Below are 286873 nucleotides of genomic sequence, written 5' to 3' on the forward strand. Positions count from 1 at the left end.
AAGTGTGTAAGTTAACTCTTGGGTTTGCTTTTCTCCTAGTCATGTTAAAGACGTGTTCTCCTTGAGCCGCCCTTGAGTTCTGCAGCAGAGCCTTCTTTCACCCAGATACACTGGAGACATCAGGGAGGGGAGGGGTCCTGTGGCCAAAGGTGGCCCTCTCTCATGAGGAAATGTGGAACAAGAAGTTTTCTCCACCTAAAAGTAAGCTTGGCCAACCATATACTCATTCTCCAGAACAAGATAATGAGATAGATAGATAGATAGATAGATAGATAGATAGATAGATAGATAGGTAGATAGATAGATAGAGAGAGAGAGAGAGACAGAGAGAGACAGAGAGAGACAGAGAGATAGAGATAGTGAAGAGGGGGAGGGAGAGAGAGAGAGAGAGAGAGAGAGAGAGAGAGAGAGAGAGAGAGAGAGAGAGAGAGAGGAAAACCAGGAAGAATAAAGAACACAGGAGTCTCGAGGTTCCTCAAGGATCCCAAGCAAGCTCAAGTGATGGAGAACAAAGCATGTCACTTGAATAAAAGACTTATTATTAAGATGGATGAGTTCCACTGTATCAGGGTGACTAGAAACTGGGATTATTATATGAGGTGGATCTTGGTGTGTTTGAAATGTGCACGGCTTACCTACTGTCCTCAGAGCCCCAGTGACTCTCCATGGGCTTCACTCAGAGCAGCGCATCAGGGTACAACTAGTCTGAGGACTGTGGACAATGATGCTCTTTGACTTGGGGGTGAGGGAGGTACCTGAGTTCTTGCTCATTAAGCTGTGCAAAATTGTGAACGTGACAAAATAGAAACATTCCATCTATTCTATGGAGAAAAAGATTTTCAACTCTCTAATTTGTTGTACCTAAAGTTACAACACGAAATGTTGTATTTTGTTTTAAGTATTCCATGAGAATGACGAGTAGAGCAGAGAATGACTCCCCCCCCCCATGAAAGCAAAGCTGGGGAGGCTTTTAGAAATGAATAAAATCCAGTTTCAGCAGCCGAGGAGCTCTTGGTTGATACAGAAAATCCATTGAGCAGAGATGTTTTCTCAGTATTGTCTGATAAAAGTTTCAGTTTGGTGTTGCAGCAACTTAGAGAAGATGACTAAAGACCACAGTGAGGCAGGGCATGGTTAAAAGGAATCATGGGGTGGAAATAATCTTTTTAGGGGAAGGTAGACAAGGCTGATGCTGAAAATAAAAGGATTAAAATATGTGTTGGGCTTCTAGAAAAAAAGATCTTCCAAATACAGGGATATATATATATATATATATATATATATATATATATATATATGCTATATGTATATATATATTTTCTTTCCTGTGTCAAATAACAATCTACTAGTAAGTTGTCCAGGCTCATGGGACAGCTCTTCTGCCTCCAGTTAACCATTCGGGGACAATGCTTAATCTTGCTTCTTCAATTCCTAGGGCATTTCTTTAGTTGACTGAAATTAGATCAAGCTAGAAAGGGAAAGCACAGAGATGGAGTGCAAGCAATTTCCTATGATACAAAAGGCTGCCACACCCCTTCCTTTCTGCTGAAGAGAATGATTCCATGTCTGCTACAAAGCAATGTGGCAAAATCAGAGGCAGGCTGCAGCTGAGCATCCATATGCCCAGCTAAACTTTTACTGCTTGGGAAGAGAAGAAGGACTTCTAGCGACCACTTGCAGTCTGCTCTCTTGAGAAGTGTGGAAAGCGAGGTCAGCCTCCTTTGCCAAAGCACTCAAAGCCATCTGTGGCTCAGGGACCAAAAGGTTAGCACTCTGAAGTCGCAGGACGCAAGTGGAACCTCTTAGCTATCACCATAAAACTCCACTGGTTTTCAGTTGCTGGAATCATTTGTTGTAGCCATTTCCTGTCCACCTAAAGGATTCTGTGTAAAAGTGTAGATTATTTTCTTTGCTTTTCTTAAAGGAGCAATGTGGGCAGTCTATTTTGAGGCCCTGAAAGATTAGCTCTGCTCAGGGTTGCTCTAAAATCCTTTCTTTTGTTCTTTCTAGGACCTTCTTCAAGTGCCCATTGTTTTCTCTCACAAAGGCACAAACTCTCCTAAAATGGCTCCCTCTCTCTTCTTAACTCTTTGGATAGAAAGGGACAATGTAAAAAGCTGAAATAAGTATTGGCACTTGTCGACTCCCGGAATGCAAATGTCTACAGATGGAGTGTGGGTGCAGCTTGATATAGGTGTCAAAATCTGTCCTCCATGTAAGTGTCTGAGTGCTGGCTTACTCCCTTTCCAAGGTCTTATTCATGGTGGTCTCTAACAGTGTAAGCTTTCAGACTTACAACTTCAATTCCTAAGGAAATCCAATATTCTACTTTTTTTGTCATTTTTTGTTTTTGTTTTGTTTTGCACCTGCAAAAGTCCCAAAGATCACTACTACAGAGCCCAACTCTGACCAGATTCTTGACTCATCTCTAACTAATCAATGTGACCTGGAACTCAGTGCTATGGATAGTTAGGACCACATCATAGCCCTACACCCAGGACATAAACCGAACCACACTAAATGATAGAACAGAGAGGCATGCAGCTGTGAACCCATGTGAACACAGAAGCCAGATGATGGAAATCGTTCCCTACCAGTCCATCTGCTTGCAAAGATGATGCATGTGAAGCAATTGTATAGTGCTTAAGTAGTTACCTTTGTCATTTTTTTATTACACTTTAAATGTGTATATGTGGGTTGGGCATGTGTACCCAAGTCCCCCACAGACATTTGAAAAATCAGAGCATAACCTGTGTAGGCCAGTTCTCTTTTCTCACCATGTAAGTCTTGGGGATTGAACTCAAGTTCCTGGGATAGGACTCAGGTTGCCAGGTTTGGTGGGAAGCACATTCATTCATTCATTCATTCACTGAGCTAGCTCACCCACCTGATGCTTGGATGTCTCAGGCAATTCTCTAATGCCTCTAACTGCTCACTTGCCTGAGAAGTTCTCTGACAGTGCCATTCTTTAAATGCTTTGCAGTTATCACACCCCTGTGTCCTTTTGCTTGAGGGCAGGCATATGTCTATGCACCACGACCTAGTGAGCCTATGGACTTCAGTGTGCTACATCACAGTACTCACAGCACCCCAACTGTAACTTTGTATCTTCAGCTTTATATCCTACTTGGATGTTTGTCTGATTTTTGTGTACTTCTCTCTCATGTGCTCTACTCTAAGGGAAGCTGTCAAGACTAGAGCATCCTCGGCCAGACTGCAGGAAATCAAATCTTTATTGCTTAAATATACTAACGTATTTTTCTATGATCCATGAAATACTGGCTTTATTGACCTATGGTTAGATACCCTGGGATGTTGCCTCAGGCTTGCAGTAGACAGGATGTGTACCACAATCATAGCAAGACCATTCATATCATCGAGGACCAAGAAACCGAGCCTGGTAGTACCTGCTTGTAACTCTAGTACTTGGGAGGCATTTGCTGGAGGGTGGAAGCCCAAGCTCATATTCAGCTGCATAGTTAATATGAGACCAACCTGAACTACGAGACCCTGTCTCAAAACACCACACACACACACACACACACACACACACACACACAGAGAGAGAGAGAGAGAGAGAGAGAGAGAGAGAGAGAGAGAGAGAGAGAGAGAGAGAGATGGGGTGGGGATTGGAAAAGTAGCAGAGAACTGACTATTGCTTCTATACCCTTACAGCAAGCTAGATTTGTTGACACTTAAAGAGTTTAGAGTGCGGTGAGGGGGGTTTATAAAACCTTCTTTGGGCTAAACATCAATGTCACCATTTGCTCCTACCTAGGTTTAGGTAAGTAATCTGACTTCCCCATGCCTTAGTTTCTCAAGATAGAAAGAACAGTACTTACCTCACAGCACTGACCCGATGTTGAGATGAGTCGATATTAATAGATATAAAATGTTTAAGATGAGTTAAGAGCTAACATGAGAGTCACGTGACTATGTAGTCATAACTTTGCTAGTGATGGTTATAACCTGTGATGGTTTGTATATCCTTGGACCAGGGAGTGGCACCATCTGAAGGTGTGGCCTTGTTGGAATAGGTGTGACCTGGTTGGAATGGGTGTGTCACTGTGGGTGTGGCTATAAGATCCTCACCCTAGTTGCCTGGAAGTCAGTCTTCCACTAGCAGCAGCCTTTGGATGAAGACATAGAACTCTCAGCTCCTCCTGCGCCATGCCTGCCTGGATACTGCCATGCTCCCACCTTGATGATAATGAACTGAACCTCGGAACCTGTAAGCCAGCCCCAATTAAATGTTGTTTTTTTTTATAAGACTTGCCTTGGTCATGGTGTCTGTTCTGTTTACAGCAGTAAAACCCTAACTAAGACATCACCTTTTCATGAACATTCGTGTGTAAGCACTCCGTGAACAACGGCAAGGGAAGTACTGTTCAGTAGCAAGTTCCCCAAAGCAGGGAAGCATCCTGAAGCACAAAATGCACATTTTCTTTTTATGAACCTTGTCTGAATTACCCACCTCTGAGTAAGAAAGTGGGAATGACATACTAATGGAAAAACAGGCTAATGCGCCTGCCCCCACCTCACATTCGTGGGGTGGAATCATTTATGGGAACACTCTCCAACTTTCTAAATGCTGCAATCAAATCGCTGCATGGAGAAAGCTACAGAACCAAGTTCCAAACAATGAAAATATCAGTTTCTCCGTGGAGCTGGTCCAACCATCTGGCATTCATATGTCGTTCTGGGGTGGGTGATCGTACAGGCGAGTAATGACCCAGCCCTACTTCTAGGCGAGCTAGCGGCTTTCGTACAGGAAGCTTTCTCTGGTCACTTGTGGCTGGTTACTCTTACCAGAAGAAGCCTCCTCCCCCCACTTCCCCTGTTGATGATTTAAATTCAGATCTTTCTTCAAGGGACCACCAAAAAAAAAAAAAAAAAGGAAAGAAAAAGAAAAAGACTTAGCATGCCTCTGGGGAGTTCAAGGCACTGAGGAGTCAGTATTTCATAAATAAATGTGTTCTTCAAGGCAGTTTCTAAGAAAGAAAGGGCCGACCCTGTTAGGCAGGCCGACACAGTTTAATGACAATTGCCTCTTCTAAATGGATCTAAATTAAATGTTGATAATCTTAGTTCATGTTAAAATCTGTTCTTGATAAAACTTGGAACACAGACCCAGGTACTTCTTATTTCTGTAGTATAAGCTGTGAATTTTGTTAGCATTTTATCTTTTCCCCCATAGTGTGAGACTTGACATACAGTTGAAGGTGCATTTGTTCATTTAAAATAATTATTCTAAGGAGCTGAGCTACTAAGTTAGGTATACTCACTTGGTAGATTCTAAGGAGTGCTTTAGAAATATTGGGAGCAGTGTATGAAAGTGGAAGACTGTCATAGAATGCCAATAGTGTGATAGGTTTTTCTTTTTAAACCAGAAAAAGATGAAAAGGAAGCTGGAAACCAGAAGTGATACTCGTGAGACAAGTTAAACAGAAACACAAATTAAAATATACATCGGCGAGTTTAAAAAAAAACCAAAAACACGGAAACAGGACTGGTGATGTGGATTTTACAGTGTGCACCGTCCAGGATTTGGGTGAGGTGCTGATTTGAATGAGGGCCCCCAGGCTCATGTGTTTGAAGGCTTGGTCATCCTTAGAACTGTGAGGGAACGATTAGGAGGTGTGGCCTTGTTCAGGATGTGTGCCCCTGGGCACCGGCTTTGACCTTTCAAAAGCGCACATCAGGCCCCTTTCCCTCTGCCTGAAACTTGTGGATCAGAAGTGAGTTCCCAGCTACAGCTCTAGCAACATGCCTATCTGCTTCCAGCCATGTTGATCATGGACCAACCCTCTAAAACTGTAAGCAATCCCCCAACTAAGTGCGTTCTTTGAAGAGTTGTCTTGGTCCTGGTATCTCTTCAACCAATACAGCAGTAACAAAAACAAAAGGAAAGGGGCTGGCGAGATGGCTCAGTGGGTAAGAGCACTGACTGCTCTTCCAAAGGTCCTGAGTTCAAATCCCAGCAAACACATGGTGGCTCACAACCACCCGTAATGAGACGCTCTTTCTGGTGTGTCAGAAGACAACTACAGTGTACTTATGTGTAATAATAAATAAATCTTTGGGCCAGAGCAAGCAGAGGTCCTAGGAATTCAATTCCCAACAACCACATGAAGGCTCACAACCATCGGTACAGCTACAGTGTACTCACATACATAAAATAAATAAATAAATCTTAAAAAGAAAGAAAGGAATAAAAAGTGACAACAAAGTACCTAAGTTCAGGAGAGGGGACGTGGAGTTAGTGCATGGGTAGAGCTGACCCCAAAGGAGGCAGAGCAATAGCTTCAGTTACATGGTTAGATGCTCGCTAGCCTGTTTTGTTAAGGTTATAAACCCACTGAGACCTATTTTTGCCTTGGGATTAGAGGTCAGTGGTAAAGTGTTTGCCTAACATGCATCTAGCCCTAGGTTCAGGATGTGGTGGGGGAGGGGGGGGCAGGGAGGCAGGAGTGGTACCTAGTTTGGTGCAGTTAGATGGATGTTTAGGTTTTATCAGCCCTACAACTAACTAACTAACTAACTAACTAACTAACTAACTCTCCCTCCCTCCCTCCCTCCTTTTCTCTGCCTCCTCTCTCCTTCTTCCCTCTCCTTCCTTCTTAAAAGGGCAGAGAAGTCGAATGTGCACAGAGATTGAAATACATACCTGTGTTGTGGATTGTTTGGATCACTGTGATAAGACACATTAAACTAGCTAGTTCCTTTTCTTTTCTTTTGGGATTGTGATGTGGCTATATGGTATAGGACTTGCATGGTCTGTGCAAGGACCTAGGTATGTCCCACAATACCCGTGAAAGAACACGTAAATGGACAAACAATAATTGTGTACATTGTAGAGTATGGGCAGATTTGAAACAGAAGGAATCCACGGGTCAGTGTTCTGAGACTGGAATGTCTAAGACCAGGATACTGGTAGATGTGTATCTGGTGAGGGTTTGTTTCCTACAGAGACGATGTCCTTCCATGGTGTCGGTGAATGGCAGAATGGTGAGGACGTTCTCTGGGGCCTGTTATATGTATGTGCTCACCCTTGTTACTCACAACCAGAGCCACCATTCTCTAATCATCTCTCAAGCCCCCTTCTCCCCATACTGACCCCCTCAGCATATGGGTTTGGCATATGACATTGAATGGAACATAAATATTGAGGGCCTTGAAATCAGCCACAAAACCTTATTTGTTTGTTTGTTTGTTTATTTATTTATTTATTGCAAAGTATGAAGGTGATACCAATTGCAGAACAACATTAAAAGGAAAGAGTAAATTAAACTGAATATTTAGCACCAGAAACTAGAGAGAGTAACAAAATGCACCTGAGGAAGTCAGTAGGAAGGCTGAGACTATAAACAAAACACTGGATGAGCTACGTAGCCATCAAGGAGCATGGTCAATAAATCCAACTGGCTGTGCCTCTGTGCACACAAAGCTACCTTTATTAATGTGAATGTTTAAAAATTGCTAAATCTATAATACGAACATGAACAAAAGGGCTAAGACATGACTTAATAAGGTGATTATAACAGTTTCCAGTCAGGAAACTTGAAAATATCACCTGAAAGACTGTTCCATGAAATTTATTTAGAGATAGATGTTAAGGCAGCTAGGACCTTTGTGAAGGTACACGCTAGAGGTTGTGCTTCCTGGGAGTCAGCTGGTGAGGCCGAGAGAAGTGCCGTGGGTATTGGAGAGCATCTCCCGTGGAAGGGAGAGATGAGTAAGCAGGGTAGGGAGCGGAATCCACAGACTGATGCAGGCCTCTGGTACTCCTGCAAAGCCTTTGCTAGCCCCGCTTGAGCCTCAGGAGCAAAGGGAGCCCTTTGGAAATGTCTCTCTTTAGACAATGGCTAGGCCTATGTTCCCTTAGGCATTGGCTGTGGTCCACCTTGAGAAGAGAATTATCTTGGCTGTCACTACTTGGCTCACTACTCCCTGGAGGAATGTGCCAAGGAAACTCAAGTTCCCATCTCAAAAGCCACAGCAAACTGTGCAGGTATGAAACCCCTGCTAGCCACATCCTTTGAAAGGGATTTGAACAGGGCTCCAAGGATGGGAAATATAATGCTATATTTAGAATATGAACCACTAATTCTTCCACGATGGAGGAACCCGAATCTGGTCCTCAACTTGATCTCAAGTTGCCAACTGGTCTCCTCCAGGAATAATACATTCTAGGGATTCAGAGATGGCTTCCTTAGCTGGCAGCTTGCAGATTCAGAAACAGCACTCATTAGATTGGATTTGGTAGAAACTGTGCTGAGTATCAGGAATTTGGATTCACCTAGGAGATACACCTCTGGGCAAGCATTGCTGACTAGTCTTTGTGTGTGTTGTCTCTGTGGGGTGTGTGTGTGTGTGTGTGTGTATGCTGCATTGTGTTGCCACTGGAATTTTCAAAGAGGCTTAATTGTGGTGAGAAGATTAGCCCTAAATATAGGTGTCACCAGTCCATAGGCCGGGGTCCTAGACTGAATAAAAGGGACAAAAAGGCAAAAACAAGCTAAGCGCTAACATTCAGAGCTCTGTCTCCTGACTGTGCACACACTGTGGCCAGTTTTTTTTTTTTTTTCACACTCCTGACAAGCCAGAGCAGCTTTTGTCCACTACTCCTTCCTTGTCACGAGAGATGTTCCCTCAAACCATGAGCTGGAGAGATGTTCCCTCAAACCATGAGCTGACGTAACTGTTTTCCTTGACTTGCTTTTGATGGATGTTTTGTCACAGCAACGGAAGAGGAACTAAGGCAGAGTCTACATTGCCAGACCCACACGCATTCCCCTTCTCTCTGACGGCCGACACGCTCATCTGTTTTATGGGGTCAGACTGACCCAGACTGGCTCAGTCTCCCTGTGTGTGGAAACGAACTGGCATGACAGCCCTCTACAGTTAGAATAACTGCTGGAGGACTGTGAGCACTCTAGGTCATTCTGGAGTTGATTAACATTGTTTCATTGCACCTGCCCAAGACTTGTTCCTACAGGGTCAAGTCCGTCTTCTCTTAAGCCAGTGCAGTTCTCTTTGAGAAGAAGTCCACTTGTTTATATTGTTAGTCTTTCAGAAACTAAACTATATTGAAGTCCCAGAAAGGGCTGTCAGAGTGGCTTCATATTCCTTTTCTACATGTTTTTGTGGACATGGAACCTCAATGAACATCTTCAGCAAAGTAGGTCAAGATGCAGTTATTATAAAAATCTCTTCTATGATCACACATTTTTTTTATTGTTGTCTTGAGACAACGTGTAGCCCATGCTGGCTTTGAACTTACCACATAGCCAAGGACAACCCTGAACTTCTCACCTTACTAATGCTGTATCCCCAGCTCCTTCCCCATCCTTTTCTGCATGGTGAGTCAGAGCTGGTCTTTAAAGGAGGCTAGCTTTGCAACTTGGACCCTTCTATGTAAACATTCTCTACAGTATTTTCCCCTCTGAGGTCTTCCTGTCCTCCCCAACACCACCTCCAGGAAGCAGGTACTCTCTCCTTTCAGAATGCACAGACCTCACTGTTACTGTCCCACACCTCAAACATGTTTTCCTGTCAGCTCTGGTCACATTGTTCTGTGAATGTGCTTCTCTCAGCCTCTCTGTACATATTTTTGGCTCTTCTGTCTTCTATCTTGTCACATACATGCCTGAGTAACAAATGCAGGGAGAAGTCAATGTACAAAAAACCTCTCAAAACAGAGGTCTATCTGCTCAGAATGTTTATATCCCTCGAAAACCAGAACACACTGTATACCCATGTCCACTGAAGCATAATTTATATATGTTTAGAATTAGGGTGTTGGCAATGGGAAGTCATATTTCTGCATAGCAACAAACCATTGACATTTCATATACAGCTAACTTGTTTTGGGATATGAAGGTGACAGGTCTGTTTTTACACAGTTACATAATCATTTTCTGCTTCCAGGTGTTCTAAGGTTATGTATCTAATGACAACTGTAGCCCCAAAGGATCTTCACAGCCCCAAAGGATTACACATTCATTTGTTTTCAATAGATCAACATAATTTCATTTTCATTTAAAAATGTATCATTGATTCAGGTGTGGTGACACATGTTTGCAGTCTCAGCATCCTGGGGGCAGACAGGAGAATCATAAGTTTGAGGCTAGCCTGGGCTACATAGCTCTTTCTCAACTACATGAACTAAGGAATACTTGAGGAGAGATTTACAGAGGATACATTTTATTAATATTAAGTAAGTATTCAGTTTAATGGATTAGGACAATTACATTCACTCTGTGACTACCACACTAAGAACAATATAGGGCATTTCTCTAGCCATAGAAACTTTTCTTGTTTGCTTTTGAGTCTCTCTCCATCCCTTAGACAACACACGTTTTGCTTCTATCATAATTGATTAGTTTTGCCTATTTTAAAAGCCTTATAGGAGCATATAGCAAGTAGTATTTTATGTCTGTTACCTTTTGCTCAGCATTGCTTCCATTTACTTATTTATCAGTATATGGGTGTGGCATGGGGGTGCTCTAGCCACAGCAAGCAAGTGAGGGTCAGAAATTCTCCCTTTCCACTGTGTGGACTCTGGAGATGGGGTTCAATTTGTTAGGCTTGCTGGCCTTCAGCCTGGGTTTTATCCATTTGGGGTATATCAAAAGTTTGTTCCCAGTATTACCAACCGGTGTGTTTGTGTGTGCGTGCGTCTGTCTGTCTGTCTTGGTCTGTCTGTATCTTAACTTTGGAATAGTCCTTGCCCTTGCCTTTGGCAGAGTATGCTTTGAGAAAGCAGGGAGGTGGCAGAGCCAGCCAGGAAGACATAGCCAGTGCTTAATCAGGTGAACTTTGAACAGAGGTGTGACAAATTCCTACCTTGCTCTCTTTCAGTGAGGTTCCGTCTGCAGCCAATATACTTGAGTCTCTCAGTTTCTCAGATTTATCCACAGTCTATGTCAAAGAGTGCCAGCAAGGCTCTGAGCCGACACTCAGGATGTCTGTGTCTGAGCTGACACTCAGGATGTCTGTGAATATATCACCAAGTAAAGCTAGGGTCACAGGTAGATTCCTTTAGTTTAGTGTCACGGAGAATATGACTTTACTGTTTGTAACATGAAAACCTGAACAACAGAAGGGGCTTCTTGAGGCTCGGTGTAGCACCCCACACCTTTAACCACAGAACTGGAGAGGCAGAGGCAAGTCGATCTATCTACCTAGCGAGGTATAGGCAAGCCAGGGCTACCTAGTGAGACCGACCCTGTCTCTAAATAAACTAAAAATAAGAAAAAAACCCAAGGATCCTTTTCTGGATCACTTAGGTGTCAGGGACTGTGGCTACCAATCAGCATTAATCCATAGCCTACAAAGCTGATGTAGATATTACCACCCAGGGAGCCAAAGCGGATAGCCACAGAGACACAAAAAGAATTAATGCAATGGCCTTGACTAACTGCTAGAGAGTCTGAGAAGTCTAGACTAGCTGGGTACTGTGGCTAAGATGTTTCTCACAAAGCAAAATGAGTATGTTTATCAGTGTTGATTAGATTCTCAAAGGTGGGGTCTATACCTTCAGAGCCTTCTGTTGTGGGATTGTTAGCCTTTTTGCTTCCCTTTGCACCAAAAGGTATAAGGGGCCAACAAGAGAGAACAATAGAAATTACACAAAATTCACACAGTACAGAAAATCCCTCTTTCCCACTGTTGCCCAGGGTGGTCCAATACCTCTCACCTTTCTTGGAGTGTTCCCATGATGTGACTTGGCACAGATATCCAAATAACTACTCAGGCTCAGGAAAACCTAGCAAATTATAACAGCCATGCTTTATCTGAAAGAAAGGGCCGTATTATTTCATGGGGCTTGCACTTTTTTTTTTTTTTGAACATTATGTGGTTCATTCTCTGCTCTGCAGTGACGAAGAGTCTAGAAATTCTAAGTTCTTCTTTGCAAATTTAGGTTTTTAACTTACTAAAAAGATGCAAAAAACGGGGTTGGAGAGATGGCTCAGTGAGCAAGAGACAAGGTTTAGTTCCTAGCTCGCACCTGGTGGTTCTCAGTCACCACCTCACAACCACCTGTAACTCTAGTTCCCGGGGATCCCATACCCCCTCATCAGGCACACGTACAGATAAGTAAAACACTCAAACACATTAAAAAAAAAAGCAGCTTTGAAAAATGCTCATAAAATGGGAGCAAGGAAGGGAGCCATTGTTTTTTCACGTAGAGTGCCAGTGTTTTAGCATTAAAGTCCATTGGTTCATTAGTTAATTATATGTGATACTATTTCTGGACTTCTCGTTATTTTTAATACAGTGTCTTATCAGCCACCACAGTGGTTCCTTGTCTTAAGGATTCTTTTGATTATTCTAAAATCCTTATATTCTTCAATCAGTTAGTCACATGAATGTTGGAGTCACCTTGTCAAGTTCTGTGAAAATAATTTTAATCGCAATCTACGAATTTATTCACGTAAGCATTTTGCATTAGCTTCAGTTCAGTAAAGACCTGCTGCAGTTGTGAATGAAAGTGTTCAAAAACTCATCTTTAATTGACTGGGGTTTCTTAGTGTCAATCTTAGGGCTAACACTTGTGAAAGCTCACTGTATTTCATGTACTGCTGGATCAATTTTGTTGGGATATCTTAAGCTGACACCACATTATTCATAAACAAGATGCCTTCATTTTTAACCTTAACACTACTTAATTTCTTTTTCTTGTCTTATTTTGTTGGCAAGGGGCTTGAGCTCACTGTCGAAGTTACACAATAAAGCTATCTTGATTACTAACCTCATTAGGAAGATTTCTAATGAATTATCCTTAAGAGTTAAGGTCTCTAGACCAGCTTGTCAGTTGCAATGTTTTATTTTGCTCGGGAAATTCCTTGTTTTTGTTTGGGAATATTTTCAAAAATGAATGGTGGATTGTTTTATATTTTCTAATATTAAACCATTCTCATAAATGGGGGAGATAGCTCAGTAGTAAAGTATTAGCCTAATAAGTACCAAGTTATAGTCTTGATCCCCTAAACTACAAAAACCCACCAACCAACCACATTTATATGTGTGGTGTTAATCTCATATGTTTATCTTAAAGCCTATTTCTGAACTTGGTTTGACAGCATTGTGTATAGAATTTAACTTCATTCTTTATGAGCTTGGCCGAGTTTTATGTCTGTTTAATTTTAGCAATAAGTTTTATTAACCCGTTAAGATTATAGAGATAGGGGGTGGAGAGATGGCTCAATGGTTAAGAGCACTGACTGCTCTTCCAGAGGTCCTAAGTTCAAATCCCAGCAACCACATGGTGGCTCACAACCATCTGTAATGAGATCTGATGCCCTCTTCTGAGCTTCTGAAGACAGCTACAGTGTACTTAATATAATATATAAATATATAAATAAATAAATAAATCTTTAAAAAAATTATTGAGATAACCTGTTTTTCTATTTTTTAAAACATTTTTTTTTCTTTTGAGGCAAGGTTTCACTACACAATGTAGACTGGCCTTGAACCTGTGATCTTCCTGCTTAAGGTTCCTGAGTGCTAGGTAGTAGGCATGCATCACCACACTTAGCTCTTTAAAATCCTTTGAGGTTATCTCCATGTGAATATTTGGCCAATCATAGTCACCAAAATGTCGATCTTTTACATGGGTAAAATTTAAAACAGAAATTCAAATTATTTAATAGTCAAATATATTCATTTTTAATATTTTTGGTTTGAGATTTTTTTGAAATGATCACCCTTTTTTAGTTTCAAAATTTCTACTAAAACTGTCATTGAAATCTTCCTTTACATAGTCATTTCTTCTTCCTTTTTTGTCAGTTTTACCAGAAATGTTCCTATCCTCCTACTGTTTTATGCAGTAAGATTTTGTTTTGTCCACCTTTCTGACCATTTCTTTTAAATAGTTATGCCTTATTTTAACACATACACCTGTGTTCTCGCTCTCTTTGCCTCTCCTTGGACTCTGCAGTTTTGGCGATGTAGGGAGAAGTGCACACAGAGGAATTATCAGTCACAGTCTGCTTCCAATGTCGCTTGAATTACTCACACAGAGATATGTGGTAAGATTCAGGTAAATGCCTGCTCACTCAGTTTCAGATTTTAGCTTCCTTGCTGCCCTAGTGCACAGCAGGAAGCTACTCTGTAGCTCCAGCTTCTAGCGCCCATTCCTGGGGTCTCCTTAGCCTCTTAGTCTCTAAAGAGAATCTCCTCCTCCTCCTCCTCCTCCTCCTCCTCCTCCTTCTCTTCCTCCTCTTCCTCCTTCTCTTCCTCCCTCCTCCTCCCTCCTCCTCCCCCTTTTACCAGAGGGAAGGGTTCTGAGGGAGGCAAGGGGAATTAGAGAGAAGAGCAGTCAGTAAACCCTTCCGAACAAACCCTGCCTTTCAAACCCCAGGAAATGCTCCCTTGTTTACAATGTTTGGACCACTGGATAATGTGTAAGACTTTAAGGTGTTTTGTGTGTATCTGTTTGTGTATGGTGTATGCCCAGGCACACATATATGTGGCCACCATATGACATTTGGTGCCTTACTCTGCCACTATCCTCAGGTGGGATCTTTCACTGAGCCTGCAAGTTACAGCAACCCTTCCATGTTGCAGGAAATAATAAAAAGTAGAACCGGCATATTTTTATGCTTGTACCTCTGCCCTGGAAGCCTGGCCAGTCATGTACTGATGGGCAATGGCTGACCTGTTTTTATCTCATGGAGACTCTGACTCAGAACTCCACAATCTCTCCACCCAGCTCACTAGTTCCCACTGGCAAGTTGCTACCACGCCAGCCCCATGCTTCAAATTCCCAGTGGCCTTTGTGAAGTAACTCAGGCAAACCCATGCTTGGCCGCCATACCTTTCTCTCTTAAACCCAGATGAGCCACAGGATGAAGGAAAACACAACACAAACTCAGTCCAGAAACAATGGTAACTCAGTCTCTGGGCACAATAACTAAAACCTAATCTTGTAAACCTTATTAAAATCCAATTCCTCCAGTGGCGAATCCTTGCGGATCCTCCATGATACCGGGAAACTCTAGCAGCTATATCTTACCCCTCTGCTGTCCCTGTTCCAAAAAGACCTAACTCTCTCCTGCTTCCTCTCTTCTTTTGTCCAACCCAGAAGTCCTGCCTACTTGCCCAGTGATTGGCTCCTTTATTCATTAGGGGATTGGTTCACAAGAACAGCACCAGGCCCATCCACAATACTTCCATGTTGCTGGGAGTGTTTTTCCTCAAGCTTGACAGGACCAGCTGTTTGGCATTTTTGGCTTCTGCTGAAGTCATCTGAAGAAGCCCATTCTTTAATTTGGTGAGATTATTTAGTATACACAGAGAGATTATTTAGCACAGATAGCATGAGAAGGTCATCTGAAAGAGGTGGGATGTGTCTGAATGACAGGAGGACTCCAGACAGATACTAAATAAAGTGTGTGTAGGCATCCCCTTCTATTTGTATCCAAACAACATCATGGATGTTGGTGTGTTAAGGAACTTACTCAAATACATTGTCTTTGATAAAGACAACTTGGAGCATGGCTCATGTAAGCTTGTCATGCCAGCACCAGGGAGGATAAAGGAAGGCTGAGAGTGTGAGACCAGCCAGACTCTGTTATTTACACAGTGCAGTCCAGGCTTGCTTGGTGGACATTGTGAGTCCCTGTACCTAGACAGCATACAAAACAAGACAGCTTGGAGCTCTGGGAAACAGTGTACAGTTGCCACCCTGTCTTATAGACTTGGACCTCATTTCATACTGGTTTTGATGGTTTAGTCTGGGTTTTGCACTATTGTATCATATCTCATTCTCTCTCTCTTTTGTACTGGACACCTAACCTACTTTTGGTTGTTGACCTAAAGCTGGCTGCAGAGCAGTCTCATTCGGACAGGTCTTTGCTTGTCAGCAAGACAGGTCTGTCCAGGCAGACCTCTTGTTTATTTCATTTTCAGCCATCGTAGATGGAATAAGGAAGAGATAAGGCAAGGATCTCCTCTCTCTCTCTCTCTGTGCATGTGTACATGTTTGTGTATGTATTTTATATATATGTGTATGTGTGCATTTGTGTATGTATGTCCCTGTGTGTATGAATGTGTATGCATGTGGGTATATGTATATGTGCACTTGCATATGTGTGTACATGATTGTATATGTGTGTTTGTGTGTGCATATGTATATTGTGTACATGTGTGTGTGCCCCTAGGTATGTATACGTGTTCATTTGTGTATGTATGTACATATGTGTATGAGTATGTGTATATGTGTTTGAGTATGTGTATATGTGTATGAGTATGTGTATATGTGTGTTCATGTTTGTATATGTATGTCTGTGTTTGTGTGTGCATATGTATATGTGTGTACATGTATGTGTGTATGTGTGCCCTTAGGTACATATGTGTATATGTGTTCATTTGTGTATGTATGTGCATATGTGTATGAGTATGTGTATGTGTCTACATGTTTGTATGTGTATATGTGTGTGTGTGTGTGTGTATGGATCAAACCCAGCAAATGCTAGACTAGCACTGAACTGCTGTGGTACATCTTTTCATTTCTAATGAACTAGTGAGCACACGTGTTTAACGAGGATGGACACTCCCACTTGAGGTTGAGAAGGACCATAGAGTAGTCAAAGTAGTTAATATATTGGGATGGAAGCAACTACATTCCTCAAGAAGGCAAGAGATAAACCAGCCATTCAAGGTGAGTACAAGCTAAGAGAAGCTCATTTACCTTGCACCTTTAATAGTGAGGGATGGTGAGCCATGGGAATCACTTTAGCTTTTTATTTGATTTAGAAATATTGCTATCAAGAAACCAAACAGATGGAGTGAGCAGTAGGAGGAAGAAAATTAGGCAATAGGTCTGATTATTCTGAGTTTAGTATCACTATAGGGGAAAAGTGGAAACCCCCTTCAGTGTATTCTTGTTTTCTTTAATATGTATGTATACAACTTGATGGTTTCCTATTCATCTCAACTTCCTAATAGTTTAAGATCAACTATCATTATTTGTGATTAGGGAATGGTTTTTATATATGAGCTTATTTATAATTTTATGGATTTTGTACTGCTGGGGGTCAAGCTCAAGGTCTTATACTTGCTAGGCAAGCACTATATATACCTCAACAATACTTGCTACACAATTGTATGTGTTTCTGTTTGTTGTTGAGAACAGAATTGGTGTTGGGTCTAATTTTTGCATTTTAAGTAGATAACTGTAAAACAAGTCACAAATTGATATAAAATGGATTTGGAAAGCAGAATCTTTTAAAAAAGAGATTTGAATAGTTTCCCCCACAATTCTTCATCCTGTCTCAAGCTCCCCAGGGCTGAGATTGCAGGTAAGATTCATCAGTGCTGCACAGAATGAACAAAATTCTTGAACAGAAATCTGCCTGCCTCTGCCTCCCAAGTGTTGGGATTAAAGGCATGTGCCACCACCTCCCGGCTCAAAATTCTTAAAAGTAAACAGCTTTGGAGAATAAATAAATGACCAGCTTTACAGTTCAGTTTTAAGCACTGTGAAAAATCATGAACAGGAAATGGTCATGGTCCCATCAAGTCACAACCTGTTGAAAGCTTGGAAACCATCCAATCCCCAGTGTTTTAGCTTATCGGCTCTGCCCATCGCTGCTAGGCATTGACCTCTTTGTATGAAGCAAGGGGTTGTCCATCCACTCCCTCGCTGCCTTTCATTTTCTGTCAGCTATGGTGCCGCCAGCCAGCTCTGCTTTCCTGTGGTCCTACAACCCTAGATGTCCCTCAGGCTTTTACTCCCAGGCATCTGCTTTTGATGTGTGGAGGACTCCGCTGTGGGTTGAGGCAGAAAATTCTGATGACTCAACACACCCTGGGGGGCTGGAGTGTGAAGCAGGTGGGTGAAGCATGGCTGGAGAGCCCTCTCTCTCTCTCTGTCCCTATCTACTACTGAGTGGTGGTAAGGCTTCTGAGATGGAAGTCTCCAGAAAATGATTCTTAGGTCCTGTCTCCGCCTACACCTCCAGGTATGCCTTCCCTGCCCTTAATTGCCCTATGAAAAACAATAGTTTGCCCTTGGAAAGTTACACTCCTAGCGGAAGAGAAATTTATAATCATAGCTCTAGGGGCACAAAGGCACGCTCCCTTTGATTTGCAGTTGCAAAGCCAACCATTGCTTTTCTATGGCCTGAAGTACAGGGCTGTGCTGGTTGAAACTTTGTGTGCTGCCTGAGAAAGTTTAGAAACTCAACTCGGAGGAGGCCATACACCAAGTTCTCTCCCCCCCCCCTTTTCTTTTCTTGTTTTCTCCAGGCTCTGTGATGGTTTCCAGGGCTTTTCAAATGAGGAGGGGACAGCAACAAAGCATGCACCATGCAGGGCGTCCACCAAAACTCTGCAAGAGGCCTGGCGCTGGGGTGAGCACAGGAGGGGCCAGGGGTGACGGAGGTGGGTGTGTCTGCTGGGGAGGGTCGAGGGAGCGCCGCGAAGGTACTGAATGAAAAGCTTAGGCTCCCCTCACCCCCACCCCCTCCCCGACCTGCAGCAGCGCGGGAAGTTCAGTGAATGACTGGGGGAGGGGACCGCAGGAGGCAGAGTCGCTGTGGGTGCCACGCAGGTAAGGAGAGCAGAGCGGTTTGGGAGGAAAGGCGCTTTGGGGTGCGGGGAGTTTCTGACTTGTGCTCTGTGGATGTGGCAGAAAGCGCCAGAAGGAAGAGAGGCAAGGAGGCTGGCACCCGTGCCTCTTCTGCTGCCTGCCTGTTCCTTAGAGCCCGGGAAGTTGGAACTGGGCGGCAGTAAAGCCTCGGGAGTTGTGACTCTTGTCCTCCAGCACAGTGCTGCCTTCCGTAGGCTCCGGGTTGTGCTGGGGTGAGGCTTGGGTTGTGCTGGCCCGGCGGCTGCGTGAACTGCGGAGCTGGACCTAGCAGGTAAAGGCACAGGCGGCCCGGTGTCCCTCGGCGCGGCGCCGGTGGCGACCGCCCCGCCTCCCATCCGCGCGATCGGCTCGCACTGTCCCACCACCCGCGGCTTTGTAGCCGTGCGCGTGAGCGCCTGTGAGTGCGCGCGCCCGCGGGCCTGGAGTGGGTGGGTGTGCGCGCGTGTGTGAGGCCGCCTGCAGGAGGCGAGGCTGCCCTGGCCTCCCGCACCAGCCGGTGGAACCCAGCCCGGGAGGGAAGTCGCCGCAGCCGCCCGGGCGGCCCTCCCGACCTTTGGCCAGGTCAGTGCGCCCCAGGGTCCGTCCAAGTGACACGTAGGTGGCCTCCTGTTGCTTACCTGGATTGGGTTGGGGACGCGAGAGGGCTGGCGAGGGGCTCCCCAAGTTTCTTGGTGCCGCGTCCCCGACGACTTAGATGGCCCGGGTGTCCGCGCGTCCCGCGCTCCGCTCACTGCTCACCAGTGACTTTGTCGTCCCTTGAGTCTAAGGAATTTAAACTGAAGTTTCCTTGAAGCCGCCCTAGGCTTAGTCTGTACCTGGGAAATGCAAGGCGGGGAGAAACCTGATTTTGCTTGAATGGGTTGATCGGCTGTTTGCTCCTGTAGGGAGACTTTACTGTGGATGGTTTTAAACTTTAGGCTTGCTTTTCTTTGCTGCCATTTGGTCTTTGATGTGAGGCACCCAGGGCTTGTTGCTGCTTCCAGGCTGGGGCCCTACACTGTCTCTTTTCTCAGTCCTTTCTTCCTCGTCTCCCGTTTTCTTTCTTCCTTTCGCCTGTGTTTCTTCTTCTTCTTCTTTTTTTCTTTTTAGTTGAAATCTTCGGAGCTTTCCTTCCATGTGGGTTTCCAGTGAGTACTGGCTTGTGAAAAGTTTCACTCTTAAGCTATACCCATCGTCAGAGATACCTATTGCTAACTGCAACTAGAAGAAGGTAGCTAGTTATTAAAGCGGAATCCTCTATTCGTTTCGACAGAGCTGCGTGCTTATCCTTTTGTGTAAGTGTCCTTTGCTCACCTAACATGACTATGAAGTCAGAAGTCCGGGTTTCAAAGTCTTAGAAAATGGAAGAACATAGTCTCTTGTCAGATGGAATGAATACCAAGGAAGAGGAGTCAACATTACGCTTAAGGCCCGGTGCACCACAGCCAGCTGCATTAAAACACAGCTGTAATAGCATCTAGTTTTTGCCCTTGGTTCCTCCAGATGCAACATCATGAATAATAATCACCAGGGCTCTAATATTTTTTAAAATTCTATTTTATTTTTCCTTTTCTTTGGTCTTGAGTGTGAATTTGAGGGGAAAAAATGTAGAAAGAGAGGGAAGCAGTTTGAGGCGGAAAGGCTGAGAAGGGTGCCTTGCAGAACCACATCAGAGCCTCCTTGTACACAGCGTCCCCTAGCGGTGTACCCTGAACGGGTTCTGGGCTCCTGGGCTTGGTGTCCTCATCAGGAAAATGAATTGGTGGGATGATCTTTGCTGTTTCAGCCATCTTCCCCGTAACTGGGAACTAAGGGTGGGTGATTTCTCCATGAGAGACTAGTTGAAATTGAAGAAGGAAAATGGAGAAAAATTAGTCTTGTGGGGAAATGGGAGGGCAACAGAAAGAAGGTGGGATGAAAGAAACCCATCGGGAGGGGGATGCTTGGAGGGAGGGACTTAAGCGGGAGTTGGCTTTCTCTAGCCTTTCTTCCTTCCTTCCTGACTTCCTTTCTTTCCCCTCGAAAGAAAGCAATAATTTCTTCTCCTGCCATCCTTATTATTACAAACCTGCGAGGCTGCTTAAATCTGACATGAGGTCTAAGTGATCCTTGTGGTCTGGCCTCTACTAGGCACCACCTACCCACCCACCCTGCCCTTTGCATCTTCAGCTCAGGGGAGCTGCCACCACCCCCCAAAGCTCAGCGTCCCAGTGAATGATGGTAAAGAAGTCACAGAAGTGAAAATTTAAGTGGCAGCACGTCAGAGACGTCTGTTTTCATTCAGAGTTAGTATTCTTCAGAATGTAACTTGACTTTGTTTTCCAGATCCTGTCATAGGTGTTGGTTTTTACAGAATCTGTTGTTTGACCTAGTGGGACATCCAGGGGACGAATAAATCCTGGTTGCTGAGTCTTTGAGGACATGATAACATTCAGTCTGAAATTTGTGATGTTTTTTAGGAAAAGGGATCTCTTCAGACACTTGGTGTAAAAATTTGTGCTCGGAACAGAACACACCATGCTGATTTCAGTGGGAAGTTACAAGGATTTGACTCATAATGTCTTTAGAAGTTTAGTTTAAGGTCAAGTTTTTAATGTCTGTGCTTAATGTGTGACCACCCACCCTTAGTCCCTCCTTCCATCCTTTCCTCTCCTCCCTCCTCCTCCTCCTCCTAATCTGCTCTCTTCCCTCCCTTCCTCCCCTCCCTCCTCTTTGCATCCCTACCTCTCTCTCCTTGCCTCTCTTCTCCTTCCTTTCTCTCTCCTTGCCTTCCTCTTCCCTCTGCCCTTCTTTCTTTCCTTCTTTTCCCTCACATCCTCTTTTCCCTTCTTCCTTTCCTCTCTTCCTTGGTACCATCAGGCCTGCTCCTGTGAGGAATGCTATTTACTTTGAAGGTGAGGTATAACGTCATAAAACCGACCCATAAGTCAGCTCTGGCTTTGCTAACCAAGTCAGCATTTTACTTTGCTAACCAAGTCAGCATCTTACTTTCTGTCTGGTTTCTTACTTTTTGCAAAGGATGATAATTCGAAAGGCTCTATTGTGTCAGTGTTTAAATATCTCTTAGGGATGTGTTAAGAGTGTTGGGAGAGGAGGAGACAAATTCAGTCCAACAGGCAACCATTGAATTCTTGTTGTAACAGATACAAAGAAAATGAAGAGAAGGGTTTAGCCAACGCTGAAGTGCAGAAGGTGGGAAACAGATAGCTGTGGTGTAGAGAGTGAAGAGTCTTTGTGCCACATTGCATCGCTATGTGCTGACAGAGGAGTCTTGAGGACCTTGGCAGGCTGGGAGCAGAACCTGAAATCCTTACTGTGGTGTAGAGGCAAACAGCTTTGGCTTAAAGATGGATGTGAACAGTGAGGACATTTTAGAGGTGCTTGCCATGGACCTTGGTGGTGATGGAGAAGGCCTGGGCATCACTTTAAGGAGTTATGGCTTGCCATTATTTAACCCCAAGATACCTGAAACTTCCCCACCGCCCCCAGTCATACCAGCTAGCAGCAGAGCAGAGGTCACATGTTTGAAGGATGGCTGAATGTGTGTTCTCTTACGTTCTGCTGTAAAAGCATGGCTAGTAAGTTGTGCAGCACCACTGCCAATTCATTTAATGTTATTATGTAAAGCTTCTAGAACAATCTGCCTGTCATTTCTAACCCCCTTGCTCTTTCCAAATGATGGCTTCCTTTTGGGAAACTTAAATTTTGGAAAAACAAGGCTCATGGGTTGCACAGGGCCTTGTGGGGCCTTTTGAGCACATGTGTTAGAGTTACTCTGCACACAGAACGCTGTCCGTGGGGTGTTTTCATGTTCCGTTTGGGGGTAGCCTGCTGGCTAATGCTAACTTAAACATGACTCTTCTCCACGACTGGCGGGCTTGACCCTGCTTATATTATACATAGTATCTTAATCCCAGAGCAGACGATGTGTGGTACAGACCTGAGACGGTTGATCTTCATGCAGAAATAGAGTTAATATATCTTTTAAAGGACGGAGGTGGGCTGGGGCTTGGAGGAGTAGATCTCTAAGACTCCTTTATAGAGTTTAACTTCCAATTCTCCGACAGAAGTTCCTTGCTCGGTCTTGGAGAGCAGTAAGTACTGATTTGATTTGATTTTTCATCTCTGAAGCAGTTAGCTCCATCTGTCTCAGGGGGAATCTTGGCGGAACCCTTGGAGGACCCTCTGCTGCCCTCTGCTTTTGTGTGACTGGTGAGACTACATGAGTTTTCAGCTGCCTGTCAAGCTGACTTGGCTAAAGACTTTGAATTACCCCTGAGTTTAGAGAGGCTAAAAGGACGGATCATTAAAAGAGATTTGTCAGCCTTTTATTATCTGCTGGATAAAATTTAGATGCATGGTCCTCTTAGTTGCTTTCAATTAATTTGTTTATTACTTTTTAAAAAAATTTTTTTTGCAAGGTATGGGGACTTCAGTTTAGCATGCTTTAAAAAAAAAAAAAACTAGTTAATTAATTTGAAGAAGTCCAAGGCTGACGTAGTTTATTTTAGAGTTTCTCAAAAAGTCACGTTTTAGTGAGTGGCGAATTGTATTGCAATGTCTCGGTGCTTTGTCTTGGTAAGCTAGTGCGATTTCAGTGTAGAGTTTGTTCTTACACAACCAGCTTGCTACACTGGGCCCAGGGAATTGTATTAATACCTGGACAATCTCTTCTGCCACCCCACCAGTGCTAAGGAAGCTCTAGCCCTGATGTTCAGGGTGATGTTCATAAAAGTCAGGGTTTCCCCTCCCCCCGCTGCTGAAAGTGAAAGGGGACTATTTTAATGCATCCACAGATTTAGGTTATAATTTATTTTCTTTTTGTGGTACTGTTTAAAAAAGTGATATAATGACAGGGCAGACTCTTGACTTTAGTTCAGTGCTAAAACAAACATGTACGAGCCCGAGTCGGGGAGCCCGGGGTGTGCTTGTGGTAGCACAGAAATAAAGGAAAATACCTTCAAAACCAGTCTCTTCCTCTAAAGAAGAAAGCTGGTCTGGGAACATGTGGCTTTGGGTCTCTGCTTAGGTTGTAACTGTCATTTAAAGGATATCTTGTCTGGTGTGGACGTTCTGCGTGCCTGTGCCTTTAGAGATGCAAGCTTCAGAGAGGGCTGCTCCTGGCACCCATTCTCCTCAGCAAGTTTGCTACCCTCTCTTTCCATTTCTCCAGCGCTTCCTGTTTCCTGCCCTTTGTGACAGCATCTTACACTGTAGCCTAGGCTAGCCTGAACTATGAAACCCCGCCTGGCTTCTGATTCACAGCAAACCATTCCTGCCTCAACATCCCAAGTGTTTGGATGAACTACTACCACACCTGAGGTTTGTTTGTTTTTTGTTTGTTTGTTTGTTTGTTTATTATCTAAATTTGAAACAATGGCCTACGTTAGTGTTCTGGTCATCACCCTGCCTCCCAGTGATTCTCCTAACTCTTCAGTGAATTTCTGTCCCAGTAAAGGATAGTCCTGGCTCTTTGGAGGGAGATGGATGCCAGGCAGTGAAGGCAAGATCTGCCTAAGCCCAGGAGTCTGTAACTGACTGTCAGTGCATACAGGCCTCGAGCTAAGTATCAGGGATAGACATAAATGAACAATTCAGGCTCCCTCCACCCCTAACAGAGAAGCCAGTGAGGGTTCTGAATAACTGAGTCTTGGTCCTGTGGGGACATCAAAGGCAAAGGGGCAGGGACCTGGCCTTCAAAGTGGAGGGTCAAGGCACTGGAAGTGGAGATGCGGAAGGTCTGGGAGGAACCATAGGAGATTAGACTCTGGAAGGACCGGAGGAGATAAGCCAAGCCTGGTGAACAAAAGGGATCAAGCTAGCGGAGTCAGGAGGTCTCTAGAGCTGGCTCTGCTGGGCTCAGTAAGTCAAAGGGCTTTTCTTTTTACATCTGTGCAACAGGACCATGTGTTGATATGATCTGCTTCTCAAGTCTAGTGTCTATTCTCATGGGCCCTTCATCTAATCCCATCTATGGCTTGCTCATTCATTCATCCATTTTATGTTCAGTGGGTGTTTGTTAAATGTCCATCCACACTTGGGGAACAGTTGGAAACAAGCTGTGTAAGGCCTCTCCTGTCATGGAGATGGTATTCTATCATGGTCTCTCTCTCTCTCTCTTGTTCAACTTCTGAGTTTTTCTTCCATTTTTCAGCACCTACAAAGTCCTCAGTGTTTCCCCTCAGTGAAGGAGTCAGAGCCTGGTATTTATGCCTTCAGTTTATAAACGTAAGACAGTTCACCAAGATTTAACTGAGAGCTGGAGCAATGTAGTGCCAGACCCAGCCGCATCTTGTCTGTAGCCTTGGCTTGCTTCCATTTCCTTCTGGATATTTCTGCTTTGGACCCAGATTTTGAGTTCCTCTGTCCAGTTTATGGCTGTCTTCCTAGAAAATTCAGAGTCTGGCATTTGACTTTTCAGGTCTTGTTGCTATCACTTAAGAATATAAACATTACATTATAGAAAGCACCCAGCACTGTATCCATTTATAAAAGTAGATTTTTTTTGTAGTGATCCAAACAGTACATATATGTCTACAGTAAGAGATGAAACTTCCACCACGTCAGCTGCTTATCTGAGGTAACTAAGTTGTCGTCAGTTTGTTCTAAAACCTTCTATTCTTGGCTTTTGATTACCCAAGCCTAGAATGCTGTGCTTGCTTGCACGCATGGCCATATTTTTTATATATTTGTGTGCAATCGTGCCAGCGTGTCTCTAGTCATCTCTGTTTCTCCTTGTCTTAGCCAGGCTGTACCCAAGGTTGCCATCAAAAGTGACAAGCAGAAGGGAGAGAAGAGCCTGCATAGGCTCTTTTTAAACACAGCCTGACTTCATCCAGTAGAGAGTGACTTGAATGACTCTTAGGAAAGGGGAAACAGAAAACCATTTCCAGCTGTGTGACAGACAAAATGAATAATGCCATTGCAGGGCGTGTTCTTTCCACCAGGGTTCTGCTGCCCCTGGGTCTCAAGCAAGGGGGGGAGGGGGGCATTTGGGAACACTTGCGAAGCATCTGTGAGCCTTTTGTTAGGTAGAAAAAAGAGGCACCCGGGGAAGGCCTGGAACCACTTGTGGAATGGAGGAGACAGGTGGAGTTATTCATTATAGGCAGGTTGCCCTGTGGGAGCATTAAACAAAGACTCCCTCCCCCACCCTCCTTAGAAGTCTAATCAGGGGATGATAAGGGTGGCTCGGTCTCTTAATGGAGGAACCCAGCTCAGCTAAAGCAGAATTGCCTTCTGTCAAGGCGTTGCTGGCCTCCTTGGTCTGTGATTTGTTGGGAGAAGGATTATTGTCACGTTGAGAAAAGGAAGCCTTCATTCTGCCCCACTCTTTACTGCAGATCCACAGAGAAGCCCTTGGCTTCCTCACTGAGTAGACACAGACACAAAGGTTCAAAGGTCGGGGCGGGCTGACTGACTTCTCCAGATTCAGCAACATCCTCTTTCAAGGCATTTTTTTTTTTTTTTTTTTTTTATCTGAGAGCCTGTCAGTTAACTTTCATGCAGCTGATATCCTAGAGGAATCCCGGGTCCTCGTGCGTGCCTGAGAACACTTAGAAAGAAAAATTAAACAGCAGCCCAAAAAGCACGGGTCTTGCTCTCAGTTAGATTATAAACATGGAAAGACACAGTCACAGATGACTCAGATGAGGGAGCCAGTGATAAATACTGCAAACCAAAGTTTACATGGAGTACTCCACACACTTCTGAGGGTGAAGGGCAAGCCCTGCCTGCCCTGAAGTCGTTGACTGATTGGCACAGCAGCTGAATGCTGGTGTCAGGGCCATGCCTAAGAGTCAGAAGGAAAGCCCAGAAGGAATGTAAGAGAGGGACAGGCTTGGGGAAGATGCCTGGGATATATGGCATCTGCCAGTGTTCAGGGGGCCAGTCTTGAACAGAACTAAAATGGCCTTTATGATGTCATTACTGGATGGGGCACCAGGGTGTGAGATAGTTGGAATAGGGGCTGTTAGTTCTAGACATGTCTACAACTACACAGGCAGAGGTGTTCTCTTGGTGCCTAGAAATCTGAGTTCGAAGCTTACCTTTGAAGACAGAGCTTGTGGTGTTTAGGGATACTCACAACACATGGAGTATCACTGTATGTAAGTGCCATTGAAATGTATGTGGTGAGCAAGCTCTTTGAGAGTGGAAGGATGTATTTAAGGCTGGCATTTGGCTCAGTTGGTAAAGTGCTTGCCTAGCATCCCAGAAGCCCTGTGTTTGGTTCCTGGCATCGCATAAACTTAGATGTGGTGGTGTGTGTAAAGTCGAAGGAGGAGGATTTCTGAGAGTTCAAGGTCAGCCTAGCCTATGAGAGACTGGAAAAAGAAAATCTACAGTAGCAGTTTAACAGGGACAAGATATAATTTTGGTCTTTAAGTGTTTTTCTCTAGTGGAGAACTGAACTCAACCAGGCATTCCTTGAGAATCCTCTATGGCTTGTCTCGATGGGACGGTTCTGGGTTGATGGAGAAGAAACAGTAGGTGTGGGTCTGGTGGCTTTGACCTGCACTCTAGCAGCTTGGGAGGCTGAGACAGGAGGATCACAAGTTCAGGGTCTTTTGAGGCCCTGAAATTCAAAAACCATTTCATATTAACCTTCTAATCGTGGGAGAAAGTTCAAACGATAATAGCGAGTTCAGACCTAGAGAGAGTCTCACAATAGAAAGTTAAAAGAGGATCAAGGCTCTATCCCTGTGGTAGAGCATTTGCCTCATCTTGTGTGAGGCCCTATTGTCAGCGGTAGGCCCAAAACCCAAACAAGAAATGGTGTGGATTTTGGCATGGTATCCTGAGTGGTGAACAGAACCCCTATCCTACCCCTGCCCCCCAACAATCCTTTCCAATTACGATTGTCTGAAAAATATTCTTAAACTTGTTGGGGGGATTAGTGGTGATTTGAGGGCAAAGGGAGAAACAAAGACAGTTTTAATTAGCTGTGGAACTTGCTGTGGGACTTCCATTGTTGTCATGACTAATAAAGGGCAAACTGAATCCTCAGAGGAACTTGGAAAGCCTAGGAGCCTTAGGAGCACTCTGAGAAACTCCAGCAGGCTTCCATGGAGGTTCTAGAAAAGTCTACTGGGTCATTCTGAACTTTAAGTGCTCTATTGAGGTAAGCAGTCGGAGTTGGCCCACCTCTGTTGTTTATGTGGGCTGGGATCAATTCCTGTTTATGATTATCAAATCTTGTGTTAAACTTCTTCATGCTTATTTCATCCTGTAGTGAGAACAGTACACACTGGAATATCTGGGATGGACAGGAAATTCATCTGTAGTCTCAGCACTCCTGTCTTTCTGATGCTGGGCATGGTGGCTCTCTTCTATCATCCTGGCCCTTGGGAGGCAGAAGCAGGAGGATGGGGGTCAGCGGGAACTCAACGTTATCTTCAGTTGTATTGCAAATTTGAACCCAACCTGGGCTGAATGGTCTCCAAACCCAAATCAAAACCAGACTTACTTATTACGTTTTGGAATAATTTCCTGCAGCTCTTAAAATATTAGGGCCTCCTGAATATTTACTAACATTTTGCTTTGTAGCTAAACTGTCTGCACAATCCATTAAAATATTTCATATTAACTTTCTAATGATGGGGTGATAGTCACTACATGTGACATGCTTTGCATTTAATCATTACCTCATATCTCTGCCTGCTTCTTTTCCATCTCCGGGGCTTGTGCTTCTCGGCCCATTGCTATATGCTGCTGAGTTATTTATCCCGACTTAAAGCTATCGCTACACCTGAGCTTATCTATACAAGGACTGCGGCTTCCGGGGCTGTCTGTTGACGCAGAACTTTTTCACCCCAGGTATCTAAATCCATGCCTCAGAGGTCACCACCCTCTAAGTGAGACCTTCCCTCATTGCCTGCCTGTAAGACGGAATGATCTTTCCTGTGTCAAGCTTGCCTCGTAGTCCCTTCTTCATCCTTCATCGTATTTCTGACTTCTTAGCTGAGGAAAAATACTTAAGAGAAGAATTCTCATTTTGTTTTCTGCTGTTTCCCTGTACCTACACATGGCAGGAACATTTTTTTTTTTTTTGAATAAAACATTGAATGAATTTAATTATGATAAATACCTGAATGAATGAATAAAAAAATGCATTTTTGGTCATTGAGCATGCTAGAATAAGTAAGATAGAGCCTGACTTCATGATATTTACCAGCAAAGGAGGAGATGGCTTTTGGGAGCTCATGTGTTAGTGTGGAAAAGCTCAGAGGAAGAGGCAGGGCTGACGTTCCTCTGAGATGGAGGAGATGTGTCTGGGACTTGAAGGGTGGACTGAGTTAACTGACTGACATCTGGGTTGGGAGAGGAAGGGGAGGTTGGAGGCCAAGAAGGTTGGTTCCAAAAAACGAAAATGGAACTCACGTTTTTCATTTTCTTGAGTTGAAAGGAAGTCGTTTGCTTTAAATGACGAAATTATGTAAGACTAGACATTTACCATGCTTATTAGTATATTTGATGATCATTGTTTGATCTTCAATACTTTTGAAGTTATCAACAGTAATTTTATTTTAAGTTTTGTTCATTCTTGTTTTTTTGCTGTTGTTGTTTTATTTGTTTTTTTTTGTTGTTTTGTTTTGTTTTGTTTTTTTTGTTTTTTGAGACAGGGTTTCTCTGTATAGCCCTGGCTGTCCTGGAACTCACTCTGTAGACCAGGCTGGCCTTGAACTCAGAAATCCGCCTGCCTCTGCCTCCCAAGTGCTGGGATTAAAGGCGTGCACTGCCACGCCCGGCAGTTTTGTTCTTTCTTGAGAGACGAGGAATTTTCCATTTGAAAGCGGGGATTTAAGCACACAGAAGGGGATCACTCTATGGACTGTAAGCCTGTAGTCTTTGTTTTATGTTATTGCCATTTGTTATAAAATCTAAAACAGTACAAGGAGGATAGACATTCTCTGGGGCAGTTGGCTTCCTGGAGGTTCCCATGGGAGGCTCAGTGGGACACACCTGAAGATGGCTCTACCGCAGACACTTATGCATGTGAACTTCCCATGGTAAGTTCTGTTGATTCTCATAAGTGAAAGTACATTTTATAGTTTTTACTTCTTGTGGATTAGGATTTCTGCTTCCTGAATGCTTAAAAGGAGCCTGGTTTTCTCTGGGTGATAACTACAACACATATTTATTAGTCTGTCCACAGTACTAATATTCATAAACTCTAGACTCTACTAGCCTACTTGAGCTGTTATATACCAATAACAGCCCCTTAGTGTTCCTCTGAGATGGTCTTCTGTCTGTCTGTCTGTCTCAAATGCCAACTACTTTCTAACAATTTTTTGTGTTAAACGCACAATGTGAGATACAGTGTAACAATCCTCTGCATCAGGAACTTTTCTACCTTCTGTTCAAATTAATGTTGCTAATTCTTATTGTCGTTTGTCTGTGCCTGAGATGACTTCATCTAAATGTCTGATTTTAAACTTGGCATGTTATTTTATCATATATTTGCCTGAAGGCAAGATTGAACTGGATTTTGTTTCAGGATAATTAGGGAACATTGGTTTTATGGTTATAATGGATGCATTTAATGTTAATTCTTTGTGTGGGGTGTGTGTCTGTTTATGGTACATGCACACGACAGCTTGTATGTGCCTGTGAATAGGTAGAAGCCAGAGGAGGAATTAGCTGTCTTCTCTGTCACTATCTACCTAACTCCCGGGAGACACAGTTTCTCACTGAAGTGGAAGTTTGCCATTTTGCCTTCCTTGGATGACTTGTGAGTTCCCAAGATACACCAGTCTCTGTTCCACGACGCAGGGGTTACGGGCTTAAGCAGCTGCCTCCAGTTTTTTATGTGGGTACTGGGAATTTGAACTCAGAGCTTCACGACTGTAGAGCAAGTGTTACTAGTCACTGAACCATTTCCCTAGTCCTTGATGTTAATTCTTACTCTTGTATTTTTTTTCTGGTTTTTAAGGCAGAGCACATTCTGAAGCCTCCTCCACCAGCCCACAGTTGTGTGGCCTCTTATGAAGCACACAGTGTCTTTAAGCTCCTTTTCTGCCTGTGCAGAAACAACACACACACTCACACATCTTCAGTGACGACTTTTCAGTTGTCTGGGAGCATACCGAAGGCACTGGCTGTCATTGTGGTTGCCGGGAGCATACTGAAGGCACTGGCTGTCATTGTGGTTGCCGGTACTGATGGGTTGAATCACATGAAATGGCTCGCACATGATCTTAACCTGTGAAGAGAGGCATTTTCATATGGTTCTGTCTGCGGTCCCTCTTGGCCTTTCCTTCCTTTTACTTTTGTCTTTTTGCCTGTCTTGTTTGTTCCGTGCATCTGCAGCATGGTGATGTGGACACACTTGGTTTTCAGTGTTGTTGGCTACTGTATGCCTGTAAGTTTCTCTCTTCACAAAGTCAATGTTCAAATAATAATTTTCTATCTTACTCTGGCATCTATCAAAGAATTTTGCATCTTCTTTTCTTGCTCTATTTCCATTCCTCTTTTTATTAATGCTTTTCACTTTCTAACTTTTTCCAATGAAGCCTTTTATTAGGTCTCATTTTGCAGAGATTTTTAAAGTCCAATCATGCTTTAGTTCTGAGGATTTATTTCAGGAGTGGGATACCAAAGTGCATGGGTGCTCAAGTCCCTTATGTAAATGGTGGCATTGTGACATACCAAGAGGCCCATCTCCTTGTGTACTTTAGACCAACACTAGACTACTTAAATGACCTGGCAGTCTACATAAATCAATTCTATGCAAATAGTTGATATATTGAGCTGCTTTGGCAATAGCGGTAAGGAAAATAAGCTTATACATGTTCAGGTGCGATGTGGCTTCTTCCCCTCGAGTGTTTTTGATTGGTGATTGGTAAGATCACCTATCGCCTAGGTGGGTATTAGCTTTCTGTATTCTGTCTTGCCATGGTGTGCATCAATTTTGTGTGTATTACTATAACTAGTTGTAATGGGGCTGTTGAGCGAAGAGATCATCATCTCCGGAGGCAGGAGGCCTAGAGTCCTGTGGGAAGGAGGATGTCGGCCACCTGATCATGGTGTAGAAATGAAGGTAGAATAAGTGCTCGGATGGTAGGCACATAAGTGACTGCGTACGGGACCTCATTTGACGTCGGAGTGATTCAGGAGTTCCTGAGGAAGTGCTGTGTCGGCAGAATGAGATGGCTTGCCTCTGCAACAGGCTAATCAGCCGCATATGTGTGGCATTGCACACATGAAGAAGACATGAATGAGGAAAGGCAATCTTTGCTTGATGAGTTGGCTTTTTCTTTCTTTTTTTTCTTTTCTTTTTTTTTTTGGTAACTCCCCACCCCGACTTACTTAGAAAATTTCATAAAGGAATACAAATGACTTTAGGTTTTTTTTTTTTTTTTTTTTGACATGAGTGTGTTTGTTGAAACAGTTTTGCATGCTGACCCTTTAGAATATTGCTAGTTAATAGCGAGCATATATTTATGGCTTGCTCATTAGAAGTTAGACAAAGCTTTGCGTAGCCATGTGATACAAGTAAACTGGCTTGGGTTAAAAACACCACTGTATAGAGTAGTTACCAGTCTAATAACTGCCCGTCATCTGTATGGAATTCGAATAGCAAAGTTAAGGTTTTCATTTGTGAAGACCAGATGGTTGGCTATTGTATAGCTTCTTGGTGATTTCCGTTGTGCAAGAAATTATCAATTTGCTAGGATGCTCATTTTGAATTTATATGGTTTTGCCATGGTAAACTTTTACCACCTTAAAAAAGTTGTTTGAAGAATTAAAATATTATACACTGGGAATCTATAAAACAGGTTTGAGACTGAGAGACAGGAAACCAAGACCCAAGTGCCAGCTCCCTAGTGCTGCCCACAGGCCCTGCCCCAGCTTTTCATCTTAGAGGACTCAGAGCCCAGTTTGCACAAATCATTCCTCAAGTTTCGAGTTTGGTGGCTCTGTGCTTTTAGTTTGCTCCTTAATTTTAAAGACCTGGCTGTCTACCATTTAGGTTATCTTGAACTCACTGTTCAGGGAAGGATGACCTTGAACTCCTGGTTCTCCTGCCTCTACCTCCCGGGTGCTGGTATGACAGACGTGTACTTCCATGCCCACTTATAAGATTGTATTAACTCTGGTCACTGCCACTCACCAGGCCTGCAAAGCTTAGCCAGATCACAGCTATTACTTGCTAGCCACTGGCCACCATTTCCCACGCCAGAGTAGCTTTTCTTACCCATGTGTTAAATCCACTGATTTAAATGTGCCTGAATGTCATTCTTGTTATCCAAACCGTTCAGTCTTCTACATTCCTCCATTGCAACATCCTCTTCCCTTCCCTTCCCTTCCCTTCCCTTCCCTTCCCTTCCCTTCCCTTCCCTTCCCTTCCCTTCCCTTCCCTTCCCTTCCCTTCCCTTCCCTTCCCTTCCCTTCCCTTCCCTTCCCTTCCCTTCCCTTCCCTTCCCTTCCCTTCCCTTCCCTTCCCTTCCCTTCCCTTCCCTTCCCTTCCCTTCCCTTCCCTTCCCTTCCCTTCCCTTCCCTTCCCTTCCCTTCCCTTCCCTTCCCTTCCCTTCCCTTCCCTTCCCTTCCCTTCCCTTCCCTTCCCTTCCCTTCCCTTCCCTTCCCTTCCCTTCCCTTCCCTTCCCTTCCCTTCCCTTCCCTTCCCTTCCCTTCCCTTCCCTTCCCTTCCCTTCCCTTCCCTTCCCTTCCCTTCCCTTCCCTTCCCTTCCCTTCCCTTCCCTTCCCTTCCCTTCCCTTCCCTTCCCTTCCCTTCCCTTTTCTCTCTAGCTTTAGAAATTGAGGGAGAAAGAGCCATGCCTTTTATTTTTAAAGTCTACCTAATTTCTTGTTTATAGTCAATATTTGCCTGGATCTCAGGCAACTGAGGATTTAACGAAGTGTGTTTGGGGCTGATTCATCAGCGTGTATCCCCCAGTTTACTCGTGGGTGCTTTCTCCTTAGGTTGACTGATACATGGAAACCAGACAGATATCCAGGCTCTCGATCTGAAATACAGGTAGAGGCAGTGTTTAGGGATCAGACAAGGCATTGGTTCAGGCAGGTAGCAGGCATGGGTGTTGCTTCAGGCTAATACCTGAGATAGGTTGGTCATGTGGTTAGTTGAAGCTTACAGAAGACAGCGCCAGGAAGAACACAAAACCCTCCCATGCACTGTGAAGGTTCTGAGAAAGGCCCTCTGTGTCAGCCTGAGAGAAAAGCAATGAACGACTAAAGCTTCCTTGAAAGTTGTTTTTAGAATTGGAAGCAACAGGTGAGTGCTCTGTTCCAGGCGATCTAGACACCAAAGCAGGTGTTCGGCAGTGGATGCACAGGAAAGACCTAGCTATAAAGCATTTGGCTATGTCTAAGCAGAGAGCCACAGATCTCAAATGCTCATTGGAGTGAGTAACACTTTCCTAGGAGTAGGAATCGGAATTTTCATGCTCTGACAGGTTACTGCAGCACTGGTGTATATGTTGTAAAATGTATTCAGCCTTTGGTATGGCTAGGGTTTCCCCACAGACCAAGAGGATTGAAGCTCTAGCCTCCAAGTATCTGTGTTTGGGAGTAGGCCTCATTGGATAGCTGACCTTAAGAGAGATCATGTGAGTGGTGCTTCAATCCAATAGGATTTTAGGAATAGGGAGCTCTCTCCATGCAGGTATCCTGAGGAAAGGCTGTGCTTACTCGACGAAGGTGCAATCAAAGCCCACAACAGAGCCAGCAGCACACGTAGCCACACTGTACCCTGATCTCCAGTTTCCAGCTGGATCTTTGCAAAAAATATGTGTCATTCTATCCCCATAATCAGTAACAATATGTTATGGTAGGCTAAGGTGACCAGCTTATGGTTTTGACTGGAAAGAGAAGTATTAACTCTGGCCAGTCGTTGTCATGTCAGATTCTGGTAGCTGGCTTTGAACTTGTTTTCACACATGAAGAATGCATGTCACTTTTCTGCCACTCCTTTTTCCTTCTTTTCATCCCATGTTAATGACAAAATAACCTAATGCATACATTTTTTTTTACTAAACACACTTCAAGTATGTAAACAGTGTGCCTCTGCTTTGAAATTATTTGCTTTCATGGGAAATACTGCTCAAGATATTAAAATGTTTCTGAAACTATACACTATATAAATAACAAACACCCACCCATATTTGCACTTCCATAATGAATAGAATTTTCATTTAACCTGGTGTTTTCCCCCCCCTTTCTTTTATGGCCTGTTTCCATTATGGCCGATTTTATGGTCTGCTTCTTTATAGAGACAATGAATGCATTTTGTTTCTATGGACCATATTTTAAGCCACTGTTGTACATGGTAACATGTTTGGAATTGAATTTCAGTAGCATGACAATAAGCCATTAAATTGTTCAATAACTTCATTTAACCACTGTACTGGCTAGTTTTATGTCAGCTTGACCCAACTAGGGCCATCGGAGAGAAGGGAACCTTAACTGGGAAAATGGCTCCTTAAAATCAGGCTATCGACAAGCCTGCAGGACATTTTCTTAATTAGCAGTTGACAGGGGAGGGCTAGTCTATTGTTGGTGCTGCCATCCCTGGGCTGATGGTCCTGGGTTCTCTAAGAAAGCAGGCTGAGCAAGCCATGGGGAGCAAGCCACTAAGCAGCATCCCTCCATGGTCTCTGCATCAGCTCCTGTCTCCAGGCTTCTGCCTGCTTTTGAGTTCCTGTGCTGTCTTCCTTGGGTGATGAATGGTGTTGATGAGGCAGAAGCCAGATTAGCCCTTTCTTCTCCAAATTGCTTTGGTCATGGCTAGTTTCATCACAGCGGTCCTAACCCTAGTGAAGACATCTGTCATCTTCCTATTGGAAAGGAGTAGAACTTTCCATTTCTTTACTGTCTTACAGAAGACTTTCCCCACAGCTTTCTGTGTCATTGTGTTATACTCCACACAGCTGGAGTCACACTAAACTGAGAGCGATAGCATTTGGTTTATAAGTACACAAAATATCCTTGAAATTTTAAACTCTGTAGAAGGTAAAAGAGTATAGTGAGAAAAAGGGAAGCCATAATCCTTCTTACTGAGAAAGGGCCATTGTCAAGTTTTTAGGATGTTTTCTGCTAATCTTTTCCTAGTTGAAATCTTTGTTAGGCACAGGCATTGTCCTCTTGCCCCCTCAGCTCAGTGACATAGCTAGGAAGGGGTCTTACTTAGACTCCATGGCTGTTCATTTCTGCAGGGAGCACAGATATGGAAAGTTCTTTCGGTGTGTTTGTGTGTGTCCTTGTGCTGGCAAGAGGAACATTTTCTTGACTGAGCCATTTTTTATAGCTTCTGAGAGGTGATTTCTTTAGAGTGTGTTCCTGGAGACAGAATTGGCTGTCTTAAACCACAAAAGACAGTTTTTACCAGCCAGTGTCAGTGATGACAAAACTGATGTGCAAGACAAGGCTCACACTTCATACTTCAGATGGCATGGCCAGAGTGGAAACGACATTAGTGTGAGCAAAATGTGCCCCTAGAACGTGGAAAATAATCGGAATGACAGGGCATTTTATTAGTGGTGAGTCTTTTAGTGGCACGGAGGGGAAGGTACCTCGACCTCACTGCTTTGCTGTGGTACCCTACTAACCTGTGTGCTACCTGAGAACATCTCCAGCTGGCCTTTGGCCCCTTGTCTTTTGAACTCACTGACTTTGATCAGCCATGAGAAGTTTAATATCTAGCTGGATTCATTTATCAGATGATGGTGATATATTCCTCGTGAGTGCTTTTCTGTGATATAAATGGATTGGATGCCTAAAATCAGGACAAGTATTCTAGATTAAACACTCAAGGGTTTAAACCAAGCCTGTTTGGACCTATACTGCCTGGTGCCTATTCTCCATGTTAGTGTGCTTCACGTCATTTCCCTCTGGGAGACAGTGATGTCACGGCTTACAATGAGCTTTGTTAAAAGCACTTCCCCATTTCATCGGTTATCAGGAGTAGTCACAGGAAACATGCATTTGACATCCAGTATGTGATCCTTGAAGAGACAAAGTTGATAAAATAGGCTGTCTTCATGAACTCAAAAACAATGGGAGAGAGAGTTCCACGAAGATTTGGCTTGCTACTTGAGATATTTGAAATTAGTCATGTGTGTATCTTACTACTGAATGTAATAAAGTTTAATGGATATAAGAAGGGAAGGAGGGCCGGGCGTGGTGGCGCACGCCTTTAATCCCAGCACTCGGGAGGCAGAGGCAGGCGGATTTCTGAGTTCGAGGCCAGCCTGGTCTACAAAGTGAGTGCCAGGACAGCCAGGGCTACACAGAGAAACCCTGTCTCGAAAAACCAAAAAAAAAAAAAAAAAAAAAAAAAAAAAAAAGAAGGGAAGGAGGAGTGAGGAAGTTCACATGTAAATTTAAGCAGAGACGAACACTGAGAGTCCATCTCAGGGTCCAGTTCATCCATTAGAAAAGGACCAAACATTTGACCTAACCTTCCAGGTAGCTGACACAGAGACAGGACAATCAGTATGGCCCAGAGAGCCCATGAACATGAATGACCAACGGGTGTGGCTCTTCACGGTATGGGGAGGAGACAGGATAATCTCTGTGGTTTGTCAAACCGTAGATAGTTTAAAGTAGTGTCTCTAAACACAATTTATCATCATCATCATCATCATCACTAATTTTTTGGAGACAAGGTCTTACACAGTAGCCCAAGAAGGCCTCAAATTGACAGCAGTCCTCCTGCCTCAGCCTCCCAAGGCTTGAGATTACAGGGATGAGCCACCAGGACGCAGGACACTATTGTGAGTCCAACAGTAGAGTTTTGAAAGAGCCGCGTTGTTCAGTACAGGTCTATGGCATGATGCCAAAGCTTATCTCAGGAAAGCCAACTGTGAGCCAAAGGGAGGCAGTTCAGACAAGTAGCTCTGCCGCCTTAGTCTGAGGGGGATGCTGCTGCATACTCCACATTCCTTGTGGAGTGATGGGCTGGCTGCTCAGGATATTGCCTAGAAATACTTCTTTGCACAAAATCGTATGCTTGATAGTTGCTGAATGTAAGCAAGTTCAAGTTGTCAGAATTTAGCGCTGCACCCTTTACCCCCGTGGTCCAGTTCTGTGCGACGCTGTGTGCTACCAGCAGCAGCTCCACTTTGGACAGTGTGAGCCTATGACCAGGGTAGAACATGCTGAAGACTCAAGAGGCAGGAGGATCACACTAGAGGAGTAAGTGTGAGTAAGTAAGTAAGGCTATCCTGGCCGATGATATCCAGTTATCAAATTCCTTTATACATTGCAAGGCGGCAGGCGTTTGCAAAATAGCACGTATAAGCACTGGAGAGGAAGGAGATTTAGAAAAACACTCCAAATCATCGTTGTGGTGGGTGGTAGCAGGGAGGCAGGGAGGGAGTGCGGTGGAGCTTCATGAAGAGCATCCACTGCCTTCCCCTTGCTGGACCTGCAAACGGGTTTTCTTGAAGGGAAGAGGCACTGTGATGGAATGGAGAGAGCCGAGGGAAATGACAGCTTTAGGGCTCAGCTGGGATTAGAATGCACTGATTCATAGTGACAGCCTTATCTTGTCTCTGTTTTTTTTCCTTCCCACGGGGGTCTCTGGTGGTTATGAATGAAAACAGAGCGGCAGGGTAGATTTTAATCGTGATGATAGTGTCAAAGGGCAGACTAGCAGAAAGGACTTTGGGAGATAGCGGGCTGGCGGAGGGGAGCTCAGGACTGAGCATGCGTTGAGGCTGGGCATCAGGAGATCTGAGGTTGGAGTAAGGTGAGCCGCGTAGAGGGATCAGGAATTTGATGTTCAAGGGCAGAGACACAGTGTCAGCAGCGGTGCGGATGTTCAGCTTCAGTTTGAATAGGGGAGTTTGAGGTGCCACAGAACATTCTGGGTGACAAGGTCACTCGAGGAAATACTGAGAAGAAAAGTTAGTTTTGTTGAAATTGCCCTTGACAGCGACATGCCCGATGACTGACGTATCTGGAGGAGAAAAGGGCAGTTTACTAGACAACCTTGAAAGTCCCCTCCAGTCTTAGGATTTTTAACAAAGTTTTATTGGGGGTGGTGGTGAGGCACTGCTTTCCTTCCTTCCAGTACATTTTCTTTTAAATCCAAAGGCCAGAGTGGACTGGAAAGGAGCTGCTCAGCAATTCTGTTTTTATTGATCCCCTTGTAATTGTAAATGTTTGACAGATTATGGGCTCTGTGAAGGCCTTAGGAGTCCATTAATACGTTTCACTGGGTTCACTCAGGGTCGAGGAATACAATGGTCAAAAATCATGTGCCTATCTCTAGCGGTGCGCCTGGCTTCTGAAGTCCCATGATGGGCAATTAGGGCTGAAAAGGGAAGAGCTGCTTCAGTTATTTTTAAGGTAACATTAATTGGGTTCATCTTTTACCACGCTGTCAGGGGCATGGTTAGTACATTTGCCGATTTGAGGTTTGGCATTTCACCTTTTGCTTGGGGGGTGGTTGGTCCTGGGCCTTTCAGAATGAGTTCTGTGGTTGGATGTTTTGTTTATAAGTTTGTATCTGTATTTGGAACTCAAGTATTGAGTGCGGGTTTAAAAACTAGGACTCCAGAGACAGAAAGGATTATATGAGTACATTTTGTATTTGATATTTAAATACCATCTTGATATGGGAAGAAGGAGATCCAGTCTTCATCCTATAACATAGAAAAATGACCCTTTATGATCTATTATTGTTATTATCATCATCATCATTATTATTGTTATAGTTGTTATCATTGTTGTTTTTTGTTGTTCTAGTTATTGCTATATCATTGTTATAGTTGTCACTATTATTATCACTGTTGTTATTGTTTCTATTATCATTGTTGTTAGTACTATCATATTGTTATAGTTGTTGTTATTGTTGTTGTTGTTGCAGCCATCAACTGCTTTGAGTTTGCACTTATCTGGCGAGATGGCTATATTAAATACATGAAGCTGATACAAGAAACGTTTGAAATTCAAACTTGAAAGGATGACATTTTAGACTTAATACAAGCTGTAGGCCAAATCTACTGGCCTTCCAGTGTAGTAGAGCAATTCTTTGTTCTGTGGTTGGAGTTTCCTTCCTTCTTTTGTCCTCCTTCTCCTCTCTGTCTCTGTCTCTGTCTCTGTCTCTGTCTCTGTCTCTGTCTCTGTCTCTGTCTCTGTCTCTCTCTCTCTCAAGATTCCTCCAGACTTGTAATTTTAGTCACAAAGTGAAGTGATCCCGTGTGAGAGAACAGTCATGATGGGCGCTTTTATTTCTAGCAGTTTATGCCTCATCCAGTTCACTGCCTTGCCCTCGTCCTTCCACATCTGAGATACCACCTTCTTACCCAGCTTGTTACCCGGCGGATCATGACCCTCCATGGGGTCAAATAACTAAATGCATCCCAAACTCCTGCAGCCTTGGCTTTACAAGCATACCGTTTGCATCACATGGGCTGTCAGGCTTCATAGTGACATCAGAGCTGCCTCAAACACCCCAGCTCAGATTGGAGATTATGCTATGGGTGTCAGTAGTAGGGGTTCATCACGGGTAACAAACTCATGTTTTCCCATGCATTACTCAGTGTGGCTTCATTCTGTTGTTTCAGAATGCTGAGTTTTTACTTTGCTGTTTGAACTGCTAACCTGAGTTTCTTCTAAAATGATCTAGTGAATTTTGGCTTGAGATGAAGACAGACTCTTCCATGCTTTCTGAAATGGCCCTGCATTTTGTACTACGTATTTTGTTTAAAAAGGCATTCTCAGTATTGACAAGTATATTCTTTATGATTCCATATATCATTTAATTTTTATATCAACTTTATACACCCATGTGCCATGAGTGGGGTCATGAGTGGAAGGGCTTAGAAGCCTGTTTTAGACAACAGCTTTGGACTGGTGACAAGATCACCAGGGCTCTATTCTGCCCTCAGCCATCTCATCAGCAACACGGGGTACACCTAGTCACTTCGTATTTGCTTTTGTGCACTCAAAAGAAGCTGTGTGTTTGAGTACCCAGATATACATACTCTTGGGAAGAAATACTATTATTCTGTGAGAGCAAAAAGGAGTTGGAAACAATTGTGAAGCAGAAGTAGGGATGGGAGAAAGAGAAGAGAAGGGAACCTTCAAAGTCATCTTTGACTACTTCATCTTCTGATAAGCCTGGAGGGTTTGATCGATCTGGTTTGGATCCAGGAGAGCTCTTTGCTTTTATTTATTTATTATTATTATTATTATTATTGTTATTATTATTATTATTAATTCCATGGTATTGGGGATCATAGGCAAGTACCATTCCACTGAGCTACATCCCCTCCCCACCTTGGTGGGCTTTTTAGGTACCATGGTTTGCATTTTCTTAAAGAATTTGTCCCATGTGACCTGCCCAAGGAATTCACCACAGGCCTTGGAAGGTAGTGAGCTTCCTGTAAGTGAAGGAATGTATCCACAGCAGATATTCTGTTAGGATTAAAACACTGGGTAAGAGGAAGAACTAAGTAACAACTCTAGGGGTTTCTTTCCAATCGTGAGAGATGCTGTATTAAGTTTTATAATCAATACCATTTTATAAACTGTGCTGAGAGCACTCTAGAGGAAACCAGTGCTGAGAGAAGTCTAGTAAAACCGTAGTCAATTGATCATTAAAATCAAACATAGACGCACCCATCACCCATGTATGCACACATGATAAATCCAGGATAGTCCTCATTGCCTTTGAAGTTTACTCTTTGCAGGTTGCAGTGTTTATAGGAGTGATGTGCTTTCTGACTGCCTTTGATGGCCTGATCTTTCCCTGTTGTGTCCTCTGTGAACTTGGCCAAAATCCCTTTAAAGACCAGGAAAAGGCTGGATAGAGAACATTTAAACTTTCTTCTGAATTCTGGTGCTCTTGCTCTCTGCCTGGGGAACAGCCTTCTGGAAGAAGAGGGTGAGCCATGATATTTTATGTGAAATCAAGGAGGCAGAGAGGTTTTCCTATCATTAGATAATAATATGTATTAAAGGTCACAGGAAAGTGCTCTGCCTGTGGTCTGAGTTTTTACTACTGCTGATTGTGATTTGTGGCCTCCAGAAAGTTCAAGGATATCTTACCAAAAAGTTTTATATCTGATGCACTTTTGATGTCATTAAAAAAGAGAACCAGCAGGCAAACATTTTCAGCTCTGTCTCTTTTCTTGATGATATTTGTTCTTCTGCCCTGTCTTGAAAGGCCTTAGAAAATGTTGACTTTGCCCCTGTGATTGCTGGGGATTGTAAATTTTTATGTGCTTTAAGACAGGTGGTCTCAGTTCCTACCTTGTTTTCTGGTCTTTTTGCTTCCACTGCTTGGGTTCCCAAGAGTCAAAATTGATGCCAGATGTGTGTCAACATCAAGAATCCCTGACTGGCTTTCTTGTCCTCCCAACCCCCTCCCGACTCCCTAGATACCAATGCAAGAAAAAAACTCAGACACCAGAGACAGACACTGTTAGCACGACCAGGCTGGTTTGTGAGATCTGCAGGCACGTTGCTTGGGGCTTAAGAATGCTCACACTCACAGATGAGCATATCAAATGTATTGTGTTAATCAGTGGTCTAGAAAATTCAGTTTTGTTTCTATTTTGTTTTTAATGTTTCTGTTTTCTGATTCTGTGGACTCATGTCGTCTTCCAATTCTGGGACTTTTTTTTTTTTTTTTCCTTTTTTTTTTTTGAGACATATCTCATTCTGCATCCCAGTCTAGCCTTGAATTCTATGTATCCCAGACTGGTTCAAACTCATGGAAATCTTTCTTCTTCATTCTCCCAGGTGCTGGGATTTCAGGCATGAGCCACCATGCATGTACTCTGGGGTGTTTTGGTTTTGGCCTATTTCTTTACACTTGTTACTTCTGTAGGTTGGGCTTTTTTTTTTTTTTTTTTTTTTTTTTTTTTTCCTATACCAAAAGTTGTGTATGGTTTTTTGTTTGTTTGTTTTGTTTTGTTAGATATTTTCTTTATTTACATTTCAAATGTTATCCCCTTCCCTGCTTTCCCCCCTGAAAACCCCTTATCCCATCCCTCTCCCCCTGCTCACCAACCCACCCACTTCTGCTTCCATGTCCTGGCATTCCCCTACACTGGGACACTGAGCCTTCTCAAGACCAAGGGCCTCTCCTCCCACTGATGTCCCACAAGGCCATCCTCTACTACGCATGCGGCTGCAAGGCTTCCTGCATCTGAACTTTACTTTCAAATTCTTTTCACGTCTCTGTGTAATTTCTTCCCAGTAAACCTCTAGTGTATTAATTCTTCCTTCAGCTGCTCTCTGTTGTGTGTTTTATTTTCTTTTGGGTTTTAGTTTCTGGAAAGTTTGAATAATTTTCAACTCTTTAACATTTATTTACGTATTTTCTGTGTGTGTGTGTGGGGGGGGGGTTGGAGTGTGCTTATGAGCGATGGTGTTTTCAGAGGTCAGAAGACAGCCTGCTGGAGTTCTTTCTGTCCTTCCACCATGCTGCCTCAGGGGATCAAACTCAGGCCATCCGGCCTGGCAAGCACCTTTATGTTTTCAGCCATCTCAACCGTCCCATTTTAAAAATGGAGTAATTTAAAATCTATCATCCTTTTAATAATGTCCTCTTATTAAAAGATTATCATTTTATAAGCCGTTCTGACAACTCCAGTATGTATAGACTTTGTATTTGTTGGTTTTGGTGACGTCAGTATGTGCTGGCTTGTTTCCAAATGTTTTGTGCTCCTCCAGCCCCCAGCCCTTCCTCTGACTCTGACCCCACCCCATGCCTGTATACATTTCTGTGTTTCTCTCCCTCTGGGCATTTAGAACTTAGGTTAAAAACACTTTGGAAAGAATATGCGTTTGCTTCTGTTTTAACCCATGGGCACTGCAGTTTCAATTTTCCCTTTGAATTTTTTGGTGGCCAGATGAATAGGATAAATTTCAGTCTCTGATTAATTAGTGGCAGGTGCCTGTCTGTAAGTTCTCAGGGAAGATTCTTTGCAACTTTCATCCAAGTCCCGAGGCAGTCACAGTTTTGTGCCTCCTCCCTTGTGATGCGAGTCTGTGTTCCCGTCTCTGGTTTACCTGTTGACATCCCGATGTTGCGGGGATCTTTGATCTGATTCTATGGTCCTTCTGAGTTCTTCCTGTAAACACCAGACTAACAGCTGACAGGGTTTGGGATCTTAACATTGGCCACATTCAGACTTCTTTTTACCTCAGCTGATGACATATATTGTTTCCATGGAGACTCGATACTTTTGCCAACTTGGCTGAAAACTGCACAGGTAGCTGCTTGTGGGTTTTCATATTGCAAATATAAAATATACTCGACAAGTTCAGATGCTTTAATGCTGGAGTGATTTTCAGGATATTTGTTCTTTAATATTCCTGGAAAGAAGTCTACAGTAGGACACATTTCATCCCCTAAAGGCATTGTTTAAAAAAGATCTGTGTGTGGCTGCATGAGTTATACACACACGTGCATTGTCCATGCAAGTCAGAGGAGGGCATCATATCCCCTGGGACTGCAGTTACAGTTTTGAATTGCCTTGTGGGTGCTGGAAACTGAATCTAGGTCCTCTACAGGAGCAACGAATTCTTGGAACCACTGAGCTGTCTCTCTAGCGTGTGGAGTATATTTTTATTAAAATAGGATTATTTGGTTTCACAGTTGCTTTTGGTTTCACAGTTGGTTCTGTAATGATGCCCTCATATAGATATGCCTGTGTAGATGGCTGATTATCTCCCCATAGTAAATATCTTGAAGCAGAATTGGTAGGTCAAAGAGTATGTTTGGCTTATTCTTTATGGATGGTGCTAGAGCAGCCCAGAGGAGTGAAGGAACCCTATGTCACTGAACCTCCTCATCTTATTGGATAAATTGATAAAAATAATCAGTGGGTTGGGAGAAATAACACTGTATATTTAAATTTAGGTTTAGATTTAAATTTAGATTCTATTGATCAATCAAAAAGCACATTCTTTTTCTGGTTTTATTGACTTTTTTGTATTTCACATATATATTTCTTGTATTTGTCAAATTTTCTATTGGGGTTATCATTTAACAGTTTAATTTTCTTTAGCCCATGCATTTAATAATATAGCTATTGTTTTTACAACTTTCAAGATATTAGTAGTTTATCTAAGATCCAAAGGGTGTTTCTTGTTGTGTGTTCTTTTCCTCCCTCCCTCCCTCCTTCCTTTTAAATATAAAGTAGCTCCAGGCATTTGTTTGGATTTCTTCATTAACCTTTTATGTTTGAAGGTTTTGCATTATGGTAAAATATACTCCTCCCATTCTAAGATGTTATTAACACTTACCTTTTGTTTAGATCACTTAAGACTTTATTTATAAGATCTAGCTCTAGTGCCATGGACATTTGTTTATGTGATATGAAATCTTTGCCTGACACTGCAGGTTTTAAGTTGCTTGCTTAGGTATCAGTTGGTGGGATAATTTATATAGAGCCAAATTGTGTGTGTGTGTGTGGTATATAGGTGGCTTGCCACAAAAGAACAGCTGGATTAAGGAGATGTGCTGAGGAAGGAGGTTTATACAGAGCCTATCCATTTCCAGAGTCATCCTCCTCTTTGTTTATGTGATAGTTGGACATGGCATGAGTAGGATTGACAAGGAGGCTCTTGTGTTGCCAGTGACTTTGGAACTATATTGGGGACTGTAGTGCCAGTACTTTGCTTCTTGTGTGATATGATACTTCTTACATGCATGAACTCTGGCTAGTTGCACTGGTCAGGAAATAGTGGTGGGGCATTTTATTTATTTCTAAATTTTGAGACAGAATCTTACTATGTTGCTCACGCTGAACTGGTACTGGTGATGTGTAACTCAGGCTGGCCTCAAACTCATGTCCTCCTTCCTAGCCTCCTACGTGCTAAGATTGGAGATGTGGGCCATTATTCCAGCCAAACAGTTAAGTTTGTGGCTAAGTCAATTGTTTAGTTCATTTTTTTTTTTTATTAAATTTTTACTGCGGATGGTCAAATGCCTTCATTCCTCTCTTTGTTAGCAATCTTGCCAGAACACTGGTAGTAAGCCAGCCCTGACTGAACTTCTGAATGGAAAGTTTAGGTATGGCACGCTCTCCACCTTGAAGATGTTCAAGGTCCAAGCGTTGATGCTTGGATGATAGAAGTTAGTGTGTTTAAAGCTGTTATACAAGGTGCAGAGGTGACGGTATACAGGAGGGTGCTGCCAACTCCCTGCTGAGGGCGTTGGGTGTGTGTGTTTGGGGGAATGAGGAAAGAGGAGACTTCTGAGAGACTGAAAGATAAGGAGTCCACTTTGTGGCTAGGGAAGGGACAGGGCCATTCCAGTCAGTGAAAACAGGACATGGAAAGTCAAGAACTAGCAACAAACCCAGTTTCTTTAGTGTTCCTGGCTTTGAAGCAAAGGACTGGGGAGGGGGAAGGAGAGGGGGAAAAAGAAAGGAATTTGAGCATTTTTCTTTTCTTATTTCTTAACAGGAATTTTAGCATGTTTGTATTCTGGGGCTGAGGGAAAAACAAGGCTAAAGTCACAAAAGAGAATGAAATAAAATAAAATAAAATAAAATAAAATAAAATAAAATAAAAGCTGAGGTGAGTTGGGAACTAGGATGGGTGGGAGAAATGTCCTGTGACGTCAATGTTGGCCAAAAGTATTGACTCTGACTATCGTGGGAAGGTCCAGGTTTGTGAGGCAAGCATCTAACATATGATTGTGGCATAGAAAGATGTGGCTGCTCCCTGCCTGGTGGATGCTAGAACCTTGACTTCATCTTTATGCAACAATTTATTGGATGTTTTCTTCCAAGTCTGAATTGTTAAGATCACATTATTAAAACATTCAGCTCCAGTACTAACACTGTGAGAATCACACATCGCTTGGAACAGTGGCCAAAATTAATGTAAATAAGATGTTACTGTTGCAGGATTGCTTCTAAGCCTATTCCCTGTTCCCGTAACATTTTCCATCTATGAGTCAAGGGAGAGATGCTCCTGACCCTGCCACACAGCATCCAACCTTGTGTCACTCTGCCCGTTCTGTGGTTATCACTATTTTCAGGCTTGGAATCCTAAAGGGATTGTTTACCTTACTTATATCCTGTATCTGATCATTTTCTGTCCCTGTGATAAAACACCATGAGCAAAAACAACCTGAGAGAGAAAGAGTTCATTTTGGCTGCCAGTTCTAGAGGGAGAGACCATAATGGCAGGCGAGGCATGGCTGGAGTGGGAAGCTGACTGGTCACATTTTGTCCAGACACACACACACACACAAACACAGAGTGGGGGTTAGGGAGGGAGAGGGAGAGAAGGAAAGAGAGGGGAAGGGGGAGGGAGAGGGAAAAAGTGGGGAATTTTACCCTCAGCGACATACTTCCTCCCACCAGGCTGCACAGTCTAAAGATGCACAGTCTGGGAAGTCTAACCTCCCCCAAACAGTTCCGCGGGGGACATTTCTCATCTGAACCACCGTACCTTCTTCTTTTCAGTTAGCAAAACTCCTAAGGCATCTCCAGAGATACCGTGTTTTTATAACTGTTTGCATCATAGATAGCCCTTTGTCTTTCAGATGGCTGTTCCTTCTATTGGAGAATTATATGAAGTGTCCCCAGATGGCGGGTTGTAGGATTATTCCTTGTCACCCTTTGCTTGCAATGGGAATGTGCACCAGTGAATTGTGTCTTCTGTGGGGATGTTCCAGCTTGCTTACTAAACTCCAGGGATTGGGTCAGTCATACTGTCTACTAAGTCTCAATCTCTGTGATATAAATACTTTCCAATTGACTACTCCTCCAGACCAGAGGATTTCCATTTTAAAAGGGACCCTGTGATCTGGCCAGATTCCAAGAGTTGGGCATGCAAATTCAGTTTCTCATCTTCAGCGTTACTTATTTTCAAGAGAAGTTATAGAAAGAGTGCTTTAGACTTCGGGTAGACACCTCTTTCAGGAGATGGACTTTATTTATAGATGGTTTACGTTACTTTGTTCTATTAGGCTTAGCAGAAAAAAACAAACAAACAAAAACCCTATCTCTATTTATGATATGAGGTGCCTGGTTTATTCTAACTTCAATCAAGACTTATGCCCTCCATCTGTTCTCAAGAAACGCTGCGTACTGTTGCACACTTGCCATCCTCGCCCACTCATGATTACACTGCAGGGAAGTTTCCCCACGTTTTAAAAGTTCTTTCCCAAGTCTTTTCCTGTATCAGGGCATACTTCTGCGTTTGTGTGATGATAACGTCATGAGTATTGTTGGGTAAAATAAAATGAATATTTGCCCCACCCCTATCCCCCTCCATTACTGGAACACACAGCTGTGTTGCTGTGATACAGTTAGCATGGATTAAGATGTGCATCGGATCGGTTTCTCATAGGTGATGGTTTTGCAAGGAGGGAGCTGAGTACACAGTTAGCATCTCATTCCTCTTAAAGTAGGAAGGTAAAAAACTTTATTAGAATAGCTGCCTTTATATCAGCAACCTCACTAAAATTGGCCCTCGACTGAATGCTCTTACCGTTTTGTTACTGTTTTTAATCAGCTGCAATAACAATATTGTATCAAGCAAAGTGAGCTGTTACTGTAGAAGTGAAGAAATTCTAAGACACAAAAAACAAAACAAAAACACTGTTGTTTCCATGTAAGATATTTAATTTTGAGACAAGATATAGTGTGTGTGTGTGTGTGTGTATACACATACATATATATTGAAGGTTAAATCTTATGTGGAATAAGATGGTGGTATCTTTTATATGAATTTTCATGTGGGCATTTCTAGCCAGTGGATTTTAATTATTCATCTATTCTTTGAGAAGCTGTAAAGTTTATTTTCAAAACTGGATTCTAAATGGAAATTTTTTAAAAAAAATGTGTCTCTGGAATCAGGAGCTGAGGTGACCTTCCTTGGTGTGGAAGAGACTAGTGGTTAGTTCTTGGAGTCAAAAAGACCTTCAAGGCCAATCACATTTTCTAAAGGCCTGTGTCTGTCTTATTTCATGAACATGGCAGCTTTTCCTACATGAGTCTTAGCACAGATAACCCACAGTCCAGGGTTCAGGAATGAAGCTGGGGCTGTGGAACGGAAGCTCAGTGACAGAGTGATTGCCTCATGTGCCCAAGTCCCTAGGCTCAACCCCTACTACTGCATCTACTGCAAGAGATAAAATAAAATAAAGAGGAATTGAAGCTAAAAGGAAGGAACCTGTGAGCATCATAAGCATGGCCTTGAGGTCTTCCCAATTCAGCCAGTGATGTTAAGGACCAGAAGCCATCAGGGTGTTAGCTCTGGGTGCAATGTGATGTTGGGGGTCTGGTTATACATTGGTTAGGATTCTCTAGAGGAATAGAACCAACAGGCAGGCACGAGTGGCTGGCAGTGCCCCACAGCAGTGGCAAAAGCAGAAGCTGCTTACATCATATCTATTGTGAGGAAACAGAAAGAGATGAATGAGTGCTCAGCTCATTTCCCCCTTATCATCCAGCCTAGGACCTCGGCCCCTGAAATAGTACCATGCTCATTCGGGATGAATCTTCTCCTTTCATTACAACCTAGAAACCCCCTTTGGAAATGCCAACTGTCTCCTAGTCATTCTAGATCCTGTGATGTTGACAACCCTTATCAGTTCCTATAGATAATTTGGTTTTGAGAATTACCACTGGAAGTCAGATTGGGTTTGCATAGACTCCTAGATTTTGGATATAAATGATCATTTTGATTGCAAAGAAGGATGGTTTGACTGTGTTACTCCTTGTAAACCAATTGTATTCGTGAATGAACCAACTATGCTATCAAGAGCTATCTTGAATTATAAATATAATAATAGGATTCCTGTCTTGTTTTTCTTCTGTCATTGACAAAATAGCTTCTGTTGGCAAATCTATTTATATTTAATGGGAACTATTCACAATAGTCCAGCCACGTGTTTGGTTTTAACTATAGAAAAATAGCAAACACACCTGAAAGGGCTAATTATGAACCTACTGAAAGAAACTGCTTGGATGATTACATCATCCTTTGGTACATTTAAGCTAGAACTAAGTTTGATTCCTAAGTGATAGAGCATTCTAGAGATGGCTTTTCTCAAGGGAGAAAATCGGACATTCACACTGAGAGGTAACAAAGTTTTCTGTGGCTACACCACTTTTTGTGGGTGACTTTCCAATGTTTTTGCACTCTTCTGAGGTGAGTGGCCATCACAGCAGACACTGTGATGTTTTAGACTTTGAAGTTAAAACTATGTTCCATTGTTGGCAGTGAAATCCTAGCCTCCGGGATTGATGCGGGTCTTTTGGGTGGACCTGCCTCTCTCACACTTAGGCTGGTGGTCCTGTGCAGTGAACAGCTTGCCCTGCTGGCAAAGATGAGGCCATGTAGGCCCTGTTGCCTGACTACTAAACCAGGAGAGACCCCTAGCTCTGTTTTCCTACCAAGGCCTCTTATCAAGGAGGGTCCCATTGTTCTGGAGTTATAAGTTATCTTCTTTCTGTACACAACCCAGCATGCTCAGGAGCCTATGGACCAACCAATGGATGATTTGTGGTGCTTACTGACTTATGAGAGAAACTTTGATACTGGTCAGAGAAGGGAGAATAAGCTAGTGTTTATGTCTTTCTCATCTCCTGGATTCATATGTTGAAATCCTAATCCCCAGGGTAATTACATTAGGAGATGGTGGTTAAGTCAGGAGAGTGGAACCTTCATGAGTGGTGGTGACTTTATAAAAGCTGGGTCCTGAGTGTCCCCTTTGTTTTGTGTGAACTGTGAGAATTCAGTGGTTAGGCCAAAGGTCTCATACCAGTTGCTGTTAGTGTCGATGGATCATAGACTTCTGATCTTCAGAACAATGAAAAATCCGCTTGTTGTGGAGGTCACTTAGGCAATGGTGGTGGCCGTGGTGGAGGCCAGGGCAGTGCAAATGCACTAATAAAGAAGCTAGCTGGCCACGCCTACAGGTAGCAGAGCAGCATAGGGGGATGCTACTTGTGGTTTTCTCTGGGAGAGACTCATATTCTGGCAAGTAAGGTGGAGAGGGGGAGGGCTGACCCTTCTGATCCAGCTGTTCTTTCTTCTCGGCAACCATAGCTCCCATGGAACGTTGTCTGTTGTTAATTTGTCTCTTTCTGCACTGTAGTCACCGTCTTCCCAGGTCCCTCTCAATCGCTGTTCTTGGCTTTGGGCTGTTTGGAGGTTTTTGTCTTTTTGTTTTTGCTTATCTGTATTTTTTACTAGAAATTGGGTGTGCTCTGTGGCAAATTGGGGATGATGTCATCTTTACTCGGAAGTTTGCAAGCCTTATTGATTAACTACATCTGTTGATGCTAATGAACTATCTCTGTGTTGAGCTGGTGTGAAAGATGTTAGACTTGACTGTTTCTTAAGGATCGATGCAGCCGCTCCGGGAAGAACACGGCGTATAAGGAGCTATCTTTCCACATGCCATCTGCAAATGACAAAAAAGCTGCCCATGTCCACAATTTCCTGTCTTCTTTTAAAATTACAACCTAATAACTTTAAAAAAAAAGCCTTTGTGTAAGTTAGAATTTCCTTTTCCAGTTGAGCTGTGATATGATCTCAGGCTCGTGAACAGGATATGAATGTAGGAGACCTCAGACCTTCTGGCCAGCTCATTTAGCAGAGGAGAGCTTGCCGCCCACTTTGTCTAAAGTTGCTGTTTGCAGCAGCAGCAGCAGCAGCAGCCTTTCCCAGTAAGATACTCTGTAAGATGCTCAGAATCCAGCCGCTTCGCCCTATGGGCCGACCCCGGGAAGATGTGGGGACATTCTCTACTGGTTAAGCTCTATTAAAAAGCCATGTGTTCTTAGGCTCTTGGCTGAGTGTTTTGTATCCAAGACTTATAAATGGCAACACCTTCTCTCAGAATGGCGCCTTTAGAATTACAGCTAAAGTCTTTACTGAATGAGTCAGAAAATTTCTCCTAAGACATTTTCTAGTAGTCTTTAGAAATGGCCTTCAGTTTGGATTAAAGTCCACTTTGCTTTATTTTTTTAAGAGAAAGTACCCATTTTGTCTCTTAGACTGGGTATTAAAAATACATATGACTGTGTTTTGTTTTTGTCTTTGGTTTTTTCCTCACAGTCTTGAGCTGTCTGCTCTCTGTTCTGTGCAAGGCCTGTGGAGGCCTTGATCTATGAAATGGACAGTGTAGTGAGTAGATCCTTGGGTGAACTCTGGACCACCAGCACCAGCTTGGCCAGGGATTCATTGTTAAATCATGTTAATAGGCCCAGCCTATACCGACTGAGTCAGGGGCTCAGCAGCTTGAGGCCTGCGACCTGCTTCTGAACAGTCCTTCCAGTGGACACTCGGGACTACGTGTTGTAGTTCGAGAATTGGTTGACTGCACATCTGGCTTTCAAGGTTAGCTCACTTTGAGAGCTTGTGAAAATATGGATTCTAGGTCCTATCCATAGAACAGGAGTCAGGAGGTCTTGGCAGGGTCTGGGAGTCAGGGTTTTCTCTGGAAGAATGTACTCGGTTTCCCACTTTGTCTAATGTATTACTCAGCAGCTGTTGTGTTCATCGTAACAACTTGTTCCAACTGGGATCTTTAAAGAATTCAGGTTGCAGACAATGGCATGTAATCTAAGGTTAGCTTCTGAGTTCCTTAAGAAATTTCATTTCAGAAATAATAGATACCTTTAAAAAATGTAGATATCTAGGTCCTACTAGGTTAAAACCCCTCGTTAAGTTTGGTTAAAACCTGCATTGTTTAGCGTTCATTTTGTGTGTTTATTATAGCAACTGAGAACAATGAGTTTTTAATATTTTAGTATTTATTGACAGTTGCTATAAGATATTGTCATTAATATCTTTATGTATTTTGTATGAACATGGGGCAACTCTTAACCAAGATTTAGTGGATCTCTCGGTATCTTTCCTCTTTCTCAATAATATGCAACTTTTTTTTCTTCTTTTGATTTAGTCTTCAGAGATCTCAGAGTAAAAACCTTACTTTAATAAAGTATTTATTTATTTATTTATTTATTTAACGTTTATGTATATATGTGTGTCCGTGTGAGTATGTGTGTATCACATGCATGCAGGTGACCTTGGAAGCCAGACATGGCTATTGGATGTCCTAGAACTGGAATTACAGATGGTTGTGAGTTGCCTGAAATGGGTTCTGGGAACTCAATCCTGGTCTTCTACAAGAGCAGTAAGCGCTCTTGATTGTTAAGTCATCTCTCCAGCCCCTAATTTGTGATATAAAAATGAAAATCTATATCACCTTCAGTATCCTGGCTGGAGATAAACTAAGTGACCAGTGGAAGGTCTATTCTTTACCTTGAAGTAAGTTTCCTGTTTGGTGACCTCGTCTCAGCTCTGTGCTGGTGTCTTTCCTTGTCTCCTTCCATCTGATTGGCTGGACTGTGAAAGAGTTAATGTTTCCCAGTACGAAGCAGAGACCTAGGCAGTGGGGGAAAATCTGGTTCATTTTGTTTCAAAATAAACCATACCTCACATAAGTACAAACAGATGCAGGGCAGGCTCGGGGCCAAAAGTAACCAGTGTGGTGCTACGAACTCCAGCAGAGAGGAGTGCATAGACCATGGATTTGAGGGCAGGCTCCATCGTGAAGTCATTAGGCCCCAGCAGGAGCACAGTCTTTGCTTGTCATGCTGGTCACCTCCCTAGACACCAACCCAAAGAAAACTGAGTGGCTTTTTGAAGGTGGCCTTTTAAATTTGTTGTTTTTAATCCCCAGCCCCAGAAGACTGAATGCACTACACCTGTGCGTACGAAACAGACAAAGCTGGACTTTAAGGCATTTGTAGCTTTGCTGGCTGCTTGGCTTTTTTTTTTTTTTTTTTAATTGCTTATCACTGGGTTCAAGCAGCAGGCACACTCACCCTGGCCCTGTGACACCCTGCTTCCTTTTTGAGCCTCAGGAAAGTGTTGGTCAGGGAGAAAAGACCTTTGGGTTGTTTCTCCTCCCCGTTTAATCTCGGATGATGGCTTATCAGCTCAGGGACACCCTTTACTCCCACACAACTAGGGATTGACCCTAGGGCCTTGTACAGTTAGGCAAGGTCTCTGTCACTCACTGAGCTGTAATCCCAGCTAGCAACCCCTCCACTGCTCCTGCCCCTTAGCAATGCCCCACACCCCCTGCCCCTCAGGACTCCCCTCCGCTACCCCTAACCTGTAGCAGACTCATCATAGTACAGTAGCCCTTCTTCCAAGTGGTCACCAGCTCCCTCTGCATGCCAGTTAGAAGGGTCTGTGTGACAGTTACTGTGTGTTTGCCGTAGCCTCCTGGAGCTTTCTGGCCATCTAGGATGGTTTCTTTCTGGCTAGTGATGAGACAGTTTGAAGCCTTTCAGATTTTAGGTCTCCGTTTGGTTTTTAGATGATGCTGTGCTCTGTGACATAGGGTTTTACTAATCTCTTCACAGTCTATTTAGATAAAGTAAGGGAGCTGCTTCTTCCTCTGCATTTTCTGAGGCTTTCTTGATAAAGAGCTTTAACATTTATCTTCAAAGGTATCACTGTAAGATGCGACAGGGCTACAGAAGATAGGACGACGGTAGGACCTGGGATACTAGCCATCCCATTATGCCCCACTTCTTACATTTGTCCTCTTAGTTACTAAAATCACTGTGGAAAGGTCAGAGACACTTAGTTTTCTTTGTTTCCATTCCCTTGTTTCTTCAGCAGAGTGGCCATGTTGGAAATGCAGTCAGCTGGATTGCTATATGAAAAACTGCTGTCAGATCGAAAAGATAGCTCAGCAGTATAACACTTGCAGAGCAAGAATGGGGACTTGAGCTTGAGCCACAACACACATAAAGAAGCCAGGTGTGGTGGCAAGTACACATGACCCAGCTGTGGAAGTGGAGAGAGGCAGGTTCCTAAGGCTTACTGGCCAGCCAGCTTAGTGTGGTTGGCATATCCAGGCCAAGGAGAGACCTTGTCTCTCTGTCTCAACAAACAATGGGCATTGTCTGGGAAACAATGGCTGAGGTGGCTCTCCACCTCTGTCGCTGCCTCTGTCTCTGTCTCTCTGTCTCTGTCTGTCTCTGTCTGTCTGTCTGTCTGTCAGTCTGTCTCTCTCTCTCTCTCACACACACACACATACATATACACATACACATACACATACAGTGTATTTCTTTACACATGAACTCATACACATACAAAGTAAGGCCAGGCCAGGCTGTCTTTACTGATCCTTCGAGCTGTTAAAATCGTATATCTGACTCCTCAGGAAATGGGAATGTATATGTTATGCCCAGCTGGGAATCATTGACACTCCAGCACAATGCTCGGTTTTATTAGTTTCTCCTCTGTACTTGTCACGGGGGGAATTCACTGAGGTGGAGTGGTGCATCCTGGGAACAGGGAAGGAAATGAAATGAACCACCTCATTACTTTCCAGCACTGAAATAGATACTAGGTTTGTATTCTACATTTTTTATGTTATTATTAAACTTTTGGCATGATGTGTATGTTAGCTTTAGGTTGCATACTGACTTTCTTTAAAGCTAACTTTTATCTCCATTTTGTTAGGAGGTTATTCAGGGAAGTTAGGTTTCTCGTTTAGCTCTAGAACTTTGAAAATAAACAGAGCCTTTGTGTTTTCAAATAGCACACTGTGGGCTGGGCAACATCTGGAAGAGATTATTCTTCTGGTAGGCAGAAGAAATATCATAATCTACTGTCTTCAAAGAACATGGCACCTACCCACACTTCTTCTAGATCCTTGAAACGGAAGTCCTGAGGGTCATGTTGCTGGATGATCTCCTCCCTGTTGTGTATCAAACATAAATGTATATAACACTAAATATTTCTGTGGCTTTTAAAAACAGAGCCAGGGCTGGTGGTCTGGGCTGCCTGTACTTTCTTGAGTCTAGACTTCTCTTTTTCCAGGAGTCCTCCTCGAGTTTTTGGCAACATGCTCTTAAGCTTTGCAATTCATCTTAGATGTCTTTTCTTGTCTTCTCTAAGACCAGGCCCATGTGTGTCTGGCATGGTAATGTAAATTTTAACAGGAACTTCGGCCCAGTTTGAAAATTGCAAAATTAAGTTTATTCTTGGCTTTGTCTGTTCTTATGGTTGGTATGGCAAAATATGAATACTTCCATTTACAAACATTTTTATCACAGATGTTTCTGTAATAAAGGACTCTCCCTGTTTTTTTTCCCTCCACTCCTGATTCTGTTTCTCTCTCAAGCCTGTAGGAAACTTGCAAGTATGACACAGAGTGTGAAGAACCTTTTATTTTAGCAGTTGATTAAGAGTGAATTTCTTACATTTTTTCAAGACTGTGCTTGGAAAATACTTCATAATGTATTTCTCATAAATGAGGACACTTTTCCATATAGTCAAAAATAAAACAGCCAATCAAACTAACATTACGTTGTCTTCTGGCTTTTACATCTCATTCACGTTGTCTCAGATCACCATGGCTTCGTCCTGGCAGTTAGGTGTTCAGTTCATAACCTTGTGTTGTATATACCTGCCCTAACTACACTTGTCTCTCTTATATGGAGTACTCAGGCATGGCACATGGTAACTTCAACTTCGTTACACATTCCTTGACTGTAGAAGTTAGGCCTCATTCTGCCTCCCAGCCCCATGCTCCCAAAATAAGACTCAGACCCTATATTTACAAATACATTGGCCATATAGCTAGTCTCTACCCTGACTAGATTGTAACTAAAGATAAACCATTAATTTTAACCTATGTTCTACCATGTGGCTGGTTACCTGTGCACAGGTACCATTATGTCCATCTCTTCACCTCTCTCTGGGCTGACTATGCCTGTCTCTATCCCAGAATTCTTTCTCTCCTCCCAAATGTCTCTCCTGCCATTTCCTGCCTAAGCAACCGGCCACGGGCTTTTTAATTGACAGGTGATGTAACCATCATACAGTACACAAGAATATTCTCTCTACATCTGTCCTCCCAGGCCTTCCTCTGAAGACTTGGTGAAAGCCTCTATAACCCCAAACTCTTACATTCTACTTGACTGCAAACCCAGGATCACCTGGGTGATGCCAAAATCTTCTGCCTACGGAAGCAATGGTCAGACTCATTGGACCAAAGACGTGTGGCTTCTTTGATGGTCAGTCCATGGACATCATGTTCTTACTTCTCTAGAACCAGACAGTTCTTCTTTCAGTAGAGAATAGTATTCTAAGATCCACATGTATTGATTAGATATCAGATATAATTCTTCGTGTTGGGTATTGATATTTTGATGCCTCTGGCATCAAATTACACCTAGTGGCCCATGAGTACATGGCTTTCCAGCTTTACTGATGGTAGAGAGACTGAGTGAGTACTGTTTCCTTCACTCTATTCGGGTGGCATCTCTCTGCCTCTCACACCTTTCTCGAATGCATCTTATGATCAGTTTTTGTTGATACCCAAAGAAAAGTCCTTTGGATTTCTCAGGCTGTTTTCCTGTTTTCTCTTTTCTCATAGTCAGTTCTTTTGAGCTGTATTTTTTTTAAAGAGTTCCTTGAAGTGTCATATCTATCTTCTCAACTTAGTAATTTCCCTGTGTTTCCATGACTTTTCTTTGGACTGTAACTTGGACACTTTTAAAATTCTTTTAAAGGTGTAGAAATGGAGCCTAAGGCCTTGTGCATGCTACCTCTGAGCCACATTCTCAGTTCTCCTAAAATCTTGAGTCAGGATGGAGTTGTGGCCATTGTATAGGCCACTATCATTCTTCTACTTCTTTGGGGGCACTGTCCTTTGTGCCTGGTGTCCAGTCCTTGTATAGCTTAATCTTCTTCTCCACCTCTTCTTCCTCCTCCTCCTCATTATTGTTATTATTATTATTATTAATGTGTTAGATAAGCTGTTTTACCTGGCCCATGATATTTCACTTGAGTACCTTATTTTTTAGCAGAAAACTTAAATACCCATAACCTCCTCAGAAAACAAAACCTGTGTAAGTGCTATGTCTTTCTCTGTGTGTTTTCTCACGTAGGAGAGAGATATTTAAGCACAGTCTAATTTCATTGATTAGATACAACTGGATTGAATGTAAACATACTGTGTGATAATGTACGTAGTTGATAATACGATATTATTGAATTTTCTGATCGTTTCTATTGTCATATGGTTTTACATTAAACATTCTTGGAGCTAAATGTTTGCATGTAATATTCATCCCACAGGATACTATAGAGTCACATAGCTTCAGATTCAGTATAGTGTTTAGGATCCTGATATCTATCTTGTCCATAATGGGTTCCAGAGGGGCATTAACAATTGTATCCACATTAGGTTTTTTTTGGTTTTTTTAGGTTTTTACGAGACAGGGTTTCTCTGTATAGCCCTGGCTGTCCTGGAACTCACTTTGTAGACCAGGCTGGCCTCGAACTCAGAAATCCACCTGCCTCTGCCTCCCAAGTGCTGGGATTAAAGAGGTGCGCCATCATTGCCTGTCTCACATTAGGTATATTTTAAGTGGCTATTCCATACTGTTCACAAATCCATTAAACATAACTTTCTTATGTTGAGGTATACTTGCTTAAAAACACTTTTGGTTTTGGTTGCTGTTCTAATACTCATAATTGATTTTGATGTATCCACCCAAAGATGAATGAAGTCAGCTCCTTTGAACATTAAATGATGGACACTGCCTCTGTCAACAGCCCCCACCATTGAGAGAGAAACTGTGGTGAGACTAAATCACTCTTCCTAACACAACCACAGACCTGTCCACTCCCCTTATTGTTCTTCCTCTTGGCCCCTCCTTCCACCTCCTCCAGTTTGCTTATACTACCCATATTCCTCAATTTAGACCATTGAGGACACTAGACCATAAGAACTACTTGTGGTGTTAGAAGGACATGAGTGTTCTTAGGGGTAAGACATCTTCCAAGACTGTCCATCAGCTGCCATTGGAATTTAAAATTTGAGCTTTTCTAGGATATGCATATTGAGCTTGGTATTTCTGCAAACTTTGAGTTGAAACCACCCAGCTTGGCTTAGTGGCTCCTTTCTTAACAGTCCACAGTGGAAATGCATCACAATATTATTTTCCTAAAGGCAGAGGCCCTCATTCCATCCATCCATCCCTGTACTGTTCTGGTCCATATTCAGACGCTAACTGAGATGAAGGTTTGGATATTGTGGCTTTGCGTTATGGGACAGCTTTGCGCTATGGGACGACGCAGGGTTGTGCTCGGTCTGTCTCTTACCTAAAGAAGGAGTTTAGTTTTCCTACTTTCCGAGATCCTCTGTCTTCCTTCCTTTCATTCCTTCCTGAGGTACAGATCCCATCTTTCTCTTCTTGAGCTCCTCTTTCATTCTGACCACACTTACTTGGATTTCATTTCCTTTTCACTCAGAAATTCAGAGTTATGGCTCATTCCTGAAAATGTCCCCAAAGCAGAGATTCTCCAGTTATCTAAGCATAATAAAACACACTAGCTTGATTCTGAGAGGGTATTTATTTTCCAGTACATCCTTCACTATTGAAGTGACCACTGGTTTGGGGTCATTTCATTATTGTCTTATATTCCATGAGTTTCCGGACACCATTGCTTCCCACCAGGAATGTCTGCGATGGCAATCTTTTGTATTCAGTTTTAACATCGAGATAATGAGTTTATTAATGCAGTTTTTGTCTTATTTCTTCAGCTTAGGAGCTAGCCTAGGCATCTTCTCTCTCTCTCTCTCTCTCTTGCTTTCTTTTCCTTCTTTCCTTTCCTTTCCCTTCCCTTTCTTTTCCCTCCCTCTCTTCCTCCTTCCTCCCTCTCCCCTCTCTTCCTTCCTTCCTTCTTTCCTTCCTTCCTTCCTTCCTTCCTTCCTTCCTTCCTTCCTTCCTTCATACATTCAGACCTGTGATCTTTCTGCTTCAGCCTCCCAAGAGCTGGAGTTCCCATTCCTCTTCTTTAAAGGTTCAGTGTCTTTTGGAGCCCCACACTCATGACCTCATCATTTGGCTCCACTTCCAAGAACAACTGTTGTAAATTGTGATTGTGGGCATCAAATCTCCAATGCGTAAACTTAAAAAATTCGATGTGTTTACTTTATTTTATTTGTATGAGTGTTTTACTTGAATGTATGTCTATGCACCACATGTGTTCCTGGTGCCCAGTAAGGTCAGAAGAAGGCTTCGGATCCTCTGGAACTGTAGTTATGGATGGCTTGATCTTGTATGTGGGTGTAGTGCTTGGAATCAAGCCTGGGACCTTTGCAGGAGCAGCCGGTGCTCTTAATCACTAAGCCACCTCCCCAGCCTCAGCACACACACTTTTAAAGGTCATAGTCAAGCCATAGCGTACAACTGGTCTCCATAAACCTTTCCTTATGATGATTCTGCAATTCTGTGCCCATTAAACATACCCTGCAGCCCATTCTTCCTTCTCAGTGCCTGGCAACACTAGCATGTGACCTATTTCCCTTAGCAAAATGTCACTAAGGTGCACCTTGCTTGGTGCCTATGTCAGGGCTTGATTCATTTTAAGGTGTAATAATATCCCATTATGGGTATCTACCAGTTTGTTTATATATGTGTATCTACTACTGGACACTTGGGTTTCTTCCATCTCTGGGCCACTGTATCTATGCTATGTGAACACGAGTAATTGATTAGCTCTGAAAGATCCTATCTTAATAATTTGGAAATGTGTTCAAAAGTGGGATTTCTGCCTCACATTTTGAGTTTTCTGAGGCTTTTCCATTTGCTTCTGCGTTGACTGGAGCACTTTACATTTGTAACAGAGATCCAGTCTTTCACATTCTCTTGAACAAGACCATAATAATTTTGCTTTGTGTCTTTCTGGTAGTCAGCGCTGTGGAGTTTCATTTTGGCTGTTTTCTGTTCACTGACATGTCCTTTAAGGAAGTATTTACTTAAGTCCTCCACCCATCCTTTATCACATTATTTGCTCTTGCACGAAGAAAGTGACGTCCCTGTTAAACCGCCTCTGTGCCATTTGTTTTCCCTCAAGTGTGCTGGTTATCCTTACTTGAATATTTGCTATTCTCTGAGCCATACTTTCTAACCAACATGACCTAATCTATTAACATAAGCACTTGTGCTCCACCCCCATCTCAGCCCCAACAATTGCTAACATCACCTTGAATTTCTGCATTGGTGCTTTCCCTTTTATGGATAGTTCTGAACTTTTTATTTGGGGTCATATTCTTTGCAATTCATTTTTTTTTTTTAGAATTTGATCAGTTACAGATGTTTTTAAAGTGTTAGCTCCATGAAGCTTGATTAGGAAACTGAGTCCTTCTTTTGATTTCCCCTTATTACGCCAACTCTGTTGTCCCTCTGGTGTTAAGTCTTTGTTTAAATTGGGTTAGTAGTCACACCTATCTGTTGTAGTGCTGAGAATTGACTTGAGGCTCCAAACCTATGAGCCTGGCTCATGCTAGGTAAGTGCTCCGTGGTTCATCCGTGTCTCTAATCCTTCATTAATGTGCTGGGCCCCCGTTACTATCATGCCGTGTGAAAATCTGTGGACCTTTTTATTCTGAAACAAAAATTTGGGTCTGTTTCAAGGTCATCATTTTTTTTTGTCATCATCTTTTTAATGCTGACTTAGTTTTCTATGTATTAACTCTGCATTTAACACCAGTCTCTCTTATAAACCTACCTTCTGTATATCCAGATGGACAACTGGTCTACCAAGGACACCTTCTTCACTCTCATGTGTATCATCCAGGGATGCTCTTCACAGTTAACTTCCTTTGGCTCCTCCTGTGCTGACATCGACTGTCCTAGTCTCCACCTCTGTTTTCCTTCCTGTCTCCAGAAGCACATCCTCCAGAAGGGTCACCTCCTTCTCATTGTCCCTCTGTCAGCTTGCATCTAGGGGCATTACTTAACAGTTTGAAGGCACTTGGATTCCCACCTGTTGCTTTCTGAGTTCCCCTTTTCTGAGGTCTTTCAGGAGTTTTGAGTAATGACCATTTGCTGCCATGGCTGCCTTGGTGTCAGTTTTTGCAGTGCTGGCTTCAGTCCTCCTGCTGCCCACATGCTCACACATACTTGTCCTCTACCGATAAGCTTCAGCCTTTCTAGCCCTTAAAGGACTTTAAAATCTCCAGATTCGTATAATCCTATCAAAGCCCATTGAGGTGAACAGCTTCTTATGGTCTCTTTCAGTCTACAGACACATGACCTTCCATTTTAGGGACTCATGAGTCCTTCATTCCCCCCCCCCCCTTTCCCTTTTGAACCTAGGGCCATGAGTCTGCTAGCTAAGGACTATGACACTTGTCTACAACCCAGCCCACTTTTGGCTCCACAGTTGCCCAGGCTGCTCTTGAACTTGCAGCCCTCCCTCTGGCCTTAACTTGTTTTCCTTTATTCTTCTGATTTATCTCTTAGGGTTTCTGCTTCATTTCTTTCTTCCTCTGCTCTGTTCTCCCATTTTATTTTTAAATTCTAGCCAGCTTTCTTAAATTCACATTCTAATCCTTTTAAATTTGGAGTTAATTGCTTTTTAAACATCCTGTTTTTGTTTCAGTGAGCATAGTGTCTCGCTCTGGAACTTACGATTGTTAAGTCTTTTCCTTCTGATCAGAGTTCCCAAAGGACAAACCTTTCTATCTCGTGCTTTGTGGTGGCGAATGCTGTCTCATTCTGGTGGAAGGACAGATGGGGACAGATGCTAAGAGAGACAGTGTCTCATCTCCTTGATGCTCCAGGTCTTGGGTCCAGAACATTTCTCCTGGGTTTCCGCCAGGCTGTCAAGCTTGTTGCAGAACAAAACAGATATAAAGACTGATTCCACCCCCTGCCCCCCCCCACACACCATTTAATCTCAAGTGAGTATCTGTGAAGCAGTTTTCTAAAATTTTGGGGCATAATTTTTTATTTTCCTGATTTCAGCATTGATGATGGTATCTCTTTTCACTCATCTTCGAAAACAAAAATCAAAAAGGATACAGAATCTCATGTAACCCAGGCTAACACCAAACTCACCATTTAGCTGAGGGTGACCTTGAACTTCTGATCCCCCTGTCTCTGCTTCCTAAGTTTGGGATTGCAGGCACGTGTCACCTTGTACAGCTTCCTTCCTGCCAAGACTTTCTTTCGCCTATCCTGTGTTGGGGATGGTGTCTTTAAATGTAGGTTTCCCTATCCCAGCGATCTGATTTGTCTTCTCCTCAGTATTCATTTTCTGTTATTTCCATGACTACCTTTGCTTAGGTTCACAGTCCAGACCTACCTTTCTTTGTCCTTTGGGACAAACTCTTTCCTGACCTTGACTTTCCATCCTGGTGACATGCCCTGTGTTCAGAGATGCTGCTGCAGTGCCCTCAGCAACCTCACAAACATGAACTAGAAGTTTCTCTTTATAAGAATCGTACTTATCGTTTAAGTAAACACAGGCTCTCAATCTGGAATCCCTTTACTTTAAGCTCTCACAGTTTGTCTTACTGGCCTGCTACGCTTGGACATTTTTCTGTTGCTTATCCTAGGAGAGAGAAGCTGGTGTCTACTCAGTATTTCCCCTTTTCTTCTCCTCAGCCCCTCTTTGCGGGGGATCTACCCTGTGTTTTTTCAAGAGTCTCGTATGAGTCATGACTTGACTGATATCCAGAATAAGGAGAAAGGTTAGGCTTGTAGTAGGTTAATTTGCCAATTAGAGGTTTATCTTCCTGTGAGGCCTGGGGAGGGAGCCAGCTTCAGTTGAAGCCATCAGATGGAAGTCTGCTTCCAACTGGAGTTTTTCTTTTAGGCATTTGGTGTGGCATTCACTAATTAGTGGAGCCTTTGTCATTTGGCACTGCTGTCCCCGACTGCGGCTAACTTGTGGCATTCTTTTCTCACAGTTTTCTGGTGAATTCTTCATAGCCGATGCTAGTCAGGAATAAGTGCAGCCTGAGTTTACTCTCTTTGTTGGCTTCTGGAGGCAGAGGCTCTTCTGAAAGTGTTTTCAGTGCACCCCAGCTCTCCCAGGCATGGTGCCCTCCTCCTGCTGAGCACCCGTTCAGGTCGCCTGGGTTCTCCATTGCTTATTTCTGCAGCTTCTCAGGAAGAGGGTTTGGCCTTTGCTCCCCGTGGGCCATCTAGGTCCATCTTCCCAGCATATGTCTTTGGAGGTTTAAGCGAGAATTGGGATCCATTCTGTGGTTTCTAGGGCTGATTTCCTAATATTTTCTCCCCTCATCAATCAGCCTAGTAGACTGTCTTGACAAGGAATCAGCCAGTGTATTTTTCATTGGAAAAATTAAAAAAAAATGTTAATTCTTTGTGATCCTTGCTCTACTCCATTTTAATGTGTGCATATTTTTACTGGTCTTCGAATAAGAGTCTAGATATTGTTTTCAATTTGCTTTCTTATACCAGAAATGGCTTTCTTATACCAGAAATGTCATTCCTTAGTGTTTATATTTATAATTAATTTTTTTAAATGACTGTGTGTGTGGTATATAGATGTATGCATGTATGTGGTAGCCTGAGGTGTCTTTCTCAATGGCTTAGTACCTTATTTCTTCAGATGGGGAGCTCAACCATTTAGCTGGATTGTCTGAAGAGTGAACCCCGGGGACTCTCCTGTCTCTTCTTCTACAGTACTTCCTCTCCCATACACAAACATATATGTATATGCACATGTATGTATCCAGGTGCATATGCATGTAAAGCCAGAGGATAATTTTAGATGTCATCTTCTGGAATGCTGTCTCCCCCTTTGGATTAGGTTAGACTGTCTGTGAGCTCCAGAGACCCTCCTATCTGTGCCATGTCAGTGCTGGGCTTTCAAACAGTTGCTACCACCCCTAGGGTTTGGGGTGGGTACTGGGGCTCAAACTCATGTCCCTGTGCTTGCAAGGCAAGCACTTTATTAAATGAGCTATCTGCCCAGTCCTCCAGCTCGCTCTTTCGCTTGGAGGGTTAGGCTGTAGAAAGAGCCTGGTCTCTGGCATCAGGCTGGTCTGGGTTCAAGGTTTAGAGCTCTCTTGGCTTTGTGGCTGTCGTTGGGTCATGCATGTAACCTTTTGAAGTCTTGGAAGTCTCCCTTGTGACAGGAGCTAACAGCATCTGCCCAAGGCTGTGTGGAAGAGCTGCTGCTGAGCTTGGTGTGCAAAGGGCTTTCCTTTACTCCTGGCCCCTCTCTCTTCTCTCTTTTTAGTATTGATGACGTATGACAACTTGGTTTTGATAGGTGTCTTTGGGTTTAATTGCAGTGAAGAGACACCATGACCAAGGCAACTCTTATAAAGGACAACATTTAATTAGGGCTGGCTTACTGGTTCTGAGGTTCAGTCCATTATCATGGCAGGAAGCATGGCAGTATCCAGGCAGGTATGGTACTGGAGGAGCTGAGGGTTCTACATCTTGTTCCGAAGGTGAACAAGAGATGACTGGCTCCAAGGCAGCTAGGAAGAGAGTCTCAAAGGCCACCACCATGGTGACACACTTACTCCAACAAGGCCACAACTACTCCAACAAGCCACACTTCTTGATGGTGCCACTCCCTGTGTCAAGCATATTCAAGCCACCAGAAGGTATATTTTCTTGTTACACACTAGGTGTTGTGTTCCTCTCTGGTCAGTCTTTGTACTGTAGCAACTGAAGTTACTTTGAGCCAAATAGTAATAGACTTGATTATGCAGATTAGTGTTTTAGAATAGAATCCCACTTGCTGGCTTTTGGTTGTTGTCATGTTCCTTTTATACTCATTTGTGAATATAGAGAGTTGAAATGAGTTATAAATGCATGAAGATTATGGAGAACTGAAAGTAGGGGTGGACATGAGGTCATGTGTTAGTATAAAACAGTGCACTGCTGGGTTCTATAATTTTCCTGTGGTTGAATCCATATCCTAGAAGTTGCTGTGAAGAACAGAAGGCATCATCCTTTCTCCTGGGTCTTTTGTTTAAATTGTCATTGTCTTTTTCTTTCTCTTTAAAGTAGGGCTGAGGAGACTATCAGCATTGGCTTAGGGTAGCTGTGGAATCCCATGTTGACACCGGGCCACGATGCTTTGCAAAGGTTGCTTGCTGTGTGTCTGTTTATAGAGCAATTACCCATGGCTTACAACAAGTAAAGCCTGACGTGCTTCAGACTATGGTGTGAAGGCATGATACTTATGCAAACATGAAAATGAGAACCTGCAGGCTATAGGGGTGGCTGCATGACCAGAGCATTTCTTACAGAGGCTCCACAGCCTGGAGTGGCTCTAGCATAGCACACTGCGGGATGTAAGAAAGGCCTGGGATTGACTGTCCATGTCCACTGCTCCCACTGCACAAGGCTTAGACCATTTTGCCCCTTGGCTTATGACTTTTGTTATTAAGGCAACTGTCATTCTCCAAGAGTTGAACAATACTCTGGTATCTCCTTGCATACCAGTGAAATTACAAAGTATTTGCAGCAGGGACTGGCGACATCTTGTATGCTCCCAGTTTCCTGTAGATGCTTAGTAAACACATCTGTCCTCCTTTCTTCCCTCTCTCCTCTTCCATTCCCTCCCCCTCTATCAGTTCTTCCTTTTCTCCCTTCTCCCATTACCTCCCCCTCTCGTTTCTTCCTCTCCTTCATCTCTCATCTCTCTTTCTCTTCTTTCCTTCCTCTTTTCAAGCCAGAGCCTTACTTATGTAGTAAGCCTAGCACCGAACTTTTGATCTTCCTGCTTCTGTCTCCTAAGGGTTGAGATTAGAGGTGTGAACCATCACGTGCCTTCCTTACTAAATCTTTTTTGAGAGATTGCTAGTTGGGATGAAAACACAACGTTTAGAAGAAGGGAATGTGCATAGCTTCTTCAGGGGAGAGTTTTTCCTTTATGGACTCAATTGTATTGCTCCTGTGATTATGGCACTCAACCTCACACCCCTATTTTTGAGACAGGGCTTCACTGTATAGCTCTGGCTGGCCTGGGGCTCACTTTGTAGACCAAGATGGCCGTGAACACACAAATAACTTCTTGCCTCTGCCTCTTGAGTTTGATTGAAGCTTCGGGGCACCACCCTGGCTAATCTTTTGACAGAATCAAGGTCCTACTTTACTGCTGGGAGCGTAGTGAACCAAGGCATGAGAAAAGAATGGTTTTTACTTTCTGGTGGCTTATCTCCCTCCCCTTGAGAATTTCAAAGGAGTTTGGAAATGCTCTCTCCCTTACCTGTTGGTGAAGGTGTCTGATTTATAACACACTCCACCTCCCTGAGTCCCTGATTCTTCCTGTCACTTACTCGTGTGATGACCCTTGAATCTCTACAATGTTCACCAAGTTCTTTGAGGAAATGTAAATATAGAATTTTATCCCTTTCTTATATTGTAGTGAAAATGCACAGTTCTCTAGAATCCCTTTCTCAACACTCAAGGTTGTTTTTGGTTTTGTTTCCACAAAAGGGTAGGGAGAAGCAAGGCTGGACTGTGGTCATCTCCAACCACTTGGTGGGTTCTTCTCATTACTCTTTGTATATAGATGATCAGATCTCAAGATTTTAAGAAATCATTATAGTATATATCAATATATTATTATATATTATACTATTGTTAGGTTAAGAAATAATTAAGAACAGTAAGGTAGCTTCTCTTGATGCAATCTCCTTGTGTTCCCAACTTGATGCTATTTCTCTAGAACACCCAGCTGCTCCCCAGAACATCCAGCTGCTCCCCAGAACATCCAGATGCTCCCCAGAATATCCAGATGCTCCCCCAGAATATCCATCTGCTCCTCAACATCCAGCTGCTCCCCAGAATATCCAGCTGCCCCCAGAACATCTAGCTGCTCCCCAGAACATCCAGCTGCTCCCCCAGAATATCCAGCTGTTCCCCAGAACATCCAGCTGCTCCCCAGAATATCCAGCTGCTCCCCCAGAATATCCATCTGCTCCTCAGAACATCCAGCTGCTCCCCAGAATATCCAGCTGTCCCCCAGAACATCCAGCTGCCCCCCAGAACATCCAGCTGCCCCCCAGAACATCCAGCTGCCCCCCAGAACATCCAGCTGCTCCCCAGAACATCATGTGAGCAGATGCTAAGGGAGTCATGATTTTTGATGGCAGATCTGCCTCAGCAGACCCCTGTGTTCATACAGCTCATATTCGGTTCTTCTGAGTGACTGTTGCCACATCTAGATGGTGACCTTTCCTTGCCCATGAAAATCCTCTCTACTTATTCTGGGATTCCTTGTGTTTCCACAGCCTTACAGTTCCTCCTAGCATGACTGAGATCTGATCAGCCAACCCACGCATCGCTTCTTGTGTCTGGCACTGCAGTGCAGGGGCCTCTTCATTGCCCCAAACTACAGCACTGTCATGGCAGCTGCCTCTACTTCCAGCCCTGTAATTTCACAGCCCCAGGTAAGTGCTTTGACCTGGTCTATGTTTTTGTTAATCATAGCTTTGGGACATAGTTAATCTGAGTATAAGAAAGTATGCTTTTCTCTGGAGAATCGTACACACCTCTTATTGTCATGTGGCGGGTACTTAGGTGGCATGCTTGAGAGAGAAAGAGAGAGAGTGTGTGTGTGTGTTTGGGAAGCAGCTGAAAAAATGAGCTGGCCCCTGCTCACAGGGGGACAGATTTACCACACTGAGGACACCCAACTGTCACTACTGGCATCCAGTTCCAAAGCCAGACAAGTCAGAAGTCAAGTCTCCTCCCCTCCTCTTATTTACTCTTTCTTTTCATGGGGAGGATGATACTACAAATGGTATGTCTCAGTTCGACCTAATCTTACAATAAGCCCCCCAAGATGGCTTCATTGTTCTTTTCCTGTAATTATTATTTTGCCTTGGCCCATTCTGGGAAATTTGAAAGCAAAATGGAGTCCTAGAAATTTCTGAGCAGTAGTCCTGGGAAGTATTTTGGCTGTCCGTGGGGAGCAGTAATTCTGCAAGGACATCTTCTTTGTTTAGATCATGGTGTGACCTGTTGCTTTGCTTATGACCTGTCCTTCAGTCTCAGCAGGCAGGGTGGTGCAGTGGGAGGGAAACAGACTTGGAATCATTCAGTCCTGGTTTCATCTCCCTGGGCCTTAGACCGATGCTCTCCCTGCCCCATCCCAGCTTCACACTCTGCTCAGGTTACCGTCCTTCATACAATGCTTCAATGGCTGAAACAGTAGCCTAGATGGGAGGCCCTCAAGAGAAACCCAGTGAATGTAGGTTCTCACTTGCTTTCCCTTTCTCTTGACTCCTCTGTGTCCAGGGAGGTTTCTCATTTGTGATGGCCATTTTTAGGCAAAGGTTTAAGAAAAATGGGTGCCTTTGAGAAAGAGAAGTTTTAACGTTGTTTATAATTAGTGCACAAAATACTGGGTTTCATTATGACATTTTCATACATACATACCATTGCACTTTGCATTTCACTTATGTGCCTTCTTCTGCCCTGCTTATACCCCTCTTACTGGTACCCTTTCCCCCTTCCACACACCCCCTTCCATTTTCATGTATTATATATATATATATATAATATATATAATATATATGTATGGACTGTATTTATTATTTTTATTACTGTGCTAAAACACCATGACCAAGGCAACTTAGAGAATGCAGTGTTTATTTGAGCTTCTGGTTCCAAAGAAGAGTCCAGCACCATCACGGAAAAGCAGCTAGAGCAACAAGCTGAAGGCTCGCTTCTTGAAACACAAGCAGGAAGCAGAGGGTGATGTAGAAGTAACTCGAGTCTTCAAACTCTCTTGGCCCAGTTCCAGTGACATCTTCCTCCAGCAAAGCCACACCTCCTGAGTCTCCCAAACAGTGCCACCAAATGGGACCAAGTGTTCAGCTCCTCGAGCCGATGGGGGCATCCCACAAACCACCACGTGGGCATATTTTATAATCTAGATTCTGAATATGAGGGAACCTGCAAGCTTTTGCCTTTCTTTCCCCATTTCCCAGTACTCTTCCCTCCCTCTCTCTTTAGAATACCTCCTCTCCCCTCATTGTTCTCCTTTTACTTCCATGCCGAACACACACACACACACACACACACACACACACACACACGGTGTGTAATCTGAGGGTTTCCCGAGGACCAGCCACACTGATTGAAGTTTAAATCTTGATGGATCAGCATGTTGTATCCTTTTTTCAGTCTCATTTAGAAGGTTATTATATTTTTGTTCATATTTAAAGTAAGAATGTCTGGGGATTTTGTTGCTGTTTTGTTGTTGTTTTAAGAAGTCAAGAAAGAGAGGGAGAAAGAAGAAAGGGTCACTTCTCAGCAGTTCTCACCTGTGGGTTGCAGCCAGTTCCGGGGTTGAATGACTCTTTCACAGGGGTTACATGTCAGATATCCTGCATATCAGATATTTATATTATAATTCATAGCAGTAGCAAATTTACAGTTATTAAGTAGCAACGATATTAATTTTGTGATTGTGGGTCACCACAACATGAGGAGCCACACTAAAGAGCTGCAGCAGTGTTAGGGAGGTCGAGAACCACTGCTATAGGTTAACTTGGAGGGTTTCCACCATGGGTAAAACCCTTGCTGCTCTTTAAAGCTTTCCGTGGTTTCTGGGCTGTTGGATGCCTCGTGTCTTCCCCTCATGCCATTTCTCTTTTGTTGGATGCTTCCTCACTGTTTCAACACTGGACTTACCTGGGTGTTTGGTTTCATTACTCTCAGTATGTTGGGGACTTAGAGGATGGGTCAAGAGATTTAGTTTGTGTTACTTTAGGTTACCAGTTCAAAGCCCATGGCAGCTGTTCCTGATAATGACTATTCTTAGCCTCTGCCTTGTGTGTGTGTGTGTGTGTGTGTGTGTGTGTGTGTGTGTGTGTGTGTGTAGTGAGTTAGGCCTGAGCACAGGCTTCCCTGACCAGGCATTTCAGCCTCCATCACGCCATCATTGTCGTTTGTCAGCATTTCCAACATGGAGTTACCTACCATCTTCCCTGTCATGTAAACTGCTATGGGTTTGTGAGTAATATAAATGCTTTGAAGTGACTCATTCCATCAACATGTCCAACACTATCCAAAGTAGAAAGAGATCCTATTTAAACCAAACACCTAGGGAAATAGATGCTCTTGAAGACTTTCTGTGGGTAAAACTGGTACATCAACGAGGCAGTATTAACTAAAGTCAGAAACCTTTGCAGTCACACTAGTGTCTAAACACACGAGACCAGGGCAGAGTGTGAACAAGATAGTCATGGGAAGAAGTTCAAAACTTCCTGACTATTCAGCAGTGGTTGGTTATTAATAAAGCCAGGTACCTGGATACAATTTAAATGTCATATAGCAGTTTAAACACGAGCATATCGACATGGCTGTGTTGTCATAAGACACCTTATAAAGGGGAGAGAAAGCAAGATGTAGAATAATCCTCACAGGAAGAGATCATTAAAGCGATAAAACAAGACCATGTGTTTTTAAGGACAAACATATGGCTCGTAAACAGAAGAGCAGAGGGAAAAAGCCAGCGCATACATTTTCAATAGAATTCTATTGCCCCCCAGAGGGCCCAAATTGGATCTGGGGAGATGGTAAGTCCCGCCAAAGCTTAACCCTACCCTAAAGAATCATATTTCATAGCATTTTACTTCTTTCATTAGGGAGAATTTAAATTTAATTAAAAATCTCTCCTTGAGGATCATTATTGAAAAATAAATAAAAATGTCACGAAACGCAGCTTTTCGGAAGCAAATGTGTGGGCCCTGGGGTCACACTGCTTGAGTTCAGGCCCTGGCTCTGACACTCAGGGCTGAGCCGGAGGGAATATGTTCACGCTCTCAGTGCCTCCACATAAGCGCTTACAAAACAAGCAGAGCAGTCGAGAGGCCAGCCTTCTGGCAGTGCTTGAAAAATGTCACGTGCAATTACACTCTCAGCTCAGAACAATGGCTGGTGCATATTGTCCGTGCGTGTTGGTATGTATGGTAGGTGTTACTGCTTGGCAATAGGACAGGCCTCTACACGCAAGAATAAATAAGATTAAATAAGGTCGTTGCCGTGTTAGAGTTCAGAAACATGGTGGAAGATAGACAGCTGAGAAAGGGACATCTTAAAAGTTATCACGACACAGGAAATATTGCTCTTCTGGGACTGGCACTTGGGCTTCTTGCAGGAAGACCACCAGATCAGGAGCCCGTGTGTGGATATGAGCTGTTTTGATGGGGATGCAGAAAGAGCATGCGCAAATGCCCAATGGGCTATGGGGAGGAAGCCCAGCTTCAGGATTGATCAGAGTGAGCACTGCGTGGTAGGGCCTGAGGCTGCCCCCAGAGGCTCCTCTACCAGGCCACACGGTCTGATTGTAGGATTGTGAAGAATCCTGTGAGGGGCTGGGTCAGTAGCTCGGTGGTTAAGGGTGGGTATTGCTCTTGGAGAGGGCCTGTGTTTGAATCTCATCACCCACACTGGGAGGCTGACGGGTCTGTAACTCCATCTTCAGAGGACCCAAAGCTTTCTTTTGGTCTCTGAGGGTACCTGTACTCGTGTGTGTGTGCGTGTGTGTGTGTGTGTGTGTGTGTGTGAAAGATAAATCTCCTTAAAACAAATCAACCCTAGCATTTGGGGAGCTTGTCAAGTTCCATCATGATATAATATTTGCACTGCAGAAATTGGCAGACCCTGAGTATTAGAATGGGTGGGTTATTAACTCAGGAATTTTGCAGGGCCTTAAAAGCCATAGTAAGGAAGTGAAAAATGATCTTAACAAAGCCTTGTCTAGCACATGGAAGGCTCTGGATTCAATCTACAGTCATACACACACACACACACACACACACACACACACACACACACACAGCCTGTATAGTTTAACAGATATTACCCAAGTTTTAGAGTCCTAGACCTGTGTTTGAACCTGGACTTGACTATGCTCTGGGGCAAATTCTGGGGCAATGTCAATCCCATTGAGTAGGTCTCATCCTCACCCTATGCTGGTGTTAGTAGGAGTTGCTGATACTTGGGAACTGGGCTATTTGGGAGGAGTCAGTTGCAAGCTTCAGTAATTAGATCACAGAACAAGTTGGCTGTCTTTCAAGTTGAGATGCAGACCTTTGGGTCCCCTGGCTGGAGCATCCTAGCTTTGGCCACGATGAATCTCCTGATTACAGGCCAACCCTTCCTTTCAGCTTTGCACACTTGGGATTTCCTTCAAGGTGGGCTTGCCTGTGTGTCTCAGCCTGCAGTGATGTCTCCTCTCTGATTAGCTATCATCTCCTGGTGGAGAGAAGGCTCAAATTATACAAAGCTAGCATCTTTTTAGCTGGCACATAATGAGCAGCTCTCATGGTGCAGTCACCTTACCCTGACATTATCCAGCCTGGAACGTACATTCTGATGGACCCCCATGGCATAAACTCACATTCAGGTGCGAAAGGCCTGATCATCTCTTTCCAAGGCAAAGGCAACAATTGGAAGAAAAAAAGAAAAGGCTATGGTTTTTCTGTTTGTTTTTCCATTCATCTGGTAACAAAGGCCATTTTCTAGTGAAGGCTGCCTAACACCAGACATAAACTAATTAATATGAGCAAATGGCCTGTGATTGTTTCAAATAACAATAGGGAAGAAAGCACTCATTGTCGCTCTTGCTGGGATCTCTGTTTAGTCAGCCTGGGATCGGCCTTGTGCTTTGAAGTCAGACCAGTCTGGCTCTCCACCTTGCCTCTGCTTGGACTGACTCTTAAGATGCAGAAGTGTTTGCTTGTACTGGGCCAGCACCAGGTCCTGACACAGCTAAGGTGAGTCCTAGTAGGGTTGGCACTGATAGTCACGGGAAGTCACCTCAACTGATTTACAGCTACGCTAGTCCAGAGTTGATAAAAAGCTACTGTCAAGGGAACCTGAGGATGTATTTGTAGACAGGAACCAAGGAGTTTGATAATGTATGCCTGTCCTAAGGGATGTTGAGGGGTAGGGTGGGGTGGGTTGGGTTGATGTTGGCTGGGGTGCGTTTGTTTCATTGTGGTTGGTGAGGTTCTGGATGGCAGTCTTAGTTTCAGTCTTAATGGAGGGATCCGTACCTCAATGCCGGAGTATGTCATTTGGCTCCTCCCACCCCCAGCACTGGTGATAGAGGCCCAAATGGGTGTTTGAGAACTTACAGGTTGCTTGGCTGCCACCCCTGGGATTCCAGTGAGGAAGTGACCTTTGCCTTCAGCGTTGGGGATGCTGTTCCCTTCTGCCCTGGAGCGTGAGGTGACATCTGTGTTCACAGTAGTGGCACGGACAGACTTTGGTCCTGTTAAGTGATTTCGGTTGCTTGCATTAAAGGTACAGTGTCTTAGCAGATTGTCCTCTCAGTTCCCAGCTGGTGTTTGGAGCTGTCTGTTTAAAAATCCTTTGTGTTTTAAAAGTCTATGTCTTAGAAGCTTTTGTTTTGAGTTGGATGAAAGCAACTGAGTTCTGCATTAAAACATTGGATATGTAACTCTGAGGTTGGAAAAACTCTCTCCCCACCTCTCCCTTCTTTATTCTCCTCCTCTTTTTCCTCCCCCTCTTCTTCCTCTCTCTCCCCTCCCTTCTTCCCCGTGTGGTGTTTTAGAATCCTGTGTAAAGCGGGTTTTTCAGGCGTTCACAAGCATGATTGTAAGCTCCTTGCACAGCTATCTAGAGTCACTCACCAGTCACCAGCATTTCTCCCTTTCCCCCCCACTCGCTTCACTCGGAGGATAAAGCACTTTAAGCCCCCAGTTTTGCTCCATCCTTCCATCAGTCCTCGTATCTCACTCTTCATCTGCCAGAAATAATTTGTTCATGTAACCGTGATTCCATTATCATACTTAAGCACTGAAAGCAACTGCTGGTATCACATTGTGCTCAATGAACACACAGATCTCTCTAATTTCTTCTCTGAAAAGTCCTTACAGTTGGTGCCCTGTTGTTTTGGAAGACCACTGGGCAGATCCATTTACTCTTCTGTATTAATCCATTCCATGAACTCATACAGTTTAAAAAGACAGTTTCAGTTTTCCTCTTCACTCATAGAAGAAAATGGAAATTAGAAGCAGATATCCCTAATGAAAACTACACAAAATGAGGCACACACCATAGTCCCCCAGGAAGAAAGTTAAGGCAATAGTGTCACTTAAAATCTGACTGCCAAAGAGTCATGCATGCTTTTTATTAGGCTAAAGCCTGAGTAATTAATAGTTGCATGGCATATTGTTATAGTATGAGCCATGGATCACAGTGCGATGTTCCCCGTGGCACACCATGAAGGTGCAGTGTGGTCTGGCTTTACGTACATGGCACCGAGAAAGAGACAGAGTCCATGGGCTTAGGTCCACATAGATTTTGTAAATCTAAAGTATTGTATGCCATGGCTAAGAGGGTTTTCAGTACACGCTTTTCTTCCAGCTTTATTTATTCTTTATTATGTAGAATTAAAACAATGTGCACCATGGTTGAGAGTATGAATGGGAAGCTAAGTGCTTTGTGGCGTCTTTAATAGATACCAGGCAGATGTTAGTTCTCACCATTTCCCCCGCAGTGGTTGTGAGAGTTCTTTGCAGGGAGAAAGTGGTTACCACATATGTTTTGTGTATGTGATGTGCGTTTGTCTTCTGCCAGAAGAGCCATCAGAGGAAAGCCAAGTTAGATAAACACTCTATGGAAAACTCCCATGGGCTGCCAGGAATAAGTGCGTGTAGAGGTAAACACTGAGATTTCTGACTTACTCCATCTTGATTCATGTTTCGATTAGAAGTTGGATTTCTTCTTATATTACTATTTAAATTCATTTATGCTCCCTTCTGTGTTTATAAACTCAGAAGGTTTGAGATGATATCTGATTTTGGAATCTGAGAGTACATTTTCAATTTTTCTTTCCAAAGCTAAAATCACATGGGTGCTGGTGGAGAGCCCAGGGTAAGCCACAAAAGATACCCAACGGCAGGCATCCGTTTATTTATCTTTCTAATATGCCCTTTTAATTGGCTCAGCCTGTACCGGTTAATGAGGCTGCCTCTTTATCCTGAAAGGGCATGTGGCCTTTTCTTTCCCACCCACCGCGGTGGGTGTCCATTTTACACTCCTAGGTTCTCCGGAGCCTTGGATTTTTTGCAGAGTCAGCATATATGTCCAAGAAGCACAATGTCCTATTTTTAACCATAATCATAGGGTCCGGGGGTTGCTGCCTTCTGAGCTCTGAAAGCTGCTGCTGCAAGACTGTCATTAAGGAAATCAGCCTGCCTTTGCTGGGTGATGACCCTGCCACACTGCAGTTTTAGAGTGTCACTTAAGCACTGCCCCGAGGTTAAACTTCCTCAGGTCATAAATCAGAGTGGTAGGCAGGCTGAAGTCTGTGGAGAAGGGAAAGGTGTGTTTTCTTCTACGTGCTTCTTAGCATGAGATAGAGCTATGGTGCACATTCATTTCTGCAGCCTTAGGTTGGCCGTGAAGCAAGTTTCAAAGATACATTCAACCTGAGATATGCATTCAAGCAGAGCTATGAGACCTGGCAGGTAGAAGGATGGGGGTACATGGTTGTTGATGTCCAACAGGCTGCATGACCTCACAGTCAGAGTGGCCAGAGGGTGATTTCCAAACACTGACCACTAGAAGAGCCTGCATCAGCCAGCAAAGAGAGAGGTGTGGGAGTGTAGGTTCAGGTCCAGCTTGGAGACTGTTCACTGGATCAATGCATGAGCCCTCACTCTGCACACTTTGCTCCCGGACTTTACTTAGCACTACCTTAACTACGACTGGTAAGGCAATCAGTGACCTAGACAAAATAATGAACGGGTGGACACAAGAGAACTGCAGCTCAGTGGCACAGGTTGTAGTTCAGGGTTAAGTTGGAGGGCTACGCTGGGTTGTGTAGAGATGCTGTGGTCAGGTGATCCCACCTCTGTGGGACACGGACAAATGGAGGGACGAGATTGCTGGCATCACACTTTCATGAGGAGCTTGGAGCCCTAGGCCACCACCGCACCTGTGTGCAGAAATTCAACCCTCTGGCAGTGGAGAAGATAAAGCAGGCAGGGAGTGCCACTGGCATGAGAATTAGTCAGCAGACCCATGAGACAGTACACATTTAATTAGAACTGGAAACAGTTATTTTATAAGACAGAATTTCACACCTCAGTCCAACATAACCTTGGACTTGTGGTAATTTACCTACCTCATCTTTTTTACATATTGGGGTATAGAAGCCAAAATACCTGGCTTAATCAGAAATGTTCTTTTAAAAATATATTACACTTTTGCCTCAATGGGGGCACATGCCTTTTAGTCCCAGCACTCAGTAGGCAGAGACAGGCAGATCTCTGTGAGTTCCAGGCTAGCCCGATGGGTCTACATAAAGAGTTTCCTATCAGCCAGGGATACACAGTGAGATAGCCAGGGATACCCAGTGAGATGTCTCAAAAAAGAAAAAAAAACCTGAAAAAAATTATTTTATTTATTTACTTTGTGTGCTTATGGTGTGTGTGTGTGTGCATATGTGTGTACACATATGTGTGCATATGTGTACATTCATTTATGCACATGCCATGTCACATATGTGGAGGTCAGAGAACAACTTGCTAGAGTCTGCCATTGGTATCCAGTAGGTGGGATCTGGGCATCGAACTTGGTCAGGCTAGGTGAAAGATGCCTCTTTCTGTCTGCTGGGCCATCTCACCAGCCCCAGAATTCTTTTAAGTACTTCTGTCCAAGTTTTCCCTTAAAGTTATTAAAACTGTCTCTTGATATGTAGAATAGGAAAAGCTGCTTTTTGTTGAATATTTTAATATAATTCTTAGTCCAGTCATAGCAAAAGCAGTTTCCCAGAGCAGGTTTACATGAGGGAACAACAAGAGAAGCAAGAAAAGATGGGAAATCGAAAAGAAATAAGCATTTACTGCCATGTTTAAAAACTGAAACAGAACAAGTTGCTAAGTGTGTTCTGACAGTAAGTAGAACCTGCTGTAGAAAGCTTAATGCACACGGAACGTGGAGTTTCTTTCAGCCTATCTGTTTAGTGACGACAGCATTTCAGAGCCTGCCTGTGCTCCATGGAGGTTCATTCCCAGAGGGTTTTGATTTAAGCCTCAGAAGAGCAGATGTCACAGAAACGAGTAACTGATAGTCTTCAAACAAGGTGACTTCAGGTTGAGCATGGTGGCTTATGCGTCTAATCCCAGGACTCTGGAGGGCAGAGGCAGGTGGATCTCCATTAGGCTGGGGGTTAGCCTGGTCTGCACAGGGAGTTTCAGCCTAGCTAGAACTGTAGAGTGAATCCCATTCCCCCACCTCTGCCTCCACAGGTGACTTTTTCCTCTACAGTTTTTGGATGAAGAAATTATCCACTCTTCTCTTTGTGTGTGCATTTGCTGGTAGAGGTCAGAAGTTCATTCCAGGTGTCCAGAACTGGTAATTTCTTCATCCAGATCAGAAATTAATGTCTATTATTCTCTTTGCATGTGTTTGAGGGTATATTTATGTGAGGAAAGTAGGAATAATTATAGTCTTTCTATACATGTTAGTGTAAGAATAGTGCGCCATATGTATACTGTATACCTGCACCCTCACGGTTAGTGTATGTGGTTTGGCTTTATTTAACTCCTTTTTACTATACTTTCTTGGTTATGATGTAATTTATTCCTTCTCTGGTGGTTCGGTATTTATGTTATATTGCTTCTATACCTTAAATTATAGAATATTGCGTCTCCTTAGGCACACTTGAGATATTTCCCCCGAGGACTCAGTGTCTGATATGTGAATTTGAGTTGGTTTCGTGAAACCATTTTTTCAAAGCTTTTGTGCTGAGTTTTCTCCAGCATTGCATGGCTATCCTTATCAGGCTGTGATTTTTAGATTTACTAATTTTTGCTGGGATGGAAAGCTATTGGACCTTCCTATACATTATGCTCGGCCTTCTCTGATGCCCTGTGAGGAGAGTTTTCACGTGGCTTTGGCTGTCGTGGTTTTCTCTCCTGGGGATCGCCTGTCCACATCTTTGCTCATGTTTTCCTCTGTTGGATTGTTCAGTTTTTCTCCTTTTTGATTGGTAAGGAATCTTTACTCTTCAATGTAAAGAGAATCTTCTATATGTAAGTTGCCAAACTTCCTACAAGTTTTTTTTTTTTTTAACCATTCATTATAAGGTCTTTTATAGTATTGGGTTCTTAATTTTTTGATCAATTAAATTTGGTCAGTGTTTTGGTTTCATTTGGGAAAAAAAAATCTTCCCACTCTCCACAAGTTATAAATATACTTTTAAGAATTTTCATTTACATTTTCAGATTAATGTATATATAACAATATAATAAATATAATATAATGAAATCTATATAATACATATAATATGTGTAATACATACATACATGCATACATACATGTCAACATATTACCCCAAATGGGGTTCTGTGTGTGATATTGGTTTATTTAGCCTGAGTGAATTTCTGTGTATGACATAGGTAATATTTTTAAATGAATGAATAGTTATAGCATTGTCTCAGTTGATGGATAAATCCCCACTGCCCTATCAAGTTGCCATGTGTGTGTATTGGTCTCTCTGGCCCATATCCTGCCTCAGGCTCCTGAGTACTGGGATTCCATTCCTGTTTGGGCAATTCCTTATTCCTATAATTGATTTTCCCAACGTGAAGCCACCCTTCCTGTTAGCAGCACTGTGTGTGAATTGATTTTTTTTTTCTAATCCATTATTTTACTAACATGGAGATTGTCAAGACTTCTAGCATTATTAATGGTTTTAGGTCAAATTCACTGTCTCAGACAAAGACAAAAGCCATTTCTGTTTCTCAGCAGCATTTAAAGCCACGTCACCAACGACCATGGTGGTCTGCTGCGGGTATAGCCCATTAACATTGGTTTGCAGTTCTTGACCAGCTCAGAGAAGCATCTGAAAGATGCGTGCTATATTTACTCCTACATGTCTCCAGTATTTTTAGTGGCTCTTATCATTCCTCCTCTTAGGCTGAACCCAGAATTCTCTGGAGATCCTCCAATGTGATGATGTGCTCAGCCTGGTAGACAGGGGGCTTCATGAGATGACGAGTCCCCTCACTGACTGGTGATTAACTATTCTCCACAGATTCTTCACACTCGTGTAAACATTGTATTATCCTGCACTGTTGCTTTATTAGAGGAACCACTTGATGTACTTTTTTTTTTTTTAGGTAAACTTTTAAGACATTTAATTTTTGCATAGTCTTCAGCATCCTATGGACTCTAGGGTTAAAGCCATCTTTTCGCTTGTATCAGTATTGTTTTGTGATCTTTAATCCCAATGAGAAATCATCCTGCTTTTTCTTGTTTTTAATTTGAGGCTCTAAGAAGGATGAGAATTATTTTCCTGAGAATAAATTTAATAACATTTGAATACATCCCATGCTGCTTCTTTTCTATCATTATTGGGAGAGGTCTGTAGACTGATTGAGAAGGATAGAGCTCAACTATGGCCCCATTTAAAATGAGAGAACCAGGACTTAGAGCCATTGCCTACCCTACTGAACACCATGTTAGGGGGCTGGGCATTAGAATCAGGATGACATGTGTTTCAAGAAGGCACATAGCCTCAAACCTACCGTTGCTTTAATAGAAATGGAGCCATAACATCCCGAGAAGGAGACAGGTGGCTCCCTGGAGCTCACTGGCCAGCCGGCCTAGCATATTTGGCCAAATCCAGGCCAGTGAAAGATCCTGTCTCAAAAGTCAAGGTGGGTGTCTCTTGCAGAACAGTACCTGAGGTTGATCTCTGGTGTCCACATGTATACACACACATACACACACACACACATACACACACACATGCACACACACACACACATGCACACACACACTCACACACACACTCACACACGAATACTGGGACACACAGATTTATATGTGCATACATATGCACACACAGAAGTGGAAAGCAAGTTGACCTCATTTATATCATGTTGCTCGTTCTTTACCCAGCATGGATTAAAGTTCCTGTAAAGTATGCCTGCGGAGTATATTATTTACATTCTTATCAGATTCCCTACTAAACCACACAGGTCTAATTAGTATTTTGTGCTTTATGCCAGGTGTTTGTTTTTCCTCTTTGCTAATGAGTGTGTAATTGCCTTGTGGGAGACTAAAACGCAAGTCAAATGGACAGGGAGTGACTCCAGCAGGCACTCAGGTGTATCACTGGGGTGCCCTTTGAAGGCACAGTGTTAAGCTGTATCCATGACTGACATTCCATAAATGCCTGGGAAGGTAGAGATGAGTTAGCGGAGGACAGAGAGATCTCAGACAGCTCCAGAACCACCCCTTTAGAGTTCAGGCTTGCCAGGTTGTTGTGACTCCAAACTTCAAAGATGAACATCTGGTTTGCGGAGTAGCCACTGAGGTCCCAGAGTATACATTCGAGATGCGGTGACCAGCGCGGGAGAAAAGGGTGTGAATGCAGACTTTCTGCCACTGGGGGACATGTCATTAAAAATAATTGTATCTGATCTGCATATTTCTTCCCTATCCAGGGCAACATTTGAGAGCTTCTTATTCCACAAGGGTTTCTAGTTGTAGCGATTTAGATTTAGCATGATTTCATTCACTTACAAATATTGACTAAACTTTGTCGGGAGTATATATTTGTTTTGCCCCTATGTTCTATCAGGAAGTATTGGTTTCTTTTTTCAAAGTAAAAAAGAAACCACTTAAAAATAATCTTAGGTGGAGTCATTGGGAAAATTTCAGTCTCTGCCTTGTTTGCTCTTTTCTCCAACACGACCAGCAGGAGACCAAGCGCTCATGTCTTCCTCAGCAGTGTGGAAAGTGAGCTTCGGATTTTTCAAATAGATTGTGTTTGCCTCAGTGCATTTGAATAATTTTTGCAAATTGTCACAGTTTAAACAGTAGGCTTAATATGTTTTGATTTCTTCCTCTTCCTCCTCCTCTTCTCTGCCTTTCAAGATTCTTAGCTGAAGAATAAGAAAAAAGGAACAGATGTTTACATTCCACTCCCCAGTCCCAAGCTCTTTTTGGTACAATGATAGATTTATGCTGGTATTATTAAATTGTACTAACTGTAATTTTTATATTTAAGTTTTTGATCATGGGAAAACAATCATGTCTTATGAATTTTATGGTCGCCCCAGCTTTTTATTGTTTGATTTTTTTTCTTTTTCTTTTCTTTTTTCTTTTTTCTTTCTTTTCTTTTTTCTTTTTCTTTTTTTTGGAGATAGTGTGTTTGTTTCACTGTGTAGTCCTGGCTGTCCTGGAACTCATGTAGACCAGCCTAGCCTTGAGCTCAGAGATCTGCCTCCCTCTGCCTCTTTAGTGCACTTGCAAGTGAGCCCCCCCCCCCACATGTATATTAGTTACTTTTCTTGTCATCATGGTAGAATTCCTAATAGAAACAATTTAAGGGAGGAAGGTTCATTCTGGCTCACAGGCCAGAGGTCACAGGCTGTCACGGCTGGAAAGGCAAGTTGGCAGGAGCATGAGGTGGTGGTCACATAGAGAAGTTGAGTTATAGCTGACCTGGCCTTCAACTCCTGGCCCCACCCCTATGTGAGCTCCAGCCCTATGTGAGCCACACCCCTATTTGAGCTCCAGTCCTATGTGAGCCCCACCCCTATGTGAGCCAGCTAAGTCTCCACATCCCTATGAGTCTCTCCAAAATAGCACCACCAGCTGAAGACCAATTATCTAAAGACACGAGCCTGTGAGACCGTCTATGGCTGTGGAATTCAAGGCTCCTTTAGGGTTTCTCTATACAGCAGGGTTTCGTATACCTTTGAGTTTTGTCCTAAAGCAGTGAGTCTCAACCTTCCTAGTTCTCTGACCCTTTAATACAGTTCCTCATGTTGTGCTGACCCCCAACCATAAGGTTACTTTTGTTGCGGCTTCATACCTGTAATTTTGCTAGTGTTGTGCATCAAAATGTAAAGCTGTGACATGTGACCCCTGTGGAAGGGTCTGCAGATTCCACAGGGCTATCACATGTTGAGAACCACCGTCCCAAGGATCTCACAGCAGAAGCACAGAGGAACTCGAGTGGACTTGTTCTTTCCACCTTAACCATTTGCTGAACTTTGCTTTATGTTTCTGAAACCTTTCTTTACCCACGAGATTCCAAAATCTCATTAAGCTATAGGAACATTTTGTTTTAGCGTTGTTTTGAAATATATAGAAACATAAATCGGTAATGCATGGTCTTCTTAAGGAATCCACTTTCTGTCGGCGAGTGGAGCTCTGCCTCTCCAGCTCTGCCCCAGCCCTTCTAGTATCTGCAGAATGACTAGCAGTTTGTTTTAATCCGTGCCTCTGTTTCCTTCTTGTTATCTCTGACTCTCTCATCAGATGCTGAGTGGATGTCTGTGATCTCTTTTATTTGGCATTTCTGTTCTCTAGAAATTTTATATATATATATATATATTTTTTTTTAATTCAGAAATTATTTTTTATTGTGTTCTGTCTGGTAGACACAGACATGGCTTCTGAAGACATCCATATCTTAATCCATAGGACCTCCGAATAAGTGACCTCAGTGGGCTGAGAGGAATTTTCAGAAATAAAGAGATTTGAAACAAAGAGATGATCCTAGATTCTGACTTCTTAAAAATGATATATTCCTAACCTTCTGTGCCTGAGAAATGTTTAGACACCCCCCCCCATGCCCCATGCGCTTCTCTGGGAGGGAATTTGTAGATACAGTTGGTAAGGTGGAAAGATGACCCTAACTGTGGGAGGCAGCATTCTGTAGGCTGGAGTCCTGGAAAAAGCCAGTGGGGCACAGCATTCTTCATCCCTGCTTTCCTGGGTGTGTTCGGTTGACCAGGAGCTTCACGCTCTGCTGGCAGGACCCCCCTTCCCCAAGTAGACTGTACCAGATCCTTAAACCGAGAGACAAAAATAAACCCCTCCTGTCCTTAACTTACTTTTGCTAGATATGTCCTCACAGCTATAAGAGAAAAAATTAGTACAGTAGCTGTTGTTAATGTGATCAGAAAATTCTGAGTTCAGGTGCACGTGTCACCTTACTGTCTTCGAGAAGAGACTCTGTTCCTGTGCTCACAATAAAGGGACTAAGTCAGTCAATATAGAACCTAAGATGGATGAAGGAGAATGGAAAATGGGGAGGAGATTCCAGTGGTGGGGGCAATGGAAGGGTCAAGAAAATGGATACATCCTCAAAAGATAGATATTTTACACATCACGCGAAGAAAACTTGAAAACTGAGAAATTACAGTGAGTGATTAGAATGTCTCCAGGATTTCCAAAAGCAGGAAGCTCTGAGCAGCTAGAGAAGTGTTTTGGGTATGGCCATGGGTGTGGACCACTGGAATGTAGTGGAATAGGTCATTAAAGACAAGGTCAAGGAAATGAAAGGCTAAAGAAGCCAATTAATTACTTAGAATAAGGGCAAGACTTGGGGTGGAAAGAAACACTACAGGCCAAGTTCTCCAATCGCCAGTGAGGGAGACCCTGTGGACTGTAGAGAAGATAGGTGCCTAGAGATGTAACACAAGGTCCCCACTCCTCCTGGAATATGATCGTCTTAATGAGGACAGGAAGGGCTGATCATACAGCATGGTGTGTGCACTACCAGAAGTGCAGAAGTGACACTTAACGTTGGGACAGGGAAGAATCTGTAGAAGTCTTCATAAATGAATCACTCAGGCATTTCATCTGCTGTTTAATAAATTACTTAGTGTTAGTAAAAACATTTACATACAATCTATGGGTATCTTGTAGATCAGTTACTGAAAAATTTGATTAAGGTGGGCTTGGTTGTACAGCCCAATAATTCCAGTTAAGAAGCCCTAGGTCCTGTCCTTAATCCACACAAACACAAGTACCCAAACTACCATGTTTGCTTAGTGATTTAAGAATCACAACAAGAGGAGAGGAAGAAGAACGTGACGTGTCTTTGGGGGATGGTTTCTAATGCTAGAAGTCTCCAATGAACTGAAGGTCTCAAGAAGAGATTTTTTTTCTTTTTCCACTTGATATATGATTTCGCCGTTGTATTTCTCATCGTCTTTTATTTTCTAGCTTTGCTTTATTATTCATAGACTGCCTGTATTGTGTTTTAAAACACCTCGAACCTTTCTGGACTGAAGTGTAAGTGTAAATAGTATGAAAACATATTCCAATTGTTTCCGATAAAAAGAAAGAAAAAGAGTAAGCAAACACAGTATAAAAGCAGTGCCACCCAACACTGGAGGACATGCGTGTCCCTGAGCTAATTATATTTTACTTCTGGTGGAGCAGTGTCAGGTATCAACTGCTTGCTTGCATTAAGCCTTCCAAGGGGGAAGAACGTTCTCAAGAGTCTCACGTTGGGACATGGATGCTATTCTGGGGATGAAGAGTCCTGGGGGGTGGGTCGTGCTAACCACAGGAATGTTGAACAGTACATGCTGGCTTTGGCTAAAGAATCTTTGATGCATAGTGTGACCTTTGAAATGTTGGACCTAATGGTCCTTTTGCAAGCTTGTGTTACAAAATGTCTGCCACGGGCCAAAAACGCCATGTGGGATGAGAACAGATTAATTGTCCAATGATAACATATCTAGAGACTACCTTGTTTACTAAATAACAGGGCAGAGTAGATTTCAATAGGATAAACGCTCCCAATAGCAACGTTCTGAAAGATTTTTGGCAGCATTGGGTATTTTAAGGAAGTTTTTTTTTTTTTTTAAATGTGTCATGTGGTTTTTCCTGTAGACTTCAATGACACAGACCACCAAGCAGAGACCTTTTACTTATTTGCCTCACCATCTTTAATCTAGAGTCCCAAGTGACCAGTGTAAATTTTGGATGTTATTCTGGGCCAGATTTTTCAAATTCTTTGCTTTTATATTATTTTATTTTACTTTACAAATGTTATAGGAGTCTTGTGTTGCCTGTCCACTTTTAAATTTGGATCTGTGGTTTCTTCTATTCATTCATCTTCTTTCTTAGTTCACAGCCATGAACGAACAACAGTGCTTCTACAACGAGTCTATCGCCTTCTTTTATAACCGGAGTGGGAAATATCTAGCCACAGAATGGAACACAGTGAGCAAGCTGGTGATGGGACTGGGCATCACTGTCTGCGTGTTTATCATGTTGGCCAATCTCCTGGTCATGGTGGCAATCTACGTCAACCGCCGCTTCCATTTCCCTATTTATTACTTGATGGCCAACCTGGCTGCTGCAGACTTCTTCGCTGGATTGGCCTACTTCTACCTGATGTTCAATACAGGACCTAATACCCGGAGACTGACCGTTAGCACGTGGCTCCTCCGGCAGGGCCTCATTGACACCAGCCTGACAGCTTCTGTGGCCAACTTGCTGGCTATTGCTATTGAGAGGCACATCACGGTTTTCCGCATGCAGCTCCATACACGAATGAGCAACCGTCGCGTGGTGGTGGTGATTGTAGTCATCTGGACTATGGCCATTGTGATGGGTGCCATACCCAGTGTGGGCTGGAACTGCATCTGTGATATCGATCACTGTTCCAACATGGCACCCCTCTACAGTGACTCCTACTTAGTCTTCTGGGCCATTTTCAACCTGGTGACCTTTGTGGTCATGGTGGTTCTCTATGCTCACATCTTTGGCTATGTTCGCCAGAGGACTATGAGAATGTCTCGGCATAGTTCTGGACCCAGGAGGAATCGGGACACCATGATGAGCCTTCTGAAGACTGTGGTCATTGTGCTCGGTGAGTTCTGTATTGACTGTTGCCCCCTTTATAGCTTTCCAATGCTGTCAAGTGGCCACATGCATTTATGATCATGGTAAACAAGAATGTGAACATTCACCAGGTGTCTATGCAGAATTATGAGTGAACAGGGAAATTTCATTTTAAATGTCTATGGCAATGTCAGCTTACTGTTCTTCCTATAGTTATAGAATATGCTAAATATTGGTCTCTGTGCTGTTGTATAAAAATGAGGAAAACAAAGATATCATTGAAGAGTGTTCCATCTAGAATTAAGAATACCAAAACATTAATGATTCCACACCACTAAACCCAAAACAAACAAAAGCCTCAGAATACCTGGTTTCATTTAGCTTTAAAAGGTGGTTTTACAGTTTCCATTGTAAGACTCTCACTCTCAGGACTTTGCTTCAGAGATGTTCAAATAGATAGTGCTGTATATGATATGAACATCCTTTATGCTTTCCTACACAGTTATTCATTAGTCCAAGTGTCCATGCTGTAGCTCTCTTTAACTTTATTTTTGAGAATTTGATACATGTATACAATGAAGTCTGATCCTATATGTGCCCATTTTCTCTTCCAGTTCTCCCTCCATCTTCCTAACACACTCCCTCTCAACTTCATGTCTTTGATTTTGCTGCTGTTTGTTTATTTATTGACAACCCAGTAAGCCCTGTGTGCATGGATGTGGGACATTGGAAAGCTACCAGTGTTCACATGTTACATAAACAATGATTCTCCCTCCCCTGGCAACTATTCGTGAACAACAGCTCATGAGGATGGAGTGTGGCCTGAAGATCATCTACCTGTCTGTGCTGGGATGGTCACCTTATGCAAGTGACCATGGATGCTGTGAGGCTGTGATTCAGATAGCCCTGTCATGTCCTGGAGGCAGCATTGCACAGCACTGTTCATCAACCACTGGCTCTTACACTCTATCCTCTTCTGGGATGGTCCCTCAGCACTGATGGTGGAGATAGACGTCCTGCTTAGGAATGGCCACTCAGTCTCTTCGTCTCCGCGTGGTGACCAGGGCTGCATCTTTCCATTGACTGCCAGCCACTGTGAAAAGAAAGATCTTTGACCAAGGCAGAGAGCAGCCCAGGTCTGTTGGTAGCAGGAGCGATATCAAACTGTAGACAAGGAAGTTTAATAGAAATCTATGATGGTAATCTTTATAAAAATTAGTTCTGGAAAATTAAATTTTCTCTTCATATTAAGAGACACTAATTCATTATTTAAGATAAAGGTTATAACTTTGTTCTTTCTATAAACTCAAACAATCATTTTGTTGTTGATTTTTAAAATTGAAATGTAATTGCATCATTTATCTCCTCTCCTTCCTCCATGCAATCTGTCCCATGTACCTCTACCATATCTATCATCTGCCTGTCTGTCTGTCTGTCATCCCTCTGTCTATCATCTGTCTGTCTGTCTACCCCATCTTTCTATCTATGCCTACATTCACTACTACAGACTGCTCAGCCCCTTTAGTGTTGCTTATACATATATCATCCCAAGGCTGACCACTTAGTCACGTGTAGCCACTTAGGGAGCTCATCCTGAAGAAAACAAGTTCTCTTCCTCCCAGCATTTTTTTTTTTTTTTGAGAGAAAGGCTAATCCTGAACTCAGTCTATGTAGCCCAAACTGGCCTCCTGCCTCAGCCTCCTGAGTGCTGAATGCTAGGCATGAATTACCGTACCCAGTTTTAAACTGGAAAAAATTTTTACCTTTAAGTTTAAGGTATTACTTTCCTTAGATTAAAAAGAAACAAAAACAAACCCAAAAAACCCAACTCATGGTATTGATTAGTAGGAACACACACACACACACACACACACACACACACACACACATTTATATAATCAGAAAATACTTAAAGAAAACCTAGGAGTTCTAGGCACTGGGATGGCACCTGGAGATGCACCCACCTAAGGAGCATTTGGAGAACATTCTTTTGGAGTATAGAGTACCTAAAATGTTCACTTGGTGGGAATTTGTTTAAATAATTACCTAATTGAATCACCTATTTTTTATAGACCGTATTTAGGTTACTGTTTGATCACATTTATTAATTGTAAAGCACACGCACATAAAACAATACCACCACAAACCCCCCCATGAGAAAATAAACCATCAGTACTGTGAGTGCGGGCAAGCAGAAGTGCTACCTTAGCAGCTGGGACTCAAAAATAATGGCGGGGAAAAAGGTGGTCATGATTCTCCCTGATGAAGACTGTAGTTATCCCCTCTGAAGTCCCAAATGAGAAGTTGGTAAACACTTGGTGGAAGGAGCAGCTGCCCAGAGTATAAATACGGAGAGGCAGAACATGTTTTGTTGTCCCTCTGTGCCAAGGGGATTTTTTTCATTAAAGGTTAATTAGGTTCTCATGCTATTGATACAGAAGGAGATGGATTAGCCCCAGGAAAGGTATCACCAGATAGAGAAAAGAAAAAAGAGCAGTCAGAGATATCTATTTATCCTAGAGCCTCAAAACATCATTATTCAAGGTCGAGGTCAAGGTCAAGAGAAAGAAAATGAAAATCAGATAACGATGGAAGAAAGCAAGGAACCGGAGTAGAAGCAAAGAGTGTGCTAATTTGAGAAGAGACTGAACTGAAGATGCTGCAGACTCAGATAGCAAAATAATAAGCCTACTTCATGGTAAGAACCAATTTCTTATTAAAACAGGCAAGAAGACATGAATCCAAAGATAAGTCCTCTGAGAGATACAAGTCTGAGAAGCACAATGACAAAGAACTTTCTTCTGACAAAGGAAGAGAGAGATTGTATTCATCTGAGAATGGTGAGGACAGACATAAACACAAAGAAAGGAAGTCATGACGGGGCAGAAGTCACTCAAGGTCTAGAAAGGGGCCATCGCAATAGAAGCAGGGAAAGGAAGAAAGGATCAGAAAAAAATCTCCATCCAGAAGCAGAGACAGGAAGAAGTCAAGATCTAGAAGCAGAGTTAGAAAACTAAGAATCAGTACACATTCCTGATCAAGATCGAGACACAGGCATGGGACTAGAAGCAGGAGCAGATCAAGGAGTCAAAGTCAAGATAGAAAGAAGAGAATTGAAAAACCAAGAAGATTTAGCAGAAGCTGAAGCCGGACACCTATTCCACCTTCCTTCAGAGGCAGAAACATTAGATGGATGCCAAAAAAGTACTAGAAAGGGCAAAGAAATTATAAGAACAACGAGAAAAGGAAATGTTGAAAAGCAGAAACAAGAAACTGCTGCAGCTGCTGCAGCCACGGGAGATTCTGTTCTTAATGTCGCTGCAACGTTGGCATCAGGAATGCAGGTTACTCCTCAGATAGCTATGGCAGCTCAAATGGTAGCCCTGCAAGCTAAAGCCTTGGCAGAGACTGGCATAGCAGTGCCCACCTACTGTAACCCAGCAGCTGTGAATCCAGGGAAATTTGCTGAGCAAAAGAAAAGGAAGAAAATGCTCTGCCAAGGCCAGAAAGGAGGCAACACATCTCAGTCTGCTGAAGTCTGGGAAGAATTGAATTTTGGAAACAAGGACCAAAATGTCCAATTTAGGAAGTTAGTGGGCATTAAGAGTAAAGATGAAGCTGGCTGTAGCTCTGCTGATGAAGAAAGTTACAGGACTTTGAAGCAACAACAAGAAGTTTTTCGCAATCTTGATGCTCAGTATGAAGTGGCAAGATTACAAACCCACACACAAAGAGGGTTTGGGTTTCACATCTTCAATGTGTGGAATGGAGACAGTTTGAAAACATATCAATTTGGGACTTTATAGACTTGTTCCGATGTTGGGTCCTTGCTCACCACACAACTAGTATTCAAGCTTGCCTGGGTGCTGCATTGACTTTCATTTATTGAAAAATACGATTTTTTTTTTTTAAATATCAGATCAACAATACTGGTGATCGTGTTGTAATCAGGTTAAACCCACTTCCGTTAAACTTGACAGGACTACAGAAGGACAATATTTTTTAGTTCATGAATTCTACTTTTTCAAATATATTAAAGCTTTGGGTAGGATAAAATTTCATACATGGATTTTCTCATGTCTGCTGCCTTATATACTTTTGTACTTAACCTTTTACAGTTATTTTCATCTCTTGAAACATGAAAGCAATGTTATGTAGATGTTCTTTAGAAGATCTGGCCATTTGGTATATAATCCTGCCCACAAGCTGGGCAGTGATAATAAAAATGGTTTTCTCAAAAAAACCAAAAAAAAAAAACAAAAAAACAAAAAACAAAAAACAAAAACAAAAACAAAAACAAAAACCCAAAAAACAAACCATAACATTTTTTAGTTGCCCAAGATACAGTTGTGTAGTGGCCTGAGATTTCTTTTCTTTTCTCACTGAAAATCTATTTTTTCATAAAATATATTTTGGTCATGTTTTCCCCTCTTCTGATCCTTATCAGGTCATTCGTACCTCCCCACCCACATAAATTTACACCCTTTCTTTCACTCTGTCATTAGAAAATAAACAGGTCACTAAGAAACAAAAGCAGACTAGGAAACAAAAGTAACAGAACAAAACCCAAGAAAAAGCACGAGAAATACATATAGATAAACATATGCACACACACACACACACACACACACGGAGGGAGGGAGGGAGGGAGGGAGGGAGAGAGAAAGAGACAGACAGACAGAGACAGAGAGAGAGAGAGAGAGATCATAAAAACACAAAGTGGGAAACCATAGTATATAAGCAATAACCTGTAAAGTAAAAACAAAATGAACAAACAAAAAAGCCCACCACCATAAAGAATAATGAGACAAAAACTCTCTAAAAGTATCCTTGAGTTCATTTTGTGTTGGCCATTTACTCCTGGGCATGGGGCCTGCCTTAAGTGTTGTTTTTATACCAAGTGAGATTCTGTTGGAGAAAAATATTTTTTCTATTGTGAGCCATTGTCAGTTGGAGATAGCTTGTGGATAAGGGGTGGCACTTGTGCCCACTTCTCCCTCCAGCACTGGTACTTCATCCATCTGAGATCCATGCAGGCTCTGCATGCTGCCACAGTCTCTGTGAGTTCATATGTGCATGTTGTGTCTAGAAGGCCTTGTTCCCTTGGTGTCATCCATCCCTGTTGACTCTTACAATTTTTCTACCTTCTCTTCTATACAGTTCCCTGAACTTACAGGGAGGGATTTAATGGAGACATCCCATTTAGGACTGAGTGTTTCAAGACCTCTCATTCTCTGTACATTGTCCAGTTGTGGCTCAAGGTATTTGTTCCCATCTACTGCAGGAGGAGGCTTCTCTCCTGGTGGTTGAGCAAGTCAGTGATCTATGAGTACAGCAGAATGTCATTAGGTGTCATTTTATTATTGTTGCACTCCTTTAGAAGATCAGTAGCATTTGGTTTTCCACTGGGTCCATGGCCTATTTAGTCTAGGGTTCTTGGCCACAAGAGCAATGTTGGACATAGGTTTCATCTCATAAATTGGGCCTAAAGCCAACCAAATAGCAGTTGGTTACACCCACAACTTTTGCACCAGCATGTTTTGCAGGCAGGTCACTACTGTAGATTGAAGGTTTGTAGCTGGGTTGGTGTGGTACTTTTCTTCTCAGAGTACGTTTCAATACCATGAACACTAGTCAGTAGGGGTGGACTAGGTAGGTCCAGCTCAATTTCTTCCTGTTTAGAGAGGTGAGTAGTTGTTGCCTTCAGCAATAGGGACTTACTATCAGTGTGTGGACAGCAACCAGTAGCCTTGGCAATAGCCTGAGATGAGCTATGGGACCTCTTTGACCAACAACCTAATTAGATATATCTTACTCCTGCCACACTTGGTATAGAGGTAGACTGTTTCTCTAGCAAGTGTAAGACCCCAGAGCAGGTTCCCTAGAAACACAGACAAGCAAACTTTATTTCATCTTTTCTATGGATGTTGAGCATAAAAGTCCTGTAATTATCTTTGTTCTCTGGAAAGCCCCATGGATAAGTAACCTGGGATTATGAAACATCTTTGAAATTATTATTTTTGCACATGTTAGTCCCTGAAAGCAGATAGAGCCTTAATTTCTCTTAAATAAGTTAGCATCCCTGGAAGAGCCTTCATCCTATTCTCTTGGGTCGATGCAGATATATCATGATGATGCTCTATGGTTGCATTGATTGTGACCTTTATGTAGACTGTGATTCAACAGCTTACTCAGATCCCTCAGGAAGCATCCTCACCAGGGTCACCATCTCCTCAGACATAAAATGTCTAATGTCATCCAAAGCCGGATGAGTACAGGAACAGCTTCCTCCTTGCTTAATAACCAACAAAGCCATTTAAGTATCTCTCTGTGCCACCAGACAGTTTCACTGGAATTGGAGAAAACACATCTCAATTTTCCATGGATACAATCTGTGGATGAGATGATATGTATAACCCAAGATATTTTGCTTCTGTATTGATTCAAACATTTGTTGCATCTAAGAGTTGATGGACATATGTATGTGTTTCATGTGTGTGTGTCTTCCACTTACAATGTCAGGCACCATTTAGTTCATGGAGCAGTAAATGATTACAGAACCCACCAAGTTCTTGCTTTAATCTTGGCCTTTGCTTACTCTCTAATATATCCACACCACACACTGTACTTAACAATTCATGTAAAGTTAACATCTGTGTCTCATTGGGTAGCTTTTCCTCTGCCACAAGAAGACTACTACTACCCATCATACAAATTTCAAATATATGTATAACAGAAGTAGTGTCATTTGAAGCTTAAACTATCAGTCTCCATATAGATCAAATACAGTTACCTTTCTCCAGAGTAAATACTAATTCTGTGGCCACAAAATGAAAGTTTTAGAACATGGAAAACTCCAGTCAGGATGATACGTAAAGAAACTGGGTAAGGCAAGATGGGAATATGATTCTAATTTAGGGAATAGAGCGCAATAAATGAATAACAACTCTTTTTGAGAAAAGAAGCAAGCATGAGTGGGTGGATAGGATATCCATGGGGGAACAGTAGAAAGCTCAGAATAGGAAATTCACCACCCAGAACAGTCAGGTCTTTGTCACACTGATGCCTGATGTTTCTTGTGCCATTCACTCTCCTGCTAGAAGTGGCTCTACTCCTAAGAAGGTCTGGTTATTTGGAAAACATGAGTTCATCTCATGGCAATGAGAGCTGTCATTGGTGTGAAGCTCATTTCATTATAAGTTAATCAATTGATAATCTGGACTTTGTTTTTACCTTTGACCTTGGCTTTTTCACAAATGTTTTTTGATATTTGAAACTATGATCTAGGGAGATTTTGAACCTGATGAAGGCCAGAGGGGACTGAATGCTTTGTGGTCTCTTTTCTCTATGTAGTCATTCACGGGCTGACTGGCTCAAAGCAGGTACTCGACAACTAGCCATTGGATGGATGAATGGATGGATGGGTGAATGAATGAATGAATGAATGAATGAATGTGGTAGCAAAAGCAACTTCCTGAGCCTTTAATATGGAAGAGCAGAAAGCTGTAGTGAACTCAGTGTGGTATCACTTTAGTCAGCTATAAGTGAGACATACTTGCCCATACTTTTACCATGTTCTGTAAGTTTAAAAAACAAGCTTTTTTTTTTTAAATTTTAATTGAGATAGGGTCTCACCATGTAGCCCAGGATAGCCTTGAATTCATGGTTTTTCTGCTTCATCCTCCTGAGTATTGAAACTGAAGGCATGCCTCCTCACCACAGCTGGCTAATAGCCTGTGACCTCTAATTAGAATATGAACAACTTAGAAAATGATTAGCTACTGGGAGTGTTCAGTTAATAACTAACCCGTTATATTGTGATTTACTCTGGGCTAGCAATGACTTATCACTTATGTGGAAAAGCCTTTGTTTTTCCTGTGTGAGAAATGGTTTATGATTTTAGACATGTGCAGTGTTCATGTCCAAGCAAGCATTTGTTGGTCAACAGCTGAGTTCCTCAGCATTCAACTTAAAAAAAATATATTAAGAAAAGGCATCTTGGAGTTTTATAATTGCAGGATTGATTGTGAAGCATGAGAGCACAGGTAGTCACTTGTAAGTGAGTACTAGGTCTTAATAAGAATTTTATTTCAAATATATACAGCATTACTTTCATACAAAGTGCTCAAACTACCTTGGAAGTTTATATTTAGAAATAACCCTACAGAACATGGGTACGATGATTGGTTTGCTGTGTTTGCTAAGAACCCTAGGTAGGTTGCCCAAAGTCACATAGGTCATGCATATAGGAGCTAGAATTTAATACAACTCATGGCTGGGGTTCCATGGTCCTTGAGATTTTCACTTATGTGTCAAGCTATTTCTCAAGAATAAAACCAACCTGTGTCTTCTAGGAGAGTTTACAGGCTGGTGGGCTTGTGTTGATTCTAAGACCCTCCCTTGATACTACCTAACCCTACCTTTGCCTTGTTTCCAGGGTCATAGAAAGCCTTGAAGGGGTGTTTCTTTTCTTTTTCCTGCTTCTAATGACTGCCAGGATTCTACTTATCTTCTATGCTTTTCCAGAGTTTAGTATTGCAGCATCCACAAACCAGCTGCTTCTCGCTAAGGGGAGTGTTTTGTTCAAGATGTAGTTGCCTCTCTGTTCCTCGCTCCAGTGTGAAGCTACAGAGTCCCTCTCTAGCTCCAGTTTCCATCTGCTTGACATTTTACCAAGAATTCCTTGAGTCGGCTCCCCGAGTGACTCAGGCAGTGGAGGCGTCCTTCCTTATTTGACCACAGGCTCTCTTCGGATATGAGTCCTTTCCTCTCCCACTCTGTTATTTGTGGTGGTACTTCTACTGAGGACCATCAACAATGAGGACCAGACTTCAGAAAGGAAAGGAATCCTGGGGAAGGTGTGGTGGCATTGACATCTGACCCCTGCGAGGCATATCAAGTAAAACAAGTGTGGAGGAGCATCTCGCTTGGCAAAGAAAGATACACGTTTCCCAGGTTTGATCCATTTCAATGGCCAGTGGTCACTAGTAAGGATAAATTACCCATTATTATCCATGGACTTTGTGCCAGAGACAACACTCACCACCACTCTTGAGTGTTGTTTGGACCAACTATTAGGGAAAGTTTCATTTTCTTCCCCTAATTTTATATTGAAGTTCCTCAGTGAGTATATGGCAAGTAATTTGTGGACAGTCTTGCTGTTTGTAAGTGGTAACAGGGAATTCAAGCTGGAGGCATGGAGTCCCTGCACTTCCAACACAGGGTGCTGACTCTTGACCCTTTCAGTTTAGTTTAGTGAACTTGATGAGTGCTAATTCTGTGCTAAGGGAGAAGCAGACCACCAGGACAAAACTTTGCAGGGCCCATGTTGGAGGAGCTGTTTTCAATGGGACAAGGGCAGAGACTTTGAGTGAAGGTAGGGCAGGACTCGCAGAAGAAATGTTCTCTCACTTTTATAGATTGGTTGACTCAGATCCTCATTTTGGCCTCGACTATCTGGGTGATGCTAGGTGAATTACATTCTCTCTGTTAATTAAGGGCTCTCTGCCTTTGCTTGAAGGATAAGTTGGCCAGATTACTTTGATTTTCAAGATACCTAGGCTATTATTTCTTTTATGGACAAAATAAGGCTAAGCTGACCAACCTCTAAGACCTTTCTAGTGGAAAACTTAGAAATCAGGTCAGATCAAAAGCACAGACTGTCCTCTCTATGCACAGTGCCCACTTCTTCCGTAATTCATGTTAAGACGCTCTGTTGAATATTAAAGTCTGTGGTGCCTTTATTGAGAATCGTCTTGGAGAAAGACGTTTTGGCATTTCATTTTCCTTTGGAGACCTGGGTGGCAGGGAAGGAGGACTTCCCAGTTGGCCCTGCTAGTCAGAGAAGGGAGTAGTAGACACAGAGTCTCTTCTTCTCTGGCCACAGGTGACGGAGTTACAAGTCCTCTTTCTGTGGAAGGGAATTAAGGCTACCTCAAGTGTCCTTAGGGCCCAGTGGCATCCCTGTAAAGGCCTCTTTGAAGAAGAGACTGAGGGAACAGTCATGAGAGTCATGATTGTTTGACCAGTTCCTAGGTTGGCTTGGCCCTGTGTGTGGTGGCCGGGGAGACACCCTGCAGATATCCTGCTGCACTGCCCCAGCCCCAAGCCCCAGGCTCAGGTCAAAAGAGAAAACACCTTTTAAACAGCAGCCCTGTGTACTCCTTGTTACCCATCTCCATTCAAATATTTTTATTCCAAAGAAACATTCAAACAGAAACAAAACCCCCCAGACCACATGGGTCCAAGAGCTCTCTTTGAGGTGGAGACAGAGGATCCTACTTGAAGCTTGTTCTTATTTTAGGCCAGTTAGGAGTGACTCAGGCCTGTCGGCCTGAGACACCACATAGACGCCGAGTGCTAAGGCTATTTGTCCTTACATGGAATAACAGATACAAAGATATCTTTACTGTGGTGATTTTGACTAAGGTGGGAATTGCACTTGCCGAGGGACTGGAAACTTATATTTGGAGTGAAATGGCACAGTTGGATGATTGAGAAAAATGCCTTAAACCTCCTCCAGCCTCTGTTTCAGATTCAGGATTATATGAATAGATTCCTATATGTAGATAGGTTCCTTGTTCAGCCTTTTACAAAGAACATTTTCTATAGGAAAGAGAGGAGTCCCCAACTAGTAAGTCTCAGCCACACCTGCCCCTCCATCCTTTTTCAGACACACCCACAGCTACCCACCTACCAAACCCACTCTTGCACACAAGGATGCTATGCCACTTTTCTGACACAGTATAAAAGTACATTGTGTTTTAGCAGCTCAGTCCGATAGCAGGTTGCACATTTTATTTTGAATGTCTTTTCTTGTGATACACTTTTGCCATTACATCTCTTGCCTTTACATGTTTAGTGTCCATGCATAGGAAGTGGCAGTTTTGATCTGCTTCACTCCACACAGGTGAATTTAAATGGGGTTGAGTGAAAGAGACCACTTGGACAATATCAATGATTTGAAGATCATGTCTTCTATAGTAGATCTACAATAATTAAGCTGTAGTTAACAGCCCAGAACTCAGGTAGAACTCCTTTCTTTTCCCCTTTGATAGGTGGTAAAAGACCGTATCTAGAGTATATGGAAAAACTGTCAGACAATATATGACTTCATTTTTTTTTTTTTGTTTTTTTGTTTTTTTGTTTTTTTGTTTTTTCAAGACAGGGTTTCTCTGTGTAGCCCTGGCTGTCCTGGAACTCACTGTGTAGACCAGACTGGCCTCAAACTCAGAAATCTGCCTGCCTCTGCCTCCCAAGTTCTAGGATTAAAGGCATGCGTCACCACTGCCCGGCTAAAACATCATGTCCAAAGACAACTTACAGAAGAGAGAGTTTATTTTAGCTTACAGTGACAGAGGAGTAGGAGTCCTGTGGTGGCAGAGCAGAGGCACAGCAGATAGTGGCAGTCATGATGGAGCAGGAGCAGGAAGCTCAAAGCTCACATCTCATCTCCAAACACAAAGAAAGAAAGCAACTGGAAGAAGGTAGGGCTCTTTACTAAAGCCTACCCCCAGTGACTTACTCTTCCAGAAGGCTCCCCACTTAAACTTCCCCAAACAGTCCCTCCAACTGGGGACCAAGTTTCCAAATGTTCAACACAGTGGGAGATGTTCCCCATTCAAAGCAGATCATGAGACCTTGGGCCATTCTCAGCTGCTCCCGATTTCACATTGTGACCACTTATTGGACCTTTAAAATGGCTTCCATCAATATTCACCTAGGCAGGAAAGGATGAAGCCCTTCTTCTCCCTAATGCTACCTTCCAGTCTCTTTTGAGAATCACTTTGGATATTCCATGATGTTGGCCTGTAAATGAGACCTCAGACTCTGAAACCCTACCTATCTGATAGATGCTAAAATGAAACCTACCCCTGGGGATTTGCATTGATTGTCTCAGTGTGATAGGAAGGAACCTCTGCAGCCTGAGGCTCAGTGTGATTTCATTGACTACTCAAGGGACATTTGTCAGGAGGTGGTTTAATAACACAGCTCCATAGCCTGTATGTCAGGGATATTTGTTAGGCTAAGGCCCAGGGCTAAATTGTTAGTAGTATTTTATTTTCACGAACAAACTGAAGGCCTTCTAGGCCTCTGTTAGGAATCAGGAATGCAAAGGCCAATGGTAACAGGACCCTTGCTCTTAAGGACTCCCATTTCAGTAGTTAGAATAATAATAAACACTATAATGTGGTAATGTGCAAGGACTGTTGGGATGTCACAGTGCACCTGGGCAATGTCTGGAAAGGCTTCAAGCTGTACATGGAGTTGAGATTTTATATCTTGTATGGGGCACACAAGCTTACCAAGTACATCCAGGTGAAGGAAATATTTCTCTTACATATTCTTTACATGTTGAGTTTAATAAAAATTTTAGTCATTTCCTCCAAAATATAATTATTATATCATTTGCATATGACAATAATTTTTACTGGGGCAATGGATCTCCATATAAATTCCTGGAGATATAAGTGGAATCTTCTATAATGGTCAAACAATATTTTTTATTCTCATGTTACCTATATTTTAAACTGCTGTAAAGTGTTTTATCTGTCTGTCAGTCTGTCTGTCTTTCCATCTTCCTAGCTTATCTATCTATCTATCTATCTATCGATCTATCTATTGTCATCTGTTTGTCTATCATAGATACTAAATATCTTGGCATTATATTTTGCACTACTATATTATGTATACTATAGTATACTATACTATATAGTATATAGTAATTGTACTATATATATGTATATAATGCATATTACATTCAAGTAGATTGGTATCATCACATAGTTATGAAGTAGGTAGATATTGAATGGTTACTACTCTAGAAGGAATGAGATAGCTTTCTTTTTAAAAGATTTTTAAGTTTTAATTTGATGCATATGAGAATGTGGCTTCATGCTTGTGTTCATGTCATGCTCATGGCTGATGCTCATGGGATCCGGAAGAGGGTACTGGAGCAGCTGAAACTGGTATCCTCATGGAAGCCAGCAGAGGGTACTGGACCAGCTGAAACTGGTATCAGGATGGTCTCCAGCTGCCATCTGCTTCTAGGAGCTGAACCTGTGTCTTCTGCAAGAGCAAGCAGTGCTCTTAAGTGCCGAGCCATCTCTCTAGCCCCTGGGCTGACCTTCTACACATGCATATTAATATCCTATGGGAAATAGGAAGCGCTCTACAGTGATGTATGTGCACATGTTTACAACCTGGAAGGTTATTACTCTGACAACTGGACACCCATTTTGAAGCATGGTGAAACAAGTTTACTGTGGTACCTTACAGGTTGTTATGGCTGTGTGGGACTAGGGGATTTCATAATGTCAGTCATTGATTATTACAGCAAGAAGACTTCAGGACAGCTGAGGTTTATACAAGATCTTTGGAAACTAAATGTCATTTCTGATTTTCTGTTACAGATAGGCTAAATCCGTTATGAGTCTGGGATACATATGCATGCACACATGTGTGCATAAACATTCATACACAAGTATTGTCAAAATTTAGTAATTAAAAATTATTGCATATGATGTACTTATATAAACATGTGGTTTAACCATGGGATATGTTCTGAGAAGTCTGCTGTTAGGCAGTTTCATCATTATGTAAACATAGCATGCATACACACAAATTGAAACAGCTGTGAATATCATTATGAAGCAGTGTAATCTTGCTAGATCACCATCCTATATACAGTTTGTCCTTGTTTGAATATTGCTAATATAGTGCATGGCTCTTATAATAGGCAACATTTGCTATTCATTTGTTTAAGTTCAATTAGATATCCAATTTAGTGGAATTGTATTGGATATTTTATATAGCAACCTTGACACACATAGGAAATAACACATTTTAGATAACTTATTCTGTTGAGTATATTTTCCATAGAACCTTGGAGATAAATTTAAGACCAGAAAGTGGTTCACTTACTGTGGTGGTTTCAATGAGAAATATACCCCATAGGTGCATATATTTAACGCTTGGTCCTGAGTTGGTAGTGCTGTCTGGGGAAATGGTGCAAACTTGCTGGAGAAGATGAAGTCACTGGGAGTGGCCTTTCAGATTTCATACCCTTACCAGATACAGAAACAGAGATACGTGCATGCAGTTTGATGTTTGCTTTGAGCTTTTGTTGAAGACATGAGTTCTCAGCTTCTTGCTTCACCTGCCCTTATGAACCCTTCGTCTGCATCTATAGACCAAAATAAACTTTCTTTCGTGAGTTGCTTTGGTCATGGTATTTTATCATAGCCACAGAAAAATAACTAATATACTTATTACTATTTCTCCTTTTTATTTGATGTTTTCTGGAAATAAATAAATGATCTTTTCTAATCAAAGAACTGTATGATTGCTTCTCAGAAATTAAGCATGCACCTGCTGGTAAACAAATAATTTTGCACACTTCCAGGTCAAAATGGAATTATTGTCTTCTTTTACATATTCTTTGTCCTACTATATGTAAAGAAGCATTTAAACTACATTTGTTTTTCACGTAAATAAAGACTTATTTTTTTTTTACTCTTTTGAGATAGGGTCTTATGCCACAATTCAAGGTGGCTTGGAATTTGCCATGTAGTGCAGGTTGACCTTGAACTCATGACTGTCCTGCTTCTGCCTGAGAGCTGCCATGCCAAGCTAGTAAAGTTGTTTTCTTGCGTTTCTTACAACTTTGGTAGTTTCTCTTTGTGGTCTAAACTACAGCCTGTGCCTCTGAGAGGCTTTTTATTCATGTATTTGCTCGAAGATGATAGAGTCTAGACTGAATGTGGTCACAGCCTTACTTAAACCCTGGCACATCTCCTTCATCAATAGAGGACATATCAGAGTGATCCAAAGCAAATATGAAGTTCTCACAGGGTGACGCAGCAATAACAGGGTCTTTTTGAAGAAGTGGGATTGAATTTGGCTTCAGGAGACTGGAAATTCATGGCTTCACCTATTTATCCTGCCTAAGTAGACTTTTGTTGACATAAGGAACACTGCATTTTAAGTAGGGTTTCCATGAGTTCATTCTAAATGGGCGTTTCTGTGCTTCAGACAGCTTCTCTTTATGTGGCAAGTGTGAATTCACTTACCAGAGTTATTTTTCCCCCTTTAGGAAAGTAAAATTAGGTGTAAAGGAGCTGAGCCTTAAAGGACCCACAGAAGAGAGTCAGGAACAAAGCGTTTTGCTGTAGATAATGAGTCACCATTTTGTAGTGAAGGGATTTGCCCAGCTGACTTTGCTGAGCCCATGGTGTGCAGCCTGGACCTTTTATGTGCAGACCTGGTTCCAAAGGAAAGGCACACTGTAGTCAGGGGGTTCTGAACAAAAATGGGAGAAGCCATAGACATCCTGTAAAGAGTGTGTGTGTGGTATATGTGTTTGTTGTGTATGCATGTGTGTCATGTGTGTGTGTGCAATGTGTATAGAGTGTGTGTGTGTGATTGAATAGTCAAATAGTTGTGGAGATGAAGCCCTATCTTTATCTCCTTTAGTAAAGGGGAGAGATTATTTTCATTGCCAACACTTTCTATTCTTTCTATCAACACCACTATGTATCTATCCCATAGTCTTTACAACACTAATGACTGAGCATGGCTATTAAAATGGGGTAATGCAGTAGAAGGTATTGTGATTAATCAATCGTGTTGTAGATTATTGTGCAGATGTGGTACTGTGCTAAGACCGATGGCATTCTGTACTGGAATTTTCTAGTATTTTATTTAGCTCAGCCTGGATTTTATCACTTCTGGAGCGAGAAGTCTGTCACTAATGTGCCTGCACATGAAGCAGTACATACTAAAGTTGGAAATGGGAGCAGAAAATATTTTTCCATGTGTATGCTATGCTCAGTCGGTAGCATGCTGTGAAACTGTGTGGCTGCTGTTACAGAGTGGCAGTACTGTCCCTTGGCAACTATTGACTCTCCCATGGTCATGTATGTATGACCACATGTATGTGTCATGTATGTAGTTACGTTCCGAATCACTTATCTGGTTGTGTAATAATTTGGCTCACTGTTTTAATTAGATGCTGACGGCAGGGTTTTCCCCTATCTTCATAAGTATGAATATCTGAATGCTAATCCACGTGTAATTGAATTTTGTTGGGGTTATTTTCTGCACTGTGTTTTGTAAGTTGGCTTCCATCTTTTCAGTAGTTTAATACATAGCCACACTTAGAATATTCTCTCAGTTTGTCACCCTTCCTGATGTAACTGAGGAAAATTTTGGTGTTAAATCTTCTGAATAAGTTATACAAAGACAATGTTTAAACTTTTATTCATTTTGATATAAATTTTCCCAACTAAATCATTTACCATTATGAATTTTTATTTTTATTTAATTTTTGATATAAATGATACTAAATTGTGCAGCATTTGCTCAATTTCAGCTTTATTTTAATTTTTTTCCCTACCAAATGTTAAGTTTTATTTTTAGTCGTAGGTGAGTTTCTGAAACCATACCTTGGTGATGATGGCTCTCATGAAGGACTCACTGGTCTTTGGAACTCACTGAGTCATACTTGGTCATACATGAGTAAGGTTCTGAGCCAGAACCCTTCCCCTTTTATTTTAGTTGAGAATTTCCTACAATGTATTTTTATTACACTCATCCCCCCCCATCCCTCCCAGATTCACTCCCTTCCTTACCCACCCAACTTTGTGTTATCAAAAACAAAACAAAACAAAAAAACAAAAACAAAAAACAAAACAAAACAAAAACCCCCAAAACTATCAAGGGTAATTTTGAGCAAGAGTCTTAATCTCTTTGAAATTCAGTCCCGTTATCAGCCAAACATAGAAACCACTTCCCTAATGATCATGAGTGATGGTCAGGAAGGATGATCTTTTTACAGGAAATGCTGTCTGGGTGTCAAAGATGGGTGCTTTTGCAGCTGCTCATATACAGTTTACAGTATATAGGGCAGTGACCCAAAATTTTAAAAAATGTTTGGCACGTGGTGTGAGAAACATGCTATGGTGTGAAAGGCATGAACTATTCTAGCTCCAGATATGCCTGCTGGGGAGTGATGTTAGGTCGTCCATTTAACCTTCATGACGACTTTCTGTCTACTCTATGATGGCTTGCACTACATCAAGGTTTTGCCAAGTGTGATCCAAGGACCACCTGCGTCTGAGTCACCGGGATGCTTGTTAAAGGGTACTGGGTCTCTGCCCAGACCTACTGTAGTGGAGTCTTTGTGTTGGCATCCAGACATGATTATGTCAGTCACACAAGTCTGACAGGGCCACCAGTCTCTAGCTTTGGTTTAAATGGCCTGGTATTCAACTTTTTTTTCAACTTAAAAATTCTACATTTTACCTTTTCCAGAAAAGTTGGCACTATTGTTTTTTTAGTTCCATTTAACTATTGAGTACCTGTGACAGTCCCAGGCGTATCAGTTTGCATACCGGCTTTCTGAGAGAGAGAGAGAGAGAGAGAGAGAGAGAGGATGGGGAGAGAAATGGAAAGAAGAGTTTCTGGACAAGGCTCAAAACAGATAAAATTCTTGAGTCCCGAGCAACTCTTTTCAATGCAAACTAATATTTTCATACAGGAAGGTTGATCTCAAAGTATTTGAAATGACCACTCCAGTTACGACACCTCAGGAAAATGTGTCACATACAACTCAGTGGTTACAGCAATACCTTCAGAAATTACAGGATCATAGAGGCATGGGAATTTCTCTGAAAGTCTTTTATTTCTCTCAAGAAGAGATAGAACACAATGCCCCCCTTTTAAAATTAAGCCAGTAACAGTTATACATCTCTGCCTGGGAATTTTGTTGAGAAGGGGACACTGGCTGTTTACTTTTTCCCAGGCTAAATAAGGAGTGGGCCATCCTCTTTGATTTTCTTGGATCAACATGGTGTAGAGTTTGAGATTGGACCCACATACACTTGGATTTAAAGTCTCAATTATATTGACACACTAACCCTCTGACAGGTACTGTATCTGATCTTCCTAGAGTTTCTGTTGCCCTCCTGATCACAGAAGGCAATAACTAATAACTGAATTAGTTATTTTTCTGTTGCTGTGACAAAATGCCCTGACAGAAAGCAACATAGGCAAGGAAAGGTTTGTTTCCGCTCACAGTTACAGAGGGTTAAAGTCATCACAGAAGGGGAGGCATGGCGTTAATGAGAGAAGGCCTGGTAGAAGGAAACTGCCTGATCTCATTGCAGTCAGGAATCAGAGAGGGGGTGGAGTCGGGAGAGAGGGAGGAGGGACAGAGAGTGGGGACAGGCTGTAAGCCCTCAAAGCCCACCCACAGGGACACTGAGGCTCCAGCAAGGCTCCACCTCAATATTCTCAAACAGCATCATGAACTTGGTTGTGACTAAGTGTTCAAATACACGGGCCTGTTGGAAACATTTCTCATTATATTATATATCATTATAACCCACCATAGCACTTTGCTGAGAAATGGGGAAATGCAATGAGATATGTGCAAATGCTTAGAGTAGTGTCTGGCACACATTAAACATGACCTTCTCCCTCTGACTCACATGATGGCACCACCTCTGTGCTGCTGCAGTTGGTTGAAACTGTTTTCCCAGAATGCTTATTCTTTGGAGCACTCTAAGATCTTTTACAGTCTGATGTGATGATGACCAATGGTTTCCTGATCTCTTAGAACCAGAGGCGTTGTATATGCATTCAACCTATTAGTTTTATTTTGCTTTTCCAGTTTATTCATTATGTTATCTTATACCACGGATTTTACCAATGAGTGCAGAATCTTAAGTTTGGTGTTGGTATGGAACTGTAAGAATTATGGTATTTGTATCCTTTTTGAAAGCCAGGCTTGATTTGGTTCTATAGTAGCCATTATATATATAGTTTATATAGGTGTAGTGTGTGTGTGTACCTAGAATATGTGTTTGTGATCTATATGTATGTGGGTATTATAATATGAGAGAAAGAGAGGATTAGGTTTCAGATAGATGGAGCTAGACATATATCTTACACATATTTATACACATACGTATATCTCTGTATCAGTTACTTTTCTGTTGCTGTGATACAGTAGCAGAACAGATATTATATAAGAAAGAGTTTATTTTTGGCTTATTGTGACAGAGGAATAAGTCTATCTCAGCAAGGAGGCAAGGCAGCAAGTGGCAGATATGGGGAAGGACAGGTTCTGAGAGACCATGCCCTCAACCTCTGCACAAAGCAGAGAATGGACTTCCAAAACCCAGACAGACACCTAACGCTGAGCGTGTTATAGCGTGTTATAGCACGGCCGTAGTGAACTGTTACTTCCTGGATCCTAATCCTCACCCACAGTTACTGGATATCAGGGGAGCCAACTTGGGCACTGTATTCACTTCCTTAAGGTTTCAGTTTCCTTGTCTTTCAAATGAGCAGTAGGGCAGAACCTTAAGAGGCTAAAGGAGATCAGTGAGTGATGAGATGCCAAGGACGTCAGCACAAAACACATAACTCAGTGCTTTTGGCCAGTGACTGGATTTCTTCATGGAAATCTGAACTCCCATCTTATCCCTTGTCATCATACCGTGAGGAGGCTCACCCTGCAGGAGGGACCAGACTTGCTTCTGCAGCTTCCTGGAATGTGATTCCTTGGGCTGGACCATGGCACTGTCAGAAGTTCAGAGACTCTTAGAGCTTGCTGGGAGCTGATGAGCAGCTCAGCTGGAAGAGCCTCCACTGAACTGTCTTTCCAGGCAGACGGACAGACTTACTGCCTGGAACGCGCTCCCATTCCATGTCAGTTTAGCGTTCTTACTGCTTAATAATTTTTCGGTGTCCCTTGATCCTGAAAATACTTCCCAGTTTCATTTAAAATGTTAAATCAGTTGGTAAGTGTCTTAGTCAGGGTTTCTATTCCTGCACAAAACATCACGACCAAGAAGCAAGTTGGGGAGGAAAGGGTTTATTCAGCTTACACTTTCCATATTGCTGTTCATCACCAAAGGAAGTCAGGACTGGAACTCAAGCAGGTCAGGAAGCAGGAGCTGATGCAGGAGCCATGGAAGGATGTTCTTTACTGGCTTGCTTCCCCTGGCTTGCTCAGCCTGTTCTCTAATAGAACCAAGACTGCCAGCCCAGAGATGGTTCCACCCACAAGGGGCCCTCCTCCCTTGGTCACTAATTGAGAAAATGCCTTACAGCTGGATCTCATGGAGGCATTTCCTCACCTGAAACTCCTTTCTCTGTGATAACTCCAGCTTGTGTCAAGTTGACACACAAAACCAGCCAGTACAGTAAGCATATGGGTCTTAATATAGCAGTAGCTATCTTATAACTGCATAACTTTACAAAAAAACATTTTATTTTAAATCTTCCTTCTATGCTCTGAGCTTTCCTGTTGGGGGTGTGCACACTTCCTTAAAACCCGGACACAGGCAGGGTGCTGCCTTCTTTATTCCCTGTTCCACACTGAGTTTCCATTTCAATTGTATTGAGATTCCACTTGTGGGGCTCAGCTGACCTTGTATTGGCCAAGGCATGACTTCATCGATGTCACTCTTTAATGCTGAAACCTGAATCACCTCGTGCCAGCCTGTCTCAGGGTGAATGCGCAGTCTCACTATTCCTTATAAATCATGGTGAATAATCATTTTGGAGAAGATAAAACTGAGGCTTAAGAGACTGGAGGATAAGTCAGTGGCTAAAAATTAGGTCAGTTCCCAGCATCCACATGGTGGCTCAAACTATCTGGAACTGAGTTCCAGGGGACTGATGCCCTCTTTTCGCCTCCATGGACAATGCCCATATATGGTACACATACATGCACACAGGAAAACACGCATGCACATTAAGCGACGACAACAACAAAGAACCAATGCAAACAAACAAATGGCCATCCCTGAGGCTTGGAGAGCCTATGAGAGTGGCTAAAGATAACCTAGCACCTAGCAGACCGCACAGCCTAAGTCAGCCTTTGTCGGTTTCCTGTGGATTGTGTCTTTCTTGCTTCATTATTTTAGAAGTTAAAAAAAAAAAAAAGATGTAAGAGGAAGGACTGGAGAAAGGAAGAAAAAATATTTATTTATTTATTTTATTTTTTTAAGCTATAAAAATGTTCTATTCTGTTCTGTCTGGTACCTTCACATGTTACTGCCATCTTAATTGGTGTGAACAAATCAGGACAATTGGAAAACAAAATGCCAGTGGTTTTTGTTTTTTGTTTTTAATTAGAAACAAACAATTCTTGCAGGCCCTCCCTAATTGGGCTACATATCAAAAGAATTATTTTCACAGTTCAGGAAAGTATAAAATGAGAATCTCTAAGCTTGGTTTCCAAAGGGCAGATAAATGCTTCTGGAAAAACGGACAAACATGCCCCATTTTTCCTTTCCTCTAAATGGTCACGTGCCTAGTCCGTCACCCACCCTAGTGCTGCTGCCTCCCAACCAGTTTCTGGGCACAGCCACATGGAAAGACATCCTCAGGGTATAATTTTGTTCCAAGCACAGAGAACATGCTATTATGGAGCAGGGGTTCGGCTAAATAGCTTGGCTGTAGACAGTGTCTTGACTTCCGGGTTAAAAATGGGACTAAGACAAAGCCTCTTCCACGAAGGTCTGTTAGGAGGTCTCTGGCCCTGGGACTGTGGCTCATTGGTGATTTCATCCCAGAATAGCAAATGAAGGGAGACCTAATCTTTCTATCAGCTGCAGCTGGAGGCCTTGACTTGAGTTACCGGAACGGTGACGCTAGATCGTTACTATGCTGAGTCACCGCGCAATCTAAAAATGCTACTCACTAGAAAACCCTGGAAGCCACAGGCTGGCCTGGTTAAACCCTGTCTGGAATAAGAGGCAGGTGTCTCTGGATGAGCAAGCACTGATGGTCTCTGAGTGACCCTGGTTCTTCAGAGCGGCACCTCAGGAATGGAGGCAGCCATGTCTGTTAAATACCAGGAACACTCTTGTGGGAGAGCTCGGCCAAGTGTGAGGTGGGAAGTTGGGAAGGGAGTCTGAGGTTCCAGGTACTTCGTTCTTAATTAATTAACAGAAGACAATTCTTATGCAGATTGCCCCTCCTTCTTTTTAGATGGTATGTTGGTTTTCTAGGCTGTGTAACAAATCACTCAAAGCATATAGGTTTTCAAAATAGCTATCTGCTATTGCCTGCTTTCTATAGGTTAGAAGTTAAGGTTTATCTTGCTGGATTTAGGGTTCAGAGGCTAGTAGCTGAACTCCATGCACCGATTGAGTTCATGAGCTCAAGGAGACCTGACCCGGAGACCCCATCTCCAGTTCAGTTAGCTGGCTAGTGGAATTAATGGTTTTTGTCCATACAGTCACCAGTCACGGCTTTTTAAAGGTCACCAGCAGGATTGCTGCTACTTCCAGTGTTGACCTATACATGACCTATACATTCTTTTAGTACACTTACTAATGAGGTTCAGTTGACCCAGCTCCCAGCTGAACACCTTAAAGTGAATTTAATGACAACTGCAAAACTCCTTTATCTTTGCCATTTAACAGAGCCTAATCCAGGAGTGATAGCCTGTAGCTGGTGCCATGGTCTATTTGTGGGAAGCAAATTATAAGCAAGGTGTGAGGTTATTGCTTCAGTCTCCAAAGCCGCAAGAAAAACCAAACCAAACCAAACCAAACCAAACCAAACCAAACCAAACCTATCGTCGTCGTCTTCATCGTCCTCCTCCTCCTCATCATCATCATCATGCCAAAGCTCTGTTCATGTCTATGGAAAGGGGGAGCTAGGCAGGGTGAGAGACCACCTTAGATGTTTCCAATATGATGTTCAGTGTGTTTGAGTACTAAGGAAGAAAAAGTAGCTTTTCAACCATGTTATTTTAAGAATTGTTGTCTTACACTGAAAGACTAGGATGCAACCTCTTTAACTATGGTGAGTTTCTTTTTTTTTTCCTCTTTTTTTTTTTTATTAGGTATTTTCCATGGTGAGTTTTTGTTGTTGTTTTATGCTCTATATCTAACCTTCATGTCTTCTGTTTGAATGCATCCCTTACTTAGCATATTTTCCCTTCTCTCAGGACTCATACTTTGACTGGTGTGCCCTTTTCACTCTCCACTTGGGTTTGAAACGCCACACCTCTGACCGTTGTTCACTCGGTACAAGCAGAGTCCGAAGTTCTTTTTTTTTTTTTTCCTGCTACTTACTTCCTGAACACAGTGCCACAGGAACATGAATCATGATGCAATTGTGACCCTGCACGTGGGTCAGCAATGCAACGCTAGACTCAGGCTACGGTCTGTGTGCTTGCACCATGGCAGTGGGAGACAGATCTCAACCTCCCTGTTAAAATAGAAGTGGATCCTTCAGAGTCTATAAGTGACAGTCTGGTATTGTTCATGTAGGTGATTTATATGTATGAAAGTAATATTATACAAAAATTATTACAAATACTTGCAGAGTATAGATGGGCATGTGTTTATTCCTAAACTCATAACAAAAGAGCTTAAAACAGCATATATATATATATATATATATATATATATATATATATAAAATCACATCATAGAACAAAGTTGAATCAAAAATAAGCAAGAATGGAGAGCCAGAGAGATGACTCAGCGGTTGAGAGCAGTTGCTTTGTAATCATGAGAAAAGGCATTCAGACCTCAGCATCCATGGAACAAGTCGGGCATCTGGCACACCCCTGTACCTCCAGCTTTGAGTCAGGCAGTGCCAAGAGACCCACTGGGCCTACTGACTCTCAGCCAAGCCAAGAAAACAGTGGACTCCCAGTTCAGAGAGAGACTCTGTCTCAAAGGGATGGCTACAGACTAATAGAGAAGGGTACCCACACCATCTTCTGGCTTCTGCATCTGCACAGGTAAATGTGCTCACGAGCGTGTGTGTGTGTGTGTGTGTGTGTGTGTGTGTGTGCGCGCGAGCATGTGCACTCACACACACACACTAATAATAATAATAAACTACCAAGGAAAAGGGAGGAAAGGGGAAATAAGTATAATACAGTAACAGGGGGACTTTATTTTAGTTTTAGATTCTTCACCTTGGAGATAGCATAAACACCTCATCTTCATCTTCAGATGCTTTGCTAAAGAGTAAATGACAATGGAGCCCTCAGCCAGTTTCCAGCCCCCTCTTCCCTCCCTCTCGTGCTGAAATACCTGAGATTGACCATGTGGCCTTCCCTGGTTCTCACTTGCTTTTTTCCCACTCATCCCAGCTGTCCCAAGAGGCATGATTTAGCTCCGTGTGAACCAAGAGTGAACTTTTTCATGGGGAGGAGCAGTGAATAAGGAAGGACAGAGAGTCCTGGTGACATTTAAAATGGAACTCCGAGCCCTGCTGCCCGCACACAGTGGAGCCATGAAGAAACCCGTTGTTGAGATTCTCTGTCTTCACTAAGAAACTTGGGTCTGGATTTTAATAGTTGGTTCAAATTTAGATTATGCCATCTTCTGTGGTCTAATGCACAGTTGAATAGGCAAACACTGGCTCCATTATAAAATTCCAGGGCTCTCTGAATGGCCAATGTCTAAAGATGGGCTCTAGGATGAAAGGAAACGCTCCTTTATCTCTTACCCTTCTGTCTCTGGAAAGAGAAAAAAACAGTGAAAAATGCAGTAGCTGGCAAAAAGTTTACCCTGTAATAAATCTCTCTCTCTCTCTCTCTCTCTCTCTCTCTCTCTCTCTCTCTCTCTCTCTCTGTCAATATATATATGGAGAGAGAGAGAGAGAGTGTGTGTGTGTGTCCCTTTTCATTAAAAGGCAAGGTTTGGTTTCTCTTTTCACTGATGTTCTATCACTGAAACAGGGACCAGATAGCTACATTTATAAAGGCCTTTTGGAATTTTCAGGAAGTTCTCGTAATACCCAAGCTCCCAGGCTCCCAGCATGGCTCTGTGAAGGGTAGTTCTGGCCACTTTTGTGGTGAAGGGGGTCACAGTGGAGCAACTTGGCCTTCTGGGTGGCCAGATGTTGGGTGTGTGTGGAAAGCAGCTGTGTTTTCATTTCTGTTTCTATTATTGAGTATGGAAGCCCTGGGATTTGTGCCTTTGTTTCTGCACTGCTCTTGTGTTGCCTTTTCTCCCTTCTCCCGTCTCTTCCGCTCAACCTCCTCCATCACTTCCGGTTTCCTGCCTATTAGGTTTTCAGTGGCCTTTCTTCCCCGTGGCTCTCCGTAAAGCACATCCCTACCCTTTCTGAGTATGATAAGCAATCATACAGATCTCAGCTGAGAAACAGAAGAGAACGAAGACAAGGGCAAGCTGTAGGAACTCGGAGGCACATCCAGACTTATACTCTGTCTGATCGGTGGTGCTCTGGTTCTTTCTGACCTAGAAACTAAAGCATCTTCTTAACAAAATACCTGAGACTAACAACTGAAGGGAGGAAATTTTGATTTAGATAATGATTTCAGGGGAATTAGTGCATTGCTGTTCCGCTCTGTATCTGGGCCAGTCATGAGGATGTCAGTTAAGATGGAAGGGTTTATTTGAAGCTGCTTGCTTCATGGTGCCCAGGAAGCAGAGAGAGACAGGAAGCTTCTTGCATTGGGGGTGGGAATAGGGGGAGCAGGAGCAACCTTTCAAAGTCACACCCTGCTGACATGCGTTCTCCAAGCAGATCCACCTTCGACTTTCTGCCATTCCCAACAATGCCACTGTCTGATGAATCAATCCGTGGTCAGTCTATCAGTTAGATCAGAGGCCTCTTGATCTAGGCACCTCTCAACCACTGAATCCACCAACTAGGGAACAAGTCTTCAATACCTGTGCTTTCTATGGGGACACTCCTGCAGCATGGTTCTTCCTGGTGGGTAGCTTTGCCAGCACCCCTAGAAGCTGTCCCTTAGAGCTTGCAAGGCCTTCTGGGAAGTTGTATTCACATCTTCATATCTGTTGTTTTGGTTGGTTTGTTGTTTCTTTTGTCTACAGAGAAAAAGCCCTTTCTTCACAGTGTCTTGTTAGCTGTACTGCCTAATGAATCTCTTTCCAAGAGATTAGAATGTTTTATTTAATATATTTATTTAAATGCATTTGTTCTTGCTAGTTATCCCATTATAATCTACTTATCTGTCTTTCAAAGATATGATGTTATTCATTTAACTTGGAATTTTCTGATTTAATACTTAAAAGATTACAGTCAAAACCATTATAATTCAGTTCATTTACACTTTCTCAGTAAAAGTAGCCATGTAAAAAAGTTTATTAAGAATTCCACTAGGGATTAATAATTTACTACAAAGTTCTCTAGATCAAGGTTTTAAATTATAAAAGTTAAAGTATTTTATAGCTAGCTTATCATTTCAAAATATCTAAATAAGTAATTTAAGTTAATAATGATTCAGTTCCTAGTTAAAATGGAAAAAGAGTTCCAGAAGTGTGCTTTGAGTCTTCTCAGTACCAAGAACAAATGATGAGAAATTCAGCTATGGGGTTTGGTTTAGGGTTCGTCTCTGTCATGGTTTGAGTATGCTTAGCCCAGGGAGTGACACTATTAGGAGCTGTGGCTTTGGAGAAGGTGTGTCAGTCTGGGCGTGGGCTTACGACCTTCACCCTAGCTGCCTGGAAGTCAGTCTTCTAGCTGCCTTCAGATGATGATGTAGAACTCTGAGCTCTGCCTGCATCATGCCTGCCTAGGTTCTGTCATGCTTCCACCTTGATGATGATGGACTGAACATCTGAACCTGTAAATGTTCAGCCCAGTTAAATGTTGTCCTTTATAAGACTTGTATTGGTCATGGTGTCTCTTCACAGTAGTAAAACTCTTAGGAGCTGTCTCTTAGGAGACAGTCTCTATCTTCAGTAATGTAAATTCCTGATTTAAAAACCAAAGCCTCCTATTTATACATGTGAAATGTAATTCACATGTTTCAATACATACATGACATGTAATAATCAAATCCATCCTCAAAAATACTGTTTATTTTTGTTCAAATCTGAGTTATCTGAACTATGCCAGAGTGCTGTCAATAGATTAGCATTTCCCCCCTGAGCTGTGGAACAGGAGAATTGATCATTCCTCTGGGCTTGGTGCCCTGTGTTAACTTATTTCCAGTCTTGGTCCCCAGTGCCTGGTCCCCACAGTCCTTAGTGAGTCCTACTCTGTGCCATTATGTCATAGGATCAGCTTTGTCCTTCATCAGTGAGTGAAAGTGTGAGAATTAACCCTTCACTGTCTATCTTTTTCATTCAGCACAACTTCTACCTCATCCACGCTGCTGTGACTTACTATTTCATGCTTATTGTGGCTGGGTGATATTCCATTATGCATATATGTGTCCAGTGCTATGGCAACAGAATTCATAATAGCTAAGATGTGGAATTGCTATTGAATTCTTTATGATTTAGTGCTTTATTGAGATCATCCATTATCTCTTTCTTCTTGTTAAGGCAACCAACATGCAACCCTCAACATTTCCAGATTTGCAGGAACTTTTGTGATAAGGTAGATACATGACAATGCTAAAAAATACATATTTCGTAGGTATGGTTTTATTCTTCCATATTTTCTGAAAATTATTGCTCTCTGTATAAGAGTATAGTATACTCTATAAAAGAGTAAAGACTCTCCTTATATCATCATTATTAGCAATTTCTTTTAGAGATTTTTGAGAAGATACATAATTCACAGGTTTCACAGAATATATTTGTTAGTCAGGCTAGGCTTTTTTGTCTCTGTTTTTTGCTGAGCGTATTTGTGCATTTTATATAGGAAAGCATTTTAATTGAAAAGAGCTTTTCCTAGAGGAGACATGGAGGGAAGATAATGCTTGTGGAGAGCTTTGACAAGGTATTATCCCCTCTAACCGCTGGGCTGCTGAGAAGCATTTCATCCTCCTCACTGAGAGAGTCAACCCAAGACAAATATTTAAATATGAAAAAGAAAACCCTACCACAGAATGATAGGAATGTGTACTTTTAATTTTTTGAGACAGCCATGTTGGCAGATGTTGGGTTGATGTTTACAAAGAACAAGTAAGCATGCTTTCTGACACTAAAGGCTAAAAATGTGGGATTGGTAGTCTTAATAATTTTATGACTTTACCCAGAAGTTTGCTACTTGGGAAAAGAATACTCAGCTTGAAATAAGATTTTAAAGAAAGTGATTGCATCCCAGTTACATCAGTTACATACACACACACACACACACACACACACACACAGAGGGAGCTTACTCTGTTTAATGGAAGGCATTATACTGTGGGTGGGAAGGGAGGACACTTTCCCATTGTGGAATGTGGCAGTGCGTTTGATCTGAGAGGCCTCCTATCTTCAAGTCCCCAGCATGTTCAGAATAGAACACAGGTTCCAGAAGTAACATTTGCTGGGTTTTTAGAACTTGATGTCTCTTTTTTGTTCTTGATCCTCACTGAGCTGACTTCCTGAAATTTTATCTAAAGCCAGTGCTGCGGGTGATAATGAAGTTTCTTGCAAAAGGCATGTCCTGGATTAGAGCAGCTACTGTGGAATGTCTCTTTCGTGCCAAGTACTTCAAATGTATATATCCATTTGGTTCTGCTAGCAATCCTTTAAAGTGGGGAGTGTCATGTGCTTTTTATAAATGAAGAAACTGAGGCCCAGGGTGGTAAGCCGGGACACTGCCAACAAGTCCACAAACTGGGGCCTTTTAGCTCAGGCACATCTGACATCAAAGCCTGATGCTTAGCCGCTAAGCTGGACACATTCCTGAGCCATTCCATCTGCTTCTATCTAGGAAATAAAATTCCATTTCGCCACAGAAAGTGGAGATTGAAGAGAAAACATAAAGTATTTTGAAACCTACATACTAGGGATAAAAACCAAAGACCTTAGTGTCTTTATAGTAAAACCAAGGTGTCCATATTTATTTACAAAGCACGGTGGCGACCTGTTTTTGTTTGAAATGCCTTTCTTTGTCTAGTGAGTGAAGCTCTCCAGGATGCGCTATGACTTCCCAATGGTAAATGATCTTCGATTACCTTGTAGATGGGGTAGGGTGGAAGAGTGAGCTGAAGACAAACCGAGGGCATGTTGAGTTGCCGTAGCACGGTTAGGGTCGGCTGGTTTTCAGTTCCTTTATTTGTGGATTTAATGGTAGATCTAAAGAGGCAGCAGCTAAGTATTTACTCTGGCACATTTGCTTCTCCCTATGGTAAGAAAGGACCATTGGAAAAATGGTCCATGCATCAGTGAGTCTGGTACACATTCCTCCGAATCTCCCTCAACTCTTAGGAATCACGAGAGCCTTGAGTATATCGTGCACTAGCCTCTAGTCATTGTGAACTGGATTCTGTGACTGTTAGTCCATTTTTTTGAGGAAGGAACATCATGTGTGATAATGTAGGGTGACAGAAAGACAGAGGTCTATAATAATTGACAGGGTCGGTTCTGGAAACTTTCTTATAGATCTACCTTCAAAATCACTCCTCCTTGGAGGGTGGTATGCTGAAGCCCAGAAAGTTCTAGAAATCTACATTCCTAGTTAGAATTGGATTTGTCCCAGAGTGATGTAGCTCCAAGTTTTAGACTCTTCTTTGTGTGTGGATGTGTGTACACAGATACATACATATGTGTGTACGTGCATGTAGAGACCAGAAAATAACCCTGAGGATTATTAGTCGGGTACTGTCCACCTTGAATTTTCTTTTCTTTTTTCTTTCCTTTCCTTTCCTTTCCTTTCCTTTCCTTTCCTTTCCTTTCCTTTCCTTTCCTTTCCTCTTCTTTTCTTTTTTTTTAGACAAGGTCTCTCACTTGCCTGAATCTTGCCTAGTAGATGAGGCTTTCTCCCTAGTGCTGGGACTTCAGGTTTTACTGCTACACTTGTTTTGTTTTGGAGCATCCACTCCTGTGTTTGCTAGGCCCCGGCGTAGCCTCACAAGAGACAGCTATATCTGTGGTACATTTACACAATGGAGTACTGCTCAGCTATTAAAAAGAATGAATTTATGAAATTCCTAGGCAAATGGCTGGACCTGGAAGGCATCATCCTGAGTGAGGTGACCCAATCACAAAAGAACTCACATGATACGTACTCACTGATAAGTGGATATTAGCCCAGAAACTTAGAATACCCAAGATATAAGATACAATTTGCAAAACACATGAAACTCAAGAAGAACGAAGACCAAAGTGTGGACACTTTGCCCCTTCTTAGAATTGGAAACAAAACACCCATGGAAGGAGTGACAGAGAATCTATGTGTCTTAGGGATCAAGCTCAAGTTTTTAAGCAAGGCCATTACTCTCTGAGCTATCTCCCCAGGTCCAGCTCCAGACTTTCCTAATGACTTGCTGTATTTATTAGCATTGAATCACCTACGGAATGGAATCCTAAATAAACATTTGGGTTTTTAGAATGATACCTTTATTTATCTTTTTTTTTAAATCTTCTTGCATAGTTTTTTGTTTTAAAAAAATAACTGGTTGCTATCTATTTTTTCACTCTCTTACACATTCATATTGTTCTTTGATCAATTTAACTCTCCATTAATTATCCTTCCTCCCTCTTCTACCTCCAACAAATCCCTTCATTCCAAGCTCTCCTCCTACTTTCAAAACAGTTCCTAAATATTTTGGAAAAAAAAAAAAAACATAAAAACAACTTTTGCGACCTACCGGCTCTAACTGCAGTCACCTGCACAAGCATGAGTGGGCTGATTAGCAGTGCACAAGGGGTTACACCACTGAGGATGGAGACCCAGCCTCCCGCTGCAGTCTTTAGCTCCAGGTCTCTCTCCTCTTACTACATATAGACAGACAAACATATTATTTAGCATAGCAAGCCAATGCTGGTGTTTTTCTTATCACTTTGAAGGGTGGGAGCATTGTTTCATTACCTTCCCAACTTTTAAATAGTTTGCCTGGTGCACCTGGCAGTCTTTAGATGCTTGTTCCAGTCATCTGTGCTGTGGTGCTCATGAGGGGACATCTAGAGAAATAAACACGTCTCTATTCCCTCTGTCCTCTTTTCTTTTTCTGATGCTCCCAAGATTCCTTCATGCAGGCTTTCTTCCTGTTTGAAAGCAGATTGTTTTAAAGCTGTTCTGTAAAGATGGTTCTAATAGCATCCTCTCCACCTCATGCATCCGATGATGTCTTTATTCCTCTGGCATCTCTAAGAGATAGGTTTTCTGAGTGTAAGATTTAAAGACCATGGTTCTTATTTTTACCTGTTGGAAAGTAATGCATTTCCTTAATGGTTTCAGGTAACAGATTTAATTTTATTTTTGCTAATACTCCAAAGGATAATACATCAATTCTCCCTGGATGCTTTTAAGATAGGTGTTTCCATTCTAATTTTAAAAATATTAATTATGAAATTAATTTGGAGTTATCATCCATATGGCTTCCTATGTATGTGTTTGTATATACATGTATATATACACCATACATATGCTTACGCTTAGAAATTTCCAAGAAATTTCCTCTTCCAGTATTTTTCAAGCCTGTTCTCTTTGTTGACTTCTGTGATTTTAATAATGCAACTCTTGTCTATTTTGTTACCACGAGTCCTGAGACTCTGTTTTACCCTTGATTTTCATCCTTTTCTCTGTTGTTCAGAGCAAGTGAATTCAATAATACTGTGTGTCTATCTGTCCTTGCCACCTTGCTATCGGACCCATAAAGCTAGTTTTCATTGCTGGTTTTATAATTTCCACTTTTTAAAAAATAAAATGGCTTATAAATTTTTGCTGAGTTTTGCATGCCCTTTATATGTGACAGTGCTGTCTGTCCATGCCAAAGGCTGGTGTGCTGCATAAGCCTTCGAGTTTCTATCCCTGCTAGCTCTCTGTAAAACACAACTGAAGCACACATGGCTCTCTCCTCTCTTCACTCTCCTGCTCTGTGATTAATCAGGGCCCTGTGGGCTTCAGTGAGTGGACGTCCCGTGACTTCAGGAGTGAAGCTTGCCACTCTTGTTGCTGCAGCAAAGTGGGTCAGGGAGGGCTCCAACTGGGCTTCTGTGCTCATTAGGCCACTCAACCATCACCACTGACCTTCTTGGTACTAAATCTGAGTTTTAAAGTTGTTTTCAGCCTTGACTCCACTCTTTCTCTCACAAATCCAGTCAGCATCGCCTGGACCATCAAAATGCCTCCTTCCTGTGTCCAAAGGCAGCAGTAGCAGCCCTGGTGATCATATTGAGCAGCCACTGTCATCACTACTACGTGGTACTACACTTACTACTTTACTGTCTCTGCCTGTCCTCCTGGTCTCCAAATACCTCCCCTTCTAAAGGGCATTGTACCAAGGTTCTTACATGTTTCTGTCACCTCTTCCAGAATCTAACCTCAGTGAGGACAGAGAATATTTTTCCTCTTTGATTCACCAGTTTATCTCTGCTACTTCACAAAGCACTTGATACATAACAAATATTCATGTTTGCATGAGATTTAAAAAAAAACACACACACACAGAAAAAGAATACATAGTACAATATCACCCTAAGGTCAGTTTGTTAGCTCCTGACAGCTACCAATCACCAACTGTATTTGTTCTTTAAACTTTATCCCAAGCTGTCATAATTACTTAATTACTACATTAGCTGGTAAATAATGAATGCAAACAAAGAAAACATATATATATAAGTTATGTGAATATTTTCCTAATGTTCAGTGAAAGCAAACTGAAAAGAAAAAGAGCTTGGAAATGTCTGGAAGAAACCTGTTTGGGGGAAGCAGAAACCATCTCGGAGGCCTTTGCAGCTGGGTTGCTTTGGAGAACTTTAAGCGGGCATTGGGTACATGCCTGTAATCTTAGCCTTTGGGAAGCAGAGAGGATCACAAATTCACAGCTCGAGTTAGAGTAAAACTCTAAACAAAGCAGAAACAAAAATCAGTGGGCGAGACAGCTCAGCTGGTCAACACTACCGCCACCAAGCCAGATGGCCTGAGTTCAATCCCAACCCCCACACGATGGAAGGGGAGAGGCAGTGAGGTGTGCATTAAGCCCCACAAGCACACCACAGCATTTGCACCATAAACACAAAATAAAAATGTACATGCGATCATTTTTTTAAAAAGCAAAATGGAAGGAGAGAGACTTTTAAGTGCTGACTCCATATTGGAAGAGCCAAGTTGGAAGTAGTTTGTGAGGGTTAATTGCTGCGGTTTTTGCTTGGGAGATGGCACAGGGCTTCAGTCAAAAGACCCAAGTTCAAATAAAAAGTCTGGGCTATGTTTCAAAGGATTGGCAAATGAATACAAATTTTGTTTTTCAAGTTGAATAGCACGTCTAATGTGTCATCTTTATGATGCTCTACACATTTCTAAAATGAGTTGGCCATTAGTCTCAATTGAGGCTTGTGTTGTGCAAGTTTTGGTTGTTTGGTAGCAAATTATACATATTTCACATTGTGTTCTTTTTAACTAATACACTTTTTGAGATCATTTGGTAGCAATAAAGACAGAATATCCTACTTTTTGAAATGGAATATGAGTTCACTTTTTGTATGCAATGTAATTTGTCTTATTTTCCATGGCATTGTGCTATTTTTTAATTTTTTGACCAAAGAGTATTGCAAATGGTTGTACATCATTTGTACAATGGGCAGAGACATTGATAAGATAAATTCTCAGAAGTGATATTGCTGCAGTTTATGTGCTAAATTTTACTTATATGTATGAGTGTTCTGCCTGCATGTATAGCTGTGTTCCACATCCACGCTTGGTACTGGAGGAAGCCAGAAAAAGATATCAGATCTCCTGGAAATGGAGTTACAATGGCTGTGAGCCGCCTGCCATGTGGGTGTTAGGGACTGACCCCTGGTCTCCTGGAAGAGCAAGCAGTGATCTTAACCTCTCCAGTCCCTACAGTTCATCCTTAATGCATCTAGGAAAGATTGACTGACTTTGCCTAGGTTTTCTATGCTATGAGAACTTACTGGGTGATATTCAAAGTAGTTTTGGTCACAGCTGATCCACCAAGTTTTCACTCAATACCCATAGTTAAAATAACTTATATTCATGCAGAAAAAAATGACTAATAATTGTAGATATGGAAATCTTAACCATGAACACACCCTAACACCCATTTCTCAATTGAATAATTTTTTTCTTTCTTTTTTTTTTTTTTTTTTTTACATTTTTAAACCTTTTTTTTTATTAAGATTTTAAAGTTTTTGATAATGGGAGATATCTTCTGCACACAGCTATCATATTATAGCAGAACAGACTGTACCTCCCGCCCACTCTCTCAGGAATCCGTGCTTTGGAAAGGTCAACCCAGGACATCTGGCAGCCAGAGGAGACACAACAGATCTCCAAAAAATGAATCGCATTGACAATTTCAGCCACTCTTCCTTCTGTGTCTTCTGGACCACAAGGAAAAGAATATACATAATAAACATTTTTAGGTTGCAAAAAACACAAATTTTCTTGATCTGCTTTTGGACCAAACTCTGATTTTTTTTCCCCTTTTGGCAGGGGGGCAGGGGGAGGGGGAGAGGAATAAGTGAAATTTCCATTATGTTTCTATCTATTCCTTTGAAATTTACCTCTAAGTGATTTATATCATGTTGATCCATACACATAGTTTATGAAGTGCAAAGATTAAAAATCCACCAGAGTTTGCCTTTTGCTATATAATCTTCGAGCATTTGCAGTCAGATTTCTGTACTTGGCTAGACTGCACATCATTTTGGAAGAGTCTTAATTCATAGCTGAAAATTAAATATGTTGCAAAACCAGTTATAAACTTCCTGTTCATGTTGAACTTTTGAAAGGGAAAGATCTGGGGGGTTGAATTTAGTTATTCCCTCAATGAGATAAATATTATTCAAATCACCTTGGTAACAGCTGGGCTATAGTCACAGTATAACTTTAGCATTACTTTCTAAGTTAGCTGATGCAGGTCTGGAGTTGTCAACAATAATTTTCCTGGGAGAGCTAAGGGGTTTTAAGAAAACCCTCTGTAAGTCTGGGGGTGGCATCGAAGTTTGGCTGTTGGCAGACAGTGACACTCTCGTAAGTCAGCCTCAATTTCTACTACATCTTGACTCTGAGACAGAGGTGGATATACTTGAGAAATCACATACAGGGAGGAGGGGACAGGGGGTGACCCGTCTTAACATGGTTTAGACTTCTGGACAGTTTGTTCTCTTGAAGGTAAATTAAAGAAATTTCCTGTTTTGTATGCTCTCAGAGAGAGAACTCAAGATTCATGTTCTACTCTTCAGTGTCTTTGGGGCTGGAGGAAGTAGTGTGTGCTTAAAAGGACACATGGCCCTATGTATCTAATGGCATTTGCATATATATATGTATACATGTACATATATATGTATGTGTGTATACATATATATGTGTATATATATGTGTGTGTATTCTCTTTGTAAAGTATAAAGATATTTTTCACTGGAAAAAAAAATCTCTGAAAATAAAAGTTTGTTTGCCCACCTTTCTTTACCCATTACTGACAAAAATTACCACAAATTGCCCAGCAACAAAAAGGGCAAACAACAGCTGAAAAACCCAATATTGGATTTGGAAAAGATGCCTAGTGTGCCTTCTTAGTTAGCAAGCAAAAATAAGATTCTGAAAACACAAAAGGAAAATGAGGAATCGGTCACATCCAGTATCTGTCATAAAAGTAGTCCATAAAGAGCAAGGAGAATAGAGAAAAAAATCATTCAGAACAAAGATGGAATACTTCTTTGTAAAACTTCCCAACAGAGTCCAAACAGCAATTTTGAACAAAGACCATATATATGAGTTGACATATCAGTGATTTCCTAAGTAAAAGTAAATAAACTGGCATTTCACATAGGTATGTATAACAGAAAGGGTTGATGAGCAGACTTTATTGTGGGATGATGTATACTTTTTTATTTACTTATTTTAGGAAAAATTAATTCAGCAAGTCTTTACAGATACTGTAGATGCAGTGATGAGCAAAAGTAGCCTGGTGCTAGAGAAGAGTTGTAAGCAGCAACTATCTGTAATAACAACACATGGCAACTGGTGAGGGGTACACAGAGTGGAGGACTTATGGAAGGGATCTTGCCTCTATTGTAGAAGACATCCTGAAAGTAATGGCAGGTGTAGAATGAGCTGAAGTTATATCGAGGTAGGGGTGGATGATAACTGGGGCCAGGGTTGGGGGAGGGGGTACACTGAAAGTCACTGAGAAGGAAGAATATATCCAGGAATCATGAAGTCAGTGCCATGTGACACTGTAGACTGAGTGGAAGTGCCATATCTGCAATACTCCATTCTTGAACACAGTGTTCTGAAAGAAGACAGTTTTCAGCTTATGCAAGCTTTCTAGAAAGAATGCAGTTGCAGAGACTCTTGAAAACGGGGGAGGGAGAAGAGAAAAATTCCATAATCCTGTGGCCTGGTGACCAAGCCTTTACCACGTGGGCCTCTGGGAGACGTCCCAGAACTAGACAATAGCATTCCACACCTCCGCATCTAGTAACAGCAATGTCTAGACTGTCGAGTGTTCTTGAGGGCAATATCATATATCATTCAGGTAGCAGAAACATGGCTGGCCTGTGTCCTCCTGGGTCAGAAGCCATTTCTGTTCCTTAGACTCCATAGATACTCCTATCAGCATTTATCAAGGCAGGCTGATTTATGCTTTCGTAATGAATGCATTTGTAGTGTTTGATGCCCCTTTGAATGTCCTGTAGCATCTTTTCAAAGACTTTGCACATGGTAGTGTACCTTCCAAATGAATCATTGTTAGACTTATGTATTTTTGTATCGTATGTGTGTGATTGTTTACCTGTATGTATGGGTACCATGTACAGGCCTGGTACCCACACAAGCCTGAAAAGGTCATCAGATTTCCTGGAACTGGAGTTACAGATGATTATAAGCATATAAGTACCATACAGGTTCCCTGAGAATCGAATCTAAGTCCTCTGCAAGAGCAGCAAGTGCCCTTAACCACTGAGCCATCTCTCCAGCTTCCAAATAAAATATAATGGCTGGTTGTTTGTTTGTTTGTTTGTTTTTTTCCTAGCTATTTTTCCTTGTTTAGAGTACTGATTATTTGGCTGAGACTTGCTAACTCTTTTGGAAAAGATATATTGAATGTCTATTGCATATCAAGTACCACTCTACATGCTAGAGAAAAAGACATGAAAAGGAAGCATTCATTCTTCCATGAGGAGCACACTCTTGTCCATAAGCAATGAACATAAGCCAATAAATAAGATAATTTTGGACACACATGAGGATAGAAAAGTGGAGTAATGTGGTAGTGCCAGAGAGACTGCAATGGCGATTCCTCTCTGTTTTAGATTTCAGTGTGCTATTAACGCTCTTCACCAAAGATAATGGGCAGCTTGAATGGCCAAGGACAGCCTTTGAGAATAAATGGCAGTGAATACTAAGTAGATATGAAGAGCCCTGGAGGAGTACTCCCAGGTGAAGAACCTCTAAAAGCAAGAGATAAAAATAAGCAGGTTGTATGGGTGGAACCTCATAAGTGAGTTGAAATTGATGGAGCCAAGAGGATGTGAAGAGGCGTGCAATGATGTGTAAGGCGTTATGGACCACAGTGGTGACTTCAAGCAAGAAGGCTTTGGAGGACTTTAAGTAGGAATGCAACATATTGTGAGTTGTTTTTAAGAGGTCATTCTGGCCATTGTGTACCTGCTGAACCTTAGGGAAGGACTGTGGAGGAAGAGGCATTGGTTAGGAGTCTGTTGCAGGAGACATTGCTCATTTAGCTGGGGTATTGACAGCGGGAAGTGGTTTCTATTGGCTGCTCAGCACAGCGATTTCTTCCACAATAGAGGACACTAGGATATACTGCATCATGTCAACTGTGGATGTGTGTTCCAGGATTAAGGTTTAGAGCCTGTACTAGCATCCAGAGACTGTGTGGAATACTGCCAAAGTCTGAGAAGAGTACACAGCACCAGAGCAAAGGGGTGTTGGGGCTCTCTTGAACAGAGGCTAGGCTGCAGTGCTAGATCAGGCTAGAACTGGAGGGCTGTGACCCTGACATGGGAATGTTGAGAATATTGTGGCTGCTCTTCTTTGCTGTAGAGGGCAGTATGCTGTTACGTCCCATGTCTATACTGTAAGTGTAGCTCTTAGGAGTGAGTAGTGGAAATACTGGGGCACATTCCACAATGGATGAAAACATGAAATTCCAAGTGTCTGCCATTTATCATGGAGCCAAGAAGGGGATGTGGCGGGTGAGTGGGAGCAGCGGCAGCAAGCTTGCAGACCAGATAGCTGGGTGTATGCTGTGGCGAGTAAGGAAGGCCCTGACTCAAACAATGTGGAAGGCAAGGACCAACACCCAAGATTGTCCTCTGATGTCCACACATGCACTATGGCATGACTGTAACCACATTCACACATAAGAGCGCTCACGTGCGTGCGTGTGTGTGTGTGTGTGTGTGTGTGTGTGTGTGCGCGCATACACATGGATACACACAGACACACATGGACATACGGACACATATGGGCATACACACAAACACATGCAAGGGCTGCAAAATAGAAGCAGAAATGTTCAATATTAACTAGGTGGGTTAAAATTGGCATTAAGATAGACGCTACAACACAGGGATGAAGAAATGGCTTAGCAGTTAAGGATGTGTTCTGTTCTTACAGAAGACCTGGGTTTGATTTCCAATTCCCATGTCAGGCAGCTCACAACTGCCTGTAACTCAGGCTCCAGAGCTTCCAGAGGTCTCCACACGCATGGTGTCCACTCACATGGACAAGCATACACATGATTAAAACTAAAAATCTTTCTTTAAAAGCTAGGCATAAACAAATGAATACATTATTTCCAATGTACAGGAAAACCAATTTATGATAATCAAGGTCAGTCTTCTAGAAAAAGCTTTTGACTCAAAAGGCTATCCCAACTTGGGACTGGCGGCACAGTCTGGAGTTCCAGCTGCTCAGGAGGCTGGGCAGGAGGATTGCAAGTTGAAGGCCCATGGGGGATAGAATAAGTTCAGGGCCCACCTGGTAGCTTGATAAGAATTTCTCTCAAAATAATATTTAAAGACATTGAGTATATATCTTAGTGCAAAGCATTTGCTTAGCATTCATGAGGTTCTAGATTCAATCCCCACTGTTGCCTAAAAGCACCCCATGTGGTTACATCATAATGACCTCATATAGTTACATCATATAGTTACATCATAATGACTCCATATAGTTACATCATAATGACCTCATATAGTTATAAGATAATGACCCATGTAGTTAACGTCATATAGTTACATCGAAATGACTCCGTAGCTACAGGACAGATGAATACGCTTTATTTTGTCTATGGTCCACAACCTGAGCTTCCTTTAAGATACGTTAGTTAAGAACTGATTCGGCAAAATCAAAATGTCCTTCAGAGATGGACTGAAATTTGACTGTATTCTGGGATGCAACTGGCCTGTCTGGATGGAATACACCAATTCAACAGCACTTCTGACATCCTGACTTGAGAAATGAAGAGTCAGGCCATGAAGATGCTAACTTAGGTGTAGGGCTAGTGTACAATTGTCCTTATTTGACTTGTTCCAAATCTGTGGAATTCCTGAGGATTTTTGTGAAAACCAATTTTTCCAACCCAGACTGGCAATGCTTTGTACTCTGCCCATCCAGACTCTTGGGCTCTCTCCCTAGGAGGCTTCTCTGGCCCCTTCTTAGCTTTGGTTTTGTGTTCCATATGAAAGCAAAGAAGCAAAGATCAACCCATTAGGAAATAGCACTTCTAGAAAAAAAATGACTGATTCAGAGAGCAGGCAGTGAGCGCCTTGCTTGGAGGGAAGGTGTGGTCACGTGACTGTGCTCTGCAGCTGGGACCTGTTGTTCCAAAGCTGCCCACTTCCTCCCTGACCCTTGCACCAGCATTCCAGGGTCCCTTCCATTTGTTTTCGGGCAGCAGGCCCTCCCAGATTGCTTTGACAGATTATAAGAAAGAATCCAAGCTGGTTCAAGGACAGGCAACCCGCAGATGTGTTTTGAAGCCTTCTGCTTCCACGTGGGTTCTTTGTGATTGTGACAAGTTGTAGGGGACTTTCTATACATTGAGAGGCAAGGTTCCTGGGATTCAACCTCTGAGGGGCCTAGCAGGGTGCTGGGTCGGCATTTTATTGATGGAAGTGGTGAGCAACAGCTTCTTGCCCTATGTTGCTGCCCGGATTCAGGCTCTACTTATTCTTGTTTTAGAAACTAGAAATACACATATACATGCACACACACACACATATGTATGCATACAAACTCATGCACACACACACACATTCACACAGATATACCCAGACACATACACACATACACACAGATACAGATACACATACTCACACACATACATACATACACACTCACACACAATTACATATACTCACACACACTCACTCACTCACACACATATACACTCACAGACACACACATACAGATATACAGACATTCTCACACACAAGCACTTGTATACACAGACACAATCATGAACACACAATCACATACACACACTCATATACACACAATCATGAACACACAATCACACAATCACATACACACACTCATATACACACAATCATGAACACACAATCACACAATCACATACACACACTCATATACACACATAAACACTCAGACACACACAGATACACAGACACAATTCTCTTTATCTCCATCATTTTCATCTTTCACGGTCACTAATCTGTATCCTAAGTGGAAACCTGACCGTTGAGGCCAGTAAGATTACAGTGGAGGTCATTATTCCATATAAGTCTCATTTGTATTGTTGTTACATGTGATATAGGCTGAGAACCAGTTCTAGGCTGGAGAGAGAATGTCTTAGCTTGATATACCAAGTCTTCATGACCTTGGACTCGTATCTTCTGCACTCCTGGCTTTACAATATGGAGCTGCAAACTGTATTTTCTCTCTTTCAGACTGTTCCATATCACTTCTCAGGTTTGTGCCTTGGTCGGTAGAGTCTGCCATCAGAAAACAACACCAAAGCAGCCTTGGCTCTGGAATTGTATATTATTTTTAGTTTCCATCTAGTCAAGTGTGGCACTAAGAAGCTACAGAGCCACGGGGAGCGGTGTCACTTCCTCTCTTCCTTCCTTTTCTCATGTTCAACTCTGAGTCCTGGGACTATCTGGGAAGATGTGTAGCTAGTTCTGAGAATGCCAAGCCTTCATGGTTCGTATCATGCTCTCCTGCTCTTCCTCGCTGAGGATCCACCCAGAGCTCTGTGCACAAGCTTTCTCATCTATGACACTTGCAATGGTTTCAGGGAGTGGACACTGGAGAGAGAACTTTTGCAAGTCGCTCCTCATGCCTTGTGGGGTAGGAAGAGAGCTGTTGCTTCTCTGCTTCACAGATAATGAAATGGGGGGTTTGCTCAACTCATCCACACATCTTACAAGTGCATAACCAACACTACAGTCTGGATACAGCTTGTGATGCACCTCTGGAGGGTGATCCCACTCAGCTAGAGCTAAGTACTTATTTAAACACACACACACACACACACATAGATGAGACTTTGATTCTTAGAAGCTCAGAGGGAAATTGGTGACTTGAGAAGACTTGATTTCAGACTATGCATTCTCTATGATTTAGGAGCCTGAACACCTTGGCCTTTCCAGCCCCCTGCTCCTCTCTTATAATACACTGTTGTCTTTGGGTCAGTGTGATCCAGGACACCCCAAAAAGAGAAGGGAAAGGGGAGAGGAAAGGTCCACATGATCACTTTTTGTTCCTTCCCCTTCCCCCTCCCCTTCCCCCTCTCCCTTCCCCCTCCCCTTCCCCCTCCCCCTTCCCCTCCCCCTTCCCTTTCCTTCCCTTCCCTCCCTCTCTCCCTCTTCCTTTCCCCTCCCTTCCCCTCCACTCCTTTCTTTTCTTGTCTTGTCTTTTCTTCATTCATTTGTTTTCAGGGTGGGGTTTCTCTGTGTAGCCCTGGCTGTCCCAGAACTCATTCTGTAGATCAGGTTGACCTTGAACTCACAGAGATCTCTGCCTCCTGAATGCTGAGATCAAAGGTGTGTGCCACCACCATGCAGACTAATATGATCAGTTTTTAATGTGGATTTCTGAGGCTGTCAGTGCTATCACTGAGACATTTGATTGAATCATGAAGAGTCTGAGACAGTGTGGTTGGCCTAATCACAGTTATAAAAACAGTTCCTTCCAGTGAAGGAGAACGAAGAGGACTCCAATTCCTGCATGAAGTGTTCACATAGGTTAGCTTCGGTCAGGCTGTAGCATTTCCCATTTCCTGTGGCCAAATCTAACAGGGTGGGTTTTTTTTTTTTTTTCTGTCTAAAAGTGAAGTCCAAAGTCTCTTTTTTAAGGCTATCTCTTTCCTAAGAGGACCTTGTTCTTCTTGAATTTTTGCATTTTAAGAAATCATGAACAGCCCATGACAGTACTTAGATCCTCTTCTGATCAAAGTCAAGCAGACTGGGCCACTGTATGAGAAGAAGGGTGTTTCCTCTCTGTCGCCCACAGGGAGAAGGAGGTAGTTTTATTTAATATATATCTGTCTGTGCTTGTAGCCAGCCAAGCTCTGAATTTGAGCTCAATGAGAGCTTTGATAAAGGAAAGGGGAAAAGGAACATTTAGGATTGGTTTTCCATTCATGACAAGTGTATGTGTGTGTGTGTGTGTGTGTGTGTGTGTGTGTGATAAGTAGATGAATAATGAGACTGTGCACTTTCCCATCCAAGCCTTTTCCATCCTGAGAATGATTTCTTTCCTGGCTTCTCGATGAATAAGGCATTATTTCTGAAACCCAGGAGGCATTCCTTTGATTTCCCTTCATGTTTAACTTTCTGAATGATTTTCAATAAAGGATATTCAAGGGCTTGGAATGAAGGCTCTCTTAGCATTTTTATTGAGGGTCAGATAGAGCTGTGGCTATTATCTGCTGATATTTGGAATATTGTTTTCCCTCTCTGAGGAGTGTCTAAGGTATTGTATTTATAAGAAAAATGAAGCACCTTGGATGGCCTTCAAAGTGAACAGCAGTCTAAAACCAATACACATAGGTGGTACAGAACAAAGAGCTTTATAGGGTATTTTTCTTCTTGCTCTATTTGTATTTCCCTGCTGAAAGGGTGCAAAAGGAGATGGGGGAGGCTCTCACATTCAAAACTGGGCTGTTTGGAGACTAAATCACATTTGTTTTCTTTTTCTGAACTCATTCCTTGAGATTGGTTCAAACTGAAGACGACACTGAAACCTGAACCACTGTGTGCATCTGAAGATTCAAATGCATGTGGGGCTTCTCCCTGCTCACCCTCTCTCTGTTCACTAGACAGCTGATTATCCAATGGGGTGGGTGGGCAGCTGAGGTGTAATGGCACACACTGCCCCACTGGATTGATTGATTCTGTAGAAGACCCCCAGTGCATGCCCCGATTTACACAGTCATCAAAGCTAACGAATCATTTCATGGCTTACGAGTTCCCTCAGATCCAGGTGGAATGCGACCTCAGAAACTAAATAAGAGGGGATATCTTTTCTCATCTGCATTTCCAAAGCAATCATAATTATAGAAAAATCTGAATAATTCAGAGTAGTAGTGGGCGAGAAAGCAGAGAATTGACCTAGGTTACAGGGCAGCTGAAATATAAGCTTTGGTAATAAATACTTAACTTTATAATTTGCGAAAAGTGGAAGGATAATGCGGTGCTTTCAGGAATGTGGATGCCGGAGCCAGGGTCCAAGGGCATAGACTCTGTGATTCGATTCTTGTTTATCACCTCACAGGGTCCTGGTCTTTTAAGCAAGGTATTTAATCTTCCTGGGCCTCAGTTTCTCTGTCTGTACAGTGGAGTTTTAGCTTGCCTGCTACATGTGCACATTAGGTGAGTTATCCTTTAGAAAACGGACACAAGAACTGTGATTGTTGGATCAAAAACTAAAGCGTTCATTATTGGCAGTTGCCTATTCACATGCCACAGAACTTGGGATAACAATACTGTTATCGGGTTGTTAACATGTACTGGTCGATTATTTTCTTAGCATCCATTTAAAATTTATAACCCACCCCAGGAGGCAAATAGGCCATGTCTGGTTTTTCAAATGAGAAAAGTGAGACAAAATTCAATTTGCCCAACCCACCCAGTTTCCCAAACGGCAAAGCAATAGTTTGTGCACTGGTGAGCAGAAACCAGAATCTACACCTTCACTAAAAGTGGAGGGGTATGCCTTAATGTCTGACTTTTAGCTCCTAAACAGCCATACCTTGATGAGATTTTGTTCTTAAAGATTCCTAATGCATTTTCTCATGGAGAATTTTTTTTTATCAAACTGAGTGGTCTGTTCAAAATTATTAATATTATCCACACATCCTCGGGTTTAAGTAGGACTTGAGTCAACAGTGTATTATTAAGGTGACTATTGCTTTGATTTCAGAAGCGAAGTCTCCGGGATTGGTGGCTCTCTGGTTTCATGATTTGCACAGAGACCTGAGGTCCTCTCCCTATTTGGTTACATGCTTCATAGTGATATGTATTATTCTCCTTCTAACGCTCAGATCCCTCCCCTGTCGCCATAGGTGCCTTTATTGTCTGCTGGACTCCGGGATTGGTCTTGTTATTGCTGGATGTGTGCTGCCCGCAGTGCGATGTCCTGGCCTATGAGAAGTTCTTCCTCCTCCTGGCCGAGTTCAACTCTGCTATGAACCCTATCATCTACTCCTACCGCGACAAAGAGATGAGCGCCACCTTCAGGCAGATCCTGTGTTGCCAGCGCAACGAGAACCCTAATGGCCCCACGGAAGGCTCTGACCGCTCGGCCTCCTCCCTCAACCACACCATTCTGGCTGGAGTTCACAGCAACGACCACTCTGTGGTTTAGAAGGAAGCCAGCCGGCCTCTGTGGATCTGTGAACCCCACCCTACCCCCCCCCCCATTGCCAGGGCAAGGTGGGGAGCCAGAGGAGATGAAGACACTCCTGTATTTAACACTAACCAATGGCAGTATTTGTCCCTAGACCCAAGAGACTTGAGGATGAACTTATTTGGCAGCCCCCATCTTCTCCTTTGGAAAACAGAAGGGGACCGTCTTGTGGTGGAATTGAGAAACGGACTCTGGGGTGACCGTGTAGCATTCACTAACTAGACTTAAAAGATTTTATGTGGTTTGGCCTAAGCCAGGAAAAAAAATCTGCTGAATCGAGTATACAATTCACACAGGCTTCCCCTTTAAAGAACAAACAATACATTGCATTTATTAATGAGTATGTTTATGCCTGACAGCATGTTTGTGATCGAAAAGACTGCTAAACTGACATAGATGAGTTTTGTTTTGTTTTTTTTACATGATGGAGGAAAAGTATAAATTAGAATGATTTTCGTGTTTGTTTAGAAAGCAAGCATGTGGCGTGTGTATTCAGTATGCCTTTCTTTAAAGATAAAAGGCCACTATTTTAAATCTAGGGAATAGAAGAATCTAGTAAACACCAGTATTCATCTAGGCTACAGGAAAAACCATATCCTAATCAATTACCTTTTAATTAAAGTAATGAAATATACATGAAAGGCAAAGGAATGTGAGCTTGTCACCCAAAGAGTGTGTGCTCTCCAAACGCTGGAGGAGATGAAGCTGTAGTGTTGTCCCTGCATAGTGAAGATACCCGCGTGCGTTCTCAGTGCCAGACCGTCAGTGGGACTTGTTTTTAAAGCCTGTGGTTTTCCAAGTTAGAAAATAATACCTACTTACTATAGAAAACTTGAAAATTGCAGAACTGTGTGAAAAAAGAAAAAGAAAGAAAGATTGCTGATATACGACCTGGAAGTAGCCATCTTTCCCTGCTCACCCAAGTATGCCTATAGACATATATACCTTTTTTTTTTTTTTTAACATAATCGGGTTGATATTGTAAAATGTTTTGTAACTTCTTCTTTCAGAATTGCCAGGTTTTTCTATGGCATTTTTTTTTTCAAAAACAGTGTTAGCGGCTATATATGTAATATTCCATTTAATGGATGCAGCTCAGTTTATTTAACCATTCCTGTATTGTTGACTATGTTTTTAATTTTTTTCATTATTATAATATTGGAAGAATCTTGTGTATATAAAACTTTGCCAGTATCATTGATGATTTACTTAGGCTCTATTCCCATGAAGGACCTACTTTTTAAAATGTGAAATGTCCTCATGTGTTGTCACTTTATAAAAAGGGATATTCTACTCTCAAACTGCAGGGGTGACCGTGCTGACAAAAAGCCCAGAAATTACCTTCTTACAAAAGAAACACAGTGGCTACTTTAGTTGCTAATGGGTTCTTGACAAGATGTTTCCCAATAACCAAGACCCTTAACATAACTAGCAGATTTACTTTAGTGTTCATGAGGAACTGGGGATCCCTTTCTTGACACAAGAAAACACAAAGACATCAAGCATCAAAGTGAACCCAGCAATGCAGTACCAAGCAGCCTGGGTGGGGTGTGCTAGCAACTGGCTGCTGTGTGGTCTCCAGCAATGGACACCCTGTGTTCAGAGATGCCCAGTACAGTGTCCTGGAGACTAAGGTCTCTATTGTCATGCTATGAGGAATAGGAGGAAGAAGAATAGTCCTGAAGCAGGTGTGGGGAGGTCAGGAGGACGTCTGAGAGAAGGCAGTCCTGCCGAGAGTGGCATTCTAGGGAGGAGGAAGGCAGGGTGTGGCTTGTGTCTGGACAGTGGTGCATGTGATGTGTGCCTGGTGAAAAAAAAAATAAGTAGGCGGAGAGCCAGTTAGCAGGACAAAGACTTTGCTCGAGGATTCACAAAATGCAAAGAAATTTATACTGGAAGTGAGTGAAACGAACTTGGACTTTTATTGATGCCCTTTTTATGGGGGAGGTAAGGACTATTTGAATTGAAAAGCATACTAATTGAACCTTAATAAATCATTCTCAATCAGTGTTTGGCGATGTGTGGTTCTGGTCTGTGCTTTTTTTTCTATTTTCGAGAAGCTTCTGGCTTGTGCTGTGATGGCTTCTCTCTCTGAGCTTCTTTAACAGTCTGAGGCAGCCCAACAACTGTTCCTTTAGCTCAGATACTGGTTCCTCATCCCTGAGATTCATGAGAGATGTGTCACCTCAACGGAATGAGTACTAGAGCAAGGTATTTTAGAGAGATTTTTATTATTTATTTATTTAGAATAAAATGTATGTAATAAATAAGATAAAACAAAAACTAGCACATCAGAATTGGGCAAAAACAAACCAAAGGAAAAGATCCTACAAGAAAGCACAAGAAACAGAGATCCACTTGTTTACACACTCAAGAATCCCATAAAACCCACTAAACTGGAAGCCACAATATATATGAAAAGGACCTGGGGCAGACCCATGCAGACCCTGTGCATGCTGCCTCGGTCTCTGTGGGTTCATGGGAGAGTTGGTCATGCTGATTTAGAGAGCCTTGTTTCTTTGGTGGGTGTCCTCCATCCCCGCTGGTTCTTCTACTGTTTCCACCTTCTATTCTATAGGGTTTCCTAATCCCTGAGGGATGGGATTTAATGGCTATATCCCACTTAGGGCTGAGTGTCGCTAGGTCTCTCACATTGCATGCTGTCTGGCTGTGGATCACTGTATCTCTTCCTATCTGCTGCAGGCAGGCACTTCTCTGATGATGACTGAGCAACGTGCTGTCTATGAATAGAACAGATGTTGTTAGCAGTTAATTTTACTGTTTTGTTTTTTGACAAAAGTATTTGGTTTTACCCTAGGCCTACCTAGTCTCAGGGTTTTGGTCACCCAAACAGTGTCACATAATGGGTTCCATTTCATGGAGTGGGCCTTAAGTCAAATCACATAGGAGTTGGTCACTCTCAAAAGCTTTGTGCCACTGTTAACTAGCATATATTGCAGACCATTGAGTTTGTGGATGAGTTGGGGTTGTGCTAGAACACAAGGCTCAATGTAGGCACAGCTCAGCGAGTCTTGTAGGTGTTGTCTTCAGCAATGGAGCCTACAGGTGTTTGTAGAGAACAACCTATGTAGTTTTGGCAGCATTCTGCATTGTTTGGGGGACAGAGAAGCCTCTCAGTTTGATGAGGTCCCATTTATTAATTATTGATCTTAGTGCCTGCACTAATGTTGTTCTGTTTAGAAAGTTGTCTTCTGTGCCAATGCATGCAAGGCTATCCCCACCTTCTCTTTTGTCAGCTACAGTGTGTCTAGTTTTGTATTGGTGTATTTGATCCACTTGGAGTTGAGTTTGTGCCAGATAACAATGGATCTATTTGGATGATTCTACATACAGACATCCTTGACCAGTACCATTTGTTGAAGATGCTGTCTTTTTTTTTCCAGTGCATAATTCTGGCTTGTTTTTCATCAAAAATCATGTACCCACATGTGTGTGGATTTGTCTCGATCTTTAGTTTGATTTCATTGATCAACATATCTGGTTTTGTGCCAATACTATGTTATCTTGATTACTATAGCTCTGTAGTACAACATGAAATCCAGGATGATGATACTGTCAGCACTATTATTATTATTAATGATTGTTTTAGTTATCCTAGGTCTATTGTGTGTCCATATGATGCTGAAAATTGTACTTTCACCATCTCTGAAGAACCGTGTTGAAATTTTGGTGGAGATTGCATTGAGTCTGTAGATTGCTTTTGGTAGGATGGCCATTTTTCCTATAGTGATCCTACTGACCCATGAGAGTAGAAAATCTCTCCATCTCCTGATATCTTCTCCAAATTCTTTCTTCAATGTCTTGAAGTTTTTATCATACAAGTCTTCACTCGCTTGGTAGAGTACCCCAAGATATTTGATACTATTTTGGCTATTGTGAAATTTCTTGTTTCCCAAATTTCTTTTTTTTTTTTTTTTTTTTTTGGTTTTTCGAGACAGGGTTTCTCTGTGTAGCCCTGGCTGTCCTGGCACTCACTTTGTAGACCAGGCTGGCCTCGAACTCAGAAATCCGCCTGCCTCTGCCTCCCAAGTGCTGGGATTAAAGGCGTGCGCCACCACGCCCGGCTTTTTCCCAAATTTCTTTCCTGGACCATTATAATTTTTTTATAGGATGGTTACTAATTTTTGTGAGTTAATTCTGTATTCAGCTACTTTGTTGAAAATGTTTATCCACTGTATGTGTACATAAAACCTACTAGTTAATCCACAGACCACATATAAGTTTCACCAGTTGTCTAGTGATGTCTATCAAAGGAAAAGAATCAACTTCAGAGCCCCATGTTATTTTTTTCAGTTGCCCACTGACTGGAGTCTTCTATTTAAACACCCTCTTCATCTTTTCTTGACCCCCATGGTCTAGCACCTGAAGATTGTAGGTCATTTTGTAAAATTTCCCCAGGTTGAGTTAGATTCACATAATTCCAATTCCTTGAGTAGTCAGTGGTGGTGTTAGCTGTGACAATATGATTGCTGAGTCAAATCCCCAACTCCCTTTTCATTGACTTTTAGTTTCTGATTTCAGCATCCATTTTTATGGATGGAACCATTACCAATGGCTTAGTACTGCTGAACTTAAAATTTCATGGCTACAAATTCCATAAATTGCTGAGTTTTTCTAATGATTAGTAGGCTTGGAAATCTCTAACCAGAAAGCAAGGAAGTTCTATTCTCTAAATTTCTTACTAAGTCTCTCTGAGGGAATAAAAGTTCTTTCTTCTCCCAGATATTACTTTATTCAGGTGTGTATAGATTCATAGCTTCCTAGTACATTCAGTAGTTGCTAATATTACTACAATTTCTTATTTGATATTTCTCTTTTTAAGTGATTATAGATCGACGTGCAGTTTAGCAATAATATAAGGGCAGACATGGGGGTGGGCACATACCTGTAATCCCAGTATGAAAAGCAGAGGCAGGACTATCAGGAACTCAAGCCCAGCCTGGGTATATGGGAAACTGCCTCAACTCTCCTCCTGAAAAACAGAAGAAAGAAAGGTTGGACAGAAGGAATAAAGGGAGGGAGGAAGGAAGGAAGGAAAGAAGGAAGAGAGAGAGAGAGAGAGAGAGAGAGAGAGAGAGAGAGAGAAAATGCATTCCCTGTGCCCTCTACCTAGTTTCTTCAAATGATGCTGGCTTTCAAAACCACAGTATAACATTATTTCGTGTAGTTTTACTCTCTACTTGCTTTTACTCAGGGTAAGTGGCTGTGCTACCAGCCCCCATCTGGCTTCCTTTGAATCCTCAGATAAAAGACACAGACACAGTTGTCCCTTTTCAACTTGCCTTAGGACACAATTGCTGGGCACTGCTATCTCCTGCCTAGAATAGTCTGCCTTTATCAGTTTCTTATCTCAGTCTCTCCCACCTGCTAAACTCCCCTGACCACCCACCTGTAGGAGCCTGGGTGGCTACTCCATTAAGGTTGCCCAGTTCTCCTCTCTTCAAAGCAAGGCAAACTCCAGCTCCTACCCTGCATCTGCCTCTCTGTGCTTTCCACCTAGCAATTGGCCCATGGCTTTCTTTATTGACAGATCAAGAGCCAATTGGAGAACAGGACCTTAGCATCAGAAACGCTCCTTACATAACATTATAATCAGAATGTGGACACAGATATAAACCAAAGGAAGAAGAGTTCCCTCAGCTCAAAACACTCTTGGTGCATGTCATTGCCATACCCCTGTCCCTTACCCTCCCAACACCTAGCATCCATGATTCTCCATTTATATTCCAACAATATTTTCATACAAGAGAAGCTCACAGTATTTCTGTGTCAATAATTTCAGGATGATAAACTGATTTCCTAAAGGTTATTGTATTTAATACCTTCCACAAATATATAGAAATAAGTAATAGAATCTACAAGATATTTACATATAGCCCAGAGGGAGGCTACATAGGCATACATATAGAGACACAGAGCTAAATAAAATAGAAAGAACACTTCCTTACAGGATGGAAGCCAAACCACAACCTGCTGCACATTGTGTAACAAACACACATTTTCAAATAACAAAAATCATAAAAGATATCTTAATAGAATTTTAAAATTCAAACTAAATAAAACTACAACTTACTCAAATGTGTGTGTGATTATGGGTTCAGGGCAAGGAAAGAGACTCATAGTAGTGAATTTGCTTATTGAATCTTTACACATTAACCCTTTAAGACTCTATCTTAAGAAACTAGGAAAAATAAGAACAAATTAAACACAGAGCAAGCCAAGGAAGAGTAATGAAAATTAGAGCAGAAATCAATAAAATTAATTCTAAGACTTGTGTGTGTGTGTGTGTGTGTGTGTGTGTGTGTGTGTGTGAGAGAGAGAGAGAGAGGGGGGGGGAGGGAATCAATTAAGCTAAAAGCTGGTGCTTTGTGTAGGGGAATCAAGAAAATGAATGACAAGGAAAAGGAGGCATCACTACAGATCTCATGGATGTTAAAAGAGTAATAACAGAATATAGTTAGCAACTTTGTCCACAGATTTGAGAACCTAGTTTCAGTAGTTTAATTTCTCAAGAGATAGTTTGCAAAATTGCAAAAAGGAAGAAATAGACAGATCTGGTATGTTTCTATCTGTTAGAAACACTGAACAAATAATCACTGATCTTTTAAAATAGAAAACATCATGCCCCATGGTTTCCAGAAACAGAAAACTGCACCAATTCTCTATTCTCTATTCTCTCTCTCTCTCTCTCTCTCTCTCTCTCTCTCTCTCTGTCTAATTAGGAGAGATCATACTTTCTAATTCATCCTGTAAGACCAGTATTACTCTGTACCAAAATTAGAACTTACACAAAAAGAAAACTTTTTTGATGACTGGTGCAAAAACTTCAACAAAATACTAACAAAGTGAGTTCAAAGTGTATAAAAAGTTATACAGAATGACCAAATAGCTTGCAATCCAGGAATGCAAATGTGGCATTCATTCATGAATGAATGAATGAATCACTCATTCATGCCATCTCTCAACAACTTAGGAAGAGTTTTCTCAGCATGATAAGCAACAGTTTTAACAAAACTTACAGATAACTGTTAGGAGCTTGTTATGTCTGAAACACAGAGGGACATGTTTGTGTCTTTCCAGAGTGTCAGAATTTACCGAATAACCAATAAGTTCTCAGACCACACTGATTTCTCTGACTGCAATTTTCCAAGTGTTTCTAATTTCCCTTGAGAGCTGGCCATTGGTAATCAAAGGTTCTATATTTCATTTCTTACAGGTCATACCATAATACACAAGCACAGAGATTATAGAATAGTTAAGAAAGTATAAATGACGTTGCAGTTCACAGAGGCTGTCCTGAAGTCCAGGCAGAGAACTGATATGAAAGAGTCTTCAGAGGAAGGCAAAGATGGGCAGGCACATAGCTGCTAGATCCAGATCCAGGTGGCAGGCCATCTGAAGAGGGCTGGCTGTCACAGGCAGATGATACTGGTGTTTGTGCTGATGCAGTGGGATAGAAGCAGTTACCTGGGTGGTGTTTGCGATGAGTGATTGGGGAGCTCTCAGAGAGCTTGTAATATTTTTGGTCCTGTAGTACCCCTTATATTATAGTCAGAATTAGGGATTCTGACTGATATGATTAATACTCATAGGTCTGCTATTTCTTATATGATTGGGTATACTTTCCAAGTGCTATTTATTATCATAAACTAATCATCAGTTAATTACTTCTGGTGTCCAGGCAGATGAGGTTGCTTACTTGGGTAAACAGATAAGATTCTTTCTTGACACTTACTCTTAAAATGGATTAACTTAGATCAAAGTCATTGTTTCATAAAATTGAGTCACTCTGAGTGAGACGAGACCTTAAGATGGATATTCAATGCAGCAAAAGGCAACACAGAGAAGTCTAGCCTGCCCTTCTTACTAATAAGGCACTTTCTGATGAAAAGCTGGAAGCTTTTCCCTTAAGATCTAGAATAAGGCAAAAATATATCCCCTCATCACTCCTTATCAATATGATTATAGAAGTCTTAGCTAATGCAATATGAAAAGAAAAAGATAGAAAGAACATAAAATTAGAATTAAAACAATATTTACCTGTATATGGTATAGTCTCCCATATAGAAAATCTAAAGGAATTGATAAAGAAAAGTCTTCCTGTAGCTACTTATTATAACTGTTATTATCTTGGTTTCTTTTCTATTGCAATGATTAATATATGCTGACACAATTTTAAAAAGAAAGGGTTTGTTTAACTAACACTCCTAGTTTACCTCCATCATAATAAGGAAGTCAAGGTAGCAGGAACATAAAACAGCTAGTCACATCACAGACAGTCAAGAGCAAAAAGGTGAATGCATTTATGTCGAAGCTCAACTTAATTATATCACTCTTATAGAGTACGAGGCCAAAGCCTAGGGAATGGTGCCACCCATACTGGGCTGAGTCATCCCATATCAATTAAGATTAGTATGAAGACAACCTCCCTTCCCCACGTAAAATATACCCACAGCCAAGCTGACCTAGATAATCATCTATTTAAATCTCTTTTCTGGTGATTCTAGATTATGTGAAGGAAACAATTAAGACTATCACAGAAATAATAGACAGCAGCAAAAATCCAAACTACTGATAACATCAAATACTGTGATGATATGGAACAATGAAAACTCTCATTCACTGATGATAGAGACACGCAATGGTATAGTCACTTTAGAATACAGTTTGGCAAATTCTCATAAAAGTATAAATATACTCTAAACATGATGCAATTGTCATGACCCTTGTTATTAACCTAAATGACTTAAAATGTTATTTCCACATAAAGGTCTACACACAAATGCTTACAGCAGTTTCATTTGTAGCTGTCAAAACTTAGAAGCTGCTAATATGATCTTCAGCAGGTGAATTTATTAATAAACCATGGCTCAGCTTGACCAAGGAATGCTATTTAGCATTCAAAAGACATGAGGCCGCCTATCCATGAAGACACACTGAGAAACCTCAACAGCATATTCCTAAATAAGAGAGGCTGAAAAAGTTGCATACTGCAGAATTCTAACCATTACATATTCTGGAAATACAAAACTGTGAAAGGAGTAAGATGATCAACGTTCACTAAGGACTAGAGAGGAGGGAAGGGCACACTGATGGAACAGGAAGCTAGTGAGGAGAATAGATAGGCTGGCCTGCTGCAAGGAATCTCAGCTTTCAGCAAGTCTCACCTACCACCATTCAATGAACCTATTCTATATGATGGCTTGTGAATGTTGGATGCACTTGCCCAAAGCCATAGCATGTGCAGCACCCCGAAGGGAGCTGTAACAATGCACCATTGTTGGTTCACTGATTGTAAGAAAGATGCCCACTTAAGTACCCTATGTCAGTAGTGTGGAGTTCAGGCATGTGGAGAGGTTCTGAGGTTATCTGAGAACTTTTCATTCTTGTTCTCAATTTTCCTATGAATCTGAAAGTGCTCTTTAAAAAAGGACGAGCCATCCATGTGGCATCTTCCCTGCTTAGCTTTCGTAGGGACCTTTATTCTGTTGTCAGTCTGACCTTCATCTGTGATGTTCTAAATTTTCACTCTCCACTTCTGAGCACCAGCAGTTCATGTATCACTATGTTTGTTGTCTGGTTGTGTCTTTGAGCCTCTGAATCTAACATCCAGCTATGGCCATCATCCACAGCTTCCTGGCATCCCTACTCTGGTGAATCTTCATCTGTCTTTCATTTATCACAGGTTGTTTGTTTGTTTGTTTGTTTGTTTCCCTTGAGCACTTCTCTGCTGAGCTGCTCTTGACTGTTATTAATTGTACAATATAGGCAGGTCAAAGGCCATGGTCTAGATCTCTGCAGTAGGATAAAGTAGAGAAAAACTACCATGTGCTTCAAAGAATCTCTCTTGGGGGCTGGACAGATGGCCCAGTGGTTAAGAGAACTTGTTACTCTGCAGAGGACCCAGGGTCAGTTCCCAGCACTCACATGGTAGCTCACACCTATCTTTAACTTCAGTTCTAGAAAATCCATCATCCCCTTCTGGCGCTGCACAAACATGGTGCACACATACACGCAGACAAAAACAAACAAATATTTCTTTTCTTTTTTATGCATTTATTTTCAAGGCATGGTTTCTCTGTGTAGCCCTGGCTGTCCTGGAACTCACTCTGTAGACCAGGCTGGCCTCTAACTCTAGAGGTCTGCCTGCCTCTGTCTCCCAAGTGCTGGGATTACAGGCGTGCACCACCACTGTCTGACCTACAAATATTCAAGTATTTCTAAAGACTGCAAAAAGAATTTAAAGAAATTTAACTGGGTCTCAACAACAGGCGTCTCCCTCTCTCTCTCTCTCTCTCTCTCTCTCTTTCTCTCTCTCTCTCTCTCTCTCTCTCTAGACTTTCTATTGGCCATAGATGGGTACCTTTCTACATGTATGTTCATTAGATCATATCTGTCTTTACTCTTACTTCAAAAATAAATTTACACTTTCTTTTGTCTAAATCTCTCTTCAATTTTTGTGGCTCCTAGAGGAGAATTTTTAAGCACATGGCATATATTTGACAAAGACCAGTAAACACAATTCAGTACCTTCTTTACAGAGCTTATGGAAGACAGCCATGAGAAGAGGAAGTGCTATGTGGGACAGTTTTGCAAGAATGAGTTTGTGTTGTAAATAAGACTTTTCTGAGAAAGTAAGTTTAAACTCTGGAGCTGAAGACTAAGTAGGAATGATCCAGGTAAACTTGGGGGTGCAGGAAAGCTGATGGAATGTTACATGTAAGATTAAAGGCCTACACTTAAAGACCTACAAGATTATATATATGGAACATGAAAAGCATTTGGGATAATTGTCAGGAACTGCATCAAGACAAACCCTGTAATTTATGTTAAAACACTTTCCTTTTATTCTAAGGAATGAGCTGCTGAAGGGTTTCAAGACTGGGAAGGAAATGATGAGATATGCAGTTTCAAAGACTGCTGACTGTGTCATGGCGTAAATGGGGGTGTGGATGGATAAGGGGGAGCAACAGAATGCCACTGATATGTCTGCAGGGGGGGGAGTAAAGTTAGCTTGGCCAATGGGGCTGAGGAAACAGTGTAGATACAAGAGGTAAGACGAAGCCAAGCAGTGGTGGGAGGCCATGGGTGACGTGGGAAAAGGAGTTGTAACGGGAAACACGTTCTTCTGGTTTCTTCTGGGGTCACTTACTCAGAAGGGAACTTCCATAGAAAAACAGATTTGGGGTAAGAGTAGGGGAAGGACAGAAGTTTAGCTGTGGACTTAGATGTCTCTGCCTATCTAAGAAAGGCAAGAACATCTTATATTAGGTCATTGATCTTGCTTGGAAGAACAGTGTCAGAGAAGATGACCAGCAATTCACTGGCAAACAGATGACTCGAGAAACATGGGTGTGTTTCCCGTTGCTCAAGGAAGCATGCGGAATGGACAGGATGGGGAAAGCTGAGGACACACTTGGAGGAAATCTAACATTTGTGGGTAGGAAGGAGTTTAAAGAGGAATCTACGAGTCAGAATCTGTAGAGAAATAATTTAAAGTGGCTTAACATTCAGATACTTAGTGTATTTTTGTCTTTACAATTTTTAAGTCTTCCAGTTACATGGTAGCATTTTTAGTGTTGCTCCTAACCAGTCATTCATATGTTAAAATCTATGTGCTCTATATTTTATTAACAGCTACCAGGGGAAGGAAGTAACTAATAGTCCTACCTAGCTATGACACCTATGAACTACAACAATGACCAGCATGGCTAGACAAAGATATAACAAATGGCACTCATGCTGGTAGCACCCGATAGCAGCTGTCTAATTGGACTTAGGACCCACTTGACAGGAAGGAATTTTTGCCTGTTACTAGAAACCTAGTTGAGCCCACGGACCTTAGAAGAGTAGTTGGTATTGCCCCTTTGCTTAGACCAGCCTAATTCCTAACTATAGTCTAAGTCTTATCCATATCACACAGATAAGAAGTATAGCTACCACCCCTCATCAAAGAACCTTCTCTTTACAGCAAATGGAAACCATCAACAGAAAAACACAGCTGGACACCAAGCAGAGTTCAATGGACGTCAGGGAGCCCAGCCCAGAGGGATATTTCTGCAGCACAGCTCCAATAGCTCTGGGAACATCTCAGAAGAGGAGGTGGAAAGGTTATCAGAGCCAGAATTCCAGAATATCTGCTGTGTGGTTGCCTCTTAGAAAAGGTAGCATAAACCAGAATCAAAATAATGGCAAATGGCAAGAGAATGTTAATGTTGACGGAGGAAAATCCCAGAAAGTCCTAACTCTAGACAAAGAACTACAGGCAACGAATGACTGCTGGGAGAGGAAGAATTGGCTTCTCTCGGGGATAAGCCCCTGCATTGCCTGTCCAAGGTAGAAGGGCTAGCTCTGAAGCTATATACACACAAACTGCAAAAACAGATTCAGTAGGGTGTGTATATATATATATATATATATATATATATATATATATATATACATATCCACATTCCTGAGTGTGGATACACCATGGTAATCAGAGGATGCCCTCATTATCAGAACTCAATATACCACGTACTTTGTTTTCAGGACAGAATCATCCCTCCTTGGCCTGGAACCAAGCAGGTAGTTTAAGTTGGCACTAGTGACTAGTGAATCCCCCTGGCTCCACCCTAACAATGTTGGATTACAAGTGGGTACCACCACACTCAGAATTTTTACATAGGTTCTTAGGGTTGAACTCAGCTTCCTGTGCTTGTGCACTTGGGAGCACATTACCCACCCATCTCTCCAGCCATTGATGGAGTCTTGATAGAGATGAACACCAAGGGTTTATCAAGTGTACATGGAACAATATAATAAAAGAAAGAAAAATGATCAAAAAATTGAGAGCGGAGATGACATGGGAAGGGTTGGAGGGAGAAAAGGAAAAAAGGAGAAGTGATATAATATATTAATTAAAATATATTAAATTTTAAAGAAAAACATGAATAGAATATTTCTTTTATTATATTTTTGCTAATTATTAATATTAGAAAAACATTCTTTTATACATTTGTTTATGATTAATAATCATCTTAAGCATCCTTAAAATAAAAAACAAAACCAGAAACAAAGGACGGAAGAGCTGGCTCAGTGGTTAAGAGCATACACTGCTCTTCCATAAGACCAGAGTTCAATTCCCAGCACCCACCTGGGGTGCCCCAAACCACTGAAACTCAAGCTCTAGGGGAGCTGATACCCTCTTTTACCTCTGCTGGTACTGTACTTATGTGACCCCCCCCCAATTAAAAAATAAAAATATTTAAGCAAAATTTGTAATTTGTCATCTTGGAACATCAGTTAGGGCTATATTTTTTGTTGTTTCTACTTTTGTTGTTTTGCAGTAGTAAAATCTTACCTTGGCAAAGTTAAATGAGAAGCTAATTAAAAGGAAATTTAAAGTTTTTTTTCAGAATTAATCAGATTATTAAGAAATTTGGCTTGGGAATCGACAGGCACTGCACTAGAGAGTAGGAATTTCCCTCTAACAGAAATAATCTGGCCTCAGTTGAAATGAGTGAATTCATATAATTTTTGGTCAAGAACTAGAATCCACTGAGACCTGTTTTAGATCACATCACAGTGTCTGGACTACAGGGCATCAGAGCAGGACTCCACATGGCAACAATCAGCATCCAGAAGAAATTATCATTATGTAAATAAAAATTAAGGGATAATTAAAAACAGAAAGAAAATGTTGGCCAGTAATAACATCAGATTCTGCTCCTCAGGATCTTCCTTCATGTGGAGAATCTCACCATCTGCCTCTGACAGCAGTTCCTCCTTTTTTCTTGTTGTCTGACATTCTTTGGTTTCCTTATCCACACAGAAGCATGTGTGCCAATAATGAGCAGATATCAGTTTGGGGGAAATACCGGTCACAGAGTACAACCCTGGCTTACTGCATTAGTTTATAGCAGTGTATCAGAGCAGAAGTGCCATGCTAGTGTTCAAATTAGCCCTAGGAGCCCAGAAGAGGGTGTTAGGTTGCCCTGTAGCTGGAGTTGGAAGAAGCTGGGAGCTAGCTGCCTTTTGTGGGTGCTGGGAAGGGAACCCTGGTCCTCTGGAAGAGCAGTGCGTGCTCTGAAGCACTGAGCCAGCTCTCCAGCCTTGATTCGCTCCAGTAAGGGTCAGGAAGCGAAGTGCCAGCTCAGTACATGAGTTCAATTCTTCCTATTTTTGGCTGCCCTTCAGAATTTCCAGTTCTGCGAAAGTCAGTGCTTCCCCTTCCTTAGTACCTAATCAGAAAGCAATTCTTTGATTGTTGCCAAATTGGCATATATTTATTTCTCACTTTTACTTTTAGTTTCTTTTGATGACACTGGTGACTTTTTTCTTTCAGACATTGTCCATTGTCTTTTCTTTGCATAGCCTTTGTCTATTTCTATAGGTTGATGGTGGCTTTTTTTTTTTTAATTTGAAGCAACTTATTAATGAACGTATGGATTTTTTCTTAGATTCTGTGAATGGTAGAATATGCCCTTATTCAACCTTTTTCCCCCTTATTTGTTTGGTTTAAACATCAGCACTTCTGAGGCTCCTTCTCCCTGACTTGCCCACTTTTAATTTCTCGTTCCTTGGGGAACATGTCTTACAAACAGAAGAAACTTGTTTCTTTTACCCATCACTCCGCAAGGCTTTGCATGCGATGGTTACTTGGTTGACTCTTTGTTTCTCTTTATTACGCATGTGTGACTCCCTTTCTTCCTTCTAATTTGCCATCTTGAAATTATTTGTCCAGTTACTTTGAAGTTTTGTGTATTTAAAGAGATGGCTTTCAGAAACATTTCAACATCTGTCCATGTAAATCTATGTGTTTTTCCTGTCTCAAATTTGGTAATTTGCTACCAATTCACCAATTGACTTTCTTTCCACCCCCTTCCCCACTGTTCTTCATTCATTAAAATAATTTGCCTATTTTTTCCCTGATCCTTATTTCCCAGTTTAATTTCACATGGAAATCTTTGCTCACATATGCCAGCGAGCTCTGAGATAACTTCACTGCCAGTTGGTGACGTTGGTAGGATGTTCCTTTAAAAATCTCAAATCTCATCTTCTCTTTCAGTTGTCTCTTTAGAAAGGATTTTCTTTTCTTTTCTTTTCTTTTCTTTTTTTTTTTTGGTCCCCCTAAATGATTTACCCCTACCAGCCCACGAAGTTATACTTTGTGACAATTTGAATGTGCAACACATGTTTCATCTTTCCTCTTTCATGGATGTTTTCCACTGAGTGTATAGTTTTGAACAATATATATATATATATATATATATTTTAAGAAACCTTATGACATGCCTCGAGCCGGGTGGTGGTGGTGCACACCTTTAATCCCAGCACTTGGGAGGCAGAGGCAGGTGGATTTCTGAGTTCGAGGCCAGCTTGGTCTACAAAGTGAGTTCCAGGACAGCCAGGGCTACACAGAGAAACTCTGTCTCGAAAAAACAAAAAAAGGGACATGCCTCGATCATCTTCAGCCTAGGTATTTATGCGTTGATAAAGAAGGATAATCAGGACCATTGGCATATCAACTTTATTCCGGACTTCAGAAATCATGACTCTCTCTTTTGGTATCCATCTTCCCAGTGCAGTCACATGGTTAGGGAGAGCTACTTGCATTTTTGTTAGGCTGGGCATGTTGATTGTGTCTTAGAATTCCTGCTGTCTATTGAGAAAAGCAGAATGACGTCTCCCATTTTGACAGTGCATTGTTTCCTTGGGAGAGAGTCTGAGTTTCTGCATTAGGCATTCTATTTTACTAGGAATGTTAAAGCTTAAAATATTCTTTCTAGTTAGTTTTATTTGATGTCCCCATTTTTCTTTTTGTAATTCTTTGAGACATTAAACAATGTACTTTGATCCTATTCTCTTCTAGCCCCGGACTTCTCCCAGACCCCTTACTCTCTTCCCTACCCAACCAACTTTATGTCCTTGCTTTTTGCTTGCTTGTTGTTTAAAAAACTCATCAATTCTCATTTGTGTTGCTCATATAGTCTTGGGTGTGTGGTCATCCCCAGGAGCATGGTCAAGTGACCCGTCCAGCAGGTCCAGTTATTCGAGGGTCACGAGGGGACCTCCTCCTAAGAACCAAATGGGGGGTAGAGAGAGACGAGGGCCTTGTACGAATAACGACACGGAAACCGTTCTGGAATGTATCAAAGCCCCGTATTTTGAGAAAGACCCAAGGCTTAAATGCACAAGCAAAAGGGGAAGTACAGTTTCTTATCAGTGGGAGGGGTAGGGCAATACAAGCAAAAGGGGAAGTACTTATGGGAGGGGGGCAATAGAAATTCTTTCTTTTGGCAGCTACACGGGGAAGCAGGAACTTGGTGGTATCAGGGTGTGGTCAGGACATCGGCAATGGCTTAGGGCTGGAACATTCTTGGAATCGGTAGGGCTGGAACATTCTCGGAATCGGTGTGTCGGTGGCCCGCTTTTGACCCCCTTTTCTTCTCGGGGGGAGAGGCCCAATTCAGAGATCAAGAGTTGTCTTAATAGCTCCCAACATCTCCCCCGTTTTAATATTTTTATAAAGGCATAATGTGTAATAAATTTGTAGCCACGTTTTATCGATCGCTTAAATGTCTGTTTGCTCACCGGGTGATTCTCTTAAAACCACGAAGGACACAAGGACAAGTCATCTATGAGGCTTGAATTAATGGTCCCAGTCTGTTGGATATAACCTGGGCCAGCCAAGGGATTTAGGAACGAAGCAAGCTCCGTGGGTAGAGGTAGAGGTCTGATCCCCAGTGTACAATGTTAGGGGCTATGTACAGGATTGACTCTTAGGCCCACAGACTTCTACCCAGAGTAACCCTGACCTGCTCCCGTGCCGTTTTTTCTGGGGGAAGGATCCTAGGGCACTCAACCTTCATGCAATCAGACATGCCTCTCAGAGACTGTCTAACAGCTTCCAGACTAATCTCTGTGCAGTACTTAGTCTTACAACTCTCACGGGCGACGGCTTCAAGTTCCAATTTTTCGATGTGTCTAGCCTGGGATGACTGTTTAGTTTCCAATGTGGCGAGAACATATATTACCATGTCGGAAGCACAGACTAAGGCAATCTATAAATGATTCGTGGCATGAGACTGATGGCCGAATTTGGGGGAGGGGAATGATCTTACTTAAGCATTTTATGGAAATTGAGTCTCTCTCCCCGAGAAGAGGGTGATGAAGCGGTATCCATGTCTGCCTCTTCCCCAGTAACCTGCTTGTTATCACCAACGTCCAGCCGATGGTAATGAACTGAAACAAATGAGCTTGAAAGAGATGAATCAATTTGAGATTTAACAAATCGGGTCAATTTCTGAAATGCCCAAGGACTGAAGGAAATCAATATTAGGAGTCCCAATAGGGGCCCCACAAGGGAGGACAACAAGGTCGAGAGCCAGGGGGAGGTTGAAAAACCAGTTTTAGTAGTCCACCTTTCCCCTAGGCCATTGTAAATACATGTGCATGGGTGTAACTCAGCTATCTATAGTTCTATTTACTCTGGTTTCTCTTTAGGTCTTAAACTTTCTTAACAAAATGCGCAGTACGTAGCTGCTGATCTAAAGCTATGGTAGATACCTTTTCAAAGTTTGCATTCCCAGATTTTTAAACCAAGGATCATTTCCTAACTCTAATAGGCAGCAAAACATAAGCAGGTCTCTTACAAAAACATAACAGTAGATTCCTTATCTAAATTAGGATCTACACAATTAGTTAATTGACAAGAATTACAATGAATATAAAAAGACTTGCCAAGATTGGCGATCTTAACTCTTAAAATTATCTAACAATAAGCATATAGGTAAGATACACAAACTTTCATAGCTTATAAGGAGCTGGCCTGAATGGAAAAAACAGTGTCTCTGACGAAAGCATCTTGTACATTTTCTGTACCAGTCTTTTTGCCTCACGAGTCAGCTTTTTTAGTTGTTTTTATTTTAAGTTGGCACCAGGTTGGTACTCCTTGCTGCAGCCCATGGTGGATGGAGATAGGAAGTTTCTTCATCTGTTTGTAAGTGGCTGCTCTCCGATTTTTCCTCTTTTGTGCATTCAGCACAGCTTTCTGGTCACCACTGTCAGGGCACTCACAGGTCACAGGTCAGCCTGTCACATTGGAAGCTAGCATGCTCTTGTAGCATTCTGTGGAAGAAACAGAAACATTCCCTCTTCCCCCCATATTAATTATCTGAACAGGATCATGGCATGTGCCAATAAGTGGATCCTTTTTATCTGCCCTAGACACTATTATATCCAGTTTTTCCAAAAACAAAAATGTGATCCAAATAATGTGCACAGGGATATAATTCCCCTCTTTCTTTGTTTTTAAAGAAGGTATAGTTTTTAAAGTTTTACAATATCTTGTATTTGAGAATTATAAAATATCTCAGTAACATGTGTAACATTAAATTGTTGACAAAACATTTCTTGGAGGTTTTGAAAATAAAAATTTTGAAGCAAATTTGTACCACAATTTTCTAGTATAACTAAAACTCTAAATATTAAAAATATTGTCTCTGAATCTTATGGAGCAACAATTATTCCCCAGAACTTTAAACTTTCCTTTAGAGGCATTGGCTAATAGAATACTTTTTACTTAGGAAACAATATATACTGAAAGATTTAAACTTTGTTTTTTGTATTGAAGCAGACAATAAAAATTTTACATATTGTAAAGCTATGTTAGCCATACCTACAGGCAAAATTATCTAGTGATCACCAGTTCATTAAAAGCAAAACTCTTTGAATTTAAGCATTATTTTAAACATCTGAATAGATTTGCAACAAAGCTAAAAAGAAATTCTTTTGAACACAGGGGAAACTTTCTCAGGCACTGTTTGCAAGATAAAAGGTTACAAGCTTTTTTGGGGCTGCCTTGAGCCCTGCATTAACTCAAACGTAAAATATTTTTTAATCTGAGCATTTTGGCCTTCCTGTAATAAGGACCGATTTTAGAGGAACAATTTAACTGTCTATGCCTCTAATTTTTGATACTCTTTCTTAAAGATGATTACTCTTATAATTATCTTAATTACAATATACAGGTGAATTAAAGATCTTAAATTTGAAATCAAACTGTAAGCTGTAGTCAATGGAACACTGGCAATTTTAACCATAATTTTTAAGTTTTTGTTGTAATATTAGAATATATCTATAACTTTTGGAAAGCAAGACCCAATTTTAAACAATTTATTCTCCTTAAAATCAATACTAGAAACATCACTATCATGTTACGAAGTTTGGCTGTCAGTTCATGAGTGCAAATTTTAATGTTCTATTAAAGAGATATTGTTTTAAAATCTTATCTCTATAAGACTACTTTTTAGGATAAGAATTACATAAAATATTATCTCAATTTAGAAGTATCTTTAGGGGACTAGCTTTCTGGGCTGGTTTATGCCAGGTGCTTTTGTTTGAAAATGACTCTAGCCCTGAGTTACTGCTTAAGCTAACTTTGTAACCAGTGTTATATCTTTTTAATCATACCCAAATAACTTATAAGCCAATTCTCTATGACCAAGATATGTTGATCATATTTATACCTTTAAGACCAGTCAAAAACCAAATGGAGTGGCTACACGAAGCTTATAAATTTAGATCAAAGAATTTTACTTTTTATAGCTATGCTTATAAGATAAAAAAGCAATTTGTCATTTGCTAAACACAATAATCACAAAATTGCAGAGAATTTTTTAGAAAAAAAACAACTATCAGCTTATTTGCCTTAGAACTAAGAGGTTGCAGATTCTAAGTTTTTCAGCAGGACCTCTCCTGCTGTGCTTGATTTTGGCTAAAGGGAGGGGCCTCTCAGCCTCGGTTGTGCAAACTGAGAGTGATTTAGCAGGTAGAGTTTTAACCATTTTTTTTTCTTTCTTTTTTTTTTTAAACATGAAACATAAAACAGCCAGTCATTCAGACAACGAAACAATCATTCAGACAACGAAACAGAAAACATACATGAATTGACACGTGATTGGTGCACCAACCATAGACAATAGAAAGAGGGTAGAGAATTTCTCCTGTAGGGGCCAGAGAGAATAAAACAGGGCGTCCCCCGATTTCTCTCTGTTCCTGGGAGAGTTCTAAAATCCATTTTCCTCTATTCCTTTCTTTCCTTTTTTGTTTGTAAGAGGCAGCTTGTCAAACCAAGATTAAAATCCAAAATTTTTTAACAGCTTTTGGCAAGTATCCAAAACTTTTAATTTATTTAATCTGAGGGCAAATTTTTGAGAAAACACACAATCTCTATACACTAAATGTCTCAAATAGCCTAAAAGTTTACCATGCTAAATCTTTTTTTGAAGCCATTATCAGTCTACACTTAGTCAAATATTTTATAGCCATCTGCAAGAACGCTCTCTAGTTTTTGCAACCAACAAAAACACCATTGACAAAATGAATTAATATGTTTTAGGAAATGATTTTTTATCTTTTAATAAAGCCTAATCTATGAATTTTGACAATGTAGGATTGGGGAGTTGTAAATAAGATAACAGTAAGAATTGAGCTATATTTTGACCTTTATGAAGTCTCTTTAAAACCCATTTTTATTTACTCCAAACGTATTATTGTAAATCTCTAGCAAGGGCCTTGGCGGAAGCATGTCTGGCCCCAACACACAACTTCTTACCCCAGAGTTCTGTCAAGGTAAGCTGAACTGACTTGAAGGGAAGCTGCCTAGTTGTCTGAAAGCGGGGTAAAATTTTCAAATAAGGCTATGCCCTCATAAAAGGGTGGGGAAGCAGAAAAGCACATCCAACAATCTTTAAATTCTGACGCATTATCTCTCTGTGTCTTATTCAACAAGGCTAAAGCAGAAGCATTCAATGTAGACCACAGTAAATCAGTGGAAGAGGGGGGCCTCCCCGCAGGAAGAGTGGGCTGAAACAGGGTCATAGCACGCCCTAGGGCAGGAACAGGGTGGCGGGTACCTGGAAGTTCTATGGATGCTTTATGATTGTTAGGGGTGGTTTTAAGAAGCTGAGCCTTAAAGGTCAGGCCATTGTCATAGTTATCTTGATACAATCTTAGGCCCCAGGTGAGAGGGCGAGAACTTTCCTAAGCCTCTAAGTTCCTCCCTTTAGCAGAAAATTTTATGATCAGTGGATTACACCATCCCTTAGTGGGCTGTAAGGGCCAGGCTGCAGGTCAATGTGTTGAGGAAATTACTGTCGCATCTGCCCTGGTATTCAGGAGCCCTTGAAACTGTTTGCCCTCTAGAAACAAAGTCAGCATGGGCCGTGAATCAGTTATTTTCTGTGCCCAGTAGACTTCCGAGGATCTCGGGGAGGATGGTCCTCGCTCTTCTTTCATATAAGAGAAATGGCCGAATAGTGGGAATGGTAGGGCTTGGGCTATGTGCTCTCTAGCCCTAAGGGTAAGTGGTCCCTGCATGGTGGAGACTAAGATTTTTATCTCCCCATGGTAGTCGTGTCAACCACTGTAGGAATCACTGTTAGGCCTTGTAAAAGTCTGGACGCTCGGCAGATGACGTAAAAAAAGTCTTTTGGGGAGGGGGTCCAAATTCACCTGTGTTAACTGCTGTTAATTGAGGCATATAATGATCAGGTGTGCCCCAGGCGGCATCTACACCCAATGTGAGGACACAGATATCTACTTCTAATTTGGGCCAATGGGGCTCGGCACCAATCTTGGAGCTGGAGTTAGAGCAGCCCCAATGGACAGGTTAATAGACTTAGAAACTTGTTGAGAAAACACATCTACCTCATTACAAAGCTTGATCATACCATTCATATCTAAACTCTTGGTTTTACCTCTCAGGGCACCCTACATGCCGAATTGGCGTTTTCAAGAGCAAGTTGTCGGACTAACAGACCCTCACTTTCCTCAGGTCCCAAAAATCTCTCAGCTGCTTCCTGTAATCTGGCAACGCACTGTGCATAGGACTCTTGGGGCCCTTGTCTGCAGCGAAATTGCCTTTACTACAGATTTTATCAGCAGTCTAGGAGGCTGTCTTTCACAAACTCTGACTTTCAAGTTAAATATTGGCCTCTAGTGAGGACAGACTGAACAACTTTATTTCATTCATTGGGTATCAAGTAGCCTTCTCTTGCTAAACCTTCTAATATAGATACTGTGTACGGGCGGCTTAGTTTTGCTTCAATCGGGAGTTTTCTAAAAAATCTTCAGTAAGGGCTAGGAAGCGAGCACCTTCTCCGCCCTCTTCTACCTGTTTAAGGAGCTCTCTGATGATTCCCCAATTGCTAAAAAGGACTCAGGGACATCTTCTCCTTGTTTTATCAAAGCATTAATATCTTTACCTACTTTATTCTAAGAACCATTAATACCAGCCATGGACATCTCTCGTCCACAAAACAAAAACATTTTATTAAATACTTTTTTTTTTAAACTCTTATCCCTCTCTCCTTAAGAGAACCCTTCATCTCTTGACCTAAATTCCCCATGGTTGATGGGACAACAACTGAATGCCTAGGCTTACCTCCCGACGTCCGTCCACGACACTCGAGCGAAGTGGCGGGGGGACTGTCCCACTGTCTCACTGTCTGCGCGGTACCTCTTTAATCCGTTGTCCGAAGGGCGGTCGTACCTCGTGCTCCACGTCGGGCGCCACTTGACCCGTCCAGCAGGTCCAGTTATTCGAGGGTCACGAGGGGACCTCCTCCTAAGAACCAAATGGGGGGTAGAGAGAGACGAGGGCCTTGTACGAATAACGACACGGAAACCGTTCTGGAATGTATCAAAGCCCCGTATTTTGAGAAAGACCCAAGGCTTAAATGCACAAGCAAAAGGGGAAGTACAGTTTCTTATCAGTGGGAGGGGTAGGGCAATACAAGCAAAAGGGGAAGTACTTATGGGAGGGGGGCAATAGAAATTCTTTCTTTTGGCAGCTACACGGGGAAGCAGGAACTTGGTGGTATCAGGGTGTGGTCAGGACATCGGCAATGGCTTAGGGCTGGAACATTCTTGGAATCGGTAGGGCTGGAACATTCTCGGAATCGGTGTGTCGGTGGCCCGCTTTTGACCCCCTTTTCTTCTCGGGGGGAGAGGCCCAATTCAGAGATCAAGAGTTGTCTTAATAGCTCCCAACAGTCAAGTATACACTGGAGCCATGCTTTTAAAGAAAACTGACTCCCCCTTCGCTGATAACTCCTCAGCTAGGAGTGGGATTTCATGCCCACCTCCCCATTGTTGGATGAGATTTTGGCTAGAGCATACCTGATCAAGGTACAGAGAATACATGGCTATCTGGTGATTCGAATGAGAATGGCTCTAACAGGCTTGTGTGTTTGAATGCTTGGTCCCCAGTTAGTGGAACTGTTTGGGAGGACTAGGAGGAGGTGTGGCCTTATTAGAGTAGGTGTGGCCTTGCTGGAGAAGGTTTGTCCCTAGGGTAGGCTTTGAGGTTTCAAAAGCTCACACCATGCCCAATCTACTCCCTTCCTGCCTGCAACTTGCAGATTCCATGTGAGCTCTCAGCTACTGTCCCAGCGCCATGTCTGCATGCCTGCCTCCCACCTCTCTACCACAGTGGTCCTGAACTAACTCTCTGAGACTGTAAGCAAGCCCTCAATTAAATGCTTTCTTTTAAACATTGGCTCGGTCATGGTGTTTCATCATAGCAAGAGAACAGCAACAAGGGTACCATCTTTAAGAACACCTTAAAAGGTGTTAAAACACTTTAAAATTTGATGTTATTATAACTTATTTTCTTTAAACAATTTCTGTTGAGGACTCAGTGAGTCCTTTCGATGCAAACCTCTGTGAGCTCAAAGAAATGTACTACTTACATTTCTTAAATTACACTGTATATATCCAAAGCATTGTGCTCCATTTCAGCCTCAGTGTGATGAGTCAAGCCAACCATTACCAGATTTCACCACCAACCTGGAAGGTTTGCAGCCCTCTTTTAACCCACAGAGAAGCTTTCAGCCCAATTCTCATGTTTGGCTACTCTCACATCACCTCTGGATCCTTTCTTTGATTTCTTTTGTACCTTCAGACAAAATAAGCCCCCTTAGTCCCTCTAATATCCAAGAGATACAGTGTTATCTCTTCCTTTTCATGGTCTGCCGAAGCTGGAGGAGGCAGCGAAACTCATACTCAGAGGTGCCTTAAGGAACCATGTTTACATTTTTTCCCTATGTGACTTTCTAAGCATTTCACTTCAGGACTTCTAGAAATATATCTCTTCAATCATTCCTGTCTTCTTTATCTTTTAAATGTGGTAATTGTGATAGTGTTGCATTCTTGGAACTCTTGGGTACACACAGAACTTTGGCTACAAAATTTCATCCATAAAAGGTTTTCAGCCAATGAGAGCTGAGTTTGCCCTGCCTTGGCTAGTTTAAGGTTCAGGCCTGCCTTTGTTAGAAAAAGTTAGTTGTATCTCCCTTCCCCCTTGGTACCCATACATGGACTTGTAGTTTATCAGACTATGGATATATTAGTACTGGCAAATTAGCATCAGAAGTTTTGGGCATCACCATTCATAGCCTAACAGGAAAGGAGCGGTGAAGTCAGCATGCACCACAGAAATGGATATGGAAAATCGAGGCCACAGGTAGAGAGATGCTGTGTTGATGAGAAGCTCAGATGGGTCTCTCAGTAGAACTTCCTGCGGATGAAATGATGGCTGACTTTTCTGTGCCTTCTACCAACATGGGAAGCAATTGATCTCAGGCTAATCTATGATCTGTTATAATATTGATCTGACTTCTTTATATGTTGTGCAGGCACATGGTCCAAGAAGCTATTGAGTAAAAACTGAAGGTTCAAAGACTTCTCTCCAGGATTTGGTTGGCTCAAGAGACCCTTCAAGTCTATGAGGGAAGAAGAAGAGAGTTAAGGAAGAAAAAAAAAAGAGTCCATATGAAAAGCTTTGCTGGGTTCAGTATGTACTGCCCCGATGAAATGATGGACTTGATAATGGGGCAGGACCAAAGGAAAACATTTATGCTTCAGAAGTGCAAGATACTGGTGGATTTCTCCAAGGCTATTCATGCTGGTGGGTAATATTGAAAGTGCTTACTGCCTGAGGGAGGCTTTGCCCACCCCGTGCTCACCTGCCCTACTGTGGCAGGAGTATGAGGTAGAGGCTCCTTTGTGGTTTAGGTTGAGGAGAAGGGGGACATCTAGTGGTAATTGCAACCAGAAGGTCCCTAGGAACACAACTTAAGTGCCCCAAATCAGACCTCCTGATGTGACAGCCAGTCAAACATTAAATCACTTATCAGGAATTTGTCCATCCCTCAGCCTTAAGTTTAGGAAAGAGGTTGCCCACTTTGAAGTTCCCCGGAAACAGAGTCACAAAGGCAGTGACAGATAAATCCTATAGAAGACAACAGGAAGGAAGACTATAAATGAGTTTCTAGGTTCTCTGCTTGTCTAAGAGTCTCTCTCTCTCTCTCTCTCTCTCTCTCTCTCTCTCTCTCTCTCTCTCTGTGTGTGTGTGTGTGTGTGTGTGTGTATTTGTGTATGGTGGCTAGAGGAACAGGGAAACTTAACAACAACAACAACAACCCTTATTAATCTATGTAAAACATTCACCATTTCACCTAAGAGAAGACTTTTTTCCTAACTTGCTTTGGGAGGATGGGAGGCAGGGATCCATATGAAGTTAGTTCATGGTAACTCATGAGGAAGGCTTTGAACCAGGTACTGTTTGCTGTTGCTGTTGCTGAAGACCAGTGGTTGGTTCTCAGCTCCCACATGTTGGCTCACAACCACCTGTAACCCCAGTTCCAGAGGATCCAGTGAGCCTCGTGGGCTTCTGTACATACATTACACATATGTATTAGTGAGGGCTCACACGCATGCACATGGATAAAAATAATAATAAAAAATAAATTTGAAAATAAGGAGGATTTGTTGATGAAATATTTTAAGGTCTTCAGCAAAGGATTGTGTATAATATATAGCTTCTTGTTTAATTGAGAAAAAAGGTTGGAAACACATTTCTGGCATATAGGTACAAGAAACAGAAGTCTTTTCAGGGGATCTGCATCAGAAGAACACTGGTCTCCATGGAGTTTAGAGATCTGGAGCCAGAGAGGGAGATACTTTTATCTTCAGCCTGGTTTGGCGAAGAGGCCATGGCTGCCTGGAAGGGGTCATTATTCCCCCTGAGATTGTCCAGTAAGGCTTTTGTTTGTTTGATTGCTTTTTCTGCACTGCTTGGTTTGGGTTCAATGATTGCTGGGAAAACAGTCTTCATTAATTTCAAGCTTTGATGTGCAGATATTGTTTTGTATGAGATAGTTACCATTTTCATAGTAAAGCTGCAATTTTTTAATGAAATATATTAAGAAATGGAAAGTAATAGACTAACCAGTGCCAAATGGTCAGCCCTGAAATCATATAACACAAGTAATCCTAAATAAACTCAGTAGGCTTCATTTGTATATTTATGCAATATATATGGAACAATAACAATTAAAGAAAAAGAGGCCAAGAATTTGAGATGAAGTTAAGAACACATGGAGAGCGCTGCACAAAGGAAAGAGAAAGGGAGAATGATGTAATTATATATATATATATATATATATATATATATATATATATATTAAAAATTTAAAGATATGAAAAATAGAAAAAAATTTAAAATCTATTTCACTTATATAACAATCACTTTGGGCAAGAATTTTGTATAAATATAAATAGTATATAAGTAATCTTGCCTTTATAGCTTTCCTAGAATGTTATAGGATAAGCATGTCCCCGAGAGAGCTTCGTCCTGACCACAGTCATCCCTCTTAGTGTCCCTGTAGCATCACAAAGCTTGCCACTTGTCTATAGAACACAAAGGAATTAGATGCGAAATTCCCCATCACCATGTGTAAGCGTGGATGACAGAGGTTGTCCAAACCTTACCAGCATGACTGTTCCTTGTCCAAGCTCAAGGTTGGACAACTCTAAACAGCTCCAGCCAACCTTTTCCCGAGGGTGAGAATTGGCTACCAAAATTGCCTTTCTCTGGACTTAAACCAGACTTCCCCTGCCTGTTCCTTTGGGTTTGGCACTGAGGGTGGAATGTGAGTGAGCCTTTTAACGCTGGCGTCTTCCCAAGACCACGTCTTTCAGATTTCTCCTCTCACTGACAAATCCTGGCCTACAATCCGTTTTATAAGATGTAATTTTCTGGAAACTGAACCTCTTGTAGGCTGATTCTCAAACCTTTGCTCATGGCCCAGAAACACTTGCACAAAAGCATTGAGAAGTTAATGAGTTCTCACTTGTAAAGCATTTTCAAGGTGTTCCTAATTCAAAAGAGTTGATCTCTGTGACTAGCCAAGGTTCAAGTTAGTGAGACAATCAGATGTTTCTTCCCATGATTTCATGTCTGTAAATAAAAGTTGTGTAAAATATATGTACTTGAAAACATAGAAGATAAAATTGTTTGGGTTAGAGAGTTTACTCCTTAAAGAAAAGGGCTCAAGCTTCCATTTATCTGTGAGAAATGTTGCATGATAGGCAGGGTAGTTCTCTGTCTCTTTGTCTCTCTCTGTTTCTGTATCTCTCTGTCTCTGCCACTGTCTATCTGTGTCTGTCTCTGTGTGTGTGTGTGCGCGCGCGCGCGCGTGCGCGTGCACACACGCCTCTGTGTGTGATGCATACCCACCTGTGTGCCTTGAAACAGAGTCTCTCATTGAACTTTGAACTTGCTTATAAGTCAGCAAGCCTAGGCGATCCCTCTCTTCTCCAGCAGACACTGTGCTGAGGATCCAAACTCAGGGGCTAAGAGCCATGCAAGCTCTCCCCTGAGCCATATTTCCAGGCTCAGTTTTTCCCTTTTAAAGAACTATCTCAGTGTGCAAGATTCAGTTCACTGCCTGGAGTTTGAGATAAGCTTGATAGGAACTACAGAAGATCAAGGTGCCAGCATTGCCATCTTTCTTTTCTTGGAGGATGTGGAATGGAAACATGTGAGAGGACAGGGGATAAGCCACAGCTGATATGCCAGCTGTCCTTGACACAAGCCAAAGTCATCTGAGAGAATGGAACCTCAACTGAGAAAACGCCTTCCTAAGACTAGCCAGTAGGCAAACAAGTCTGTAGGACATTTTCTTAATTAGTGATTGATTGCAGGAAGCCAGTCCATTTTGGGTGGGGATATATACCTGAGCTGTGGTCCTGGGTTTTATTAGAAACACACTGAGCAAGTCATGGTGAGCAAGACAGTAAGTAGCATCATTCCATGGCCTCTGCATCAGCTCCTGCCTTTGGGATTTTTACTGAGTTTGAGTTCCTATTTTGCTGTCTCTCAGTGGGCTGTATGTGATTCAGGAAATGGAAACAAATAAACCCTTTCCTCCCCAACTGCTTTTGGTCATGGTGTTTCATCACAGCAAGAGAAGCCACTAAGAGACAAGCAAAGCTATTGCTACACTAAACTGAAAACATCTATCTCAATTTCATATAACAGTGAGCATTCACATTAGAAGGTCAAAGGAGTGAAGTTTGACTTAGGTCAACTCACTGGAGAGGATCTGGTCCAGATCTATCTCTTTATTTTCATAGGATAAACCCAGACCCATTCTTTTCATAACTATGTTGTCAGTTTGTCTGACGGGGCTTGGAGCTGGTTTATTATCATATCTGCTCCTGAGTTGTTATGAAGCAGCAAGGCACCAGCCAACTGCTAAGTGAAGGTGTGGTGAAGTATACTTTGATTATGGTGAGGCCCCAGCACAACGTAAATGCAAGGGCTGGGAAGATGGTTCATCACTTAAGAGTTAGTACTGCTCATACAGAGGGTCTGAGTATGGATCCCAACACCCATGTTGGTCAGCTCACAGCCACTTGTAACTCTATCTCCATGTGCTCTGATGACCTCTTCTGGTCTCTTCTGGCATTTGCACCCACCTGCACACACAGAACCATTCCCACACAGATATACACAATTAAAGATAGAAATTTTTAAAAATGTAAATGCAGAAAGCTGTGAATAGTTGTGGTCACAATCTATCACACCGGGGATAAAGGGATGGCTTATCAGAAGAGCCAGGGAACTAAATCCTAGGAGGATGAGAAAACTTATGAACAAACACAACAAAACACGCTGGGGTTTAGAACAGCATTCCATCAGCAGGAGGAGCAGGTACCAGGAAGGAAAGGATACATGGGGCAGCGTGTTGTGTTGTGGGGAAATGAAAGACCTAAGAGAGCAGGGTATATGGGAGGAAGCCTGGAGGTGACAGTGTAGGGACAGGTTGAAGCCAGATCACAAAGGGTCTTGTGCACAAACAGAAGCTCTTCTGTTTAAATAACCTTATAGACATGAAGATCCATATGAGACTCCCAGACTTGCCTTTGACAAAAGGCCACTGTGGGAGGAGTATGTGACGGAAGTTGTCAGTCTGACAAGGTCTGAAGGCAATTAGTTCAGAGGGTAGAAGGGGCTGGAGAAGAAGAGTTTGGCACTCTTGAATTAGGGAAATGGAGACAAGAATAGCCAAGAACAAGGGAACCAAATAAGGTAGAATCTGCATGTCCCGATCTAGTTGTTGAAGTTCCAAAAAGTATTTTTGCTTCTCAAAATTGCTACTTAAACCGTCATCGGTAAACTAGTAACATCAGCTTTACCCAAGCAATCAGTAAGATTTCCAGGTTTGGAAAGTGTAAGGAGACATGGTGGGGTGGGGGTGAGTCACTGTTGTGTAATTGAACCTGGGGCCTGTTGAGGTGACATTTCTGGGCATCGTTGGACGGAATATACCGTCTGGAGTCTGAGTCTGAGGATGAATGCCTGGGATTTGAGTGTGGCTTTGGCTGAGGCTATGCAGGGAAAGTGATTTATAAGCCTAAATAACAGCTCTGGATTCAGATGCTAAATGCCACAGGTAGACTAGTGGCTATGGTTAAGGATCCAGTGACAGTGGGTCACAAATATAAACTCATGAAAGCAGGAGGGAAACTGTATGGGAAGGAAAAGGGTTCATCAGAGAGGGAAGGGAATAGGAGAGAGTAGTGGGTTGTATATGATCAGAATATATTATATACATGCATGAAGCTATCATAACACTCTCCGGCATGTGGTAGGAACGCCTAAAAGGTATCCTATGAAGGTTAAGGAGGAAGACTCCAGATAGTAGTCAATAAGGCTGTTAAAAAAAGGCTATGAGGTTTGATAAACAGCAGATGGTTTGGGACATTGATGAGGGTGACTATAGAGTATTAATGGAATGATGGCTTGGCCAAGATCACACACTGATGTCTACGTGGGTCATTTGAGACTCAGGCCAAGGTTTCTGACTCTCAGTCCGTTCTTCTGTGGAGCACCCCAGAAGCTAGTCTAGTTCTAAAGACCAGTCAATACGCGGGCATCTTAGCCGCTAAAGCCTCAGTGTGGCAGAGGCTAAGAAAGATGCCTAAGTGCACAATTTGTCAAATTAACAGTGAGTCTGTTAGGGCCAAGTTCTTGGGATGCTGATAACCCCTTGCTGAATGGAGGCACATGAGCTCTTGGCTCAAAAGGCAGAAGATTCATTCCCTTGAGGACAGGCCCCCAGGGACTTGAGTGGCCTGAGAGATGTTCTGACAGGGTGACTCAGTCATTTCCTCAAAGCCACAGACTTCAAAGCACTCCGGGGACTCTCTTGTTTATTTCACAAACAGGAAGTTTTAACAAGTAGGTCAAGGAAGGGGGGAGTGCATAAAAGTGGCTTAGTTTTTCCAATGTTCTTTTGCAAAAGATTTTCCTTTTCCTGTATTAACAATAAATCCTATAACTAAAAATGTCAAATCACCATAACTCGAGGATCTACGAAAACCATCCCCTCTTCCTTCCAGAGAAAATACTGGCATATTGACGCACAAAAATGATTTCTCCATCCAGCATTGTGGCTTCAAGTATTTTTCCAGGCATAATAGGCAAGGGAAAAGAATGTAAGGAATTTTAACTGGTATGCATTCTTGGGAGATGAGACAGGCTTGCTGATTTCAAGTTTATGGGGCCCATTCAGCCTGAAAGATAGATTTGTGCTTTAACCCCAGACCTCTTGCCTTCACATTCCCACTTCTGCCTTCCTGCATATTTATCTTCTTGTTTTTACATTTTCGGGGTGAATTTTTTATTTTGTTAGCGGTTTTTGAGGCTCATACATGAGTTAGTACTTGCAGAGGCCAGAAGAGGGCGTTGGAGCCCTTGGGACAGAGTTAGAGACTGTTCCCGGTGAGTGCTGGGAACGGAGTATAGGTTCTCTAGAAGAACAGCCTGAGCTGTTATGTGCTCCCCAGCCCTGTCTTGTTTTTAATTTCTTGGGCTATTGACCTTTTGAGCTATTAAAAATGATTACTAATGGACTTTTTTGTTTATACAGTTTACTATATAGAAACAACAATTTTTCATTTTCCTTTGAATAGAAACTTTATTTCTTTACACTTGATACGCTGAGTAAAACTCAAACTTAAGAAGGACAGATTTGTTTCATTCTTAATTACTTCTGCTTGTCTTCCTTGGTCATTGTCAAGTATTATTGCTACTAGAAGTAGGTCTTTTTATTCATATTTACTAAGAAGATTTTTTCAGCCAATTTTTTCTCTCTCTTAGAAATAGATACCTTCGGACATATGACTTTAGAAATTATAATTATTTGTAGAATAAATAATTCTTTTCAAGTTGAGCCATCTTTACCTCCCTGGAATAATTCCTAGGTGTTTTTGTAATCTGACATGGAAGTGGCATGGCAGAGCTTTCCAGAGAACGAGTTCTGTCAGCAGGCTGCTTGGCCCCAACTTCCAGTCCAGTACCTTCTAGTTGCTTAAACATCGGCAGATTTCTCATCCTCTCTGTACCTCATCTGTATAGTGGGGATATGAGCTCCTATGATGAAAGGCTATTGTAGTAAGGCAGATCACACCCAGGACGCATTGGTAGTGTGCCTAGGGTGGATGGTAGCTGGAAGATGGCTGAGGGGAGTAGGTTTCTTTATTCAAATTACTAATGTTGTATTCTGTAACAACATACTATGAGCTGTTGAACTGTCTGATTCAAATAAATGATGAGATTGTACTGTCTGTTGCCACCAACAGCATCTTGGGAAATATTAGCTTTTAAGCTAACATTTGATAGACTATATTCGTGTCTATAGCAGTATTTAATGCTGTAATGGACTCTTTAAGGGTTGCCTTGTGTACTTCACACCCACTAATAGTGGGATGTCGGCAAGTTATTTAACCTTTGGTGGCTCTTAGTCCTCAAAGTACAAGATGAAATCAAGAGTAGCAACTTTGTGGGTTATTATAGAGAGGTTATATTAATACACCTTAAGCATAAATAGTGTCTCAAGCAGTGAGTTCTTAGAAAATGTTAACTTTTCTTAAAAATATGTTAGCTAATATTTTACATAAGATTTAGAAAATGTTTGCTATAAATTGAATTGGTTCATTTTTTTCTTTTGTTGTTTTAAAATGACTCTCTCTTGTAGCATTAGAAATATTCTGGTTCTTCTACAGTTACTGTCTTACTTTTCTATTGCTGTGATAAAACATCATGACCAAGACAACATGATGGTGGAGTAAAGTCATGGTGGCAGGAACATATGAGAGCTCACATCACAAACCTCAAGCAGAAGGCAGAGGGCATGCAGGAAATGGCACTAGTCTTTGAAACCTCAAAGCCCACCCCCATGACACACCTCCTCCAAGGCCACACCTAATCCTTCCCAGGTAGTTCTACGAACTGGGAACCAAGTATTCAAACACATGACCCTCTGTGGGTCACTCTCATTCAAACCATAACAGACCACTCCCTAGTCCCCGTAGGCTTGAGACCATATTGTAATAAGCATGCATTTAGTTTAATTTCAAAAGTCCACATTTTACAGTCTCAGCACTGTTTAAAAGTCCAAACTCTCTCCTGAGATGCAAGGCAATCTCTCAGTTGTAACTCCTACTAATTCAAAAGTCAAATTATATTCTTCCAACATACAATGACACAGAATATATATTACCATTCCTTAAAGGAGGACCACAGTGGGAGCACAGGGGGAAAATACTGTGTCAAAGCAAGATCAAAACCCTGCAGAACAAATTTCAAATCCTGTAGCACAGACCACAGCAATTACATGGAAGTCAGAGGACAACTTGTGGTAGATGGTTCTCTTCTTCCACCATGTGGTTCTGGGAGTTGAATTCAGGTTACCAGGCTTGGGATCAGGTCCCTTTAACAGCTGAGCCATCTCCCTGGCTCCCAATAGGGTCTTCATCTGTGAACTATTGGGAGATTTTTCTCCCTCTTTTTATAATGGTCCCACCTTTCTCTGTGTCTCTGTCTCTGTCTCTCTGTGTATATGTATGTATGCACATGCACACACATACACACACACACACACACACACACACACACACACACACACATACACAGACTGGAAAGATAGAGTCTGTAGGCTCCACACATATATACAACAAATAATATATTTGGGGTGTGATTTGGGTTTTGTTGATTGAGGATACTTTGTGGGACTTGGCTTTGCAAGCCAGACCCCGAGAGAAAGTGAAAGGCATCCATCCACTGAGGCAGACTCTAGCAAGGGCATCAAGCTAGAAGAACAGCTTAGCAAAGCTTCATCAAGCCTGCTTGCCTAGACTTGCTGCATGGCTTTGGGAGATAGATCCTTCTGGAGATACTATTGTAGTCCCTCCTTGCCCTGCTTCCACGCCATCGTAGTGGTTCTGTAAGCCAGTAAATTCCACACAATAACTTCTGTTCTGCTTAAGCTTGCTTTTGTAACTGAGTGGGACAGATCACAGTGGCTCTAACTTTAGTTTTACGCTATGCAATTCAGTAGCTGATCTACCACCTAACTGCTGATTTCTTTTTTTTTTTTAATACTTTTTATTAGGTATTTCCCTCATTTACATTTCCAATGCTATCCCAAAAGTCCCCCATACCCTCCCACCCACTCCCCTACCCACCCACTCCCACTTTTTGGCCCTGGCGTTCCCCCTAACTGCTGATTTCAAATGTTACCTTCATCCTACGTCAAATCCTTATTTATTTGAAATTACTAAACTGATTTCTTCTTATTTGTCCTCCTTCCAACAGGACCATATTATTTTACTTTGGAACTTGTTCTTATTCATCCTGTGACAACCCCTCACATATGCACACAGGGTGGTAATTGTGTCCATCTCCTGTCCTCTCAACCCCTCCACTTGGAACTCCTCTTCCTGATACCCATCCCTTCTGTTTGTACTTGATACCACACCATTTTAACAACTGTAGCTTTGTGGTAATTTTTAATATGTGTTTGAGTAAGTGCCCCCCTTCCAATGAATTCATTCAACATTTTTCTAGAAACCGATGGCCTTTTCTAGGATATGAATACTTTTGCTTTCTTCTAAATATGTTTTGGTTGAGTATAAATTGAACTCATAAAAATTAATAATTAGATGTATTAAATGTGCATTTCCCCATTGTAGCCATATCCATTTTGCTGAGTGAAGCTACATTTTATATAGTGCAGTGGCCAGGTCTCCTTCTGATGCATAAACAGTGTTGACCAGTGGGGTCTTGAAAAGAGGAAATCTCTATGTGGCAGAAGTCTCAAGGAGACCCAGGTGTCCACCGGGCTCCATTCCTCTTTGACTGTAACACAGCACACACTCACACATCGTTGTTCATTCCTTCAAGGCTTCAAATGCTCACTGTGATCTTTTATTCCATACTCAGCCACAAATGATCTCACCATTTTCCCAATGGAGCTAACCCAAATTTATCAGTAGGAGCCTCTGTTCACTGTGTCTAAGTCTCTTCCTGTTATTTATCCCCTTTCTTTGTTTGTTTTCTTTCTTGTGTGTGTGTGTGTGTGTGTGTGTGTGTGTGTGTGTGTGTGTGAATCCATAGTGTATGAAAGTTTCATTTCAATATAACACCATTGGGATATATCAGAGAGCTTGTAACGATTCAAAGAAATGGAAGTATCTAGAGTTAATACTCTAAAAGTAGAGAAGAACGCTTCCTACTTCTGTCTAAGTGAGGCTATACTCATCCTGAGGAACAGCTGGCGACATGCTTCAACATCTGTATGATATGCATCTGTATGATATGCTAGCAAACACTCTGTGGTGTGGAACAGGAAGCAACTTGAATGAACGTAATGAACAGATGAGATCTTTACTCTGATGGTAAAGGAGATACTGAGGCAGCCTAAGGGCAGAGTGTCTGCTGCCCAGTTCTTGAGTTCCTGTCTCCTCTGTATAACTCTTTCATCTGTACTTGCATATGGTTCTTTTTTTGCTGTTGCTTTGGAGTTGGTTCTTGGATTAAAATGACACATGGCTTCCTGTATTTGGCACCTGTTCTTCCCAATTCTATTGCCTTGAACTCCTGAGCTCCATCTTCATAGACCCTGTTGTGTGAGCACTTTTGCTACCTACTTAGCTACTCGCTGTTCTGAATGCTTGAGTTTTTGCTTTGGTGTGCCCTCAGGTTTTGCTCAGTATTTACATTCCCCTCCCTCCCTCCCTCCCTCCCTCCCTCCCTCCCTCCCTCCCTCCCTCCCTCCCTCCCTCCCTCCCTCCCTTCCTCCCTCCTTCCTCTTCTCCCTTCTTCCTTGCTTTGTTTCTATTGCCTCAGCAACTGGGCCATACCTGACATTTTTATCACAAAATGAGGTGTCTGAAACTGCTTTGATATGAAGGTAAATGGCTTTTCAAACACATATGTGTATGTGTATATATACTATATATGTATATATATTACACATATTATAATATATATAATAGATTCTACACATCATTTCCTGTCTCCTGTATTGGGGTAGGTATGACAATAGACAGTGCAAACTGGCTTCGTTGTGGCATCTGCTTGGAAGAGGGGGAGGGCTGGTTTGTTCAGATTTGGCAGCGCCATCCTCAGCCACAGGACAGTGAAGACACAGTCCTGTTGGCTCTCTCACTTCAGCTTCTTGGCTTCCAGCTATAGTGACTCAGCTTAGGGGTTTATATAACAGTGAGTCAACCCAAACTATGGAATGAAGTATGGTACTTGCATTTAATAAGCTTAGTCATCCTGGGCATCTCCCAGTCTGTCTGTCATATCCAACCACACAGCTTTATTGTTCATTATCTGCTGTTATTATGAGGTCATGGGTTAGCTCTTGTGTGGGTCTGTAAGAGGGTGAGTATAGTCTTCAGTATGAAACGAAATAAGATGTCTTTTGTTTGCACCTAATGGTGGCATCGCCATGTTCCACTTTCCTGGCATTTATCCCTGGATTTTTTTTTCTCTCTATGAAAGATAGAAAGGTTGGGTTTCTGCCACTTCTGTCATTTTAGGGGTGGGAGTGTGAGGGAAGATACACAACACACTGTGGAAGCTGTTCTAGAAGAAACTGTCTTTGACTGTAGGCAGGGAAAGGGGTATTTTGTGAGGTGGATGTTTTTGTTTTCAATCAGAAAATCCCTTTCCCTATGGTCACTTCTTATTACAGATAACACAGCGATAACCATCCGTGTGCTGTTTGTCAGCATGCTGTCGGTCACTGAAGGTCACAGTCCAAGGTCAGAATGTGTCTCTGGGTTTAGGGGATAGCTCAGTTAGCTGAATGCTTGCCTGACAAATGTAAAGACACCAGTTTGATACCCAGAACCTGCGTTTAAAAAGCTGGGTGTGTTTGCGCATTTTTAAATCCCAGGTGGATTTAAAAGCAAGCAAAGACAGGTGGATCCCTGAAGCTTGCTAGCCAACCAGCTTACTGGACTAGAGCGTTTCAGGCCTGTGAGAGATTGTGTCCGGCCCCTACCTGAAGATACATTCATATATACCCCTATACCCCCCCCCCCACACACACACACACTGAGCTCTGACTAGTAGACTTCTCCCTTTTCTCCAAGTGGGAAAAGTTTTGCAGTGCTGGCGACTTTGGAGAGAGAACTTGCTGGTTAACAAGTTGGAAGATTAATCGCTTTATTCTTTCAAGGCTTCTTCTTCTACATATGTCGACTTTTGAGCTGTTGTGGGCAACTGCTCAACTCCCAAGCTGCTGAGCTTCTCATATGCTTCTCAGCCCCTGGTCTCCAGCCAAGCGTGGAATCATCTAATGGAGTGGCTGCCAGGGCCTTTTCTGTGTGATTCCCCACCACATACCCACCCCTCCGCATTTCTGGAGACTTCTATTTCTCCTGAATATCCCTGTCTGGGAAAGATTATCTTGGCAAAGAAGCAACGGCATTGGGAAATCAGAGAGGCAGCTTCTTGGTTTATGGGCAGGGGTGGTGCCTTGCTGAATGTGGGCAGGAGCAGCGGGGAGCTTAGAGCGCCTCAGTCCGAGAGCGGTACGTGTGAGCTCATTCCTTTCCTTAGATCAGCCGCTTAAGGCAAAGAAGGATATCTGAGAGGCCCGAGAGGCCGGTTCCTCAAGCTGACCAGTCTTTTTCTGACAGAGCCTTGAGAACTACCCTGAGATTCAACGCATGGTGTTGGGAGCACTAAACGAACAGTTACCAACCAGGCCACGGTAGAATTACTCTTTAACCTGTGTGTGTGTGTGTGTGTGTGTGTGTGTGTGTGTGTACCATGGCTATAGGTAAGAAGAAAATCTTCAGGCGTTATCTCCTCTCTTTGTCCATTCTGGGGATCATCGGGCTTGGTGGCAAGCACCTTTACTTCCTGAGCCATCTTGCCAACCAAGCCAAAAGAATTTGCATGTAGCTGGGCAGTGGTGGCGCACGCCTTTAACCCCAGCACTTGTGAGGCAGACACAGGAGGATTTCTGAGTTCGAGGCCAGCCAGGTCTACAGAGTGAGTTTCAGGACATCCAGGACTATACAGAGAAATCCTGTCTAGAAAAACAAACAAACAAACAAACAAACAAAAACAAAAACAACAAAAGAATTTGCATGCAACTTGGGTATGTTAATATATAAAACATGTACATACATCAATCATTTCTTGGTATACTTGCTTTAAAGCAACTTGTAGAATATATCTAATTTTCCCATTTATTAAAGATGGAAACCATTTGGGTACTAATGAGATGGATAGGCCTGTTTATTTTTACACTGTTAAGTCATGGATAAACATCTGATACTGCAGGATGTGGAATATCTTAAACATTTTTCAGTTTATTAATACTTCACAATTGTCAACTGCTTAGCATGTATTTTGGCAATTTATCCTGCTACCAATCTTATTTACAATTATTCCCCAAACCAAAGCATTCACTTCTTTTAAATTTATTTATTTAGCAAACACTGCTCACCTGCCTATTGAAAGGCATTGATGCAGATGCCAGAAGCACGCACATTCGTGAAGGCAACAGCCAAGGTCCCTTTCCTTCTAGTAGAGAGAGCTCACAGTGTTCACGGACATAATATGAACACCATGATTTCTTTAGTTGTGGGTTGCTTTGATGGAAGCTGAGACAGGAGGATCACCAGTTTAAAGTGAACTGTATAGCAAGATCCTGTCAATATATAATCTAGAAAATAGATAGATAGATGATGGATGAATAGATGCATAGATGGATAGTAGGAACAGGTGTTATAGGTAATAAGGCCATTGTCAAAGGTGGTATCCCAAAGGAAGAACATTTTCCAGAGACTTGAATGTTAATCTGGTGTATGCTGAGTCTAATAATATAGCCACAAGTTGTCAGGCTTCCCCAGGCTCTCTATATACCACCCAAATCTTCTAGATTAGCCTGACTCAAAGAGGTTTCCATCACCAAAGTAAAGGAGAAGCAACATGTCTTCTCAGCTTCTCTGTGACTTTGCTAGACATGGCACCATGACGTAAGATAGGAAGAAAGTAAAGGAGAAAGTAAGGGATGGAGGAACCACAGCGTCACTGTAGTCAACCAACCAATATGCTTCAGTTGATTTTTGTGTTTTTGCTTTTGACCAAAATAGTAAACATGTTTTAAGGCTTGCTTTCCTTCCTTTTGCACAGTAGACTGTTCTATGCTTGTGGATACAGTAGTTTTATGCTTGTGGATACAGTGTCGACATCTTCTCCAGCTTCTCTGAGAATAAGAATGAGAGCCTTCATGGACCTCGCATCTGCAGAAGGTGCTTTTTCTTTGGATGCATTATTACTGTGCAGCAGCAGCCATTGTTGGTTTCAGTTGGGCCCTCTCTTGGTGCTGTGGTTTGTTTCAGACACCTCCTATGTTAAGGGCTCTTCCATCTGTGAAGCTCTGGGCTGGCCAGTATCAGGCACAGCTGCAAGCTTTTTCCTCCAGTGGGCTTCCTTTGAATAGGAACATTAAAATGACTGCAGACTTCATGCAGTGGCAAGGTAAAATCAATGACTACATAGATAAATATCCAAATGAGGAATGCTTCACCTGCAGGTACCAGTACTCACTAGCGCAATTCTGACCAATCCAGATAAATTGCGTAATATATCAGACAGTAGATTCTTCATCTGATTTGTGGTTAAGTTGGAGCCAGTCATCAGGACCCTGGGAATGGAGTGAAGGGCTGGAAGAAGCTGACTGCAGAAGGACATTTCTGGTTCAGTTTTGCCTTCATATGCTTCTTGTCTGGGAAGAATCCAATGAAAGTGTAGCCAGAAAAGATAGCTCCCACTTTTATTACATCCATTCCTTGTTCGTTTGTGATCATGCTATCTGCCAGCAGGACCCCCTCCCACTTGTCCTCTTCCAAATCGATGGCCAATGAAGCTCCCATGTGGAGATAAAGACATATATTTCTTCCTCTTCTGTCTTGAACTGGAAGTGATTTAAAACTTCAGACTCCAAGCCCCACACAATTACCCCACAGCCCCTGCCGGCAAAGAACACTACCAAACACGAAATCCTCAAGTTCAGGAATGGAAGTCACTTCACTTAGACTCAGCACTGTCAGTTCCACTGTGCTCATGGCCTCTTGGTCACCTTTTTCCTTTGTAGCAAAATGACAACAACAAAAAGAATATCAATTTAAAAGTATTCCTCTTCAAAAGGAATCACATCCATTAGGGGTCACCTGTTGGTGCTACCAAGTCGAGAAGCCAACTGCCCATAGCAGCAGCAGATTTTTCCCCTTGCTCCTAAGCTTGCTCATAGCAGCAGCAGACTTTCCTCTGCTGTTTCGCCTAGCTCCCAAGCGTGTTCTAGCCCTCTATGATATGGTATCTGGTATGTCTATGATCGCTTCAGAAAGATATTTAGATGTGAAGGGAGGTTCTTCTGAAAGTTCTCAACTAAAAATATCTCCAGACAGTTATCACACTGCTACCTCCCCTCACCTGTTCCCAGAGAAGAAATGCCCCAGAGATAAACCGCTTTCAGTGGGATGATCCAGCCTTAAGGATTCCAGGTTCACAACTATTTCAGGCAAATTGCCCACCTTGCACCACTGGTCCACAGCCATAGATTCTCCAAATGCCGAAGCTCTTAAACAAGAGTTTCTATCTTTGAACTTAAGGTCTAGAGAAGTTGAGGGATGGTTTTATTCCTTTCTCTCTCAAGTTTTGGTGGGAGGTTTATCCCTCCTTCCTGCCTTGGAACTTCGAAAAGGCATTCCAGGCCCTGTATACAGTGTCATTGGTGAAGGTCTCAGCATATTCATGATAATAGAAAACTTGGCTGGAATTTCATTTGATTGTTAAATGATGAAAGTCATATAACCACTAAACTTTTTTTTAAATGGCATTATTTTGGAATATATTAAATTTAGTTTACCAGTACCATTTAAATGTAAAGAGCCTGTGTAAAATCCATTAGGCACTCACATCACAAGAGAGAAATCCTGCAGGGGCTATTCTAGTGTCATTAAGTATTTCTCAACATTTGCGTTATTTCCAACTAAGCTACGTCACTTCAATTGAACTATCCTATTATTTGACTACAATAGATGTAGAGTAGAAACTTTGTGGTCTAAAGCTGAATAACCTGTGATTTGAGCAGCTATGCCTCAGAGGTCACAATCCAAGACATATACAGATGAGCTCTGAGATGCAGTGACGTTGCCTATCATCGTGGATGCCCAGGTACCATTTCTCTGCTGTAGAAAGGTCACAAGATCCTCTTGCTACTTGTCCCATTCTGAAGGATTAATTGATCCACTATGTTCACAGCAGAAAGGAGAACAAGGAAAGGATGCCCCGTGGAGTTCTGTATTGAGACAGCACTGGAAATTTGAGAAGACTCTCCTGGGTGACAACAGAGATCTTTGGGGTCCAGTCATAGACAGTAGTTACTCTTCAGATACCCTATTAAAATGGAAATACTTCTAGAGATATTGGGTGCTCAAAGCACTTAAAGAACCTGGGCTTTAGATACCCAAGTTCCTAGACTGAGTTTATAATAATTTAAAAGTTCATGTGTGTCATGGGAAAGTGGCTGAGCTCTCAAATGTAAGTGATTCCAAGGATTTGAGTAATGGGCACACCAGTGGTGGCCAGTGTAAATCAAATCCTTCCCAAACACTGTGTCCTGCATAAGCTCTCGGGGTCTTTCCCCAAGGGCCTAAAAATGACCAAAACCAGAATGCACTTCTGCTTTGAGTCAAGAGATCATGTATTTGCCAACTACTGGCCCTGTCACTTCCATAGTCAATTTTCTTGCTCATAAAGCAAGATTATGTATCCCTCTAAGCCTGTCTTTGAATATTCAAAATTATCTAACCCTGCAGAGGTTCTGTATAGGTCCCTCTTTGCCTCTGGATACAGTTTCATGGTGGGTTTGTGGTTATTTTGTTTTGTTTGTTAGAACAAACTCCACAAGGCTAGAGACTTACTAGGGCCTTCAGCATTGAGTCTTCCCGGCAGCTCACCCATTCTCTTGTTATAATTAAGCAAGTTTATTGTTAATTTCCTCCAGTCAAATATTGCTTTTTTTTTTAAAGCACGATTTCACAGAAGATTCAGGTACATTCCAGATTTCTCCTAAGAATGCAAATTATATTTAGGCAGTAAAATGGTCAGAAGAGAGGGCTTCAAGACATTATTGTAGTGGTACATCACAGATGCACCACTTATTGTTTGATCTGATGTAGGTTACCTAACTCCCTAGAAGTATATATATCCCATAAAATTGTGATAAAACCTTATGGTTGTATGTATGTGTGTGTGTGTGTATGTATATATGTGTATATGTGTATATATGTATGTGTATATGTATACATGTGCATATGCATATGGATATGATGCATGTGTACATGTATATGTGTGCATATGCATATGATGTATGTGTATGTGTCTATGTATATGATGTATATGTATGCACATGTGTATACGTATGAGCAAGAGAGTATACACTGGCACACAGAGAATCTGATATAAAATGTCCCCCACAGGCTCATGTGCCTGAACACTTGCTCTCCACCTATAGTTTTCTTTGGAAGATTGTGGGAAGTTTATGAGGTGAGACACAGCTAGAGGAAGTGAATTTCTAGGAAGAGGTCTTGAGGCTAAATCTGTTTGCTGTCTCCTTTGCTTCTTGATCTGTAGAACTGTAACAAGGTACATTGCCAGCTCCTGTCATCACTGGTCGAGCTTCACCCTCCAGGCCCTTCACTTCCCACCCTGGGAAGTTCTCACCTAAGTTGTTTCTTGTCAGCTCGTTGACCACAGTGAGGAGAGTGACATATATATGGGCTTCTTTAGAGAGCTTTTCTGGGCTATGATGTGGAAGAGCTGAGCTGTGGACCTCAGTTCCTCTCATCCCTTTTCCCATCTAGGTCACCCATGTTAGGTCACCCAACACATGAAGGTCACAGATGTTATCTTCTCTTCACCACAGCCACCTTTCAGCTAAGCCCTGGCCCCATAAATGCACATTAGATCATCGTCTTCTCCAAGGTTCCAAAGCTACAAGCCAGGTGATTGCTGCAGCAGAGATTCTGGGGTTCTAGACAATGGTGACATGACTCATAAGGAAAGAGATGGGCTCTGGGTAGGCATGTCTTCTTGTCTCCCCTTGGACCTCTCATTCCATGAGGAAAATCCAGGCTAGAGAAGAACCTGGTAAAGTTTGCTTAACCCCAGGGCCTATGTCAGGGCCCCTCTTTCTCAGGCCCTGAACTTGGTGCTGGTTTCTGTTTTGGAGTCTTCACACCAAGTGAGATTCACTGGTAGCAGTTGCTAGATTGCACCGTTAGTGCCCGATTTGGCATTTTCTTTGCTGAACAATTCCTTTTGTGGTCTTTGTGAAGCTTTGGAGAACTTTCCCAAATGTGAGAGAACATGTGCTGTTCTTGACAACAGAAAGAATTATGGTTCATCAAACTGTCGCTGGGGCACTTCCCCGTTGTCATTTCCAGCATACAGAGACATAACCCTTCAGGAATGTTCTTCCTCAGAATTGGGGGAAAATAACAATTTCTTCTTAAATGCTGAGAACCCAGGCTTCACAATCAAGAGAATTTAGGGCTGGCCTACATTTTATAAATGAGAAATGGCATAGATGGTTTTTGACTCATCACACCCTCTTCCTCCTCTATTTTCTTTCTTGGTCTGCTCTGAGAATCTGTAACATTTTCAGAGAATGGGCACACATCCACCATCAGTGATCAGCAGTAGCTTTCTTGTAGTAAAGAAAGACTTACTGAATTAACTGTGTCGTGTTCCTGTTGTGAAAGGTAAGATGGGAACTTTCTCATATATTTTATAGCCAAAATTCACAAATTTTGTTCCTTCCTGCCTTAGCGGTTATCTCACAAGAATATCTCACAAGAAGCAGCTTACAGGGGCAAGAGCTTGACTTGGTTTACAGTTGGAGTAGAAAAGAATCCATCCTTGTGGGGAAGACATGGTGGCTGGAGCCTGAGGTGCCTAATCATATTGGGTTGGTAGACGAGATACAGATGACAAATAGGGCTAGGTCACTAAACTCTCAAGCCTTCCCTAGTGACTTCGTAGCTCTTTTGTGAGCTTCACTTCTAAGAAACGCTACCAGCCTGGGACCAAATGTTCAAACATGAGCCTCTGGGGACACCTCTCCCATTCAGTCAACATTCCTTTTGAAGTTTAGTTACTTCTGTAGTAAGTTGAGTTGCTTCTTTGATAAGAAAGGAAGATGAGGTCCTGAACCACATACCCTCAAAGACTCAACTTTATTGCTCTTGCATATGTGTTATGTTAAGGTCTTCAATGTACAGTGTGCAACTAACTCCCCCACCCCTCATTCTCCACACACAGCCCAGGCTGCCTCATGGGCATATTACTCCTGCCTCAGTTTCTCAAATGTGGGGATTGCATGTGTCACCACATCTGGTGACTGTGCCACTATTCCTTAACCAGATGACTTTGTCTATCAAAATGAGACAGAGAGAAATCTTGATGAATCAATTTGGAAGTCAAGCAACTCAAGGCTTTGAATCCAAGAGGGTGATTTCAGCTTTCTTATCCCAGTCACACCATCATCCATTCCAAACGCTGAGGCTGTACATCAAGACACCTGCTAAGGGAGAACATGACTCAGCAAAGGAAACTTGAGGAGGGTGTTGTGAAGATGTCAGATGCTTTGAGGGTCTTTTGGCAAGATGACAGGTGAGTCTGGACCTGGACACATAAGAGATGGATGTCTCTTATGTGAAAACCACAGCACAGCATAGTCTTGCAGAATCCTTTAACTTAGGATGCTAGGGCTGATGATGGGATTGGAACTCCAGCCTTTGTCCTAGCTTGGAAGCCCAACCTTCACTGTCTGGGGAAAGATGTTCTCTGGGATCCAAGTCATTCTCTAGGGCTCCTAGAGGGGACAAGCTGAGGCCTTCTACTGACAGCCTATAGGGCGGAGGCCCTTCTCACTCCAATCCAGATTCTTTCATCCTCTTATGCATCTTCCCAGAGCATTGCCTCAGTTACTTTTACAGGAATCCTCAACTCAATGTTGGGTTCTACAGTGTCCTGGGAGTGGTCCTGGGGAGCATCTAAGGACCGAATCCTGATGTCAGATCATTTCTCTTAGGGTAGATGGAATATGGACAGCCCATGTCACACTGTAGTGCTATGATTAATACTGTTACATTAGCAGATAGAAATGGGATTACATGTGTCACCACATCTAGCTACTGTGTAACTGTTGCTTAACCAGACGACTATCAAAATGAGACAGACAGAGAGAAATCTTGATGAATCAAGTTAGTTAGCAGACTAACTTGTATGTCTCTACCTTTAAAGTACTGTCTGTTGAAAGGGGAGTGGATGTAGGGTGGGGAAGAGAGGAGATGGGGGAGGGACTAGGAAAAGAGGAAGGAGGGAAAACTATGGTTAGGATGCAATAAACTAACAAACAAAAATACGATTTGTATTGGTCTTTGAAGTTTCTACAGTGTTTTCCCTTTAGAACTGAAACAATATCAAGTTTTGTATCTATCTTTGCACCAAATCTTCTCCATGAATTTGGATCCATGACAATGTCTAGCATTTAGTTACTCATCTGTGCTACTAGCCAAAAGGATGAATCAAAAGTTAGTGGATGGGGACTGGAGGCCATAGCTTAGGGGGTAAAGAGCTTGCTCTACAAGTATAAAGGGCTGGAATTTGGATCCCTTGAACCCAAGTAAAAAAAAAAAAAACTTCATTGCAGTGCATTACCTACAATCCAGTGACAGGGATGAGAAAGCAGAATCATGCCCAGAGCAGGCTGGCCAGCCAGACTACCCTAGTCAGTGAGCTCCAGGTTCAGTGAGAGATGCTATAGCAAAAATAAAATAAAATGTGACCAAGGGACACGCCTAATACCAACTTCTGGCTTACATATGTGTGTATATAAGCATGCACTCTCACAAACACATGAGAGAGGGAGAGAGAGGGAGAGGGAGAGGGAGAGGGAGAGGGAGAGGGAGAGGGAGAGGGAGAGGGAGAGGGAGAGGGAGAGGGAGAGGGAGAGGGAGAGGGAGAGGGAGAGGGAGAGGGGAGAGGGAGAGGGGAGAGGGAGAGGGAGAGGGAGAGGGAGAGGGGAGAGGGAGAGGGAGAGAGAGGGAGAGGGAGAGAGAGAGAGAGAGAGAGAGAGAGAAAGAGGAAGATGAGGAGGAGGAGGAAGAAGATGATTGATGAGGAGAAAGAAGAGGAGAAGGAAGAAAAGGAGGAGGAGGAGGAGGAGGAAGATGAGGACGAGGAGAATGAGAAAGAGAAAGTTAATGGCTGGCCAAGCCTCTTGGTGCATGTCTATATTCCCACCACTGGGAATGGAGACAGGAGACAGGAGAGGCATTGCAAGTTCTGGGGCAGCCTGGTCTGCCCACAAGGTCAAGCTGGGCCACATGGTGACATCCTATCTCAAAACATCTAGCAACAGGTGTATGTGTTTGTGTGGGTGTGTTTGTGTATGTGTGTGAGTGCCCATGTGTGTTGTGTGTGTTTGTGCAACCTGCTCCCATATGTAGAAATGATGTTCTGTAGTTCCTTTAGCTTCTCCTGATTATAATACAGTTGTAAATATTTCTTCTCCACACATTTAGAGCCAGGTGCAAATGAAGGAAATCTGTGAATCTGAAGATTCTAGCACCCCTCCCCCCCACACACACCGTGGAGAGTCTGAGCCCCTCATTACAGTCTGGTAAGGGAGATGTGTGGGGTTCCCAGTTGGGCTTCCGGGTGTGGGTGGAGGTAAAGCCTTTTCCTGTGTTATTTTTGTCCTAAGAAGAACACTTTTCGTCTGGACATTTTCTGTCATGCACTAGCCTACCCTTTCCACGGTCATACTAAAAATAGCAGGCTTTCTTGGGGCTTTTGTGGTACTTGCGCATTGGCCTGTCAGTATTTCCGATTTTTTTAAAGTTCAAGTCTGTGCTACTTACGGCACAGGGGAAACCTCAAGAGCTCACCAGCAGGTCATGCTGTGGGTCAGAAGCCTCGAGGGTTACCAGCACAGCAGCAAGGCATCCATGGGTCTGTCTTTCCCACCCGCGGTGAGTGCCTTTCTCTGTGCCCTTCGTCAGCTTTGTGTGGCTTCTTCTTATGAAACACTCAGGGGCTTTGTTGTATTCAGTGAGAGGAAGCAGGGACACACGTCTACCTCATCTTCCTGAGAGAAGCCTGATGAGAGGATATGTATAATGCTTGATTGTTGACCTAGTGAGTACATGACCCACTAAAGCAAATAAAAACCAGGATATTGCAGTGGAAACCACAAAAAAGTGTTTGAACGTTTTAGATGGAAGATGTGAAAGAATTGAGATATTAGAGCAGAAACTTTGTGTTATCTGAGAAAAAAATAACAAAATTAAAGCAGCGAGAAGGAAAATAATGACTAATGGTTGTGAGAAGCAAAGAGTAGGATATACATTGTTCCAGAAAATATTTAATGAGGCTGTTAAGGATGGACAGGCAGCAGAAGAAAAATTAAAGTTGATACACCCCTAAAATGATTTTAAAAGTTTTTTTTTTTTGTTTAAAGACCATTATTTTAAATCCCTTAAATGAATGCCAGAGAGACATAATTTCTCCAGTACCAAACTGGATGCAAATTAAATTCTAAGTTATCCAGAGTATAAGAAATGGCCACTCTCACGGGTCAATGGTGATTTTAAAAACTGTCCTAAGATTTTCTAGAGGGCAATTCTGAAATATGTGCTAAGATTTCTACAAATGTTTATTGGGTCTGATGAACTGTTTTCCCACTTTAAGGTATAAGGAGAAGAGTGAAGCTCTAGTACAATAGAAAAGAAATAGACAAAATCACAGCAGCCTGGGCTCCAGGCGCTTTCCCAAGCACTTTTGACTCAAGAAACAATTTAGCCTTGGAATACTCTGCTAAGTTATTTCAATAAAGAGATGAAATGAAATGAAATGAAATGAAATGAAGTGAAATGAAATGAAAGCAGAGAGGGATTATGTCAGTTCGGACTTGAGTCAGCTCCTGGATCCCGATGCTTACCTCATCACTGACTATGGCAGGTTTTGAGCAAGCATGCTATGCTAATGGAGGGGGTTATTACAGAGTCACTAAAATCATGTTTGTTTATAGGCTTTTAAGGTAAGTTTAAGGTTATCAGACAACCCGGATGGTTGTAGGATGGTGTATGATACCGAACCATCTTGGGACAGAGATCTAAATGCAGACTTCAAAACTACAGACTGAAAATTTAGAAGATGCTCATCAAACAAGCCGTGGTCCTTTCTGAGCCTCATTGTTCAAGACTCATCATCACTTGACCTCAAAATACAAGTTTTGTCAAGTGCCAGATAAATTCGTATTTGCTGTGATCAGACAAGTGGTCTTTAATAAAAAACCGCAGACTTCCCTCCAAATTTTGTCAAAATTGTGTAAATCGATGTCTCCTTTTTATATTAAGTGTATAAAATTCAAATCTTTTCATATTGTTTTACTGAGCTGGTCCTGTGGTTGTACATTGTGTCTATTAGCTCTAGAAATTTAGAGGAAGCTGTTTTCTCTCCCATATCGGAGGCTGTTTATTTACAAATTTGTGTGTCTTCATTCATTCCCTGGTGCCAGCCTTTCTGTTGGAAATAGGATCTCTTGGTCCTCCTCCCCCTGGGTACCATTGCCAGGCCTCTACTCTCATCTCCAGTTTTTTCTTTCTCTACTGACCATCTCTTCTGAAAATAGTTGGAGGAATGAACTGTAGAATTAATGGCTCCTCTTCCAAGGCAACTTAACAGAGCACCCTGAGACAGAAGGACTCAGAGTCCTCTGAGAAGGTCTGAGGCAGGTGTGTGGAGTCAATGAAGTCAAACACAAGGCACCCAACATATTTTCCTAAGAGTCTTCAATGCAATCCATTCCAATCATTAAAACAAACAACAAAGCACAAGATAGAACAAATAGTGTTAACGTTAACTTACATCGGTCCAGGCTTGGGTATGTCATCCAGGGAACCAAGAAAGAGCTTTGTGGTAACTGTCATATTACCAACGTGGCTAAAAACAGAAACAAACATGCATACAAACGAAGAAAAACCCTCCACAGGAAGCAGCGTTATGTCACCACGTCTGATTTTAGTCACAGCTCCAAAGAAAGAAGAGAACACCCAGAAGTGACAGTGTGCGTCTAAGCACAGTGTTTTCCATGGTGACATCTGTCTGGCTTAACTTTAAGAGAGTAAAGATGGTCCCTTTTCTTAGGAGCAACATTCTAAATGTGGAGTGTACTTTGCAACAGGCTGTGCTTTGGATGGAGGAAACAAGGAACGGTTGTTGGTCAAAGGTGAGTGATGCTTCTGATAGGAGGACTATCCCTGCTGATGATAGGAGGACTATCCCTGCTGATAGGAGGAGTATCCCTGCTGATGATAGGAGGAGTATCCCTGCTGATGATAGGAGGACTATCCCTGCTGATGATAGGAGGACTATCCCTGCTGATAGGAGGACTATCCCTGCTGATAGGAGGACTATCCCTGCTGATGATAGGAGGACTATCCCTGCTGATGATAGGAGGACTATCCCTGCTGATGATAGGAGGACTATCCCTGCTGATGATAGGAGGACTATCCCTGCTGATGATAGGAGGACTATCCCTGCTGATGATAGGAGGACTATCCCTGCTGATAGGAGGACTATCCCTGCTGATGATAGGAGGACTATCCCTGCTGATGATAGGAGGACTATCCCTGCTGATGATAGGAGGACTATCCCTGCTGATGATAGGAGGACTATCCTTGCTGTTAGGAGGACTATCCCTGCTGAACAGATGTTTTTAATGAAGAGGGACCAGTAAGGAGGTGTGCAAAGGTTTGGAAGTGATTGGATATTTCTCTTTATTGTGTGTCATATTCAGAGGACATGCTTTTTAAAATGGCATGCCTTCCCTTAGAAAGCCAGGAGAACATCTGGACATGAATGCATCTTTTATTTTGACAATGGTAAAATGGGTATTAGTTTTCTTATAAAATTTGATAATATTGATCCCATTACCCTTTCTTGTCCCTTTTCTTTCCCCACGATCCTCTCCTTTCCTCTTTCCAATCCTCTTCTCTCTCTCTCTCTCTCTCTCTCTCTCTCTCTCTCTCTCTGTGTGTGTGTGTGTGTGTGTGTGTGTGTACACCAGTGAATGTCATCAGAATTTCTTGCAGAAGACTGGGTTAGAGGTTATTTACAAGGGTGTGGACAATTCAATTCACCATAGACCACACCACTGAAGAAAATGTCCTTCCAGCAACCTTTATCTGTCTGCAGGTCCTTAGAGATGGATGGAGACTCATGAGCTCCTCAGCCACCCATGATACAATGGTCCCAACTGTGGATCAGTGTTGCATAATAATAAAGTAGTAAACACTAGAATATAATAATAATAACGCACAACTGCTGAGAGATCCAGAGTGCAATGCCCGGGTCATTCCTGGAAGAGAGTGTTTCCATGGCTCTCCACCCCGTTCTCCATCTCTTCCATTCTTTCCAGGCCCTCTTCCAAGATGTTCCATGAACCTTGGAGTGGTTTCCATAAATGTTCCAGTTGGGGAATTTTGGTCTTTTTTTTAAAAAATCAGACTCTGATACCTGTGAATTTTCTTTCAAATCAATATAGATTTTGACTGTCCCAATAGGTAAATGACTCAGTACCACAATCCATGTGAGCAGTATCTGGTGTTTATGGTGATCTAGGCCAAAGTGAATCTTTGTAAGTACTCATATGTTGATGATTGTGTATCTGAAGCGAGCCAAAAAGCAAGCAGCCTGAAATACTCCAGCTATAAGGCCATTTTTCCTAGTGTATGGGGGACTCTGCTTAAAATGGTAGAATGAGCATATTGTCAAGTTCCTTTTTTTCTTCAATTCTGTTAGAGCAACACCCAGACAATTTAAAAAAAAAAAAAAAAAAAGCATCCACATCATGCTGAAAATCAGGGACAGCCCCAAGTAGCTAACAACTGTGCCAAAATTAAGAGGGGGAGGGGAGGAGGAGAAGGAGGAGGAGGAGAAGGAAGAGGGGGAAGAGGAGAGGAAGTGGGAGGGGAAGGGGGCAAGGGAAGGGGAAGGAGGAGAAGGGGAAGGGGAGGGGAAGGGGTAGGGGAAGGGGAGGGGGAAGAAACAGCTAAAAGAAGTGTGAAGAGGTAATCCCTAAGCTCTTTCAACTGCCCCAAAGAGGTTTCTTGATCAAGATTGTGGACTGTTTTATACCAATATTTCATTGGGATGATGGAAATGACATATAAATAAGAATTGGCCTTGGGCTGTCTGAAAATTATCTAAGTGACATCCTGTCAACAAGATTCTGTGAAGTAGGAACTATCTTAATGTTCTTATCAGTTGACAACACAGGACATAAGTAGTGCTGGACCATTTGATGCTTGCAGTGTCTATAAGCTGGGTGTCAGTCAAAGTAAGAAGTCACTTCCTGTGGATGAAAGCTCTAAGCCCTGAGACAGAAGGTGACCAACTAGAGGGTCATTTGCACAACAGAAAGATCCAGGAGTTTCACTGCTAGTGGGAGCTCCCTGACATGCTCTGTGAGTAGATTGGAGGATTTGACTGAGAAGGGTCTTGAGTCAGAATGTTGAACACAGGGTGTGTGTGTGTGTGTGTGTGTGTGTGTGTGTGTGTGTGTGTGTGTAGGAAGGTTCAGAGGATAGAGAGAGCACAGACAACTCCAGGGGAACAAAAACATTGAATCAATAACAATCCCCTCTTCCAGCATGAATCATATCAATGTTTAATGTACCGAGAGTAGATACCTCTATTGTTTGGGCTACATAGAGAGTCCTGATTCAGATCACCTGGACTCTCCTCTTGGGTAAATACACCAAGAGAACTGCAAACTTCTGCCACCACTACTAATCACAACTGTGCTAAATTTGTAGTTAGGAATGGTAAATTTTAAAAATAATCGCTAGATATTTGTGAAAAACAAAAACAAGAAAGAAAGGAAGCCAAAAAGATCAAAAATTCAGGTGACAGAAGATGCTGGCAAGGATGTGGAGAAAGAGGAACACTCCTCCATTGTTGGTGGGATTGCAAGCTTGTACAACCACTCTGGAAATCAGTCTGGCGGTTCCTCAGAAAATTGGACATAGTACTACCGGAGGATCCAACAACACCTCTCCTGGGCATATATCCAGAAGATGTCCCAACCGGTAAGAAGGACACATGCTCCACTATGTTCATAGCAGCCTTATTTATAATAGCCAGAAGCTGGAAAGAACCCAGATGCCCCTCAACAGAGGAATGGATACAAAAAATGTGGTACATTTACATAATGGAGTACTACTCAGCTATTAAAAAGAATGAATTTATGAAATTCCTAGGCAAATGGCTGGACCTGGAGGGCATCATCCTGAGTGAGGTGACCCAATCACAAAAGAACTCACATGATATGTACTCACTGATAAGTGGATATTAGCCCAGAAACTTAGAATACCCAAGATATAAGATACAATTTGCAAAACACATGAAACTCAAGAAGAACGAAGACCAAAGTGTGGACACTTTGCCCCTTCTTAGAATTGGAAACAAAACACCCATGGAAGGAGTTACAGAGACAAAGTTTGGAGCTGAGACAAAAGGATGGACCATCTAGAGACTGCCATATCCAGGGATCCATCCCATAATTAGCCTCCAAACGATGACACCATTGCATACACTAGCAAGCATTTGCTGAAAGGACGCTGATATAGCTGTCTCTTGTGAGACTATGCCGGGGCCTAGCAAACACAGAAGTGGATGCTCACAGTCAGCTAGTGGATGGATCACAGGGCCCCCAATGGAGGAGCTAGAGAAAGTATCCAAGGAGCTAAAGAGATTTGCAACCCTGTAGGTGCAACAACATTATGAACTAACCAGGACCCCGGAGCTCTTGTCTCTAGCTGCATATGTATCAAAAGATGGCCTAGTCGGCCATCACTGGAAAGAGAGGCCCATTGGACATGCAAACTTTATATGCCCTAGTACAGGGGAACCCCAGGGCCAAACAGTGGGAATGGGTGGGTAGGGGAGTGGGGGGGAGGGTATGGGGGACTTTTGGGATAGCATTGGAAATGTAATTGAGGAAAATACGTAATAAAAATATTAAAAAAAAAAGATTCACACAATTAAAAAAAAAAAAGGAAGCCAAAGAAAAAGGTAGGAAAAACTGAAGTGAGAAAGAGAGGGTGATGTGCTGATTCTGTGAGGTTTCCAGTGCCGTCTCACCCACAGACAGTAAGAATTACAGTGCCGTCTCACCCACAGACAGTAAGAATTACAGTGCAGTCTCACCCACAGTCAATAAGAAGCAGAGTGCATTTTCACCTTAAAACGTTGATGTACCACTATTTGTTTGCCAAATTCATAAATATTTACGTGATCAAGTAATTATGATTAGCTGATTTTTGTTTTCACCATACTTTGGATCAATTCATAGTCAAAGTGCCCACATCTAAATGAGTTAAAAACCCATGCAAATGATACAGACCCTGACAGCATACAAATATAGCTGACTGGTATTGTCAGTCGAGAGAGAAAGTGATGGAGAAAAATGTGGAAACTCTAACTTTACTATACTTAATTTAGAAATAGTCAGTAACCTTTCTTTATATGTGTGAACATTACAATGAATGTGATCGAGTAAGAAGCTAGCATGTCTCAGGGTCTGGGAGATTTGAGTAAATGTTTTCTAAACTGCCCATCTTTAATAAGGGTTGCATTAGTTAGGATTCTCTAGAGTAACAGTGTGTGTGTGTGTGTGTGTGTGTGTGACTATATATATATATATATATATATATATATATATATATATATACATATATATAGTGTGTGTGTATGTGTGGAGAGAGAGAGAGAGAGGAGAGAGAGAGAGAGAGAGAGAGAGAGAGAGAGAGAGAGAGAGAGAGAGAGAGAGAGAGAGAGAGAGAGAGAGAGAGAGAGAGAGAGAGAGAGAGAGAGAGAGAGAGATTTATTAGAATGACTTCCAGACTGTGATTCAGCAAATCCAGCAAAGACTGGTTGTGAACAGAAAGTCCAAGAATCCAATAGTTGCTCAGTCCACAAGGCTGAGTGTCTCTGCTGGTCTTCAGCATATACTGAAATCCTGAAGAAGGAGGCTCTAATACCATTGAAGGAATGGACTTGCTATCAAGATGAGAGCAATCAGGCAAAGAACAAAAACCTTTCTTTTCCATGTCCCTATACGGGCTTCCAGCAGAAGGTCCAGATTAGAGGCTGGCCTTCCCACATCTTAAAATCCATATTGGGTGTGCCTTCCCACCTCAAGAATCCAAAATAAAAGTGGATCTTCCATTTTCAAATTAAGCATCTATTCCCCACATGTGTGCCCCATTTTCAGGTTTTAGTTAATTCCACATTTAGTCAAGTTGGCAACCAAGAATAGTCATCACAAGGAGGAATACTTTATATCTTCATAAATTGATCAATGTAGAAGAGAGAAACGTCCATGTTTGTTAGAATGGCAATGCCCAGCACCAGAAAAGCTAAGACCAAGAATGGTCAAGTTCTCAGTACAGAAGCTGAAGACTGAGCAATAAGACAGGACTTGGGTTTTCTTCACCTATCTTCCATTAAAAAGGTTTTGACTGTAGATTTGTTACTTCTGTAAACTAGTAATTAGTTTAAAATATACTTATTGTTGAGGAGTATTCACCAGATAAAACTAGATACACAGGTGTAAGCCTAGAGTCTTTATTGGCCAGCCAGTGATGACACTGGGTGTTCAGGATCAGACTGTAGCCCTGGACCCTTCTCACATTCTGGGTTGCATATTTCACATGCCATCCTGGTTGGCATAATAAAGACTGTTAGCCAGAAGCAGAACTACAGAAGGTGACAAGCAAGGTTAGTTCTCAGAACTGTGGACTTTGATGGATTAAGTCTTCATTCTCCATTTGGCAGGTGGTGCTGCTTATGTGCTGAGTTTTATGGACGGAATGGTACTTCTGTCATGTGCAAAGGTCTGGGGGCACCTAAGGTCTAAGGGCCTTTTACATTTACATAATACTCTATTTCCTTTTGCTATAACCAAACTCCAGAGGCCGAGTCCTTTATTTGGCTTAGAATTTTGGTGGCTGGAGGGTCCAAACAACAATTCAAAGAAATCTGGAACCCCTGGGAGGACATATACAGAAATGATGTCATCCCAAAGCAAGCAACTCCGATGAGGAGCATCTCAGCCTGAGACACCAGCACTCATCTCTTCTGAGGGTGGAGTCTGCAATGCCTTAGTCACACAGGGCTAGACACCACCCCAACCCGGGTGCTGTAACGGTTCCATTACTTCTCAGCAATGCCACCCTGGGACCAAGCTTCTAGAAAATGATCCTCTGTGGGACACATCCAAACCACAGCCAAGCCATAGAATAAGGCAATACCATATAGAAAAATATGTTTGTGAAATTATCTGTCTATGCAGATGAAACTGTAGTGGAGCAGAAAGTGATGAATTTTCTACTTAGAAATGTTGGTGCAAAATTTTAATGGATCAGAAGTCAAATGTAAGATTGAAATCCAAAGAGGGTTTATTCTCAGAATACAAGGTTGTTTCGATATCAGGAAGTCAATTTATACAGTTGTACATTATTAACATATCAACTAGGGAAAAATAGTCATTTGAATGTGTAAAACTTCAGCATCATTTTCCAGTGGATAAGAGCTGATAACAATAACACAGAAATCTAGTGTATATATTTTAACATGATAGCAAATTTTCAAATATGTAAGAAAAAATTTAATGCTTTATAAAGTGCTTTCATGAAGCAATGAACAAGTGATACACTCAACAGGAAAATATTAGTGTCTCACAAATCATAGCTGTCCCCCAAACACTGAGAGATATTTAACATAACCGGTATCCAAATGATGTAAGTGCAAGCTGCATGAAGTATTCTAGGCGACCATGTGGTCAGTGGTCACAATGCTAATGCACTTAGCATTGGTGAGGCCAAAAGAAATGGGCTCTGCCATCTGTCTGGAAGATAGATGCATTAGTAAATTAATCAAGAGGTGTAATATGTTCAAAATCATTAAAGTACAAGTACCCTTTAATCTAGAAATTCCACTTCCGGGAGTGATATCTAAAGAAATTACTTAAGAAAAATGCTCATGATATCTAGCAACAAAGATTATGAAAGATTATATTTTATTATGAAAAATATATATAAGCCTAATTCCAACAATGGATTACTATATTATGAAACTGATAAATTCATAAATACTATGCAATTATTACAAGTAGTGTTGTACATGGATCGTATTATATCGAATACGTTAGGGTTGATATAGACCATATTAGATAATAAGGATGCAGTTCAAACCTGTTTGGCAGAATCATTCTGTCTGTTTAGCTTTAATTTATTTCCTGTCTGTCTGTATATCTATCATCTATCAATCATCTGCTGACCAATCTATATAGCTTTCATTTCTCATTTATACACCTAACTGTAACTGTATACATCTATCTATCTATCTATCTATCTATCTATCTATCTATCTATCTATCTATCATCTATCATTTCTATCTATCATCTATCTATCTATCTATCTATCTATCTATCTATCTATCATCTATCATCTATCATCTATCATCTATCATTTCTATCATCTATCTATCTATCTATCTATCTATCTATCTATCTATCTATCCATCTATCTATCATCTATCTTCTATTATATGTCTACCTCCCTTATCTATGCATTGATAAATGGTGAAAGAATATTTTTCTATATTAAAATTAATAAGCGGTAGCTGGTGTTTCTTCATCCTTACAATGGTTTATTATTATTGTGAAATGTATGCCATTAATGTACTTTGCTTGTGATTTTTTCTTTTCACAAGAAATTATTACATTTACAAGAAGAAAGCAACATTTAAGGTAAAATATATATATCTACTTTCTCTTTTATTTAAAGTATAACAGAACTCTAATACACTTTTTATAAAATAAACCTTATATTTCAATTCTAAAATGAATACAATTAGAATGTAGGTAGCTACTTAAATAAAATTATAAATGCTCTAAGAAAAAGAAAACGTCAATTTTCACTTTTGCTGAGTTTTGCTAAGTGTACCGTCATAGCTAGCCTGGAATTTGTGCTCTTTCCTGGCTAGGCTGTCAAGTGTTGAGACGAAAGGCTTGTGCTGCCATGCCTAGCTCAATTTCACCCTTGATTTTAAAAAATAAAATAAAAATGGCATTCTCTTTTTTATTTAAGACATAGAATATTGGGTGGGTTGACTTGTTGCCAAACAAGGGTGAGGACCCAAGTTCAGGTCTCCAGAACCCACATCAAGCCTGATGCGGTAAATGGTCTCCAAGCTTCTACAGCAACATGGAGGAGGAGACAGGAGAATGCCCAGGCACTCCAAAGTCAGCTAGGCTAGCACACACAGCAACAAAAGCAAGAGACTTTGTCTCAAACAAGATAGAAGATGAAAACCAACACTAGAGGTTGTTCTCTGATCTCTCCGTGTGCATTATGACACTGCACCATGCGTGAGTCTGTGTGTGTGCATATACACATACCCACAGAAAATCGATACAAGAATATTCATTTTCTATCATAGCAAGTGCTTAATTTTACAAGTTATCATGGTCAACGGAACTATGGAAACATTTCTGGAGACTGAGAGAGTATGACAACGTAACAAAAGTTTTATTTTTATTATTTTAATGATGCATTGTGTATGTGTATCTGTGTATGGGTACATGCACATGAGTGCAGGTGCCCTTGGAGGCCAGGAACGTTGGATCCCCTGGGACCTGATATTACAGGTGGCTGTCAGATGGGTGGTGAGAGCCGAACTCCAGTCCTAGCGAGAGCAGTATGTGCTTTTAACCACTGAGCCATCTCTCTGCTCCAATAACAGAAATTTTAATATTGTGCATGCCATGTGGTCCATACATTTCCTTCTTTAGAGATATTTAGAGATGTGTACAAGTGTGGGTGATCAAAATACTGTTTATGATGATAAAAATTAGCAGAACTTCACATGTTCAAAATCTAAGATCAATTAACCTATGGGATATCCGTAAAGTTGATATTATTCAGAATTTATGTTAACTTTTAGAATAACGACATTAACAGATTAATAATAAGCTATGAAGTGATGGAAAGTTGATTTTTTTCCTGCTCAGTTCCAATACATACTAGGGAATGTGTTTGAGAATCATGTTCAAAATGACCTGGTATTCTTGCTGTGTTTGGCATCTGGGCACTGACATAGACTTGCTTGTGACTTACTGATACTGTGCTGCGTTTGGTAACATGCATCTCCTTTTATGTTGCTATAGCGAGTCCACAGTGTGAAAAATATTTGTTCAGAGAAGAAAATGATACTGGACCTATGTTATTATATTATAGCAAACTGTAACCAGCTAATGGTCTAATACTTAGTGATTATAAAATCACTAAGTAAATAATTTAATGATTTTAACTAAAAATGCAATTAGAACTCATGCTGAGACAACCATGCCATCTATTGGATGTTTAGATGGACTTAAATTGTTAATACTAGAATTGGCTTTCTTCCTATTCATTGAAAACCTTTAGGAAAATAACAAGGCATACAGTGTAGGCTCAAAACCACATAGGGATTATAAATCATGTCCATGGAGTCCTTATGTGTGTGGGGAGGTCTTCACTGAGAAATTTACGCACTGGGGGACCTGAGTCCAGGATTCACTATGCAGAAGCTACGAAGCCGCACACTGCTAATTGTATGACCAATCAACCAAAAATGCCTTGTACAGATAGCACATCAGAATGCACAAAAACATTCCTTGTGAAATAGCATGGAGCCACAAAGCTCCTTGCAATCCAACATTACACCTCATGCTTTACAGTAGTTAGTGGTCTGTGGCATCAGAATTACTGTATGGCAAATTCAAGAGCTGACAGAAGGAAAAGGTGATACTTGACAGAGGTTAAAAAAATGTATTTGTAACTTATTTTAATGAAGATGTGCCAATACAGTTCTCAAAGAAAGAAGCAGACTAACTGATACATTATGAAATATTTTTTTTTTCTAGGGAAAAAAAAAAAAAACCAAACCAACAGGAGGAATGAGGTGAGTCACATCCATGATGTGTGCACACCAAGGAAGGACCTCTGGAGGACAGCCAGGAAACGGAGCCAGGAATTGCAGTCAGCACAGAGCCTGCAGGCTTTCCACTTTTTATTCTTCAAAAGTCTATCAGTAAAATAGATACTCAATTCCAGAATGCAAATACAACATTACAGATTCTGTGCAAGGAAGAAGTAAACACCAGCAAGACCCTGCCACGTGTTGCGTCTTGACTGGCGGAAGAATGGATTCCTATCTTTAGTTTTCAGTCCTTTACCTAAATATACACAAAGACACATTGCTTTTGCAATGGGCAGGATGTCTTCTGTTAAAAATGAAGTTGCCCATCCAGGTTTGGATTCAACCTAAGCATAGCAGTCTGGCTCTGACGGATTATGTAGGAAGGTAACCGGGGATGTTCTTATTATGCAATATGTATTAGAAACTGTCCCTGTGAGGGAGAGGAGCTACCTGCTGTCCTCTTTCCTAGCCTGTATCTCCAACTACCTATTTCGATGTGACTCTTTAACCCTGTGGGTTATTCACCATCTGTTTCTCCTGGCAAACAATCAACTGGCACGTGATGTCTGAGTTAAACTCCTCCTATCTGGTCTTACAGGGCCTCTGCTGTAGGGTTCCTCCAGCTCACAGTCTGAAAAGAGCCTCCTGGGTGTTGTTTGAGAATGGTCAACTTTAGACACCCACCGTTCCCTCTGCTCTCTCGCACATGCGCTGCAGGATCCTGTGGATACTGCAGAAGCTGGGTCTATCAGCAGGCAGCTTGCTCCAACACAGGCGCATGAGGTTGTACAGTTCCAAGGGGCAGTTCTCAGGGCAGGCGAGGATGTTGCCATCTCTCACATAGTAAATGACCTCCTCGTGGGCCATTCCATAGTAGGGCTGCAGCCCATAGGAGAAGATCTCCCAGAGGACCACACCATAGGCCCATACATCCGACTCCGTGGTGTAGCGGTTGTAGAAGATAGACTCGGGCGGCATCCAGCGGATAGGGATGGCGTCGTTTCCATCAGCTTTGTAGTAGTCTGCAGAATAGATGTTCCTGGAGAGGCCAAAGTCTGCAATTTTCACCACCATGGTCTCCCCAACCAGGCAGTTCCTGGTAGCTAAGTCCCGGTGGACAAACTTGCGCTCTGAAAGGTAGGCCATGCCAGCTGCCACCTGCCTGGCAATGCAGAGCTGTTCTGCACAGGACAGTGGTGGAGGACCAGGGCTAGACACTCGAGCCCTCGTGGACAGGTCACTGTGGCTGAGGCTGCACACAGTGTGCGGGGACATGCTTCGGAGGAACTCATTGAGGTCACCATAGGCCATATATTCAAAGAGCAGACACATTGGCTTCCCAACAGCACACACACCTGCGGTTAAAACATTATCATAGTTAGACCGAGTCTATCCACAAGGAAAGAATACTCCAAAAATCAAAGGACCAGACTAGAAAGGATGGTGTCTCACTTATTATGGACGGTGTTAGTCATACTCTGACTCCCACGTCTTTACTTAAACATCCCCTGTTATCTAGTAAGAGTCCGTGTATTCCTTTTCTTTCCTGACTCTTCGATTCTTAACTTTTCCCTCTGTTACCTTCCCACATTTACTACCACCTGACTTCATGCTCATTCATTGTATTAGCGATGTTCCCCAACATTTTATCTCTTGGAATAGAGAGAACATGCCCCCTGATTGTTTGAATCACTCAGACTAGCCAGGTATCTGGACAGCAGATGCACAGTAACACATGGCAAGTAGATTCAGGAATGGGTACTTGCTGGGAATGTGTGAGGCAATGGTTCTGTTTAGATAGCTGAGCAGTGAGAACGAGGAAGATCTACCACACTGAGGAAGAACAATTAGAACAATCCAAGGATCTTAGAGGACATTCTTAGGTGGTGTCTGAAATTTAGATTATTATCCTTGATGCTCATTCTCTAAGGAAAGTAATGCTTATATACGCAGAGTTTCACACATAAGTGTCAGGACGGCATTTGAAAAACCTTAGCATATTTCTATATATGAGAAAACTATATATGAAAAAAATGAGCTTACACCATGAAAACTGGTAGGCCTAATTCCACATCACAGTAAAAATAGACAGATTTATGTTGTGGATAGCCCTGGGGCTAGTTATATTTGATGTTAATTTCATTCTCCTGCAGTGGTTGTTAACAAGGAATGAGTCAGCACTCAGTGATTTCCTGTAAACCTGTTCCCTACCTTAATTTGTAAAATTAAGGAGAGTTGATGATTGGGCAGATAAAAGGGAAGGTGGAGCAGAAGGTGGGAGAGAAGAAGGAGAAAATGGAAGAGGGAGAGGATGCAGAGGAGGAGGAAGACAAAGATGAAGAAGAGTGGAGCAGAAGCCCATGGTCTGGAGAATCAGCATGTAATCATATTAACTGTGTCGTGTTTTCATTGCTGGGGCACATTTGGGAGGAGACATTAACCACAACACATTTTAATTTTTTTTAAGGGAAAAATTAGAAGTCTCAGTTTGCAAGAAAGAAGAGAAATAAGGAATAGGGACTTTTAAAGTTACGTTTGTAATTCAAAGGATTTTAGCAGACAGTATATACATTAAAGAGGAAATCAAGAGTTGGTCACACTTCCCAGTGCCTCTTACAGTCTCTTTTCTGGTCTTGTCAGTAATCATTTACCTGTACTATTAGATGGCCTTGATGTTGTTACACTAGTTAAATTTGATTTGAAAGAATTCTTATATTAGAAAGCCCAAGACAACATATTCCTTGCAAGAGAAAATGGTGTGTGTGTGTGTGTTTGCAAGAGAGAGACAGAGACAGAGAGACAGAGGACAGAGAGAGACAGGGAGACAGAGAGAGAGAGAGAGAGAGAGAGAGAGAGAGAGAGAGAGAGAGAGAGAGAGAGAGAGAGAGAGAAAGAGAGAGAATGATAGAGTCTTATGACTGTCCTCAAATCTACTTGGAGGCAATTGTGTCTTTGAAGTCCTGATCCTTCTTCTACCTCTAGGCACTGGGATTACAGATACTATGAGTCAATCCTAGTTCTTGTTGGGTAATAAATTTGAGAGACAATCTTACCAGTGATGTAGAAACACAGTAAGCAGTAACCACAAGTCAGTGTACTCACTGTACCTGGCTTGAGCTGGTATCAGCCCAGGGGACCAGGGATGTTGTAAAGTTGCAGACACATATACAAATGTATCAACAGTTGAGGGAACAGTTCAAATTCTTTTGCAACAAAATAGTGTCTCAGTTTGGCTCTCATTGTGGATCATTGCCAAGGGCTTTCAAGTTAAACAAAAGTTTTAAAAAGAAACATGCTATCTGTCTCTTTTAAACTCTGTTGTTATATTCTCTGAGCCCCATCAGTGGTGAATGGGAGGTTTAGATCAATGCAGTAGAAGGGAGCTGGCTTACCCACTGTGTTTTCAACTCTACTGGAAAGTTCTAGCTCACGATTCTTGAAGGAACGTCCTTTCACTATCCTCACTCCGAAGTTCAGCCAAAACATGGCTTGTCTTCTCCTCGCCACCCTTTCTTGTGGCACAACTCCCATCTGCTCTCTCTGGAGATTATTTGGCTCCACCTCTGAACTCCACACCGACCCCAGTCCCTCTCACTACCTTGCCACCACTCCCTGGCCTGTACCAACGTCCTTCTGCACATGGAAAGACAACACTCCCCATCTCCTTGTTTCCACCATCCCCCTTCAACAATTCAGACATAGACTTTTTGGGGGGTGGGGGTGGGGGGGACTGTCAATCACTTCATGCTATGGCTTGGCACTTCATGGCTTAGACTTTATACTGATTCCCATTTTAAAAGCCAGGGTTTTTTTTTTTTAATTTTTGAGATTATACTACAATTATATAATTTCCCCTTCTTACTCTCTTTCATGGTCTCTGTCTTCATTGTTATTACATACATATATGTCCATGTATAGAATACAAATGTATTCCTAAATACAACCTGGTCATTCTGTACAATGTTACTTGTATAAATGTTTTCAGGACTGACCAGCTAGTACTGGAAAAGACTTGGTGAGCTCTTCCCTGAGGAAGACTAATTCTCCCATTCATGGTCATTTTGGTTCTTTGTATGAAGGCCTAGTAGGATCCTCCAATCTCTCCACTGCATTTACTAGCTGATCTAGTCTTACATAACTCTCAAGCAAGCCCCATCACTTTTCCATTTCTTCTTCTTCTTCTCCTCCTCCTCCTTCTTCTTCCTGCTCCTCCTTCTCTGTCTCTGTATATGTATATGTTAATGTTTGTGTGTAAAGATATATGTATGTGCAGGCACATGTGTACATGTATGAGTGTGGAGTATGGACACTGATGTCTAGTGTCTATCTTAATTGCTCCCCACCTTATTTTTTTTTTTTGAGACAGAGTCTCTCCCTGATCCTGAAGCCCACCAGTGTCACTAGGCTGGCTGACTTCAAGGCCCAGGGACTTCATGCATGAAGTGTCCATGGAGCCAACATGAGGGCCTGAGTTTGGATCCCAGCACCCATGTAAAGGCCTGGCACAGTAACACATGCCTGTAAGTGCCAACACTAGGAGGGTTGAAGTCCCTGGATAAATACATAAGAGACAAAAAGAGAAGTTTAGAAACCCTCTTGTCTGAGGAGCAAACTATCCTCTGTTATGTTTCCATACCTAAGAGTTTCACAATGTTGGGGTTGTCAAACTCTGCCATGAGGGCCGCCTCCCTCTGAAAGTCTGCTTGCATGTCTGCAGAGGCCTCTTCCTTAAGCATCTTCACGGCCACCATCGTGAAAGGTTCATAAGGCAGCAAGCCTGGGGCCCTGATGGACAGACCAGAGATGGTGGTGTTTTAACCCCTGTGAATATGTTTATTCACATCTATACACCCCATATGTATTCAGCCTTTTCCAGAGTCATAAAGCGAAGCAAGACAATAACAGTAAGTCATGCTTACATTTCTTGATGCAAATAAGAAATTCACTAGTTATTCTTAACACAGGCTATGTTTGACAATTACTTACCAGCTAGAAAACACACACATACACACACACACACACACACACACACACACACACACAGACAGAGAGAGAGAGAGAGAGAGAGAGAGAGAGAGAGAGAGAGAGAGAGAGAAAATTGGAATTGTAACCCCCTACTGGTTAGCCTGAATCCAAATTCTTAAGCTCAGAGACTATGGCTGACTGCTTGTCTGTCTTCCCTCAACACAGGGTAAAGTTGTATCTTGCCAATTGCACAGTAAGTGTGTGAAATTTCACTTTAAATGTAATCTCAATATCAAGGCTACTTTAAGTGGAAGTAGGATGACATCTGCTCAAGGATGAGAGTGACCACTGGTGATTAAACCCAAGCCCATATCCGGTTGCACAGCTAAATAATTGTCTGTGGGTCTGTGTCCACACAGAGTAGGTATTTTACCCCATTTTAAACAAAATGGGCAAAGATTGTATTAATATAGACCCCTTTCCTGAACTCACTGAGGTTTTGAATTTTTACATTACCCTTTGTTTGGTTATTCTATAAATGTCTATTTAATGTCCATAGAAGTCAAACTTGAGTTCCTAAACACTAATTCCAAGGAGTCCGTAAATGAAGCAGAAAATAATGAGAGAGAAAAAAGAAGTAAATACGGATTATTATCAGAGCAATGTAAGAAATTATGGTTAAAACATGAAAATTATTTTCTAGAAAGAAATGATGATTGGATTACTAGTAATTTCTAATAAACTACTCATGAGATTTCCTATAAATTATACATTTATATTCAGCAAACTACATTTTTTTCTAGACATGCTACTTTCTAGTGGAAGGGGGAACATTGATCCATCCCATAATCAGCTTCCAAACGCTGACACCATTGCATACACTAGCAAGATTTTGCTGAAAGAATCCTGATATAGCTGTCTCTTGTGAGACTATGCCAGGGCCTAGCAAACACAGAAGTGGATGCTCACAGTCAGCTATTGGATGGATCACAGGGCCCCCAATGGAGGAGCTGGAGGAAGTACCCAGGGAGCTGGGGGAATCTGCAACACTATAGGTGGAACAACAATATGAACTAACCAGTACCCCCCCCCCCCCCCAAGCTCGTGTCTCTAGCTGCATATGTATCAGAAGATGGCCTAGTTGGCCATCAGTGGAAAGAGAGGCCCATTGGTCGTGCAAACTTTATATGCCTAAGTACAGGGGAACGCCAGGGCCAAGAAGTGGAAGTGGGTGGGTGGGGGAGCATGTGGGGGACTTTTGGGATAGCATTGGAAATGTAAATGAAATAAATACCTAATTAAAAAAAAAAGATTTACAATAAAGCCTGTGGAGGTAGAGAGAAGGCTTAGAACACTGCTTTTCCAGGGACCTCAGAGTGATTTACACGCATCTCTAAGTACCTCCAGTTTCAGGGAATTCCCCGCCCTCTTCTGGCCTCTGAGGGCACTGCACCCACATCACAGACAGATGCAGGCAAAAAAACCAATACAGGTAAAATAAAAAATAAAAGCTTACAAAACAGTCTTCAATACAAACACATGGCGTAAAGAATTAAATAACTTGATAATAATTTGTATCTATAGTAAGTAAGTCTAATAATCTGGTAATTTTCCAAACACCGTAAATTCTAGCAGAGATCCCCCCCCCACCCCCACCCCGTGGTTAACTTTACCTTGCTTGGAATACCCTTCCAAATGCCCCCTCTCCGATGTCTCGGACATACTCAATGTTATTCCTCGGATACTCCAGGCTGAGCAACTTAGGATTCAGAAGGAGTGGCATCCTCTGGTACATGGGGTTGGGATGGAGCCTATCCAGCAGGAGCTCGGAAGGCAACGTGGTAAGGGTCACCGCGGTCGACTCTCTGCGCGTGAGAGAGGCAAGATCAACAATGACCTCTGCACTTAGACCTAGGTCCTTAAAGATACTCAGAAATACATAGAGCTAAGATGGCTAGAGGCTCTTGGGCTTGAGAATAAAGTATGTTGTTCTGTCTTCGGTCAATAGATTTTGTCACCATCCGTATCATCAGCAGCAGCAGCGGGAGAAGACAGGATAAAAGAGTAGCCTTTTCCATCCAAATGATGATTTAAGTTCTATCTCCTATAAAACTGACTTTGGAACATGTGATCTTTTAAAAGTTCAAAGTAGGGATGTCTACTTGTAAAGCCAGGGTCCAGACATCAGCGAGACAATTGTGGTGTGACAGACACTTCTCAACCCCAATTCCAAAAGTGAGTACGTGGATGGGGCTGCAATCCTCACCTTTTCTTATTTTTCCACTCTTTCCTCCTTCGGCAGCAATAGAGAGTAGCGATGGTGAGAAGCGCAAACAGGGCAAAGCTAGACACGATGGAGATGATGACGGTCATGGAGTACGCAGGCGAGACGGCAAAGGAAGAGGTGGAGGCAGGCAGGTTTGGAATGTCCGCGCTCGGCCTGGAGGACGTTATTGACGGGAATGCTGCAAGCAAACAAGAATTCTTCGTGCTTACTTTGGAACCATTGGAAATCAGTTTTTGTGGGGAAGCCCTGGCTACCACAGCCTTAATAATATGCTAGGGTGTCAGCTTCTCTAGAGCGTACCAGGCTCTGTTATCTATGTATAAAGTGTAGCGTTAATAATCCAATAAGGTTCATTTGCAAGGAAGGGGAGATCCAGAGGAGAAATATGCTTTCCTAAAGAAAGGCAAACCCCAGGCTTAGGCTCCTTGTCTTCTGTGTATGACTGACAGTGCTCAGAAAATTATACACTAAAAATAACTAAAAATGTTTTCATGCAGAGACTGCAGGTGAAGATGAGAACATTGTGTGTGTGTGTGTGTGTAGTAGTAGGTTTATAAATAATAAAAAATGACGAAGATGAAAAATGAAATCATAGGAACATAATGGAGCAGAAACCAATTCACCTAAACCATAAATTCTCATCAGACTCCCCTGTAAGAGGCCAAGGAGATTTAAAATCAAGTGAACTCTGCCTTTGTGCTGGAAATCAGCAGGTGCCACCCTACTGCTGATCTGCTTGCAGCTTCCAAGCACGGTAGAGATATTTAAACAACCTCAGCGCACATACCTTGACTCTTCTGTGTACAGTGAATAACGACAGAAACATGGACACAAGATATTTAGCACATGACATAAAAGAGTCTTGACATCTAAGAATCAACTTTGCAGCTTAAAAGGAGAGATTATTTTTTCAAATATCTGGGAATCATGAACAGAGTGGCTAATGCCAGGCCACAGAGAAAAACCTCAATTACTTTCAAAACCATAAATCATAAAGCTCTGTTCTCTCACCAAAAATGAATATAGTGAGAGATTAAATAAAATTCAACAGGACTATGAAGAAAAGAAAGATCTGTAACCTTTCTGGTTAAAAATATTATAAGTAGTCACTCTTATAGGTCAGAAAACAGAAGTCTTAATGGCATATGTGAAATTTGTCTAAAGTTGTATTCATTGATAAACTCATGGTTCTATCTTCTTCTGTTAGACACAAGGAAGAGGATGGACGGGATGTGAGACTTTAGACAAGTAACAGTAACTCTTGAGAACAAAGGGAACCAGGGACATGATGGAATCCATATGCAAGCAGAGGTTGCTAAGGGAGACCACACATACCACAAATGACAGAGAAGAGCAAAATTTCTAGTCTTTTAAATATTTAGAACATGGTTTGATGAGTGGAATTTTAATTGGAAAAGACAACAAAAGCCACGAACGCAGCAATTAAGAAAGAAGAGGGTTATCTCAAGAGACTCACAGATCAATAAAGACAAAATAGTACATAATTATGCAATTACATTTGAAAATCTTAGAGAAAATGATAGGAGCACGGTAGTTACCGAACTTGAATTGAAAAATATACATGAGTAGAGCCATAAGCAAGAAATTTCTTTTAAAAACCATTGTGTAATGGCAAACATACTCTGTGAGACTTGGGAGAGGTAAAATTCTAGTTATCACAACATGTCCCATCTAGCAAACATTATTTTCACCTATTAAGGAATCTACAGTGCTAGTAGGCAACCCAGAAAATATCACAAAGGGAAAGGGCACACTCCAATTATCTGACAGAACTTTAGAAGTGTCTAAGTGAGCAGTTGCTGACAGACCCCAACACAGGAAGAGGATTCACAATCAGGAAGACATTAATTAATATAAAAAAATCAAAAACACAAAAGAAAAACCCATATTCCAACAGGAGCCAATGATATTTGGAAACTGGCACTTTTTAAAGTGACGGTTGTAAATAGTGCCACAGAGTCTGCCTTCTTAGTTTAGAGTGGGGACAGCTCAGCACTTCCGATGGAACAAAAGAAAACCTTTAATACAGAAAGTGCCCAGGGCCATTTGAGATACAGCATTCAGGAAAGTACAGGTTAGAGGGGTGTTTATGTATGACTTCTAGTCTAGGAGCGGACATGGTGAGTACCCCTGGCTACCATTGGCCAAGCAAGTGTTTTTGAAATCCAGAGGTCAAGCACAGTCCCTGCAGTGACTTAGGAAGACATGGGGCAGGAAGATACTCAATACGGCAGTAAACATGTGCATGGGATTAGTGACAGCTTGCCTTACCAAAACACAGCAGTGGTGGGCTTCGACTTCCCAAGTTCTAACCCTGGTCCACAGTCACCCCAAGCTTCTACAATCCAAAGGAAGGTCTGACAGACTCAGCTAAACTTCCCATTCTAAATGCAGTAGGAATCACTGTTCAAATATATAGATTATTATCTATTCTTATATCTGGGTATTACAGAGCTATTCATAATGTATATAATATGTGAGATAGTATAATTTGTGAAGTTGATATGGCATAATTAGGAAGTATATGAGTAATTTTTTTCCAAAAAATATCAGAAAATTGCCTCTCTGGATAAAGCCTTTGCTACCTAAGAATAAGGATGTCTAGAGCCCAAGTGGAGAACAGAGCATGATAGCATGTGTTTGTAAGCCCGACACTGGGCATGGACACAGACAGCTGGGTCCCAGAGCTCCCTGGCTGGCCCATCTAACCAATGGGTGAGTCACTGCCTCCAAAAAGTAAGGTGGTTAGTGATACAGGAGGACATCAACATCTATCCAGTCTCCACATATGCGTGCATCTACCCTCACACATGTGCACACACATACACAAACCACCCACATACACACAAACACACACCAAATTATTATTAAATAGATTTTAATGATGGGTTCCTAAAAAAATTCATGATCACTCTGTAAGATTCACTTTTTTTTAATGAAAGGATTTAAATTGTTTGATCAGTAGTTCTGCTGTGTGGATTCAAAGATTTCTTCTTTTCTGGGTAGTTCTGTTATGATTCTCTGATTGTTGCTCATAAGAACAAGTCGCTCTGGGTTTCTCCAGAGCCATGTCAATCACCTCTCTGGAGCCAAATGACCCAACCCGATTACCATTAAATTTCCTTTTTATCCTTAATTTTTCTTTAATACATTTTATAACCCTATCTTTTTTCTCCAATTGCCAAATGATCATTCATCCTTACACTAGCATATTGATTATTGTTAATGGTTTTTAGAAATCAGGAGTTTTATGAACTAAATTGTCAAGGAGGAACCAATCGATAAGCAGATTGCTAGCAACGAAATGAAAGAGGATGTTATGAAAGTAGTAATGGGATACACAAGAACATGTAGGGGCAGTAATGGTATGGTTTAGGCATACATGCATCTTCTAATGTAAATTTAAATTAGACATAAATAACAAAGAGACAACACTGGTAGAAAGCTGCTATCATTCAAGCATTTGTATTTCTTGAAAAGCCATATATGATTCATGCCCTTATCAAAGAGATCTCAGAGGCCTCCCCTTCTGCCATGTAGGGTTTCAATGAGAAGATAGCAATATCTGAAGCTAATCAACTGCAACCCCATGTATGGTCCTCACTTGACACCAAATATGCCTATGTCTTAATCCTGGACAGCCAGGATGTGTTTTACAAAGAAGAAATCATATGTCCTGGGTCGGAACCAAGCTGCTTGGTGCTTCTCCAAAGGTGCACCTGCGGGTTTCATTGCTGCAGCTGGAATACCTACCGTTAAGGCAGATCTCAGCTTTGGGTCACAAGAAGGTCTCACATGCCAATCAGAGTTATCTGACCTTTGCACCAAAGCAAATGGAAAAACCACAGGAGGGTTTTTAGTGCCGCAGTTAGTCAGCTTTGTGCATGAGGAAGATGTCTCAGTTGCAACGCAGACCTCCATGACATCATTCCCAGCATGGCTGATCACAACCTCCTGTTATGACCTCCTAAGGTATCAGAAAGATGTACACCATTGGGTATCCCCCCCCCCACACACACACACACGCACACTGGTAAAGAGAAAATCTAAAAGCTTCAGTCTTGACAGAAAACAAAATCAAACAAACAAACAAACAAACAAACAAATTATAAAGACAAAAGTCCAGACATATGAAACTATTTTGCTTTCCAAACTAGGAGCTAGAAAAGGTGCAGTTACTTCTGCAGACTAGCTAGAGACTTGCAGCGTTACCCGAGGTCTTCGTATTTTGCTATTTTACCTCAGTGATTGAGGTAAGATAAGACTATTGGATGATATTTACCCCCTCAAGGATTCTCTCTCATGACCTGCTTTGAGAAAATACACAAAACATCTCTTAACTAAAGACCACATGAATCTGAAAGAGACTTCAAAATAATAATAATAATAATAATAATAATATGGTGTTTCTATGGGCATCTCTTTTAGAACGAATCTGTTACAACAACCAGGCAAGCTTTTCATGTGATGCCTTTGAAATTTAAAAAGAAGATAATATCCCTTCACCAGGAGTCCTGCCTGGGTACAGGAGGTGGCCACTTCAGGGCCCATATCCCCCACGGCCAGGAGTTTCAGCTAGAGTCACCCCAATACTCTCCCCTGCTCTCCCTATATATGATTTCCCCTGCCTCACTCCCCTCCCCATCCCCTCTACCACCCAGTTCCTTCCTTCCATAGACCTCTCATATCTATTTTGTTTCCCCTTCTGAGAAAGATTCAAGCATCCTCCCTTGGGCCCTCCTGGTTATTTGGGCTTTAAGGGTCTGTTGATTATAGTGTGGTTATCCTGTACTTTATGGCTAATATTCACTTCTAAGTGAATACATGCTATGCATGTCCTTTTGAATCTGGGTTACCTTGTTCAGGATCATATTTTCTAGTTCCATACATTTGCCTAAGAAATTCATGATGCCCTTGTTTTTAGTAGCTGAATAGTATTCCATTATGTAGATGTAGCACATTTTCTGTATCCATTCTCCAGTTGAGAGACATCTACATTGTTTCCAGTTTCTGGCTACTACAAATAAAGCTGCTATGAACATAGACAGCAATTCACCCACAAAAACCTTCAACCCAAAATGTTTCTTGCCTACAAGATGTGCAGTGACAAAGAGGAGAGACTAAAGGAATGGCCAACCAAGACTGCCCCAAATTGAGACCCATTCCATGGGCAAGAACCCTGATACTATTAATTATATTCAGTTATGCTTGCAGACAGGAACCCAGCATAACTGTCCTCTGAGAGGCTCCATCCAGCAGCCAATGGAAAGACATGCAAAGACTCACACCCAAGCATTAGATGGACCTGTGGGGGGGTCTTATAGAAGAATTGAGACAAGGATTGATGGGCATGAAGAGGACAGTGTTAACTGACCTGGACCTTAGGGGCTCCCAGAGACTGAACCACCAGCCAAAGAGCTAGCACAGGCTTGACCTAAACTCCCTGCACATATGTAGCAGATCAGCAGCTTGGTCTTCATGCGGGTCCCCCAACAACAGAAGCAGGGGCTATCTCTGAGTCTGCTGCCTGTTTGCCTACCTGCGAATGCCATCCCCCTAAATTGTCCACCTTGTCTGCCCTCAGTGGGGGAGGATCCACCTCGTCCTACAGCGACTTGTTGTGTGTGGAGGGGGGGTGATACTCAGAGGGACACTTAAAGAGGGAAAAGGTGGAATGGGGGGAAACTTTTGTGAGGAGGTACTGGGAGGAGAGGAAGGGCTGATACTGGGGTGTAAAGTGAATAAATAAATACTTATTTTTTTTTAAAAAAAGAAGATAATAGAGAAGCATAAGCTATAACGATGTAAAAATTAGACTTTGATGATGTAGCCCGAATCAGACAAACTGGGGCTTGAATATTGGCTTTCCCCAACACTGGACAGGTCATGTGGGACAAGCCGGTTGACCTGTTTCTCACATTGACTAGGATGTGGAGTGGAGCATGGTCATGGCACACACTCTTATAGGGCCGTGGGGGGCTTAGGAGAGACTGTGTACCCACCGTACTAATCGGTTTGTCAGGATTTGGCACACAGTCATTCACTGTCCAGGTTCTTGAATGATGAGAAAGTTGGAAGGGACAAGAAAATGGATGGAGTGTAGCTCTCCATAACCAGAATAAGCCAGACTGCACTTCTCTTCTTCAAAGGTTTTGAAACAGAGGGCATGTTCCCTGCTGACTGTGCCTGGAAGGTATGTGACATCCCACAGAAGAGACCAACAGTATGCTCAGCACAGAGTAATGTAAATATCTCACAGTCATGACGTGTTCATGGAGCTATTTCACTTCAGCAAAGATACTAAAGTAAAACAAACCCAGAAACTACTGGAACCCTAGTTTCCATGTTTGAGCAAGAAGATGATAAGGCAAAGATAAAGAAGGATTAAAAAAACCCTCCCTAATGCCCCCCCCACCATGAACTAGAAACGATTTTTGGAATTTATTAAGAAACCAAAAAGCAGGACCATCAAGATGGCTCAGTGGGCCAGATGTTTACAGTTGAGCCTGGTGCACTGAGTTTGATTCCCAGAACTGACTCTCATAAGTTGTCCTCTGACCTGTGGATGCATGTGAACACACACACACACACACATACTAAATGTAAAAAGATCTTTTAAAAAAAAAAACCATAAAGCAAGGACTATTTGAGGACTCACTATATTCCATAGAGCACAAGTTGCTGTGTGTAATAAGGACACGTTGTTAGATTACTGACCCACTATACGATGACAGAGATGACTGCTTGCTTTTAACTCAGAGAGCATAGACATAACCCACCTACATGCAGAAAAAGCGATCCCTTGACAACATTTGGAGCTAATTTTCTCAAATCTATCAAACATCTCATGAAATTGTTTTGCAAAGACTAGGAAATTAGTATCTGTGGCTAGTTTGTGTTGCTCAGTATTTCGACTTGTAGGAGCTATGTCTCTCCTTCTTCCTGTGGGTCCCAGGGATTGGTCCATCAGGATTTACCCTTTGAGCTGTTTTGCTGGCTCTTCGGATGACCCTTTTAAAATCATTTGGTTTAATGTTGCAAGTATTATACTGAAAATAGGGTATTCTGAAGCAACAACAGTAAAACCCAACTGTGGTGGTATGAATGGAAATGGCCTCCGTGGTCTGATGTGTTTGGATGCTTGGCCCATAGAGAGTGGTATATTAGGAGGTGTGGCCTTATTGAAGTGGGTTGGAGGAAGTGTGTCACTGTGGGGGTAGGCTTTGTGCTCTTCTACACTCAAGCTATGCCCAGTATGGTTCACAGTCTCCTCCTGCTGCCAGTGGTAGAACTCTCAGCTCCTTCTCCAGCACCACATCAGCCTGCATATCACCTTTTCCCCACCATGATGATGATGAAGAACAAAACCTCTGAAACTGCAAGCCAGCCCCAGTTTAAATGTTCCTCTTATAAGAATGGCTGTGGTCATGGTGTCTCTTCACAGCAATGAAAACCCTAAGACACTCAAAGGAGAGTATTGTATATTATAGCTTGGGAGAAAGGATTTGGAGTCTTTTTACCTCAAAGAAGTGATAAATAGGTACCTAGGAGACAGGCTTATCTGAATTTGAATATTCCGCAGGATATTAAAACATGATACAATACTCCTCAAATATGTCCAATTTTATGTTGTCAATTTTAAAAAAGTTAAAAGGAATCTCAAATCCTAGATTGCACTCCACACCAAACACCCCAGGATGTGTATGTGGGGGACCCAGGCAGCCACACTGTTTTAAGCTTTCCAGCTGATATCAATGTGCAGACTGAACAGCCAGTGCATGGTGGCACACATCTGCGATCTCAGAATTCCAGAACCAAAGCCAAAATGTTTGAGGCCATCCTGAGCTACTTAGTGAGACCATAACCAAACACATCCAGCATTGAGGATGTGGCTCAGATGTGGAATGCTTGCCTGGCACGGAACTGGCCATGAACTTGCTCCTCATCAACACCCAAATCCCACGTCTATTTGAGCACCTTCAAAGAAGGATTGGAAAATTCCAGTTCTTCAGATAAAGACAACGGCACAGGTTGGTCTTGAAGGTTTTCATTTTTTAAAGGACACAAAGGTGGGCGGGTAAAGAAAGGAGCTTGATCTGGGAAATGTTGAGTAGAGGGGTACAGAGGATCAAATTATGTTGTGTAAAACTCTCAAAAAGCTACTAATAAATGTGCACAGTCAAAAATGAGATTCCTATGCCATATTAAGACACAGCCAGAAACTGAGACTCCAACGGCATACTAAGAACGTTCCTCAGTTACCTGCAGAATGATCAATTTTAGAGTTAAAACAAAATACTTTGAGAAGTGGGAATGTAAGTGATTCATTGTCCTTTTCATTTTCCCCCTTTGGTCAAATAACATTAATATAGAATTTGTGTATAATAACTCAAGGACCAAAAGAAGATGAAGAAAAGAAAAAGAAAAAAAAAAACAGTACACCTATTTTCAAAAAACAAAACAAAACAAAAAAAAAAGACTTGTCACAAATAAACATCACAAATCATCTCAATAGAGGAAAAAAATAGTATTTGTTTCCATCCGAAAATAATTACATAATATAAAATTGTGACTGCAGAATCAGAAGGCTACATATAAGCTTGGCTGATTTTGCAAACATATGAAATATAAAACAGGCAACCATCTTGAGGTGGAAGATAGTATTTGTTCTATTCACTGAGTGTTACACACATTCTCTATGTTCTACTTAGAAGCTAGAAGCCAAGGGAGTGGATGTGCTCTGACACTTGTGCATGGGCGCTAATGATGCTCGCCTAGTACATTGTGTTCTGGATTTAGGGAAGTGTAGTGTAAATATACATGCACGAATCCACTTACAGACACAAATTTCAGAGGCACAAACAAAATTACTTACTTGTTATGTTTTCTTTTTTATAATCTGAGGGGGAAAGGATAAAAATTGGTTTTAAGTAAGCATTAAGATACCTCTTAGACCCTGTGAGCTACAGCTAAGAAATGTGGCTTTCTCTCTCAGCGTTTAAATGAACGACAGAAAAGCATTCAAATGTGAAGAGTGCGTCTTTGAAACTAAACCAGTCCTCATGCAGTGGCTCGGTTGTGTTTTGTGAGGTCAGCGTTTTCAAACATGTGGCTTATTTCTGCATGCTTAAAAAATCTGCATCGTTGGCTAAGGAAGAGGATTATTTCTTCCATTACGCCATTTCTCTGACAAACTATGAGATGTTTCTTAGCCATTTTTGCATACATTCCAGAAAATGTTACACTTGTAAGCTCCTCTATGAAATAAAGCAAGATCAAGCAGCAGTTAAAAGTGCCCTTTGATTCATTTGAAAACAAATGAAATGAGTCTTTATGAAAACCTATGCAATTAGGAGAGCATTAGGATTCTGCAACTATGTGTGTAGAAATGGCAAAGCAAAAAACATTATTAGAACAGCCTAGGAAGCCTAAAAATGTTAGGTGCTTTAAGTACACACGTTCCTTGACTGAAAACAGTAAACATTGCCTTAACTTCCAAAGTCTGGAGGAACTCCTTTGTTACCTAAATATGGCAGTCTCGTGCAGGCTGTGGGGTCCCGGTGCATGCTGGGAAGCTTGCTGCACTCCGGTACCGGAAGGAGATGCATCCCAGATCTGTAGAGGCCCCGGTGGGCCTTTCCTTCCATTGCCTGCCATTCCTTTGCACAGAAGAGCTCCTTTACCGCCAGGCAGTACTCTCTGAAACAGTGTAAGGCAAGAAGACTTGATGAATCATGACGAGTTGAAGACAAACTTAAAGCGGGGCTTAAATTTTGTATTTTTGAAACATCATTACATCGTAAGTGTTTTTCCTTATAAAAGCAAATTTGAAATGAATATACCTTAGATAATACAAGACATTAAAGATACGGTGTTCTGTGCTATGAAATGAAATACTCTCTTGCTAGTTTTTTTTTTTTCTTCAAATTTAGAATGAATTAGAAACAAGTCCTGGTATATCCTCTCTCAAAGTTCATATTAAAAATAAAGGTATAGGGGCTGGGGCTCAGAGGTTATGAGCACTCGTTTGTAACCTTTGCAGAAGACCAGGTTCAATTCCCAGCACCCATATGGTGTCTTACAGCCACCTGTAACTGTAGTTCCATGGGATCCAAAGGCACTTGTATGGTGCACATACATGCATACAGGAGAACATTCATACACATAAAATTGAAAAAAAAAACCTTAAAAAAATAAAGATACAGAAACAAGGTTGGTTGACAATTTAATGAACATACAAACTAAGAACAGGGGCCATCACCTCGGGGCTGATGGGCAGAGATCAAAAAGGAACACACTACACTTCAAAGTTCTGCTTGCTTTGCTCCTGGAACCAGCAGCAGTTCCTGTAACAGCTTACAGGAGCGTTTTGGGTTCCTTAGCCAGCCCTTCCCTGGAGAAGCAGAGTCCTGCCCTCAGGGTACAGCCCTGAGGTCGGGACACATGTAATAATCGGAGATGCCGAAGAAGGACTGATTGGGTTAACTGGAATTTGGACGTTAATGTCTGTTTGAGTTTATTAGGACAAACTTCATCAAGAGAAACCTGGGTAATTCCAAATTAAGATTGGTGGGACTAATAATAAGAGGATAATAGTTTAAAAGGGAAAATAATTAAAGTACCTAAGGGCTTGGATTTAGCCCAGTTGTAGATTGTTTGTGTAGCATGTACAAGTGTACACACACACACACACATTCACTCACATACACACTAAAACACATACACATGCTCATATACATGTGCACATGCATACACACACACACGGGGGGGGATGACAGGTGTCCTATGTTCTTATCAAGGAGGGAATTGTATTTGTGTGTATGAGTATATACATACATATATCACAGAGCTCATTTTGTAGTGTACAAGACAACTTTCTGACTGAGCCAGACTCTAATATTTTCAGAATATTTATATCATAGATTGCCGTCTGTGCTTATAATGGGAGGACTTTTGTCCTTTTAATTATTTCTTTTGGGTGAATGGCAAGATTTGTTTGACCTACCGCTCATGACAATGCCCTCTCTGGCAAACTCTTGGTATATGGGGGAAAAAAAAAGAAATTTCTTACTCACTCATTTTCAAAGTTTTACCTGCAAACGGGCATGGGAGTAGGTACCACTCCAGGGCTGCACTCTTGGAAGAGGTGGTTACACAGCAGAGCCTCAGCAGCTGGCCGGCACAGTGGACTTACAGCCTTCAGCTCATTCCATGCAGTGTGGATCAGCAGCTCCTGGGCATCCTCGGGGTCCGGGTAGGAGGTGTTGAAGAAGACAAGAGCATCTTTCGCCAGGACTGCATCACACACCTCCCCTCTGTACTGGGCACAGTAGCCTTGGCTGTCTTTCTGTGACTTACTGAAAGAAGTGTCAAACAACAGCACCATTCATATGCAGTTTCTTGACATGCATCCTTTCCCCACCCCACACACACACATCTGCATCACAGAAATAGAGACTGTCCTGGCAAATGTATTGAAATGTTTCTTATGAATATTCTCCCTATTTCCAGCACCAACTGTGCCAATCTCAGACTGTGACAAAGATCATGGAAAGGTTTGGAGATGGTCAAGAGCTGAGTGAATTTGGGCATTTTGGTTGGTTATGTTATGCATAGATATGATTGTTCTTACTACAGTCAGCTTACATATCTCTTGCATGTAAACTGGTATAATCCAAGAGAAGCATTCATTGCGTGGATCACAGATGAGAGAACACAACAATTGCTCCCAGGGACAAAGCTTGAAGCTTTAAGACCAATCTATTTGTTACTGCTTAGTACATTCCCATCTTGACTACAGCACTTGTTTACTGGGACAGTGGTAACTCAGAGACTCACTGACAGTACTTACTGAATATTTACATGTGTAGGAAACATCATGGTCTACTGTATTCCTATGGTTTCCATCAGACCTCTATCATTAACTGCATGGAAAACTTAGATCATTTTTTTTATTTAAATGTATATTATTAATTTTAGATGTTTACTATTAAGATTTAGCTTTGTGTTACCATTACATAAAAATTTTTAAATAAAAAAATTCAATCCACTGAAATTCGTGATCTTTTAAATGGTTAAGGAACACCATTTGAAATTGAAAAATTGACACTCTATAAATCAATACTGGTCTTTGAAATAAACATGTTAGAGTGGGACACAAAACATTCAAATCCAAGAGTTTCAGTTTGGGTTGGTCATTTACTAATTTGCCATCAGGATCCCGAGGTACTGTTTAATTCAGAGCAGATATTTAAAATAAAAAGGCCTTGAATAAGAAAATAACACAGGAAACTCGATCTGTGCTAGCACTGAAAAAAAAAAAAACATTTAGAGTCATGGTTGGGGAAGTTAAAAAAAAATCAGAATAGTAATGAATAAAGCAATAGCTCATCCTGGTTTGCAAAGGGTCCGACATGTTGTTACAGTTCGGTAAAATGAGAGATGAATACGAGCAGGAAAAAAAAATCTTGTTCCATATAAAAGTTAGATAATTCTTCCCATGTCTCTGACCTCAGAGTTATTCATCCAGGCCCTTACACCAAGGGTTAACTACTGACATAAGCTAATTTTTGTTTTGGGTTTTCCTCATGAACATCAAAATACAAGACACATTGGTGGTTTTCCTGTAATTGCGCAAGCAAAACACATTTTTTTTTGGAAAGAAAAGAGGACACTATAGTGTCCTTTTCTATAGAAAATTGATTTTAAAAATGACCTCAGAAATAAGGAAATGACCTAAGACATAAGGAATTATTTACCAGTTCTTCTCTGAATCCCTGCTCTCCTTATTGAAACCTTAGCAGATCTTTGGGACAATGTTAGTGTGACTTAAAGAAATGAATCCCCACTTTTTTCTTTTACATATTAGCCAAATAACCCCAAAGGAAGAATAAAAGAACAAAAGAGGGGAGTCAAATGTTTTGAATAAAAACTTTAAATAGCACACATGCTTTGATTAGCTTCACAGTCCAAGCATATGCATGTTATATATATATATATATATATATATATATATATATATATATATACATATATATATACATATAGACATTATTAATGTTTATACAGATACATCTTATATATCTAGAAATCACCACTCCATCTACCTACCTGTGAACTACCTAGTCACAGTTTTGACATTTTAACTTCTTTTTCTTCTTTCTTTTTGAAGATATTTATACAACTCAAAATTTCCACAGCTATCAAAATTTAGATATCAGACAGGGAAGCAAATTGAATCATTTAGTCCACAGACTTCCTAAATCTATCAGTAATAATAAAATAACAAAAAAAAATAATAATCAACCCTGACTTGCTCCCAGCAAGAACTGGTTTTTGAGGTGAACAGAAAGCCTCCAACACACCCTCCCACTGCCCCAGTTTTCTGCGGGCTTTTGCACTGGCCACCTGAGTCTGTGTATCTCTCTCTTTTTTTTTGTTTTGTTTTGTTTTGTTTTGTTTTTCGAGACAGGGTTTCTCTGTATAGTCCTGGCTGTCCTGGAACTCATTTTGTAGACCAGGCTGGCCTCGAACTCAGAAATCCGCCTGCCTCTGCCTCCCAAGTGCTGGGATTAAAGGCGTGCGCCACCACCGCCCGGCTTATCTCTTTAGCTCCTGAACTGCTGATAGGGCCATCTGACATGCAGCTGGCTCTGTTGCTCTTTGAACACTAGGGCAGAGGTCACAGAGGTCCCTGTACAGAATGCTGATTATTCTGGAATGTTCTGGTAGACTGTCTCTTAAAAATAAGAGTTAATGTTGCCCATGGCACCCGTTCCTATATGACCTCCTGGCAAATGTCCTTCAGTAATGGTAAGAAGGTGTGTTTGATCCAGGATACCTCCCGCACCTCCTTTTATTAAGACCAGCTCTGCAGTCAAAGGAACATTCGTGTGACTCTTCCCCTTGTCTCTCCACTAACTCATGTCTGAATCCCATTTTCAAATATTTCCTTCCGGTTTCTATGAAGGAGGCACCATCTATTCCCTTTGAACTTTGTCCAGAGGCATGTCCAGTGACGCAGCTATGTCCTGTTTGGATACTGACCCCCCTCCCCCTGCTGTAGTGGAGGTACACTTGATCGCTCTCTGTCTCCTTGGCTCTTCCCTTACATGGCCACTGTTGCATTTCCCCCTCAGAGGTGATGGCCTAGCTTCCCAGTCGGTGCTCAGCTTCAAAGCAGCTGGCAGGGTTTCATTCTTTCCTGTTGGCTGTAAGGTGTTTCGCTTGCTAAGGCTGAGGCCAGCAAGTGCAACTCAAGACGTTAATTTAGACTCAATTCTTAAAGAAATACGTAGACTCAAAAATTTTTGATAATATTTTAAAACCTTGGAGTGTGGTCAATACAGGTACTCATAGGCACATGTTCTTAAATCTAAGTTAAATGTTCACTTATGCGTACCATGATGGGCACTCTTTTTTCAAAGTAGCATATACATGGCATTTCTTCAGTCTTTAAGCAAAATTTTTGTCTTTTTAAATAACATTTAATTGATAGAAGCTTTGTATGGCATGTATAACAGGATACTTTGAATTGAACTAATTAACATATGTATAATTTCAGATGCATATTACAATTTGTGGTAAAAACAGTTAAAAACTATTTAGTGATTTAAAAAAAAAAAAAAAAAGAATACTCTACATAATGTTAGCACAAGTCACCTTATCCTATGGTAGTCCTCTTCAATCTGTTCCTATGTGTGACTGAAACTTCATATCCTTCATGTTTTAAAGTTTATGGTTTTTATAGATTCTCCCTTCTTCCTGAGAGCTAAAAATAGTATCTACATTTTAAGTGGTTGTAGAAACTTAAAAGGAGAATATCTAGTGACATGTGAGAACCACATGAGACTCAACTGTATCTCCACAAATGAAGTTTTATTTAAGAGGAAGCAATTGTGCCTGTTTATACACTTTTCATGGCTGGGTTTCTGCTAAACTAAAAGGCTAAGAAGTTTTAATAAGGTCTGTATGGCTCACTGAGGGAATATATTAATATCTGACCCTTTATAGAAAATGTTTGCCAACCTCCGCTGTTGCATTCTGATCAAATGTCACTTTGCTGAACTGCCAAGCCCGGTGTCCTCAGCGAGGAGAACATGACCTTCCTGAAAAACCTCCTGTGCTTCCTGAGAGCGCAAGTTAAGAGCTGTTTACTATACAAAATGCGCTACAGTATACGGAAGCAATGTTTATTATTATTATTAAAAACTAAAATCCAGTGAAAATTGATTTTACCTCTCCCAGAAGCTAAGAGAAAGAATATATGATTGGCTAGGTAGGGAGTGGGGGATGAGCTACAAGGGGCTGGAGGACAGGGTGAGAATATGAAAATAATACACTATATTAAATTCTCAGAGAACAAATAAAATTAATATATTCCTAAACTAAAAAATCATGTGTGTCCTAGACAGATGTTTTATATATTATATATTTGTATATACTAGATTATATTGTTCATACACAGAAATATCATAATTGAACTGTAAATACATTTTTGTGTCCTGCATTTTTACCTCATAGCTATTGTCAACCTTTAAAGCTGTGATGCTACTCAATTTCCTTCATCAGTACATAGATATGTTGTTTATACGCTATATCCATGAGTGCAAGTAGTTGTGAATAGTATCCATAATTCTTAATTTCCTCTGAATAGGTTTCTAAATGTGGATGGTTTTTGTCTATAGATACAACCATTTTAAGACTAACAATCAAAGTCTCTGAGTTGGAAGTTATAAAACAGCCATTTTCCTCACTATTAGTAGAGTTTGAGGGCGTTTACATTATCACAAGAAGAGTGTCTGGGGTGGGCAGCTCTTTTTTTTCTTAAGCCATGGTCTCACTGTTGCCCATGGTGGCCTGAAAAGTTCCCGACCTTCTGCCCCAGCCACTGGGTGCTGGGGTGACCTGCACAGCCCTCAACCAGTTAGAAACTGTTCTTTGACTGCATTTGTTTAACTTCCAGCACGTTTAAACGGCTTCATTTGACTTTACTTCCATGCAGATGACTTGTCTACTCTTTTAGTCCTGGATTTTATTTTACTTTATTTTATTTATGATTCCATTATTACATTGTCTTACAATTAGTCTTTATGTGCAATAAAATAAAATAAAATAAAGCCTCCAGAGACTTGGAAGTATATAAATTGGTTTTGTGTCTCCATTTCTAATATGTTTACAGTACTTGTTTTATTTATGTATTTATTTATTTATAAAGCTGGGAAGGCCGCTGTGTTAACAGGCTGCTGGTGTGTCTTCATTGTCAAATGGCCTGACTCTTACTTGCCTGCACTATATGGCCCATCAGTAGACACTGGGTTTCACTGTTAAGTTCTTGAGTGTGGGTGAGAGCTGGGGAGCCCCTTAAAAGCTAACAATCGATCTCCAAAGAGAACATTACAGCTGTGTATCCATTCAGAAGGAACCACATTTTACTGTGTATTGAGTTATTTTCTCCATGGAGTTGGAATCACTGTCTGGAGTTTTATATTCTTCTCAGTTTCTGTGCAGTGGCTATGAATCTGAATTCTGGAGTTTGTCTGTCCAAACTTTGATGGAGGCCTAGCGCTTTGTGACCTGTATGGTCTGGCATCTCTTGCCGCACTTGGATCCTGGTACAACAAAGTACAAAGAATAATACTTCTCCCTAAAGTCCCTGTAATGTCAAAATGAGAACAGGTATTAGGATAGTAACTGCTGTGGTCAATACTGCTATTATGGATTAATCGTCTGTACTTATACTACATGGGATTTTTAAAGCTTTTTTTGTTTTGTTTATTCACCTGTTTGTTTTGTTTTGTTTTATTTTGTTTGGTTGGTTGTTGTTGGTGGTGGTGGTGGTTTCCTGAGACAGGATTTCAGTTATCCTAGGCTGCTTTTGAACTCCTTATCCTTCTTCTTTTGCCTTCTATGTCTGACAGCTAAACACCACTAACATAACTAATTGTTACACTGTTATTTCTTTCATTCATTTGTTTGTTTTGAGACAAAGTATTATGTAGGACAGACTGGCCTCAATTTCATCTAGGCTATCTTCAAACCCACTCCATAGCCCACTCTAGTCTTAAACTTCTGATCCTCTTCTCTCAGTGATGAACTTCTGTGTCAGATTACCACACAGAATTTTTAATGAAAGTCAATTTTAGCAATTCTGCATCTAAAAACAACCACTGTAAAGAAAAACTTCTATAAGTTGATTTCTTTTAATCTTTTGGAAAAACATGTATAAAGGAGTTTTGGAGTCAGTCTTGAGTAGTATGTTGAGATGTCTCATTTCTGCTGAGTCTCCCGTGCAGCTTCTCAGTTCCTTTCCTGAAAATGGGAAGAGTCATAGTCTCTGTTTGACAGATATCTGCTGAACAGCATCCAACACATGGGAAATATTCGGTTGATATTAGTTACCTTTATATTCATTTTTATCATCTTGTAAAAATACAAAAAAAATACTAAATGATTTTGGACATTAGAAATGCCTAGAAAATTTATAGTGCTTAGCAGGCAAATCTTTGACAGGTTGAATTAAAACCATAAATGATATGAAACATTGTAATAATAATGGATGCTTACCTCCATTCTGTCCATAGGAAAGAAGTATCCATAGGAAACCATGGAGGAGGGACAGAAAGGAAGAAAGAAAGAGAGAAAGTCAGCGCACACACTCATCTTAACCACTATAAGATTCTATGAGGTTCTCTGCTTTTACAAGGAAGCTGGAAACTACATTAGCAGATAGAGTTGGAGGTGATTAAGACAGTATTGTCCAGGGAGCTGTAATCTTTTCAGACAAGAGCAGCCATGGGCACCACTGGCTACACATGAAAGAAAATACCCATTGTACCAAGTTTTGCAGTTAATAGATAAAGTAGACAGACAGATAGGAAAATAGAAGAACAAGATAATGATATATATATATACATATATATATTGACAAATGGTAGTTAGATAGATTGACAACAGAGATAGACATAGATGTATGTGAAAAGATATATGATAGATATTAATATGTATTACTGGCCCTGGGAATATGGTTTCTGATTGCTAGCTGTATTATTATTAGTCATCAGAGAGAGGGCTGTCTATTCAGGAAATCCATTTGCTCTTTTCCCTATAAATCCTCTTCTCCTTTGATATAAAGGAGCTAGAACAGAGGGAGCCAGCTGTACAACAGCAGCAGGCCACACTTCATCTGTTCTCCCAGGTTCCTGAAGGAATGGCTGCCTATCAGTGGGCAGAAGGGAGAAGAGAATTTATAAGGGGATAATAAGACTGGAGGTTTAAACTAATTAAGTTACTTTAATTAATCCTTAAACATCACTCAAGTTGTGGAATTTGCCTAAAAGCTGTAATAATGAATTTGATTCCCTAAGGGAAAAGAAGATTTTAAAATGTATAATTTCTCAGCGCCCACTGACTGGAGAAGAGTAACAGTTTTCTCTGTGTGCATGTCAAGTCTAGATTTCAATATACTGGTTGCACATATCATCTTTAAACTTGCCACCTGTTTCCTATTGAATTTTTCCTATTTGAAATTTAACACACACACACACACACACACACACACACACACACACTTGATCATGGTGTTAGCTGACAAAGACCCCCAAACTCATATCCTGCCCCCAACATAAATTGCTTAGCTGAGAGACCGAAGCCTTCTAGTGCTAAGGAAAGCTGTATTTCTTTAGAAAAAAATTCCCCATCACATTAGTACTGGAAACTGACAGACTCTGGAGTGACCATGGGGGAAATGTCAAGAACTGTGTAAGGTCTGTAAGATTTCATTCCACCAGGGAAGTCACTGGAAATCACCAAGAAATGCCTCAGACTTAATTTTAATTCTAAAAAATAAAATCTAGTATGTCTTCTGTTGAGTTACACAGGTTAGGCTGAAAGACTCTCATTTGCATTCAGAAGATGCTACTGGGGCTGAGGAGATGGCTCAGCAGTTAAAACACTTGCCGAATAAGGGTGGAGGGAGTTTGGATCCCTAGAAACCCACAAGAATTGCCCAGTGGGTGTAGTGGTCACCTGCCATCCCAACCTCAGAAGGCAGAGACAGGGGATCCTCAGAACAAGCTGGCTAGCAAGTCTAGCCAAATCTGTGCATCTGGGTTTAATTGAGAAACCCTGCTTCAATGCCTAGTATGGAGGTGCAATGGAGGATAGACCCTAACAGCAACTTCTAGCCACCATTTGTGCATCGACAGTCACACAATCTGTCCACACACATGCAGGGAAAAACACATAAAATTGGAGATTGGAGGACACCATTGAAGTATCAATCCCTTTCTTCCTTGCCATCTAGAGAAGCAACGGAGAAGGAAGGAACAGGAACTCTAGCCAAGGATTATCACTAAGAAACCAGGAACTTGCACACATGGGACCCTCTGAAGACTGACAATGCTAATATTTATCTTCCATCTAGGGGAAGAGCAAGCCAAGCTAAATAACATCCATGCATATGCCTGAAATATCCCTGTGTAAATGTGCTCACCCTTTCCTTATAATATATTGCAATCGCTAGTGTGTACTAACTGGTTCTACTCCAGCACCACACTAGGACGCTTGCAGACCTCAATTTTACCCTGGCAGGCTGACCTCTTCTCTCAGCACCTGCCATTGCCACTGTGTTCTGGATGTCACGTCTTTTCTAGGCTCCTGGGCCATATTCAGCACATTTAACAATTGCATACAAAGTCCTTTATACAAAGCAAAGTATGGTGCAAATGGTAATCATTTTATAAATTATCTTCAGTATGTTGAATCTCTTTGTGACTCATCATTGCTTGAAGAAGTGGTATACTTTAACTGGTACAATGACCAAAGACCCTATAGAAAGACAGATCCTACAAGGAGGTAGTAGAGGGAGCCTATTTTCACCTTTGTGGGCATGCTCCTGAGGTCTAGCCTTGTCTACTGCTACTTACATACTCTGTGGTCTCTATTTCAGATTAAGAATCATAAGTACTATTAGAAAGTTCCCCACTGGGGAAGATCAAAGAAATAAGCTGTAATAAGAAACAGCAGACTCCAGGAGCTGGCCCTGAGTCTGCCCAGTGCTAGCTTTACATGTCCGGCCAAACACCTCTTGACTGATCCTTGAACAGAAGGCCTGCTATGAGTCTAACATGCCTGGCATTTCCTGATACACAGATTATTTCCACCTCTAGGAATTCCACAAATGTGCCCAGAAGCCTTTTGGATATTTAACTTTTAAAAATAACCCTTCACAACACAATGCAGGTAGCCTAGAAACACATGTGCCAGCTGTTTCCCATGAAAATACCTGCAAACCCTGTTGTCACTTGGATAACACAGGGAAGTAAAATACAAACAAAACAAAGCAAAGCAAAGCAAAAGAAAACAAAACAAAAAACATGGTAAAAATGCCCTTAAGGAACAGCTGTGTGGAACTGGTTCAGCCATGTTAAATATCTATCAACTCTCTGAGGGCCTTGGGAAGCTTGCTTAACCCAGAGAGGTGGGGACAGGAGAGGTTCTAAAAGAGTAGAAGGAAGAAGAAAAGAAGGGTGGAAAGATAGAAGGAAGGAATCAAGAACCAAGAAGGGAGAAGGGAGCAAGAAAGGGAGGGGGAGAGGAAGAGAGGGAGGCAGAGGCAGAGGGAGGGAAGGAGAGATAGAAGAAGGAGGAGAGAGGGAGGAAAGACATGAATAGAGATAGGGAGGGGAGGGGAGAGGGAAAGAAAGAAATTAAAAGGGAGAGAAAGAGAAAAGTAAGGTTCTGTAAGTTGGTATCCATCACTTGAACAAGAATGTTAAGATGTTGTTTTTAATGCAACGAAGTCAAAATCTATGTCTCGACCACCCATGTGTGTCAAAATGAACAAGGGCATAGCTTCAAGGGGGCTGGGGTGTTGAAGGGGGTTTTACCTCTGCCTCCCTTCCAGATGCCATGCAGTGCCAGCTGCCCCTCTTCTGGAGCACTGTAAACACGCAGCACCTACCTGCTATGCTGACAGTGGCTGCAGCCTTTGCGGTACTGAACTTCTCTCCATGCTTATTGGTAGCTATGCATGTGTAGAGTCCTGGCTTTGTGATGAAGAGCTGGAGTCTTGAGTCAATCACTCGGTCTTTCACACTCTCTTGAATGGAACCTGAAGAAACCTGGTGGGTGTGAGCAAAATAAAAGGTAGAACTAGATTACCCTCTCCTAAGATACCACATCGGTTGCCTGGAAGGGTAGAACATTTAAGGTATGATCAACAGGCCTGGAGAGAACTGCAAATACAGAAACAAGCTCCCTGTGCCTAGGCCCAAGTCCTTGTACTACGACTCCTCAATCCCCCTCTCATTCTCCACCCTTTGATCTAGACTAGCCAGTGATGTGTTCTGAGATTACTGACAAAACTCTGGCACATTGTGGCTTGCTTTCTTTTTGATTTTGGACCCTGGGTCGCTCTGTGAATAAACTAGAGAGAGCTTGCTGGATATGGTAGTTTGAATGAAAACAGCCCCCATAGGCTTATAAGGAGTGCCACTATTAGAAGGTGTGGCCTTGTTGGAAGAAGTGTGTCAACTGAGGGTGGGCTTTGAGGTTTCAGATGCTCAAGCCAGGACCGCTGTCTCTTCCTCTTCCTGCTGCCTGTGAATCCAGATGTAGAACTCTTGGCTCTTTCTCCAGCACTGTGTCTGCCTCCATGCCTCCATGCTTCCCATGATGATAATGGACTAAACCTCTGAACCAGTAAGCCAATTAAACATTGTCCTTTATAAGCATTGCCACGGTCACAGTGTCTTTGCACAGCAATAGAGACCCTAAGACACCGGGGTATGAAGTAGATATGTCCTGTCTATCCCCTGGGAAAAGCACCAAACCACCAAACATACAAAGAAAGATATTCTGGACTAGCCAAGACCCACCCAAACTGCCAGGCATGAAAGCAAGACTAGCCCAGTATTTGCCAATCCTGCCTCAAATCAGCAAAACTCTCAGTTGACCACTAACTTGTGAGTACTAACAGTTACTATTTCACTTCACTCAGCTTTAGCTGGTTGGTGAGATGATGATGGATAACTGATGACATTCTTCATAGATGCTCTACAATTTATCCCAATCTGCAGACAAGAGTGAGAAGTTTTAGACTCTATAACATCTGGCCATTTCTCTATAAATGGGCATCAGGTTGATAGATGTGTAGTAAGAAAAGTGGTTTATAAGGCCAAGGCATTCTGAGGCACAGCATACAAAATATTCTGGACCCTCAAACCAGAAGTCAAATGTTCTTAAAGAGCCAGAATATCAATATATTAACATGGATTTGACAGATTAACTACATAAATGCCTATTCATTAGTCATTAATTTAACTATATTAAACACTGCCTACAGTTTTTAAATTGTTTAAATTATGTTTTTGTTTCTTTTCGTAAGTTCGTGGCCATGCCCATGCCATGGCATGGGTGGCAGGGTGTGAGTTGGTTCTCTCCTTTCATGGTGTAGCTTTTGAACTCATGTCATCAGGCTTGGTGGCAGGCACCTTTACCACTGGCCCAAGACTATCAACATTTTCTATTCAGTTTTGGGTTAGAATCTGTACCCTGTTGGTCCAACATCAAAGTCAATGGCTTTTAACCACTATGTTCCCTAGTCCTTCAAAAGAAGGCAAAAGAATTGTTAGCAAGCAAGTCCAGTCACTTGGATCAGACATATTTTCAAAGCCTCATGTGTGAAAGGATTGTTTGGCAGCCTTGGTTTTGGGGGTTAGGCCTGGAGTTGCTCTGCATTCAAATACTGGTCCCCAAGAGCTAGTAGCCCTTCAATGAGCAGATCCTCACATATACCAAGTGATGCTATATAAATCTTGCTCCCTAATTTAAAGCTATTGGTTAAATAAAAGTGGCTACAGCCAATTACTGGGAAGAATAGAGGTAGGCAGCTTTCAGTTATCAGGCTGCAGTTCTCAGGTAGGGATAAAGTGGAGAGGAGGAAGAAGGAGACTGCCATGAGGCCAGATGGATCATTAGCATGTGGCCAGGAAAATGAACAGGTTGTTGGGATGGAAACAGACTGGGCAAGAAAACAGCAAGTACTTGGGCATCTCAATTGGGGAATTAACAGTCTAGTACATAGCAAAATAGATAAGGGGTAATTTACCTGATCATTGTGCTAGAGCTGACTTTAAAAATCCATTGAACTCTGCCTTGATTATCAGGGAGCTGGCAGGGTCATATTAAGAACTAATGGAGTTTAGTACAATCCATTTACACTTCGTAATATTGGGAAGCTGAGAAAGCATTAAGAGGTATAACCAAGAAAAAGTTACGTCATCAAGCATGTGGTTTCGAAGGGGATGTCAGACCCCCTAGCCCCTGTTCCTTCTCTGCTTCACAGCTGTCCTGGGGAGAGCAGCCTCATCCACACCCGCCCACAGCAATAGAGGTATTGTGTTGAATCACATCCTAGAGAGGAAGCCAAGTGACTGTAGTCTCAGACTTCTGAAACCATGAGCCAGAATGAGTCTGTCTTCCATGTTACGTTGTTTTCTCACCAGAAAGTGAATGCTACAACCTCAACAACCTCAACAAATCAACAAATGTCATTGGTAAGATGGCAGCTTATTTTGAACCGCTAAGCCTTTCTTCTATATTCTTAAGCACTGTGGCACATTTTCAATAACTATTCATTAATCACCACTACTTAGGTGAAGGGGAAATGATACCAGTTTGAAGGAATTTCAAGTGACTGAGAAAAATTAAAGGATTAGCCAATGATGTTTTGGAAGACTGGATGTTGGCACCACGGTGAGTTCAGTTTGGCTTCCCTGGAATAAATTCCTCAGTGTGAATATGGCTAAGAATGGGAAATTTGAAGAAAGTTATCTTACTGTTTTGTATGCATGTTTTCTCAGACTAGCAAGAGGGGAAACTTTGAGATGTGATCATCTTTCTTTATTTTTTAAATGTGTGTGTGTGCATGTGTGCATGTGATGCACATGGATGCATGTACATGCGTGTGTGTGCACAGGCTAGGGTGGGGTGCCACAGTGCATGCGTGGAGGTCAGAGGACAGCTTTGGATGGCTAGCCTTGCTTTCTGCATTGTTTGAGACAGGATCTCTTGCCTACTGTATCCAACAGCTTCCAGAGGCTGTCTGTCTCTGTCTCCCACATCTCTGTAGTGGCTCTGGGATGACAGATGTGAGCTTTTACTTCCAGATTTTATGTGGGCTCAGGGCATTCAAGCTCACGTGTTCATGCTTATGTGCCTTTTCAGATACACCTAGTTTATGGCCAGCATTCTTCCTAATGTCTAATGGCTTCTGGTCCCCAGCACTAGACATTTTTTTGTAGCAATTAGTTAGTGGAATTTTGTTCAATTACCATCTTTGTCTTGCCATCCTCTACCCTCATTGCCAGTCTCTATCACTGAGAAAACATCCCAGGTCAGATCAAGTGTTAGGGCACTCCCCCCCCCCCCGCCATAAGTAATCTCTATAGGCTCTATGGGAAACTGACAAAGCATAGAGAAATATCATTAAGAGGTATGCATCCAGGTTCAGCAAGACAGCCCAAACATCAAAGGGCTTGGCTTACTAGCATGAGATCATGAGTTTCTGAGTTTGATCTCCAGAATTCACACACACACACACACACACACACACACACACACACACACACACAAGTACTGAGCTTAATGAGATGAGCTTGTAATTCCACAGCTGGAAAAAGCCTAGGCAAGTGTACTGGCTATTTTTGTGTCAACTTGACACAGCTGGAGTTATCACAGAGAAAGGAGCTTCAGTTGAGGAAATGCCTCCATGAGATCCAACTGTAAGGCATTTTCTCAATTAGTGATCAAGGGGGAAAGGCCCCTTGTGGGTGGGATCATCCCTGGGCTGGTAGTCTTGGGTTCTATAAGAGAGTAGGCTGAGCAAGCCAGAGGAGGCAAGCCAGTAAAGAACATCCCTCCATGGCCTCTGCATCGGCTCCTGCTTTCTGACCTGCTTGAGTTCCAGTCCTGACTTCCTTTGGTGATGAACAGCAGTATGGAAGTGTAAGCTGAATAAACCCTTTCCTCCCCAACTTGCTTCTTGGTCATGATGTTTGTGCAGGAATAGAAACCCTGACTAAGACAGCAAGCAACACGTTGAGTCTCTTCCTTGCCCCCTCCCCACATGCATGCACACAACATACACATACACACACATGAATGCACACACACACAAGTCTACATTCATGAATTTCTGTTGAATTCTTTGTTATCATATTTCTCAGAAGCCCAACATCTTATAGACCCAGGTTTTTGTGTTAGGCCTAAGCAGCTAGACATCTTTAACTGAAAACACTCTCCGATTTTGCTACAAAACAGCAATGAGACAGCCTGAGAGCTGAATGTCTGTGGACTGTCTGTGTGCTTGGTGGTTTTGCCTTTTATATCTTGTTTGTGGGGATCATCTCTTTCCAGTTTATAGAAGCAAAGCTATGTGCTTTCCTTGTTTGCCAAGATGGTTCCTTCCTCAGAGAAGAAAAGCTATGTAGTGCTGTGAACAACTCAGAAGCAAGCAATGCCCTAGCACACTGCCTGTTGAGGTTTTGTCTTTTGCTGTTATTGTACAGCTAAGTGCTGGTGCCCAAGACCTGGAGTCTATCTATAGTTTCTAGGAACCTGCCCCCGGCTAATTCTGACTGGTAAATAAAGATGCCAGCAGGTAATAGCTTGGTAGAAGAGACACAGGTAAGGTTTTGGTTTCCCAGGATCAGAATCAGGATTCTGATCCTGGGAAACCAAAGGAGGAGGGAGGAGGAGAGGGAGCCGCCATGCCTTAGGAGAGTGTGCAGGAGAGGAGAGAAGAGAGCGGCCATGGAAGAAAAAGAACCTGCAGGAGGGAGAACCAGAGCCACCATGTAAAAGGGCCGAGAGAATGTGGTCCAGAGGGTTGCTCAACTGGGTCAAGAGCAGCCAAGACAGAACACAGAAATTAGTAAGTAATGATGGGGTTATAGATAGAAAGTAGATTCTAACAACATAGAGGTTAGCAGTTGCTCAGCTATTATGCTGCTTAAGATATATTAAAATATAAAGGCTGTGTGTGCCTTTCATCTGAGAACACAAATGGTATAAGGAGGGAAGGAACCCTGTGTCAGGATTTATTAAAATACTCTTAACTACAGCTGCCCACTGTTTCCTGTTCACACCTAAGCACGTCATTCCTAAACATCCCTGATTCCACCCAAGGTCACAAGGTCACTGGAAACAAGCCTCACAGAGAGAAGAATTCTTTAAACCTCTTGGGCTCTCCAGGGGACTCCATCCAAGTGCTGAAATAGTTCAGTGGAGAGCCCAGGCTATTCTGAAGCTCTCTGGTCAAGGATGATGCGGTTTCTAGGCACTCTTCCTTTGGCATTCAGAGACCTCTCATGGTTCTCTACGTGACTCATACACAGCAGGCCTTGTTGGTCATAGTTTGAATTTGTTTTTCTTTCTTCATAGCTTGTTCGGCCCAACAGTTTAGTATTTTTGATGATCTAAACATAAAAGCACCCTCTGCCCTCTAATTGGATCATTTCCCCCACTCTCTGGGTTTTTAAAAGGATAACTTTAGATTCTTGTTGTGACCTTTTACCAAGATGTTGTTTATGGTCTATAGGTACAGTGGCCCTGCACGTCTGCCTGTGGACTGCATGGATTTGACTAATTTTGTATTGAAAATATTTTTAATGTCTATATTGAACGGGTATGAGATGTTTTTTAAGATGTCATTATTCCCTAAATAAAATAGTGCCACAGCTATTTCCACAGCATTTGTACTAAGAGACGATTTGAAGTACAGAGAAGGATATATACTGGTTATGTGCAAACACGACAAGATTGGACATGTGGGCTTAAGCATCCTAGGAGTTGTTATCCACAGAGGGTCCTGGGACCCAGACCCCACAGTGACCAAGGTCTGACAGGATTTAACTCAGGTCATCATATCTGACATTAAGATGTATCTGACAGTAAGGATATTGCCAAATCACTCGGATCCACTTAACTAAAGAAGCCAGAATAAAGTCTTAGCTCTGGGTAGAGCACTGGTTCTCAACCTGTGGGTCACAACCCCCTTTGGATCACACATTAGATCTACAGCATATCAAATATTTACATTACGGTGTCTAACTACCAAAATTACATCTATGAAGTAGCAACAAAAATGCTTTATGGTTGGGAATAAGCACAACATGAGGAACTGTATTAAAGAGTCATAGCATTAGGAAAGTTGAGAACCACTAAGCTAAAATAGTCTGTCTTTCTGATAGTGATGACTTTTGTAAGGACATAAATTGATCTGCTGATTTGCTTGTCTGTAGTAATTATCTCACTGAGTAAATGTATACAAACTACCATTCTTTTTTTTTTTTTTTTTTGGTTTTTCGAGACAGGGTTTCTCTGTGTAGCCCTGGCTGTCCTGGCACTCACTTTGTAGACCAGGCTGGCCTCGAACTCAGAAATCCGCCTGCCTCTGCCTCCCGAGTGCTGGAATTAAAGGCGTGCGCCACCACGCCCGGCTCAAACTACCATTCTTATGCCTTAAACATATTACAGAAAAAATATAATAATGGAATTTTGGGAGACTATAGAGATGGCTCAGTGGTTAAGAGCATATACTTCTCTTGCAGAGAATCCTAGTTTGGGTCTCAGCACCCACATAATGATGGGCAGCATACAGTTGCCTGTAACTCCAGCCCCAGGGAATCTGATAGCCTTTTCTGAACTCCTTGGGCACTTTCACTCAAATGTACAGAAACCCACAAGCTTGTGCGCGCGCGCGCGCACACACACACACACACACACACACACAAAACTTAAATGAAGCTTTTAAAAAGAAATGTTTTTAGAGTCAGTAAAATAGAAAGTTCTATCAGATAGGCACCCTAACTCCCATCTTAGATCATTTAAACCTGTACAACATTTGTGTGCATTATTGAATAATTGATAGTACTGACTATAGAGATAGTCTATTTATAGCTATAGATAATCTAGTAACATCACAACTTCACCTGAATCCAGAAATGACTTGTGAAGTATCCAGTCTTCATTGGCCCTACATTACAAATAACTCCAGCTAGCTGGGAATACCTCATGTAACAGGTATGACCAAAAGTTTTTAGATATTTATATTACATATTTATATATTTATTATATTTTTCTGTAATGTGTTTAAGGCACAAGAATGATATTTTGCATACATGTACTCAGTGAAATAATTGCTGCACTCAAGCAAATCAACAACAATCTACCTCCTTACAAAAGGCCCAGTAAGGTTCATACTCCTGTAGATATACTAAATATTGTTTGTCTCTGCAGCATAGAAAAAAATACTGGGATAAAACACATTTATATATTGTTTTGTATTTCCATAGCCATAAAATATTGTCTTCTTTCAAGCTGCCTACTGAATTTTCCCACATAAGACTTGTTATATGTTATTATTTTGTTTTACCAGCTAACTATATAAAATGACTCCAAAGCTTACAGACCACAGACACACACACACACACACACACACACACACACACACACAGAGTTTATTTTATAAAACTCTCTTTTAAAAAAAACTATTTCAATTTTTACACATTTTTAGGAATCATGTGTATTGGACAAAGAAAGAGAGAGATATAATTTTTTCTAAATTTTTAGTTAAATTAGCTAAATGTCTACATAACAACCATTATCAGAACAACTCAATAAATATGGTTCTATAACATGTAGAGACTTTCTTTTTAAAAATAGTAAGCTCCTTTTTTATTTCCATCAAATTACTATATCCACTATTGTAAAAGAAAATAAAAGCTACCTGTCACTTTCAAATTCATTTTACTAAAAATTTTCATGAAAAACAAAAAAGAAGTGAACATTGACAAGGGCAGAAAGGAAACGTCTTCATCCAGTTGGGACACACTGTTGGGTTTTCTTCTGCTCTTTGTCTCTGACTGTTCAGTGTTTTAGTTTGCATGGGAGATGGAAAATGATCTTATCTTTTATAGCGTTATAGCCTTATTACCATGTTCTGAGGTTAGTTTTAGTTTGGCTCTAGTTGGTGACTAGCCAGCATGCATCATGTGAATATTCTTTGTTTACCAGCCATAGTGAATACTCTGGGGCTTCCTAAATCTCCAGGGTGAATCTCAATCCAGTCAAGTTAACTGTAAATAATATCAAGCACAGAGAGGGATCTACTGTCTAGGAGTCTGTGGAGAGAGAATATAGAGGAGAGAGAAGCTATCCTCAGACATATAGCAGAGGGAAATGCCTCAGAGTTTCAGAGACCTGCAGTTCAGCCTCTTTGCTTCAGGCTCTGCACCAGAGAAAAAGATACAAGCTTGCCAGGCGATTCCATGAAGCTGGCCTAACACTGTCCCTGGAACATGATCTTGATAGCTCACTGAAAGAACAGGCTGCTCCCAGTTTAGAAAATAGATACAATAATCCAGAACAGAAAATGGAGCAAGATGAAACAGCACAGTGAAACAAACAAACAAACAGTACTGGTGCTTTGGGGAGTGAAGGGGCAGGCACTTCAACAGGAGGGCGACTCCCATTTACTGTGAAACCCACCATGCTTGCCAACAGTTGATACAACTGATGACAAGGAATTACATTGATTTAAATTGTATCTAGACTAGAACAATGAAAATATGTTTCTATACCTCATGAACACAGTCTTAAAATTGAGATGTTAGTCTTTTGTTTTGTTTCGTCTGGTCAAACTGACACAAGCTAAAGTCATCTTGAAAGATTAAACCTTAAATGGGGAATTGCTTCTAACAGACAGTCCTGTAGGCAACTCGGTGGGAAATTTTCTTGACTGATGGTTGGTATGGGAGAGAACAACCCACTGTGGGCAGGCGGTCCAGGGGTGTATAGGAAGGCAGACTGAGCAAGCCATGGGAAGCAAGCCAGTGAGCAGCACCTCTCCATGGCCTCAGCTTCAGTTCCTGTCTCCAGGTTCCCACCCTGACTTCCTTTCAGGATGGACTATAAGCTGTTATCTTAAAACTTTTCATCCTCAAGTTGATTTTGGTTACAAATAAGATAAAAAGTATATTCTCACCAAACACAAATAGCAAGACTCAATATTTTAAAAAATATGAATTTAAGAGTCCTGATTAATTTCCCATTCTGGATAAAACACACACACACACACACACACAACAAGACAAATGAAAACATAACAAAAAACCCCAAAACAAAACAAAACACAACAGAACAAAACAAACAAAAACCCTAGCTGTTACAGATGAACCTTCATACTGAAAAAAACTCCAGAAAAAAATTCACATACAACAAAATGTAGAGTATTATTCTTCCCCTGAAAGACTTCCCAACCTTGGAAATTTTTAATTTTCCTTTGGTTGTCTTTAATGAGTGAGAAGAGAAAAATAAATGTAGCAATGATAAAGCATAGAGAATAATTAGATAGCAAGAAAGAGAGATGTCAAAGCACTAGGTATCCGGATCATCTCAATGTGATCTGTAAGAGACATAGTCCACCTGAACTATTACGCCTGTGCTATAATGACTAGGCATATACAAGGAGCTTTGAACCTTCCGTGGCCCAAGATTAGAAGTAACCATTAGATTCTGACAGAGTGAAGCAAAGATCATTCCCAGAAGAAAGTACCGCCCTCCAGCCCTCAAATTAGACAGCTTCATTCCAGTACAATGAATAGTGGTCAGTCGAAGATAACCAGACATGAGGGAACAGGGGACAATGGGGAAGAGTCATGGGACAATAGACAATGAAAACAGACTTGCAACCGAGTCCCCTGTCAGGTGAAGGACAGCTGACGCTGCTTCCCAGCCTTGGCAGGAATTTTTGATTCACAGAGGCCACGTGCACCCCTCATCTCTGCACTCTTCACTCACTGGTCTCTAACCACACAAACCTTCTTGCTGCTCCTCCAACAAATCATGTCTACACCCTTATCTCAGAGACTTTGGTAATTTTCCAGCAGCTATGCACACAGCTTCCCCTTTCATCATATCCAGACCTCTTCCCAGATGCCTTTGTACCAAGTAGACTCAACTACTCTCCTGACACTGGAATCTGTCTCTGAAGGCCCAACTCTCTGACTCATTTCCAGATTTATGGATTTTCATTGTTTTTGTTGTTTGCTTGCTTGTTTGTTTTGTTTTGTCATAGATAGCATAATTCACGCAATTCTCTTTGATTTTATTCTCTATCCTTTCCCACTAGAATGGAAGACCTCCCATCAAGGAAGGTCTCTCATTTTTCTTGCTCTTGTTGCCACAGAGCCTACAATATTACTTATTGCTCAGGTGCTCAATACTTGTTCATAAAGTGAATGTGAGAATGCTTGTATGTAAAGTACTTAGAAGAGGACCTGGCTCAAATAACCATGTGATCACATTAGCTACTAGTAGCACTATTAAAAATGAAATATTGAGTGGATTATAATTCTGGATTATTTTCCATTAAAGTAACCTCCACCAGTGGACTGGTCTTTTCCTGGGACATTTTATGAAAGTTATTTTAGTTATAGGAAGGACTTAGAACCATTTCTCTCTTACATACAAAAAAAGTAAAAGATACGTGGTACAGGGTAGAATGTCAACTCCCAGGGTTTGATGCCAGTGGTTTCTGCTACCAAGTGGTTTCTGCTTTAAACACTGGTAAAACTAGGACTAGCAATATAGATGGAAAATGTAACACTATCTTAGTCACTGTGTACTTTGTGTCATATTGCTACAATAAAATACTATGATCATGGTGATTTATAAATGATAACATTTCATTTGAGGCTTATGGTTTCAGAGGATTGGAGTCCATGATGGTGGAGCAAAGGTATGGCAGCAGGAACAGTTCAGAGCCTACATCTTGATCAGCAAATTGAAGGCAGAGAGAGTGGCAGAGTGAATAGCTCTTTGAAACCTCAAAAGTGTCCCAATACCTCCTAATCCTTCCCAAAGAGTTCCACCAACTAGGTAGGGATAACATACTCAAACATATGAGGCACCAGGGGCTGTTCTTATTCAAGTCACCACACAGCTACAGGTACATGCTGGGTGCAGCAAGTCACCACCAGCAAGTCTTCCCCAAATCATCCCGATCACAAGGCACTCACAGCATTTCCGTTTTCAATCCAGCTGATGGTGGGGACAGGGATGCCTATTGCTGTGCAGCGTAGGGTTACAAAGGAACCAAAGGTGACATTGTGGGATTCAGGAGCACGCAGGATTCTTGCAAAAACTGTTAGGAAAACAAAGGGCATGAGTGATTGGCTAAGCAAGGCAGGACTTTAAAACTCCAGTCATACTGTGTGCCCTGAGTATGCTCACCCCTTCAGTATTGCTATGTTTTTCCTCTATGCTCTCTGTGCTATGATCCTGCATTTGTCACCACCCCAGGACACACTGAGGTTAGTTCCAACATAGAAGTTTACATTGGTTGATACCCAGTCTAGAACATTTATGCTCATATCTTAATGTGATGGGTTTCTTATGTGTAAAACCCCTGTCTCACTTTAAGGGACATTTTCTTAGAACCATAACCATCCATCACACAGTACAACTCCCTTTGCCCTTCTATCTTATGATCGTTATACACTTACTGCTATCTGATATTCGGTCAGTTCCCACTTATGTGTCCTTCAGCTGCCCCATTAGAATGTCTTGGTCTGTTTTGTTTCCTGCTGGATTGAGTACCCAGAAGAATTCATGATGAAAATAAACCCGAGACACTATTTTAGCAAACTAAAGAAATAATTACTGGTTTATACCCTCAACTCTATCTCTAATATTGAGAACAAATTCAAATATATCACACATTTCAAAGAATGAGATGATGGGGTTGGGGGAAGGAATGTTTAGGATAAGTGTGAGGAGGACTTTGAGTCTCCTGCATTTCTTATGGTTATACATCTTCACCAATTTAAAAAAAATCAATCTGCAGGCTTAGCAGTGAAAACTCAGAGTGAATTGGAGAACGCAGTTCAGAAGATGAGCTACATTTCTGCCCTTCTTTTCTGATTCAGTGGAAACTGAATCCTCATTAATTTTATTTACTTTCCCAGAGTAACAGCCATGATGGTAATGAGCCTGGTCTCATGCCTTCTGATGTTAAGTCCAACAGGCTTTTAAGCTATTATGAAATCTTTTTGTTTTCCTATTGTCAACATATTTTATGCTCTTTTCTGATGTTTTCTAGGGCCTGAGCCCAACACATGACAGGAATTCTAAACCCTAATTGTCATGGCAATTTGACTGAGCTCTTCTAGTTCATGAAATTCATAGAGTTCGTGTGGACAAGGGAGAAGATTGACCGAACAGTCCCAGCGAGGCTGGACCTCCTCAGCAGCCCCTCTGTCTTTTGACCTCTTCCAAAGGTCACATCACTCAAGGGTATACAAATGTGCCTATCCCCCTTGACACCTGGATCTTTGGTTGGTGCAAAATTGAATTAATTTGACTTCCTATCTTTTGATATTGAGGACTCCAAGATGTGTAATTTATAACACCATTTGGGGTCAATCACTTTAAATATGTTAATGTTGAACCCCAAAGTTGAGAGGACAGAAAAGTAATAAAAATGTCATGTTCAATGACAACAGTGCTGAAAAAATACTGTTTTTTTTTTTTTTTAATATAGTGAATGTTTAACATGCAGTTGAATCTGTCTCTTAAAACTAAAATTGAGGGCTAGAGGTATAGTTCACTTGGTAGAGTGATTGCCTACGTTATACAAAGCCCTGGGTTCAGCCCCTAGCACCACATAAACCACATGGAGTAGGACATGTCTGTCATCCTAGCACTGAGGAAATAAAGGCAGGGAAATTGGAGTCCAAGTGGTCATGGGAGTGTGAGGTCAACACGAACTATATATCATGTGATGTTATCTAAAAAAATAACAACAATAACCTGACTTTAGAAGGTTCTGGTATCTAATTAAACACCCAACAAAAATCAGAGTTCAAGAACACAAGAAGCAATATCCTGGAGACCATGTTTGTCAAAATCAGAATGCAGAAAAAAGAGGGAAGAAAGCTGCTATAATCTGAAAGAGATTTAAGGGCCGTATCATCTAAGTGCTCTCTTTGGATTCTCATTTTCCCCACTGAATCCAAGTTCACAGGCTGTTCTCTTTTGACAGCCAAACCCAGGCTGACAGGCATCCTAGCAGGGGTCAGCCACATAACTGTTCTTGTTTTCTGGTGATAGTAATGGAGATCTAGGCTATGTCACACATCTGTAACACATGGCTAGAATAGTGTGTGCAGGGGCTGGCACTGCAGGTTTGGAGTTGAGTCACTGTAATCGGAAGCACATGGGGTTCACTGCCTTTGAGCACTGAGAACAGTATGGGCCTTGTAAGACTGGGAGTTGGATCATGTTGTTTTCAGTCTTGTTACAGCAGTGTTCGAATGGCTTGACTGAGCCCTTGGACTTGAAATGAGGGCCTTTTGGATAAAAACTAGGACAATAAAAACAAACTGGAAAGATAGGAAATCTAGATTCTTTCTTCTGTTTTGATTTATAGAAGCATATGTTTTAATTTGGGAACTTCAAATTCTTCTTGGAAATGTAGTAACTAGGGTGGGTTTATTGTGTTCTGATTTACAGCATTTCTCTTTTCTTTTGGCGGCTATTGCATTATATGGATTGCCACTTAGGTACATTGCGAAACCCTTGATGGTCTATATTGCACAACACAGCTAAGCATAAGTGAGATAGTGAATAAGTCAGCCAGCTGCTCTTGCACAGCTCATCATGATGCCAAACTTCATGGATTCCCTATCCTGCCTGATCCAGTGCTTTCTAGGGGCTCTGTTTGGGCACACATGATGGGTACTATTGGCCACATAGGTGTATCCGCGACTATAAAACTGCTAATAAATAGTTGTTCTCTCCAAAGTGGACTTCATCATTAAGTGTAATGTGTTAAGGGAAGAAAATGACCGGAGGTTACACTGAAGCCAGTCTATCCCACACTCTTGAGTTATCTCCAAAAGACAAGAGTCGGCCTTCCCTTTGCAGTAGTGACAGACATCTTAAAGCTTTCCTTTCACTTTTCCTCCTCCCAAAGGAGGTTCTAAGCACATTCCAAACCTTTGGGTTCCATTGAAATGTCTTGTTTTCATAGTGCCCTCCATGCCCCTCAGTCTGGTTATATTCACATATCACTTAGCACCACTTGACAACTGTGGGTCCTTTATTTATTTGTTTTGTGGCTGTCCCTCTCCCTGGGATGCAAACATTATCAAGGTCTGGCTTGGCTTTGCCCATCACTGCAGGCTGACCTATATATGTAGGTCTCTGTGTATCTCTAGATGTACCCTGCCTGGTAGAGGGTAAGAAATCATAAGTATTTGTTAAATGAATAAGTGGATGAGTAGGAGAGTGAGTGGGTGACTTTTCTGGAGAGCTAAGGCAAAAGAAGTAATTTATAGTTTGTGTAGGTCAGCCCTGCTGGACCACCATTCTTTTGCCTATCAACCTCTATGAAGGGAAAGAGCTTGATATGCGGTTGGAAGTTTACCAAAAGGTTACCAGGTCAGGACTTCTCTACCCAGACATTAAGATGAGTCATGGGAAAGGCTGGAGAGGCAAGCATGACAAACACACGTTACGCTAGTCTCCTTGTTATAGATGAGAAGGCTTTCTTCTTCAATCCAGCTTTATCAGCAATAAGGCTCATGTGTGGCTCCCCATCTGTATTGGTTTCCAGTTTTAAATGTGAAAGGTGAAGGTGGGCTGAGAGAAATTCCAAACACTTAACAACCGTCCACAACAATCCCAGCAGCTGCAACCAAAAATAAAAGTCCAGCTAACTTCATCCCCTGCAGGAATGAACTTGGATATAGTTGGATAGCAGATCCCATTGCTTTCGTGGGTAGCCACAGACAGAGAATGCAGCCTGCGTCATTAGGGAGATGCTCAGTGATCAGGGGAGCTGGGTGAGATCTGCTTCCTAGCCAGTGAAACGTGCATCAAATGTCTTTATTTTGTAATTCACTTTCACGTAAGAAAACATATTTTTGTTATATAAACAAGCAAACTGCTGAATAGGAGTTTGAAATTATTTAGTGATTTGGGGAAATTTTATAACTATTTTGATGTTACACTTCTCTTGCTATAGGTAATCTGATTTAACACGATCCAATTTTCCCATGGGTGGGTATGGCAGCACTCATCAGCACTAAGAACAAAAGACATGGCCAGTGCTGAGCCTTAGGGTTTTCTCTTACAGAATCTATTCACATGTTTTGGGTTTTATGTCTCTTGGGTAAACTTGCAGCCCTATTTGAAGGTCAGGAATCCTACATCAAAACAGTTTATAACAAACAGAGGCATACTCCCTTCTATCCCCACCCTGAACACCTGCCACATTCATTTTCCAAATTGTTTTCAGATTTATAACCAGTCTTATGGTTGCCATTTTAAAGGTTGTATGTGTTCAGGAGCTATGTCCATCATAATTGTTCTTGTAATATCTTGGGAAATGCAGGGAGCAGGAAACCTAGGCCAACTCCTGAAATGACAGGTCTCTCTTCTTGTTAGAGGGCAGTTCAAGAGATTTCTCAAATTTCGGCCAGTTCTCTATTTCTGAATGGTTATTTCAAAGGAATAGTGAGAGCTTAGATATTTTACTTTCTCTTACTCTTTTCCTTCTGTAGTATTTCCTACCTTCCGTTGGAGAATTCTTTATAAAGGTTTCAAGGGATCAGTGACAGGCAGGAATAAAGGGGAAAGGGAGATGACTTAAAACTAACCCAGACTGCCAGGTGGAATGCTTTTACTTGATTGGTATTGTGAATAACCTGGTATCTAGAAAGAGGAAAACATTTTAGATACAGGTTAGGCCTCTCCTATGGCTTAAATATAAAATGTCTTCCACATGCTCATGTGGGTGGCCACTTTGTTTACAACTGGTACTGCTGCTTTGGAAGGTTTGGGGTTCTTTCTTTTTTTTTTCTTTGAAGATTTATTTATCATTTTAATTATGTGTACATTAATTGTGGTGGAGTATGCACATAGTGTGTGCACATGTAAGTGCAGGTGCTGAGGAGACCAGAGTAAGATGTCAGATCCCCCAGAGCTGGAGCTAAAGGCAGTTGAGCCTCCCAGGGTGAATGAAGGATCCTCTGTAAAAGCAATGATGCTCTTAACCACTGAGCCATCTCTCTGGCCCGGGTTATAAATTCTTTAGGACAAAAGGTTAGCTAACAGAACTGGGTTGTTGGAGCAGACCTTGAGCACTGTATGTATTTTGGGGTACTGGTCCAGGCTCTCTGCTTCCTGATCCACTGTGACGCACAGGCCTGTCTGTCACCTCACACCCTTGCAGCTGCAGATGGAGTTGTAGCAGTCCTATGCCTTCCCTGCCAAACTGTTTGTATCCCTTGGCTCTCTGGGCCAAATGAAAGCTCTCCTTCTTAAGGCTGCTTCTGCCTGTTAGCTTGTCAGGGCAATGAGATAAATACTAATACAGTTTTCCTAGTCTGAAAACTTAAAAGGCCAAACTCATTAAGAGTGCCAACATGACTCTCAAAGGTTCATAGATAGACTTCAGACCTTCAGCTTTGGGATGTTCAGCAGATCAAGTCTGAGCAAACATTCCAGAATCTGAAAACCTCTGGAACCTGAAGCACTTATGACCCTGAGGATCTTGAATCTAAAGTACTTAATCGGTTTTATTTGTTCCATAAAATGAGAAGGAGGCACTGTTTAAGACAATGGTAGCCTAAGACAGGTAAGATAGCCTAGAACTGAACTGTGTGACCTGAGGACTTGTGGCTTTTGGCCTCAGATCACCAAAGTTTGGTTGCGAAGAACATGAGTTTTACTGGGAGAGAAGTTACTTTCGCTGATGGGAGGCTTGTTGTCGTCCCAGACAAATATACATCTCCATGTTAATTAAAATAAAAATCACTTCAGTTTTTACTGATTTAGAGCAAATGCACTAAACTCCTCATTGCATTGAAATGTTGGTAACCAAACATAAATTAGCACCCTGAAGTTTTTAATACGTCTCCAAAATCTTAATTACCCTCCCCTGCCCCGCCCAAATAACCTTCTGTCCTGACCCGTGTGGGTTAGTTTTCTTGTCTGTTCTTTTTCTTTAATCTCATGTTGTGGTTCTAGAATTTGGAATATGTGATTGTAATCCTTCTCTAGATTCAATGTTCTCTTGAGAACTCTGATAGATCCATAGCCTGCATCTTCAAGTTCTCTGTTTGATGCTGTGACTTCTTACTCCTATGGGCCACTTTCCATTTCTTGACAAAATAATAGGACTTAAGGTCAGGAAAATAAGCAACAGAAGTATACTGTGCATCTAAAAAGAAGCAGCAAGGCAGAGAGAAGGGGAAATACCTTTAGCGTCCTGCTCAGGTTCTCTGTCTTCTGTTAATAGGAACAGGAGGAAACCGACGCGGGCAACAAACAGAAACAAAACAATGCTTGGTGAGAAGGGGGATCTTCAACTGTGGCACATCCATTGTGCACAATCCAATAAGAAACAAATGCCACGAAGGGAAAGTGCTGACCTTTCTTAGCAAGCAAACGATCCCATGGCACAAGAAAGATTCCAAATTACGACTTGTAGTCAGGCAGTATTTTACAGAAAATAAACTACAGCATTCTCAAAGACGTAGCTCACTCATGCATTTTTGTTTTAATGTGGATAAGGACAATCCCCCCTTTCTTTCAAGGCAACAGAGTGCCTACTATTCCAGTGAATTCTGTTCCTCTGTTTGCTTGGCTTCTCATCTTACCAGGCCCTGCTGTGAAGTCAGTGCTGTGGACTGTGGGATCTCAGCTATCATTTCTATGGCAATAGACTCCTGTTGTGGTACACAGGGGATTAGGGGGTTTCTGCAGAACCAGGGCCTACCACCAACAAAGATCTGGAGCTCTCATTTTTAACTCCCAGAGGCAGCTTAGAGGGTAGAGAAGAACAAAGCATTCTGGGAACAGAGTAACCAAGGCTGCCCTGGGAAAAATGAAAGAGAGAGAGAGAGAGAGAGAGAGAGAGAGAGAGAGAGAGAGAAGAGAAAGAAAGACAGACAGACAGACAGACAGAGAGAGAGAGAGAGACAGACAGAGAGACAGAGAAAGGGAGTGAAGGAGGGAGGGAGGGGGAAAGAGAGAAAGACAGAAGGAAGGAAAGGAAGGAAGGAAAAGAGAGAGGGAGGGAGGGAGGGAGAGAGAGAGAGAGAGAGAGAGAGAGAAAGAAAGAAAGAGGGAAACAAAAACGAAATCTCTAAATTGGATAGAAAGGATGGGATAGAAAGGATGGAGAATTTGTATACATTTTTAGAAACCCTAACCAGGAAAAAATTTAAAAAAAAAATTAGTCATTCTAAAATGTTTACTATTACCATATCACACAAAGTCTCATGGGTTATTTGTTCAAATTCATGTAGACCCCCCCTTTTTTTAGAATTAATTAAATATAAGCCAGTTGCCATATGGGTATATATGGAAAAATAGTGATATTGGTGGTAACCACTGTTTCTGGCAGGAATAGGCTTGCCCTGTTCTTCATAGATGATGTGTATTGTCATGTACGACATACACTATGCACTGAGATTGCTCCTTTATCTCTGTGATTGCACATGACCTGTGTGACTGGGGCTATTTTACATATGAAACAGAACAAACCGCCTAAGACTCAGGGATCTACGGCCAGGGCAGAGCAAGAGTGCAGTGCCCTCATTCAGGTTCAGACATGGAGTCCTTTTCTGTAACCTGGTGTCATGGTGACTAATGTCTCCATTCTGTACTTCATACCCAATCTCCTTAAAGTCAAACACATGTAAAATCTATTTGATTTGACTCTCTGACCTTTGCTGCCAGAAGCTACTAACAATTTATAAATTAATGTCAATTACAAAAACAGGAAAAAAAAAGAAAGAAAAGAAAAGAAAACGTTCAGAGGTTGACTGTCAAATGAACCTTGAGTCCAGATGAAGAAATTGGAATTTGAGAGCATTCCTAACTGCCAGAGAAAGCACAGAGGAAGTATTAGTTTCTTCTATACTGGACACTTAGAAACTGTGGAGTCCCTGATTTGTTTTCGTTGCAGTTTTACTGTTTGTTTTGTTTTGAGACAAGGTCTTACAGTGCATTGTTTGCTATGCTTAAACCTCTGGCTCCCCTTCTTGTGTGCTAGGAATTTAGGTGAGTTTCACGATACCCAGGAAGAGTCCCTGCTTGTATCACAGACGCTATCAGAAGAGATGAAAAGAATTTTTGAAGCAAATTAGGCCTGAAAAATTGTGAAAGGACACCCCTTTACACACACACAAAGAGACACACACAGACACACACACACACACACCAGCTAAACAGAACCAACCAAAGAGATGCAACAGTGTCTGAGATTTGGTGGTTTCCAAAGAACAAGCTTAGAGGTTGGCCTAGGAATTTCACTTTCATATGTATAGCATAGAAATTCCTTTCTATGCATAGATGCAAATATCCACAAATGTCTCACATGCTTTGACATTAATACACACACATATAAATACATGCACACACAACTGATGTTATCTTAGAGGAAAAATATGAAAGATTACTCTGTGTGAATCTATTGAAACTTGTATGCACCCCATGGAGCAGTTTGCTGGTCATTTCAAGGACGGATCACAGTCAGGAATTTACCATGTGACCCATGTGTCCATGGTGATTCCTGGTGACTTCTGAACTTGTCATCTGCCAATTTTGAAAATCCTACCTCATGGCCTTCATCCGTATTTAATTGTTAAATTCTCATCTAATTGCTTTATGTGTTATGCTTTGTCTTGTCTTCCAAATGGCTTTTTAAGCTTCTGGGGAAGGCATAATGCAATAACCATGGGTAGAACCCAACTTCTGCTGATTTTTTTTCTCTGAAGTATAGAACCATTTCTCATAGAAAAAAAATCTATAATCCTTAAGAAGTCTTTTGCCATTTGTATAAGGAATGGCTTGCCTTCTGCTTTCCTGACTAGCCTGGGAGGGTGGTTTGGCTAGACAGTCAGTGCCTGCCCTGACTGCATAGTGCTCACTCTACTTTCACATCAAAGTTCAACAGTAATCAACTATTCTCTTCAATATGTTCATTTATAGGGAACTCAGGATCATCTTAGCAACCCATTTTGACCAATTCTTTATGAAGAAAAGGGAGAAAGACATATACTCCATAATATTCCTCCTTATGATTACTATCCATAAGATCTGTTTCCTACTTTCATCTACTGGGAAAGAATTGAAAAAAAAAAGTCCTATTAGTGTTTTTGGTGTTTCCAGCTGTAATAGCCACAACACCTCATTCTGATTGCTAATTTTTCAAACTTCCTTAGCTCATCTTATCCTGAGTTACTCGAAGTTCACTAATAAGCACTAATAACTCTAAAGAGAAGAAGCTCTGTATGCCCTTTCTTTCTGTGAATACAAATCTGCATGTGTTTTCATTTGTAGTTGTGTGATATAGTCAGCCAGCTGATGCCATCAAAATCACAAATACCCACCACTCATTTCTATTCTTTTTTGTATTAAGCTCTATCTCCCCAAATTCATCTATGTATGTTCATCTGTGAGGTTAATTCATCCATTCATCAACTGGGAAGGAAACTGGAAGGTTTATCAAAGGTCACACAGGAAGAAGAAAAATAAAGGTTTTCTTGAGAGAGATACAAGGGATAAAATCACACAAGTCATGGAGACCCTGAGGAGTGAATGAAGAACCAGAAGGAAGCAGACTTCAGAAGTACGCAGATAACATGCATTCTTCTGGCTACAAGAGAGAGGTGAGCCAAGACATAACAGGGATTCCACAAGTGAAGCTGAGGTCTCAGAAGAGCTGAGCACACACATTCTCTGTTCCTGGCTGAATGTCACTAAGACTTCCTGTTTCTGGGAAGGAGTTATCATGAGAAAAAAGGTCAAATATAAGATAGCAAGGGCTTGAGAAGCCAGCTGTGTCCTAGCCGGCTCTGGGGGAGAGCGCAGAGGTATTTTAGAGAAGTTTGAGTAAGAGGTAAGTACTGAGGTCACCACAAGGGGAGAGAATCTGAGATGTGTGAGCCAGCTGCTTTGAACATGAGCACTTTGGAGGTTCCAGGTCTCCTGGTTCTTTTCTTAGCTCAGTGACTAGGACCCAGTCAATGCAGCACAGTGACAGCTCAGAAAGAACAGCAGGCTCTGGGTGTTCTACAAGATGCTGTCATGTGCATGTGCCTGTACTTGCATTTTGTTTATAGTATCCAAACAAGCCAGCTAAAGTATTCTGTTTTCTAGATGGATAAAAAGAACAACGTTAACTAGCACTTCCTTTGACTCCTTGGCTACAATAATACCCACTCTTACTTCTTAGTTATTCCGTGAGATAGAAGTTTCATAGGATGGACTTGCACCTCAACTTCTTGGCTAGGATTGAAAGTACATGATGATATGTAAACATAGTACAGAGACTATATTTGTGACAGTGCTGAGTTCACAATTCAAAATCATCCCACTAGAATAAATACATAGCAGTATTAAAGAGGATATTAACACTAAACTAATACCTCAGCTAATAGGAAGATAGGCAAAACATAAGACACAGGCAGGAACTGTCAAGTCCCAGTTCTCTCAACAGCAACTGAGGTATGATATATGTCTATGGAAGGATAGATAGATAGATAGATAGATAGGTTGATTGATTATATAGGTAGATAGATAGATAGATAGATAGATAGATAGATAGATAGAGTGCCCATTTGGAGTTGTGAATGAGTAGTCCATTGCTTGAAAACAAAGGCAAGAGTAGGGTGCCCCTCCCTAGGAGAAGAGGAAGACACAGTCACAGTACTGCAGAATTTGGATGCCTATGAGGCTAAATCTTGATTGGACTCCAAACATTACAGATTGGGGTCCTAAATTCTGCTCATAACATCTTTATTAAGAAGGAACCAGGAGGCTTTCTGAGGAAAACCTTCAAACTTATTGGAAAGAGGAAATTTTATTTTAAAGGAAGAATAATTAGGAGGAATAATCCATAAGTTCACAGGACACTGGGAATAAGAATGCTAAGAAATCCAAAGCATTTAGTAACTAGTTGATTAACCCCACTGAAAGAAAATAAAAAGATAGTACAAACCTCAACACATACGCTATAAAAGAATGGGCATGATGAAACGAGAGGCAAAGTTCAAACACAAGTTAATAATCCTGAAGAAAACAATATGAATGCTAAAAATTAGAACAGAATAAAAAAATTAAAGAAAAATAGGATAGCTAAAATTCATGTACATATAAGACATACAACACAGTTTGAACAAGGTTGATTGACGTATCAGTGAATAAGAGGTTCTAAGTTCAATTCCCAGCAACTCCATGGTGGCACACAACCATCTATGAGGGCATCTTATACCCTCTTCTAACATGTCGGTGTACATGCAGCAGAGCACAAATACATTCAATAAATAATAGGAGGAGGAGGAGGAGGAGGAGGGGGAGAAGGAGAAGAAGAAGAAGAAGAAGAAGAAGAAGAAGAAGAAGAAGAAGAAGAAGAAGAAGAAGAAGAAGAAGAAGAAGAAGAAGAAGAAGAAAAGAAGAAGAAACTATGAAGCTCTTGGTGCCTACAAAAAGGGAGGAGAAAACATGCAGGATCAGGGAAGACCATGGAAGTGATCTGAGACTCTCCTGACGTTGCAAGAGCATGGGAGGTCTACAGTAAGGGAGGGGCAGAGAAGCAGCATGCAAAAAGATTATGATCGAAACCGTCTCAAGTTGGAGCAACATCTACATCTCTGGAAGCACTAACCTTGTGGCTTTAAAGTCTGAAACTCACTGTCACTTGTGAGGCTTTTAGGCAGGTAGCACAGGCGACACAACCTGCATGTTTGAATTGGTAGCTTTGCCTAGGCTTCAGGGATTTTCCTTTACAGAAATACTTGAAAACATCTTGGTCTTTCCAGGGGATAGCAGGACTGTAGGTTACTTAGCAAATGAGCGTGTAGGAAGATTTATAAAAATAAGTTGACATTTGTGGTTTGAAAATGTATCTTCCCTAAGGGAAAAAAAATGGTGCCTGATTTTTCTCCTTAAAGAGCAGGTTGAATTTAATGACTCATCTCTAACCAATAAAATATGGCAGAAGTGACGGCATAGCTTCTGAGTCTGGACTGTTAGAAAGAGAAAAGAAAAAGAAAAAGAGAAGACAGTTCTTCCTGTTCTCCACTAGCTCTCAGGCAGGCACTAGGGAAAGCGGTAACTTGTAAGGACACTCGAGCTGCCGTGTACTAAGAAACTGAGGGTTCTCACCATCTGGCATCAACTAGAACTCCTGTATGCAGGCCAAGTTGGACCTTGTTCTTCCAGCTTCACCAAGCTTTCAGAACAGTGAAGAGGTAGTCAATGTTTCAACTGCATCTATGACCTGGAACAGCCCAGCAAACCCGGTCTCTAACTCATGACACTCAACAAGGATGTTGTCTTTTTTCCTTTAGCCATTACATTTTTATGTGAAATATTACACATTAATAAATGACTGACAGGCCTGATGACAAGCTAGGATAAAAGTACTGATTGTCAACTGTCAAGAGAAAAATGCCAAAGCTAACAGAACGTGGAGTTGGCTTACCAACCCAAGAAAAAAGGATGACCTTCTTGCCCTTCATCCTGTGAAGTCACAGGATAACATTGAGAGAAATATTAGGTAATATTTACCATAGGGAGAGAGAGTGGCATTTGTTAAAAGAGTTAGGCTGTGAAAGAGTAGGCTCTCTGCCCTGCTTGGAACACCAGAGACTGTGATTTTAACCTCTGTCAGAGCAAAGCACCATCTCTGTGTTAAAGATGTCAAAGCCATCACCAAAGTAGAACACGCTGACTGTAATGTCAGAATCAGCAAGCTCTGGGGGTGGGGAGTGAATTCAGCAGGAAAAAAAACTGGAATAAAAATCCAGCAGACAAAAGAAACAGCAAAATTAATATTATACATGGTAAAGATACATAGAATCCTGAGGCTGAGGGGAAGGGGTCCACATTTAAGGCTAGCCTGAGCTATCTAGAACAGCCTTGTAAATTATTAATTAATTAACCCTAACAAATACTAGAAATAAGTTTTTAGAATACATATAGGTGACTAAACTTATACACTAAAGATGACAAAATCCTTTAGACTGGATTATTTTAACAAATCAGACTATCTTCTACTTACATCCTAACAGGAGGACTAGAAAGGAAGCAATTGAAGACTACAAAGCAATGGGGGAAACATTGAATTAGAATATGTCAACAAAATTAATATAAAATACAATAGAATTTATGACAAAAAGTACTCATAGCAAAAAAAAAAAAAAAAAAAAAAAAGAGGAACATTGCCCAAAGGTTAAAAACGCTAATTATAAAGGTGGATTTATAATAATAATGTGCATGCACTCAATAAAATAAAAATTTCAAAACCTGGAAAACTCAAACTGGTGGATTTCAAAAAGATCCGTATCAAACAGGACTGCTAACCCCAGCTGCCGAGACTTACAGAGTTAGGCTAAGGGGCCTACTTGACTTGACAAGGCCAACCTTTAAAAGGAAGGTCAGAGTGCTTTAAAAGTGTAAATGAAGGAGAAAAAGAAAACTATGTCTTCTACTCTGGTCCAAGTGCCATTAACTTTTCTGCCACAGTATAAATTTATGGACCATAAAACTAAAATAGAAAGATTATAAATGCTACAAAGCAACTTCTCAAAATAGCCGTTTGCAAAGTCCAGTTCCCCCAGTCTCTTAGTGCACCTTTCCAAACAGTTCCTGGCCATTCTGTTACATAGTGAGATGTCACATGGTGATGGTATTTAAGATGATGATTAAAGAAAATGTCTGAAGTGCTCACCAGGGAGAAATAAAAATTATCCCATTCATATCAAACACTGAGATGCTGTTTGCCTTTTACTGTTTTGTTCTGTTCTGTTCTGTTCTGTTCTGTTCTGTTTTGTTTTGTTTCGTTTTAAGACAGCCTAAGACTTAGGGTCTCAAGTGTTCCCTTTGATGCTCAAGTAAGAAGCTCATATTTTCCTCTGCACCCAAATGTTCTGATACAATAACACATTCATGGCCCAGTGGTAAAAAGCACACTCTGTCCAGAGAACCTGAGTTCAGGACCCAGCACCCATGTCTACAGTTCCTAACCCTCTGTAAACCCAAGTTCTATGGAGATGTGACACCAGTTTCCGGTCTACGTGGGTACCTGTACACAGACACATCTATCTGCCTTTATGTGTGTGGTTTTCTTCCCAGTCAGTAGCTCAGGGAATCCTGACTCTCTGCCAACAAGTTCTACCTAACTCTAGAGATTTTGCGAAGGACAAACTCAGAAATTAGGCAAACTCAGAAATTGGGAAAGCCATAAGATAATCTCCTCCCATTTATATATGATATGATACCATGGGTGGTAGATGTAGATTAGAATCTTAATTTTATTGCTCATTGGTTTTTTTATCATCTACAAAGCATGGGGAGCAAAATTTGAAGCTAGATTCATATTCTCTCTCTCTCTCTCTCTCTCTCTCTCTCTCTCTCTCTCTCTCTCTCTCTCTCGGATATCCTTCTGACTCATGAAGACTGTTCTGTCCCTTCAACAGACTTCACAGGCAGGTTGTTTTTGTATTTTATTTTAATATCTGGCTGCCTTGGCTCACATTGCTCACAGGTATGAAAAGCATGTCCCCGACTCCATCCCTAAATGAAACTATCAAGAGAAGAACCACTCTGTGAAAAGGCAAATTTGTCCTGTAGCCATTGATGCTAAACCCTGGATGAGAATCTCTGTAATTTATTTGAATCTAGAATTGTGTTTTCCAAGAACCATTGAATTAGGGATACTTGCTACCAGCAGCCCAAGGGGTCATTTTTACTAGATTTTATTAATTTATTTTTTCATTAATTGAATGCAAGAGGGTTGAAGAGGAATGATGCCATGGCTCCATAGAGCTCTGTTTCTCAACAGACTTCTATCTTGTTAATCAATCATTAAATTAAAATCTGGAAATAATAACAAACCTTAAAAATATAGAGCCTGGATTCTCTTTTTGACTCTTGGTAGCTAAGGCAAAGCAAAGAAAGAAGATCCTGCTATGCGGCCACTGTTTCCTTTCCTGTCTCTCTTGAAGCAGGGCAGGAACATGCATGAGGCAGTCCCCACTGGGCCTCCATCCCTGCAGGAAGTGGAACCAAAGCACACCATCCTCACCGGGACACTCTGCACCAAGTCCTCAAAGGGGCCTCCCCACCTCCATGAGACCGAGGTGCTCAATTGCAGTTGGCACAGAGAACGTGTCTGTGACCTTTAAGATAACATTTTTCTAGCTTATACATAAGGACTGCTGATGACTAAGCATGAGAAAAATTTACCCAGTTAATCAGAGTAGAGCTCGTTTTATGCTCATGTCTATGTACAGATAGAGAAATGATGATGAAAAAAGAAATTTTCTTTTACTAAATTGGTCCTGCAAACATCTAACTTTAACCATATGCCTATAAAAAGTTGGGCTTCAGTTCCAATGTACTCTTTCAAAGAAGAAAATCATCATTGAGTCAGAATGGAATAAATAAGAACCTCAGTAAGAGCCTGAGTCAAGTCACAGGTCATTGTGGCTGTAGAGATAATAGATGCTGCCACAAACTCTCCCTTCTTGCTATGCTGAGTGTGTGTCAGGATTGGGCACTCTGTGCACATGATACATCTACAATCCCCACCCTGTGAAAGTCCATTTTCTTTCACCTCTCACAGAGGTGTGAGCCACACGACAAATGCCTCGTCATCAGTCAGAACTCTTTGTTCCACCTTCTGATGCTGTGAAGTTTCCATGGCTTTTCACTATGCTTGGAAATAGTCAAGACATGAAACAACTTATCATAGATTGGTTTTGAGTGTCTCCTGATGGCCCGTTGCTGTGAGGGTCATCACTCTGTGGTGCTGTTAAGAACCAATGACACATTTAGAGGTGGGATTTGATGGGGAGAATTTAGGTTACTCAAACGCACTCTTGAAGAAGATATGCAACCCGGCCCTTTCTGTCTCACTCTTTGCTTCCTGGCCACCATTAAGTAAAGAGAAATCTTTCTTACACACTCCCTACATGGTGTATTGTGTTGCTCTAGAACAGCGATTCTCAACCTGTGGGCCATGACTACTTTTGGGGATGAATGACCCTTTCACAGGAGTCACCTAAGAGTGCTGGAAACACGGATATTTACATTATGATTCCCAAAAGTAGCAAACGCAATTTATGAAGGAGCAACAAAAATAATTTTGTGGCTGGGAGGGGGGTCACCAAATCTTGTTGAACTGCATTAGACATCCACAGCATTAGGAAGGTTGAGAACCACTGCCCTAGTGTCAAGGCTCGGCCAAGTGACCACTGACAAAATCCTCTGAGACTGCTAGTCAAAACAAACCTTCCCTCTCTTTAAGTTAGTTGTCTTGGGCATTTTGTTACAGTAATGGAAAGCTGACTGATATAAATCTTAATTTTGCATATTTTTTCTAAGCTACCTCATTACATTAAACATAGCAGGCACTAAACAAGTATAATGATCTAAAATTATAATGGCATTTATTTCTTCCTACTTGTGGGTAACCTATCTACTTAGACTTTTAGGATTCGTCAGGAATAATGACATTCCAAGTAGATATCTTCAAGTCAGTACTTCTCAAAATGTAGCTCTTGACTCACCTTCAGGTAACCAAGGAAGGCAGAAGAGGGTGCTGGACCCCATGGATCTAGAGTTATAGGTTGTCAATAGCCACCTCATGTGGGTACTGAGACCAGACTCCAGTCTCTCCAAAAGCAACAGCAAGCGCTCTCAACCACTGACTTCTCTTTCTACCTGGCTCCTCTATATAGACTTTGAGTTGGGTACATTCCAGCCATGGAATAATAAGACTCTTTCTGATCCATTCAACCTAACAGACAAAATTAAGCTTCAGATGCTGTTTGGAGATACATTTCAGAAAGGAAGGGAACAATGCAAGAGGAGGAGAGATACTACTAGACAGGCCTCTCACACACGATTTTGTCACAGAAACCTCTTCATATCCTTCAGTCACTAACGTTTTAAGTCAGCTTCTCACTTGAGATTTACTTGGAACACAAAGTGATAGAGAAATTCATATTTTAAGCAAGACCTTGGGGCAAATATCTATTTTTATAGGAATAAAAATTATATAAGCTTGAGAAAGACAAGTTGTTTTTGTTTTGGTGTTTTTTTTTTTTCTTTCCCAGAGAGGTTGTCCCCAAATAGCTACTAAAGTTTAGTTTGCTACTAAAGACTCGTTCCTATTTCTTACACCTCCTTTGATAAGCTTTCTGACAGCACTCGTCACAGTGGGGCCAAAGCAAAGCTATAATCTCTGACAAGCAACAGGCATGCAGGTGCAAGGCGATGCTGATTGAGGGTGGATTTATGTTCTTTGGAACCTAGAGCAGTTGGGAATGTTGACATTCTGTTTATGAAATATGAGAAACCTAGCCAGAAGCGTTCTCTGGACAGAAGTTATCAGCTTTATAACAATGCTCACAGCAGACAAGAATCCTGAACACAGCTAGGATTTATGGAGAAGCTGCCACGGACGCTGCATACTTGTTCCATCTGAAGGACTCTGGGCTCCCAGTGATTTCTTCCTCCCACCATCTCCCTTTTTGTTTTAACACATGAAGAAGTAGATTTTCAAAGGCCAAATAATTATTCAAACTCTGTAGCTAGTAAGTAGGGCCTTCAGGATTAATAATTACCCAGGGCCAGCCAATTGGTGGACAACTCTCTGAAGACAGATCTTTGTAATTTATGCAGACAGAAAGGAGGGATCACAAATGGATAGTGTAAGCTGAGATTAAAAACCCAGAACTACCTCATCCTGTTGTTAGCCTTAGTGTCATTTCATTATTTGCAAATTAAGGGTTTGAACTAATTTCTTACAGTTTCCATTCCAGATAGAAAGTATGATTCTGATTCTGATAAAATCAAAGCTAATAAAAGTGATATCCCTCCCCCTCTCCCTTCCCCTCCCTTCCCCTCCCTTCCCCCTCCCTCTCCCTCCCCCCTCTCCCTCTATTTCTCCTCTCTCTCCCTCTCCCTCCTCTCTCTCCTCTCTCTCCTCCCTTCCCTTCCTTCCTCCCTTCATCTCCTTTCCTTCCCTCCCTTCCCTTCCTCCCCTCCCTTCCCTTCCTTCCTTTCTCCCCTCCCTCCCTCCCCCACCCCTCCCTCCCTCCCCCACCCCTCCCTCCCTCCCCTCCCACTCCCTCTCCCTCTCCCTCCTTTCTCTCCCTCCTCCCTCTCCCTTCTCCCTCTCCCTCCTCCCTCTCCCTCCTCCCTCTCCCTCCTCCCTCCCCTCTCCCCTTCCCCCCCTCCCCTTCCCCCCTCTCCCCTTCCCCCCTCTCCCCTTCCCCCTCCCCTCCCCTTCCCTCTCCTCTCACTTTCTTTAGTGTTTCTCTGTGCAGCCCTGTCTGTTCTAGAACTCTAGTGGCCAAGCTGACCTCAAACTTAAGAGATGTGTCTGCCTCTGCCTTCTTGGGATAAAAAGTGTGATCTCTGTTTTAAATTAAAATTGACATTTTGCTACTCATGGATTCTATTGTTTCTGCCTCAAAGATGAAGTTAATACATGAGATGGACTGTTAACTGTCCTTGCAAATTCTTACATTGTTTCTAGTTGCACAAAATATTCCATTAAACCTGTAAGTCACATTGAAGACATTGTCTGTCTGATGCGTCCACAGCACCTGTTCTTAGGAGTGGCATCCTCATCTACACTTCTGTAATTTGTAAGGTTGATAACTTACTCTACCAGTAGAAAAACTGAGGCAGAAGGGATTTTTTTTTTTTAAGGTAAGCTACTGAAACAGCAAAATGGAGAATCTAGGCTTTAAACTCAGAAAGTTTACCCAAGACTCTGGAGCCTGTTCAGTTTCTGTGACAATCTGGAGTCTGTGTTATTAGCAAGAACAGCCTGTTCCTTCCAAGAATCATGCCTGCCATAGACTATCAGTCATGAGGCAGTATACTAATTCAAATCTCAAAACTACACACTTGATATCTAAGAAAAATAACTAAAGGTAAAATTATTGGAACCCCAGTTCATCATAGAATTTAAAAGGCTTCCCATGGTTTCTTTGCATCCAAATACATACATTTTCAATTTACAATTTAAATTTAAGCCCAAAAAAAGACAGAGTATTTTTTTTCCTATCACTTAAAACTTGGAACATCAATCTGCCATCTTTGTTGAGTATATTATTTTATTAACGCTTCCTAGGCTGTAAATGTGTATTTGAACCTATGTGTCTCATTTTAATATACAGAAAATCCAGTTAAAGTTTTAACTTTTGTCTCCAGCTAAGGTCTATCAATTTCTGTTCCCAATGATTTTTCATTTTAAGTAATTACTAAATACATAAACACTGCATGAAACTATTTACTTGTTTTCAAACCCTTTTCCTCCAGCAGTTCAGACTGAAAGGGCCCAGCTGTTCTCCGACTTTCGTGGCTGTTGGTTCAGTACTGTAACTGTTAGTGTACCTTCTTTTCCTTGGAGCTTTTAGCGACAAGTCTACAAGGAAAGGACCATTGAGACATTCTTCCCTAAGGTTTATAGAACTTTTGACAATCACAGCATAATGTCCAATTCAGTAGGCCAATCTCTTCCGGAGCATGCACCTTTCAAATCATGCACAGTCAATTCTGCCAAAGATAGCCCCTAGGGGTATCAAAGGTTTGTGGGGTTTTCTTTTGTTTGATTGTAAAATGCATGTTCTACTCATGACAGCAAACCAAACCTGTTAGTGGCATCAAACAAGTAGAGCTGATGCCCGGAACAGGACCACTGCACGTCTATTAAAACTGCAATCACTGAGACACAGCACACATGGGGTTAAATACCTCTCTCTGTGGCATTTGTCATATTAAGAGCTGTAGCATAAACAAAGGAAAAAGCAAATCAAATGTGGTATAAATATTACACAATTGCTTCCACTCTTGTAGATGCAACAAGAAAATCTGATCGCCAACAGAGGGGGCAGGCAGAAGTCTAACGTTGTAAAAACATTGTTATTTATGTGTATGTTTATTAACATCAACTTCAGAGACATGATGATCAAGAGATTGGTGGGCTGGTAGATAAGTCTGTAGATGCCTAGACAGACAGACAGATGATAGATACATAGGTAGGTAGATGCATAGATGATAGATAGATAGATAGATAGATAGATAGATAGATAGATAGATAGATAGATAGATAGATAGATGATAGAAAGAGGTAAACAGATAGGTAGACAGAAAGACAGACAGACATTGTTGCTTAATTTAGGATGATCTACTTCTGTTTGCAAAAGATCTTGAGAAGACAAGTTTCTAAATAGACTTGGCCAGCTCTAAGGGAATGCAAGTACAGCCTTTTAGACTGTAGGAAAACTACCGACGGCCCTCGGTGCCCTGACTAGCAACAGAGGTTCATGTCCTGGAGCCACTTAAAAATTTCCACACTGCTTGCTTTCCTACCTAGCTGCCAACATTCCTGTTCGTGTTGAGATAAAATGCAGCTTTTCAAAGCCTCGTGGAAATAGGAGATATATAAATATTAGAGAAGCATACAGCAGTGTCTACCTAGAAGGACTCTGTCCACACTGCTGCTGCTTCCTGCTGCTCTGGCTTCATTGGCCCCTTTTGTAGAGCTATCAAGACTTCACACTATGAGGTCTCTGGGATGCTCAAGCAGCTCCAGCATCCATCCATCCATCCATCCATCCATCCTTCCTTCCTTCCTTCCTTCCTTCCTTCCTTCCTTCCTTCCTTCCTTCCTTCCTTCCTTCCCTTCCTTCCTTCTTTCCTTCATTCCATCCTTCCTCTCTCTCTCCCTTTCTCTCTCTCTCCCCTTCCCTCCCTCCCTCCCTCCCTCCCTCCCTCCCTCCCTCCCTCCCTCCCTCCCTTCTTTCCTTCCTTCCTTTCTTTCTTTTCTTTTCTTTCTTTCTTTCTTTTTTTTTTTTTTGGTAGAAATCTGCCTGCCTCTGCCTCCCAAGTACTGGGATTAAAGGCGTATGCCACTACCACCAGACTCCAGCATCCTTTCTGTCCAACCTTTATTTGTCTGTGGCTTAAGATGCCAGCAGCGAGCCAGGTTGTAATAGGTAGTGCAATCATCAGGGGCCTTGGCACGTTATAACATCCATCTAGTTTAATTTGGGTCTTGACAACTCTCCACGTATTTTGGTTTTCTTCATCTAATAGGACTCATGTGAATTCAATGTTTACATGGTGCAGTAAAATCTATTCGTATATTCAGGGCCATGTAAATTAAGCCAGTTACCCATGGTTAAGTCAAAAACTCGAGGAAAGAAAAAAACAAACAAACAGAAACAGAAAAAGTGTTCATTGGATCTTTCCCAATGATGGAAAAATCTTATATTAAAGACCCATATGAACACACACACCACACACAAAACCAGAAAAAACGTACATAATCATACCAAAACCACTTCAGTTCTGTAGGATTAACTACTATTGGTGAAATATATACATACATTTAAAATAGAATTATGCCACTGGTTAAGAATAGGAGAAAAGAGGCTGGAGAGATGGTTCAGGGGAGGAGACCATTTGGGGCTCTTGCAGGGGACCTGGGTTCAGTTTCTAGCACCCAGGACCGGTGCCTCTCAACTGATTATAACTCCAGCTCTGGGGATCGTACACCCTCTTCTTAAATCCATCCTTACCTGTAATGTACACACATACATTTAAGCACATAGATGTACTCATAAAAGAAAAAAATAAATGTTTAAAAAAAAGATAATAAGAGCAGAGATTCAGTCTTGCACTGCAGCATTGTCCTCAGTGATCACATGACTTTTAAGCAGCCTTACCATTCACATCAGCACTTTCTGTTCTCATCTCCCTGAGCCACTGAATATTTTCCCCTAGCCAGGAGAAAAACTTTCAGATACACAAGGAAACACTTTGCCTCACTCCTTGGATATGAACTATATCCAAGTTAAATATAGAGCTGATTAGACAGGCAGGACTTTCCCCCAAGGGGGGGGGGATGTCTTACTATATAGCACTGGAAGGTCACTGTGTCTTGATTTAAACCTAACAAAAATAATATATGGATAACAATTTTTGAGGAGAAAAACATTACATGGAATCACTTTACTGGGGGAAAATAGGATTCTTGCTTCTATGGGATTTCATTAAAATAAGCAAAGACAAGCAGAAAAATTATTTGTAGTCTCAAAGAAGGCAGCCTTATGAGCTAGTGTGGTTAACATGTCTTTTTAATAGCTGCATATCAATTCTCATATGAGGAGATAGTGAAGTAATGATGGCAGCTAAAGGCTGAAAGCCACAGCCCAGGTTTAACTTCCTTCAGCACCTGTAAGGTTGATTCCAGCAGGCACTGAAGTATGCAGCGAAGGAAACCTATAAGTCTGTGGTTTGACCCAGATACAGTAAAATACTAAAAATGGGAATCTTAAGCTTTATGCAATAGGTCAAGCAGATATCCCTGTGTGTATCCACAGTCCCAGAGGACCCAAAGACAAGAGTTACTCTTCTGTAGGAGGGAAGGCACAGTCATGAGACTGACAACCGTTTTCTGCATTTTACCAGACTGTGGAACTTGAGAAACAATGTAGACTCCCCGTCAAGGTGTAATCAGTGTACCTCTGTAGGTCTCATCTAAAAACAAAACAAAACACTCTACATTTTATGGGAACTTTTGTTTTATATTTCCCTTTTTTCTATGTCAGTATCCAATGGGAGCTGGAATGCATTCATAGAAAGATCAGAACCCAAACTCAGTGCTTATGCCGAAGCCTCCAGGCCACTGGAGAGTCCTAACAGAAACTTCAGGTTTCTGCTTGTCAGTAAGTAAATGAGCCAAAGGCACAGAGAACCTATGCCTGTGCCTATCGTGGGTCCTACTGCACCTGCACTATCATGTGTCCTCCTGCGCCTGCACTATCTGGGAAGTTCCGTTTACTTTCTCTGCAGAACTCACGCAGGATGTCTTTATGATTGATTTCCTTCCTGGAGGGAAGAACAGAATCTCATACTCTGCTCACCCAGGTCCTCACCTCCAATATGCTCCAACTGACGCAAGTACTGTGAGTACCTGGTCAACCTGTAGGCTAGACCAACAGCTTTTGACTCAACTTTCCCTATCCTTGAGTTTGTTCTAGAACAGCATAAAGCATCACATGGATGGGTGGGAAGGTTCATGATGCCGAATCAGAGCAGTACCACATTTGAGAGATGTAATTCCCCAAAGCATGAACATGTTATATTAACTTCCTAATTATAAAAGTATCTTTACAAAGGTACAGGAAGTATATAGCTATTTAAGTTGTATAATCCAAGGAGACAAAACCATTCCCCAAAAGGAAAGTGTCTGTCCCTCTCTAATAGCCACAGACAGCCAATAGCTACACAGTGGGGGTGGGGTCTTAGGAGCCCCTTTCCTCTAGGCTGGACTGTTAAACGGGAAACATGCTTGTTTTTCTATTTCTCCTTTTGTGTCTTTAACTGCTCTGAGCATGTTTGTGTTCCCTACTATGCTATTCTGCTTGCTTGGAGTCCTTTGTGTATTGTGTTGGCATGAACTCAGGAGACAGCTACAGTTCGTGGTAGGAGCTCATCCTTCCTGTGGTTTTTATCCATCAAAATGCATATTTTTTCCTGTTAAACTTTTCACTTAGAACTGACTCTTTATGTTAATTTCTCTTACTAGTGATCTCCAACTGTATCAATTTAATATCATATCTCTGTGTTCTGAGTGTTTAACATGTGTTTCTAAGAAGACTTACTTTTATTCCCTTATAATTGGAATTCAGGTAAAGACAGACAAGTTTATGTGTGTGTATGTGTATGTGCACCTATATATGTGTGTGCCTGTGTGTGTGCCTCTGTCTGCATCTGCATTTGTGTGTGTGTGTGCCTGTGTATGTGCCTCTGCCTGTGTCTGCATCTGCATGTGTGTGTGTGTCTGTGCATGTGTGTGATTGTGTGCTTATGTCTGTGATTGTATGTATGCGTGTGTGTGTATGTGTGTCTCTATCTGTGTCTTCATCTGTATGTGTGTGCATCTGTACATGTGTGTGCACGCCTATGTATGTGTGTGCCTGAGTGTGTATGTGTGTGTCTGAATCTGCATCTGTATGTGTGTATGTGTGTCTATGTATGTGCCTCTGTCTGTGTCTGCATCTGTGTGTGTGTTTGTCTGTACATGTGTGTGCCTGTGTATGTGTGGGTGTGTAGCTATGTCTGTGTATTCCTGTGTGCATATGTGTGTGCCTCTATCTGTGTCTGCATCTGTATGTGTGTGCCTGTATAAGTGCCTCTGTCTGTGTCTGCATCTGTATGTGTGTGTGTGCATGTATATGTCTGTGTGCCTATGTCTGTGTTTGCATGTGTGTGCCTCTGTGTCTGCATCTGTATGTGGTACATCTGTGCATGTGTGTGTGACTGTGCCTATGTGTATATGCCTCTGTCTGTGTGTGCATCTGTGCATGTGTGTGTGTACGTGTGACTGTGCTTATGTGTGTGTGTGTGCACATGAATTTTCCTGGTTTCTTCTGCCATCACTGTGCTTCTCAGCCCTAAGCAAGGGTCTTGGTGCTTTCCTTTACTTCTCATTGGGTTCAAAACCCTGTCTCCTCATCTTTATGGATCTTAAAACTAGGGAACAGAAACGGAGACATCACCTATTGCCTCAGAGCAGCAGGGAACACACTTGGGAGTTTACCAACAAAAATTGCTCCTGTCCAGTCATTTCTAGTGTCTGGATTCATGCATTTTATCCCCCTGAGTTTTGCAGTGCATCCTGAATTTCTAAGCCTTTATAGTAGGAAGGCTTTCATATTATCATGTCTGTCCTATTGCTGGTGCTGTAAGATTTAAACCCAGGTTTCAACCCTTCCAGATTCAGTGTTTGGATATTAAGCTCCATGAACTTCATGCATAGAGAGCCTGGGATTCAGTGCTTTGCTCTCTTGGGGAATATTCTCTTTTGCCCTGTTTTCCTTTCTGGCAAGATTCCAATACTCATGTCTTGCCTTTAAACATAATGTAAACATTCTTTTTCTAAACATGTATCTGTAGAGTAGGTCAGAATTCAGGTAGTTGGGGACGGTGTGATTCTGCCATGCAGTGAAGGCCCTCCTTCCATATTCATGATCCTGTTCTCTGCTAAAGCCCTGAAGTTGCTCCACAATCCCATGTTTCCTTCTGAGTCATCATTCCTATCCCATGGCTATTTAAAAATCTTTCCACTCTCCTTCCCCTGCCTACCCCCACCCCTACTGTGCCCTCCTTACAGAGGATAACCTACCATCCACTTCCTAAAAGAAACAGAGACCATAAGAACAGCCTTCTTAAATCCAATACGCCTCATTTACAAACTGATTCATATCAGGAATGTCTCCATTTCCCTTCTACCCCAAGGAAGAAAATTCTCTGTCCCTAAGGAGAGCAGCTGTATAATGTTATCATGGGAGCCTAGATACTTTAGAAAGTAAAAGCAGGATTCTATTAATAATTATTCCAGAACAACAGGTGTGAAACAGAACTGTCCTGGGAAAAACAGGACATGTGGTCTCCCTCTGTATAAAGTTTATAGTTCCACCTGAACCCTGGATGCCACCCTTGTGTGTGTTTCTTTGTGCCCCCTCCTCTGTGTGGTTAAATTTCCCTTCTCCTAATGTTTTAACATGGTCATATTTCTAACTGCTCCCTGTTTTGATTCCAAACCTCTTTTTTTCCATGTTCATTGAAAAATTTGTGAACCCCTACATGCACACATGCACTCTCTCTCTCTTTCCCTCTCTCTCTCTCACATACACACACACACACACACACATACACACACACACACACACACACACTCTCTCTCTCTCACATACACACACACACACTCACACATACACACACACACTCTCTCTCTCTCTCACATACACACACACACACTCACACATACACACTTTCTCACACATACACTCTCTCACACACACAAACACACAGACACACACACTCACTCTCTCACACATATTTACACAGACATACACAGACACACACACACACACACACACTCACACACTTTTTTCTGCCTTTACAACATTCTGATTTCCTCTTCTCTCACTTCCAACCTGATACTACTCTAGACAATGTCATGCCTTGTTCTTTAATTGAAAAGAAAGCATTCGATATGCCTCATTTTCTTAGATACTGTCACCTGTGTGACCCTGTGTAAATGAGCCACCCTCACTGTCCCTTAATTTCCTAAAATGGCACAGCATCTGACACTCCTATTTCAAACCCTCTGAGTGGCAAGCTCACATGGCTCTTCACAAGTGAAACATTCAGCATCACTTGTACATTTTGACATTCTAGCCATCCCATCGAATTTGAATGACACACATGCTGCACAGGCTTGGGTTTCATCAGGAACTCTGTATGTCATGTACAGCATCTTTTGACAGAAGACAGGGTAGTATAGTGGTTCAAATGAAAATCCCCCCCCCCATGGGCTCATAGGCTCATACATGTGAGTAAATGGTCCCCAGTTGATAAAACTGTTTGGGAAGGATTAAGAGGTGTGGCCTTGTTAGAGAAGGTGTCCACTGGTGTTTGGGCGCTGAAGTTTTGTTGTCAGTGTGCCTTCTCTGCCTCCTGCTTGTGAATCAAGACATGAGTTCTCAGCTGTTCCTGCTGCCATGCCTTTGCATCATTATCATAGACTTGCTGTCAATAAAAATTATGATAGATATCACTTATGTTATAATTATATGGACTAGCAACAGTATAACATGTATTTTGGGTATTTTGATCAAGAGTAGAGAATGTAGAATAGACATAGGCACTAAATAAGTTTCTTACCAACTGTTAGAGAAATTTCAAGTGTTAGCATGAGCTCTCAGCCATAGCGAATTTTAATAAAATCCCCAGGATATGTTAACAGTCAAGGCAACAAGCATGATGATTTCAATGTTAGGAAGAAGGAAGCGGAATCTCATTTTATTGATTCACAATTAAGTGGCAAGAGCAGACTGTGTAACCAGGCTCCAGTAGATCAATACTGGCAATAAATTTCTTTAAGTCAATTTGAAGCAATTTGTTTTAATAGCTGGGAAGACAGAAAACTTGAGTTTGTTAAGTCGATAATGAAATCTTCTGTGTCATTCTACATAGCATTCAAGGCAATCTTGAAACCAGGCAGGCAGGTCTTCAGTAAGTAGGTTTCAGATTGCAGTTACATGTGTATTTAGCTTTCATTGGGAAAATGTCGATTGTATTCTAATCTTTAATAATTTGTTTTCATTTCATCTGCATTGGTGTTTTATCTGCATGTGTGTCTGTGTGAGGGTGTTGTATTCCTTGGAATTGAGTTATAGGCAGTTGTGAGCTGCCAGGTGCTGGGAATCGAACCCAGGTGTTTTGGAAGAGTAACCAGTGCTCTTAACCACTGAGCCATCTCTCCAGGCTGCATTCTAATCTTTAAATAGAATTGACAAATTAGAAGATGTTAAATTTTTCCAGCTATATTGAGAACTATGCTAAGATATATTATATGTACATATAATATGTGTTCTTATCTAATTATCTAATATATATGTATATATATATATATATATATATATATATATATATTGCCATTTCCTAATGGAAATTTTATGAGCAGTTGGTGTAATGGCACCATAAAAAATGTTACTTCAACTAGAGACAAATATGGAAAGGGAGGTCATTAAAGCTGTGAGAGAAAGGACCTAGGTCTACTCAGAAAATGAAAATAGCTTTAAATTAGGGAAAACACAGGAAAGGACAGATTTTGGCTAAAGCAGAATGAGATAGCACAAAGATCTGGGACCCATCTGTATCTTCCTTGTTTTAACGGCTGTTTCTGTGTTATGTCTAGTCCAATATTTTATCAGTCAAAAATGGGAAAGAGAAAAAAAAGGGAAAATAAAAGCAGAAAAATCCGTAGCCATCATCTGTGAAGTACATTCCAGGCCAGACTGCTGAAGCTAAGCAATAACTCATTGATTCGTTAAACTCACTTTTACAGAGGAAGCAAAAAGTTGCCTCTGCAGCTCAGAACAGGAAGATGTGGGAGGGTCTCATGGCTGAGTCGTCACTTGTCCAGCACAGGACTGCTGGCAGTTCCTTCCCCTCCCCATTTATTGAGCGTAGTTTGTTTTTTTTTTCCTCACATAATATATCCTGATTACTGTTTCCTCTCTCTCTACTCCTCCCAGTTTCTCCCTAGCCCACCTGGATCCTAATTCCTATTTTTAAACCAAATTTGATAAAATATTTTAGGTAAAGAACCAGACAAACAAGGAAATGGAACACTAAAATCTGTTTTGGATTCTGATTTCTCAATGAAGATTTTTCCCCCAGCAATTTATTGAATGACCTCATTAAAAACACATTATATTTGGATAAACAATTACTATGCTCATAACATTAATTGCTACCTAGCTCACAGAATTAGGACCATGTTTATATGTTTGATTCATTGGCTTATTATTTGCATCCTTTGTGAAGCCATAATTTGAAAAGGATTAATTTTTTTCTACCTCCCTGTGTTTTAAAGTCAATCCAAATGCATTAAAAGATAAACTTATTTGTATCCAATCTTATAAATAAGAGAACTGTTTGAGCTGGAAAGACACACTAAAATGGTGTCATGGTTTCACCATCATCGTGAATTTTGTTTGCTGCAACGGTCAAACGTAGCAGCAGTTGGGGAAATAGATAGGACATGATCTTTTCTGCTAGGGAAATGTCTTTTGACTTCTCTGTTTTCAAAGCCTTGCCCTCAGAGCTGGTGATCCACAACTTCCTACATCACATCTTTCTCCATCCAAAGTACAGCCTTCCCAGCAGACAGTGAGGGCTGCATGCTGCCTCTTACCCTCCACTTCCAGCTTCACCAGTTTGGAGTAAGCGGTGCCCAGGCTGTTTTTGGCCACACAGCGGTACTGTCCTGCATCTTCCTTTTGCACATTATGGATCCTTAAGCTCCCAGATTCAAGAACTGCGATTCTGGAATTTTCCTGCCAAAGACAGGGACATGAGTTTGAAAACAGACTTAGTCAAAGACATGCTTGCCTTATTTCATTGATTTATCATTACCCTTAACACCCAAAGTGTCTGCCTCTTCTCTGCCTATGCATAATCACATATACTACGGAGACCATGAAAGATGATCAAAATTAGCCATCTCAATAACCTTCTAAGATTGCATCTATTCTGTATTTATTTTCCCTTCATCACATTAGAACACATCAATGATCATAATTCCTAAAGGCCGTGCTTGTTTGCAGCTGTTTGAAGCATTGAACTTTGGGGCTAGAGGTGTAGCTCAATGGTAGAAAATTTGCTTACACACAGCAACCCCCAGAATAAAACGCAAAACAAGGCAAAAGTTTAAAACATTGCTTTCTGTTACTGTGACTTACAATGGACCCTTAGGATATCCTCAGGAGAATACATATCTTGAGAATAATTACTCTTTGGAGTTCAGATAGGACATTTATCTTCTCTTTTTGAATTCATTGTTAACTTTACAAATTCAGTCACTTTTAATTTTTATTATAGAAAATGCACCAAGACTTATAACAAAAGGAAAGCCAAGTGGTATATATATATATACCACTTTAATATATATATATACATATATATATATTAAAGTTATAGTGATTAAAGTTGGCAAAGCTTAACAAATTTATAATTTGTTTAGTTATTTGATGTATCTTGACAACTATGCATTACTTCCCATGGAGTGTGTTGGGCTTGGTAGGATGAGATGAGTCTGTCATCTCATTTTTGGTGAGATGAAGCTGTGGAGATGATTATAATATATAAAAATACTTTATTAAGTCGAGTGTGATGGTGCATGCCTTTAATCCCCGCATTTGGGAGGCAGAGGCAGGAGGATTTCTGAGTTCAAGGCCAGCCTGGTCTACAAAGTGAGTTCCAGGACAGCCAGGGCTATACAGAGAAACCCTGTCTCCAAACAAACAAACAAACAAAAATCACTTTATTAGTAACCAAGGAGACAACACACAAGAGCATACAAGCTAACCCAATGAATAGCTAATTTTTTGTAAATGTGTGTGTGTGTGTTTGTGTGTGTGTCATTATAGTATATCTACATGTCTGTGCAGTTATACTTGTGTGTGCATCCATGTGGCAAGAAGAGGGCATCCGATGTCATGATCTTCTACTCTCTACTTTGTTCCTTTGAGATCTTCACTGAGCCTGGAGTCAGGCTGGCGGCCAGCAAGCCCCTGATCTTCCTGTCTCCTCCCGCAGCACTGTAGTCACAGGCTCACATGTGTGGGTGCATATGAGCTCAGGTTCTCATGCAAGCAAGCACTCTGATCCATGAAGCCCAGCACAAATAACAGAGCTTTAACCTAACTTCTCTTTGTTACTGAGATGTGTTTGTGTCTATTTATCATTCTGAGTCTCTGTGCTCTAATATCTGTTTTCTCTCATTTTCTTCCTTCCAATCCTCATTTCTTTCCTCCCAGAAACTTCCAGTTCTAAAACATGGGTGTTAGTTCAGCTTTGTTATGCCTAAGGTTTAAAACAATTGATGTTGACTATGGTGACTATGCTGCTGCTGCTGCTGCTGCTGCTAATGATGATGAGGATGGATGATGATGATGATAAGTGATACAACTGACCAAGACAAATAAGCCTTGCATTGCTTGGGCTCTGAGCCCACTTCATCTCTAGTGATACTGATTCCTATCGCTTCTGTCTCCAAGTCAGTCCCTACTAGAATGCCATAGAGTGAGTGTGCATAGTTAAGAATAGAAAAACATAAGTTTGCCTAATGTGTATACAAAAAACATATACTAGAAGCTTGTGACTATGTAGATAGTTAGTTAGAAACATATACTAGAAGCTTGTGACTATGTAGTTAGTTAGTTGTTAGAAGTTCTGTATAATTATATTTAAAAGATGACTTAAGCAGGTTGGAGAATTCAGCCATTAAGAGTGCCCCACTGCTCTTGCAGAGGACTGGAGTTGATTCCTAGAACCCACACTGGGTGGCTCACACTGTCTGCCACTCCATTCCAAGGGATCTGATTCTCTCTTTTGGTCTCCATGGGTGTCCATGTCCATGTCCACACACACACACACACACACACACTTAAAACACAAATCTTTTACAACGATGTCTTATACAGAGATTTTAATACCACCATCACTTACCCTGAGAGCATTGTCCCCCTTGATCCAGGACACAGACGGTTTGGGGTTGCCCATCGTAGTGCACGGCAGAACTGCCTTCAATCCCTCTATTATTTTTACGTTAATGGGAGGACGAGTTATTTTAGGTTCTGTGGGGAAAATGAAAGTCAAGTATGAAAAAAGGCAATGTGTCTATATTGAATTTGGAATTTTAACCCTCTGGTTAACTCTTGGTACTCAATTCTAGGAACTTCTTAGGGATCTTAAATGTCAACATTTGCCATAGGCTAAAACGGGTCATTGGTACGTGTCAAATGGAAATCAGTCTTAAAAAGTGATTAGATATGTTTTGTTGAAACCTCTATTTTCTTTTGCAAAACTCACATTTATGAAGCATACTAGATATTTGAAATTTCTTAGTACTCCTTATTTTAAATGATGTTAAACAAAAAGTCAATCATCATAAACTATCCCCATAACTCAACATTAAATTGCTGATCTCTGATTTCTCTGATTACTAATGATCTGATTTCTTCTCTAGAAAGCAATAAATGCAATACAATTAAAATTTGTTAAGTTAATCTTTTTTTAATTTTTATTAGGTATTTACTTCATTTACATTTTATATCATTTTTAATTATAATTTACTTTCCCTTTAGTTTTCATCTTTTTATTTACTTATTTATTTTGTATTTTCTGAGACAAGGCACATTACACAGCTCTGAATGACCCAGATCTCACTATATCAAAGAGGCTGGCCTCGAATTTGACCTGATCCTTCTGCCTTTTGCTCCCAAGTGTTGAAACTAATTTGTTTCCAGGCCTAGTTGCCACCTTATTTTGACTATTAATATGATGTCTACTCTAGAAAGCATGTAAGCTGCTTTTATATTAGTAACTAGAAAAAAATCTGATACAATTTAGAGAATCAAAATTCTATGAAGGGAAGTTTCCTCTTCCAATATCCAGGTTAACTTTTTTGAAGAAATGGGTGATGTTAGCTCTTTTTATTCTCTACTGTGAAGCTTTGAAAGGAAGAAGTTATTAAATATAGCATGTGGAACGAGGTTCAAAATGCCTTAAAGCACTCATAAAGTAATTAAACTGCCTTATGTCCCTAGTGATTGTATTCTGTAGATACAGAACAGAGATGACTTTGTAGGACATATTTCTGAGATGTGTGTGGTTTAGACCACTTTGAGAGATGAGTATGGGATAAAGGCTCTCTTTTTCCTTATATGTGAGGATATGGGAGCAGTGTGGAGCCTTTTGTGTCAGTTATATCATATCTACAAAGATTAAATGAATGTTTTAACCTAGGCATTTATTTCCCCTTATAGTTAATATGATTCTACATTGTGGTTAAAGTACAAGACAGGCTTAACATGTTGTATAGGAAAGTATAAACCTTGGTCATTCTGCTGTGTCATAGAATTTACAGTTCTCTTTTATATTTATATATAAACACCTAGATTTTAGGTACTTACCAGGTACCCAACTGTGGGTTGTATTGTTATACACCTGTTGGCAAAACCTTGCCATAGGAGTGAATATTCTTATTCCTGTCAAAGAGGAGTTCCAGGACCTTTCATTGGCTTCTGTGAATGAGATCACTGTAGGGAGCCACAGATATTGTTTTATGTGGGAGATTTAAGAAGCTACCTGCTCTATCGAGGAATTAACTCCTGGTTTCTAATGAGCTGTGCCCTGGAAGTTAAGGAGAATCTTTGGGAAACTGACTGAAACATAAGCTAAGAATGATCAGAATACTCATGTAGAGGCATGGAGCCTCCTGTCAAAGGAACACATCAGGAATGGCTAGCTTGTTGAAACAAAGTACTGTTGATATTCGACTGCATCATCATGAGGCCATGGTTGAACCTGAGGACGTTTCATGAGGTCCCAGGGGAAGGATGTGGCTGGAATCATTGTGGAAATTAGGAATCTTCCACAACTTAACAATTGAAATGACCACACGAATGTACACCCAAACAAACAGGTAAACTTTCCTAAGGTAAGGATGAGGCCAGGAAAAGAAGAGAGAGATGAGAGAATTTGGTCTAGAACCAAGCTAAAAACATTTGTGTTTGAACAATATTTCAAAGAATAGTAGAAGAGTGGACTACTGAAGTGGGTTCCTTTCCCCATAAGAGGACCTGGGTCTTCATAACCCAGCCTTCATTGCCTAGCAAGTGAGACAGCTGGCCTCCTTATTTGAGTCCTTTGCTGCTACATGTGTCATAAAAGGTCTGCTGTGGACACATGCTGCCTACTTCTTCTTGAGTATGAAATCTGCCCTCTACCGTCACAACGCTGCCCCACCAACTTCCACATGAAATAATCTAAGACTGTTAAACTCATGCTCAAGTACTACAAGATAAACATACATCTGAGGGGGAGGCAAAAAAAGACATGAACTTATCGTGGACCAAACAACAATAAGTAAGAAAGTGGCTTTCTTAAAAAGTCAATGGTGATTCCCTTAGAGAATCATGGAACATTGTATCGCCCAAGAAGTAGATCTCTCTATGAAAAGGAACCATTAGAGACAAAGTAATTGTTGAGAATTAAAAACTTCCCTTGCCTGGCAGTGGGTAAGAGACAACTTGGTGGTGGTGGTGTTCTTAGATCAGTCGGGGGCAGAGCAGACGGACTCCTTCCTTCAGCCTAGCTTCATCTGCCTGACGTGGTGGCCAAAGCTGTCCTATGCCTCATGAAGACGTGTGGACAGGGGATATACTATGGGACTCATTGTGACACTATGGCTTCCACCATGAGATGTTTCCTGTGCTTTGTTTGTTTTGTTGCTGCTGCTTGTTTGTTGGTGTGATTTTTATTTTGTGAGGAGGTTGTAATGAGCAAAGGGCTGGTAAAAGAGGACAGGAAAATGAGTGGGACTGGGGTGCAAGATGGGAAGCTAACAAAGAATCAATAAAAGACTTTTTAAGGTTTTAAGATCAAAATACTGAATATGACAGAATACCCCTACTGAAATCCAAATTTATGATTTTAAAGGAAAAGCTAAAAAAGTATCTTAGCAAGGGGAACACAAAGAGATGTAGACAGCCGGGCGTGGTGGCACACGCCTTTAATCCCAGAACTCGGGAGGCAGAGGCAGGCAGATTTCTGGGTTTGAGGCCAGCCTGGTGTACAAAGTGAGTTCCAGGACAGCCAGGGCTACACAGAGAAACCCTGTCTCGGAAAAAAAAAAAAAAAAAAAAAAAAAAAAAAAAAAAAAAAGAGAGAGAGATGTAGACAATATGGAAAAAATATGAGTTCCAGAAAATGAGATCTGATATTTGTTGAATTTGAAAGTAAAATAACAGAAAACAAGGAAAGAGAATTAATAGGGGGAAATTCATTTAAAAACCCTTTGGTATATAGATACCAAAAGAGACTGAAGCAAAACAGAAATGGGAAAATAAACACACATTCTGGAGGATTTGTAAAAAAAAAATTTACTTACAAAGAAATAAAAAGAATATTCATCTATAACCTAAGTGTATTGCTATATGTCAACTAAGGATTTTCTCCTAAGGCTCTAGATATACCGAGCAAAATTTCTACCCAACATTCCTGTTGAAATGAATGAAGAGTTTCAGCCCTGCAAAATACTCAGAAAATATCTTATGCATACTCTGAAAAAAATGTACATATTGATTTCATCCAACAAGACAATAGTAAAATATAAGAAATAATAGGGAAGAAATAAAGGCCTAAAATCAAAGAGGCTCCAGGAGACCCAGATTCCTTCAGATGACAACATGTTAGCTTCTTCTTAGTAATGAGAAAACTCAGATTTCATTATTGCAAGGCTGACAGCGTTGCCAACAGCAGGCGCCTACAGCACAGGGTGCCTCAAGACCAGAAGATGCTGAGACTACTCTTACCTAAAGAAAGACAGCAAGTGAAAGTGACTGTCTACTCCACAGAGAGAAGTCACGACTGTGGGAAAGTTCCCCACATCCATGAAGCTGGACAAAAGTGTCCACAATCACAAAGTGACATATTAGCACTTATGGCTTTGTAACTGGCCCACTGCCAGTGTGTAGCAAGGTCTGCTGCTATTGACCCTTGATTTTGGAAATTGGCAAAGTGTTCAGATAACACTGGAGTTTTGCAGGGTGAGGACTTGTGAGTGACTCCATCTCCTGGCTACTGCCCTCCGGGATGATGGCATACAAAGATACTGAGAATTCAATCAGTCTGCCCAATGAGTACAAGAGCATCTAGGGTCAAGTGCTTGCTGGGATTAGAGGGGATGATCAGAACATCATAAACTTACATGAGAGAAGAGAGTTTGCACAGGAATACAAGAATAATAGCTTAAAAGTGGCATCAAGGGATAGCAGACTTGTCCCCAGTTACAGCTAAATCGTGTAATGAGGTGGGGGAACATAACATCCTCCATTTAGGTAGGAAGCCACTCAGAGGAAGACAACTTTAAATAGAGCAAAGTAAAGTATCTACAAAATGATGAGAGATTTAAAGGAGTGTTTGTAGTACAACTATGCCTTCTGAATGCACAGCAGGAGCTGGACAGGAGGCTCAGCAGTTAGGAGTACTTCCTGCCTCTCCAGAGGATCAGTGTTTGGTTCTCAGCAGCCATATCAGGTGACACACAATAACCTATAACTCCAGCTCCAAGGAATATGATGTCCTCATCTCTGTAGATACCCAAACATACACAGCACACTTACACACATAAACAAGCTAAATAAAAATGAATCTTAAAGAAATGCATAGTGATTTCAGAAGGAAGTTCCCAAATATAATCAATAGCTGCATGAAGGTCAAAAACAAGTGGGAGAGGAGAGGTCCAAGGCTTGGCCTAGGGTGGCCTCGTGGGCAGGAGGAAGGGATTTGGTCCAGGTTGGCCCTGGAGCTTGTATTCTGTGCTTGAGCTCGTGTAGAATGTCAGGGGTTGTCAGAGCACTCTGTTAATGGCTCTTCCAGGTTGTCTGGAGACAACTTTAAAACCGTAGACCATGTTCCTCCTCCCTACTCACTCATCTTCACTTGCAGGGCGCCACAACTCTCCACGGCTCCTCCCACTCCATTGTTGGCTATGCAGCAGTAGATGCCATCATCACTGTCTTCCACGCTCAGGATGGTGAGGAGCTGACCATTCTCCCGGATGCTGTAGCGGGTGTCAAACAGCCTACAGGTCATGGAGCAAAGGGGTGGTCAGTGTATCCTCTGTGATACACACACACAAGCACACACACATGCAAACACACGCACTCAGACATACACATATACAAACACTCACACACTCATACACATACATACATATACACACGTATATACAAACACACACATATACACACGTGTAAACACACACACATGAACATACAAATGCACATATGTACATACAAACATACATATGCACACATACACATCTTTGATTAATGGATTAAGTAGATGACCAGTCAGTGAGGAAGCTGAAAAAGCCTTAGAAGAAATGTGTGTCTTGAAAAGTTGAGTAGCCTTGCTCAGTATAGTAAAATTAAGCTACTTTATATTCAGTTTCTCTGGGCTCCATAATCAAAGCACCACTAATTTGTACAAAACCCTTCCATGAGGTGATGGCTTCTGCTAAGAACAAGTGTAATATTTACACAGGAAAGTGTGTGCTTGTGTGTGGTTGCACGCCATTCTGAACTTACAGAGTATACAAGACTGTCTGACCAGGAAGTCACATGGATTAGCCTGACTCTGTCTCCCTAGGGTGAGATTGCAAACACCCACTACCATGTTCAACTTTCCTTGTGTGTGTGTACTTGGGATTGCACTCAGGTCTCATGCTTGCAAGGAAAGACCACTACTGACTAAAGAGTGCCCCTCCAAGTCCAGGGAAATCATGATTATTTAATTATTTATTTAATAATCATGAATATTATCACATGTTTTAATAAACGTGAATATAAGCAATGAGTGCACAGTTTATAATTAATCAAATAAAAAATTTACAGAATCTTTTCATTTTGTTGAAGTCATTAATGACCAAATAAATACCTTAAATAGAACCGCTCCAATGACCTTTGTGTTTTGAAGTTGTAGTCACTCTTTGTGCTTTACAAACATGTTAATTGTATAAAAATAAAAGGTTTCAATATTCCATTTCCATTCCTGTATATAATAAGCTTTGATTATCTGTTACTACTCTTTCTGCCCCCATGTTGAGGAGCATGATAAAAAATAAAAAATCAAACACTGATATCTTGAGACTGTCAGCTGAAACATGCATGTTAATGATTGCTACCAGAGTCTTAGAAAGAGCTAAGAGACATAGTGGGGGAGATGCTGAATCATCCAAGAGAATGACTAATTATCATTGACTGACAGTTGACTTGAAGGGACCATTGATGCAAATAGCTAGTGTTACCACCTCTGCTTGTACAGTCTAAGACATTGCCTGGAAAACATGACAGAAAGATGGTCCTTGCCAAACGATAGCAGAGAGTTCACCTAACTCATACTTATTTAGAACTCAGATCTTATGAACAATGGAATCACAACTAGCTAGGAAAACTCCAGACACAGTGTTAAAGATACATCTGGTGGTCTTTGGGAGTTTGTAGCAAAATTCGAGAAAGATAACTTAAAGCCTTCTGAGACTGGCAAGCCAGCTCAGTGCTTAGATGAACTGACTGGTCTTACAGAGGACATGGTATTGGGTTTTGTTCCCTGAACTCCTAACCATCTGTAACTCCAAATCCAGGGGATTCCGCACTCTCTTCTGGACTCCTTGGGCATCAGGCAAGCATGAAGTGTACATACATACATGCAGGCAAAGTACTCATACAATAAAATAAAACTAAAATAAGTCTTTCAATGGCTGTTTATACAAGAAGAAACGTACTGCTGGGTCAAAACAGAAATGCAGGCTTCATGAGATGGAAAATTCTCAATCTATCCAAATTGCAATGGATATTAAGGATGTTTTCTAGTCTTTCAGTTGTTTGTGAGCTGTTCTGACCTGGAGCTTCTGAGAGAGCCTGCCTAACAGAGATCCTGAAGGCTATGGTGCACAGTGATTCTCCACAGCATTTCAGAGTGCGTGCCACAGCAGGAAACACATTCCAGTCAGAGGCAGCAAGAATATGTGTGTCCTGTCTCCCCTCCAGGTTCATGGGTCCCAGTCTATGGACACCAGTTTCAGTACTTGTTGTAGATGAAATGTTCACATATCCCCCAGAATATATAACAAGCCTAGTGTCAGATATGATAGGATTTGACATGTGGCTTTTGGAAAGTGATTAGGTCATGAAACTGGAACTCTTGTGAGTGGGACTAATGTCTCTATAAAAGAGACCTAAGAGAGCGCCTTCATGCCATTCCCTTGTGTGAAGAGATTGGGGGCAAAATGGACATTTGTGAACAAAAAATGTGAGCCTCATCCTCTGACCAGATGCTTCTAGCTCCTTGAATTTGGAACTCCTCAGCCCCAGTGAGGTGGCAAGTAATTTCCTTTTGTTTATTAACCATCTAGTCTTAGCAATTCTATCATCATGGCCCATGTGCAATGAGAGCAATCAGCCTCAGTGTAAACTCCATTGCCTACTGGAGAGCCTCCGGCTCACTTTGCTTTAGATTCTTTAAGGAGTATTTTTGGTGAGATAACTATTGGAACAAAGGAAGAAAAGCAGAACCTTTATCTACCAAATGGAAATTTTATTTGTTTGATAATCTGTCTCATTTTGAAAGAAAAAAAAAAAGACAGTGACCCTAGAAGTCAGACTCCTAGACACAGTTTGGGGACCTAGCGGGGAGGACAGGCTGTTCCTTCAGCTCCTCTGTGTGCCCTGGGTCCTGTGCCTGCAGACTTAGAATACCGTGGTACTTCCTAATCTCAGAGAAGCTTCAAGATTCCCATCAGGCATTCCCCGTGTCGGATTAATCAGTGGTTTTCTCCAAACTTCAGAACTTGCACTTACAAAATGAATGTATTTTCACTTTATGTATTCTAGAAGGTGACCTTTAGTACTGACAACAATACAGGTGCCTTTCTGTGGATAGGAACGTCCAAAGCAGAGCAGGATGAGACAGAATACTTACTTAATGAGAATTTTATTTCTGGTCCAAGAAATCTCAGGCTGAGGGTAGGATTCCACGGCACACATGAAAGTCGCTACTTCTTCAACTAAGGCATCTACAGTTTCAAGAGGCGTGGTGATGACAGGGGCTAAACAGAGCAGAAATAACAGAGAACTTTCAAGAGTGCTACTTGTCACCTGTCCTTTATCAGCCAGAAGCTAAGACCTACCTGAATGGGTACTACTATTCAAAGACCCCATGGGCATGGGAGGACCTGTCTGTAATATCCGTGTTCTAGAGGAGACACGAGATTGTGGTTGGCTAGACAAGCTGAGTCAGCAAATAAAATATAGTAGAAAGCAAACCAGAGAGATGCCTCCTGTCAACCTATAACCTCTACACATGTGTGTGCAGATGTGCAAATACACACTCAGCCACACAGAAACACACAGGCAAATTTTTAAAAAGAAATTAAAATGTATATTAAAAACTATACTCATTTGGGGTGGCTATAAAGAAAAATAACAAATGTTGGTAAGGATGTTGATAGATTAGAACCTTATGCATTGTGGGTAAGAATTAAAATGGCGGTCTCTGGGGAAAAGAGCATGGAGGTTCCTCAGAAAGAAACAGGAAGAGAATTATGATCAACAGTTCCACTTCTGGGTCTGTATTTAAGAGAACTGAAGGCAGAGACTCAAGTATTCAAATATATGCACGTCTCTATTTGTAGTAGTGCTATTCATGATAGCCAAAGGTTGAAAGCAACCTAGGTGCCCACCAACAGATGGAAAAGCAAAATTAGTATACACATGCAATGGAATATCATTTGGTAACGAAAATAAGGGAGGTGTTACATTCTATGTCATGGAGGAAACATGGAAAGAAAAGACAAAGTATAAGGAAACAAATACAGAAGATTGTGTTAATAGGATGCTATGCATAAAGCATCTATAATTTAAAAACCTACAGAACAAAAAATATGTATCAATGGTTGTGTAGGACTGGCTGGGAAGAAGGCTGTCCTGTCCTATGGGCTGGATTACATGTGGTTGTGAGCCACCCACTGTGGGTTCTGGAAACTGAACCCAAGCCCACTAGAACAGCAGGAAGTGCTCTATACTGCTGAGCTGTGTCTCTATCTCTACAAAAAAATTAAGTAGTTATTATTGATACTTTATAATCTATTACAAATGAGTGACCACACACATAGAAAGGTACATCTGAGTCCCACCCCACTGCGCTAACTGAATAACGTAAGGTAAGGGCATGGGTGGTTTTGCCTTCTTGCTATGGTCTGCTGGAGTTGGTCTACACTGCCAAGAATGAATTACTCGTTTTCATTTTTCCAGGAATTTTGTGAGTAATTGTTATGTAGCTGTTATTGATAGTGCTGTTGCATAAATTTATAGTTAAGTTATATTAATGCTTAATACTAATCCTGCTTAAAAATCAATCACATCTAAGCCGGAGAGATGCCTTAGGTTTAGTCCCCTAAGACATAAGTGAAACAGTGAGATACGAGAGCACATGCCTTGACTCCTGCGTTGTTAGAGAGGCAGAGGTGGGAGAAGCCCTGAGGCACACTGGCCAGTCAGTGAGGCTGAGTGAGTGGTGAGCTGCTGACTCCGCATGTCTCAAACAATAAGGTGAAGGGCAAGTGAGAGAGGCACATGGACAGTCCCCACACACACACACACAACCCACACACAAACAAAACACACCCCACACAAACACCGCACTACACACACACACACCCCACACACTCCACACACATACACCACACACACACATATACATACACACTCCACACACCAACAAAACACACCACACACATACACAACACAACACACACACACACCCTACACCACACATACACACACATCACAAACAAAATACCACATGTCACACACATACACACACCATAACACACACACTGCACACAAATACCATACACACACACACAAACACAAACACCATACACCACACATATACACCACACACATCACACACCACACACCCCCACCCACATACACACCCCACACACAAACAACACACACACACACAACACCAACACACACACATACATACACACACACACACACACCACAGTTTAGAATCTTTTTACAGCAGGAGGAGACGAATCAGCAGTTTTTATTTTTCTCAGAAAGGTGGATATTAAATATATTTCAGTCCACCATCTGGTGAACAGGACAGGATGTGATTATTACAAATAACGCTTTCAAGGCTATCAATAATATAAAGTGCCCAGTCATGAAAGGTGATCATACCGGGTGGCAGAGCAACATAGAAAAAACTATGGCGAGTCAAGCGTCTTGGAAGCAGAAGTAGCTTTTACTGCTTCATTTGACTACTGAATCCTAACTACCACGGGTGATTTTGTTTTAAAACTAAGCTTTGTCCATCTGTTTCCTTTACCCCGCACAGAGACTGAAATGCAAAGATAAGAGTGACACACGCTCCTCTGAGAAAAATTAGGATCAAAGAAAAAGCTAAGCAAAATCTTGAAAATCTTTGACACAGAGAAAACCATGAAGTGTCCCCTAGAGCAGTGTTGTGGTAATACCTCCTCACAGTGCTCAGTGATGTGACAGTCTTCAGTGATGGCTGACTCTGGTTGTAGTAATATCAGCACCGAAAATTGTTCAAGAACCTTCTAGGTAGTTTACCTCATATACTTCATCTTTATTATTTTATTTATCAAAACAAGAGTGAAACACAATTAAGTATTTAGCTAAATAATTTTTGAAACCATCACAAAAGTAGGAAGTGATGGAGATGGGTTTTAGGGTTAAGGTTGGCTTAGAGGCTCTGTCCCAGGGCTGGAGAGATGGTTCAGTGGGTAAAGCCCTTGGTGTGCAAGCATAAGGATGTGAATTCAGATCTCCAAAACAAACATGAAGCTGAGCATTGTGGTTGTGTCTGTCATCCTCATATTCTCATGGGAGGACAGGAGGTGGGGACAGGAGAGTCCCTGGAAGCTTGCAGGCCAGCTAGTCTGCAAACTAGCACAGTGGCAAATTAGAGATCTCCACATACATACCATGGCTAGCACATATCTACACTTACACATGAAAACACATGCACACATACACACGGAACCAGAGATTCTAAGATAGACAGACAGTGTCTCATAGTCATGGTTATGCACAGAAAATGGGAGGGTTAAATATTAATTTTAATCAATAAATTAATTTCTAGGATCAGAATATCAGATCCACTTAACCCATCTTCCAAAGCTATCCAGATTCCCTTTGAAGTGTTCACTGACACAGTCGCATAGCTGGACTGAAGGCCACGATTGATTGATAGGTTGATTGACAGATCTCTTCCTGTTTACTCTCCTCTAGCACCCAGCTTTCATGCCAGCCAGAGCCTGTCTAAACTGGAGCTCTGTCTCTTCTCCCGACCCAAGAACCCATGAACAATGAGCACATGAGGACACAAACAGCTCTTTTTGGATCCACAGAAAACGTCACTTGAGTTCTAGCTGTTGATGAGTAGGGTGTGGTACTATCTTCCTTTGCCTTTTATGGGCCCAGAACATGGCACTGCAGACACACTGACTTCTGGTTGAACCCTTACTGATAGACGTGCACAAATGCACAGGAGCCAGGTGCATTGTGTTTTTAAAAGAAAATGAATGCCAAGACCTTAAAAATTCATGGTTTTCTAATTATTATCAACACAGCATTGGTTCTTCTTTCAATCTAAGAAAACACTTTGGTATTGGAAAATTTTCAGATTCACCAAAGAGAATAATAGGTATTGATCTTCATCTGACATATTCTAATGGCTGACTCATTTAATTGCGGTGAAATGAAAGTTTTTGTCATGATGGCTTTGTAACTTGTTAAGATTTATCTATAACAACATGTGTCATCAATTGCTCGAAATTGAGTGCACTCTGGATTCTCCCCTTTGGGGATGGACTTTCACAGGAGTTCTCTGAGTCTGCATCCCTTGGAGGTCTTAAGCCACAGTCCTGTAAGGACCCTGGTAAGGCATGCTAGCTATGACCCTCCCAGCAACCATGGGTGATCCTTAGTGTGACCCTGGATAATGGCATTGCTTCGCTCCACAAGGAAGTGAAGGATATGCAGCAAGAAGCTGGGGTCAGGAAAGAGGAAACTGACGGTAACACCTGCTCAAGCCTTCAGTATCCTTGTTTTACATTCTTCACTGCCTGAATTCTAGCATGAGGTATTTTCATGTAACCATACATTCTGTAGCCTCAGGCTCTTCGGCTGCATGGCCCCCCGAAAAGCACCAGTCTTGAGATAATCTGAGCAGCTGCTCTCACAACTCCCATGTTCACATAGTGCCTGCTGGACACAGGAAAATGATTGTTCAGGTCGGAGTTGCTCTTAAACGCTGTCCACAGCCCTAGCTTGAGGCTCTACTGGGCCCATGTACTCCTATCACGGACCTGAGAGGACCCCTTCACCTCTCCTCAGTGACCTGGAGTCCTACTTCATCTTTTGAGACATTATGAAATGTCCACTCTTTGCTTCCGCACACAAGGACCATGACGTAAAGCCACCGTGCTCTCCTGCACATGCGGTGAGTAACTCTGACTGTGTGTGTCAGTATGAAACACTCACCCGGGACTTGCTGTCCCAGATGGGGTTCACAACAGCTGTGTCAGCTCTGACTGACTCATGAGTGGAATCTGTGACTCCTATCCCTGCATACATGTGATTTGAAAGACAAGGCTTCCCCACTTATCCAAAGAGAAATTAGTTACACAGTAAACCCTCGGGTTGGTAGTAGATGGGATGATTTTGAAGGTGGGGTTTTGTGAGGAAATCCTGAGCATATGAAAGAAATCCAATTCTACCCATGTGAATCTCCTGCTCATACACAAATTTAAACACTCCACCATCCATTTAACACACCACGATAAACCAGCAAGTGCTTTTAAAATATGTGGCTGTGTAAATTCAATAAAACTTTGGCCACTTTCATACATGATGATTTCCAAAACTCTACTACTTGAGGTGAGAAAATTAAATCCATTTTAAAAAATATGTCATTAGTTGAAATTATCTAGGACAATCACCATTTGGTCTCAGAATGTTAGGCATTTAGATTAAAGTTAAACTAATAAACTATTGATCTCCATGTGCAGAGGGAGAGATGGGTCCTTTTAATATCCCTCCAAGACTTAAACAGTCCCGTTTTAAGACTGTCCATTCTGACCCTGTCCACTATACCAAGCACTGTATTGTGTATTATGTGTAGGTCGTTTGATTTCAGTCTCTATACTGGACTTGGACAAGCAAACTCTTTAACCAACTCTTTTACGAGCTACTGCTGTGAGCAAGTTCAGCAAAGCTGTCATAGTTTTCAATATTAAGAGAACAACACATTCAAATGGCTCTTTTCTATCAAAATACACCGTACAGCACAGCATTAAAAATCTTTAGGAGTTCACTTTTCATAACATTATTTACTTTCAGAATTCACCTTGTGTACTGAACAGATGTCTAATCACCGAGGGGCAGTGCTTGGGAATAAGGGTGACATGAACCCAATGCTAATTTCAATTGTTACAATAAACAGAATAGGCTAAGAGAAATATTATTTTGATTTTTAAAATTTGGAGCAAGTACATTGTTTAAAAAAAAAAAGCAAAATTGAATTGGTGTTCTGGTAGTTTTCTTTTAAAGCTGGGATGTTCGGCATTGTTACCCTGTGCCAGGATAGTCTGAAGTTTGCAAAACAAGATGATCATATGCATTTGAATGGGGACTTAGACAGTTGGGGACTAAAACAAAAAAAAAAAAATCATTTGTCTCCAGAATCTAAATAAGCATACAAATACAGAGGTGTTTTGTGTAGCTTTGTTATTATTGTTTTGTGTAGCCGCAGTTGATTTAGAACTTCAAAACAGCTGTGTTGCTCTTAACACGCTGAGGTTTAGCAAGTATCCTCCTTCCTTGTCAGTAACTGCTTGATATAGATTAAAATAAATACGAGCGATTAGAATCCATAGGTCCAAGCAGCCAGGTATTGCTCCACCGGACATCCGTGTTTTGATCAGGAAGTATTAAAATAACCCAAAGCCAATGTTAAGTCCTTCTGGCTATTATTAGTTATTTTAAAAGGTCCAGAGTCTTTTTTTTTTATCCAAAGATATCTTAAAGTAACATTGTGGTGTGAATTATTTAGAACATTAGAAGATAGCAACCCCTTGGCCCCAGGAGAATTAAGTAAATAAACAAGAAAAGTAAACCCGTAGGATCAGATTGTTTGGAAAGAACGCTGTCTGTTACGTGAGACCCATGGCCTCGTGGTTCTAGAACATAGGTGAACTATAAAATTTAAAGCTGTGCTTCCTATGTCCATACAAATGCCATTCGTTAATTATTCAAGATAAGAGTTTTCAGTACTTTGGCAACCCAGTGGAAACAGGAAACAATCCATCTGGCTGAAATCTAGAATTCTGCATAACGCTGTTGTAGGACACTTTTTCTCATGGCACCATCTGATAGCATTTAGTCTGCTTTTTCATGCCCTGCCTTGAAGCTCCCTTCTCTTTGCACATCACGTATTTTCCACTCTTCCTGATTCTAGCTTTCATAATTCTCGGCCAGAAACTACTGCTCTGTGGACGTTCTTGCTGCTGCAACAGGTGTTTGTCACTTTCTTAAGTTGCTTTCCCCCTTAGGTGGTGTTATTTCCGGTACATTCCAAAGGCACTGAAAAAAAAAAAAAGCTAGTGCAACCACTTGCCAAGCCCAAATCACGACCCCAGTAGCAAAGTTACAGAGAATCTGTTGTCTCCGGGCTTTTATCGGCACTTGTCTTCCGTGTGTCTTTCTCTGGATCTGATTTCTAGCTACTAAAATGTTCACTAAGAGTTTGGTAAAAAAAACAAAACAAAACAAAAACAAAACTGAAAGTAGAGATGACTTTTCTCAGGAGCAAAACACTCTGGATTTCTGGAAGTGGGGTGGATGATATTCTTGGCAAGCCCTGTATGGAACGTTTTTGATCGCTCATTTAGACCACCCCAGTGTCTGACAGAAAAAGAGCCGACCTAGGTTAACTCATGGTCTACCTGGTAACGTCTCCCTAGAAGGGAGGTCTCTGCACACATCATGTTGTGTTTAACTGTAGAACTTAGAAGGGAACTATCATCAGAGAAGAACCAATCAGTATGTATATGCTACTCTCTCTGTCTCTCTCTCTCCATACATTCTATCCCTATATCACGCAATGAATCAGTCACCATGAAGCTCACATGCACTTTAGGGCAAGATTGAACAGACCAACCTTTTGGAAGTTTCTCAGTCCCGCTGAAGGCAACCAGGGTGAGCATCTGTAACAGTGGAATGTTGACAAGCTCTCTCATGATTAATCCAGGCTCAGGAAGAAAGGTTGCTTCTGGACAATGTGAGGAAAAAAAAAAAAAAACGCTCCCGGGTTTACATTTTAAAGCATGGTTTGTTACAATAGAGTTGTCCGCTCAGGACTGTTTGTGTCTGCAGCACCACGGGCTCTAAGTAGAATCAGGAATCCTCAGACCTGACTGTAATGATGGACGGGGCCAGCTGGGGAGAACTCACTCAGGCCAGTAATGCAAGTGGAGGGCTGGAGGAACAAGGGAAAGAAAATCCCTTCAGAATCCCTTTTAAGACAGTGGCAGAAGGACAATACCAGATGCCTTTCACGGCCATCATTGCTTTCCCTGGGCTCCAGCGTTCCTAATGCGAGGTCGGTCCCCCACCTCTCCTGCACTCAGATGAGGAATCTGGATCAAACTAATTTTGACTTTCTTCATCGCTCACCTGACCCCCAGCTGACGGCCAGCCTAGCCCAGCTGCTCCGGATCTCACCCCCCACACGTTCCTTGAATTCTTCCCCCTTTCCCCTACTCTAGTAAGGTGTGACTAACCTGTTTCTTAGGCAATCATTACGAGTCTTACACTTTTATCCCTGGGATATTATAAGCATGAGATAGTCCCTCCTGCCTCAAAGGCTGCAGTGATTTCTTGTCACATAAAAATACATGCAAGTCTCTCTGCTGTGACGTAAGGGGACTCGCTGGCATCTACTTGTCTCTCTAGCTTCGTCTTTTATGATCCAGGTTTCTTACTAGTCTGTATCATATTTGATGGCCTGCTGGCAGTGACTTGTTTCCAAGCAACCCTAATTGACTAGAGGGCTGATATCTTCCCACATTTGTGGTCAACTGCATGAAACAGCAGCTACGCCTGCATGAAACCTACCACCTACCCCTGAAAAATAAAGGCTGGCTGCACCAGTTCTTCCAGTAGGATGCAACCTTAAGATGGTGCTGAAGTAATGTACATGAAAGCATACTGTATCATGACTTCTTTTATTGTTATGAATTTGTTCACTGTTATGATGGAAACTTCCCAGTTTCCATCCCAAATTATAGCAATTACTGTAACAGGTGTTAACAAGAAGATGAAGGAAAAGAACACTTATACATTGTTGGTAGGATCTAAGTCAGAGAGAGAGAGAGAGAGAATAGCATCATTTGTAATGGGGATCCCTTTTCTTGGGAGGATACATTCTAACACCCTACTCCAAGATGGAGTCACACCTGGTCACACTGCATTCACACTTAGGAAGCAGAGACAGCTAAAGGTTGTGTTCAACTTGCTTTCTTCTTTCTCTTTTTTGATTTATCCAGGGCCACAACCCATGCAATGATGGCACCCACATTTGGGGTAGGTCTTCCCTCTTTCACCTTTCTGGACACATCTTTGCAGACATGGCCAGAGGTATGTCTCCTAGGTGACTACATATCACAGCTGCAAAACATAGTAATGAAGGCAAAACTTCGAGTCTCCAATTTCCACTTTGTAAACCCATCTTAAATGTAGTTCATATACACCCTATGTAAACAAAAACACAGTAAATGATATAGGCAGGCATATAGTAAAGAATTGCCCTCACACTTTCCCTAACTACTCAGTTTCCATCCCAAACTGTAGCAATCACTATGACATGTATTGGCAAGAAGACAGAGAAAGCGAACACTTACATGTTGTTGGTAGGATCTAAATCAGAGCTATACTGGAAAATAATATGGTAGTTCCGTAAATATATAAGCCTAAAAATATAATTAGCATATAATCAAACAACCTCCCTACTTAGCTATAGTCAAAGAAAAGTGATCTGAGAATAAGTGTCCATCAGTGGGACTGGAGAAAGAAAGTGGTAAGCATATACATCAGGTAACGCTACCCAGAATTGGGAGAAGGAAAATCTGAGGTTCACCATATGGATGAGCCTGGAGGCACGAGGATAGATGAGATAATCCTGGCACAAAGAGATAACTACTGTGTGAATGCCCGTCTATGTGCAACCTAAAAAGGTCACTCTAACAGAAACAGGGAGTAGAAGGGGTTTTACCAGAATCAGGGGGAGAGACTGGGGACAGGGGAGATGTGACTTTTAAAGAGGTCCATGTTTTCTGTTAGTCGAGAATGGTGAGTTTGCATGATCTGTGTGGTAATCACATTTAATAATAACATACAATTTTAAAATTGCTAATAAATCTTTAACATGTTTGCTGCCTCAGTGTTTATGTAAGTCAAAACTGTTCCCTGTACATATATGTGAAACCGATTGCCAACGTAAACAAATAGGGTAGGGGATGAGGAAATGAGCTCATGAATTTAAGGATCTTCAGAAGAGTGGAAAAGGGTAGGGATGTTAGGGAGGAAGACATTGGTTGGAAACAGAAAATTTCAAATATTTGTTGGTGGAATGTATTCTGCAGATCCTGTAAAAGTGAAGAAAATAGAAGGCACAGCACAGAGAAGACAGATAGAATGTTCCATGTCTCCGGGAGGGTAGGAGGAGCTGAGCCTTGACACACATCTTAACACAAAAATTGCCAAGGAAGCAGATTAGAGAGATAGCTGGACAGTTAGGAGCACTTGCGGTTTTGCAGAGAACCTAGGTTCAGCTCCTAGCACTCAAACTGGGCAGCTCACAACCTCTTGCAACTGAAGTTCCAGGGAATTCAACTCCAGCTTCTGGCCTCTATGGGCTTCTGTTCATACATGGTGCACAAACATATGCTCAGACACGCACACATACATGTAACAGATAAACGGTCTTTAAAATGCCGAGGAAGACATGAATAGGAGAATACAAAGGCAAGGTAGCAAAGAGCTTGTGGCGTCCCCATCTGATATCTGCAGCTGAGTCTATAAATTAGAAGATATTGTGTGAGATGATTTAAAGCCTTGGCCTCAGAGATTAAGGAAGCACACAGCTGAGGTCGTTGGCTTTAAATTTAGACTGATACTCATTTACTTTGGCATGATACTTTTTTTTTTTCACCAGTATCTGTCACCTTCCTAAATAACACACATTGAATGGTTGGGTAGAGTTATCTGGGGAATCAAGGGAGGAAAAGGTATTAGTTGGTGTTGAGTTAGTTCAAGGCAGCAGCATTCCCAACAAGAAAGTAGAAAGTGGTAGACACTAGAAGGCAGGATGGTGGGGCTGTCAGTCAGCATGCAGTGACACAGGTGGAAAGCATAGAGTGACCAGCACTTGTCCTCATCTTAAGATCACTTGAGCCATGAGAAACTGAAAAATGGGATCAAGGACAGCAAGGGAGTGGCCCCAAGACAGGAGTGAAGTCAGTATTTTAGGGGTTAAACTAGGGAACAGAGCCTCCACAATCTGCAGTTATTTTTGTTTAAATGGAGGTAAACTCCTTTCTCAGAGCAGAAAACAGCTCTGAAGACCAGTTCATGAGACTGTAAGGCTGTAGTAGTGTAGATGGAACAAATTAGAGACAAATGAGAACAACAACAAAAAGGATTTGTTTCTAAATCCAAGATAAATGTCAGATTTCCAACTTGAAGGAAACCATGGATTATTTAACTATGCGGGTCAGAATTTCCAAGAAGAAAAATGGACACCTAAAGAATTTATCTATATCCTATACACATTAAGTGGCTACTAGGCTCTGTAATGGGGTGACTACAAATGCCTTTCATAGACTTAAGTATTTGAACACTTGCTCCCCAGCTGAAACACTAACTTGGGGATAATGGAACCCTTGGAAGTGGATCCTTGCAGGAGGAAGAGCACAGCTTGGAGTATTTGCAACCTCATCCCACTTACTCTTTTCTTTCCCTCCTCCTTTCTCTCTCTGTGTCTCTGTCTCTTTCTGTCTCTCTCTGTCTCTCTTTCCCCCTCTCCCTCCCTTCTGCCTCTCTGCCCCTTCCTTTATCCTTCTCCTTTCTCTTTCCCTTCCCCTCTCCTTCTCTTCCTCTGTCCCTCTCCCTCTTCCTCTCCCTCCTACCTTCCCACTCTCCCACCTTCTCCTTCTCTCCCTTCACCTCCTCTCTGCCAACTCCCAACTGATGTTTTCTGTGTATGAGTGATAATGTGACCCCAGCTTCCTGTTCCTGTTGCCCTTCCTGCCTCCATCAGGCCTTCTTCACTGTCAATGACATCTATCCTTCTGGACCCAGAAGCTAAAAGAAACCCTTTCTTCCACGAGGTGCTTTTGGCCATGGTATTTTACCAAAGCAACAGAGAAGTAACCAATAGAGGGTTCCAGAAGGAAAGGAATGGCCCACTCAAAGAAATATGGGGCTACATAGAGAATGCAAAGCATAAAGAAACTGCAAAAACCTTATGAAGAACATAGAGCCCCTAATCTCTAGATAAACAGTTACTGCAACCAAAATACAGAGTACTTGAAAGAGAGGTAAGACATTTGGTTGAAAGATACAGTTCCAGAAATAGCTTTGACTTCTAGAAAATTCATTCCATTGTCCAAACCCAGCTGGAAACTAAAGGCCAAGAGAACCCCAGTGGTAGGGCTCATATAGTCAGTTTCCTGGGTAACAGAGCAAGTGAAAGTGGATGAAGAATGGATCTAGAGGGAAAGTGGGGGTTACCCAGGCAGGACTCTTTCAGGAGCGTTAACCCTTCTTGGAACACAGATGTCATGTTAAGGAGGAGAGGCACGCATGCCCAAAGTCTCATTTGTTGTCACTGCTATATGTTTTAGTTGTTCAATCATAGAATCTCTAGCCTCTGTCCTTGCTCTCTCGACTGACTACACCGTTTCTGTCACGATGTTCCTTCCTCCTTTAAGCCTGTCCTCAGCACCACCATGTTATAAGGGGTTTTTCACAATATTCTCTGAGAACCACTGGTCATATTCCTGAATCCAGAGTTTCTTTCTGGTTCAAAATAGTCGGCATAGATACATTTCATATTATACTGGGTATTTTAATGGCTTGACAAGCTTTTCAGTCTTCAAGCATGAGTCTGAAAAACCAAGGGAAGTGGAATTGGAAGAGACTGGGGCTTTTGCTTCTGATTTGACAGTACTGAAAGCAGAAACCCTCTGCTCTGCCCACTGGGGATACTGCTTTCATTGTCTAAAATCTATAGGACTGTGATGTTCTTCTTATTCTTCAGGCTTCTTCTCTCTTGATGTCATCTCCTGCCTAGGACTGTTCAGATGTTCACTGATACCCTAAAGGGCTTTTTAAGTATATTAAATTATATATATATATATATATATATATACATATATATATGCATACACATATATTTATGTATGTATATATACATGTGTGTATGTATATATACACATATTTATGTATGTATATATGTGTATGTATATATATGCATATGTATGTATATATGTGTGTATATATACACACACATATTTATGTATATATATATGTGTGTGTGTGTGTGTGTGTGTGTATACACACACACACATGTGACTAGATGCCATTCTATGACCAGGTAATAATCATTAAAAAAAAAAGTCTTTGCACAGATGCCATTATCTTTGTGACCTTGTTTTGAAATCCTGTACTTGAGTATTTATTTATGTTTATGTGTGTTCTAGGAGAAGTCTGCTATCTGCTCCAAAAATAAGCAGAATTCAAAAAAAGCAAATACCTGCTCCCCCCACCCTCTCTGCAACGTTTGGGTATGGATAAGTTCCCTGAGCTCAGATGGTCACATATCTTTCAGGGACTTGGAACATGTAAGAAGGGAAAGCCAGGTTCATTCTCGAGGCAGTGACATCAAGTATCCAGTGGCCTTCATGCCAAAAGCAGTACACAGAGATGGCAGTGCCTTCTCCAGTATCCAGTGTCCGGAGATGGCAGAGTCTGTGTCCTGTGCTCAGCAGTAGAGCTGTGTCACCCTGACCAGGCTGTTCCTCTTATGAGATCTTGGCCATTGTTCTAGACACCAGCTGCCCTTTATTCCTGGGTAGCTTTCTTGAGCTTCCTAGCTTTCCTTAAGCCAACCAGTAGGCTTTCAGTAAGGTTTTTTTTCCCCCAAAGTTAATCATAATTACTTTCTATCCATTGCAACAACACATGCAACAATGACTGTTTTGTACTCACAAAAGGTAAGGCTTTAAAGATTATGAATTGTGCCAATATTATATACTCTTATTGTAATATTGTAGCCATAAGAGTAGAATAATTTTATTTTTAATTTAATTATTTGAAAATTTCATACATCATTCCTATTCCTCCCTCTGCCTCCAAATCCTCTCACATCTCCTAAATTTCCTCTCAAAATCATCACATCTTCTTTAATTATTAGTTATACATAAATGATATACTATATAATATATATCAATACACTAATATAGTATTGATAATACATAATTAATAATTGTAATTCATTTAATTGATGATAAATAATAATATATTAATCATACATGTTAATTTTAACCATTATATTACTTTATTATATATTATCCATATATAATATATAATTATTATATTATAAGCATGTATATTTTCCTGAGTTCGTTTAGTGTTACTTGTATGTATATGTGCATTGGGCTGACCACTTGTGTAGAGGTTACATCTGTAACCTCACATTTCTCAACCCATATTCTTTGTTCCCTAAAATAACAACTCTGAGACTGAATTATTATGAATAAATGATTTGGTCAAAAGCTATGTAAAATGGGAACTTCTGGTTTGTTTGTGAAGTCAGTTATGTCAAAGGATGTTTTGCTGTGGCACAAAGGTGAAAGGATGTTTTGCTAAAACAGACACATAAAAGAATATTTTCCTGAAGAAGACATGGGTGAAAGGATATTTTGCTATAGTTGACATGTGAAAAAGTACACATGATGAAAGAATATAAATATGGCCCACAGACAGTGGAAGCTCAAGCTTTGGTTTGCTTTGATCCATCTCGTTATTCTTCACTAACAACACACATGTATTGGTCTGCCTTACGTTGTGTTGTTGAACTCAGGTCGTGGTGATGCCAGAGATAAACTCATTAAAGTACTACTCATGAGGTTCCTGCTGCTTCTTGCCGCTTCTTTAGCCTGGGGCTGGTTGGTGAGCCTTGAGGTTTCTTCAGGATTGAGCTGCCGCTGCTGGTTCGTGCATGGTGTTTGCCTGCCGAGAGGACTGGTCTGAAGCTGCTGGTTTGTATTTGGCATTTTCTACAGGACTGAACTGCTGATATCCTGACAACAAAAATCAAGCTCACTCCCAAAGAGCTATTGCTAGCCAGGTTCACTTCTCTCATATTCTAACTTTTTTCCTTCTGCTGGGTGGTGGGCTAGAGGAGAAGTTAAGTCCTTATTAAAGTAGGTTGGAAAAATTTATGCCTACAACTCTGGCTCTGTTCCTCCACTAGCTAATAACTTAATATCCCATAGATTCTATTCTATGAATGCCACAGGACAGGTTACCTGGTTCTCATCTTCATGCATCTGTCTCCAACAGCATTCCCAGGGCCATTCTCCTTCCTGTGCCTCACTATTTCCCAGAATCCTCACCCCACTCCCGTCTCTCTGCCAGAGATCCCACCTTCTAATCCTGCCTCAACTCATTGGCCAAAGGCTTTTTTATTGACAGGTGAATGCTTTTACACAGTGCTTAAGAGATTGTCTCTACACACCTGGAATTGGGGTCAGATTCTCCTCAGGGAGCTCGTCCCTGGGAGAAACTGATTCTGCGTATTAGAGCTCAATCTCTAATGCAGATCTAGCATCAGAGGATGACCTCTCCCCTTGACATTGCTATGTGTACAGTGCACAGACAGACTTTTTCGTTGCACTCCCTAGCCTAGCAGGCTTAGATGTTAAATTGGTCAGAGGTATTTTTACCTTCTTTCTCCTGTTCAGCTGTGCTCAGTTATGATCACGTACTGTTGCTATCTTGGAAATATTAAATATGGCCACCCAATGTGATGGACAGAGCCTTGGATTCAAATGAGTTGTCCAGAGTTCACACTGGACAAGGCCAACTATCTGTGACTGACTTACAGATCTCTTTACAAAGTGACATGAGCAACTTGACAAGTAAAAGCACTACTGTGATAATATGCTTAATACGTACAAAATGTGGCTCAATTAAAATATTTTCAAATTGAAGGGTGAGAGACCATAGCTCTTTTGGTAAAGTGCTTGCCTTGAGAGCTCAAGAACCTAGGTTTGATCCCCAAACTGATAGATAAATCTAGGTGTGGTTCCACAAGTTCATGATCTAACACTGGGACAGGAGGATAAAAAGATCCATGGGCTTTCCTGGTATGAATGAAGATGACCCCACATTGGCTGGTATATAAGAAGGCTTGGTTCCTGGTGGGTGGATTAAGAAATCTGACCTTGTTGGAGGAGGTCACTGGAGGTGAGTTTTGAGGTTTCCATACCTGCCTGCCTACTACCTTTCTCCCCTCCATGATGATCATGAATTAGCTCTCTGAAATTGTTAGCAATTTCCCAATTTATGCTTTCTTCTAAGAGTTGCTTTGGTCATGGTATCTATTCACAGCAATAGAGCTGTAATTGAGACAGCTATCCAGCCAGCCTAGCCTAATTGGTGAGCTCAAGCCCAATAATAGATCTGTCTTGAAGGAGGTAGATAGTGTTTCTGGGGCTGACATCTCAGGTTTATGTCTGACCTCCAAATGCAGCTGTTCATATATGCACATGCATCCTGTAAACATGAACACACATGCACAAAAATATAAGTAAATAGGAATGCTTAAATTGTCATGGCTTAAGCTAGTCTCTAAAGCATGCTTTCTCAGTGTTAAAGTGATCCCTGGGTGACAGTATTGAACAGTGCTCATACAGCTCTTTGGATCACCAAGCAAAACCATGTCAATGATTGTCCTCACTTGGCCCTAATTCCTGTATCAGAGTGGGAAGCTATTTTGGAGAGTTTAGGAAAATAGTTTCTCAAGCATGAGTCTAAATTTCTACAATGCATAGAATATGTCTTCATTAATTAATCCAATACTGAAGTTGCTTAATGGAGCAGGAAGATTTGTTCCTAGGTCCCTGTATTATCAGCATGTTCAATAAAAAACTCATCATCCTCCCTGAACCCTGGAAATTGCTTTTACTGCATATCATTATATACTCCTCAGCTTCCAAAGGTCTTCATTCTGGGAGTGATCCCAATGCCCACATCTTCCTCCTGTATTGTCTAAGCTCTAACACTTTACAGGCTAACAGTTCAATTCATACCTCCCTCATTACTTTCTACCTCAGCCTAAGGCCCCATTAATTTGTTGTTCACCATAGCATCAACCTAGTGGGGCTCCCTACCAGTCATGTTTCTACTCCAGTGTTATGGTTTGGATATGAGCTTTCCTCTGCAAAGGTTCATGTAGAAGGAGTGTGGTTACATTAAGCACCTCAGAATTCTGTCTTACGGTTTGGGTACATGATTGTTAGAAATACTCTCAATGTTGGAGAGAAAGGAAGACCAGGAATTCCATGTTGAATACTTGAAATCTGTACTTTTGATAGAAAACAAAGGAGAATGTTATTTACTCCAGTCTATCATGGAAAAAATACCAGGCTGGAATTCTGGACATATCCCACATATAGGGAAAGAATGGTTTGGACTTTGCCTAGCCTTTGTCATTTGGAGTCAGAAGAGCAATGCCAAGGCAATTACCTTGCCTAGCCCTTTTTATAATACAACTTCTATCTGGTCCCCAAGTACACTATAAACCTCCATTCTGCATCCTTATTTCTTTTGCCTCCCTGAATCCTAGATCTTACCGAGAAATTCCTCATTTGGAAAGACAGAAAGGGGAGACTGGGAACTGCCTTGTGAGCCCCTATCTAACAGCAAACCCCTCCTTGTTGCTGCCTATTGTCTTCCTCTTCCTCCTCCTGCTCCTCTTTAGCTGGAGTCCTCCACACTCAAAATATACATCCCTTAAAGGATCACACATGAGGCAGGAGATAAGTGTTTGAAGTCCTAGATACTTAGAAGGTGGAAGCAGGAGGATTTCTTCTTGAGCTTATGAGTTCAAGATCAGTCGGGTCCATATAGTAAGACCTCATCTCAAAACAAAAATAGCTGTGTTCTAAAACCCCCGAGGAAAACAGTGATAAAAGTCTCTGCTATATCATCTTGAAAAGGCACACCCCACAATAGGCTTTACTTCTAGATTTTTTTTTTTATTTCTCAACTTACTCCATCAGCCATCAGCACTGTTTACATGTTCTGACTGCGGCTTACAGCTGTACAACGCAACTCAGTTCAGCAAATCACAGCTAGGCCCTGAGCCAGGACGTGAATCCAAAAGCAACATGGACAACTGCATCCATCAGGCTGGGCGGCCTTGTGAGAGATGCTTTTGGCAAGGCAGGGAGCACTGAAGAAGGATGAGAACACTCCTCGCAAAGCCTGCCCTCAGAGAAGTAGAATGTGGTCTGTAACCTTTACAGTGGCCCCAGTATAATCCCCTTTCCTAGAGTATAAACTAAACATTTAAAAAGATTTCCTAAAGATTTTCCTGGCCTGTCATTTCTGAGATAAGTTTATATGCATATTTACTGCTCCCATGTGGGTGTAACAGTGACAAGGCTGTGCTGGATTAGGTATCGGATGGATGTGGTGGGATTCAGAGGACTGGAAAGAGGAAACATCTAAAAATTAAAAGGTTCTTGGATGAGATCTGTCTAAATTGGCATAATGTTTGCCTAGGATACACTGGTTTCAATCACCGATACCCATACAAATAAGATTGGTAGTGCAGGCCTATAATCTTAGCAGGTAGAGGTAGAAAGGTTAGACGGTCAAGTTCTGCCTTGGCTACAAAGAAAGTTTAAGGCCAGCCTGGGCTGCATGAGACCCAACTGGAAAGAAGGAAGGGGAAGGGGTGTTCCCTAATCATGAATTAGGAATTTGCTGATAATGTGAGGCGTCTGTTTAACATCCTGAATGGCTCTTGGAGGCCTGAGCATGCAAGCACAGACCCCAGGGTGTATTAGCTTTTTACTCTTCTTTCATTTGTTAAATCATTAGACTGCCTTCCTAAGGCTCGCCACCAAGGTCTACTCTCTATCTGGCCACTCACTCATTCCTGAGACTGGTCACCATGGTCCAACTATCAAAAAAAAAAATCAAGGTCCAGCAATCAAAATTCATTGTTGTGACTCATCTAGTTAAAATATCCAATGAGAACTCACCAATGTGCCCTAGCTCATTCTAACACAGACCTTCCCCTTTTCCCCCTCTTAAAATTAACACTTGCAAAGCTACTTGCTGCTATTTCTGCCTGAGTCAGATCCATCTGCCTTGTCTCTTTGCCTTGTCTAATAAAAGATCTCTTTGTGCTTGCACTTGGAAATTGGTGTCTGGGTTTGGTCTGTGCCTAATCAGGGTCCAGAGAGGAGCACCCCACAGTATGAGGGTCTCATCACATCCTAACCAAATTAAGGTGACAAAAGAGTGTTGGAAATCGTTGAATGAGGGAAGCGTTTGGTTGTAGACATGAGATCCTTAGTTTAATCGCACACAAGCGGAGCCATGGTAGTGCATGGTTGTCATCTCAGCTCTGGGGA

The 286873-nt window shown here is 41.6% G+C and overlaps 2 protein-coding genes and 1 pseudogene across 17 annotated transcripts; 2 read left to right on the forward strand and 1 right to left on the reverse strand.

Annotated features, from left to right (window-relative positions):
• Nucleotides 1-18296: 18296 nt before the first annotated feature.
• On the forward strand, nucleotides 18297-132703 carry Lpar1 (lysophosphatidic acid receptor 1). 10 transcript variants are annotated; one of them, XM_029476808.2, is made up of 4 exons: nucleotides 18297-18362; nucleotides 67596-67754; nucleotides 85243-85990; nucleotides 130352-132703. In XM_029476808.2, exons 2-4 carry the CDS (start codon nucleotides 67710-67712, stop codon nucleotides 130651-130653), a joined length of 1095 nt encoding a protein of 364 aa, XP_029332668.1. In that variant the 5' UTR covers nucleotides 18297-18362; nucleotides 67596-67709; the 3' UTR covers nucleotides 130654-132703. The 10 variants fall into 10 exon arrangements, with proteins under 10 accessions (XP_029332668.1, XP_029332667.1, XP_021015644.1 ...); XM_029476807.2 differs by lacking the exon at nucleotides 18297-18362 and adding an exon at nucleotides 18438-18562; XM_021159985.3 differs by lacking the exon at nucleotides 18297-18362 and adding an exon at nucleotides 18812-18872.
• Nucleotides 88658-89742, forward strand: LOC110292581 (arginine/serine-rich coiled-coil protein 2 pseudogene; annotated as a pseudogene).
• A 57488-nt stretch (nucleotides 132704-190191) lies between the features above and the next one.
• Musk (muscle associated receptor tyrosine kinase) lies at nucleotides 190192-275398 on the reverse strand. Of its 7 annotated transcripts, none has more exons than XM_021159726.2 (16): nucleotides 275320-275398; nucleotides 268039-268165; nucleotides 264987-265138; nucleotides 259999-260126; nucleotides 257684-257825; nucleotides 235135-235164; nucleotides 228888-229012; nucleotides 217769-217925; nucleotides 214369-214423; nucleotides 207897-208160; nucleotides 206327-206502; nucleotides 205679-205702; nucleotides 196762-196960; nucleotides 196169-196360; nucleotides 194167-194315; nucleotides 190192-190885 (listed from the first exon to the last, which is right to left on the reverse strand). In XM_021159726.2, the coding sequence occupies exons 1-16, from the start codon at nucleotides 275396-275398 to the stop codon at nucleotides 190203-190205; spliced, it is 2682 nt and encodes an 893-aa protein (XP_021015385.1). In that variant the 3' UTR covers nucleotides 190192-190202. The 7 variants fall into 7 exon arrangements, with proteins under 7 accessions (XP_021015385.1, XP_021015386.1, XP_021015388.1 ...); XM_021159727.2 differs by having other exon boundaries at nucleotides 214369-214375; nucleotides 217766-217925; XM_021159729.3 differs by lacking the exon at nucleotides 235135-235164 and having other exon boundaries at nucleotides 214369-214375; nucleotides 217766-217925.
• Nucleotides 275399-286873: the final 11475 nt, after the last annotated feature.

The sequence above is a fragment of the Mus caroli genome, unplaced genomic scaffold, assembly GCF_978045245.1.
Source record: "Mus caroli unplaced genomic scaffold, Mus_caroli_1 scaffold_6, whole genome shotgun sequence".
Lineage (NCBI taxonomy): Eukaryota > Metazoa > Chordata > Mammalia > Rodentia > Muridae > Mus > Mus caroli.

What these genes read in the sequence shown, in the direction of transcription:
- Lpar1 (XM_029476808.2), top strand. Translation starts at nt 67,710, where the DNA reads ATGGCAGCTGCCTCTACTTCCAGCCCTGTAATTTCACAGCCCCAG. An exon ending in CTGTAATTTCACAGCCCCAG is followed by an intron (nt 67,755 to 85,242) that starts GTAAGTGCTTTG and finishes CTTCTTTCTTAG; the next exon opens with TTCACAGCCATGAACGAACA. An exon ending in GACTGTGGTCATTGTGCTCG is followed by an intron (nt 85,991 to 130,351) that starts GTGAGTTCTGTA and finishes CTGTCGCCATAG; the next exon opens with GTGCCTTTATTGTCTGCTGG.
- Musk (XM_021159726.2), bottom strand. Translation starts at nt 275,398, where the DNA reads ATGAGAGAGCTTGTCAACATTCCACTGTTACAGATGCTCACCCTGGTT. An exon ending in CACGAGACTGCCATATTTAG is followed by an intron (nt 205,703 to 206,326) that starts GTAACAAAGGAG and finishes TTTCCCCCTCAG; the next exon opens with ATTATAAAAAAGAAAACATA. An exon ending in CAACATTGTGAAACTCTTAG is followed by an intron (nt 190,886 to 194,166) that starts GTATGGAAACAT and finishes TTTTAACCGCAG; the next exon opens with GTGTGTGTGCTGTTGGGAAG.